We start from the raw sequence: 263,968 nt of genomic DNA on the forward strand, positions 1-263,968 counted from the left end.
ATCTTGCTTGTGTTTAAAAAAGGATTTCATAATTCATATGCATGCTTGATGACTAATGTCCTTTTAAAGTTAGTATATGGTGCCCACTGTGTCATTTGTGAAAGGGTGGAGTGAAGTAAATTCCAGGCTCTGGAAATGCTCTAGTGGGCATAGACTCTCTTGCTTGCAAAAATGGGCAGATGTCTTTTGACCTATCCCCTCCAACCTGTTTTTGTAAGGCTTATAAATTGGCTAAATTTGGCTGGATTTTCATGGGGTTAGCAAAAGGCATGTTGTTGGCCGGCCACTCCTATGCCAAATTCAAGTCCTGCTTCAAAGCATGGGGGGGGGGGGGGCACTACCACTTTTCAATGAAAAGTTCACCGTAAATTTTTAGTATGGGCTAAACAATGTATTTTTCCCCTAACCTTGTTCTCTGAAATGACTGGACTGTTTCAGCTGGAATTTTCTGGAAAAATTGTGCCTGAGGCAGACACCAAGGGTGGAAACTTTCAGCCCAAATTGTTGATTTGGCAAAATTATAAGGAAATTAAAACAGTTTTATAATGAGAAGTATTGAGCGAACTTAATAGGTGGGGCTACCAGCCCTGCCTGTGCATTTGTACAAAGGAAATAAACCCTATTGAAATTTGTCATAAAATTTCAGGGTAATGTCAGTTAAGGTAAACTCATCAAGGAAAGCCCCATTTGTTTATGCAGAATCTTGCTGTCAACTTCAGTGAAAAACACCAAGTGCCTAATGTTAAACTCCTAAATACAAGTGACTTATTTCTCAAAGGTGCTGAGCATCAGTAGGCATATGTAGGATTTGTGGATGCTCAGTATTTGTGAAAATCAGTTATTTTCTGTTTAAATACCAAAATGTAGATTTAGGAGCCTAACTTGAGGCAACTGTGACAGAACGTTTGGCCAAAGGTCTTAAGTAAACATGGCTCTTATAGAAAGTGCTTCTAGGGGCTGAGGATGGCAGCACGCTTGGGGCATTCTTCAGGAAAGGAATCTACTGTTCACTTAGCAACTGGAAAATGTCGGGACCAATAGACATTCTGTATGGCATTAGTGATAACACACGCCTTAGTTAGACACTGACTAATATAAACTAGATTGTAATCTCTTCAAGACAGGGAGTGTGTCCTTTTGTACTATAAAGCAGCTAGAAAACTTGTGAACGTTGTAAAACTTTATTTAAAAAAGGGGTGGGGGGTGTTTGGAAAATGGATTTTTCTGGAAAACCCACATCTTCAAGTGGTATGTAAGATCTCATAACATCATATGGTATTGTGAATGGAACAGATTAGTAATTCTGTAGTTTTCTTAAGATGTAACATCTTGCAGGTAATACTGAGATTTAACCACCAAACAGATGAGTATATAGAATGTACATGTAATACAAATATTGCATACTTTTTTCAGGCCCTGCCTTAAGTGTGAAAGTTATGACCGATGAGAGTGGAAAATCCAAAGGCTTTGGCTTTGTTAGCTTTGAAAGACATGAAGATGCCCAGAAAGTAAGTTTACACAGGATTTTTTTTTTAGATGCATCATTCTGGGAGACTAGTAATTTTGAGTCTTGAATACAAACTTCTTTTTTTGCATCCTGTAGATCCTTCCAAATTTTTTATTTGATTTTTATAAAATGATGTGAGGAAACAGGAGAGAAATCTATTTTGGATGATATAGTGGGTTTTTTTATTTGATTCACATTGAGCAGGCTAAGTTTGCTGCCTCCCCAGAAATATTCCTGTCTAGAAATGATATAATGGCCTTTAAATTATTTAACATTTATATTGTAATAGTGCCTTCAGATCTCAGTGGGGTTTGGGTCTCGTTGTGCTAGGCACTGTGAAAACAGTAAGTAACCCCTGCTCCAAAGAGCTTATGATCTGAAAGACAGGATACAACAGGTGGCTGTGAGAAGTGGGCAGGGAGAGTGCATTGTTTTTCAAAAATTACTAAGACTAGAAACTTTACACAACAACTGTTGCCTGTACGTATTCAGCCATATCTACTTGCTTTAGTAACAGCATATGGTTTGCGCTGCTTTTTATTTCTTTTTGCATTGCAGAGCCAACACAGCTATGACAACTGACCTGAGGACTTTATTCCATCTTGTATACATGGACAGTCCTTTAAGCTATAGTTACTTACACCTTTGCAAAACATACTGGAAAAAATAGGACATAATTTGGCCTATATAATCTTTATTACTATTGATTTGCACGACCGAAAGAATGCTGTTTTGAGCGTAGGCTAATGTTACAGGGCTGGGAGTTAGAAAGAGCATCTTAGTTTCCCTCAATTGTCACCAGCACAAATGTGCACACAACAGATTAGAATAAATCCCACCTTATAAATATATAAGTAACATTTAGGTTTGCACATTTTCTTAGTCTGAGTGTAGTTAAGCTCTCTTGTGTTGTATATATGTATTACATCCTTATGGAAAATGGTTCACTTTAGTAACTGTAATGCATTTGCACAATGGTAGAGAAGTGATTCTGGTATATGGGTAAATACACATTAAAAAATAGCTTTAAAATTAATAGACATAGACCTGTACTAAAGCTTTCACAGTGAAGGAGATATACTGTAAATTCAAAATCTTAGTATTTTGTCCAGTATTGCCTCTGCTAGAGTGCCCTTACCAATTTAGAATTGACATTCAATATTGTCCTATTTTGAAAATGTGTGAAAGATGCAGGAGGAAAAAAAGAGAAATTGAGTATATGGATGGCACTGTCAAATGCACAAAGTGAACAAAATTTGGGAAAAATTTTTCTTAAATCTTTAAGTGACGGTAATTTTACATGTTCAACAATTGTGGGTAAAATTCAGGTGTATGATTTTTGAGCTGATGGCCCTTTAACCCTCTTCTCTTTGCATATGATTCAGAGTATGCCTATACTAGAAATGGTATAGGGGCACAAGTGCACCGCTGTAGTTGTAGATACTTGACCCACCTCTCTGAGAGGTTGTGGCTAGGTTGACTGAAGAATTCTTCCATCAGCCTAATGGTGTCTACACCATGGGGGTGGGTTGGCTTAACTATGTCACACAGGGCGTGAAATTTTTCGCAGCCCAGAGTGGTGTAGTTAGGTCGACTTAACTTTAATGTAGACTAGCCCTGAGTTAAACGTGGCTATGAACATGGTGTGGGTTTTTGATATGTATTCTCTATGGGACTTGGTTTTCAGAAAAAAATCTTAGAGGATATCTTTAATATTCTTTTCAGTGCATTTAACTGTACAATTGATGAATGTTTACTTCTGTCTCCTTCTAATTTTTCTTTTGTCCATATACTGGACAGAAAATATACTTGTACATATCATCTTACACTTAAATGCAGTATGATCCAAGAGGTTCTAGAGATGGCTTTGTTTCAATTAACCATATTTTACATCTGTTTGTTGAGGCAGTAGCTGGGGAAAATATTTAGTTTTTATTGTCGGAAATTTTATATAACTTGTGCACTTAAACTGCATTAGTCAGTGGCTGAAAAAAATGTTAGGTTTAATATACCATGAGCATTGGTAACCCTTTGTTTATTTATGAAGGCTGTGGATGAGATGAATGGAAAGGAGCTCAATGGAAAGCAAATTTATGTTGGCCGGGCTCAGAAAAAAGTGGAAAGACAAACAGAGCTCAAGCGCAAATTCGAACAAATGAAGCAGGATAGGATCACCAGATACCAGGTTACACTTTTAAATTGAATGAACAAGTTAATTTTATTACTAATCTTTAGCAATTCTGTCTTTTCTAAAGAGGGTCGTTTTATTTTTTTAGGGTGTAAACCTTTACGTGAAAAATCTTGATGATGGGATTGATGATGAGCGTCTACGAAAAGAATTCTCCCCATTTGGTACAATCACTAGTGCAAAGGTAAAGTTAGCATTTTAGACTTCATTTGTGTTTTGCAGTGTCTTGTGTGAAAGGAGGAATGTGATGGTTTGTCACCGAAGAAGTGAGTGGCATTCAACTTTTTCTCAACTCCTTTCAACTGGCAAAAATAAGATGTGGAGATATGATATAACCACCCCTACATCCAACCATCATTAAATTTGAGTACTGATTCTTACTAAAAACTTAACTCATACAGTTTTTAAAGGTGTATTCGTGTTGTATTTTTGGATGCAGTGATACGTAACAGTTTTTAAAATGCATGCATTATAGACTGTCTGTGGTACCTTATTACTCCTTTTTGTGCATCACATTCATTGTCATGAACCACTGCATGAGTATTTATTTCTCTCATTTTTTCACAGATCTTTAACAATAAAAACTCAGACCAATCAACCATAGAAAAACTCCAGAAATCTCAATCCATATCTGGGATGGGTGGATGCTGACATTATTAACAAAAAATCAAACATTTTTTCAATGCAATGGTTCGTTCATACTGTTCCTCACTAATAGGCCTGAAGGTGACTAGTGTTGCTAGAGGATAGACTTGTATCTGATAAACCAGCTGTGAAAGAAAACAATAAAAATCATCATGTGCCATTCACGGTCCTGGCACAGGAGCTGTTGCAGGTCCATTGTATACAGAGCAACTGATCAAAAGGGATTTTCAAATACATATATTCCTCTGTTCAAAACTGGAACAGATTATTTGATTTTTAGACAACTGTAGGTTAGATCAAAAATTTGAGATGTGGCTTGTTGAATCCAATCCAGTTGTCTGGGAATTTTTTCCCTACCAGAAGGCAGCATTGACAGTGGGTATATTATGTCTCAAAACTAAGCAGTATACGTCATATACTGTCCACTTGCAGAAAGTGTAAAATATAATTCAGAAACCTGGAATTCAATTCTTACCTGTACCAAATCGTACATCCTGCTCCAGGCTGGTTTTAAAAAACTACCTCGTTTTTATTGGCAGGTCATGATGGAAGGTGGCCGCAGCAAAGGATTTGGGTTTGTATGCTTTTCTTCACCAGAAGAAGCAACCAAAGCTGTCACAGAAATGAATGGTAGAATTGTGGCCACTAAACCATTATATGTAGCTCTAGCCCAACGCAAAGAAGAGCGCCAGGCTCACCTCACCAACCAATATATGCAAAGAATGGCAAGTGTGAGAGCAGTACCTAATCCTGTAATCAACCCCTACCAACCAGCACCTCCTTCAGGTTACTTCATGGCAGCTCTCCCACCGGTATGTATAGAAATAATTAATTTCATATTCTATACCATTGATAGAATCAGTTTAGATTTAGCAGTAAATTATGACTTAATAAAACATCTGTAATGTTAACCAAAATCACTAGCTTTATGAATTTAAGTACTGAAGAACCTATGAAAATGTCTAAACTTCTGGATGGAATAATACATTATATTCTATAAATCAGGATTTTTTTAGATATTTGAAATAGGAAAGTTTATAGAAGAAGGTACTTAGAAATGGCTGTGTGGTGGGTGGAACAGGTACATCAAAATTAATAAACACGTCATTTTATTTCTTTGACAGACTCAGAACCGTGCTGCATATTATCCAACTAGCCAACTTGCTCAACTCAGACCAAGTCCTCGCTGGACTGCTCAGGGTGCTAGACCTCATCGTAAGTAGTCTCCTTAACTTTCTAAATAAAGGGGCATTCATGGAACACTTACTGTCTAGCGAAGGTTAAGTATGTGGCACTAAAATACAAATGTTTGATGGTCATTACATGTAATTGGTAGAAAGGTAATATGCCAGTTCTGGCTCCTGTTTGCAGATGTTTGCCAGGAAACCTAATTTAAGGTTAACTTTTTAAAATAATTTTTATAATAAACCACCTAGGTTTTATTTAGCAGCTGTATCACAAATTGTCATTGGGTTGAATTCCAGCCCCCCCAAAAACTAGACTGCTGACTTTTCCCTTTCTACACTTGTCTGTAATATTGTTATGCCATGTGAGGATGGCAAAGGAAAAAAAATTAGTCTTCGTCACCATTCAGTATTGTTACATGATGCAACTTAAACACTCATTGTTTTAAATGCAGCATTCCAGAACATGCCTGGTGCTATCCGCCCAGCAGCTCCCAGACCACCGTTTAGTACCATGAGACCAGCTTCTTCACAGGTTCCACGAGTCATGTCAACACAACGTGTTGGTGAGTTTCAGGTTTAAAAGTTGCATGTTCCTACATCAGGCTGCACCAATATCCACCTTTCTTTAGGTATGTAACTCATTTGTGGCCACACTACAGAGATTCTGTTAATGCTGAATAATATTTCATATACCTTTTTGAAGCTCAATAGTGCAGAGGAGGCACCACTTCGCTCTGTTATTTTACCTGCCCTAGCTGACTTTGGGTTTCTGACCTCCTCCTAATGGCCAGCTAACATGTTAGCCCCGTGTGTATAAGGGAGGTTGAGGAGGCTCCTACTCCCCAACGCATCATCCATTTCTCTTCTGCTTATGGCTATATGGCTATTTCATACTTCTCAGTATTTCCCTTGCATGTTAGATTGCTGTCGTCCTACTCCCTCGCTGTGATTTCTCTACCACCTACCCCTCTCCCAGTATCAAACCCTCTTCCTGCTTACGAATGTGCCCTGTCAAGACTGCATATTTGAGGCTGACCTAGTGTCTCTAGGAGAGGCTGCTTGTTTAATCCTTCTCACTCTTAACCTGCATTTTCCAGTTCTTTTGCAACTATGAGAAAATGTTGCTCAATATATAGATCAACGTAACCCACTAGATTAATAGTATTAACTAGGAGTTCTCAACTTTTTCATACTGTGGGCCACATGTTAATGATATTGCGTAGGTGGCTTCCCCCTCCCATTTGTATCTGTACCATTCCTGTGGTAACTACAGCAGTGGATTATGTGGAAGAATAATATTGAGATAGTATTTATTTTTAGCTCTTAACATTGTTGCAGATGGGAACAAGGAGTGCCAGTATCACATGACAGTACTGGGGGGAGGGATAGTTTAGTGGTTTGAGGATTGGCCTGCTAAACCCAGGGTTGTGAGTTCAATCCTTGAGGGGGCCATTTATGGATCTGGGGCAAACATTGGGGACTGGTCCTGCTTTGAGCAGGGGGTTGGACTAGATGACCTCCTGAGATCCCTTCCAACTCTGATATCCTATGATTCTGCTGTCTAGAGATCAGCAGTAAGTGGTACAGACCAGGTTCTGGGGACCACTGTTACATAAAGAAAAGCACATTCAGAATGTATTAATCTGCTATATCTCAGTAACTCATCTAATCGTTTGAAGTAATTTTTAGGGTAATTTAATTGGCAAAATGTTTTAAATTTTTAAGAGACTCGCCCTTAATTATGACTGGGGTAGAATGAAATTCAAGTAAACCTGTTTAATCAAAAGCAGATGTTCTCTCCATGGTGCTTTTTTTATAGTGTTTAAAAAAAAAAAAAAGCAAGTAATTAGCAAAATAATGAGAAACGAAACATGCTTTTGGTTCTGAGCCCACAGGTTGACCATTGGTGTTTTTATTTAGTAACATTGCTGTAATCAAATATAATACAATACTAAAATTAGATACTCATTATAGTCCTAACACTGTGTCCATTCATTGACTTGTACAAAATGTAAGCTTAATGAAAGCTGAATTATTAACACATAAATCATGTTAATCTTCACAGCTAATACATCAACACAGACAATGGGTCCGCGTCCTGCAGCAGCTGCTGCTGCGGCCACTCCTGCTGTACGCACAGTTCCACAGTACAAGTATGCTGCAGGTGTTCGTAATCCTCAACAACATCTTAACACACAGCCACAGGTTGCTATGCAGCAGGTATGTAGTCTTGGTTTTGGTAGCCAACTGATGTCTTTGCTGAGGAAACTTTCCTTTTGCCTAATCTGTATCATAACTGCAAAGCGTCTGCCTTCACCACTGAGATCATTGAAGCCACAGAGTCTGATGTTTAAGCAGGGGCAGGCAAACTTTTTGGCCTGAGGGCCGCACCAGGTTTCTGAAATTGTATGGAGGGCCAGTTAGGGGAGGCTATGCCTCCCCAAACAGCCAGGCAAGGCATGGCCTGGCCCTTGCCCCCTATCCAACCCCCCTGCTTCTTGCCCCCTGAGACTCCTGCCCCATCCGCCCCGGGATCCCTGACTACACCCACCCACCCGAACTCCCCTACCCCCTTACCTTGATGCCTGGAGCACGGGTGGTTGGTGGTGTGGCTACGCCATGACGGACAGCCACGCAGCACAGAGCACCGGGTCAGGCCGCACTCTGCAGCTGTGCTGCCCCAGGAGCTCACTGCTCCGTCACCCAGAGCATTGCGCAGGCAGTGCAGTGAGCTGAGGCTGCATGTGGAGGGGGAACAGCAGGGTAGGGGCCGGGAGCTAGCCTCCCAGGCCAGGAGTTCAGGGGTCGGACTGGATGTTCCCGTGGGCTGTAGTTTGTCACCTCTGTGTTAATGGCTTTATTTTTCACAAATCTAAAATATATTGGGAACAAAGCTTATTTTCTATTGTTATATTATATATTTTTGAGTTTTCTCATTTATGTGGTTGACATTTTGTGTGTGTTTCTGCATTAGTTTTCCCCCCATTGCACCAAAATTCAAATACCAAATTGTGGCACCAAGTTTGTAAGCCTGGAGTTTAAAATAAATCTGAAGCATTCTTAAGGAGGACATGACCCTGTTCTACTTGTTTTGTACTACCGAAGTGCTCGATGATACATTCTGCGCTTGAGCTTTGCTTAATATATAAATTATACTCAGCAAGGGATTGAGTCAGCATTAGTGTGCCTTGCAGTATCAGTCATCTTTTACCAGCCTCTTGATGAAAATTACTCAATCATAATTTTTTCTAATATTTGACAAATATGCAGGCATGGTTGTTACATTGAAGATTCCCTGTTCTGTTCATTCCCTCTGAAGCACCTGGCATTGGCCACTGTCAGAAGACAGGATACCGGGCTAGATGGACCATTGGTCTCACTCAGTATGGCCATTCTTATGTTCTGAGTTGTGGAGGTATAAAATATGTTTCAATGTTCCAGAATTTAACTTTAAAATACGTTTTATTAACTTGCAGCCAGCTGTCCATGTGCAAGGTCAGGAACCCTTGACTGCTTCCATGTTGGCTTCTGCCCCTCCACAAGAACAAAAGCAGATGTTAGGTATGTACATTTGATCCTACTAGCCAATTGTAATAGAGATTAAATAGTTTTCAGTCTTTTTAAAATATGTGCTTCTAATCAGTTGTAAAGGAGTATTTTGAATGTTACTGTTGTAGGATACATGGTTGAGTTTTTAAGATGAAAGTACTTGCCCCTTTTCACATTGTAGGATTTGACATCTGACTAACACTGCTCAGTCTGTCCTCAGCAGATGTAGAATGGAGAGATCTGCTCCCTGGAGAAATTTTAGTATGTCATTTAACATGAATGAAATATCAGACCACTTTAGGTTAGGATTAGGCAGTTGATATATTTTCTATTCCAATAAACCAGTATTTTGTTTACCTAATGCAAAAGCCTTAACTAGGTGAGAGCATGGAATGCATATTAGTGGGGTCGATACTGCTATAATTTAGGCTTTTAATGGATACTACTTTTGTGCAACAGTTAACCTCTGAGTCTGATTGCTTTGCATAGTCTCCATTGCTGATTACTTTAAAGGCTCCTTTAATCTTGTTTTTTTGACTGATACTTTAGTTTTATACAGTCATATTCAGGAGTTTATTTTTAGCATTCAAATGAGTAGGACATAATACTTATCCTTTTAATAATTTTGAGGAATTTAGGTACAAGTCCATAGATTGCTTAACAGATTTTAGTGCCTATGTTTAGCGTTGTTAAAGGCTAAATTAATTTTTAATGAAATCGATCACTGTAGCTGACTGTAGTGTCTTAATGTTTTTCTAGGTGAACGGCTGTTTCCCCTTATTCAAGCTATGCACCCTACTCTGGCGGGTAAAATCACCGGTATGTTGTTGGAGATTGACAACTCTGAACTCCTTCATATGCTTGAGTCTCCTGAGTCTCTTCGTTCGAAGGTAGATAGACTATTAGCATCTAAGCCCTCCTTTTGATGTTACATGTGTATTTTGTGTAATTTAGCTGCTTCACTATCTTAAATGTACTGAAATTAAGTAAAGCATTATTTTGTAACAATTGTTTTATCCTATTAGGTTGATGAAGCTGTAGCTGTACTACAAGCCCACCAAGCTAAAGAGGCTGCTCAGAAAGCAGTTAACAATCCCACTGGGGTTCCAAGTGTTTAATATGTAAGCTTTCCTACAGAATACATTCTTAATTTTTCTCAACTGATCAGGGTGTTCTACTGGCATTTTATTGTATGTATAGTTAGTCAGGAATGTTTTAATATGACCTGCAGTAGCTAAAGTTTCTGTACTCCTAGAAATAAGTTTCTAGTTATAAGCCACTGTTAAATAGACTATCATTAGACAGATCTGGCCATAATAATTTGGAAAGAAGGGAATAAACTAAAGCTACATTTTTAAATAAAGTTGACCTATTTACTAGAGCTATTAGGATACAGGACTTCACTAAAGCTTGTCCCTAATCTGGTACCTTATAAACGTGAGACTGCTTAGAGATGGCCTTTTTATTCCTCAAACAAGAGGTATGTGCAGCTATGTGAAGGTTAAATTTTATCAACTACTCATATACTTTATAAATCAAACTTTCAGAATAAAAAAAATCATAGAATATCAGGGTTGGAATGGACCTCAGGAGGTCTAGTCCAACCCCCATATTAATACCTGAACATAAATGCAGCTGCAAGATTCTATTGTAAAGTCTTCAATAAGGGGACGGGGGGTGGGGACAGAAGGGGGACTAGAATTGGAACTGTAAAAGGAATATGCATAATTAGCAATACAGAAGATACTGTTCATAATTGAAATGTAAATGTCCTCAGAAATACAGTTCATTGAGGAATGCATCATAAATTAGAAATTCGGAGGAAGTCACAACCTCTGACCAATATAAATTGCCATCCATATAATTCAAGCAGCAGCTTGAGAATTTTGGGGGAGGTTTGATGAGAATTATCTTTAGGATACACAAACTTGATGGATTTGTTTTACAAATCCATTTGTGGGATTTATTTGTCGGTGTTCTTTCCTACACGTCCCTTTTTTCAGTAGATATGGAGCTCAGCTATTTATGCTATAGTTTGTGCATAATTGAACACTTCACCTGACCCCACCCCACAGAATGCCTGGGAATGCCTGCCGGGGGGGAGGGTAATGGGCATGGGGGAGCACACGGGGTTACCTGCCACTGGGTTTCCCCCCTCCACTCTCCTCCCCCCCCCCCCCCCCCCTTTCTGCAAGCGCAGAGCTGCCCAGCTGAAGGAGGGTTGTGTCTCGGATCAGCTGACTCTTTAGCTGAACACAGCCTCCTGGGTCTAGTGCCAGCCTTCCTGTTTTCTGTTCAACAGTGAGTGCCCATGGTGGGGCTGGGGAGAAGAGACAGTGGGGAAGGAAGAGGAGGTGGAAGAGGACAGGGGGAGGGGAATGTGGGAGTGAGAGGATGGGGAGGGGAATGAGATGAGGAAGAAAAAAGGGGTAGGGGAATCAGGAGCCCAGCATGCAGCATCCCCTTGGCAACAGCTAATGCTTCCCTGTTAAGCAGGTCCAGCGAACCCTCATCCTGACAAGCCCTACCCCCCTACATCTGGAACCTCCCGCTGAGCCCCAACCAGCTGCACCTGGACCCCCACCCCATCAAGCCCCAGCACCCAGACACCTCACCCTCCAAGCCTCATCTCCCCACACTTGGACACAACACACCTAGAACACCTCCTGCTGAGCCCCAACCACCTTCACCTGGATCTCCTGCAGAGTTCCTATTGCCCCTGCACCTGGAATCCCCCAATGAGAATCTGTGCATCCAGATCTCCCACTGAGCTGCCGACACACAGATTGCCCCACACAGAAACCTCTCACCTCACACTTGGATCGTGCTGGAATAGTTTTTATAGTGGGGATTCTAAGAGCTATTGAACCAAACTGTAAACTCTACATATAATGGAAATCATTTCAAGCCTGGAGCACCCTTAGTTCCAGTACCTATGCATCTGGTGCAGAGAGGCAGGGCCCTGGGGTGTCCCTGTACTGGGGGAAGTGGGGGCTTCAGAGTGATCTCCTACCTCAGTGTAGCCAGTGGCCTGTGCTCCACATTGCCATGCTGGAACCACATCTATTTATTGACAATTTTCAGAATTTTAAAATATTGTGCACATAACTTTTTGGTGCAGAATTCCCTCAGCAGTGACCATTGTCCAACTAGCTGTGTATATAGAATTCACTCTACAGGGTTTTCTTTACATGCTGGTTAATTTAATTTTTATATTGCCATTAAAAATTGTCCTCCCCATGGGGTTGCTAAGTTTTATGTCTCTATTTTACAGATGAGAAACTGGGGCAGAAATGTTAAATAACTTGGTCAAGTCCAGAAAAGGAACAGAATTGCAGAGTCATGATTACAATGTATGAGGTCCATCGTTCAGTCCAGTGTTTAGTCCAGTTAAACCACATTACCTGTCTTTATATATATTGGGATAGTCCATAGCAGACCGCAGGCCAAATCTGGACCGCTAACGCTTTTTATTTACATATAATTATTATTGCTTTTTATTATTTTCTGTGGTGTCTGGACCTTGACTACACCTTGACCAAGAAATTTAGACCTTGACAAAAAAAATAGACTACCCCTGATATAAGTTAACATTTTTGAACGATCTTCACCAGAAATGGCTAGGGACATGCTTTTAAAAAATGAAAGTTTAAATTCTACATCTAGGTCCCTAAAATGGGGGTTAGATTGATTCTCTCTCTCCTCACTTCCCCATCTAAATGGCCAATTGTTGTCATCATTAGTTTGTGCCTAGATGAACAGGGGAAAATGTGTGCACACTACTTGAGAAGAAAATATGCTTTCAATTCTAATTTTGGCCTTTGGCCCAAACTCATTATGTAGCATCTGAAGAAAATGGATTATTTTGGTAGTGTTCTCCAGGAAATGTGCTCATATTTAACGTAGGTTGTCTTGGAGCTCTACTTGGGTACCTGGTGCCTCTTCTCCACTATTAAAGGGGAATCAGATTTGATGTCCAGCAAATTACCATCCATTAAACATTAGTATTACTTTCAAAGATCATTCACTACTACTATCGCAATACTACTTACCAGCATATGTGCTTGCCCATACTGTGATATTGTTTTTTGGGCTCCATGACATATTACTACTTGGCATTGGAAATAGTTACTAAATTAAGTGTTATCCAGTGCTGTAATTAAGTGTCTGGTAATAGTTGTCCCAGAATGAGGCAGTATAGTCCAGTGCTTAGAGTGGGGAGGACTTTAATTAAAACTATTTATTTGTACTATAACCCCCTGGACCATGGCCCCATTGTGCTAAGCGCTGTACAAGGATAGGAGATCTAGTTTCAGTTCTCATTAACTAGTTGTGACCTTTGGAAGAGGCACAACTTCTCTGTTCCTGTTTCCACATCTGTACACAAAGTTGTAATGTTTGTGAAGGTCTTTTTAGATCATTATATAGAAGATACTATGAAAGTACAGAATATTGATGCGAGTTACTAATTTTTCACATTAACAACTGCTAATATTATTCTTATTTACAGAAAGATCCGGGACTTCAAACTAGAACTTCGCTTCACCGAAGAAAAAAATCTAAACATGGAAAAATGATTAAATATTGAGAAAAACATTGCAAAATATAAAATAAATAAAAAAAGGAAAGGAAACTTTGAAGCTTATGTACAGAGCAAATGCCAGGGCTAGCAAAACTAATGCTGGTCCTAGATTTACCTATTGATTTAAAACAAAAAAAAAATAGTAAAATAAAAAATACAAATTAATGTTTTATAAACCCGGGGGAAAAGAATTTTCAGCACAGTACAGAAATTTAAAGCATTCCTTTCTTTAATTTTGTAATTCTTTACTGTGGAAAAGCTCAGAATATCACCACTGTTTTAGTTAACAGTGAGAATTGATAGCTGAGCAAAGAAACGTAATTTGGATTATAAAATTCTTGCTTTAATAAAAATTCCTTAAACATGGTTTTATTAATACTCTTTCCTTTCTCCTGTCATGTTGGTATGCCTCAAACTACATTGGTGTCATTCTAGAGTCGGAGTTGGAATCCCACTCACTATAATACCTGTATGCAGATTCCAGATCAGATTAACCTACATTTAGCCACCTGTTGCTAATATTATAAACTCAAGTACTAAAACAAGTGAACTGAACAGCTGGGTCCACCCGTTTTAGTTTTCAGTTCTTAGTATCATGCATTTTCTATGTCTTCCTGAACATATTTAACTATTTATAAATAAGATTTTGAATTGTTCATGTTTTAGGGTGGTCTAAAGGACGTAATTCAATGTATAGGACTGTTGAAATTGGATCTCACTCCCTTGTGCAGTAAGGAGAACTGTACCAACTCTTCCCATTTTGTGGAAGGAAACATGATCTCCATGCACCCTTTTGGCTGGTTTTAAGAAGGCTGATTTACTCTGAAGGAGTTTCATCCACCATAGCTGAAGCAAGAATTTGAGTGTGGGCTGGTCTAAAGGGAGATTCTCACAAAAAGATACCCCCAGGGATGTGGAAGAATTAATGGGGATTCTGTAATTGACACCTGCAAGTTTCCTCTGCCAATAAAGGATATTATGTAACTTACACTTAAATTATCTTAAAGTAATGCAGGTTATTTTAATGCGTTTAATTCAGTCAGTGGACCTGGTGATGTAAGAAACTGAAGTGGTCCGAGCCTAATTGTCCCCAATTACTGAACAATTTATTCACAAGCATATTTCTAGGGTAGTTCACAGCATTGGCACTAATACTTTATATGCAGGAGCAATGGAAATTTGCAGTGAAACAGAATAATCTATTCATAACTTCCCCATTCATAAGATGTGATTTCTAGCTTTTTTTGTGTGAGATGTGTGCAGGGGTGGTGGTTTTGGCAGGTAGATGATGGATGGCCTGAACTCCTACTTCCCCTCTCAGAAACACTTGGTAGAAACCAGCAATCCCACTGCCCCAAGATGAAATTATAAAGCACAGTTCTCTGGCAGAGTGGGGATCCTGTGGCAAATTTTAAAAAAGTTGTCCATAATCTGTTTGAACCTGTTTCTCCATGTAAAGTTAGCTTCTTGGTTCTTTCCCGCTGTTTAGAAGATGACCTAAAACTAGGCATTTCACAGTACCTGTTCCCTCTATTTGGTCTCTAAAATAAGTTTCTCAATTTAAAATTGAGATCTAGGGAAAATAATGTGGAATGACACAAAAATCAGCCTGCAGGTATTCACTGAGGGTAGAACAGGAACCTCTGCTCATCTTCCTTGTAAGACGAGAGGGATGTTGAATGAAGTTGAAAGGTGGCAAATTCAAAAGTGAAGAAAGAAGGAGATGCTTTAAAACAATGCACAAGCAGCTCCTGGAACTCATTGCCAAAGAACACCCTTGTGGCCAGTAGCTTAATAAGGTCAAAAAAGTTCAATGTAAAACAGGAATATCTGGAATTGCAATAAATATTAAAACAGGAAATTTGAAAGGATAAAAACCCTCTGAAAGTAAGCTATCTAATTGCTGGTGTTAAGAAACTCCTTAGAGACAGGTTATCCCAGAGCTGCCTATTAGGAAGTTTCTTACTCTCCTCTGAAGAACACTCACAAAGGCCCTGCTGAGTAGGGACTTGTGGGCTATGTCTACACTTTGAACTTAAGATGGTGTTCCCCCCTCATAGGATTTCAAGGGACCTTGAGAGGTCATCGTGTCCAGGCCCCTGCACTCAAGGCAACATAGAATCATAGAATATAAGGGTTGGAAGGGACCTCAGGAGGTCATCCAGTCCAACCCCCTGCTCAAAAGCAGGACCAATCCCCAATTAAATTATCTCAGCCAGGGCTTTGTCAAGCCTGACCTTAAAAACTTCTAAGGAAGGAGATTCTACCACCTCCCTAGGTAACGCATTCCAGTGTTTCACCACCCTCCTAGTGAAAAAGTTGTTCCTAATATCCAACCTAAACCTCCCCCACTTCCACTTTCTTAAACATTACTGTGTGCAAGAACATCAGTCCCATGAATGTTCACAGAAAACAAATGATTTTCAATACAAAAGCAAATTAATGGGTTTTATTTGGACAAATGCTTTTGAACCCTTTATTTGCAGTAGTCACCCAGCTTTGCCAACAACCTGGCGAAAGTTACATAGGCGAAAGTTTCTCATGACAACCATTTAAGGCTATAGGCAGTACTTTCCTCTTCAATGGGCAAGAGATAGGGTTTGGTCCTGCACAGTGCTGATGCAGGGAATGTTGTGTATGTGAAAAGTCAAAAATGATCAGCAGAGCTGAGTGCAGAGGAACCCCATCCTGCATTAATGAGAGCGCTGCTATGCACTGCTAGGGCCAAGTGACTCCTGCCTAGCAGCGGGCTACACTGGAATATGTAGTGAAACAGTGCAGTGTGAGGATGTCTCCTCAGACTCTCATTTTCCACACACCCCTTTTTCACTCTGCATATTTACAAGCCAGAAGGGACATGGTGGGAGGGGGACTTGAGACTGTCTGTTGCTCAATGCAAAAGTTAATGCCTAGCAATATCCACTTGTACTGGTATTACATGTACTCAGTAGCTCTCATCGAGCTAGCAAGAGTACAAATAGCAGTCTAGCTACACTAGCACAGGTAGCAGTAGTGGAGGTAGAGGTTCGCTGGGCTGAGTAAGTACACCCTGAATTTACAAAAAGCTTCCCTTTGTTATAAAGGGAGCATTAGGTTAATTACTATAATCTCTTTAAAGGTGTTGTGGCCTTTTTCTTTGTCTGAATTTTTTCAATTCATACTATCCTAAAATGGTAGACTTTGCCATATTCTGAAATGATTTAAAGTTCTCTTAAATATGGACGTTATAGAAGATCTAAACAAAACTGCCTGGAAATGTGGACTTCTAGCATATACCAGACCCCCTCCAAACCAATTGAGTGCAAGAACGTATAGTCTTCTACAAAACAGCAGGAGTATGGATCTCTGATTTATTCACAACAGGGTTTGGAATCTTTTTTTCCACAGTCCCTTAAACATTCTCTAGTCATATTTACTTGATTTTAAAACAAGCTATACAACATGCTGACCAATAGACACAAGATTAGCTGGGCCGGGCCTGGCCTGTCTCTCTGTCTCTTCACATTCTCCCCTGAAGATAACCATACTTGGGCTCTGAGAAACAGGAAGTGAATTCCAGAATTAAGGGTATGTCTACACTACAAAATTAGGTCAAATTTATAGAAGTTGGTTTTTATAGAAGCGATTTTGTACAGTCGATTGTGTGTGTCCCCACTAAGCGCATTAAGTCGGTGGAGTGCATCCACAATACTGTGGCTAGCGTCGACTTTTGGAGCATTGCACTGTGGGAAGCTATCCCACAGTTCCTGCAGTCTCCACCACCCATTGAAATTCTGTGTTAAGCTCCCAATGTCTGATGGGGCAAAAACATTGTAGTGGGTGGTTTTGGGTACATGTTGTCAGTTGCCCCTACCTCCATGAAAGCAACGGCAGACAATCATTTCACACCTTTTTTCCGTGCAGACACCATACTGCTTTCAGCAGACGGTGCAGTAGGACTGCAAACTGTCGTCATCCACCGCTTCCACTGCAACTCTGCTCTCCTGCAGACGCCATACCACGGCAAGTGTGGAGCCTGCTCATATCACCGCAGCAGTTATGAGCATTGTAAACACCTCACGCGTTACCCTGCAGTATGTGCAGAACCAGAACCTGCAAAAGCAGGTGAGGAGGCAATGGCAGCATGGTGACAAGAGTGATGAGGACATGGACACAGACTTCTCTCAAAGTATAATAATTAAATAAGCTTGCTTTTAAACCATGTATTATATTTACAAAGTTACACTCACTAGAGGTGCCTTCTCCAGCTTCAAGGTCTGGGAGCCTGGGTTGGGAAGGTATTGGCTCCAGAGCGATAAACAGTTCCTGGCTATTGGGGAGAACGGTTTCATCCTCCGCCTCCTCATCTTCCTTGTCCCCAAAATCCTCATCCCTGTTGCATGAGGCTCCCTGCTTCAGGAGTCCACGTACAGGTGTGGGATAGTGGTAGGGCCCCCCTCTAGAATTGCATGCAGCTCATTATAGAAGCGGCATGTCAGGGGTCTGACCCGGAGCAGCCATTTGCCTCTTTGGTTTTTTGATAGGCTTGCCTGAGCGCCTTAATTTTCACACGGCACTGCTGCCGGTCCCTGTTGTAGCCTCTGTCCATCATGCCCTTGGAGATGTTTTTCAAATATTTTGGCATTTCGTCTTTTGGAACGGAGTTCTGAGAGCACGGATTCGTCTCCCCATACAGCAATCAGATCCAGTAGCTCCCATTCGGTCCATGCTGGAGCTCTTTTGCAATTCTGGGACTGCATGGTCACCTGTGCTGATGAGCTCGCCATGCTGGCCAAACAGGAAATTAAATTCAAAAGTTCCCAGGGCTTTTCCTGTGTACCTGGCCAGTGCATCTGAGTTGAAAGTGCTGTCCAGAGCGGTCACAATGGAGCACTCTGGGATAGCTCCCAGAGGCCAATACCATCGAACTGCTTCCACACTATCCCAAATTCAACCTGGCGATGTCAATTTCAGTGCTATTCCCCACCTCTGGGAGGAGTACAAAAATTGATTTTAAGAACCCCTTAAGTCGACAAAAATGTGGACGGGTGCAGGGTTAAATCGACCTAACCCTGCTAAATTCGACCTAAACTTGCAGTGTAGACCAGGGCTCAGAGTCCTCTCCTGAGCTTGCAGCATGCAGATTTGCAGCAATTTGGCTTGGCAAAAAGGAAATCTCTATTAAACTTCTCCCTTTTCTAGTTATAAAATTGATAAGATGTCTGGGCTGATCCTTAACTTTTATTGAGTGGCAGCAGTGATCAGTGCTGAAGAGAACAGAAGACACTGAGTGGGAGTTTTGTCACTGACTTCACTGGAAGTAGGACTAGGCTGTATGGGACCTCTTCTCAAAACTTGTAGTCCCACTGAAGTCAATAAGAAATGCTTTGCGGGACTGGGCCCTAAATCGGATGCAGTCAGTATAGATCAAACAATGTCATACAATGTACAGAAGGTACACACATTAAATGAAAGGCTGAAGGTCAAACCTTGTCTGGCCCACAAATTAATTATATGCAGTTAATATTTGGTGGCTTATCATTGAAAAGCCTTGTGGAAGGAATGTTTTGTGCCCCATTCTGTCCTATCTTAAAACCTTTTTTCTGTTTGAGACTCAGGATTATTAAGACGGAACAAGAGGATTTCTTTATAACCTACGCTGTTTGGCAGGCCCGCTACTCATTCCGATGCTTGGGTAACAAGCTGCTAGGTGCTATGGTAATGCAAATAATGAAAATTAAGTACAATAGACTTAATTATTAATTATACTTACTTACTTATACAAGGCTCTTTGACCTTATCAAAACAGTACATGATAATTTTTCACAAATTCAGATTAACTCATTGAGTTTCCATGAAACTGATTTTAAATCAAGATTTTTTTTTATGGAAAACTGTTAAGTTCTACGTGAACACTACAGACCAAAATTGACTGCTATCCCTGAGAAGATTATAGAGCTTATTGGTGGGAATGACATATTCTGGGCTGTATCATGGTTTCCAGTATTCCCCACAGATTAGAGAAAGTAGTGGAAAACTCATTATATGCAGGACTCCTTATACTTCATAGCACAATGGTGCCAAATTCTGTGGTGGTAACCCCTAAATTCCACAACCATGTTGGTTTATCCGGTCATGATGAAGCCTCCTTTGTTCCCAGCCCCCAAAACACACAGCGAGACTCTGGCAAGGCACTAATTGATATAAACATTGTTGATTTTTCTACCATTATTATTGTTTTCAAGGATGGGTTTTTCATCGCACTCTCTATCTGCTACAGATCCCCATCTCAGCTCCCACGATGTTGTCCAGGAGACCCAGCTCAAAACCGCTTTCACCCAACATGCCAGGGAAGCGGGGAGCTTGGAGTCAGCTTCTATAGTTTATCTCCCCAGCTCTCCAGGTCTTAGGCTATGTCTACTCTGCGCATCTTACAGTGCACAGTTGTGCTGCTACAACAGTGCCACAGTAAGGGCTTGGCTACCCTTGCAACTTAGAGCGCATTAAAGCAGGCCCAGACGCCCTAACTCACGACGCGTCCATGCTGGCACAGCACGTAGAGCCCCTGACTCCACGGCTGGAGCGCTCCTGGTAATCCACCTCGAGAAGAGGCATAATGCTTGCTGCGCCCCAGCTGGAGTGCCGTGGCACCAGTGCGGACGCCTTGGTCTGTTAATGCGCTCTGATTGGCCCCCAGAAGTGTCCAACAATGCCTGTTCTAACCAATCTGTTAGATGGTTATCTGGTCATCACTTTGAACTCTACTGCCCTGCCCTGCCCTGCCCTCAGGTGACCAACCATCAGACCCGCCCTTTAAATTCTCTGGGAATTTTGAAAATCCCCTTCCTGTTTGCTCAGCAAGGCGTGGAGTGCTCTCAGCAAATCTTTCCAGGTGACTATGCTACCACGTGCCAGGAAATCCCCAGCACGGAGCAATAGCAAGGTGCTGGACCTCATCAGTGTCTGGGGGCAGGAAGCTGTCCAGTCCCAGCTGTGCTCCAGCCATAGGAATTACGATACCTTCGGGCAGATATCAAGGGACATGATGGAAAGGGGCCATGATCGGGACGCACAGCAGTGCAGGGTTAAAGTGAAGGAACTGTGGAATGCCTACCACAAAGCCTGCAAGGCAAACAGCTGCTCCGGTGCTGCCTCTGCGACCTGCTGTTTCTACAAAGATCTGGACGCAATACTTGGGGGTGACCCCACCTCCACTCCAAGTACCACCATGGACACTTCAGAGCCCAGATCAACAAGGCAGGAGGAGGAGGAGGAGGAAAGCGGGAGCAAGGGTGCTGAGGGGGAGGGAGACATCCCAGCATCCCTAGATGCGTGCAACCAGGAGCTGTTCTCAAGCCAGGAGGAAGGTAGCCAGTCACAGCAGCTGGTGCTTGGGGAAGGACAAACACCAGAGGAGGTGCCTGGTAAGCAGCTTTTATTTTGGGAAGAAAGTTGTTCGGTGCTGACTCTTGGGGCGAGGATGGTTAGGGCTGGATGCATATCTAGATGTGGAATAGGGCGTTGATGTGCTCTCTCACATCGCGGAAATCGGCCTCAGTGATCTCTTCAAAGGTCTCATGCAGAAGCTGGGCAATGCATGTGCATAGGTTCCTTGGGAGAGCTACTATACTACTTGTCCCAGTCAGGCTAACATGTCTGCGCCACTGTGCCATGGGGGGTGGGGGGACCATTGCTGCACACAGGCAAGCTGCATATGGGTCAGGGCGGAAGCCGCATTTTAGTAGAAAACCCTCCCTTGCTTCCCAGGTCACCCTCAGCAGCAAGATATCTTCCAGGACGAACTCCTGTGGAAAATGTGGGGACAGTGTTCAGTATAGGGGCCCGCTGCAGCTGTTAGCTCTCCCCAAAGCACAGAAACCCAGAGGACAGTACGGCTTTGAAACAATCAGTACTCCTTGCCCCTGTGCTTATTCACCATTTGGGGGCTCTTGTGGGTTATGTGCACTCCCGTTGGGACGGGCAAATTCTGCTATTGTGTGGACTGTGCTTGTCTTTAAGTACGGGGGAATCATTGCTCTGTCTGGTGTGAATAATGCTGCCTCTGTTAAGTGTTGCATTTTGCCTTTACAGATGCAACCTTGAGATCTCAGCCGTCTTTGTTATCACCGGCCGAAAGACTCCAAAGAATTAGGAAGAGGCCACGTAGAAGCAAAGAGGACATGCTGCACGAAGTAATGCAGCAGTCCCTTAATGAAAATCAAAAAGTGCAGGAGTGGCAGGAGAGTGAAAGGTGGTCCGCCAGCAGAATGCGAATCGCCGGCACCAAAGCATGGAGTGGCTCAGAAGCATTATGGAGCACCAAGGGGACTCGATCCAGGCACTCGTAGCAATGCAGGCGGAGTACTACCGCATCCGCACCCCGTCCCTTGCAGCCGTTGTCCCAAAACTCTTTCCCTTGTGCCCCCATGTCCACCTCCAACCCACTTTCCCCCACATCTGGGTTCTTCTCACCACCAGCTGCCTCCAACACCTGTAGCTTCACCACCCAGCCCTGCAAACTACGACCCTTACCCACTGCACTCAACCCACATCACCATGCATATTAGCCAGCCTGAAGTGCAGCACTCATTGCACAGCACTCCAGACAGGACATAAGCAAATCTGTGATTGAACTGTTCCCCACCCTACCCCCTTGACCTTTCTGTTTCCCAAGCAGTTGTGTTTCTTTTCAGTAAATGAATTTTCTTTTCAATAAATGGATTTTCTGGCTTTGAAAACATTCTTATTATTGCATTAAGTAAAAGATACTGTAGCCCAGGAAAGCAACAGGCACTGCAAGTCAGTGTAGCAAACACAGATTCCTACTAACTTTGGAACCACCACTCCTCACTCCTGTGCAGGGCATCAAACATTACTGGTGGCTTTCAGCCTCAAATTGCTCCCTCAAGGCATCCCTAATCCTTGCAGCCCCGTGCTGGGCCCCTCTAATAGCCCTGCTCTCTGGCTGTTCAAATTCAGCCTCCAGGTGTTGAACCTCCGAGTTCCATGCCTGAGTGAATCTGTCACCCTTCCCTTCACAAATGTTATGGAGGCTACAGCACGCGGATATAACTGCGGGGATGTGGTCATCAGCCAAGTCCAGCTTCCTGTACAGACAGTACAGACAGGCCCTTTAAACGGCCAAAAGCACACTCCACAGTCATTCTGCACCGACTCAGCCTGTTGTTGCTCCTTGCTGCTGTCAAGGCTCCCTGTGTAGGGTTTCATGAGCCATGGCATTAACGGGTAAGCGGGGTCTCCAAGGATCACAGTGGGCATTTTGACTTCCCCTACAGTGATCTTCTAGTCCGGGAAGAAAATCCCGCCTTGCAGCTTCCTGAACAGGCCAGTGTTCCGAAAGATGCGTGCATCATGCACCTTTCTGAGCCAGCCTGCGTTAACGTCAATGAAGCAACCAGAGTGATGCACAAGCACCCGGAGAACCATAGAGAAATACCCCCTCCGATTAATGGACTTGGAGGCTAGGTGGGCTGGTGCCAGAATTGGAATATGCGTCCCATCTATCTCCCCTCTGCAGTTAGGGAAACCCGTTTGTACAAAGACAGCCACAGTGTCATGCATGTTAGCCAGAGTTACAGTTCTTGTGAGCAGGATGTGATTAATGGCCCTGCAAACTTGCATCAAGACGATTCCAACGGTCGACTTTTCCACTCCAAACTGGTTAGCAACTGATCGGTAGCTGTTAGGAGTTGCTAGCTTCCAGATTGCAATAGCCATCCGCTTCTCCACTGGCAGGGCAGCTCTCAATCTCGTGTCCTTGTGGCGCAGCGTGGGGGCGAGCTCCTCACACAGTCCCATGAAAGTGGCTTTTCTCATCCGAAAGTTCTGCAGCCACTGCTCATCATCCCAGACTTGCATGACGATGTGATCCCACCACTCAGTGCTTGTTTCCTGAGCCCGAAAGTGGCATTCCATGGTGGTGAGCATGTCTGTGAATGCCACAAGCAATCTCGTGTGATATGCGTTACGTGAGTTGACATTATCGTTGGACTCCTCACTGTCAGTTTGTAGCTTAAGAAGTAACTCGACTGCCAAACGTGACGTGCAGGCGAGACTTGTCAGCATACTCCTCAGCAGTTCGGGCTCCATTCCTGCAGACCGAAAGGGAAGACAGAGCGCACGGTACAAAAAAGTTGAAAGATGGCACCAAATGTAGACGGAAGCACAGGGATCACTGGGATGCGAAGCGATGCATCACGGGGCATTGGGACAGGACCCAGAATGCCCTCCCCGCCCCCTTCCCACAAGCCACAGCGCCAGAATGGGAAGAGGTGCTCTGTGGGATAGCTGCCCATAATGCACCGCTCCCAATGCCACTGCAAGTGCTGCAAATGTGGCCACACCAGTGCGCTTGCAGCTGTCAGTGTGGACAGACTGCAGTGCTTTCCTTACTGCGCTCTCCGAAGGCAGGTTTAACTCACAGCGCTCTACATCTGCAAGTGTAGTCATGCCCTAAGGTACGCAGTGTAGCTGCTCTTTGTTGGCAGGAGAGCTCTTTCTCCTGCTGACAAAATAAAACCACCCCCAATTAGGGGCAGTAGCTTTGTCTCCTGCCGACAAAGCTATGTCCACACCTACTCTTTTCGTCTGTAACACTTTTGTCAGTTGGGGTGTGTTTTTTCAAAAGTTTTACTGACAAAAGTTTTACCACCAAAAGTGCAGTGTAGACATAGCCATAGCTGCTGCACTGTTCTCCAGAAAAACTAGTTTGCCAGACTACACTTCTGCTTCCTCTGGCTGGGAGCTGGATTCTACTTCTCACTCCCCTGCTGCCTGGCTCCAAGGAACAATGCAAGGAGCACATGCTGTAATCCAATTAACTCCCCCAATTAACTCAGGGTGACAGAGAAAACAAAACATTGGCTTCAGCAAAATGGTAAATACTGTGGCAGGGATGCTGAATTCCATGGCATCTTGGGAAAATTTCAAGTTATCCAGCCACCGAATTGTGGAGTCTATCAGGCTGTAAGTGAGATAAGTGGGGCAGGTCACTCCTCTCAGAGCTATTGGTTCTTGTTCTGATCACATGTAGGCAAATGGACACTGCACTGATTTATGCTTGGTTCGTATACTTGAAGTTTTTTTTCTGTAACCATAAGGGCTGCTAACATACTGTTTTAAAATGAAAGCTGAGACTCTGGAGCACATTTCTGCAACAAATCCCACAGCCATGGAATCACAGAATACACAGCGGGCCCTGCCTATAAGTTAATTGCCACAAATCTGTCAAAGGGAGAGGAGCTGAGACCAAGCAGCAGCTGCCCCTTTGTCTCATTACCAAGCTTGTGGAAGGCCTGCATGGAAGGAGCTCCAGAAGTTTAGGTGATTGCAGATCCAGGACAGTAGCCTGTATCTGCAGGAGTTAATGCAATATTATTCCTGTGGGTTTCTAATCAGCACTGTCAATACCCTTTGTGGGGGTATAGCACAAGCCAGGCATGGATGGAGAGTCCAAGGTAGGATGGCAGCAGAGACTAGTGGAGAGGGGATTTCTACAGAGGTTCATACAACTGTCAAATTTTCTTATGAAAATAAGAATATGAGTGAGTGGTGCTGGACAGCCTCATCCTCCACCCCCAATTCCATGCCATTGGACTGCAATCCCCCCATTAAACCTGCATGATCTGCAGAAACTCCACAAGAAGATATATGCAGAGTTTTCTAGGACATCCCTATCTCCTGTTGGGTTTTCCACACTGAAGGTGTACCCAGGCCCTTTTTATCAGGAGCCATTTGTGTGATGTTAATGAGGAATTTGACTGACTGGGGTAACAACAATATCCTAAAGCTTTTTTCTTCCTGGACAATGAAGGGGATTATGCTGGTTCAGGTTGGGTCGCCCTGTATTCACACCCTATGCGCTATTGTAATAATCTTGTACAAAATATGCATTGTAAGGTATCATTGGAAAACTAAATTACTGGTCACTAATATGGTGATTTGTGTGTAGCAACAACATGTGTAAAGTTATGAAATCCCCCCTGTATGATGGTAAAGGCACATGTTCAAACTCATGTATCCCTGATTAGGTAGAACTGGTCTGTCTTGAACAAAAGGATGTGTGTTTACCTCATTTTGCATATAAGCTGTATACAGAGGCCTCAGACAGTGAGAAGACATGGATGGAAGAAGACAAAATCTGCATTTCAGCAAACATGGGGAGAAGGAATAGCCTGGCACCTCTTCCCCACCAGACTCCATGTCTCCTTGCTCTCAGCTAGAAAGAACCTTATCTAGGAGTCACTCTCAGGAATTTCAAAGGGTGACTGAACTATAAAAGTGAGGGGCAAAAACACCCCATGTTATCTCTCCTTGTCCATCTCTCTTTTTTCACCTTAGAAGACAAAAGAAACAGACCACTGGATCTTCTGAGCAGTTCCTGACCTGAAACTTGGTCAGCAAGACCACTGAAAACCTGTGGTAAGAAGTTCACCTTGAACCAACTTTAGTTTAAGTTTAGAAAGTGTTTTTACCTTTATTTTTCATTTCTGACTTTAGTGCCCTGTTGCTTGTACTCATTTAAAATCTACCTCTTAGTAGTTAAATAAACTTGTTTCACTCTTTAATCAAAACTAATCTAGTGTTGTGAACTGTGGTTAACTCAATTTAAGGTGGTAAGTTGCTGTATATTGTTCTCCTACAGTGACAATGAACCTGAAGTATCTGAACTGTCCAGGAGAGGGTTGCACAGTACAGAACACACATTTCTGGGGGAGGAAGATTCAGGACTGGGAGTGTGTTGGGGTCACCCTGCAAGTAATGACCCAGGCTGGTTGAAGCCGGAGTGTGGCTGGTGTTTGCTGACAGGCTGCTGGGATCAGAGTTGCTGAACCAGCACTGTGACCATACACAGACACTTTGTATGTGACCTGTACACTGACAGGTTATTTGTGAGTTACCCAGGCGAGAACTACAGTAGCAAGGCATTGTGGGCATCTGAGGTTGCCGGGCAGGGGTGATGCAGCCCCCTCACTCATCTGTATTGCACCCGGGAATGTCATAGGGCTTAATTCTGATGAGCTCACTGATGCTTACACACAAACATAAAAAAATATTTGAGAGAACACAGGGTCGTTGTCAGGAATATCCCCTGATTCCAGTAAGTCCACATCCCCTTTATACACTTGTTGAGGTGGAGTGGTTGCAACCTCAGCTGGGAAGGCCTGGCTAGTGCCTTCTTGTCAACAGATCCTATCAAAAAGATTTATGCTGGCTTCATCAGGAACAGTGCTGGATTAAGGCGTAAGTTAACTAAGCTACATCTTAGGGCCTCACACTATGAGAGGCCTCTAAAAAAGAGGAAACTGACTCGATTTCATATTTTATCAAAATCGGTTGATAAATAAAGGAGATATGGGGAAAAGAAGATTATTTCTAAATGTAGACATTTTCATTCAAATATGACAAAAATATAACCATCTGGCTACACAAATACCCTTACCCTACCCTTACCCTTCACTAATTGTTCATTATTGACAGGCGGGAGCAGGGCTGAGAAAAAAACAATAATTGCACTTGTAAAATTAGTATTTCTACGAGTAAGTCTGTTATCAATCTCCTACAGCAGCGTTTTGTTGGCCAGCTGGTATTGGTAAAATTCTGACCGTGCCTTCATAACTTATTTAAATAAATAAATAAACAATCTCATTGCCGATAAAATTGGGAAAAATGTGAGGTCGGAGACGGCACTGCCATGAAGCCATCCTGCCAAGCTCATACTCATATGTTAGTGTGTTCTTTCTTCTTTTGATCTGTACATATGCACAATTGTGTATTTTAGGGCATACACTGCTTTCTGCTTCATATGCTATCCATGCTTCACATGATTGAGGTTGAAGGTGATCGTCTTATGGACTTGGGTCAAGTGGATCTTGAGGAGGATAAATTTGTGTTGGCTTCCCTCCGTCAGCTTCGGGAACCTTCATGGTAAATGTCAGAAAGTGCTGATGAAAGGATAAATAGAGGGTTTTGAGAGAAGTGAAGAAAGATATACATATACAGTAACTCCACACTTAACGTCGATCTTCCATCCCTGCTCAATTACAGAACATGCTCCATTTAAAGCTGTGCGATGCTTCACTATAACATCGTTTGGCTGTCTGCTTTGTCCACAGATGGCAGCCCCCCATCAGCTCCCCTATGCCCCCCCACACAGTGCTTCCCGCCCGCTGGCAGACCTGACGGATCAGTGCCTTCCCCCTCCTCCTCCCACCTCCTGCTTGCGACAATTAGCTGGCTTGCAGTGTTCAGGAGGGAGTGGGGAGGAGCGAGGACTGGGCACACAGGCTCCCCCTCCCTCCCCTGCCTCCCGAATGCCACAAACCAGCTGATTGCTACAGGCAGGAGGCAGGGGAGGGAGGGGGGAGGAGCGAGGACACGATGTGCGGAGTAAAGGGGGGTGCTTCGGGGAAGGGGTGGAGAGGGTGGGCCAAGGGTTGAGCCCCCCACCCCTGGTGCTTGCAGAGTAGGGTAAGCTGCTGCTGCTGCTGCTGTGCAAGGTGCTTCTCCTAGCCTACAGCACCTTCAGCCTCCTTGCCTGCCTCATTGTCTCCAGTGCCAGTGGGCTGTGCCTGTGTGGGGTAAGGCAGGGGCACCTCTCAACTATAGTACTGTACTGTACTGTATGGCAAAAAAAAATTCCCTGGACCCTACGCCCACATTTATATTCATTCTTGTGGGGAAATTGGATTCGCTTAACATCATCATTTCACTTAAAGTCGCATTTTTCAGGAACATAACTACAACGTTAAATGAGGAGTTACTGTATATCCAACTATTCTGAGTACTTGGTGAGCAAGTTTTTCATAAACATACAGCTAAGGGTATCATAAAATCCCTCCTTACCTGTAAAGGGTTAAGAAACTCAGGTAACTTGGTTGGCACCTGACCAAAAGGACCAATAAGGGGAGAAGATACTTTCAAATCTGTGGGGAAACGTTTTTGCTTTATTCTCTCTGTTGGTTCTCTCTGGGTCAGCGAGGAATCAGGACAGGGAAAATACATCTCCCAAAGCCCTACTTGAACTAAGCATCTAGATTACAAAAATTGTAAGTAAAGCAAGGAAATACATTAATCTATTGTTTTAGCTTGTGAATTTTCCCTGTGCTAGAGGGAGGTTTATCCCTGTTTTTTTGTAATTTTTAAGTTTTGCCTAGAGGGAAATCCTGTGTTTTGAATCTGATTGTCCTGTAAAATTACCTTCCATCCTGATTTAACAGAGGTGCTTCTTTTACTTTTTTTTTCTTTATAATAACCTGTTTTTTAAGAATCTGATTGGGTTTTTAGTGTCCTACAAACCCACGGGTCTGGTTTGTGCTCACCTTGTTTATTTTTCAAGCCTCCCCAGGAAAGGGGATGTAGGCCTGGGGGGATATTTTGTGGGAACAGGAACTCCAAGTGGTCCTTTCCCTGACACTTTGTCTAAATCACTTGGTGGTGGCAGCATACCTCAGTCCAAGGACAAATAGAGATTTGTGCCTTGGGGAAGTTTTAACCTAAGCTGGTAGAAATAAGCTTAGGGGGTCTTTCATGTGGGTCCCCACATCTGTACCCTAGAGTTCACAGTGGGGAGGGAACCCTGACAAAGTTATTTCAAACTATGTGCATATAAGATTTATAGGCTATTAAAACCGACAATATTCATGATATTTGCTTGAATATAGGCTAGTTTTTCTCACTTTCTCAATGCCTGTCAAGAGATTACCAGTCTTTTTTCTGGTAAATTCTTTCTCTTTCATGCATATAGCTTGTTATCACTCTGTGTATTAGAGGTGTTTACTCGAGATTAATTCGTGGTCCTGGGGGAGAGAGAGGATAGAGACGCAAACGTGAAAAGAGATGTCTGCCTAGAAAAAAGACTGGGATTTTCCGCTCGTTGGGTTTGGAGTGCCCAAGATAATATTTTATTACAGGTAGTATGCTGTGTAAAAATTCTTATACAGACTTATAAATCACATATCATATGCATAATGCATTGTAGCATTTTTATAGTATGGCAAAACAAAAATTCCAACAATTCATTTTTTCATAGTAACAATTCAATCAGAATAAACATTTGTAAATATATTTCATATATTATCTGGATAAACTTTGTATTTCCCAAACAAAATCTATCAAATGTTTTTTTCATTTATTCATATGAAAAGAAGGATAATTTTCCTTATTCATGGTGTAAAAAAAATTATATATCCTCTCTTGTTTTCCTGTGTGAACACATATGAAATAGCACTAACTTCCACAGAAATATCCTGGTAAAACATCACAGGTTCTTCTTCGAGTACTTGTTCACGTCAATTCCAATCAAGTGCGTGAACGCCGTGTACACAGTCATCAGAAAGTTTTCCCTTAGCACCTCCTGTCAGGTCAGCTGTGGAGTCCCCTGGAGTAGTGCCTTGATGGCGCTCAATATATGACCCTGCCAACCTGGGCCCGCCTCAGTTCCTTCTTACTGCCAGTGATGGTCATTGGAACTGCAGCCGCTTGCTTAGCAAGTCCTTCCCTTAGTGTTCTTTCATATAGTTAGCTTAGCCTAGTTTAGTTGTAGTTAGTTGTTAGTGTATATATAGTGAGGTTTGGGAGCAGGGTTTCCCTATCCCAACCTGCCCCCACTTGGGCTCCGGGCCATGCCGTGAGCCCAAGACTTTAAACCCTGCAGAACCTGCAGCAAGCCTATGCCAACGAGCAACCCCCATGACTTGTGTCTGAAGTGTCTGGGGTAGGCACACCAGACAGAAAGGTGCAAGATCTGCAGGACTTTCCACCCCAGAACTAAAAAGGAGCAAGATTTCTGATTGAAACAGTTGCTCATGGAATCCGCCCTTCGTCCCCAGTCTGCTGTGGACTGCCAGGACCCTGTATCCAGCACGTCCATACGGAGTGCTGTGGCATTGGTATGTGACACGATGCCGAGGAAGGACTCTAGTCTAAGAGACCCTCGGCACGAGCGCTCTCCGGCACCGCAGGATGCACAGACTATCCAGCACTGCTCGCATTCGCCGGTGCCGTACAAGCGGCATAGAAGAGCTGACAGGGGGCACTCCTTGGTGCAGAAAACAGTGGGACCTGCAGGCGCGGTACTGGGGCATCCCATGAAGGAGCCCTCGGTGTCCAGGCAACAAGAGTCAGTGCCGTCGACTTCGGTTCCCACAGGGAGACCGTTGAGTCCAGCACATAGCAGCTCCCAGGATGGGCAGTGCCAGGTGGAGACGTTGGCGTTACCTTCCACCCCAGACACTTTTGAAGCCACCAGAGACTTAACAGCAATGACTGCTCCTCAGCCCCCGGTGATCAGAGATAAGCCTCTGTGCTGCCACGACCAGTGCTGTCAAGGTTGATTTCCCACTCTGTCACTTTAAGTGCAGAAGGTGGGGGCCCACAAGGATTCTAAAAATTAATACTGGCCACTCCAGGCTGGTATTAAACTCCCAAGGTCACAGCTTCTCTCTGACCTTGGATGGGTAGATGCTGCCATCACCCAAGTGCAAACTCCTCCCCCGCCTGTTGAGACACCAGTCCCCGGCCTGGGCATCTCGACACCAGTACCCTGCGCATCATAAACTCAGCACAGGTACCTGGCACAGTATCATGTGGTGCCACCGTGGTCATCTCAGTTGAGATCCGTGTCTTCAGACTCAGACGTTGACTTGTACTATTCCTGTCGCAGCAGGCATAGATCCGACAAGCGACGGAGGGAGGCACCAACTGCATAGCAACCCCAGTGGCAGCCTCTGGCACAATGGCCCTTTTGGACTCCCTGGGCTTACCATCAGGCCAAGGGCTCCTTTTCCAGGGGCTCCCTTTTGGTGACCTTGGAGCACCGACCACCCCACACAGCCAAGAACCAGCCTACACCCCATGGTTCTGAGGCAACCTTGGCACAAGCCTCACAGCCAGCCCAGGTCGCTGCCAAGGCAACTCTGAGGCATGATGCATTGCAAGGCCAGGCTACTATCACCTTGGCTATGGTCACCACAGAGGCCCCAGATGCTGAACAGGAGGAGGTCAGGGAGCTGGAGGGTCAGGAGGACCCCGTACCACCTCTGGCCTCCTTATCTTCAACCCTGGGTGAAGCAGTGTTGGGAGCTTCAACTCAGGCCTTCCCCAAATTGACCACAGGGCCCACCATAACCTTCTATGAAGGATTGCCCATAACATGGTGTTACAAACAGAGGAGATGGTCGAACCCGAAGACCCCATGGTCGACATCCTTGTGCCAGAGGGACTGTCCAGGGTAGCTCTGCTACTAATAAAACTATCCAGAGCAATATTAAGACTCTGTGGCAGACCCCTGCCTCAATCCCACCCACTGCCAGGGGTGTAGAGCGCAAGTACTTTCTTCCCTCCAAGGGATACGAGTACCTGTTCTTTCACCTGCAACCATGCTCCCTCGTAGTATCGGCGGTGAATGAGAAAGAGAGACGAGGCAGCAAGGGCCAGCCCCTAAATCCAAGGAGTCATAAAGGATGGACCTTTTTGGCAGGAAAATCTATGCAACTGGGGGCCTGCAGCTGAGGCTAGCTAACCAGCAAGCTATCCTCAGCAGGTACAACTTCAACTTGTGGGCCTCCATGTTGAAGTTTAAGGAGCTGATTCCACCAGACTCCAGAGCCGAGTTCTTAACTATCATTGATGAAGGGAAGGCAGTGGCACGAACCTCCCTCCAGGCTTCATTGGACTTGGCGGACTCGGCCACCCACACCCTTTGCTTAGGAGTAGCCATGAGGATGCGCTCATGGCTACAGGCATCTGGGTTGTCCCCAGAGCTATAGCAAACCCTGCAGGACCTACCATTCAAAGGTGCAGGGTTATTTTCAGAGCAAACAGACTCCAAGCTGCACAGTCTCAAAGACTCCTGGGCGACTATGAAGTTGTTGAGCATATAGCAACCCAAAGACAATATTTCAAGCCCCAATCACAACAATACTGCCCCTATCATAGAATCATAGCATATCAGGGTTGGAAGGGACCCCAGAAGGTCATCTAGTCCAACCCCCTGCTCGAAGAAGGACCAATTCCCAGTTAAATCATCCCAGCCAGGGCTTTGTCAAGCCCGACCTTAAAAACCTTCTCGGCCAAGGCAGAATTTTTATAGGCATAGGAGCAGGAACAGCAGGTGCAAACCTTCCAGTCCCCATTCTGAGCAGGGCCAAGGCCCAACCAAACCTTCATTGGGCTCTAAAAAGGCCTTTTGAACGGACGCCTGAGGACGGTGCACCCTCCATGACACCAGTTCCTTCCCCCTATTTTATGAATTGCCTATCCCACTTCTACCGTGCTTGGTCCCAAATAACATTGGATCACTGGGTTCTCCGCATGGTAGAAATGGGATATTCGCTCCAATTCTGCTCCTTCCCTCCCTCCCACCTCCCTTCCCCATCCCTCTTCAGGCACCCTTCTTACAAGCAACTTATCCAGGAGGTGTAGGTGCTCCTTGCAGCTGGGGCAGTGGAGGAGATTCCTCAGGAGCCAAGAGGCTAGGAATTCTATTCCCATTATTTCCTAATCCCCAAAGCCGGGGGGGAGGGGCCAGGGGGAGGGGTCTCAGACCCATTCTAGACCTGTTAGGACTCAACAAATTCATGATAAAGTCGAAGTTCCATGTGTTCTCCCTAAGTACAATTATCCCTTCTCTAGATCCGGGGGGCTGGTACGCCGCCCTCAACATGAAAGATGCATATTTTCACATAGCCATTTGATCAGCACAAATCTCCGGTTTGTGGTCAACCAAAAATATTATCAGTTCATGGTTCTCCCCTTCGGCCTGTCAACAGTCCCCCGAGTGTTAACAAGTGCATGTTGGTTGTAGCAGCCTTCCTCCGAAGGAGGCAGGTGCAGGTATACCCATACCTTGATGACTGGCTTCTCAGGGGCCGCACCAGGAAGCAGGTGGAATCTCAAGTCCGATTAGTCACTTTCGATAGACTGGGTCTCCTCCTCAACCTGAACAAGTCAACCTTATCACCGATCCAAAGAATAGAGTTCATCGGGGCGTTACTGGACTTGGTATGGGCAAGAGCGTTTTTGCCAGACACCCGATTCCAGGCGATGACAGACATTATTCAAGGCCTCAGGTGATTCCTGACCACCACAGCAAGGGGATACCTGAGTCTCCTCGGCCACGTGGCAGACTCCAGGCGTGACTCACTTCAGCCTACTGCCTGGGACGCGACAGCCTGGACGTAGTGGTCACGGTGCCAGGCCAAGTACTCGAGTCCCTCCAATGGAGGCTCGACCCTTGGGCAGTCTGTGAGGGAGTTCCATTCAACAGCCCCCAGCCCTCCTTGCCCCTTGTAACAGATGTGTCATCTCTGGGATGGGGCACACATTTGGGAGACCTCCAAACACAGGGCCTATGGTCACTTGAGGAGTTTCCCCTTCATATCAACATCAAGGAGCTCAGGGCAGTATGGTTAGCATGCCAAACCTTTCAGGCCTGGCTACAAGCTCAGTGTGTGCAGTGATGATGGACAACACCACTGCCATGTTTTACATCAACAAGCAGGGTGGAGCCCATTCCTTCCTGCTATGTCGAGAAGCCCTCCAGCTATGGGAGTTCTGCATAGCCCACTCCATTCACCTGGAGGTGTCCTATCTCTCAGGAGTGCAGAACGAACTAGCAGACCACCTCAGCAGATTGTTCCGAAATCATGAGTGGTCCATCCATTTGAATGTCTTACACGCCATTTTCCAAGGGTGGGGGTTTCCCAAGGTCGATCTGTTCGCCACCAGGAAGAGTCCAATGTTCTGCTTCTTCCAGAATCACAGTCCAGGCTCAATCATGGATGTGTTTCTGCTTCCCTAGGGGGGCCCTTTCCCCCGATCCCTCTCATGTACAAGGTACTTCTCAAGGTCCGCAGGGACAGAGAGGAGGTAATTCTGGTGGCCCCCACTTGGCCACTGGACACTCTCATCGAGTTACCACTGCATTCCGATCTAATCACTCAGGACCACCATTGCCTTCACCACCTGGACCTCCAGTCCCTCCATCTCATGGCCTGGAAGCTTCATGGTTAAACCCCATGGAGCTTCTGTGCTCAGAACCAGTAAAGGAGGTCCTGCTTGGCAGTAGGAAACCATCTACTAGGGCCACATATCTAGCTCAGTGGAAAAGGTTCACTTGCTGGTGTGCCAAGCAGCGTATGCCTCCACTACAGGCGTCTATACCACTCATTCTAGAGCACCTTCTGTCCCTGAAACAGCAAGGACTGGCAGAGTCATCCATCAAAGTACATCTCGCTGCTGTCTCAGCCTTCCACCCGGAAGCATCTGGCCGATCAGTATTTGCTAACCTCATGGGTCGGCAGGGTCATATATTGAGCACCATGAAAGCACCACTCCAGGGGGCTCCACAGCTGACCCGATGGGAGCTGCTAAGGGAAAACTTTCTGACAACTGTGCACATGGTGCGCACACACCTGATTGGAGTGGACATGAACAACACATCTCGAAGAACAACAGTTACAAGAAGGTGCGTAACTGTTTTTATGGCATATAGATATAGATATATGTTGTATAGATATATAAACCTCAATATTTATAATATACAATTAATTTTTTTACTGGTTTCAATAAAAACTTTCTGCTACTAATTTTAGTACCAATATTAGGTAATTCAGCATAACCTCTAAAAACAAAAATCAATTTTTTTGAAAAATACAACCCGCATACAATTTTTTGATGGTTTGCTTATTACCTGGGTATAATTCATATCAATATAACAAATAGTTGAACTTTAAGATTGTGGGTTATCTGCATCCTGTATCCTCTATTGCCATCTTATCTCCTTTAAGAGTGTCACTGTGTATTCAGGCAAGGAATTCCACAATTTAGATGCCCCAACAGAGAAGAAAACTTTCCTGAGAATTCTCCTGGTAAATTGTATTATTTACTGTATTTTTTTATTTTTTATTTTTTATATTTTATTCTTTACTTCTACTTTACTTACATATGCAATTAGTTCAAAGAATTTGTCTAAAATATTTCTGTCATGATGTCATCGTTACAGAGAGGGCTGCTGAAAATTAAGATTATTATTCTATTTTTACAACTTTGCCTTTTTATATATGCAAATATAAAGCTTTCGTGTTTATATTCTTTTTTTATGGTATGGGGCCTCTTGACACGACATACCTCAGAATGTCATAATCCAGCCCTGATCAGGACTGAACTAGTTGCAACTACTGGTTGTAAAGAGATAAGAGTCTTTTTTTGTCACGGCAGCCTGACCATCTTGTGCCTAGATACTCTGGTGACCGGCACTTTTCAGGTTTAGTAAGTTTGAAGACTAGCCTGAATTTTCATTTCAACAAAAGCTTTAGGTATGATTCTGGGAGACCAGGAAAAAAAGAGTGAGACGTTGTGTGCTTTGTCTCCAGGAGGCCAAACGTGGCCTAAAGCCATCTCCCATTTCTGAGCCAGTCAGGGGCCAAACTAGTCCTTGGTGTCACAAGTAGCCCAAGGAGCTGCTGTAAGTTATAGTGGGACTTACAGGGTTTGTCAGGGTTCCTTCTCTACTCTGAACTCTGGGGTACAGATGTAGGGACCCGCATGAAAGACCCCCTAAGCTTATTCTTACCAGTTTAGGTTTAAAACTTCCCCAAGGCACAGATTCCTTGTCTTGGGATCACTGCCACCATCAAGTGATTTAACAAACCATCAGGGAAAGGACACTTGGAGTCCTATTCCCCCAAAATATTTCCCCAAGCCTACACCCCCTTTCCTGGGGAAGGCTTGAGCATATATCCTCACCAGTTGGTTACAAAGGGACTACAGACCCAAACCCCTGGGTCTTAGAACAATGGAAAAATCAGTCAGGTTCTTAAAAAGAAGGATTTTATTTAAAAAGAAAAAGGTAAAAGAATCACCTCCGTAAACTTAGTCTGATACTTAACCTTACAGAGTAGCAGAAAATTCAAAAAGCACAGAGGAACCCCCCCAGCCTTTGTTTCAAAGTTACAGCAAAACAGGGATAAACCTCCCTCTAGCAAACGGAAAATTCACAAGTTGAGAAAACAAAGATAAACTAATATGCCTTGCCTGGCTGTTACTTACAAGTTTGAAATATGAGAGACTTATTTTGAAAGATCTGGAGAACATGGATTGATGTCTGGTCCCTCTTAGTCCCAAGAGCGAACGGCCACAGAAACAAAGAACCCAAAACAAAACCTCTTCTCGCCCACCAGATTTGAAAGTATCTTTTGTCCCCATTTTGTCCCCAAATTTGTTAGTCTCTAAGGAGCCACAAGTACTCCTTTTCTTTTTGTTCCCATTGGTTCCTTTGGTCAGGTGCCAACTAGGTTACTTGAGCTTCTTAACCCCTTACAGGTAAGGAGGAATTTAGGCTACCCCTATGGTTATGACAGGGTTGTACTCCACACAACCCAGAGCTGTCCCACACTCTCCAGTTCACTGTCTTATGTCCTTACCCCCTCCAGCCTCAGAGATGGCCCCAGCCATGCTTGCTAAGCTGGTGCTTGAAGCCTACAATGTCTGTGCTGGAGGAGTTCCCCCATGACTGGCTAATGAGTTTTTACAGCACTTGCACATTACTGCAGTAGGGTATGGGGGGGCCATAGTAGGAGAATCCCTCCCAATGTCAGGGGAACAACCCTACTGGAAAGTTTAATTGTAGAAATGGGAGAATTTCTTACCTCATCTGAAGTATTCTGAGCTGCAGAGGCAGGTTTGTCAGAACTGCTGGAGATGGAAGACCCTGGCAGAACAAGTGTTTCTTATAAGTCCTAATCACATGAAACAATGGAACATGAGACTCTGGCAATGTGTGTCAGAATTATGGATCATAACTTGGATTATCTCTAAAGATAAATAAAACCCTTGTTTTGAAGATTTTCTTAATATTTCATGAAAAATCTTAGTTATTAGAGCAGAAGGTAAAAAGCCTATTTGCCACGGTTCTTAGTCTAGGAAAATGATAGTGGCTCTCTTCCAATATTCAGTTATCCATGACAGTCACTGACAAAGTTGCTGATTCCCTGTAGGGGAACATAATTAGCCTGAAGGGCACTGTTTACTTTTTGAAATGCAGATTGTGTTTTGATGTGGTAGGCACAGAGCCTATCTGAGGTAAGAGAGGGCATCTGTGATTATGCTGCGTGAACCAGGGATACTGATCAGATTTTCCCCTCCAAAATCTAATCCAGATCTCCAGGCCCTCTGCAGAAACCCAAAGAGAATGCTTGTCAACCCAAGCAATTTCTGTATAATCGTTTGTGTGTGACTACACTAAAGTATTCTCTGCTTAAGAACCTCAGGGGTTTACCTGGTTCCATCAATTAATTCTAGTAACCCTACATTTCATGGCTAGGGCCAGCGGCTTTTGACTCTCTCTCATACCAATTCTGAAATGTTTGCTGTGGCTAAAATGGAAGATGGGGGAGGGCTGAGGGAACGAAATGCTCGAGGATTCATCAAAATCGGCTAAGGGCTGAGTGGTTAGTGGTACTGTAGAGGATCAGTGTTTCCCTGTTTTCTGCTCTGGATCAGCTGAGCTAATGTAAGCCTCTGATACACAGAATGCCCTGAGGGAATGTGAGATAGAAGGAAGTTGCTGATTAAGCTGGCTAATAGCCTGAGGGAACAGTGCCCTGCCTTCTGAGTAAACTGACATTTCTGAGTGGGGGTTGTAGCAGAAATGTTAACAGTGACACTTTAAAAGGATAACCTTGTATTAAGCAGTAAAAATAAATAATTCTGTTAGCTCTAAAATAATTTAAAATACGGAAACAAATATTTTAGAAGGTAAAACAAATCATAGCAATTAGGTGTCTGTTGGCTAGCCTCGGTGGTTGATCCTGCTCTGATTGAGGTCTCAATGAATGGGAGAACTCCAGCTGACAGCATAATTCCCTCTCATCCCTGCACACATTTGTTGCTTTGTTTAGTGCTGGCACAAATATTACTCTCCCTGAGCATTTATACAGCACTTGTTCATAGATCTCAAAACACTTTACGAGGGTGGGAGAACATAATTTTTCCATTGTACAGATGGGGAAAATGAAGCACACAGAGGTTAAATGACTTGCATACCATGACTTGCATACCATGTGGAAGCACAGGCGTTCAACCCCTTGGCTCTGCCCCAGGCCCTGCTCCCACTCCACCCCTTCCCCCTAGGCCCCACCCGCCCTGCCTCTTCCCACCCCTGCTCCAACCCCGACCCGTCTTTTTCCACCCCCGCCCCACCTCTTCCCACCCAGTTCTGCTCCCTCCCCTAAGTGTGCCACATCCTCACTCCTCCCCCACGCCCTCCCAGCCTCCTGCATGCCGCAAAACAGCTGTTAGCAGTGGGTGGGAGGTGTGCAGAAGGAGGGGGAGGCGCTGATCCATGGGGCCCGCTGGTGGGTGGGAGGTGCTTGGGGGGGACAGGGAGGAGCTGATAGGGGGGCTGCCAGTGGGTACTCAGCACCCATCATTTTTTTCCCATGGGTGCTCCAGCCCCAGCGTCAGCACCTATGTGTGGAAGAACAAAGAATAAATCCAGGACTCCTGACTCTGCTACTCTAATCACAGGACCATGCTGCCCCCCCAGCTAAGAGAAAAAGTCAATATTGCATAGGTTCACTTATTTTTTATGCTACCAGGACCCCATTGTGCTAGGTGCTGTACAAAGACAGAACAAAAAGACAGTCCCTGCCCCAAAGAACTTTCAATTTGTGTAAGACAAGAGCCGACAGATGGTGAAGCACAAAGAAATGATGAGAATATTGGTTACCATGATATGCAGTAGTATCTGTATACCAGCAGCCTAACCTTTGTCAAGTTTTTTTGTAGGCATCATGGAAAAGAGGAGTTTTGACGAGGGATTTGAAAGATAATGACGTAGCTTTGTGGATGTTTAGGGAGAATGCCCCTGTGACACTGAGCCAGTGAGGGTTAAGCAACTAGCAGGCTGATAGAACTAAAAGCAACCTTTTAAGGACATATTAGAAAAATATTGAACTGGTAAACAGGGCCATTCCTTGAAGATAGTTAGCAAATCCATGTTAAATAGACTAGAGTTCTTGAAATGTAAGACTGCATTGTTAGACAATCAGAAGTAGATACTAACTGTATTTGTCTGTTGTGACAGGGTTGGGCCAGATGGCTACAGGAGAGTAATAGAAGGCAGATATATTAGCCCCAGGTTAACTAGGTCCCTTTTCCCTGGGTAAGGTAACAGGGAAGGTTCCAGAACAATCAGGAAACTTCTGGAGACAATTAAGACAGACAGGCTTATTGGAACACCTGCAGCCAATCAAGAAGCTGCTAGAATCAATTAAGGCAGGCTAATCAGGGCACCTGGGTTTAAAAAGGAGCTCACTTCAGTTTGTGGTGCGCATGTAAGGAGCTGGGAGCAAGAGGCACTAGGAGCTGAGAGTGAGAATGCATACTGTTAGAGGACTGAGGAGTACAAGCATTATCAGACACTAGGAGGAAGGTCCTATGGGGAGGATAAAGAAGGTGTTGGGAGAAGACCATGGGGAAGTAGCCTAGGGAGTTGTAGCTGTCGCACAGCTGTTCCAGGAGGCACTCTAGACAGCTGCATTGCTCAGGTCCCTGGAACCCGGAGTAGAGGGCGGGCCCGGGTCCCCCCAAACCTCCCAACTCCTAGTCAGACACAGGAGGAGTCGACCTGGACTGTGGGTTCAGAAAAATGGCCAATCTGAGGGCTGCCATGAAGCTCCAAGGTGAGCAAATCCACCAATAAGTGCAAGACCCACCAAGGTAGAGGAGGAACTTTGTCACACTGTGTTTACCTATATCTTGTTAGAAGTTTAACAATGTAATCTAATTAGCTTATAGATGCTAAACTTCTGTTCCTATCGGTAATTTTTCATCACTATAGTCTATTAATTCAGAGATATAAAGAGGATATTAACATTTAGATGAAACTTGTTATGTAATAAAATCATTGTGTTTATTTCTCTTTGAAGTTTGTAGTAAACTATCTAGGAACCGTTTGAGTGGTTAATTGCCTTATAGTTTATCAGTGTACCTAGTTATCGGTATATGCCTAGGAAATAGAGATTTACTTCAAAGCAACAATGTACATTACCTATTCTTCATCCAAGGAATGCCTGCTGTGATCATTTGCTGACAAGAGGCTAATCAGCTGAGCTTTGGCTATAAAGGGACTTTGGGAATTGATCCTTACTATCTCAAATCTGCTTAAACTTTGTCATGGGAAGTTCAAACTGCAGGATTGAGATCTCCAGGTCGACTCTGGATTAGCCCTGCAATTTCTCATGGAAGAATTTGAACAAACTCTGCACATGGACTGCTTATTGGACTATAACCTATTGAACTGATTCTGGAAGGACTTTCACAAATTAGCAGTTTCACCATCTCTGCTACTGAAACTGACCTAAGAACTTTACTCATATCTGTATGTATCATCTTTAACCATAGTAACTCTTTTCTTTTTTAATAAATTTTAGACTAAATTCAGGAGAATTGGCTGTAAGTGTGTATTTGGGTAAGATCTGAAATATTCATTGACCTGGTGGTAATACATTCGGTCTCTTGGGATTGGTAGAACTTTATATATGACGAATAAGGTTTTAAATAACCCTCACTATATAGACTTGGCTGTCTGGGTAGGAGCCAAAGGCTGGATTGCTTAAAGGGAATTGTATTTTGGCTTCTTGGTAATTAGTAAGGTAGTTTTGTTTTGCTGAAGCTGTTTTGTTACTGGCTTGGTGAATCTAATTATAAGAATAAACCACCAGATTTGGGGATCATCTGCCCTACTCTTTGCAGTTTTCCCTGACTGAGCATTCTCAGTACAGCCCCTCCAGCAACCATCGTCACAGCCTTCCATGCACATAGGGTAGCATGGGAGAAAGCACAAAGGTATTTGTTTTAAAATTTAGCAAGTGAGCAGTGGAGGCTGGCATCATGAGGTGATCAAAGGCTAACATTGACAGCTCCATTGCGAATGAGATGATAGGTAGTGATAAATGAAATTGAAGTGAAGTAGGACCCACGGTCTGGAGTGACTCACAAGCTAGAATATCAACCTCAGGGCAGACTGTTAAGAAACAGAGCACAAACCCCAAACTGGTTGTGAGCTCTGTAATTAGAGTTCATCAACCAAGTAACAAGTGGTGGAAAGGGAGATAACAGTGAAGGGCAGTGTCCTGATGTAGGCTCTCATAGCTATGTGTAACTCCAGTTATAATTTTGGAAGCTGTTCGAAGGGGTGGTGTGAACAGGGTACTTAGACGGGCCAGGAAGATGCAAGGAATGTGTGTGGGAGGAGTCTGCAGAGAGCATGGCAAGCAGTTCTGTATCGGCTGCAGGACGAGGGGTGCACGCATTCTGCCGGCAGTGCGAGTAGGGACTTCAACATCTCCGTTTACTTCTCCATCACTTTTATCATCTGCTCCTGACCCATTAAAATTCACTCCTGACTCTCCTTCCTGTCCTGCCTGTCTATTTTATAATGTTTCTAATGTTCATTTACAGTCTTTCTCCATGCCCTGTGTTCTTGTTTTTCGGCATCTGAGGATCGGAGCAACTCTCGAAACAGCTCCTGCTCAGTCACTTCCTTATCTGGCGGAGGTGATCCACCCATGTGTAGGGGGTTCCCCTAAAGGCCACATCTGCAGAAGCACAAGAAACAATAAACAGAAGCATCTCCTGGAGGCCATTTAAAGTGACATAACCAAGCACACTGTGTACACTGACACTTTATCTATCTAACTTTGCCGCAAAAAGCTCTATGTTCCTCGTCGAGGTGGCTTTATTTTGTTGGCAGAAGTAGTATTATAGTGTGTACACCTCCAGTGTTTTGTGAACAAAAGCTGACTTTTAGCAACAGAACTCTGTAGTGTAGATAAGGCCTCAGACATGAGTTCAGCATGTAACACAAATGGGTGTCCTAATCCAAAATGGAGGTTACAATATAAAATGGATCTCACTATTTGGCCCAGACGTATTCCATCCTGTCACGCCTTCATCTATAAGTATCCCCCAGCCCTGTCTCCTTCCACCATAAAAAGGGGAAACCAGAAAAGGAGGGAGAGACTTTGCAGCTAAAAGTGCCACAGCTTCTCCCTCTGGAAGAACTCCTGTGGTTTGCAAGAGAGGAGCCATGGTCTGACAGACCAGCTGTTGGAATTATTGTTTGTGCAGGGTATTACCATGGCACTCATTTAACCATAAATTCCTTTATTAAATCCAAAGGCTGAATGATATTTATACAATTGCTCTAAACATCCCTAAAAAAGCCTAAATAACAAGCAATTCACTTCATCCAAACAGTAACAAAATACTTATAAGCATCTGAACTTATAAGACACTTAGAAACAGGCTAAACTCAGGGGTGTTTAGACCCATATTAGTTGACTCTAACTGGGTCAGGCAGGTACAGTAACTCCTCGCTTAACGTTGTAGTTATGTTCCTGAAAAATGTGACTTTAAGTGAAACGATGTTAAGCGAATCCAATTTCCACATAAGAATTAATGTAAATAGGGGGGGTTAGGTTCCAGGGAATTTTTTTTCACCAGACAAAAGACTATATATATATACACATATATATATACACACACACACACACAGTATAAGTTTTAAACAAACAATTTAATACTGGTACACAGCGATGATGATTGTGAAGCTTGGTCGAGGTGGTGAAGTCAGAGGGTGGGATATTTCCCCGGGAATGCCTTACTGCTAAATGATGAACTAGCAATCAGCTGAGCCCTCAAGGGTTAACCCATTGTTGTTAATGTGGCCTCACACTCTACAGGGCAGCACGAATGGAACGAGGGCAGACAGCATGGCAGACAGAGACACACACCCTGTGTGTGAGAGAGAGATGCACATTGCTCCTTTAAGTACACTGCCTTTTAAAGTTAATCAGCAAGCTGAGATGGCAGCTGCTGCCAGGAAGCTCCCTCCATCCTGAGCCCTGTCATGTGTCCCCCCTGCTCTATGGAAAACGGGGTAAGCAGGTTGCAGGAGCAGGGGGGAGGGGGACACCCTGACATTATCTCCCCTTCCTTCCTGCCCGCACAGCAAGCAGGAGGCTCCAGGGAGCAGCTCCAAGGCAGAGGGCAGGAGCAGCACATGGCAGTAGGGGGAGGGACAGCTGTACTGCCGGCAATTGATAGCTTTCTGGGCGGCTGCCGCACAGGGAACTTAGGGGAATGGGGAGCTGATAGGGGGGCTGCTGGTTAGGATGACCAGACAGCAAGTGTGAAAAATTGGGACAGGGAGTGGGGGGTAATTGGCGCCTATATAAGACAAAACCCCTGTCATAAATATAAAGGGAAGGGTAAACCCCTATAAAATCCCTCCTGGCCAGAGGAAAACTCCTCTCACCTGTAAAGGGTTAAGAAGCTAAAGGTAACCTCGCTGGCACCTAACCAAAATGACCAATGAGGAGACAAGATACTTTCAAAAGCTGGGAGGGAGGGGGAGAGGTCTCTGTCTGTCTATATGCTGCTTTTGTCGGGGATAAACCAGGAATGGAGTCTTAGAACTTTTAGTAAGTAATCTAGCTAGGTATGTGTTAGATTATGATTTCTTTAAATGGCTGAGAAAAGAATTATGCTGAATAGAATAACTAGTTCTGTCTGTGTATCTTTTTTGTAACTTAAGGTTTTGCTTAGAGGGATTCTATATGTTTTGAATCTAATTACCCTGTAAGGTATCTACCATCCTGATTTTACAGAGGGGATTTCTTTACTTCTATTTACTCCTATTTCTATTAAAAGTCTTCTTGTAAGAAAACTGAATGCTTTTTCATTGTTCTCAGATCCAAGTGTTTGGGTCTGTGGTCACCTATGCAAATTGGTGAGGCTTTTAACCAAACCTTGCCCAGGAAGTGGGGTGCAAGGTTTTGGGAAGTATTTGGGGGGAAAGACATTTCCAAACAGCTCTTCCCCAGTAACCAGTATTTGTTTGGTGGTGGTAGCGGCCAATCCAAGGACAAAGGGTGGGATATTTTGTACCTTGGGGAAGTTTTGACCTAAGCTGGTAAAGATAAGCTTAGGAGGTTTTCATGCAGGTCCCCACATCTGTACCCTAGCGTTCAGAGTGGGGAAGGAACCTTGACAACCCCAAATATTGGGACTGTCCCTATAAAACCGGGACATCTGGTCACCCTACTGCTGGTCCACCCTCGTTCCAAGCCCCCACCAGCTAGCTACAACGGGCTGCTCTTCCTGCGAGCGGTGGACAAAGCAGGCAGCTGCCAAATTACGTTATAAGGGAACATTGCACAACTTTAAACGAGCATGTTCCCTAACTGATCAGCAACATAACAACGAAACAACATTAACCAGGACGACTTTAAGTGAGGAGTTACTCATAGACTTGAAGGTCAGAAGGGACTATTATGATAGTCTAGTCTGACCTTCTGCACAACGCAGGCCACAGAATCTCACCCACCCACTCCTGTAACAAACCCCTGACCTATGTCTGAGCTATTCAAGTCCTCAGCTCATGGTTTAAAGACTTCAAGGTGCAGAGAATCCTCCAGCAAGTGACCCGTGCCCCTCGCTGCAGAGGAAGGCGAAAAATCCTCAGGGCCTCTGCCAACCTGCCCTGGAGGAAAATTCCTTCCCGACCCTAAATATGGTGATCAGCTAAACCCTGAGCAGGTGGGCAAGACTTACCAACCAGACACGCAGGAAAGAATTCTCTGTAGTAACTCAGATTCATTAAAAATTCTTGCTAATGGGCTTGCAATTTCACATGCCATTTCCCTTAATATTCTTGGATGAAGATTATCTTGGCCCCCCAATTTAGTCCCTTTAAGCTGTTCAAGTTTGGCTTCTACCTTGGATGTGGTAATATCTACCTCCATATCCTTATTCCCATTTGTCACCCTGCCATTATCCCTAAGCTGCTCATTAGCCTCATTAAAGACTGAGGCAAAGTATTTGTTTAGATATTGGGCCATGCCTAAATTATCCTTAACATCCACTCCATCCTCAGTGTTTAGCGGTCCCACTTCTTCTTTCTTTGTTTTCTTCCTATTTATATGGCTATAGAACCTTTTACTATTGGTTTTAATTCCCTTTGCAAGGTCCAACTCTACATGGCTTTTGGCCTCTCTCACTTTATCCCTACATGTTCTGACCTCGATAAGGTAGCTTTCCTTGCTGATCTCTCCCATCTTCCACTCCTTGTAGGCTTTCTGCTTTAAATTAATCACCTCTCTGAGATGCTTGCTCATCCGGCTTGGTCTACAACTCCTGCCTATGAGTTTTTTCCCCTTTCTTGGGATACAGGCTTCTGATAGTTTCTGCAACTTTGACTTGAAGTAATTCCAGGCCTCCTCCGCCTTTAGATACACAAGTTCTTCAGTCCAATCCACTTCCCTAACTAATTTCCTTAATTTTTTAAAATTAGCCCTTTTGAAATAAAAAACCCTAGTCACAAATCTATTTTTGTTTATCCTTCCATTTAGTTTGAACTGAATTAGGTCATGATCGCTTGAACCAAGGCTGTACCCTAGAACCATTTCTTCTATGAGTTCCTCACTGCTCACCAAAACCAAATCTAAAATGGCATCCCCTCTTGTTGGTTCAGCAACTACTTGGTGAAGGAATTAATCAGCTATAGCATCTAGGAAAATCTGAGCCCTACTATTATTACTAGCATTTGTCCTCCAGTCTATATCTGGGAAGTTAAAGTCTCCCATGATCACACATTTCCCATTAGTATTTACTTCATTGAAAACATTAAAGAGGTCTCTATCCTTTTCCAAATCGGATCCTGGCAGTCTATAGCACACCCCAAGCACTATCTCAGGGGAGGCTCTAGTAGCTTTCTTCTCCAATGTGATTTTTGCCCAGACAGACTCTGTCTTATCCATTCCATCACTTCTTATTTCTTTACAGTCTACCTCATCATTGATATCAGGACCAGCTCTAGGCACCAGCAAAACAAGCAGGTGCTTGGGGCAGCACATTTCTAGGGGCCCCCGCCGCCCCAGCTCACCTCTGCTCCACCTCCGCCTGCTCCCCTGAACGCACCACTGCCGCTCCTCACCTCCCCTGCCTGTTTCGTGCGGCAAGCCTGGGAGGGAGGGAGGAGAAGCTGAGCGGTGGCACGCTTGGGGGAGGCGGTAGTGGTGGAGCGGAGGTGAGCTGGAGTGCGGTTTCTCTACCCCCCCATTACTTCCTGAGCTCCCCCCCACCCTTGCTCACCTCCACTCCACCTGCTCCCCTGAACTCGCTGCCGCTCCCTCGCCTGAGAGGGAGGGGGGAGAAGCGGAGCGGCAGCATGTTCAGGGGAGCAGGCGGAGTGGAGGTGAGCTAGGGCGGAGGGTTGCTGGGGGGGAGCCACAGGAAGCAATGTGGAGGGGAGAATGTGGCATGCCCGGGGGAGGGGGCGGGGCCAGGGATTTGGGGAAGGGGTTGGTAAGGGGTGGAGTTGGGGCAGAGCCAGGGGCGGGGCACAAAAAAAAAAGCAGGGGCGGCCAAACATTTTTTTGCTTGGGGCGGCAAAAATCCTAGAGCCGGCTCTGATTGATATACAATGCTACTCCACCACCTTTGCCTTTATTTCTGTCTTTCCTAAACAGCACATACCCTTCAATACCCATACTCCAGTCGTGACTACAATTCCACCAGGTTTCTGTTATCCCTATAATATCTGGTTTCACTTCCTGCACCAGTAACTCTAGTTCCTCCATTTTGTTACCTAGGCTCCTCGCATTAGTGTACAAACATCTTAATTTTTGCTATTTGGCCTCACTCACATTCTGTATCCTATTAGGCACGGTCATTCTACAGCCAGTATAACCTATTACTATATTAGCAATGAACCCTTTAAGAATTTACCCTTTTATATGCATTAACAAACAAGTGATGTCAGTACCAATTATTGGACCTTAGCTAAGGCCAGATGAATGAGTTTCTTATATAGCCAATTATTTACTGTACCTGCTACCCAATTAAACTGTGTTTTATTTCTATTGCTTTAGCCCAAACCTTAAATAAAATAACATGGTATTTTGAACGGTCACTACAAGTTGAACATAACAACTCTTTTTTTCTCATGATTTCATTCTTTCTGGTTCCATGCTTTGGGCCTATTACTCATGTGAATATCCCACCTCAATTTAAAATCATAGTTCACTACAATTTAATGTGTGTCAGAGCATGTCAATCAGAGTGAAACCAGAGGTGGGGAAAGTGAACACCTTACTCTAGAGCCTGGGCCATGGAGATTCTTTTGGCCTCCCTACACCTCAGCTATCTCCCCCATGCCCCCCACACAGCTGCCCAGCCCACTGGGAGTATGGGGTAAGTGGGAACAAGGGTTTGTGGAAAGGACTGAGATATGAATGGGGACATGTGCAGGGCAGCCTTGGTCTAGAGATAGGGCAGTGCTTAATTTGTAATGAAAGAGGTGACAGGGGTCAAGCTTTTTTTTTACATTCATAACTGATGCAGCAAGCCTAGAGGTGCCATGGCTATGAACTGCCAAACCTAGAGGTACTAGGGCTCAGCCCTGGCACAAATTAAGCACTGGGGTGATGCACCCACAGACCTACAGAGGTTGACACAGTGCGAGAGCAGATACTGAATGACCAGCTGCTGTCCCACAACGCCTCACAGTAACTGCTTCTGTAATATGGTAACTGCTTCGGGACTTGACAAGTTATCAGACTTCAGAAGTTGTCAGTTATTTGGCTGAAGATGAAGAAACTAAACAAATTAAATGATCAAAAGATATTACAAAATGTTACTTTATTCTTTCTACTTGAGTTCCTACCAGTTATTTCCTCTTCTGCAAAAGCTGTATGAACCTCATTTGCTTCAGTAATTCCCCTTCCCGCCCAGCATATAACATTCTGCCCATCCTAAATCAATGAGATATTTGTTCTGTTTATGAAGATCCTGCAGTGAAGCTTGAGTATTGGGTAATACTTCAGAGTGAGACACATCACAGCTGCAGGATTCTTCACCCTGGGACGCTCATTCAGTCCCATCAGAAGGGATGCCTAGAGATTCACACAGGGGCCTCAGAGCCAGGACTATCATCCACATTACAGGGTCAAAGACAAATCAAACCCCTAGGTGCTAGGTGCATACTGGTGGCTGGGGGAGTCTGAAAACTTGTTTCCTTGGATGGTACCTACCTGTTTCCATGACTGATTCATCATCACGAGCCTGGTCCCAGCCAGCACCGAAAAGCTACAAGGCTGGGGCTAGGAGCTGCCCAACATCTAGAGGAAGGGTGGGACAAAAACTCATAAAGAAGGAAGGCAGCCTCCAGCGGCCCCTTGACACGCTTATGTCCCAACTGTTATATCCGTCCTCACACCAGGGGCCTTGCCCACATTTGGGGCAGCGAGGAGGAGAGCACAGGAAATCAGACAAGGATCCCTCTAGGTCGGGAAGCACTCTCCTGGTGATTCCCAGCCTGGTTAAATAAAACCCATGAAAGGGGCCTGGCCAACTATTGGGCGGGGGGGAGGAGCGGAGCGGAGCGGAAGCTGTAGCCGCCGCCGCTGCCCTGGGAGCGGGAGCCAGGACAGGAGGCCGCCCTTGTTTGTTACAGTCCCATCACCTGCCAGGATGAGTGGTTTGCCCACCGCCCCCAGGAGGGAGGAGACCTCCCCGCCCTCTCCTCTGTCACGTGGGAAAACAAATGCTGCGGCCGCTGCCCTGCCCTGCCCCTGTGGCCCGGCGAGGCGGAGCGCGGGCGGGCCGCGGGCGGCACCATGAAGATGCATTTCAGCATCCCCGTCTCGGAGCAGCTGCTGGAGAAGTTCGGGGGCCGCTACGTGGTTGAGTGTCTCGGCTGCCCGGCACGGCCGCTGGGGTTGGGGGGGGCCGCGCCGCCGCGGGGATCCCGGCTCCTGGGCAGCGCTGTTTTGGCTCGGGGCGGACCGAAGCGACTGAGCGGGGGGGCAGGGGAGCTGTGTGGGGGGGCAGGGGAGCTGTGTGGGGGGGCAGGGGAATGGGGGGGCAGGGGAGCTGTGTGGGGAGGCAGGGGAATGGGGGGCCTGGGTAGGGAGGGAGGGGAGCTGTGTGGGGAGGCAGGGGAATGGGGGGCCTGGGTAGGGAGGGAGGGGAGCTGTGTGGGGAGGCAGGGGAATGGGGGGGGCAGGAGGGCTGTGGAGGAGGAGGATGGGGGTGCTGTGCAGGCAGGGAAGCTGATGCCCCTTGGGTGTATTTTCAGCTGTACTCTGTGTACCTGGAAGGCTTCCTCTTCTGCAAGGTGCGCTACAGCCAGCTACACCACTGGAACGATCAGGTAAGAGACTCCAGCCCAAATGCCTTTTCAGTCTCCCCTGCCAGCTTCAGCTAGGGGAGCTTCCATCAAATGGCCAGCAAATGCCCCATTGAAATGAGAAGAAACAAGGTGGCTGAGGGTGTATCTTTTATTGCACCAACTTCTGTTGGTGAAAGAGACTAGCTTTTGAGCTGCACAGAGCTCTTCTTCACCTCATTGAAATGAACTTAGGCTGAGATCCTGTAATGTTGCCTGTGGATGGTAATGAGCTTTTCTTGTGTAGTACCTGAAGTGGGAGGGAGATACTCCACAGCATCCAGACCTTTATGTAAGTGTGTTGTCATTTATTTGTTATTACACACATTTTTAAGGTGTCCAGCACCATAGAATGCAGCAAACTCTGAAGCAAATCACAGAGAAATATTGAGAGGAAGGGTGTTGGGAAATACAATATGCTGGGAATTTATATTTGTGTCAAGGAAGAGCTATTTTTTAATTTTGGGCAATGGAGACAATTTTTTGGCTGCCCCCCATTTCCCTTACACTTAAACAAGTAATATGAAGTATGGATGGAGGTGATTACACATCTAATAGCTTCTTTGGTAAACTCTTCACCCTTTGTAAGCAGTTTGATTTCATTTTTTTCTCCTACTTTTCCAATTATTTTCATGGCAGTTCTTTGGCTTTTGTTGTGCATACCCCAGGCATGCTGGTCTGAGCTATATGCAAGAGATGAGGTATCTTTCCCACCCCCACCAGCCCTTTCTTTGCAAAATAGTCTCCATTTTTCACCATAATACTCCTCAGTGAAGGTTTAAGGTGTTTCCTTATTGAGACCTGGCAACATCTGAAAGCTGTGAAAGGGGAATTGAGTAATGGTCATGTACCCAATATTCAGGGAAACAGGTTTCACACAGTTATTTTTAGTATCATTGACTGTAAGACGTTTCTTCTGATTTTAGGACATCTGAAACTATTGCAGCATTCCTCTCTGAGTCATAAATAACACTAGAGCCTCTTTTAGGCCCTGTCTATGCTAGAGTTCAAATCATAGGTTTTTTTTCCAAACTGTTCTTGCTTGGAAGGTGCTAACATTGTTTTGAGTTCAAGTATATAGGCTCCAACTATGTTTACTGGGGCCAAGGTCCTGCTGTTAACACACCTATGGACTGTGTGAGTCAGAGTGGTAGGAAAAATGGTCTTGTGAATAGGGCATTGGACTGGGATTGAAGACGTGGGTTCAGTTTCTAACTTGACTACAGACACCCTGTGATCTTGGACACATCAATTAATCTACTCTCTTCCTCAGTTACTTATCTGTAACGTGGGAATAATTACTTCCTTGCCTCATAGCGTTGGTGTGAAGATAAAATCCCCTCTAATGATAGTGGGGGCCTTAGATACAAGAATGGTGAAGGCCATATAAATACCTAGAGAGGTTTATCACATAATTTTCAGATAACAGTAAGTGTTGCAGATAATTACATACCAAGCTCTTTTGTACTATGTACAGCCTGTTGATCTTCATTCGTGTATTCTTCTGGATCACCTATTCTCTGATCCAATAACAAATATGAAATAGTAAAGGAGGGTGTAATAGATTTATATTTATATATTGGCTGAGCAGAGAAAGACCTATCAAACAGCTGGATTATTTCCATCAGTCTTACTTTTTTTTATATCCATAAGTGTCCAGATCACTTACGTTTAATAGCATCCTAGGGAAGCAATTCTACTTAACAATTCTAACAGCAGACTGGAAATAGCACTAGAAAATGTACAGCAGAGGTCAGTCCAGTACTGGTGATAGGTGGACTGGATAATCTATTACAGAAGGTCTCAAAGTGTAGTCTGTGCAAACCTCCAAGTTAACATTATGCTGGTTCCCTCCTCCTCTCCAGCTGCTATATTGCATGAAGACAGCTGCAAATACATGGAAAAGGGCCACTAGGGAAGCATTGTAAGTAGGGCTGTCAAGTGGTTAAAAAAAATTAATCCCGCTGTTAAATAAACATAGAATACCGTTTATATAAATATTTTTGGATATTTACCACATTTTCAAATATATTGATTTCAATTACAACACAGAACACGAAGTGTACACTGTTCACTTTATATTTATTTTTTATTATAAATATTAGTATTGTAAAAAAAATAGTATTGTTCAATTCACTTAATACAAGTACAGTAATGCAATCTCTTTATCATGAAAGTTGAACTAATAAATGTAGAATTATGTACAAAAAATAACTGCATTTGAAAATAAAACAACTTAGGCTCGAAAGTTTTACAAGTACACTCAGACCTATTTCTTGTTCAGCCAGTCGCTCAGACAAACAAGTTTGTTTACATTTGCAGGTGATAATGTTGCCTGCTTCTTGTTTACAATGTCACCTGAAAGTGAGAACAGGGGTTCACATGGCACTCTTGTAGCCGGCGTTGCAAGTTATTTACGTGTCAGATGCTCTAAAGATTCATATGTCCCTTCATGCTTCAACCACCATTCCAGAGGAGATGCGTTCATGCTGATGGTGCTTTCTGCTCAATAATGATCCAAAGCAGTGCAGACCAACACATGTTCATTTTCATCATCTGAGTCAGATGTCACCAGCAGATTGATTTTCTTTTTTGGTGGTTCGGGTTCTGTAGTTTCCACATCAGAGTGTTGTTCTTTTAAGACTTCTGAAAGTATGCTCCACACCCCATCCCTCTCAGATTTTGGAAGGCACTTCAGATTCTTAAACCTTGGGTCGAGTGCTGTAGCTATCTTTAGAAATCTCCCATTGGTACCTTCTTTGCATTTTGTCAAATCTGCTGTGAAAGTGTTCTTAAAATGAACAACATGCTGGGTCATCATCCGAGACTGCTATAACGTGAAATATATGGAGGAATGCGGGTAAGACACAGAGCAGGAGGCATACATTTCTCCCCCAAGGAGTTCAGTCACAAATTTAATTAGCACATTATTTTTTTAACGAGCGTCGTCACCAAGGAAGCATGTCCTCTGGAATGGTGGCCCAAGCATGAAGGGGCATATGAATGTTAAGCATATCTGACATGTATATACCTCGCAATGCCAGCTACAAAAGTGCCATGCAAACACCTGTTCTCACTTTCAGGTGATATCGTAAATAAGAAGCGGGCAGCATTATCTCCCGTAAATGTAAACAAACTTGTTTGTCTTAGCGATTAGCTGAACAAGAAGTAGGACTGAGTGGACTTGTAGGCTCTAAAGTTTTACATGGTTTTGTTTTTGAGTGCAGTTACGTAACAAAACAAAATCTAGATTTGTAAGTTATGCTTTCATGATAAAGTGGTTGCACTATGGTACTTGTATGAGGTGAATTGAAAAATGCTATTTTATCATTTTTTACAGTGCAAATATTTGTAATAAAAATAATATAAAGTGAGCTCTGTACACTTCGTATTCTGTGTTGTGATTGAAATCAATATATTTGAAAATGTAGAAAAACATCCACAAATATTTAAGAAATTTCAATTGGTATTCCGTTATTTAACAGTGCGATTAAAACTGCAATTAATCACAATTACTTTTTTTAATTGCAGTTAACTTTTTTGAGTTAATCGTGTGAGTTAACTGTGATTTAATTAACAGCCCTAATTGTAAGCAATCACTTCAGATGAGACAGGATGTTACACGATTATGAAGGAGCAGGGAGGTGGTCTTCATGATTGCAAATGAGATGTGGTGTCCGAGATAAGCTCTGTGTTTAAAGTGGACCATTTTGATACTACAGTGGTTCACGCTGTGAAAAAGTTCGAGAGCCCCTGGTCTGTTAGGTCTCTTCTATCTCTAAATATTATGGTCCTGATCTTGCAAGCTATTTTACATTGGCAGATCTCTGCTTCCCACAGAGTACCCATTGCCTCCAGTGACCCACTGCCAAAAACAGTGGTCTATTATTACTTTTACACTCTCCCCACTTAATGTGTAAATTTCTTGATGCTATCGAATGGAACATCACAGAATGGGGTCACACTGAGAGTGCAATCATCATTGAAAATATAACTAATTTGAAAACCAGCATGTTTGTAGATAATAGAACAACTTGACATTAAAGTTTTGTGTCTGGTTTTGGATGTCAAGAATGGCATATTATTCAGAAAGTGGCCCTTGAAGGAATTGTATTTCTGTGGCTTATGTGAAACTGCATTTTTTAAATGTACAGTATAAATCATTGTAACTTTTTGATGGATGGATGGATGTATATGAAACTCAGAACTTAAAACACAATTTTTTCATTTCTTTCCTTTATTTTTATTTAAGTAGATGTAACCCTATACATGTCTTTTCTTTAGCTTGTCCAACTAAGTCTTCCTTTAGTGTCCAACTTAAGTAGTAATTTCTGAGAACAAAAAGGCAGAATGTTGTTCTGGATACAGTTTCCACAAAACTTTAAAATCTTTAATTTTACCTGTTGGCAGTTTTCTTTTCTGTCTTACCTGGATTTCATGAGTCCATGTTTCAATCATTTTGGCATTTTGAATAGATCTTCTCTGCATGTCCAAAATTTTCAAGCTTGGATGCCCTCAACTGAAGCTCCTATATTTAGGCACCTGTGTAAGTGGCCTTTTTCTTCAGAGTTAGTGAGCATTTGTATGTAACTCAGACTTCAGTAGGAATTGAGGGTACTTATGTTTCTGAAAAGCAGACCACATAGATCTTGATTCTGCAACTTGTTTGTCAAGTACTTGAAGTCAGTGGGGCTCTGTGTGGGTGCAGAAATGTGCATGTGTTGATTTAATTGCATGGCTGGGGACTTATTTAAGTATTTTTCTCGAGGCTGCTCAAGCTTAGAAATTGTAGGCCCTAAGCTTTAGAATGTCAGCCTTTGTCTCTAGGGGATATGCTAATAAGCTATATAGCCAGAAGGACAGGTTGTTTTTCAGACTTGTGAGTGTTTATTCCAGTGGTTCTCAACCTACAGCTGTGGCCCATGTGACATCCTTAGTCCCATGCAGATAGAATATATATTGTGTGGATGCGGCCCACAATGGTAAATAGGTAGAGAACCACTGGCTTATCCAGTACTCAAATTTAGGATTTGATGAGTTCTATATCACTTCCCCCACTTTCCCATGATGAAGAGGCTTTTCTGATATGAACACTTGTCAAATACTTTTTCTTTCTGTAAAAAGAGTTTTGATGCCTCCATTCCTTGGATTCATTCTTGGTTTTGCTCTTTATTTCCTTAGTGCCACATTGAAACAAAGGAGTCTTGGGGGAGACTGGATGACTCCGAAGATTGGTCGTGGGCTATAGAAACTTTTATATCTAGGTCACCAGTTCAAATCCAGCTCTAGTGGTAATGCTCAAAAGTTGTTATTGTCTGACTGATTATCTCAGCTCTAGTCCCAGAGGAACCTGTCCCATGACAAAAAACATAACCACAATTAGTACTTTTGTTGGCCGTCTTGGCAGAGAGGCCAAGGACCAAATGAGCCTGAAGAATGAATTAAGTCTTAGCATCCCTGGAACAGAGTTTGGAGCCATATTAACATCATAGTGTGGAAAAGGTTGTAGAACTGAGGACTATGCTATATCTGTTCAGATATTAAACAGAACACTTAATTTCTAGGGCTGGCACGCATTGCCTTTCAGCCTCAGAAAACACCCATGTGTACCCAGACTGAAGGAGAGTGGGATCTGTAGTCTCAGTGGTGCTACTGAAGTAGACAAATGAACAGTTACAGTGACACAGAGATAAACAGTATCACTAAAACAACTGGATTATTTCAGAACTTTTCTTTCTTTACTGTCAAAGTTGCCTCTAGTTTTGTAAGCAGGAGCACATGGCTCTATCCTCTGCCATCATCACTGGGTTAACTGCATCTCTCACCCTTCTGGGTCTCTTTGAGGGCACTCCCTCTCATGTCTTGGGCTTCTAGCACTTATCTGTCTCAGGCTGTAATCATGCGATTCTCCCTCTCTCAAGCCAGTACCTAGCAGTGAGCGGTCCCTTGTGATCAGCTGTGATTATCTCATTAGGTCTGACTTAGGCTCAGCTCTGCAGTTCTATGACAGTGGTGTCTAGGAACCAAACAGTCTGATTAGCGCAAAATGTTTTTATTTAGAACAAAAACATTTCTGAAAAAAACGATCTTAAAACAATAAACCTGTCTCTACACAGGCCTACTTTTCCTAAAGTTTACCATTCCCGGGATTTGGGAATGTCCAACTCCTTCAGACTCCCTCTGTAAAGTTTCTCACTGTGTCAGCCTGTCTCCCAACAGCTTCTGAACATTCAGAAGCCTGAGAAGGGCTTTTTAATTGTTCAGTGCAGGATGGATAAAAAATTGATTTAAAAAAACAGAATTTATTCAAATTCTATATTTATTTATTCTATATGCTAACTATATACAATATTTTCTTTGTTTCATAAAGCAGTTACTTTTAAATGTAAATCCTATTTTGATAAACTTTCTTTCTTATGATGTACACAGTGCATTTGCGGCAGTTTTTATTTAACTAACAAAAACAATTTTAAAATGTCGAGTTTTGTGCATTTTAATTATATTCCAAATTTTCATCCAAGTGCCGCTTGACACAAATCACAGGTAAAAAAAAATTAATCATCTAGTAAGTAAGAAATGCCTCATTCATCATTTTCTAACATAATAGAAATATAAAAAATAATCTGAAAAATGTATGTTAAGCATATAATTGCTTGTGTGTGTGTTTAAAATATTTTCCAAAAGAGAGAGAGGGTGATAATGGTTGATATAATTTGGTAGTTAGCAAAACATAGTACCAAATTATATCAACCATTATCATGCTTTACCTCTTTTGGAAAATATTTTTTACACACACACATTTAAGCAATTACATGGCTTAACATACATTTTTCAAAGTACCAATTCAAAACAAGGTAGAAACCTTGATTTTAAATAATTGATTTGTGCTTGCTGATTTAAATCATGATTAAAATCAGTGATTTAAATTTAAATCCGTCCATCCTGTTAATTTTTCTTTAGATCTTTGTTCCTAGCATTGGTAGAACAGTTGTCACTTTGGCCTGGTGCTGGGAAGTATGCCATTGTCCTGTAACTGAGAGCTCTTGCTTTCCTCACAGCAGCCCAGGAGCAGGAGGAGTTCTGAGCTCCGGGGCCAGAGAAGTTCTGCGTTCCCTGCTGATTATTGGGGGGGGACACCGGAGCCCGTGCTGGCTCCCCCATGCGCACACCCCTGGATGGGTCAGAAAGAAACTTCCTATGGGCATACTGTTGTATAATTGTTCACTACAGCTTTCCTTGAACAGTTCTCTGAAGCATCTAGTTCTGGCCACTGTCAGAGACATGATACTGGGTGAGTTGGACTGCTGGTCTGATCCAGTGCAGCAATTCCTAAATACTGTGTTACTCCATCTCTGGAAACTTCTCTCCTCAGACTGTATCAATCTTTAGTTCATTTTTGCCTATGACACTGAACCTCACTTTTTTTTTTTCTGTTCGTGCATCTTTCCATTTGTCATTACTGCAAGTAATGTACTTACTTACATCTTTACCATTTGTAAATTTCCTTTCCTTTCTATCTGCATTCCCTGCTGATTATTGCGGGGGAGACCGGAGCCCCTGATGGCTCCCCCATGTGCACACCCCGAATGCATCCGATGAAGTGAGCTGTAGCTCACGAAAGCTTATGCTCAAATAAATTTGTTAGTCTCTAAGGTGCCACAAGTACTCCTTTTCTTTTTTCTATCTGTAGGGGCTTTTGAATTCTGCTCTGTAAAGTGTTCCCTGAATTCCGCCACACAAATCATTATCAAAAACAGGGTGCCATGTAAATATTGGTGTGCTTTTAATGTAAAGCACTAACTACACTAACCCAAAAAAAGTCTGATTTGAGGAACGCAGGCTGATAGGATTATATTAGTAGATGTTAACTGTCTCCTTCATTCAAATATCTGAGTCTTAGGAAAAATAAGCTGTACTATAAAAGTATGGGAGACTGAACATAACTTTTTGTTTTGAAAAGGAGAGTTTTATTGCAAATTGTTTGGGAAGATTGAAATAGCTGATGGATTTCATTATTACAAAACACTCCTTTTTTGATGGGGGTTGTGGTGGCTAAATTCTCCTTACTTTCCATCTTTGAAAACCTGTGGTGTTAACAAATGACTTTTAGATTTGGGTCACTATTCAGAAGCAGATTAAAATAGTATGCTGCTTGTCCCTTTCTAGACAAATATTAGAATAACACGCCTATGACAACCTGACAAGAAGTTATAAAGTCAGGAAGAAAAAGCCTTTAGGTGTCATAATTGTCTGAATGTTGATTGTCGACTTATTTCCAGGCACTAAATGTACAAAGAGTCACTTCTGAAATGTTTCAGAGTGGTAGCCATGTTAGTCTGTATTAGCAAAAACAATGAGGAGTACTTGTGGCACCTTAGAGACTAACACATTTATTTGGGCATAAGCTTTCGTGGGCTAAAACCCATTTCATCAGCTGCATGGAGTGGAAAATACAGTAGGAAGATATATATAGTACATGGAAAAGATGGGAGTTGCCTTACCAATTCCAACGAGACAATTAAATTAAAGTGGGCTATTATCAACAGGAGGAAAAATCACTTTTGTACTGGTAATCCAGAGTGGCCCATTTCAAACCATTGACAAGAAGGTGTGAGTAACAGTAGGGGGAAAATTATCATGGGGAAATTAGTTCTTAGTTCTTTGACCCATCCACTCCCAGTCTTTATTCAGGCCTAATTTGTTGGTGTCCAGTGTGCAAATTAATTCCAGTTCTGCAGTTTCTCATTGGAGTCTGTTTTTTGAAGTTTTTTTTTGTTGAAGAATGGATACTTTTAAGTCTTCTATTGAGTGTCCAGGGAGACTGAAGTGTTCTCAGACTTGTGTTTGAATGTTATAATTCTTGATGTCTGATTGGTGTCCGTTTATTCTTTTGTGTAGAGACTGTCCGGTTTGGCCAGTGTACGTGGCAGAGGGGCATTGCTGGCACATGATGGCATATATCACATTGGTAGATGTGCAGGTGAACGAGTCCCTGATGGTGTGACTGATGTGGTTGGGTCCTATGATGGTGTCCCTTGAATAGATATGTGGACAGAGTTGGCAATGGGGTTTGTTGCAGGGATAGGTTCCTGGGTTAGTGTTTTTGTTGTGTGGTGTGTAGTTGCTGGTGAGTATTTGCTTCAGGTTGGGTTGCTGTCTGTAAGCAAGGACTGGCCTGTCTCCGTCCTTCAGGATAGGTTGTAGATCCTTGATGCTGTGCTGGAGAGGTTTTAGTTGGGGGTTGAAGGTGACGGCTAGTGGCGTTCTGTTACTTTCTTTGTTGGGCCTGTCCTGTAATAAGTGACTTCTGGGTACCCTTCTGGCTCTGTCAATCTGTTTCTTCACTTCAGCAGGTGGGTATTGTAGTTTTAAGAATGCTTGATAGAGATCCTGTAAGTGTTTGTCTCTGTCTGAGGGATTGGAGCAAATGTGGTTGTATCTTAGAGCTTGGCTGTAGACAATGGATTGTGTGGTGTGGTCTGGGTGAAAGCTGGAGGCATGTAGGGAAGTATGAAATGGTAACAATTAGTTTGAAGACAAAAGCATACTGTTGATTGATTCTAAACACTGTACCAGCATTCACTGAGTCAGCCTAGGAACAGCCATGATTTTCATGAACAGCTGTTTGGAAAATTATTCTAAAAATCAATTAATCACAAAAGTAATTAGGCATAAAGGATTTAATGATTACAATATATTTGTTTTTCAATTTTGTGTACCCACTTGTATAGCAGACTAATTTTATATTTTGGGTTTGTTAGGTATCTACATAGACAAATATTTTTATTAGCATATGAAACATGTTTAAATACACTTTAAAATTAGGAGCCCCTTTCTGTAGGCTTCATCCAGACTGTATCTAAAAGTACAACTCTCTTAAACCCTTTTTACGGACAGTTTGACACCTTTCTAACTCCTTTTAGTAATGCTGCTCTGACTATTATTTCCAGGTTAGAAATCTTATCTCAAATGCCTCATCTGCCCTAGGCTTTTACCATATAATGGAACGTGGCTGTGGCTGAAATAGTTGGTTTAGACAGCGTGGGTGGGGCTAAACACTTCATTTTAAAACACCCCCACAAGATTAGATAATTCCAGTCATTTACCCTTGAAACTAGTGATCGTTTTCTGTGACGGAGGAGCATTTTTGTGGATGGATGGAAAAGAAACAATACTCACTGCTTTGTATGTCTTGGGCCAGATGGATAGAGGGTTTTACCATTAGGTGGATTCCACAAGATAGTGTTGTTGTAGCTATGTTAATCCCAGGATAGTAGAGAGACAAGGTGAGTGAGGTAATATCATAGAATCATAGAATATCAGGTTTGGAAGGGACCTCAGGAGGTCATCTAGTCCAACCCCCTGTTCAAAGCAGGACCAATCCCCAATTAAATCATCCCAGCCAGGGCTTTATCAAGCCTGACCTTAAAAACTTCTAAGGAAGGAGATTCTACCACCTCCTTAGGTAACGCATTCCAGTGTTTCACCACCCCCCTAGTGAAAAAGTTTTCCTAATATCCAATCTAAACCTCCCCCACTGCAACTTGAGACCATTACTCCTTGTCCTGTCCTCTTCTACCACTGAGAATAGTCTAGAACCATCCTCTCTGGAACCATCTCTCAGGTAATTGAAAGCAGCTATCAAATCCCCCCTCATTCTTCTCTTCTGCAGACTAACCAATCCCAGTTCCCTCAGCCTCTCCTCATAAGTCATGTGTTCCAGACCCCTAATCATTTTTGTTGCCCTTCGCTGGACTCTCTCCAATTTATCCACATCCTTCTTGTAGTGGGGGCCCAAAACTGGACACAGTATTCCAGATGAGACCTCACCAATGTCGAATAGAGGGGGACGATCACGTCCCTCAATCTGCTCGCTATGCCCCTACTTATACATCCCAAAATGCCATTGGCCTTCTTGGCAACAAGGGCACACTGCTGATTCATATCCGGCTTCTCGTCCACTGTCACCCCTAGGCCCTTTTCCACAGAACTGCTGCCTAGCCATTCGATCCCTAGTCCGTAGTGGTGCATTGGGTTCTTCCGTCCTAAGTGCAGGACCCTGCACTTATCCTTATTGAACCTCATCAGATTTCTTTTGGCCCAATTCTCCAATTTGTCTAGGGCCCTTTGTATCCTATCCCTGCCCTCCAGTATATCTACCACTCCTCCTAGTTTAGTATCATCCGCAAATTTGCTGAGAGTGCAATCCACACCATCCTCCAGATCATTTATGAAGATATTGAACAAAACCGGCCCCAGGACCGACCCCTGGGGCACTCCACTTGACACCGGCTGCCAACTAGACATGGAGCCATTGATCACTACCCGTTGAGCCCGACAATCTAGCCAACTTTCTATCCACCTTATAGTCCATTCATCCAGCCCATACTTCTTTAACTTGCTGACAAGAATACTGTGGGAGACCGTGTCAAATGCTTTGCTAAAGTCAAGAAACAATACATCCACTGCTTTCCCTTCATCCACAGAACCAATAATCTCATCATAGAAGGCAATTAGATGAGTCAGGCATGACCTTCCCTTGGTGAATCCATGCTGACTGTTCCTGATCACTTTCCTCTCATGTAAGTGCTTCAGGATTGATTCCTTGAGGACCTGTTCCATGATTTTTCCTGAGGTGAGGCTGACTGGCCTGTAGTTCCCAGGATCCTCCTCCTTCCCTTTTTTAAAGATTGGCACTACATTAGCCTTTTTCCAGTCATCCGGGACTTCCCCCGTTCGCCACGAGTTTTCAAAGATAATGGCCAATGGCTCTGCAATCACAGCCGCCAATTCCTTCAGCACTCTCGGATGCAACTAGTCCGGCCCCATGGACTTGTGCACGTCCAGCTTTTCTAAATAGTCCCTAACCACCTCTTTCTCCACAGAGGGCTGGCCATCTACTCCCCATGTTGTGATGCCCAGCGCAGCAGTCTGGGAGCTGTCCTTGTTAGTGAAGACAGAGGCAAAAAAAGCATTGAGCACATAAGCTTTTTCCACATCCTCTGTCACTAGGTTGCCTCCCTCATTCAGTAAGGGGCCCACACTTTCCTTGGCTTTCTTCTTGTTGCCAACATACCTGAAGAAACCCTTCTTGTTACTCTTGACATCTCTTGCTAGCTGCAGCTCCAGGTGCGATTTGGCCCTCCTGATTTCATTCCTACATGCCTGAGAAATATTTTTATACTCTTCCCTGGTCATATGTCCAACCTTCCACTTCTTGTAAGCTTCTTTTTTATGTTTAAGATCCGCAAGGATTTCACTGTTAAGCCAAGCTGGTCGCCTGCCATATTTGCTATTCTTTCGACTCATCGGGATGGTTTGTCCCTATAACCTCAACAGGGATTCCTTGAAATACAGCCAGCTCTCCTGGACTCCTTTCCCCTTCATGTTAGTCCCCCAGGGAATCCTACCCATCCATTCCCTGAGGGAGTCGAAGTCTGCTTTCCTGAAGTCCAGGGTCCGTATCCTGCTGCTTACCTTTCTTCCCCAATATCTTCTATTGGACTAAATTCTGTTAGTGAAAGACACAAGCTTTCGAGCTACACAGAGCTCATCTTCAGGTCTGGGACAGATACTCAACTGGTATATCTACACTGCAAAAAAAGGATGAGTGGCATGGCCAAAGCTGGCCTGGGTCAGCTGACTTGGGTTAGCGGAGCTTGGGCTGCAGAGCTGTAAAATTGCAATGTAGACATTCGGGCTTGGGCTGGAGCCTGGGCTCTGAGACCCTTCCTCTTGCAGAGTCTCAGAGCCCAGGCTCCAGCTTGCACCCAGACAGCTACACTGCAATTTTTAGTTAGCCCTGAAACCTGAACCCTACTAGCTCAGGTCAGCTGACCTGGGCTCGGAGACTCCGTGTTGTGGGTTTTGTATTGCAGTGTACACATGCCCAGAGTGTTGCAGCTAAATATAAGGGGGAACAAATTGTTTAGCATAAGGACTTAACGTTATCAGAGAGCATTCAAGATGAAGATGTGTTAGTGGGTTACAGATTGTTGTAATGAGCCATAAATCCAATGTCTTTACTGAGTGCTAGACACTAAAAATCATGGGAAGTTATGAATTTAAGTTCCCAGGCTCATCTTTGGAATGTGTTGTGCAGTTGTCATTTAAGAATGTGGACTGAGAAGTCCGAAATGGAGTGATCATGCTGGGAAAAGTGTTCGCCCATGGTTGACAGTGTTCTTGTCTCATCATTTTTCTGTGTAAGTTCATTCGGGAGTGTAGTGATTGTCTCATTTCACCCACATAGTTGTTAGGGCATTTAGTGCACTGGATGAGTATACCAAATGTTGGGATAGGCATGGGTAGGTGTGACGTTCCCTTCTGGTTTTATCTGGACCAGTGATCTGCTAGGTCACTCCAATCCTTGACTCTGGTAGTGAGCCTTACCCTGCTCTGCTGTGAGAACCCCCACTCCTGGGCTGTTCACGCAGAGCCTCTGGCACGTAAGCTGCTCCTTGGATTGTGCAACCGAATGACACTACCCAATATCTCCAGTCCCAGACACAACCCTAGGAACCTCCGTCTTGCAGTGCCCAGTTATGCCCGCTGGACACTGCAAGCTTATATGAGTACGTCAGTTTAAGAGATTGATATGTACCAGGCTTGTTCTCCCAAGTGGAGCCTTTGATACTCTTCAGACCAAACTCGCTGCTTCAGGTAGAATAAACAAACAAATTTATTAACTATAAAGATAGATTTTAAGGGATTATAAATCAAAGCATAAGAAGTCAGATTTGGTCAAATGAAACAAAAGCAAAACACATTCTAAGCAGATCTTAACACTTCCAGGGTCCTTACAAACTTAGATGCTTCTCACCACGGGCTGGCTGACTGCTCTTCAGCCAGGCTCTCCCCTTTGATCAGCGCTTCAGTCGCTTGGTGTGGTGTCTGTAGATGTAGGTGGGAGAGAGAGCATGGCAAATGTCTCTCCCTTTTATCATGTCCTTTCTTCCCTCTTGGCTTTGCCCTCCCCCCTTCAGAGTCAGGTGAACATTACCTCACTGCCGTTCCAAACTGACCAAAGGAAGGGGGGTGACTCACTCCAAAGTCTAATGGCATGGCTACACTTGCAGATGTAGAGCACTTTGAGTTAAATCAGCCTTTGTAGAGCGCAGTAGGGAAAGTGCTGCTATCTGTCCACATTGACAGCTGCAAGTGCACTGGTGTGGCCACATTAGCAGCTCTTGCAATGGTCACAGAGAGCAGTGCATTGTGGTAGCTATCCCACAGTGTAAGTGGCTGCAACGTGCTTTTCAAATGGGTGGGGAGGGTGGAGTGTGACAGGGAGTGTGTTGTGTGTATGTGCGGGGAGAGAGATAGTGGGTTTTGGGGGGGTTGAGAGCATGTCCGCATGCTGTCTTGTAAATTCAGACAGCAGCAGACCTCTCTCTCTCTCACACACAATATTCCGCAATAATGGTTGCTTTGTGTCGGAGCAGATAAGGAGCCGGGTGTCGGAAACGGAGCTTTCAAAGGGCATATCGCATTCCTATAGCAAGTTCAAAACAATGAGAAGAGTGGCCACTTGATTTAAGGGGATTATGGGACGTTTCCAGAGGCTGATCAGAACGCAGTAATGCAACACCTTGTTCACACTGACGCCGGGGTGTTTCAGGTAAGGAGAGCAAGCGTTAATCTTCTCGCCGAGGTGGAGTACCAGGAGCACTCTAGCCGTGGAGTCAGAGCGCTCTGCGTGCCTTGGCAGTGTGGACGGGTAGTGAGCTAGGGCTCCCGGGGCTGCTTTAATGCGCTCTAACTTGCAAGTGTAGCCAAGCCCTAACAGATTCTTTTCTTGTTGCCTAGGCTGGCGTCTTTTGTTCCTGTGAGGCTGGGCTGGGTTTGTCCCATACCTGACCTGATGAGGTGTGAACTGCCTCTCTGCTCTTGGAGAGTTTTTGCCTGGGCTTGCTCTAAACCATGAGGGCACGTTTTCAGCCTCATAACTATATACATGAAATTATAACCTTACTATAACATTCCTGTAACAATTACTATAACATGACTATAACAACCGTGCTCAGTGCATCATGAGCCTTCCGAAGATACCCAACATGACAAACTGCATTGGATACCACACAATCATTTTATAAAGATAAACCTGGGAGTGTAGGGTGTTCCCCCGAGGTACAGAGTGTCACAGTAGGTCCCATGGATTTTGAAAGATTTTGTGGGGAACTTGCTTCTGATGATTTTGGGGGGTTGTTTGAAGGTCAGAAGAGGGAGTTCAGGAAAGATTTCTTTAGGATGTGGTCCTCATCAAGCCTGGGTTGTAATTGTATGATGATACCCCGTATGAGTTCCAGCCTGGGGTGGTACGTGACAACTTGGGGTGTGTGATCAGACAGGTTTTTCTTCTGTATTGAAGCAAGTTCTCTCAGGGTATGTGGGTGTCCTGTTCCACCAACTCAAAGCACTACCAGACCCTGCCATAACACCGCTATGATGATCAGTACCCCCAACAACACACGTTTCAAGATCCATAGGTCCTAAACATGCCTATCACAACATGTAGTGTACTCATTTGGTGTACTAATATGTGTATGTATATATAAAAAGAAACAATGAATTCATACTACCGTGGCTCTTTTGGGTGATGTTGATCAGTAATTTGGCTTCTGAACCACAGAGGTCTGAGTATGACTTTGCTAAACAATCTGTTTGATCTTGTGTTTAGCTGTGACACACTGAGTACTTTTCCCAGACCTGAAGAAAAGCTCAGTGAGACAAGGTGGGTGAGGTAATATCTTTTATTAGATCAACTTCTGTTGGTGAAAGAGCTTATCTTACTCACCTTGCCTCTCCACAAGATAGGACCTCTTTAAACCTGGCTGGACGTCCATAGGAGCTCTACTAGTGGAAGCAGCCCTGGAGAGACATTGATTCAGCTCTTCTCCCAGTCAGCCTGGCCTTGCCCACTTTGGGATGTATTACCAGGCTTTGAGGTCTCCAGCAGAGTAAGAGTTGCAAGCAGCTTGTGCTTCTGGCTCCTTCTCTAGATGGATTTACTTCTTGTCAGCAAGTTAAAGAAGTATGGGCTGGATGAATGGACTATAAGGTGGGTAGAAAGTTGGCTAGATTGTCGGGCTCAACGGGTAGTGATCAATGGCTCCATGTCTAGTTGGCAGCCGGCGTCAAGTGGAGTGCCCCAGGGGTCGGTCCTGGGGCCGGTTTTGTTCAATATCTTCATAAATGATCTGGAGGATGGTGTGGATTGCATTCTCAGCAAATTTGCGGATGATACTAAACTAGGAGGAGTGGTAGATACGCTGGAGGGCAGGGATAGGATACAGAGGGACCTAGACAAATTGGAGAATTGGGCCAAAAGAAATCTGATGAGGTTCAATAAGGATAAGTGCAGGGTCCTGCACTTAGGACGGAAGAACCCAATGCACCGCTACAGACTAGGGACCGAATAGCTAGGCAGCAGTTCTGCGGAAAAGGACCTAGGGGTGACAGTGGACAAGAAGCTGGATATGAGTCAGCAGTGTGCCCTTGTTGCCAAGAAGGCCAATGGCATTTTGGGATGTATAAGTAGGGGCATAGCGAGCAGATCGAGGGACGTAATCGTCCCCCTCTATTCGACATTGGTGAGGCCTCATCTGGAGTACTGTGTCCAGTTTTGGGCCCCACACTACAAGAAGGATGTGAATAAATTGGAGAGAGTCCAGCGAAGGGCAACAAAAATGATTAGGGGTCTGTAACACATGACTTATGAGGAGAGGCTGAGGGAACTGGGATTGTTTAGTCTGCAGAAGAGAAGAATGAGGGGGGATTTGATAGCTGCTTTCAACTACCTGAGAGGTGGTTCCAGAGAGGATGGTTCTAGACTATTCTCAGTGGTAGAAGAGGACAGGACAAGGAGTAATGGTCTCAAGTTGCAGTGGGGGAGGTTTAGGTTGGATATTAGGAAAAACTTTTTCACTAGGAGGATGGAGAAACACTGGAATGCGTTACCTAAGGAGGTGGTAGAATCTCCTTCCTCAGAAGTTTTTAAGGTCAGGCTTGACAAAGCTCTGGCTGGGATGATTTAATTAGGGATTGGTCCTGCTTTGAGCAGGGGGTTGGACTAGATGACCTCCTGAGGTCCCTTCCAACCCGGATATTCTATGATCCTACTGCTATCTGGAGATTTGCAACCTGTGTTGTGCTGTAAGTGAATCTGGCCCCCAGGACATAGCTCTGCCAGGTACAGCCTTAATGTTTGTCTGCTTGCGTTTAAAATTTAAGTCCATCTTTTGGGCTGGTGAGTATTGGAAACAACCAAGTTTCCAGTCATGTTGGACTGAAACTTAATGCCTGCAGACTGATAGCTCTGTCTGATTAAATTAACTCCCCACCTCCACCCTCCAAAGTATGTGTGTAAACTATTATGGAAAATTTCTGTAGTTCTTAGAAGTATGAAAAAGTGAGATACTTTTTTGGAAGAATTAGAATGCTGGAGATTGCTCAGCAGATCGGATTCCACTAGGTTGAGAGAAACTTCTCTCCCCACTCCACCCACTCCCCAAATCTTTCAGACAAACATAGCCTAAGTTTGAAAAATAAAATTTACCAAGCAGTCCATTCCAAGGTGGATTAATTGCTCTCATTGATTTGGATTTTTTTAAAATAGTCCATGTCTCCATTTGTACAAACTGATGATGATGATGATGGGTAGTGCTGCATTACATGGGTGAGAGGCAGGGCGAGGAGGCAGGTGAGGAGGCAGGATTCGAGCTCTGACTCCATCTCTGAACTCTGGCAAATCACTTATATCTTTGCCTAAATTTCCTTCTCTGTAAAGCAGAGAATGCTTCTCTGTCTGAGGCTTTGGAGGGATCAGTGTATGTATGTGAAGAACTTTGAAGATGAAAAGCACTATATAAAAGCTGCTCTTCTTATTATATTTATGCAGCGACACTACATGGAAAACATGATTTGGTTTTACATAGCTTCTTTTATACTCTGTGTGTCTCAAGGCGGTTTACAAGTACCTAATAACAGGTAAATAATAAACAAATTGGAAAGTGATGATGTGTTGCCAGTGCAGGGGTAATGGAGCAGCTGCTACATGGGCCACAAGCAAAGCTCACACAAATCTTAATATATTCAGAAACTGCTTTACTGAGAGAGGGATTTTTGTCCAGGCTTGTCAGAGTTATGCCTCTTCCTTCCTGAAAATGCCTATGATGTTTTCTACCTCAATTTCCCCTGCTTCCAGAGAGTGGCATTAAATGTATAATAAACCTTGATCCATGAATTGTCATTTCTCAATAGTGGCCAAATGATGTCTGGCTGTAGAAATCAGTCTGTATTTCCATTAAATAAAATAGCTTTGACTAGAGTTGACTGAAATTTTTCAGGTAAAAAATGTCCCTTTTGAAAACACAAGTTTTATTTTTTTGCAAAAAAAAATTCAAAATGGCAAAATTAATTTTATGGCATTTTTTCAAAATTCTTATAAATATTGTGAGATGCTTTAAAAAATGGAAATGACTGAAACTTTTTACAATTTTTTAATTTTACAAGCTCTAGCTTTCAATTAGTCACTTGGGTTAGGATGGAAGTTTAACACTTTTGTAAATACTTTAAACTCCTTGTAGCACATGCCTTTGGTAACAATGGGACTGCGCCTCCCATTAAAAATTATTTTAATCTGAATGTACCACTTTGATGCTCTTTTCATGTTAGTCAGGTATGACCTTGAGGCATGGGGGTGGGAAAACCAACAAATAGTATCAATGTGCACATTTAGTATAGGGTAATGTAAAAAAACCCAAACAGTTTAAATTATTATTTACTTACTTCAACAGTCTGTTATAATCAAGGAGGGTCTGTGAAGTGCACATGCTTTCATCTGGCTTTTCATTTTTGCCAGCCTGTTGCCTGGTGGCCCCTTAAGGGTTTGACAAAAGCTGGGTCTAAGTGTGTGTGTGTGTGTTAACTGACCAGATGAGGTCCTGAAAGCAGGAGCACTTCCAGTTTGGGGGATCACAGGATCAAACAGCGTGAGTAGGAGAGAATGGAAGTCTTAATTTCGGGATTCTTTAACTTCAGTATTGCCAACCCTATGGGCTCAAAAATCCTGAGTCAGCCCTCCTCCTCCAATCAATAAATTGGGTGGCTGAAAAATCATGATTTTTAAAATAATGAATTTTTATTTTGGGTTTCTGAGACCTTAGGGTGCACTCAGTTCATGATTTCAAGCTTTCTTCCACAAGCAAGAGAGTTAGAAACTTTTTTATTTTTAAGTGAAAGCTGAGCATTTCACATTCATGTGACTCTAGGAGCTGGGGCTTCAAGAAAAAATGCCAAGTATCTCAGGACTTCGGATAATATTACAAGAGTTGGCAACATTGTAAATTGTAGCTTTAAAAACAGTTGATCCTTCTTTAGTTTGAGATCGCTCCCTTCTGTGTACTGGAAGATTCTCATTGGATTGTCCAAATGCCAAGTTGGAAAATCTCCATTTAATTCAACTGAACTAAGAGGATCATATTTCCTGTGTCTTCCACCACTTTCTGGGGGAATCTAAACTGCAAGAAAACTGGTATTGTGTTGGGTGGCAAACAGTGACTCTGCCTGATGATGTATTTTTAAAAACAAAAGCCAAGCCAATCGAGTGTTCTATGCTGTTGTCAGAACAAAGTTCAATTATCTGCTGAGCGTGGTCACAATGTGAGTTGAAAGTGCTCAGGAAGCAACATGCTCTCTGTAAAACTTACTGTCTACCCATTCAACCACAGCTGACTGTAGAATATGGTAACAGCCAATTGGAAGTGTAAAGTGTCTCCAAATATTTCTCAACTCTATACAGAGTCTGTATTATGTTAAAGAAATACAGTGATGCAAGGGAGACCTGTGGCGAGGATTACGGCATGTCTAGGATCCCTTTCTTTGCATTTGTGAATGAAAATCAAGGATTGACATCAGTGGTTCTCAAAAGAGAGGGTTTATGTGATCATACAGTATTACAAATAAATCTTGGTATAGATAATTTGGAAAGCAAATACTGAGTGTTGACAAAGACAGCATAACATTTGTCTATAGAGTGTGTAAGACTTAATGAAGTAGACATGCTGCAATCCTGACTTGGAACTGAGAAGTTGCTTCCAAGCTGCTACTCAGATTGCGTAAAGCTAAAAACAAAACAAAAAGCACCATGCTTTGCATTGGTGACAGAGTCCCCCCTGAGTGGCTCTGAAGAAAGTATTGTTGACTACATTGTTTGGCTCTGAAGGGGTTGTATGTCTTGAATACATTTAGAGGTTGAGAGAGCTTTCAGTAGCGTTGGGGCTAAAGTGAATGGTCATCTCCAACCTGGGGAATATGGTAATATGGTGATGTCCACAGAAGCCCATAGCAGATCTTCACTAACCTTAAGCATTATTTGACTGCCATTGTAGCTAAGACGGATCTTTGGGAGTACCGTGCCTGCTTTTCCTCCAAAGTTCTATCTTGCAATGACCAAGTCCATGGCTGATGAGAGGAGGTCTCAGCTTGAGCAATATCTACAGAGTGGTACGGAGTCTCTGCTTTCACTACGTGTTTGGGTTTTCAACTCTGTTTATGGATTCTGCAAGTCATGATTTGTGGGGTCTGGTGGGGGCATACCCTGAATGTTGGGATTAAACTACATGCGGGCCTGATCCTGCAGACCTAGCATGCCAAATACTTCCACTGACTTCAAAGTGAAAAACAGAGCCTTTGGGCAGGTCCCTTCAAAAATCATATCTCTCCTCTTGCCTTTAAATTGGCCTCCGTTTTTTCTAGAAGTAAGTAAATTTGTTTTTCTCAGATTTCCAAGCAGAGACTTGAGAATTGTTACAAGACACATGAAGTTTACAGGAAAACTATATGTCTGAAGTGCAGTTATAATACGTCATGCATGAATTTCACGTAAGCCAATACATTAAAATGTAACCCTTTCAACTACAAGAAATAGGAAGCTCTGAGACATTTTGTGGCCTCTGATGTAATATATGCTTTGTGAGCAAGACTTTCAAAAAAACATAAGGCTAATCTCTTAAATAACCTCACTTCCAAAACTGCTTAGCACCCAGCAGCTTCTGATGATGTCAGTGGGAGTTGCTGGGTGCTCAGCAGTTCAGAAAATAGGCTCCTAAATAAATGACCACAACTTTAGGCCCATCTATTAAATATTGGGGTGAAATCCTTGCCCTGTGAAGTCCATGGCAAAACTTCCATTGACTTCAATGGAGCCAGGTTTCACCATCGGGGTGTGTACCTAATGCAGTACCTGCCTTCCGCTGGGCGGGACTTGGGAGTGATCTGAGCACCATCCAATAAAAAGCGAACTTTTGCTTAAATCAAAGGATGGGTAAAGCACTCATTGATAGCTCTACCAGAAGCCTTTTGATGTTAACTTAGAGGGGCATTGCAGGTAATCTTACTTTCAGACGCAGACCCTTTTCTCCCACCCCTTCAACTAACTTTGATTTCTATGCCTTTTGTTTTTCAGTAACTGTAGATCCAAGTATTACGAACAGTGATGTCTTCATCAGTTTTTTTAGAAAATTACAGCAGGTAAGTTTTGAATGTTTCAGCAACACAATTAGCTGCTTGGAACAACTGAACCTGTGCTTCAGCTCCTCTGCACAAAGGCTGCTTTTTCTGAGTGGGCTTCCTTGTACTCATATGCTCATAATATTGACCTCCTTTGTGAAGCACTTTGAAATCTACTGACGAAAAGTGCTATGTAAGAGCCAGGTGTTATCCTCTTATCCACGTGATAAGTTGTTCCTCTCTGTACAACCTCACTGTAAAAATAATTGTTTGCTTTATTTATGTCCTGGTGGGAGATCTGATGAATCTTTCGCCCCTAAATAATGCCCAGAAAAGTCTTTTGTGGAGAGCTCACTGAAAGGATTATACACATTCTTAGGTTTTGCAATCCTAGATGTTTTTTGGTTGTCAGTACTTTGGGGCGATAAGTGTATTGATGACTGCTGTGAATGTCCGCTTCTCTTACCTTGTAACACACAGTGACAGGCAGAGTTTGGCATGTATATGGAGTGTTTGTAACCTGAAGTGCTTTCAAAATCCATTTTTACTTGCTCCATAATGGGGCAGAAGATGAGGGAGGGGAATATCAAGTATAATAAGCACAAAAATCCCCACTGCATTGAAACGTCAACCATAATGTTGCAGTAAATGCGCAATCAGGAAACTGTTATGACTCCCAAAGTAACTAACTCTTTTCTCTCTTTGCCCCCCACCCCCCTGTCATGGTTTCTGTGGATGTGCAATACTTTACAATATGTTAATTTTATGTTTAGTTTGGCTCTTAACTACCACAGTGAGAAGCTCTTTCCGAAGGGACTCTTTGTCTTTGGCTATGGAAAGCATCTACCTGTTGTATGACCATAATCCTAATAGTTATAGAAATTCCTGAGAGGAAGTTATGCTTGAAAGAATTTCATAATGTGACAATTAATGTTTAATTTTAACTTTATTGCTCGTTTCATATTTGTTGTGAATTTTAGGGCTAGCAAGATTACAGGTAGTTGTGTAAAGAAGCATTCCACACAAAGCATAGACAAAAAGAAAAGGAGTACTTGTGGCACCTTAGAAACTAACCAATTTATTTGAGCATAAGCTTTCATGAGCCACAGCTCACTTCATCGGATGCATGCTGTGGAAAGCATAGACAAATTCTTTCACAATAAAAATGTGGCTTATTTACTACGTCCTTTTTTTTTTTTTTTTTATTTCCATACCAGGAAAGGTTCTTGTCAGTGAGCAAAGCAGCACTCTATATTTGAGAGTTAGGGCGCGTCTTCACTAGTAATATTAAAGCACTGCCGTGGCAGTGCTTTAACATGGCTGTGTAGCTGCTGCACAGCACTATAAAAAACCCACCTCCACGAGGGGAATAGCTCCCAGCGCTGGTGCACTGTCTACACTGGTACTTTACAGCACTGAAACTTGCCGCGCTCTGGAGGGTTTTTTTCATACCCCTGAGCGAGAAAGTTGCAGCGCTGTAAAGTGCCAGTGTAGACAAAGCCCTTAGAGATTTATTTAGGGAAGGACATAGCATCTTAGGGCATGGCTACACTTGCAGATGTAGAGCGCTGTGAGTTAACAAGCCCTCAGAGGGCGCAGTAGGGAAAGCGCTGCCGTGTGTTCACGCTGTCAGCTGCAATTGCACTGGTGTGGTCACATTTGCAGCACTTGCAGTGGCATTGGGAATGGTGCATTATGGGCAGCTATCCCCCCAGAGCACCTCTTCCCATTCTGGCGCTGTGGCTTGTGGGAAGGTGGTGCAGGGGGCGGGGCATCCTGGGTCCTGTCCCAATGCCCTGTGATACATCGCTTTGCATCCCAGTGATCCCTGTGCTTCCGTCCACATTTGGCGCCATCTTTCAACATTTTTTGTACTGCACGCTCTGTTTTCCCTTTCAGCCTGTGGGAATGGAGCCCGAAGTGCTGAGGAGTCTCACCATCACGTCATGTTTGGCAGTCGAGTTGCTCCTTAAGCTACAAACTGACAGTGAGGAGTCCGCTGATGATGTCGACTCACGTAACGCATATGACACGAGATTGCTTGTGGCATTCATGGACTTGCTCACCACCTGTGGAACGCCACTTTTGGGCTCGGAAAACAAGCACTGCATGGTGGGATCACATCGTCATGCAAGTCTGGGATGATGAGCAGTGGCTGCAGAACTTTCAGATGAGAAAAGCCACTTTCATGGGACTGTGTGAGGAGCTCGCCCCAGCCTTATGGCACGAGGACGTGAGATTGAGAGCTGCCCTGCCAGTGGAGAAGTGGGTGGCTACTGCAGTCTGGAAGCTGGCAACTCCTGACAGCTACTGATCGGTTGCTAACCAGTTTGGAGTGAGAAAGTCAACCGTTGGAATTGTCTTGATGCAAATTTGCAGGGCCATTAATCGCATCCTGTTTAGAAGAACACTGACTCTGGGTAACGTGCATGACATTTTGGCTGGCTTTGCACAAATGGGTTTCCCTAACTGCGGAGGGACGATAGATGGGATGCGTATTCCAATTCTGGTACCAGCCCTCCTAGTCTCCGAGTACATTAATCGGAAGGTTCTCCAGGCGCATGTGGATCACTGTGGGCGTTTCATTGACATTAATGCAGGCTGGCTCAGAAAGGTGCATGATGCACGCATCTTTCGGAACACTGGCCTGTTCAGGAAGCTGCAAGGCGGGATTTTCTTCCCGGACCAGATGATCACTGTAGGGGAAGTCAAAATGCCCACTGTGATCCTTGGAGACCCCGCTTACCCATTAATGCCATGGCTCATGAAACCCTACACAGGGAGCCTTGACAGCAGCAAGGAGCGGTTCAACAACAGGCTGAGTTGGTGCAGAATGACTGTGGAGTGTGCTTTTGGCTGTTTAAAGGGCCTGTCTGTACGGGAAGCTGGACCTGGCCGATGACCACATCCCCGCAGTTATATCCGCGTGCTGTAGCCTCCATAACATTTGTGAAGGGAAGGGTGACAGATTCACTCAGGCATGGAACTCGGAGGTTCAACACCAGGAGGCTGAATTTGAACAGCCAGAGGGCAGGGTCATTAGAGGGGCCCAGCACGGGGCTGCAAGGATTAGGGATGCCTTGGGGGAGCAATTTGAGGCTGAAAGCCACCAGTAATGTTTGATGCCTTGCACAGGAGTGAGGAGTGGTGGTTCCAAAGTTAGTAGGAATCTGTGTTTGCTACGCTGACTTGCAGTGCCTGTTGCTTTCCTGGGCTATGGTATCTTTTACTTAATGCAATAATAAGAATGTTTTCAAAGCCAAAAAATCCATTTATTGAAAAGAAACACAACTGCTTGGGAAACAGAAAGGTCAAGGGGATGGGGTGGGGAACAGTTCAATCACAGATTTGCGTATGTCCTGTTCTCGTACTCAGCCTTCCTGTCTGGAGTGCAGTGCAATGAGTGCTGCACTTCAGGCTGGCTAATATGCATGGTGATGGGGGTTGAGTGCAGAGGGTAAGGGTCGTAGTTTGCAGGGCTTGGTGGTGAAGCGACAGGTGTTGGAGGCAGCTGGTGGGGGAAAGTGGGTTGGAGGTGACATGGGGGCACAAGGGAAAGCCCCAAAATGGTGAGTAAGCACAGGGGCAAGGGGAACTGATTGTTTCACAGCCGTACTGTCCTCTAGGTTTGTGTACCTTGGGGAGAGCTAACATCTGCAGGGGGCCCCTATACTGAACACTGTCCCCACATTTTCCACAGGAGTTTGTCCTGGAAGATATCTCGCTGCTGAGGGTGACCTGGGAAGCAAGGGAGGGTTTTCTACTACAGTGCGGCTTCCGCCCTGACCCATATGCAGCTTGCCTGTGTGCAGCAATGGTCCCCCCGCCCCCCTCCCCCCACCCGGCACAGTGGCGCAGACATGTTAGCCTGACTGGGACAAGTAGTATAGTAGCTCTCCCAGGGAACCTACGCACATGCATTGCCCAGCTTCTGCATGAGGCCTTTGAAGAGATCACTGAGGCCGATTTCCGCGATGTGAGAGAGCACATCAACGCCCTATTCCACATCTAGATATGCATCCAGCCCTAACCATCCTCTCCCCAAGAGTCAGCACTGAACAACTTTCTTCCCAAAATAAAGGCCGCTTACCGGGCACCTCCTCTGGTGTTTGTCCTTCCCCAAGCACCGGCTACTGTGACTGGCTACCTTCCTCCTGGCTTGAGAACAGCTCCTGGCTGCACGCATCTAGGGATGGCAGGGTGTCTTCCTACTCCTCAGCACCCTTGCTTCCGCTTTTCTCCTCCTCCTCCCGCCTTGTTGATCTGGGCTCTGAAGTGTCCAGGGTGGTCCTTGGAGTGGAAGTGGGGTTGCCCCCAAGTATCGCATCCAGATCTTTGTAGAAACAGCAGGTCGCAGAGGCAGCACCGGAGCAGCTGTTTGCCCTATGGCCTTTGTGGTAGGCATTCCACAGTTCCTTCACTTTAATCCTGCACTGCAATGTATCCCGATCATGGCCCCTTTCCATCATGTCCCTTGATATCTGCCCGAAGGTATCGTAATTCCTACGGCTGGAGCGCAGCTGGGACTGGACAGCTTCCTTCCCCCAAACACTGATGCCTTGCCATTGCTCCGTACTGGGGATCACCTGGCACGTGGAGGCATGGTCACCTGGAAAGATTCACTGAGAGCACTCCACACCTTGCTGAGCAAACAGGAAGGGGATTTTCAAAATTCCCAGAGAATTTAAAGGGTGGGTCTGACGGTTGGTCACCTGAGGTCAAGGCAGGCAGTAGAGGTCAAAGTGATGACCAGAGAGGCTAGAACAGGCATTGTGGGTCACTTCTGGAGGCCGATCAGAGCGCATTAACCGACCAGGGCGTCCACATTGCGCAGCAAGCATTATGCTTCTCTTCGAGGTGGAGTACCAGGAGCGCTCCAGCCACGGTGTCCGGGCGCTCTATGTGCCTTGCCAGTGTGGACGCGTAGTGAGTTAGGGCGCCCGGGGCTGCTTGAATGCGCTCTAACTTGCAAGTGTAGCCATGCCCTTAGGCTCTGATCCAAAGCCTTTAAAAACAGCAGAATGACTCCTGTTGATTCCCTTCACAGGGCCCTTATCTTGCCATTTCCCCCCTCAACTATTAATTTCTGATAGTAAGCCTTTTCTATCAGAGCTCTGGTGGAAAAAACTTTGCCACTATGTTGTCTTAAATGGGGGAGGAGGCACTGGATTTGGAATGAATACTAATTTCTCCCTACTGTTACTCGCACCTTCTTGTCAACTGTCTGAAATGGGCCACTCTCATTACTACTTCAAAAGTTATTTTTCCTCCCTTGGTATCCTGCTGTTAATTGATTTATCTTGTTAGACTGACCTCACACTTGATAAGACAACTCCCATCCTTCCATGTATTTATATCTGCTCCTGTATTTTCCACTCCATGCATCTGATGAAGTGGGTTCTAGCCCACAAAAGCTTATGCCCCAATAAATTTTAGTCTCGAAGGTGCCACAAGGACTCCGTTGTTTTCGCTGACACAGACTAACATGGCTACCACTCTGAAACATATTCCTACATGTGTATTGCAAGTGTTGAAACTGGCTATCTGTATGGTGGATGTGAATTACTTCTTTGGTTTGGGGAACATCTGATGCGGGGTAATGTTTCTAACTGATTGTACGGTCAAATACATTTATTAAAGTACACAGTAAGAGATATTGAACACCACACAGTCAGTTGCTTCCTACATGTCATGGTAGGTTGAAATAAATCTTAAAAGTTTTAATACAAAGTCAGTGTATCCTCGCTACACACAATCAAGAAACCTTTCTGTTCCACTTTGGAATGTCTTGTTTCTTATGCTGAGTTTTTAAGTTTTCTGCCTGGCAAAAATACTAGTTCCACAACATTTTTGTTTACAACTTCATCTTATAATTATTAGACTTACACAAAGTGATTTCTTCATCATGCACATAGCAATAGTGCTGGGTATGTTCTTTCATTATTGGGAAGAGCTGGATTCTGGGTCAGACCAGAAAGCTGTGTGAATGACTAAAGTCCATTCTCTGTCATTATCTGTACTTAAGTGCCTTTAATTGGTGTAAATAAATGCTTAACAGACATTCACTTAAATATTAAAGAATCTTGCTTAACAACATGGTGTTTGGTTGAGATGCTCCAAATATTTAATAGCACAATCAATGCCTTGTAAAAATGTTTTATGGTAAAGGAATTCTGTAATAGTTTTGAAAAAAATGAATAAACTTGATCTTTCATATGTCCCTGTAGCGTCCTCATTTCCATTGCTACATCTTTAAGACTTGCAGGCATCATTTATTGTGTCTTGCATGATACTAAGGGCTAGTCTACACTGGCAACACTAAAGCGATGCCGCCATAGTGCTTTAACGGGCCTTGTGTGGTCACGGCTCAGTGCTGGGAGACAGCTCTCCCAGCGTTCTAAAAAAATCACCTCCGCAAGGGACAAAGCCACCAGTGCTTGGAGCGTGGCTCCCAGCGCTGGTGCACTGTTTACACTGGTGCTTTACAGCGCTGAAACTTGATGCGCTCGGGGGGGGGGTGTATTTTTTCACATCCCTAAGTGAGAAAGTTGTTGCGCTGTAAATTGCCAGTGTAGACAAGCCCTTAGAAGGGGAAACACAGGGCTGGCCTTACCATGAGGTGAACTGAGGCGGCCGTCTCACGTGCCAGACTGTGAGGGGGGGGCACCACTAGGACTCGGAGTGTAGAAAATTGTGTCTGCTGCTGGTGCATATGTATTCTCTCTGCTCTGGATGCACAGAGATGGTGGAGTGCTGTGCTAGAGGAAGGAGGGCACAAGAGACATAACAGGCAGGCAGGAGAAAAGGTGAGAGGGAATAACAGAAGGCAGCAGGAACTGTAGGGAGAGGTAGGAGGAGGAGGAGCCTTTTATGTACCTCTCTAGCACTCCCAGGAGCCTGGACTGATTAACACCAGCTTCTCGGGGAGCTTTCTGTTTCCTGCTGCTTCCCTGAACCCTGAACGAATGACTTTAATGGTGTGTTTTGTAACAACAACAGAACCTAGTGAAAATGTCCCTGCAATGGTGACTGTCAGAGAGCATTTTCTAGAATTTATTGACATTGATGATACTACAGGAGCTGGTATGACAAATGTGCTTCTTAAAAAGTTGGAAGATATGGGAATTGCAATAGCTGATGTGAGAGGTCAGGGCTATGATAATGGTGCCAGCATGAGAGGAAAGAACAGAGGAGTGCAGACACAGATCCAAGGGTTTAAACCCTCAATCTTTTTTTGTCCCATGCAGTTCTCATTCATTGAACTTGGTGGTCAGTGATGCAGCATCAGCTTCTAGTGAGGCTGCTGAATTTTTAATGTAATTCAAAGCATCTATGTATTTTTCTCTGCATCAACTCATCAATGGCAAATTTTGAAGCAACATCTGGGGACATCCTCTCTGAAGCTGAAACCACTGAGTGCCACATGATGGGAAAGTTGAGTGGAGGCAAGAGAGCCTATCAAACACCAAATTGGGAAGATAGATGATGCCATAGTTGCCATTATGGAGGATAATGCTATGACAGGAGCTGTTTGTGGGAGAACAGTGGCAGAGGGAAATGGAATCACCAGAAACATGCATAACTTCAAATTTCTGTGTGGCTTAGTGTTGTGGCATGACATACTGTTTGAAATAAATGTAGGCAAGAGACTCCAAGGTGTCGACCTTGATATATCTGGAGCAATGGAACGCCTGGACAAAGCAAAGTCATACCTACAGTCTTACCGGTCAGATGAGGGATTTCAAAACATTCTGAAGAGTGCACAGAAGTTGGCAGAGGAACTTCACACTGAAGCTATTTTCCCACCCATTCAAGAATACAGGAGTCACCGAAGAAGACGACATTTTGATTATGAGGCACGGGATAATCCCATAAAAGACCCCAAACAACAATTCAAAGTTGAATTATTTAACCAGGTGCTAGATTGTGGAATACAGTCAGTTGAACGTTTCATGCAGCTCAAGGAACGCAGCAGTATATTTGGGATGTTGTATGATATTCCAGAACTCCTTGCTATACCTGAAGAAGACCTACACCAGCAATGCAGGGCACTAGAGACACTGTTGACTCATGATGGCATGCGCAATATTGATGCGAGTGATTTAGGTGCTGAACTGAAAGCCCTTTCAAGATCCATTTCTGCAGGATCAACTCCAAAGGCTGTTCTGGAATATATGTGCACAAATAAGATGACTACCCTCTTTCCAAATGCTTTTGTTCAAATCTTTGCAACCAAGAAGGCATGGAAAGCACCACTTTGATTATTCAAAGAGATAAAAATGCCAGTGTTTACTATGCAGACAAGAAAAGTTCCATTTGCTGTTCAGGCGTTTGAAAGTTAAGTGTTACTTAAAATTTTTGAACAAGGCATTTTAAGTTCTCCTTTATTTGGGTAGGTAGCAGAGCAGTACCATGAGAGGAGTAGAACAGGAAGAAGGCAGAATTGAGACCTTTCAAAGTTTTGGTCCAAGTGAGAGGGCATGGGGGTGTCATTTGAGCTCCCCGCCTCAGGTGCCAGAATGTTGTGGGCTGGCCCTGGGGAAACATAAACATAAACAGGTGATGCGGTAGTGTTTTAAGGCTATGTCTACACTATAAACTTCGGTCAACAAGTTACATTGGCATAAAGCCACCACAGTTAGTATATTGCTTGTGAATGTGCATACTTGGCTCCATGTGTCTGGTGTGTGTACAAGCACTCCTGGTGAGTACACTGATGCACAGCACAGTGCACCATGATATCCCAATGTGCAATTTGCCACTGACCCACACAGTCTTTTGGGAAGTTTTTTGGCAATGCATGCTGAGGCTGAAACGCTCCCAGTCATGCCTGGGTGACAAGGGGGCAGCTTCTCAGTATGCAATTGTCTCCATCCCATAAGGTCATCTATATCCCATAACTTTTGTGCCTTTTTTTCAAAATCTCACAAACCCGTGCAGTCCTCCCCACTGTCCACCATCTCTGTCAGAAGCATGGACTCTGCACAGCTCTGCAGTATTGTCATAAGTATTGCAAGCACAAGACACCCGATCATCCAGTATTAGCAGAGCTGCACTAAATGAAAGAGTGGGGAATAGGATGATTTTTTTGGAGGACAGATTGCTGTGGGACAAGCGAGAACCAATTCAAGGTTGTCGGTGGGGTTTATGGAGCAGCTGCAGCTAGTGGAGCACTGCTTCTGGGCTCAAGAAAGGAGCACTGACTGTTGGGATTGTATTGTAATGCGGGTTTGGGATGACCAATGGCTGCAGAACTTTTGGAGGCATGAGGTCACATTCCTGGATCTGTGGGCCAAGCTCGCTCCAGCCCCCAGTGCAGGGATGCCAAACTGAGAGCTGCACAGAGTGGAGAAGCAAGTGGTGATTTCTGTGTGGAATTTTACAGCACTGGATTTCTCCTGGGTCAGTGGGAAGTCCTTTTGGAACTGGAAAATCTACTGTGGGGGGGCTTTGTCATGCAAGTGTGCAGGGCCATTAATCGCCTCCTACTGCACAGGACTGTGATTCTGGGTGATATTCAGGACATAGTGGAGGGGTTTGCAAAAGTGGGATTCCCAACCTGCGATGGGGCAATAGACAGCACACATCTCTCTCTCAGCACCAGACCACCTTGCTACAAAGTACAGTCGCGGAAAGCACTACTTTTCCATGGTTATGGAAGCACTGGTGGACCACCAGGGATGCTTCACTGACATCAGCGTACGCTGGTCAGAGAAGGTGTGTGACACTCGCTCACATCTCTAAGAAAATAGGACTGTTTGGAAAGGTACAAGCAGATTACTATTGGGGAATTTTGAAGTGCCAATAGTGATCTTGGGGGACCAAGCTTGCCCTTTACTACTTTGCCTCAGGGAACTGTACACCAGCCACCTTGACAGCACCAAGGAAAGATTAAGCTATTGGCCCAGCAGGTGCAGAATGACAGCTGAATGTGCTTTTTGGTAAATAGAAGGGACGCTTGTGTTGTTTACTTACAAGATTGGATCTCAGTGAGAAAAATATCCCAATGGTTAGAGCAGTCCATTCTGTTCCATATATCTGTGAAGCGAAGGGGGAAAAGTTGCTGCCAGGGTGGAGATGGAACAGCTGTCTGAGTTTGAACAGCCAGACACAAGGGCTATCCGATCAGAGCAGAGCTATACAACTGAGGGAGGCTTTGAAAGAGCACGTTAACAGTGAGCCAGAGGAATACATTGTGGTGTACTGTGCTCTGCGTGGTCCTGCTATTTTGGCGCCTGTTAGGAAATGTGTGGTGCTTGATGTACTTGTGTGAATAAGATACTGTCAATGCGCCTATTAATTTTGAGGTGCTTGCTGTACATTCGTTTGTCACTGATCCTATGAGTTGTCACGCTGCATGGTAACAAGCAATTGGTTGCTTGCAGAACTGCTAGATATTGTGCAGACTATGCTGTGAACTAATGAAGATGAATTGTGTTCCAAAAAATAAATTTTATTCTGTCACAAAATGAGTGAAAAGAAAAATATCTGCAATTTAAATGGTAAATACATATAAAAACGTAATAAATTAATACAACAGAACTTATGAAAGAGAATGAACATGCATGCTGACTTTAGCGACATATTCAGTGAATTGTGAAAGCCAAGCTTGGTGTAGGTGTAGCTGTGCTTGTCCTTAGTGTCTCCCGAGATGGGATGATAGGGATGGGACAGTGGCCCCTGACACCATGTGGAACATTGAGGGGGTTGGGGTGGGGATGATGTAGGGAGGTGCTTCAGTGGAGTTCTCCATGGACTGCACAGGGAGGCAAGCCCAGGATTGTTGAACCTGAAGGATTGAAGTGATCATGTCTCCATGCATAGCACTGTAAGACCACTATTAGAACACTATGTCCAGTTCTGGTGTCCATACTTCAACATGGATGTGGAAATACTGGAGAGAGTTTGAAGGAGGTCCACAAACATGATCTAGGGGTGGAAAACAAACCTTACAATGTGAAGTTTAAGCACCGTAATTTAAAGTCGTTATGTCAAGATTAGATATCTTTCTAAAAGTTATGCTTTAATCCAGTTTCTGGGAGAAATTCTATGTCCCACGATGGGAGGGGGAGTGTCTGGGATCGTCATAATGGTCCTTTCCAGCCTTGGAATCTCCTTGGTTCATCCCCTTCCTTTCCTTCATGGACATGGGGAGGACAGGATTGCAGGCATTACCCTCAATATGCTCATAACACTCACAGCTCTGCATTCAGACAGTGACTATAAACAAATCTCATGCTTCAGAGTTTGTTGGTCATCTCCAGGGTCAGGAAGGGTTTTTTTCCCCTGACACACAATTGGCCAGATGTATTCTGGGTTTTGTTTTGGATTTTTTTGCCTTCCTCGGAAGCATCAGAGACTGACTACAGCTTGAGAGGAGAAACTGGACAGGATGGACCAATGCTTCGAAGTGATACAGAGAATCCTCTTTCTTAGATACTTGGTTGGTATATCTTGCTCCCAGTGCTTGGGATTAAACTGATCATTAGACTTGGAGTTAAGAAGGAATTTCCCCGCAGGTTAGATTGTCAGGGATCTTGAGGAGAGGATTGCCTTTCTTTTCAGCGTGGATTGCCTGCTAGGACCAGCTGGGCATATTTCACCTCCTCAGTTCCTTGCCATAGCTGAGGCCTGGATGGCACCTTGGTCTCTCCTCTTTGCCTGCGGAACACAACAGTTGTCTCCTAAGGACTGAAATGCTTAAATTTAACTAAAGTCATTGGGCTTAATATAGGATCATTTAGGTGAAATTTAACAGCCTGTAATATACAGGAGGTCAGACTAGATGATCTAACAGTCCCTTCCAGCCTAAAAATCTATGAAACATTGATCTGACCTGCTGTACTATTCTCATAATTTCCATCCTTTAGTAAATTTTGATATTTCAGAATTTTTCATCCTGAATCAGGATGAAAAGTTAAAATATTCAAATGCAGCATTGTGAAAAATTGCAATCTGAAGATGTCAAAACATTTAGTTTTGGCTTGGTTTGACTTTAATCTGTGTCCCCCTAAGATGCTGCAGTGCCTCATGGGAGCGGCAGTTTGGATGCTCCTTCCCTCCGTTCTCCTATATGGGCTTGACTCCCTGTTTGCAACTCCCATAATGCACTGCAGCAGCTCAGCCAGAGGGGAGGCTGCTGTATGCAGTATCAGTGGCTCAGCTAGGGAAATTGGCCTATAGAGGGGAATGGGAGTGTGAGGTACCAGACCTACAATTCCAATAAGGCACTGCATCAGCTGAGGTGAGACATATTAATATTGATGCTACACAAAATGTAATATTTCATTTTTAACTTAACAATGGAAAATTCCCCCCCCCCCCCCAAAAAAAAAGTTCAGTAAACTCAAAACTTTTCCAGGGAAAACTGATTGTGCAGAAACTGCTTTGTTCCATCAAAAACATATTTTGATGGAGAATTCCTGGCCAGCTCTACTCAATAACTTATTGTTCTGGATTCTTGTGTTAATAAATTATCGGATTGTATAGTGATGAGGGGGAAGCAGATGTTATTTGCAGTTCAAAATTTTTTACTACTGGTGGTAGTAGTAGCAACTCTAAGGGAGAAGGATTTGGACATTGGGGGGTGGGGGCAGGAGGGAATGTCCCTTTTTTAATATGAAGTGTTTCATGTGATCTTGGGAATCTACAGATGAATGTATTTCAGAGACTAGAAGACCTAGGGAATACAGAGAGGGGTAGTGGCGTTAATACTAAAGGGTGAGGTTGCCAAATTATTAGCTTTTTTTAAAAAAAAAGGCGGGGGGGGGCAAAAAAGACAAACATGAAGTTGGAGTCTGGAGAAAGTTTCTGGGCTTTGAGTAAATGGGGCAGCGCCTTTGTTCCTCTCCTCAAATAAAATTAAAACAACAGCATAGAATAAGAACTAAATGACTAATCACTCAGGTGATTGCATCACTGCCGTAGCCTGGCTGTGCTTTACTCCCAAAGTTGTGGACTTTTAAATAACAAACACATTTGTTTTTCTGTGTTATGGAGATGAATGTAATTTGTATTCCCTTTCCAGCTACGATAAAACTGTTCCCAATATGTCAGGAATAAATTAACCCCAAATTCCCTTAGCACTTTCACAGCTATCGGGGGAATATATGTTTTACAATGCTATTTCCCCCTTTTGCTTTTACATAAGTAGGCTTTTTGTCTGTACTGTAGTTAGCTGAACATGGATATGACAAACACGTAAGATGTTAAATTAAAGTATGGAGATTTTGGTTTTGACCTTTTTTGGGGCAAAGATGGTCTGAGTTTTCACCCAAAAGCTTTTAACATGCAGGTGAACTTCCTGGGGGGAGAAAAGCAGCCACTCTGTTGTAGTAAATTTTCCAAATGGAGATGAGGAAATGGAGATCATCTTACAGAAATACTGTAAAATGAAACAATTGCCTGTAGTTTTAGTGGAGACAGATGGGTGTGGACTTAAGACAGCAAACAAGGAAACTATGTATTATGCAGTTCCAGAGTGACTCAATGTGGTCATTCCAGTTGTGGTAGGTTTTCTCCATATTTTTCTGTCTTTGCACTTGCCTCCCTCCTTTTAGCAGATACCCAAATTAACCTGTCCACCGGCTCAGTATCTAGTCCAGTGCTTCTCAAGCTATGTGATGTGGGGGACTGGCAATTTTTTTTTTCCAATATGCGCGCAGACCGGCAGCTGATGGCTCGTGGACTGGCAGCAGTCCACGGACCACCACTTTGAGTAGCACTGATCTAGTCCTCAAGAAAAATAACTAACTTAGTGGCTTATCCTCCAGTAAATGCTAATGTTATAATTGGGACTCGGCAGCAAGCTGAAACTGTTGTGCCAACGCCCTGTGGTTTCTGCAGCAGATTTAGGTAAATTTTAATTCAGCAACTCAGTTCTAGTTCTAGTTTAATTCAGCAACATCTAGCTCTTTTAGATGTACAGAAGAAAAGCTCTCTGAAAGGGCCCTACAAAAGACAGTATTTGTCTCCATTTTACAGGGGGAAACTGAGGCACAGGGGTGATGTGACCTGTGCAAGGTCAGCCTCCAAACTGGTAATAAATCTGGGAGAAAACCTCAAGTCTCTTGACTTAATCCAGTGCACTTTCCTCTAGTCTATTAAAACAGATAATGCACCCCATACACTAGCCCTTGTGGTGTCTGAGGTGTGTTTTGTTTTGTTTTTTTTATTTTTTTTTTAATACCAAAGACATCTTCGTTTATGGTACCCTTAAATTTTCAATGTTTAGCTAATTTTTGTATTGAAGATACAGTAGCTGAATGTGGATGGAGGGGAACCTGGAGATCAACAGCGGGGCAGGGAAAAGTTGGTAATTCTGATTCAGGAAGGTGGGCAACAGTTTAGGTGTTGGGCAGTTTGGAGGTAGCTGAATCTTCTGATGCAAGAGGGGATGCCGCTCCTCTTTCCCTCACCCTCCTGGACAGGTGACTGGACATTGTGGGTGAGATCCTGTGCTTAGCCTGCAAGAGGCATAGCACCAACCTCTCCACCCAGGTGGAGCAGGGCTAAGGTAGCTTTAGGCCACTTTTTCACCCACCTGATCCTGGGCCACTGCAGGGGCTGGAGTGACCACTAGTGTTATTTAGACAGCTCTGTCTAAATTAATGGCAGCCTATTCCTGCCATTCAGTCTTCATTAAAAATTGCTAGTGATGGCGAATTCACCACAGCTCTTGGTAAGTTGTTCCAATGGTTAATTATCCTTTACAGTTTAATAATAATAATTAATAAAAAAGCCTTATTTCCAGTCTGAATTTGTTTAGCTTCAACTTCTAGCCATTGGCTTGTGTTATCTTTTTGTCTGCTAGACTGAAGAGCCCGTTATCTAATGCTTGTTCCCCGTGTAGATAGTTATAAACTGTAATCAAGTCACCCCTTAACTTTTTCAAGAAGCTGAATCTATTTAGCATAAAGAGAGTCTGACACTATCAGGCATGTTTTGTAATCTTTTAATCATTCTCCTGGTTCTTCTCTGAACCCCCTCCAATTTATCAACATCCTTCTTGAATTGTGAACACCAGAATTAGACATTCTGTTCCTGCAGCGGTCATATCAGTGGGAGGAAAAAAATCATCCTTACTCCTACTCAATGTTCTCATTTGTACATCCAAGGAGCACATTAACCCTTTTGGCCATGGCATTGTACTGGAAGCTGGTGTTCAGCTGATTTTTTCACCATGGCCGCCACATCAGAGCTGCTGCTTCCTGGAATGGAGTACCCCATCCTGTAAGTACGGCCTAAATTCTTTGTTCCTGGATGTATGACTTTATATTTAGCCATATTGAAATGCACATTTGCTTGTGCAGCTTACCAAGTGCCGGAGACCAGGACATGGGCAGTCAGGCCTAGTGGTTGGAACAGGAGTCCAAAGTCAGGAATCAGAGCCATGGGCTCAGAGCTGGGTTACCTGGAATGAGGCAAGGCTGGGGCCAAGGCAAGAGCTATCACTAGTGTGGACAAATGCTTTGAGAAGCCACTGCAGAGCTGCTGCCGCTGGGGTTAAGAGCCAGTCTGCTGACTCTTCCAGCCAATCAGGCCACCTACTACAGGCCAGCTGTGCGTGTTAGGTTGCTTGCAGACTGGCTCTGCTGCAAGCCCTGATTCCTTACACCAAGTGGTCCATATCACTCTGTCCTCTTCTTTACTTACCATTGCTGCAATCTTTGTGTCACTTGCAAACTTTATCAGTGATGATTTTAATTTCTTCCGGGTCATTAATAAAGATATTAAATAGAATCATAAAATATCAGGGTTGGAAGGGACCTCAGGAGGTCATCTAGTCCAACCCCCTGCTCAAAGCAGGACCAATCCCCCAACTAAATCATCCCAGCCAGGGCTTTGTCAAGCCTGACCTTAAAAACTTCTAAGGAAGGAGATTCCATCACCTCCCTAGGTAACGCATTCCAGTGTTTCACCACCCTCCTAGTGAAAAAGTTTTTCCTAATATCCAATCTAAACCTCCCCCACTGCAACTTGAGACCATTACTCCTTGTTCTGTCATCAGCTACCACTGAGAACAGTCTAGATCCATCCTCTTTGGAACCCCCTTTCAGGTAGTTGAAAGCAGCTATCAAATCCCCCCTCATTCTTCTCTTCCGCAGCCTGAACAATCCCAGTTCCCTCAGCCTCTCCTCATAAGTCATGTGTTCCAATCCCCTAATCATTTTTGTTGCCCTTCGCTGGACGTTTTCCAATTTTTTCACATCCTTCTTGTAGTGTGGGGCCCAAAACTGGACACAATACTCCAGATGAGGCCTCACTAATGTCAAATAGAGGGAAACGATCACATCCCTCAATCCACTGGCAATGCCCCTACTTATACATCCCGAAATGCCATTGGCCTTCTTGGCAACAAGGGCACACTGTTGACTCATATCCAGCTTCTCATCCACTGTAACCCCTAGGTCCTTTTCTGCAGAACTGCTGCCGAGCCATTTGGTCCCTAGTCTGTAGCGATGCATGGGATTCTTCCGTCCTAAGTGCAGGACTCTGCACTTGTCCTTGTTGAACCTCATCAGATTTCTTTTGGCCCAGCCTTGTGGCCCAAACCTCCTCAGTTTTCTTTTGACCCAATAGGTCCCTCTGTATCCTATCCCTACCCTCCAGTGTATCTACCTCTCCTCCCAGTTTAGTGTCATCTGCAAACTTGCTGAGGGTGCCATCCACGCCATCCTCCAGATCATTTATGAAGATATTGAACAAAACCGGCCCAAGGACCGACCCTTGGGGCACTTCACTTGATACCGGCTGCCAACTAGACATGGAGCCATTGATCACTACCTGTTGAGCCTGACAATCTAGCCAACTTTCTATCCACCTTATAGTCCATCCATCCAGCCCATACTTCTTTAACTTGCTGGCAAGAATACTGTGGGAGACCGTGTCAAAAGCTTTGCTAAAGTCAAGGAACAACACGTCCACTGCTTTCCCCTCATCCACAGAGCCAGTTATCTCATCATAGAAGGCAATTAGATTAATCAGGTATGACTTGCCCTTGGTGAATCCATGCTGACTGTTCCTGATCACTTTCCTCTCCTCTAAGTGCTTCAGAATTGATTCCTTGAGGACCTGCTCCATGATTTTTCCAGGGACTGAGGTGAGGCTGACTGGCCTGTAGTTCCCAGGATCATCCTCCTTCCCTTTTTTAAAGATGGGCACTACATTAGCCTTTTTCCAGTCGTCCGGGACTTCCCCCGATGGCCATGAGTTTTCAAAGATAATGGCCAATGGCTCTGCAGTCACATCCGCCAACTTCTTTAGCACTCTCAGATGCAGCACATCCGGCCCCATGGACTTGTGCACGTCCAGCTTTTCTAAATAGTCCCAAACCACTTCTTTCTCCACAGAGGGCTGGTCACCTTTTCCCCATGCTGTGCTGCCCAGTGCAATAGTCTGGGAGCTGATCTTGTTGGTGAAGACAGAGGCAAAAAAAACATTGAGTACATTCTTTTTCCACATCCTCTGTCACTAGGTTGCCTCCCTCATTCAGTATGGGGCCCACACTTTCCTTGACTTTCTTCTTGTTGCTAACATATCTGAAGAAACCCTTCTTGTTACTCTTAACATCTCTTGCCAGCTGCAACTAAATAGCGTAGGCTCATTAATTAAATGATAGAAGCAAGGTTATCTTTGACCTTTGTGTAAACACATTTGCCACCGCCGGTGCTCCAGCAACTACTCATCACCTTACCCCTTCTCCTGAGGATTCTCCCCCTCTTTTCCAGGGCCCCACTGCGTTGTGGGACATGAGACTGAACTGCATGGTGGAGTCCAGATCACTCCCATCATTGGCACCCAGAGGGAAACACAAGAGAAAGAAAGGGAAACCATTTGTCCAGTGACAAAATAAAAAACAAAAAGAAAATGAAGAACCAAAAAAAGGCAAAATAAAACTCTCAAAAACCTACTGAAAATTAAATGAAAATAACTAAAAATCTTCTCTCTCTCTTCAAGCACCATCACCCCGTGGAGGCGCGACTCTGCATAATGATGCAGCAGCAGCTTTTGGGGAGGGGCCATTGGTATTGGTAGCATGAGGTTGTCGTTGGGCCCAGTTCTGGACCCTCTCCATGTAAGCACTGCTCATGCACTTCAGAACCAATCTAGATGGGCGATGGGCAGAAAAAAATGCAGGGAGATCTGCAGCAATTCACAGGTCTTGCGAAGCTCGCGGGGAGTCTTCTGTGTGTGAATGCAGTGCTCACCAAAACAGGACGCCGAGTATGGATGCTTGATTTACACCATTGTAACTTGCTCAGGTGTAATCCCACCGGTTCAAGTTGGAATGATACATTTTCTAATGTAGATTCGGCTTTAGTGCTCAACCACACTGGATGCAACTGGTGGCATCCAAAACATCCACTCTTGTCTACACTAGCAAGTTTTGTCGCCAAAAACTGGCTTTTGGCGACAAAACAGCAAGAGCATACACACTGCAATGTGACTTTTTTCGAACCCCCCTCTACTTTTGGTGACAAAACATTTCCAGTCTTGCAAGAGACTTTTTTGTCTTTTCCCCTCCCTTTATTGTCAACAAACATGCAGTGTAGACACCACAGGTTTTATTTTTCTCTATTTTATTGGCCTCCAGAAAGTATCCCACAATTCCCATGCTGCCAATCTGGTCAGTGGTTTGAACTCCGTTGCCCTGCAACCAACCCGCCACTCCCCCTTGCAAGCCCCGGGAATTTTAAATCTCATTTCCTGCTGGCTGGCTTCCCAGAGGAGCTTCCCAGGTGAGCTCGGTTGGCTATCACACCAAATGCGCTCCCGCTTGGACCACCGCTGAGTTGTTGGATCTGATCAGTATATGGGAAGAGGAGTTTGTTCAGCCACAACTGCAAGTGACCTGGAAGAATCGGGACACATATGGGCAAATTTCTTGAGGCTTGTGCAAAAAGGGCTATGATCGGGACACGCAGCAGTGCAAAGCGAAGATAAAGGAGCAGAGGCAGGCGTACCATAAGGCATGGGAGGTGACCGATCACTCCGGTGATGCACCTAAGATGTGCCGCTTCTATAAGGAGCTGAATGCTATCCTCTTTGGTGACCCCACCTCCATCGCTGATAGCCCCGTGGATACTTCGCAGGCAGCAGAAAGGGGGGTAACCCACAGGCTGAAATTCTGGATGAAGATGTCGAGCTAGAAGAGGATGTGGCGCTCCCAGCGGGGTTGCCCAGTGGGGCAGGCAGCCAGAAACTTTTCTCCACTCCAGAAATGCTCAACGGGGAGCAGGAAGCAGATGAGATGCCGGGTAAGTTGCTGTGGCTTGTGTAGGGAATCAAAAAGTGGGAGGCAGGTAGTGTTTTCTGTGAGCTGGACATTGCCCTGTGTAGCTAATCTGCATGGCCAAGCAGGGTGTTGATAGACATTGAGACCTGCAGGAAATCCTCCAGAGAGAGGCTCTGGAAAGTTTCAAGGAGGTACTTGTTAATCCTCTGCTGCAGATTCCAAGGGATTGCAGCCTTGTTACTTGACCCATTGTAGGAAACTGGACCATGCCATTTAGCAGTCACTGGAGCTGGGACCAAAGCAGCACATGGCTGAGCTGCATATAGACCAGGGTGAAAGCCACAATCATTCAGCAGCTGTGCCCTGGTTTCTCTGGTCACCCGCAGCAGCAAGATGTCAGCCAGCAGGTTGGCCGCCTGTGGAAAAAGTTTGGGATAATTTTTGGAATGAATTCCCTGCAAAGCTTCCCTGTAAGCTGTGACCTTTTTGTCTGTACGCACAACCGCCTTCCCCCCCGGCTCCCAACACCCCCCATAATTGGGGTGCTTGTGGAGCTGTGTGCCTGCCTAGAGTCATAGATTCATAGATACTAAGGTCAGAAGGGACCATTATGATCATCTAGTCTGACCTCCTGCACAAGGGCAGGCCACAGAATCTCACCCACCCACTCCTGCGAAAAACCTCTCACCCATGTCTGAGCTATTGAAGTCCTCAAATCGTGGTTTAAAGACTTCAAGGAGCAGAGAATCCTCCAGCAAGTGACCCATGCCCCATGCTACAGAGGAAGGCGAAAAAGAGTCTCAGAGGGAAAGTGATTTCTACCAGCAAAATGCCCTTTTTTACTAAAATGTTTCAATCATTTGCTGGAATGTAACAATCCCTCTTCTGTTCAGTACAGCCCTTGAAGAATACGCCATGCACCCCTGCAGACTGGCTTTGGCAGATAAGAAAAAAAACCCTAGGTGCAACAAAGAAGACATGTTCCGGGAGGTGCTACAGCGCGATGAGAGACAGACCAGGGAATGGAAAGAGTGCTGGAAGCCGAAAGGCAGGAGAGAAAGGAGAGTGCTGCTTTTGCTAGGCAAGCAACAGAGCGGATGATAGAAGTTATGGAGGATCACACAGAGATGCTCAAGTCTTTGATACAGCTGCAGACTGAGCAGATCCGTGGTCGACCTCCACTGCAGCACATGCAGATGCACAATTCTTTGCCAACCCCACTCCCCTCTATGCCCACACATTCCTTTTCACTTCACAGCCCTCCGGAGCCTCCCCATCACTCCACCCCCTCTCACAGCTTGCACAATGATAGCTGGAGCTACACACCGTTGTGAGGCTTTACCCTTCTTAACAATAAATAAAGGCTAAGGTATTTAATGGTACAGCATTTTTATTTTGAAGCATATAGCAATCAGTCCTCTCTCGGGAACAGGCTTCTAAAGCATTGTGTTGCATGGATCTTGGGCCCCAAAATTGTACGTGGATGCACTAGGGAAGCAACTCCAAAGCAGACATGTGTTACTGCCACTCATTGTCAAAGTGGTTCCTTAAAGCCTCTCTGATGTTAATAGCAGCCCTTTGGGCTCCTCTGACAGCCCTAGCATCTGGCTGTTCAACAAAACTTGCTAGTGTAGACAAGCACTCTGAATCATAATGGCGATAACTTAACGTTTCATTGAGATGAATGCGATAGTTCATCCTTTGAGGTGTTTAAGGCTGTCTGTTAGCAGACTCTGAAAGACAACACTGCCTGGGTTTGCATTTGTTTCACAGTGTGGAAGTTTTCTTCTCTAATACATGGCTAGAAGCTTGAATTATCTTTTTAATTAAATAGCTTATTTTTAGGGCTGTCAAGCGATTAAAAATTAATTGTGATTGTGTGATTCAACAATAATAGAATACCATTTATTCAAATATTTTTAGATGTTTTCTACATTTTCAAATATATTTCAATTACAACACAGAATACAAAGTATACAATGGTCACTTCATATTTTTTATTATAAATATTTGTACTGTAAAAATAAAAGAAATAGTATTTTTCAATTAACTTAATACAAGTATCGTAGTGCAATCTCTTTATCATGAAAGTTGAACTTACAAATGTAGAATTATGTCCAAAAAACTGTTTTATTTTTGAATGCAGTTAATGTAAAACTTTAGCGCCTACAAGTCCACTTAGTCCTACTTCAGCTAATTACTCAGACAAACAAGTTTGGTTACAAGTTGCAGGAGATAATGCTGCCCACTTCTTGTTTACAATGTCACCTGAAAGTGAGAACAGATGTTCACATTGCACTGTTGTAGCTGGCGTCACAAGATATTTACGTGCCAGATGCAGTAAAGATTCATATGTCCCTTCATGCTTCAACCACCATTCTAGAGGACATGTGTCCATGCTGAGGACAGGTTCTGCTCAATAATGATCCAAAGCAGTGCAGACTGACGCATGTTCATTTCATCATCTGAGTCAGATGTTACCAGCAGAAGGTTGATTTTCTTTTTTGGTGGTTCGGATTCTTTAGTTTCCGTATCTGAGTGTTGCTCTTTTAAGACTTCTGAAAGCATGCTCCACACCTTGTCCCTCTCAGATTTTGAACGGCACTTCAGATTCTTAAACCTTGGGTCGAGTGCTGTAGTGGTTTTTTAGAAATCTCACATTGGTATCTTCTTTGCGTTATGTCAAATCTGCCGTGAAAGTTCTTAAAATGAACTTGTGCTGGATCATCATCCGAGACCTGTTATAACATGAAATATATGGCAGAATACGGGTAAAACAGAACAGGTGACATACAATACTCCCCCAAGGAGTTCAGACACCAATTTAATTAATGCATTATTTTTTTAACAAGCATCATCAGCATGGAAGCATGTCCTCTGGAATGGTGGCCCCAGCATGAAGAGGCATATGAATGTTTAGGATATCTGGCGCATGAATACCTTATAACACCGACTACAAAAGTGCCATGCAAAGGTCTGTTCTCACTTTCAGGTGACATTGTAAATAAGAAGCAGGCAGCGGTATCTCCCGTAAGTGTAAACAAACTTGTTTGTCTTAGCGATTGGCTGAACAAGAAGTAGGACTGAGTGGACTTTTAGGCTCTAAAGTTTTACGTTTTGTTTTTGAGTGCAGTTTATGTAACAAAAATCTACATTTGTAAGTTACACTCTCATGATAGAGATTGCACTAGCACTTGTATGAGGTGAATTGAAAAATACTGTTTTTGTTTATCACTCTTAGAGTGCAAATATCTGTAATAAAAATAATATAAAGTGAGCACTGTACACTTTGTATTCTGCATTGCAGGAAAAATCAATATATTTGAAAATGTAAAAAAAAAATCCGAAAATATTTAATAAATTTTAATTGGTATTCTATTGTTTAATAGTGTGGTTAATCATGGTTATTTTTTTTAACCACGATTAATTTTTTTGAGTTAATCCCGTGAGTTAACTGTGATTAATTGACAGTCCTACTTATTTTTGCTACTTAACTCTGCCAATCTGCATTTATTCTCCAGCTGTGGAATTTCAGTAGGTGCAGGGCTCTGGTTATAATACGCATGAATAGAGGGATTGAAATTGAGCACAGGAACATAGGAGTAGTGTGTTCCTGGATTCTTTCTGAACAAGGAAACCTTGCTGAATAGTCTCTCTGTTTTGTCACTCTTTGTTGGTTCACCTCTGCCCTTCACTAAGTCTGGACCCTCCTTTGCTTTTCACCCGCATGAGCATATCTGGTGTTTTGATCATGCACATTTTCTGCTCTCCAAATGAACTCTATTGGTGTCCTGAGTCAATGGCTAAGACAGCTTTGGAACCCTGAGCTACTGTTGGTTTTATCCCTATGCCCTAGCATGCTGAGAGCATCCTGGGTTTTTTATTTATCTTATATTTTGATGTTATTCTCTTCCAACAGTTCCTGTTTTAAAAGTATTTTTACTATGACATATTGGCAGTGTTTCAAGATGAAAAATGAGCTTCAGAAGAAAAGATGATATAGGTCTGGAATCTATTATATGTATCTTAAAACTAGGAAGCTCTCCAAACGGTGAATCTTGCCCTGTACCTGGCTAGCTCTTGTCTGAGCAAGTGCGTTTCAAGCAGGCCCAGTGAAGGAATGAAGTATGTAGGAATGTTTGCTGGCTGCTCACATACTTTCGCTTGTCCAATTACTTGCGTAAATTAAATGGCTGCAGTGTGAGCTTCCTTAAAATTGCATAAGCAAGTACGTCAGTGCAAGCATGTCCTTTAGGGATCCAGTCTAGGCTGTGGAAAGCCACCATATTGTGGTACCCAAGTATAACACCATAGATCTCAGTATGCTTAAAACCCAGTTTAATTCTGTGGTGTAGATAATACTGAATAGTGTTTTATCCACACTCCATGATCTGAACCGCACCAGGTGTTCAGCATTGCTTGGGAGCCTGGTTCAGTTCTGCCTACACTACAGGACCACGCTGTGTTTTAATCAAGTCAGGCGCTCCTGTTTTGTAACTGGGTCACACAGTGTGGTTGTGTTGCCAATATGTAGCCAGTTGATTTTGACTATACTTGTGATTGGATATTAAAAATGTTCGAGACCAAATAACTACTCTCAACCAATTGTCTAAATTCAGAATAATACAGTACAAAAAGGAGACACATACCCTCCTTCCAGGAAGCAATTCTTATCTCACAGCATGTTCACCATACATAGTAGGTGTGCTTTGGAAATATGCAGTTAAACTAGTTATATTTATAGTGTGGTTTTAGAAGTTACAAAACTCTCTATTTCTCACTAAAATCCAACCCACCAGTTTGTAACAGTTCCTTAACTTGCCATTTTGTTCTGTACTTCTTTTATCTCTGTTTTGGATATTACATTTCAAACCAGTTGCCCATGAAGGTCCCTGTACTAGGACAGAGAACAAATGTATCTTGACTTTTGACAGATTTCATATCAGCTAGAGCCAAAGCTGACTTCAGCTTTGCAAAGTGTTAGGGATATTTAGCAAAGGGGAACAGAATTGTGGGGAGAGCTTAATACATTCAATTAACATAACCTCACAAAACTTATATATTATGTTACCACCATGGACATTATACCCATTAATGTAGCGTATACTACACCTACCATATATGTGTAGGCTAACAGTTTGCTTTACACAGTGTAGGCAGGATATTAAACTGCCCATGTTGGTGTTGGAACTTGGGGTGCTGCTACACGTCCTGGCTTGAGGTGGTTTCCGTCATATACATTGCTAACGGTTTGGGTCAATGGCTCTCAGCAACCCCACTATACAAATTGTTCTAGCACCCCTGCCCGTAGTCCTATTTAACAGGTCCTTATACATCCTCCTCATTCGGATAAGTGACCTCATAGTTCTTTTCTCAGGCAGATTTGGGCTGTATTTTCATGGGTTTTCTTTATTGTATACCTCAGCTCGCATTTTACATATATGTAAAATTTACATATATGTTTACAGTTGTATAGTCTGAGCAGTACTGTATTGCCTATTTCTTTGGTGCTACATTTGTCTCCATTAGAAAAGATTAAATCCAAATCAACCCCTGTCCTATTGGTCACAGTGGCAAACTATGTAAAACAAAGCAGGAAGACAGAAGGCTGAAAGGATATGGCTACACTAGAGAGCTTTCGGCGGCGTAGCTGCACCGATGCAGAGCACTCTCCCGCCAACTTAATTAATCTACCCCCAACAAGTGGCGGCAGCCATGTCTTCAGGAGAAGCTTTTCCGCCGACATAGCGCTGTTCATACCAGCATGTAGGTCGGTGTAACTTGTCGGTTGGGGATGGCTAATTCACACCCCAGGCGACGTAACTCATGTCGACTTAAGCTGTAGTGTAGCCATAGCCAAAACTTGCTGTCTGCCCTTCTCCATGATCAGCTGAAGACCCCAAACTGCAGAGAGATGCTGCAACCTTGGAGGAAGCCTTCCTATTCTTGGCAAGATCACACTGGAAATAGTGTCAGCTCAGAAGGAAAATGAACTGTAACACTAAATCCCTGGAATTTCCCAGGGAAAGGATAATTCTTCTAAACACACAGGGCCTGTCTTGGGTTTCGGCTTTATAGTACAAGAGTGGGAATCCATCAATACAGTACTTTCCCTTCCCTCCTACAGACCCTTAGGCCGTGTCAACACTATGGGGGTTGTAATGGCACAACTATAGTGCTGCATGTATGTCGCTGTAGCACTGCAGTGTAGACGCTTCCTACAATGACAGAAGGGGTTTTGCTGTCTCTGTGTAAGAAATCCACCTTGCTAAGCAGCAGTAGCTGGGTTGATAGAAGAATTCTTCTGCCCACTGAGCTGCGTCTATGCTGGGGGCTTGGTTGGCTTAATTGTGGTGCTGAAGGTGTGAATTTTTCACACCTCTGAGTGATGTAGCTGGGTCAATCTAAATTTAAAGTGTAGACTAGGCCTCCATCATGCTCTAGTGTCTCTCCCCGTAATCCAGTTAATTTCTCTAAAGTAAACTGGGAAGCAGAGCACCAGCACCTTCAGTAGGGCTCTAATAAGGAGAGCAGCAATAAAACATATTCATATTTCACTTTAACAGGATACATTTAAGATCCAGACACAGAGAGCCTCTCTGGATGTTTACCTGGCTGATGGAAGGAATGTTAGGCTTGATATCCAGACATCGGACACTGCTGAAAGAGTACTAGAGGTAATGGGTTTCTAAATGGAATACTGCTGAAACTTGTAAATTTAAGGAAAAGTGTGTGAAGAGTTGAGATGCTTTCCCTCATATTTTAGCAGGACATTGGCAAAAATGCCTATTTGAGGGAATATGTGAAAAAAACGTACACTTGGCATTGTTTACTAATTCTGTAGATAAGTTTCTTAAAGTTTTTATATTAATCAGTTTTTTTTTTCCTCTGCCCCTAACCTCACCCACTCAACATCCCTGCAGGTCTTTTCATCTCCAAAGGCAGTTGTTTTGGCCCTGTGGACAGGAGGCCATCTAAGATGATTAGAGAATTGGTGTTTTGTTTTTGAAAAAGCTTGTTCAGGCCAAATCTGCATAAACATTGTGTTGCCAGCCAGTGTTTTACATTTGGCTTAAATATAGTTTAAGACTGTTGGTGTGCTAACACACCTATTGTTACTATCCTAGCACATAGGAGCTCTAGTTATGGATCTGGACCCCATTGTGCCTGGCGCTGTACAGACACAGAACAAAAGGAACAGAGGTTCCTGCCTCTCTAGTAGGAGTCTACAATCTACATATGTCGCTGACCAATGCCCACTCTTTTTTTTTTCCTGGTGCTCCCTCTTTCTATCCGTCTTGTATCTACCTGTTGTCCATAGTAAGTATGTAGACCTTTTAGGATAAAGAGTTCTCTTTTTGTTCAGTGCCTAGCACAATGGGGCTGAGGTGTCTAGATTTTGCCACCATACCACTAGTAAATAGTTACAAGTTTGGTCTTGCACACGCTAGCAGCCAAACTTTGTTTAAACAGAGAGAGTCTGAACTGGATTGTAACATCTTTTTTTTTTTAAATTCAAGATGACAATAGGCCTGCTATAGATAGGGTGGCTTGGGTTGCTGGCCTGTAATCTTTTTTTCTCTTCTTGGTAACAGAAGCCAAACTACTGCCATCTGCCTGATTTCTATTTTCTCATCCCCTTCACATTGTGAGCTTCATCCTCCAACATTCTCTAGCCAGAGATGGAGAGTGTGTAACAATATGGATGGTACTTCCCCAGTAGCCACTGTCGCTGCTGCAGGGGACACAGAGAGCCAGACTGCGTGAGGTTGGTGAGCAGTTGTACACCAGTACTCCCATTGACCTCAGTGGGATTATTTGTGCACGTAACTGCTCACCATCCTGAGCAAAGAATTCATGCAGTCTGGCTTTCAGGTGCTACTCTGTCTAATGAAGTCTCTCCACCATCTTCGCCACACATATTATCATTGCCTCTAATATCCCTGTTCATCATGGGTCCAAGAATTGAGAGCACGAAATCTCTTCTCCAAGCAAAGTCCCTGATATAGCACAGAGAACTGCCCAAATACTGGCCAGATCATGTTTCTTAAGTAAAGCACTCTGCAGCTGAGCAGCTGCTTTGCCTTGTGTAAAGATTTCTCTCACTTTAGTTTCTTTTCATTAACAGCTAGTTTGGCCCAGTGGTTCAGCCTGGCCACACAACACCATTCTAGCAGTTCTGTATCATGTGAGTGAAATGAATTCCACACTGCCTCCTACAATGATTTCCCCTACCCCTTTGAACAGCATCATGTTCAAGTTTGTTAAGCCTCTTTCTACCTCTGGAGCTTTTCACTGCTGAGTTGCCAAAAAAAAAAGGCGAACAAGAAAATCAGTTAATCCAGAAAGCACATACCCTTCAGATTTATATCAACATGACGGTAGCTTCCTGCTTTGTCACTGGCATCTTCAATCCCATCTCTCCATAAAAATATCTTGCTATCTAAGCACTCGTGCTTATTGTTCTGATGCCCTTGTCTGTCCTGTTTAAGGGCCAGATCCTCTTCAGGCTGGTGCCACTCTTTCTGCGATAGTACTTTGGGTACACTTCACAATAAAGTGCCATGTACACTTACGTCACTATAGGCAAACAGCAATGATTCTGATAATTCATTGACACTGTAAATGCTGCCTGTTCTTTGGTTCCCTTTAGCGTGGGACAGGCTTAGGGGCATGTGTGAGCTTTCCTCATTATATATTTGTCTCACCACATTCCCCCAGTAGCTTCCCAATTACTAGTATACAGTCCACAGCGGTTTGGAGTAATGTATACTGGGGTATGCCTTGATCCAAGAATTAGAAAATTAAGCTCAATACTGACTGAGTGTTTCACATTGGGTATCTCTGAGAAGTGTGTTGAATAGAAGCAGGTGCTTCATTTGGATCACTGTGAGATGCTGTACTAAGTGATGAGTTTCTGACACTCTGTAGTGCCACCTTGCAATTTCAGGTAGCAAGTTAATGGGATTTTGGTTCAAGAACATGTGAGGTGAAAGTTAGTCCTGGTCAGGGTCTTTTTTGCCTGGCCCTCTGAACATTTATTCTAGTGCTCTAAATGAGGATTGGGGGAAGTGATTTTATGCTCCAGCTGTCTCTCAACTGGAAGTGTTTGCGGAATTGGTACCTTCTAAAGGCACTCTGAAAACTTGTACTTCCACCTTGTGTTCAGACCAAACAAGTCCTGCTTCTCCCACTGTAATTCTTACGCCAACTCACACACCCAGCAACTGGACTATGGAGAAATTGTTTTCCTGGTGAAAGCTTTTCCATGTCCTTGCCTCTCCACAGTTGCATCTCAATGACTTCCTGATCAAATGGGCTGCTCATAAGTAAAAGGGACACCTTTTTTTACTCTTTTCCCTGTGAGTCCAGGAGGTTCTGTGGTACCCATCGAGTGCGGGAATGGTGGGGGTAGGCTTTGGCAGCTTTAAGTTAAGCTCTGATTTCCAATGCCTGAAGCAGAAAATAGGCAGAGTGGAGTGTTTTCAGCTCCTCTTCCATCCTACACTTTCCATTCCTCTCCCTGCCCCACCCCTTCCTCGTCACATGTCCTGCACTTGAGGTTGGGGGGCAGGGCTGGCACAGGGCTGTTCCTACATTCTTTGCCAGTGGAGCTGGGGGCTGTTCCCCCTTTAAGGCCCCTTTATGCCACCCAAATGATGTAAAGGGGCCATAGCAAAACGGAATCTGCTTCTAAGAGTCAAGCTGGGTAGGTCTTTCTTTCTCATGTGTTGCCATTAGCAAGACTGTGGAGGGTTGAAATTTAGATCTTAACAGCTGCTTCTGCCTAGAGGGATAAAGGAACAGTTTAAAAAAAACAATTTTGAAGCTGCATTAATGGCCAGTGACCAGACCTTGTATAAATTCATGTTCGGATGTATAGGTGACCTTCTTTTTCATTCTTTGTTTTTAAGGTGGTCTCATACAAGATGGGGCTGTCAAGAGAATTAATAGGATATTTTAGCTTATTTTTTATTCAAGATCACAGCAATGGAGTTCTCTCTGGTAAGCCATATGCAGTATGTGTCACATAACGCACCCTTGGGTGGGTCATTGCCAGTGGGGATCGGACCTCTGGATCTAAAAGCATGAATCTATGATGCTTGAGCTAAAAGACCCATTTCTGTTAGCTCAAAGACTGGAAGTTCATCAATCTCTATATGTAGCCCAGCAATCATGAGGGGCACAGAGGATCACAGGTGGGTTGGGATTATCTATAGCATAGTGGACTTTGCCTATAAGCACAGTTTGCATTGCATTTAATTTATAAGGCATATAGTAACTTGGTAACTATTGTGTGGGTTGTTTTGGTAAATATTGAGCGAGGTTGGCTTTATTTCAGGCTTCTCTGCATATGGTTATACTTTGAAATAAAAACTGTTTATATAATCTCAAACTCAGATCTGAACAGTTGGAAGATTTCCCCATCTATCCCCTTTGTAAAATGAAGTCCCTAATTTGCTTTTGTTTATGCCCTCATATTCCACTCTTTCACTTTTTAATTGATAAACATAGAAAGGTCATAACAGTGATGGAACTAGATGTGCCCTAAATCTAGGGTGTGATTCTCTGTGCTCACAAAATGTAGAAGTCTCTTGGAGTACTGTGTTTTTTTGTCCAATATGGGTTGGTGATACATATATGCCTTCTACCCCTCCCTCCATTTGGGCAGCTGTAATCTAGTGGACCGAACCCAGGACTGGGACTCAAATCTGGGTTGAAATCTTGGCCCCATTGAAGTAAGTGGTGAAACTCTTGTTGACTTCAGTGGGGTCAGGATTTCACCCTTGAATTTGATACCTGACTCTGTTAGTGATTCTGTGTGGCCTTGGACAAGTCACTTAACCTCTCTCTGCCTCAGTTTTCCAGACTGCAAAATAGTGATGATGATACTCTCCTGGAAGTATTTTCAGGTCCATAGACAAAAAAAGTGCTGTAGAAGTACCTTTTACAGTGATCTAGATTTTATTTTTTTAAAAATATATGTAAAATTAAGGCTGAAAGATTTCTGGGTGTTAGGGTCATGACAGGTATTCAATCCCTTGATGGATTTGTAGTGCAACTATCGCTGCTAAGATTCACTACATATGGTTATTTTATTTATCATTTCTCTGTCTTAACTAGGTCTTGCTTTTATGGATGTGGAAGGATGAATGTGATGCTGAATGTGGAATCCCCAGCTTTTACTACATGAGTAGTAGCTGAAAGTCTGTGCTATTGCATGTGTGGCAGTTGGGCCAAGTAACCGATCTTCCCTCATACAACCAATGAAACTGTTGCATGCAAATTAGCTGTAGAGTTAGGGTGGTGATTTGTCTAATTACCTCTGATATTACAATGATCTAGGACTCTTGACACAATATGAGGTCCCTGGAATAGATGATGTTTTATAAAGTCATATTCAAAATTACTAAATATAAAAATATTTGTTGTGTATATATTTGTTATGGTGATAGAAACCCCTCATCACCAGCCCAGAGGCTGCACCCTCAGCCGGAGCCCTCACTCCCCCCGTGCCCCAACCTCCTGCCCCAGCCCTGATCACCCTTCCACCCTCTGAATCCCTCAGTCCCAGTCTAGAACACACTCCTGCACCCCAAACCCCTCATCCCCCAGCTTGGAGCCCTAACCCCCCCACACACACCCTACCGTCCATGCCCCAGCCCAGAGCTCCCTCCCACACCCTGAACTCCTCGTTTCTGGCCCCACCGTGGAGCCTGCACCCTCAGCCAGAGCCCTCACCTGCTCCCGTACCCCAACCCCAATTTTGGGAGCATTCATGGCCCGGTGTACAATTTCCATAGCCAGATGTGGCCCTTGGGCCAAAAAGTTTTCCCAACCCTAGCCTGGAGTGTTCAGAATATGTGCTGATGCACGAGGAGGCTGTTTGTAGCTGGGCTCTGAGGAGATCTGTCTGCAAGAAACTCCTAAAGCAAAAGGTTTTGTATTCCTAGAATAAACAATGTTTATACCGAAAAGCAGAGCCTTTCGATTAAGGGTGTAACAATGGCATGGAGACACGCCTTACTGTTTCACTAGTGTAATTCATAAAGTCCAAGTGGCTGAGAACTTAAAAATTGGACAGTAACAGACCACACATACCAACCTGTTGACATTCTGAACAAAAATTGCTCTCAGCCAGGCTTGTAGTTGTTTCCATTGCTTCACACTGACTCAGCAGAAGTTCTAGGCTTCAATGTGAGACACAGCCAGAGGCAATCCTGGAATCTTACACTTAACTATAAAACACATCTAGGTAAGATGTGTTTTATAGTTATTTATTTATATCCTATTTGCCATATTCAGAAATGAACTTCTCTAAATTGTGTTGTAGTATAAAAATACATAGCATATTGGAATACATTTTCCACATATTGCAATTTTATTTACTTTAAAACTTTATAAAAATGGACATATTGAGTTATCCAAGTATGTGTACAAACTGCTTACATATGTGCACACACACACGCGCGCACACACACACGTACGTCAATCAGTGGTGGACGATAAAACCTGCCAAGCTGCAGCATAACCCCCAGAGTCAAACCACCTTAAGGAAACACCTAAATACTCTCATGCTTAAAGTTACACATGTTTAATTATGTTGCTGAGTTGGGGACTAAGCACAGGAGTAAGCACTTGCAGGATCAGGCCCTTAATTTTATGTTTGGAAAACTTATTGAAAGCAGTCACCTCTAAGGTGACTTGTATTCCTTATTGCACCTTAGTCATAGTGTGTTTGTCTTCTGTTTCATTCAAGCAATGAATAACTTAAAGAGCCACAACCCTATTAGTGTATATCCGAATCACAAAACATTTCTTTTGCCTCCCATATTTGCAGCTGCCCCGTAAGTGCTCAGCATTATTTGAGATTACTAACTTAAATCTCCTTTCCTGGATTTCTCAGTTTAGTGCTCCTTACTTGCGCTCCTTGCATTAATATAAAGTAGAATAAGGAGACACTAATATATTGCTCCTTAAAGATTAGGTAAAGGGGTTGGGGTGGGGAGTGTCTAAACAACATGACTGTCACTTACCATTTTTTATAATTTGTTTTTGTGATGTCCTCTTTCTTTTATATAACATGTGTTGAATTGGAGCACTTACTGAAATACTAAAATAGCCGTTCTGCTGCTTCAGTGGGGTTTCAACCAACCAGGCTTATTTGTCTCTTCTTTTTTTTTTTTCCCACCCACCCTGCCCCCAGTGGTGAAAAAAGTGGCAGAATTTGAACTTCCCTACGTGAGTCTTCAGAGTATGAAAGAGTCAGACTGTACGATTGGGATCAGAAAATGGTGAGCTGGAAGCTGAAGAGAAATTTGGAAGATTAAATTAAATTTATAAATGTACTAGAGAAGAGAATCCTCACAACTTAAATTCTGTGTGTTTGGCCTGAAAGCCTAACATATAAAGCTGATTTTTTTTTTTTAAGGAATATAATGGTTCCTAACTGCTGGTCTCTGGACCGCTCAGTATAATTTTGGAACTGAGCAGTGTATATGGTCATAGAATCATAGAATATCAGGGTTGGAAGGGACCCCAGAAGGTCATCTAGTCCAACCCCCTGCTCAAAGCAGGACCAATTCCCAGTTAAATCATCCCAGCCAGGGCTTTGTCAAGCCTGACCTTTAAAAACCTCTAAGGAAGGAGATTCTACCACCTCCCTAGGTAACACATTCCAGTGTTTCACCACCCTCCTAGTGAAAAAGTTTTTCCTAATATCCAATCTAAACCTCCCCTACTGCAACTTGAGACCATTACTCCTCGTTCTGTCATCTGCTACCATTGAGAACAGTCTAGAGCCATCCTCTTTGAAACCCCCTTTCAGGTAGTTGAAAGCAGCTATCAAATCCCCCCTCATTCTTCTCTTCTGCAGACTAAACAATCCCAGCTCCCTCAGCCTCTCCTCATAAGTCATGTGTTCTAGACCCCTAATCATTTTTATTGCCCTTCGCTGGACTCTCTCCAATTTATCCACATCCTTCTTGTAGTGGGGGCCCAAAACTGGACACAGTACTCCAGATGAGGCCTCACCAATGTCGAATAGAGGGGGACGATCACGTCCCTCGATCTGCTCGCTATGCCCCTACTTATACATCCCAAAATGCCATTGGCCTTCTTGGCAACAAGGGCACACTGCTGACTCATATCCAGCTTCTCGTCCACTGTCACCCCTAGGTCCTTTTCCGCAGAACTGCTGCCTAGCCATTCGGCCCCTAGTCTGTAGCGGTGCATTGGATTCTTCCGTCCTAAGTGCAGGACCCTGCACTTATCCTTATTGAACCTCATCAGATTTCTTTTGGCCCAATCCTCCAATTTGTCTAGGTCCTTCTGTATCCTATCCCTCCCCTCCAGTGTATCTACCACTCCTCCCAGTTTAGTATCATCCGCAAATTTGCTGAGAGTGCAATCTACACCATCCTCCAGATCATTTATGAAGATATTGAACAAAACCGGCCCCAGGACCGACCCCTGGGGCACTCCACTTGACACCGGCTGCCAACTAGACATGGAGCCATTGGTCACTACCCATTGAGCCCGACAATCTAGCCAGCTTTCTACCCACCTTATAGTGCATTCATCCAGCCCATACTTCCTTAACTTGCTGACAAGAATACTGTGGGAGACCGTGTCAAAAGCTTTGCTAAAGTCAAGAAACAATACATCCACTGGTTTCCCTTCATCCACAGAACCAGTAATCTCATCATAAAAGGCGATTAGATTAGTCAGGCATGACCTTCCCTTGGTGAATCCATGCTGGCTGTTCCTGATCACTTTCCTCTCATGCAAGTGCTTCAGGATTGATTCTTTGAGGACCTGCTCCATTATTTTTCCAGGGACTGAGGTGAGGCTGACTGGCCTGTAGTTCCCAGGATCCTCCTTCTTCCCTTTTTTAAAGATTGGCACTACATTAGCCTTTTTCCAGTCATCCGGGACTTCCCCCGTTCGCCACGAGTTTTCAAAGATAATGGCCAATGGCTCTGCAATCACAGCCGCCAATTCCTTCAGCACTCTCGGATGCAACTAGTCCGGCCCCATGGACTTGTGCACGTCCAGCTTTTCTAAATAGTCCCTAACCACCTCTATCTCCACAGAGGGCTGGCCATCTCTTCCCCATTTTGTGTGCCCAGCGCAGCAGTCTGGGAGCTGACCTTGTTAGTGAAGACAGAGGCAAAAAAAGCATTGAGTACATAAGCTTTTTCCACATCCTCTGTCACTAGGTTGCCTCCCTCATTCAGTAAGGGGCCCACACTTTCCTTGGCTTTCTTCTTGTTGCCAGCATACCTGAAGAAACCCTTCTTGTTACTCTTGACATCTCTTGCTAGCTGCAGCTCCAGGTGCGATTTGGCCCTCCTGATATCATTCCTACATGCCCGAGCAATATTTTTATACTCTTCCCTGGTCATATGTCCAACCTTCCACTTCTTGTAAGCTTCTTTTTTCTGTTTAAGATCCGCTAGGATTTCACCATTAAGCCAAGCTGGTCGCCTGCCATATTTACTATTCTTTCGACTCATCGGGATGGTTTGTCCCTGTAACCTCAACAGGGATTCCTTGAAATACAGCCAGCTCTCCTGGACTCCTTTCCCCTTCATGTTAGTCCCCCAGGGGATCCTGGCCATCCGTTCCCTGAGGGAGTCGAAGTCTGCTTTCCTGAAGTCCAGGGTCCGTATCCTGCTGCTTACCTTTCTTCCCTGCGTCAGGATCCTGAACTCAACCAACTCATGGTCACTGCCTCCCAGATTCCCATCCACTTTTGCTTCCCCCACTAATTCTACCCAGTTTGTGAGCAGCAGGTCAAGAAAAGCGCCCCCCCTAGTTAGCTCCTCTAGCACTTGTGCCAGGAAATTGTCCCCTACGCTTTCCAAAAACTTCCTGGATTGTCTATGCACTGCTGTATTGCTCTCCCAGCAGATATTAGGAAAATTAAAGTCACCGATGAGACTTTAACAGTTGTTGATGGAATGTTCACTACTGCGATCAGCCAATTACTCTTGAACACTTTCAAAATCTATAGATTCAGGTGTGTTCTGTGGTTTGTTGGGTGTTAGTTTTTTTTTCCAAAGCCACCAGTAAAGGAAACCTTTTATACTTATTTTCTTTGCTTTAGTTAATGTTTGTTTTTGTTTTGTTTTGTTTTTATATGAGGCATTGTATCTTCTAAAAGAAAAATGGGAGGGGCGGGGGTTCTGAGCTGCAAGTTGCAGTGTGTGCAGGAGATAGAGGGGTTGTTTTTGGAGATTTTCTTTAAAGATCTCATTGATAAATATTAGATCACAAAAGACCTGAATTATAGCAGTGCCATTATGCTTAAGTGTCTGTCACTAAGCTATATAAAAATACTTTCAGACACTTGTAACTTGTCAATTTTAAATTTAACTGGACTGAAGCTTGGCATACCTAAGCCCTTCTGTTAAGTTCTCCAGTTTATAAGGGCTTACCTACGTGGGGAAATTTAGTAGCAGAACTATACCAGCAGGGCCGTCCTTACCCATATGCAAACTATGCAGCTGCGTAGGGCACCAGGATATTTGGGGCACCAAATTTTCTGGTGCCCTGTGTAGCTGTGTGCCGCCCCAGCCCCTGTTCTACCTCTTCCCATCCCGCCCCAGCCCCGCCTCTTTCCACCCATGCTCTGCCTCAGCCCCACCCCCACTCCCTTGAGGAATGCAGCAGGGCTGGACCTGCACTCACCGGCAGCAGGAAGTGCAGCAACCTGGCTCCAGCCGCACCGGCAGCGAGTGCTGGTGGGTGGTTTCCCCCCAAGCCAGCCCTGCCCCCCCCCGTGGAGGCCTGGACCCCCCCCCCCGCAGAGCCCTGGGGCCAGCCCCCCCGCTCCCCTCCCCTCTCCCGCAGAGGCTGCCTCCCCGCCATGTGCGGGGGGAGGCTGCGTAGGGCCCCAGAATTGCTAGGGACGGCCCTGTATACCAGTACAGTTATACTGCTATAACTTCCTGTGTGGACACTTTTATTCCAGTCTGAGTGCCTTTTTGTGGTTTAGCGTATGTGTATTTGGAAGTAGCGTAAACTAAATCACAAAAAGGCACTCAGACTGGAATAAGTGTGTCCACACAGGAAGTTATAGCAGTATAACTGTACTGGTTTAGTTCTGCCACTAAACTTCCCCATGTAGGTAAGCCCTAGGTTTTAGACACATGCAAGAGAAATATTTAATGGAGTTTTTTAACACTTGGATTCTAAATCATTGTTTTCCATATTACTGTGATAATAGCAGATGAGCAATTTAATTTATTTCATACCGCAGTCTATTTGCTACAATGCTGTAAAGAGTAATTTTTTTACATACTTGACAGATGTGTAATTTCAAAGGTGTGACGTATTGCTGTCTTTTATTACTTCGTGAGTAATAGGATCTTTCTGTGTCTATTACTGTTCGGTTGTACTCCCAAGTGCATATTTATTGCTGAGTGGAAATGCTAATTGTTGTGCTTAGAAATGTAACTTTTAATATTTTTGCATTTGTCAGGTATATGGATCCCTCTCTTGATAACATGTTAATGGACTGTAGAGCTTCAGTGAACTTACTCTATATGCAGGTAACAAAAGAAGAAAACTCCTGATACTTCTAAAAGCTAATTGCCAAAATGTGTCTCCCATTCTAATAATGTACGCACTATGTTTTTAAATAGTGCAAGTTATCTGAATATTAAGTATGGACAGGTACTTCTATCTTGTATTTTTCTTTTTTTTATGATTTAAAAACAAAAGAAATAACTATGGATGAACTTGTTCTATGAGAATTTTTCATGTACAAATAACACTGTCTAGTTTGCAAATTCTGTTTAGTGTAAGTAATTATTCCATGCATAAAGGGGATGTATTTAGATCCTGGTCCGTTTGCTTCTCAATGACAATATACGTCAGTGCTATTGTGTGCTAGTGGTTTAAGGCTGAGATTACACTTCCATACTGAATACTACCTCTACGTACCGTTTTCTCCAAAAAAATATTATCGGTTAAGGATTAAATGTCTCCTGGTAGTTATTTTGGAAGATTTCATAAAACTCCACTAGGCTTCTTCTGTTTTATCTGAAGGTAGAAAAAAATAAATATCCATAATAACTTTTACACTCCTCCTTTCTCTATTGAGAACTCAACTCAAAAGGCTTCAAACCTGGCACGTGCATCGTCTTAATCAATCTCTGTTAGCAAATTTCATGGTTGTAATTCACCCTCTGTGCAGCTTCACCCGTGATAGTATTGGTGGAGACTGTAGTGTAGACAGGGCTCCAGTGTCCTTACCACTATATTGTGCTGGGAGGTCCTTCAGTGTCATGATTAATTACCATTTTTGCTTGCTCATTTTATTTTTAAAATTGGTAGTTGTGACCTATCATTCCATGAGTTGTTACATTTCCTCTGTGTACTGGAACCATATTCTGAACAAGTAAACCAGCAGGTTGACAGAGTAACAATAGATACCGCTTTTCATAGCCAGAGGTCAGGGGCTTGCAGGTATGTTGGGCAACGCTGAATTGGAAACCATTTTGGTGCAGGGACTGAGGGTTGAATAAATTAAAAGTTGTGTGAAGCTGTCCAAAATTCTGAGCGCGTGTTTTAAAAGATGTTGGGATATCTTCCCCACACGCACAGTAAAGAGCAGATGGAAATACTCTCTCTCCCCCACCCCTTTTTTTTTTTTTAGTTAAAATTTACTAACTTTTCTAAATAAGGCACTACAGGAAATTGAGAAGAATTGGGTCAAACCCACAGATGGACAGTTGCAGAAACTGGAATTGCTACAAAAAGCAGCAAACAAAATGAAGGTAAAGTGCTCTTTTAAAATGATATAAATCTATTGAAAGAATATATTTCAGGATGAAGACCCTTGAGGCTGCAGCCCCCACATATATTTAATTTGGTTTTTCTCTAAAAAGTGACTCTGTAAAAATGGCATCATAATGTTCTGTATTTATCCCTTCTCTCTCTCTCCCTGTGTGACTTTCAGACCCATTTTACAGATAAACTGAGCTACAGAGACACCAGATGACTAGAGCTGGGTGAATAATGGATTTTTTTGGTTCACTGCAATTCCAAAAAATTGAAGAAAATTTTTTGGGTTAAACATTTAATTCACTCCAAAACAAAATGTTTAATTTATGAGCATTATTAAACACTATTAATGTTTAATAAAAGTGAAGGAAATTTCTAAACAAAGTTTTTCTGAAGCAAAAAAAATGAGTTTAATTTAAAAAATGTCAGAATAAAACATTTCCATTGTTTCAGATGGGGAGGGGGTTTGACTGAAACAATTTGGTGAATTTTACACCAATTCACAAGATGGCTTGATGTTGCCGAATCTGCATTTTTAGCGAAAAAAAAAAAAATTCAGATGGAAAATCTTTTCCAGGTCTATAGGTGACTTAAAGGCCACAGTGACTTGGTAGAGCTGGGATTAGAAATCGGGTCTTGGTTCTTTGTGCCGTGCTTAGTTACTAGATCACAACTGCCTCTGTACAGAAGATCATGTAGAACACTATTTTTCATCACTTTCTGATTCTGTGTTTCTGGTGCAGTTTCTAGAGCTGGTTCAGGAAGTGCAGCACTATGGATACATACAGCTTGATCCCTGCACCTGTGACTATCCAGAAGTAGGCTGTTCTGCTGCTGTTCATGTAGGAAATAATGAGATCAGCTGCTGCATAAAGTTACCTAGTAACCAGACCAAAGAAGTCAGCTTCAAGATCAACAGGGTGAGGTGCTGGCAGGTCACTTTTCTAGTAAGTACCTTGTTGACATTGCACCTCTCCAAATATTTCAACACATTTAATTCAAAATGACTTTTTTCCTATGTGAGATTAAGGCTGTCAGGGAGCTGGTCAGAGCTCCCTAATACTCAGATACCTTGCCCCGGCGTACGTACCTTCAGCTGTCTTCCTTTAAGCTAGAAGGTGGAGTGGAACAGCGGGACTGGCACGAGGTAGCAGAGCCACCTGAGTCAACTTTATGTTCCCGGAGATTTCACCCTTCGCAGGGAGACTCTTCCAGTACAGATCTCCATCTGCTTCAAATTCACTTTTGCCCTGTAAGCCACACAAACTGAACCTGGCTGACTGGAGAGTCCAGCCCTGATTCTGAGTTAATACCTCTTTGTGGTAGTTTCTTCTCTTCCTCTTCAGGGCGCTATTACACAGCCAAAAGACCAAGGACATGAGCAGACCCTAGAGCTCAGGTTTGAGTACAATGATTCGGACTCATGGAGATGGATCGTCTTTTACACAAAACAGGTTAGCATCAGGGCAGTAAAGAAAAAGGCCTTTGGTGAAATGTAGGCTGCTAGCCAATGGAGCTGGAATTTACTCTTCAGTGCTTGTGTGGCTCCTATAACTGGACAACTGCTGTGTCTCTGCCCGTTCAGTCTAACGACAGACTTACATGGGAGCTCAAATACTTCTCCCCAGAGAGAGGGTTGAGGTTGGCAAGAGAAATTGCCCTGCACTGGGCTGCAAGCCTGGCATGGTATGCAGAGGTGTTAGTCTTCTTTTTTTATTTACTAGCCCAGTGGATAGTCACAAATTTTATTGTGGTGGAAATGCTTAATGACTAGACCCTATCTTCCACGTGGTAGATGATGCACATGAATATTCCACTCAAGACTATGTTAAATACAAAATAGGTATATGGTAGATATAAATCTACACAAGCATATTGTAAATCATAACAATTTTTAAAAATCCCTTTTTTCACAGTATTTCAATAGTGTCCCACCCTACCCATCAGGTCTCTGGTTCAAAGAAAAAGGTGTTCAGAAAGAGAAGTAGCCAATATACAGTTATGCACTACAGCTGCAAAACTCAGAGCTGGATATGAAAGAACCCAGATTTTGCGGGGGGGTGTTGAATCTGGGGGTCTTGGTACGGCCCATCCCTAGTACTTGGCTTTTAAAAAAAAAGGGGGGGGGGGGACAAAGGGAATGTGGTGTGTTCTTCTTTCTCCTCCTCTCTCCTCCCTTTCCTTCCCCCGCACCCAAAACCTACCAAAATTAATAGCAGTTAAGAACTTACAAGTGAAATCAGAATGTTTAATTTTTCACGCATTATTTCTGCATTCCAATATGACTCTGTATTGTCCACCCACTTATGTAGCAGCTCATTATTTTGCTGCTACTCAGAGTTTTAAAAGAACATGAATCATCCCCATATTCACAAGCCAAGAGGCTTACCACTTTGGTCACTATTATGGGAAGAGAGCAGCCAAACTGAAATTCCCTCATTGTTAATTTTCCTCCTGAATTTGTTAACTAGAGCTGTCCCTAGGCTCCTGTAAGTAGGAAAACTGCTTCCCTTTCTTCAAAAGTGAGAAGAAGAAAATATAGCCTGAAAAGGTGCTGGGAGGACCCCAGGGCTTGATCTAAAGCCCACTGAAGTCAATGGAAAGACTCCCATAGACTTTGATGGGCTTAGCATCTGGCCCCAATAGAACTGGTGGTGCTGCCATGCCCACTGCTTTAAGTTCACACTACCACTGTAACCATGCAGTGCGCAATGGCGGTGAGACTGGCTTCACGCAATTGCAACACACTGTCAACATTTGCATTGTTGCAACAGCTTTTGCATGTAGACACAAGGGAATCTGAAGGTGCTGAGCACTTGCCGCTCCCATTTATTTCCGTTGAAGTTTTGAGTTCTCAGCACTTCTGAAACTTGAGTCTAAGGTATATTAGAAGTATGGTCGATACTTAATTTGGTATTGTCATTACCAGTGCAATTTGCCTAAACCAGCCTTTAATGTAGTTCAGCTGCCTTAGCGGCACAAAATGGGAGTAATTATAAGAGAATAACTTGCGGTACAGAACCCACAATAAAGACACCGACATTTTCTAAGTGGTGGTGTCCGGGTTTAGTCACAGTGAGATTGGATTACAACTAATTCGATGATCATAAATGTTTTAAACACATGGTAAAATTAACCAGATTAGGTAAGAAATAGTTCAGTAGTTACCAGGAAAAGTGGAAGGGGAAATAAGGTTGAGTAAATCTTTAACAAAAGAAACTAGAATATATTCTGTTTATCTATGTAGGCATTTCTACTGAGTAGCTGCCTAAAAAAGATAATATCAGAACAGCTGATGAAGACAACCAAAGGAGACAAAGAAATGGTGAGCAAAGCTATCTATCTGCATCTCTTGGTGCCCAAATATATGGCAGCTGACCAGTGACTCTCATTTGTCTATGCTTGGGAATTTTTATGGGAATGAAATTCCCATTGCTGCTACCATCAATTCAGCTGCATCAGTGGCATCCACAGTGTAGAAAAGGCTCTTGCAGTTTCCAGTATTTTTACTGTAGATGGAATTGACAAGGTGGTGGAAATGTCACAAAAAATATTGTAAAAAGAAAAGGACTTGTGGCACCTTCATCCGATGAAGTGAGCTATAGCTCACGAAAGCTGATGCTCAAATAAATTGGTTAGTCTCTAAGGTGCCACAAGTACTCCTTTTCTTTTTGCGAATACAGACTAACACAGTTGCTACTCTGAAACCTGTCAAAACATATTGTGTGATCTGGATTTCAAAGATGACCTTTTATTGTAATGGTGTTTAATATTAGTCTTTCTCCATCCCCCTCTAGCTTTTAACTTTTATCACATATGACAAAGCACACTTATCTTTTAACTCTTGTATATCTCCCTTCACTTGCTAGATTCAGGTCCTGTCTGAATTTTTGTTTTCTGCTAAGACATTTTGTTCACCATGTTTGCAGTGATCAGTCTGGATTTTTGAAAAATTCACACTGAGACAGAGAGGGCCTTTTTTTAAAAAGAGAGAAATTTATTAAACTTAAAAAGTGGAAAGACTAATAGTCAGTTCCCTGTTACCATTGAATGTCTCTTTAAATTTAAAAAGGAACTTCTTTTATAGGTGTTAGATTTATTAATAATATTTGTAATTATTAATATGGGATAGCACCAAAAACCAAAGGCCAAACGGTAATTGATGCAGTTGCTATAAAGATGCCTTTATATGCCTATATATGCCTAACTAATAAGCAATTTACTACATCCAAACAGTAACAAAACATTTATAAGCATATGATTAAGATATTTTCAAATGGGCTAAACCCAGGAGTGATTAGACCCATATTGGTTGGCTCCAATGTGGTCAGGCAGGTATTAGCAATGAATCCTTTAAGAGTTTACTTTTTATATCCTTTAACAAACAAGTGATGTCCTTGCCATTACTGACTTCTCCTAAAAACAAATTTGAGACAGTTCACCCTTATTTCCAGTCTTAATCCAGATAAGACTTACAGCCTTCTTTCTTCCCAAGGCCTTTCCTTTCTTATCTTGTCTCCGCATTCCTTGCTTACTGGCAACGATGGGAAGGTTGGGGCTTATTTCTTTTAAGACAGTTTTTCTTTGTCTTGTTACTGGAGCTCTTTATTTTCTTAGTTACTTTTGGAACCATACATCCTTCCCACACTACAGCTAATACTACTTATTCTCATGGACTTCTTTTACTTGCTGATTCTGGCCTTCTTTACAGCACATATACATATCCTTGACCAAATTAATCTTTAATTTTATACTTATCCCACAAGACGTGTTTCTGTGGCGGTCTTAGCTATAGTGACTGAGTGATAAATGTCAATACCTTTGCTGACTTCCTGAAATTTAACGGTATTGTAGAACAGCTGTTATGTTCAATTCTTTTTCTTTAAGAAGTGACAGGAAGAGAATGCATGTGTGCTGCTGGGTTAGTACTTGGATTATGATATCACCATGCTCATTAAAATGGACAGGAAGGCAACAAATGACTTCTATGTTCCGTTTTAAGCAATTAATAATTAAACATTGGGTAATTGGAGATGGAGACCAATTTTGAAACTGATTTAATCTTTAAGCCCTAAATTATTTGTAGTAGAGATATGCTAACATTTTAAATGTTGCAGTGATGGCTAATTTTCAGCTGCTGCTGGTACTACTATTTAGTAGCTATGGTGACTTTGAACCAGATTAAGAAAGTGTCAATAAATGAACTAATGCCTGCTCCTGCTCCCATTGGATTCAATGGAAACTGGGCCAGGCCCAATGTGGTGTCTGTATACTTGCTTTTTTTGAGTTTACTGTGTTTTAAATTTAATTACTCTGTGTAGCAGATTGAGATGCCTGAGTCCCTGAAGAGTAAAAAATCCAGCGTCCAACAAAGTCAGGTCAGTGAGTGAGTGACATACCGGAGTAGAATCCAGACTGAGGCCAGGTCTACACTACAGACTTATATCAGTATAACTACGTTGCTCAGGGGTGTGAAAAATCCACCCTTCTCCTGTTGACATAGCTCCCGCCTCTCGGAGAGGTGGATTAACTACGCCAACAGGAGAAGTCCTCGCTTTGGCATAGGAGCATCTTCACTAAAGTGCTACAGCAGCACAGCACAGAGAAGACAAGCCCTGAGTAGTTGTCATCTCTGCCTTGGGGTGCCCGTTGTAGTGCTTTGCTGCTGTAGCCTCCAACCTGGACTGCTCACAAATAGCCTCCAGCATGTAAGTCACTCCCAGCTCTGGCTGTGTGTTCTGCAGCCAGCCAGCCACACCTTGGCTCTTAGTAGCTATAGTTATGCTGCAGGGTGACCCGAACAATTCCCCAGTGCAAGATCTTCCCTCCAAAACGTAGGTCTTGTACTGCCCAGCCCCCTCCTGGATAGCACAAATATATTAAGTGTCTCATTCCTTTAAGGAAATAATATGCCAGTTTATCATTTTAAATAATTATCCAAACACTTCAACTTAAACAACTGTATTAGATAAAATAAAACAAGCTTATTCACTACAAAGAGATTTTAAGTGAGTATAAGTAATAAGGTATAAAAGTCAGAAATGGTTACAAGAAAAATAATGAGAAACTGCTTACTGGTGCCTAACTTAACAAACTATATTAGATTCAAGCAAAGTTTGTCACCATATGCTCCAGCAGATTACTGGCCAAACTCTCAGGTCAGGCCTCTCCCTTCCCACCCTAGTCCAATGGCTGTTTTCCTTTGTCGTCTGATGTGCAACCAGAGATACACAGGGAGAGAGAGAAGGGGTGTCTGCCACTTCTTTTTATAGTCCTGTCCCCCACTTTAAGTGTTTACAGCTGGGAGCAAGGTGACAGGCAGTCTGCACGGAAGGAAACTCCATGCTGTTCTTTGCTAAGATGTAGACTGGTTGTGGGTGTCTCCAACTTCATAACATATTTCAGTAACATACATATAGCAAAACTTCATAATTCCACATACAATGACTGCACATACAGTTTAAGACTTTTTAAAAGATACCTCACAAGACATACTTTGTACAAAACATATCATTATATCACCATGGTAAATATGAGGGTTTCAGGGTATTGCTTTGGGGTACAGAGTGTCACACCCACATGTCTAACTTTAAGCATGTGACTATTCCCACTAACTTCAATAAAATTGCTCACATACTAAAATTAAGCACAGACTTGTAAGTATTTGCTGGATTGGGACATTATTATTCAGGCATAACACCAATAAAAAGCAGCCCCAAATGTCCCAATTTGTCCCATCTTTAGAGCATTGAAACAAACATTGCTCCAATGATTAAAACTCATTTACAGTAGTTTCCTGCTCCAATGAGCAATTGTCTCCTAAATGCCGACCTAGAAGTGCCATACACTGCATCAGTAAAATAGGATAATGTCTGATAAACTTTTTTTTTAGTTGCATTAATGTTCATACTTATCTCTGAATGTCTGTTGGTTTTTGTGGTTACTGTAATTTGTGTGCTCTTACTGTATTTAACTGTGTATTTGTTTCTCTGCAGATAGCTCACTCTGGTTTTATACCAAGAAAAAGGATTTTGGTTAGACCAAATAAAGAGGACGGTGTTTTTGAGAAGATAAGAGAGGAAGATCTGTGATAGATTCTTTAGAACTGCCTATAAAAATATGTTGCAAAGTATCAATTATATTAAAATAGTCTTCAATTTAACAATACCTTACACATTTTTCTAATTCCTTGACAATTATAACATTCTTGATCTTGTAGTTTTAAAGATCCAGTTAACTGCTCCCTCAAGTTAGAACTTGCTACAAATTTGAAGAAAAAGTGAAGACAGGGCAACATAAAAACATCTTACATTTCTTGTGTATTTTTATAACTGAAATTAGAAATTTTTAAAATAGAAAAGTCTACTGAAATGTTAGAGCTGGAGAATTTTATTTTGCATTAAAATACAAGGTTTTATTAGTTAAGAGTTTTGGTTTAAATATTGTGACTGTGGTTGAGTGCAGCTCAGTGTTGCCATCTCTGGATTTATCTGGGAGGGCCACCCATTTCCCTTGGACACATACCTTGCCATGATCATTTATGCTCTTCCTTATCAAGGGCAGCAAGCCTACTACAATGCCTCCATGCTCCTAACTGAGCTTCCCTTGATGCTGATCTGGAGACTGCAGTAGTTGCTGAATGCAGCTGTTAATGTACTTCCTGGCATAAGAGCACGGGAATCAGTTATGCCTATTAACGCACACTGTGGAATCTACATTGGCTGCTGATATGCCTAAGAACATATTTAAAGGTCTTAGGACTTGTCTACACAGGGAATTCATGGGGAAGTTAGTGCAAAATAGTTAGGGTGTGAATTTAAAGCACAATAACTATTTTTCACTAGCTATTCCGGGTTTCTTTCCCTGTGTAGACCAGTCCTTTCGTGTTCATATATATAGTCCTTCAAAATGTAACCTCTAAAATGATGAGTCCATGCCCAGCGATTATGCTAAGGCTGTTCTTGGTCCCTAATTTCAGGCAGGACCAAGCTACAGGTAGAACTTTCTCAGTCGAGGCACCCTGGGTTGTAAGAACTACTGAGAGGGAGGTTCCTTGGCTGCGTCTAGGGCACACTGCAGATCCTGCGAATTTCACCTGGCCAATCCTTGACCAGTTTTTGATCCCAATATTTTGCACAAGCTGGTGAGGTGGATACTATGAGGACTGTCAGGAATCCTTCTGTGCCAGCTTGCAGGAGTCTGATTGAATGCAAAATTGGGCTGGATGATTCTTCTGACCGTGTGTTTGTGTTTGTCCGTGCTTTGTAGTATGGTGTGCAGATCCTTATGATTGAACTGTTTGGTAACTCCAGTTGAAGTAATAAACTGTTGAATATTGGGCAACAGACCTCTATCTGACCTATCCAGAAAAGGGCTGGACAGTGCAGAAAATACATTTTGGGGGAAATCACTGTGTTGGGGTGATCCTGGAAGTAGTAACCAAGGCTGGTGGAAGCCAGAGTGCGACTGGAGTGTTGCTGTCAGGCTGCTGGGATCGGAACTGCTGGACAAGTGCTGCATCTATACACAGACACTTAGGGTGTGACCTGCATGCTGTTTGTGAGCGACCCAGGTTGGGAGCTACAACAGCAAAGCATTGTGAGGCATCCAAGGTTGCAGGGCTGGCAGTGACACAACCCTTCATTGATCTGGATTATAGCCCAGAGCTTCACACTTTCACACAACAACGGGGGGGTTGGGGGGGGTGGGAAAGGCTGTTTAAACTAGGAAAATGTCTCTGTAAAAATCACAAAATTTGATAGTGGGATTTATGAACAGGACAGTACTTCACAAATGAAGTGGATGTTGATCTAGTCAGTTTTTAAAAAGGGTTAACAGTTTGAAGTGCTTTACAACACTTTCATGTTCTCAACTTTGAACTCTGATCTGTTTCAATTTTCTGCAACTTGTGCTTTTTTTAGAAATAAACATCACTGTTTTTAGTAAATTCACATAGCTCAACACTTAACTGGACAGTTGAAAATTACGGTACATATGATACAAATTGGCTGAAAAACTTCAATAGGGAAAGATTTGTCAGGGGTATAAATGATGAGTAGCAATTACTAAACATCTATTAACTGCTTGAAATGTTCTTTTAAAGATTTAAAGTTTTCAGCTGGATCTCATACTAAACTTAAAGGTACAGGCCTACAATGAACAGTAGAACAATGCTAATAACTAAAATAGCCACCTTTTGCTTAAGCTGTGGATGGTAGCAATTATCTTCATTAATCATACCCATTATACTGTCATTCTGAAGAATGAAATCATTGCTGCTTTAAAATAATTTAAATTACCTGTAGTCCATTATTGTCTTAATAGTAACAGCTGCTACTTTTAAAAATGTACAAACATTTTTAGCAGCATGTGATGGGAAATCATTTGAATGCCAAAAAATGTTAACAATGAATAAGAAATATTGTTGGTATTAGGCTTTAACAAACATCAAGAATCAGATCAGAACCTTTGCTGTTGTTTGGTAAAAGTCTCTATTATTTTCATACCTCAGGTTCCTTCTGGGGCAAGATTAGGTTCCAAGCAGTGGCTTGTATTTAACAGTTAACTAGGATAAAAGAGTCTTTATTGCCCCAGCAAACCCAAACTTTCATCTGCCCCTCAGCAATGGGAACCAGCAGCAAGGACCATTCATAGACCGAGCACTGCTTTCCACTTGCATCGACCCTCCACTATGAACAAATATACACACTTTAGTGGAGTGCCAGGCGGGCGGTGTGGCCAGAGCACCCCTACCGCCGGAGTGCCCCTAGCCCCAGCGCTGGGTGGGTGGCACATGGCTGGAGCGCCCCCAGCCCCAGAGCGCCATGTAGACAGCGCGGACGGAGCGCCCCCAGCCCCAGAGCGCCATGTAGACAGCGCAGACGGAGCGCCCCCAGCCTCAGAGCACTGGGCGGGCAGCCCAGTCCCAGCACCCCCATGGACAGGTAGCACAGCATGGTCTCAGACCCAGCCTTGTGTGCAATTGCCCCAGCCTGCATGCCTGCCCCAGCCTCTTGGCCACAGAAGAGCGGGAAGGGAACTGAAGCAGGCAAGAGAGTGTCTGGGGGCAGAGTGTGGGCGGGGCCACAACAGGCTGTTTGGGGAGGCACAGCCTTCCCCTGCCTATGCTACCTGCTGCCCATTCTCAAAATGGTCCAAGTGTTTCACTTATGTCTGATGCATATATTCCCTTGATTCCTGTCAAAGTGCAAGACCAGCCATGGTAGACTGACAGTAAACATTTAGAAATGTTACTTTTATCATGGGGGCCTATAATAAATTCCAAACAGGGCAGAACACACTTTAACCACCACATGATATAAAGGAAAGAATTTCAAAAGTGTCACAACTTGCTTTTATGCCCCAGCCACAGCATTTATAGACCAGCCTAACCTGTAGGTGCACACTTTTATCATGGGAATGCTGACTAAGAGGAAAGCCAAAGACTCCAGTAGACCTGTGACCGTAAGGGGAATTGCGTAACAGGTCCCTGTGAAATGGTCTGAACAAATTGTTACTCCATTGTAAGGAATCTGGACAGAAAGTTTTGTAAAGAGAATAAAAGAAAACGCACTGTGAAAGAAATAATTCAAAACAAAATGAAGATCAGACTAAGTATATGTAAGATGATATAACCAGTTCTCTGTGAGGGAAAAGAATCTGTGACTGTGCAAAGAGAAAGGGTAGCATCACTAGCAATTAATCTTATGCGCGAAACTTAGCTGGGATAGACTTTGTGTTCCTCAGGGTGCGAGAAGCTTGCATAGCCTCTGTCCGTGCTGTACCTGTTCCGTACATAGTGAAGACTTACAGCTCCAGGGCTGTCTGTGTGGCACCGTTGCCAGCACTGTTTCTTTTTTCAAGTGGCCTGAGATGAACTTCTCTTTAAATGACTGAAAATTACATTCTTAAGATCATTGTTTTCAAAATAAAAATGTGCACAGCCTTATTAAGAAATGTCAGTGGAAAGTGAGAATTACCAAAAGGAGAAGCACAAAAAAAAAGATTTCTCACTATTTTATGCTAAATTAAGGCCAAAAAATGTTGAATTATAAGTAAGGCTACGATTTTGTCATGGAGGTTTTAGAAGTCATGGAATCCAAAGACCTCCGTGATTTCAGCCTCTGTGGAAGGGAGCTGTGACATATTGCCTGAAGCAGCAGGCCCCCAAGCACCCAGCTGCCGCAGGCAAGGCGGATACCATGCAGCTCTCAGCCACTGCAGGGGACAGAGGGACACCCGCAGCTCCCGGCCATTGTAGCATGGCAGGGGGACCCCCACAGCCCTTGGCCACCATGGGGGAAAGGGGTGTGACGTTCCCCTGGTATTATCGGGACTGGTGATCTGCTAGGTCACTCCAATCCTCAACTCTGGGAGACAGCCTTATCCTGCTCTGCTGTGAGAACCCCCACTCCTGGGCTGTTCACACGCAGCCTCTTACATGTAAGCTGCTCCTTGGATTGTGCAACCGAATGACATTAGCCAATATTTCTGGTCCCAAACACAACCCTCAGAACCTCCATCTTGCAGTGCCCAATTATGCCCGCTGGATGCTGCAAGCTTATATGAGTTCATTAGTTGAACAAAGAAATTGATGTGCACCAGGTTTGTTATCCCAAGGGGAGTCTCTGACACACTTCAAACCAAACACACTGCTTCAGGTAGAATAAACAAATTTATTAACTACAAAAGACAGATTTTAAGTGATTATAAGTCAAAGCATAAGAAGTCGGATTTAGTCAAATGAAACAAAAGCAAAACGCATTCTAAGCTGATCTTAACACTTTCAGTGCCCTTCCAAACTTAAGACTCTTCTCACTACAGGCTGGCTGGTTGCCCTTCAGCCAGGCTCTCCCCTTTGGTCAGCACTTCACTCGCTTGGTGGTGGTGTCTGTAGATAGAGGTGGAAGAGAGAGAGTGCATGGCAAACGTCTCTCCCTTTTATCATGTTCTTTCTTCCCTCTTGGCTTTGCCCCCCCCCACCCCTTCAGGGTCAGGTGAGCATTACTTCATCGTAATCACAAACTGACCAAGGGAACGGGGATGACTCACTCGAGAGTCCAACAGATCCTTTGTTGCTGCCTAGGCCAGTGTCCTTTGTTCCTGTGAGGCTGGGCTCGGTTTGTCCCATACATGCCCTGATGAGGTGTGAACTGCCCCTCTGTTCCTGCAGAGTTTTGCCCGGGCTTGTTTTAAGCCATGAGGACACATTTGCAGCATCATAACTATATACATGAAATTGCAGCCGATAACATTACTATAAGATTACTGTAACAACAATGCTCAGTGCATCATGAGCCTTCCGAAGACACTCTACATGACAAACTTTACATTGGATACCACACAATCATTGTATAATGATGAACATGGGGGTGCAGGGTGTTCCCCTGAGATACAGAGTGTCACAGGGGTACTCCAACAGCTCCCCACCACGGCGGTGTCAGGGGGATCCCCACAGCTCCCTTCTGCTGCAGGGGGACCCCTGGCCCCCCACAGTTCCCCACTGCAGCAGTATCAGGGGGATTCCTGCAGCTCCCCACTGCTGGGGAGCAGGCAGGGGGACCCCCAGAGCCCCTAGCCACCATAGGGGGGCAGGGAGATCCCCACTGCTCCCCACTGTGTCATCAGGGGGATTCCCACAGCCCCCCACTGCTGGGGAGGGGGCAGGGGGACACTGCAGCTTTCCACTGCAGGGGGCGGGGCAGAGGGACCCTGGAGCTCTGAGCACACAAGTGTGGTGGGGGCCCCAGGGCTCCCAGCCACCTGCAGCTGCCCAGTCCTTTCCCATTTTATCATGGATATTTTTAGTAAAAGTCACAGACAGGTCATGGGCAATAAAGAAAAATTCATGGAAGCCTGTTACCTATCCCTGACTTTTACTAAAAATATCCATGACAAAATCTTAGCCTTAATTATAAGGCACTATTAAAGCAGGCATAATGCTGGGAATGGGGGACAGGAGATGGATCACTTGATGATTACCTGTTCTGTTCATTCCCTCTGAAGCACCTGGCGTTGGCCATTGTCAGAAGACAGGATACTGGGATAGATGGACCTTTGGTCTGACCCAGCATGGCCATTCTTATGTTCTTATAAAACTAATTTGTAGCTTCTGACAGCAGCCCTGAACAGTCCCAATGTCACTCTTCAGCATACTGGTGAAATACTTTTCCCCTCATGTTAATTTCCAGCATGCTGCCACGAGCAAACTAGCCTGCTTTTACAAGCAAATTCAGTATCAGTGCCACTTTTATTTTCTTTAAAGGCAGCCATGCTGTAAAGAGGATATTTCTTTTCGTTAGATTTTAAAAAGCTGAGGGCTAAAGAGCTGCATGCTCATTAATTAGCAAGTTTACCAAGTTAATTTACAAACCTTACCCACATGGAAATAATTTCTTCTAAAATAGCAAAGGCTGTTTTAGATGTAAGAGTTTTAAGTGTATAACCACTTCTTTAGGCGTTACTGAGCTGAAACAAACCTTTATGTTAAATGCTGGTGCATTTTTCTAACTATTAGAGATCAGGATGGACCTAATGTGGGGATGCACACCATCCCACATCCACTGACTGTGGGGTTCTTACCCCTACCACTGAGGCACCTGGTGCTGGCCACTGTTGGAGACAGGCTGCTGCACTGGATGGAGGTCTGGTCTGATCCGGTGTGGAGGTTTCTATGTTCCTATGCTATGGCTAGTTGCTAACACTTCAAGACTGATGAGCTATTTCTGTTATTTTAAGGCAGGCATTGCCTTGGTACCCGAACCCCTGAAGTTGTACATGAACACTGCAGACAGGAAGTGTGATTGAAGCACCCCTAGACAGCCCTACCTGAGCTAGCTGTGAGTTGGAGTAACGAATGTGGGGCTGCATGTGCTACCTTAGCCCCCTGCCCCGGTCCCCGCACCTGCAGCCAGGCTTCGCTGTTCGATCAAAGCTCGCAGGGATTGGCCAGAGGGGTGCTAGAACCATGTTTATAGTGGGGGTGCTGAAAGCCATTGAACCAAACGAGACCCTGTACATCAGCGATCCCCAAACTGTGGGGTGTCCCTCCCATAGGGGGGCACGGCCGCGGCCCAGGACAGCCCCCCACAGGGGATGGGGAGGGAGCGCCACCCAGCTCCGTTCCCGGCCCGGCCCCAGGCTCCCCGCCCGGGGATCCACTCCCGGCCCCCCGACTGCCAGCCGTGGCTGGGGATCTGCTCCCGCGACCCAGCGGGCGGCCCTGCTCCGGGGGGCGGGGAGGGCACGGCTGACAGGGATAAGGGGGGCCCACTGCTCTACCTAATGGAAGCCGCCTCAAGGCAAGGGGTGCGGCGGCCCCGCCAGTTCCAGCTCCCGTGCAGGGCCGCAGCAGCCTGGCCTAGCGCTGCGCTGTACTCATGGGCCCCCGCGCCGACCGCCCCGGGACGGGCCGAGGCACCTCCCCCCGCGGCCAGGGGAGGCCGGGGGCCCCATGAGCGGTGCAGGCGGCCTCCGACCAGCAGGCGGCGCGGCCTCCTTCCCGGCCCGGCTGCGTGTGCGTCGCAAGAAGCGGGCCAGCGCGGCGCTGAGGGACTCAGGTACCGGGACGGGCAGCGGCAGGAGGTGGGCCCGGCGGCGGGGGGTCGGGGCCAGGCAAGGCCTGCGGGAGGGGCTCTGGCGCGGGGCCCGCTCCCTGCTGAGTGCCCAGCCGCGGGGGCTGCCGAAGGGCGCAGGCCGCGCACCTGGCCGGGGTCGGGCGCCGCCCCCTGTCTGGGCGCCTCGCGGGCAGCCTGACCCCGCCGCGCCGAGGCTGGGCCCTGGCGCCGCTCGCAGCTGCGGGAGCTGCCACCCCCCTAGCGCGGGGGGAGACGGCCGGGCCTGTCCTGGGAGCCGGGCCCAGCCCGCTGCGTAACACAGGCCGGGTCATTCCCATCCAGGGCCAGGCTAGCGGAGTTACAGCAGATGCCGGCCAGAAACCCTCCCGCCCTCAGTGCTCGGACTGTGCCTGCCCTTTAGCTGGTAATCGCCTTGTGGCAAGGCCTGGCTGAGCGATGGCTTTTGTAAAGCCCCGTGTCCCCACCGCTCCAATAAAAGCGTTAATGTGTAAATAGTGTAGTGCAAACTAATCCCAGGTACGGGGGAGGAGGAGAGGGGTTGTGCATTCGGAGTAATGTTGAATAATAGCTGTGGTACTGGCCTGGCAATCAGGTAGGTTCCCAGTGTGATGTGGTCGCACAGAATTAATGCTGTGTTGAGCTACTGTAGGCAGGGGTATAACTGACTAGTTTTTAGCACCTAGGTGTCAAGAACATCCCTGACAAATTGGACCCTATCCACAAAATTGTCATGAAGCTGTGAGAAGACTAAAATAGCTAACTCTGCATAGCTTGAGTGATATAACTGTCTACAAATACTTGAAATGTCACTATGAAGGCAGGGGAGGGGCCCTTTGAAATGATGAAGGGATGGAAAAACTAGAAGTAATAGAAAGAAAATGAGTGAGGAAAAAAATTCCCCACCTTACAGTCCAACTTTGACTTACAAAGAAACATGAGCAAATCTATAAATATGTACAGCTTGACTAAATACCTTAGAGGAGTGTGAGAGATGTAAAGATGTACCAGAACATTAAGCATGTAAACACTAAGGAGGCAGAGGAGTTCCCTTTTTGTTCTGCCAAAAATGTAACTAAGAATAATGGGGTAGAATTAAGAAAATGTGGTCTATCAGGAAAAACTTTCTTACAGTGAGATGATCTGTTAGACTGAAATAGTCTTTGAAAAGAAATGGTAGACCTCTTATTTTAAAAGGTACTGTCATTTATGATTTGTACTGTGGTAGCACTCAGAAGCCCCAGTCAAGATTGTGGTTCACTTGTGCTACATACTAATGAGGGCTTGTCTACACATACAGCACTGTAGCAGCACAGCTGTAGCGCTTAATGAAGATGCTACTTCGTCCCTGTGGGCATAGGTATTCCACCCCCTCAAGAGGCAGTAACTATGCCAACAGGAGACAGTCTCCCATCAACATAGAGCTGTCTCCACCAGAAGGTCGGTTGGTATAACTAGAGCCCTGAACGGATACAAAATTTGTATCCGCATCCGATTCCCAATCCGCAAACGTGGTCTGCAGATATCCGCATATGTGGATGCAGATATAAAACAGATATTTGCAGATTTGCTCTAGATATAAAATTTGGATCCACATCCATCTGCGATCCGCAAACAGATGCAGATATCTGCCAATATAAAACAGGTATCAGCAAATTTGCAGGGCTCTAGGTATAACTGTCGCTCAGGGCTGTGGATTTTCCACACCCCTGAGCAATGTAGTTATACTGACATAAGTCTGTGGTGTAGACCAAACCTAATATAGTTTTAGTTCTGTGTTTTGTTGTTTTTAAACTACAAATTACAAACCAGTAAGTTTTATTAACAGGACTGTATGTTCTATATTTTTAATAAGCTATGAAAGTAATGCAGTGTTTGCAGCCCAAATATAGAATCATGCTAGTGCATGAGCATCAAAAAGTGAAACTGACTGGACGCTCACTTTGTGAGTTGAAGAGAAAGGTGTGTTGGGGAGAAAACCAACCACACCAATGGTGAAAGGTTTATTTTTAATGTTGTAATAGCCTCAAATGATATTAGCTAGCTATACAGGCATAGATTTTTAATATAGTTTTTAATCTGATAATCTTATACAAACTGTAGGGAACAGTCCTGCACTGGCAGAGGAATGATTAGATGACTGAAGAAGTCTTTCACTTGTAAATTCAGTGGGCTAAATTCTGTTGTATTCTGCAGCCCTTTTACGCTGCCAGAGTAACATAAAGGGTAGCCTCAGCCACCAGAGAATACTCCTGGTGTAAGGTTTTTTTCTTCGGTGCCACAGAATTGCCAGAATAGAGCTATGCTGCTCCCTCCTCACAGCCCCCAGTGCAGCGGATAGGACCAGAGTACACTGTATAGTTAAAGCTTTTCTTGGTTGTGGAGCAGCTCCTAAAGGACTGTTGCATTTGAGCGTAATTTAGAGCTACCTTCTGGCAGTTGTAGCTCAAGAGCACTGGAGATTCTGCCCCACTGATTTTAATAGCTTTGAGCACTATCCTTGCATCACTAAGTAGTTGTCTATACAGGGAAATGGGCCAGCATAAGTTATTCTGCAATAGGACCCTGTATGGACACTTATTCCAGAATAAGAATGTTCATACAGAGAGTTATTCCAGAATAGCCATTGTGCTTTAAATGAAAAGGAGTACTTGTGGCACCTTAGAGACTAACCAATTTATTTGAGCATAAGCTGTTGTGAGCTACAGCTCACTTCATCAGATGCATCTCTAAGGTGCCACAAGTACTCCTTTTCTTTTTGCAAATACAGACTAACACGGCTGTTACTCTGAAACCTGTGCTTTAAATGCACGCCCTTCCTTATTTTGGAATAATTTCCCCATGTAGACAAGCCCAAAATCTCACAAAGTGTGAGTTCACTGTAGTTTGTTTTTTTCCATTTCTTCCCTGGAAATCTGCCTTCCACCTTTTAACTATTTTAATACCAAAATAAACAACATGGCTGTATTTTGTTTTGGGTGGTTTTCCTACCATTTAATGCTATTTTTATTCACTAGACTATTTTGGCAGCTTGTCTTCCAACATTTTCTAAAATCTTGTGTGGATTGTGAGCGACTAGTAATAGATCAAAACAAGTTGTGAGAAAGTCTAATATTTTTGTTCAGCAGTGCCAAAAAGGATAAAATAAAAGTTTGTGTATAAGTGCTGCTTACTATGAGCACTGCTCTTTAGCCTGAAAGACAGAAAAGAGGCTAACACAATGGGAAGGAAAAGAGATACTATTGGAAGGCTCTAAAAAGTATAATAAAGAACCCGAAGGAAAAATTGCAGCAACCAACGTTCTTAATGACATTGCAGTGTGACTGTATGTTGTCACAGTAGCTTTATGTGCTGTGACCCTTTATTTTTTGTATAGTTTCTGACCACTCTTTCTCCTGGTGTTGTGAATCGCCTCTCAAGGCGTTTTAGGAAATCTGAGTATGGCTGTTCATTCTTTCGGGCGCTAGCCTTCATTGTAAAAACAAACTGTTTTTTAAATAATAATTAGCTTTGGAGAAGAGTCACTTGGTAATAAGACCAAGTAAAGCTATAATGGAATTGAAAGACAAAAAGATATTTGAAGAAAGCTTTAGTTTTGCAAAATGTGAAAATTACAATTTTAGTGTTTTCTAATTAGTTTTAAAACTTCATTTTTCTGATGCAACTGCTATTTATATCAATTCCTGTCCTGAAAATCATACAGTCCAAGACACCAATCCTGCATACATTTATGTAGGTGCTTAACTTTATGCCTTTATGTCGGTAGGACTACTCATATGTACAGTTAAACATGTGTAAGTGTTGGCAAGGTCTGGCCTAAGAAGACAAATTGCATGTGAAATGTGGTGGAGAAAGACACAATCAAATATATATATTTTTTTATAAATGCTAGTTTTTAAAGTTATTTTTAAGATCAGGTAAAATATCAGTTATCCCCATTTGCCTGTTGGTCTCACCATCATTAATTACCTGACCTTTTTGGTGTTGTGACAGAAGTGCTTTTATAGCAGTTGACACTGCACATCAGCAGATACTGCAGTTTGATTAGTGTTTTTGTTTTGCCAGGATTTGCTGTGCTTTCTGAACCTTTGATTTTTATGTAACTTACTGAATGTGTTGAGTAACTAGATAGAAAAAAAACAAAACTAATCATGAAAACTGCTAGCCAAATGAATGCATAGGAGAAGATTTGCTTTTTAGAGAGAAAAATGTTAACTTCAAAATAATGTGGTAAGTGCCCCTATTATGTGGCCATTGGGTCCATTACTGGTTGAGTGAGTTTTGATTAAACAACTTGCAGCTCACTTTTAAGTATAATTGAATTCTTTTATTAAATATTCTTACTCCCATGGAAGAAAGTATGACTTCAGTTTAGTAAAGAATGGTGAGGCTATTCAGAAAGGCTCTGACTTTAAAATAATTGTTTACATTTTTATTTGACTTTTTAATAGATGCGACTTAGGATGCAGTTGTGTTGTTTGTGCTTTAAAAATCCATCATGAATACAAACATTTGAAAGTCAGGGCATTCACAATCCACTGGCAAGTGGGACATTTTTGCTTCTGAGTGTGGGGCCCAAAGGTATCAATTTTTCAAGAATTAAGCTTTATTTTAAAAAAATGAATTTTCTGCCTCTTACAGTTGTGAACATAACCATCCAATTGTGAATTGATTGTAAGCTGATTGATGCACAACGTTGTTTTCCTGAATTTTCACAAATTTACCAAGCAGCAGAGTAGAATTAAAGGACTCTGGTTAGTTTAATTGTTAATATTCAAAATCTTGTAAACAGCAGTGTAACTCTCAAGAATCATGTCAAATTCATATTTCTCCTGCATGGAAAAGCTATATCATCACCAGACACACACAAGGACAGAGAAAGCAACAAAAAAAAAGAAAGAAGAAGCTAGGCCAACGGTTGAGTAGCAGAGACTCCTTCTGATAGCCCCAGAGATTCTTCAGGGAAGGAGACAAAATTCCTTCAAACTTCCAGCATATAGAGGGTGGAGCTTCAGATTTATCAGATACCTCCAAGTCAGCAGGTGATTATAAAAGATGGAATACCTTGTTAGAAATCCCCCGCACCCTCACCAACATCTGGGGCTTCTTACCAGAGCCCAGCCCTTCAACTTTATTAGTAAGGCCACCCCTTTGTCTTTTTGATTTACCTTTGGCTCTTAGATGTATGGTAAACTTTTTGAGTTCTGGGTATCTCATCACAAAAACCATTATGACAGCTCGTACTAATTGGCACACTTGTTGTGACTCTGATACTATGGTGTATAAATGCATGTAACTGGCAATCTCAACAGAGCAGCTAAGGACTGAATGTACATAGAGACTGAGCTGTCTGTTCATGCCTGCAGGTTGTCTCTCCTGACAGAGTTGAGGCACACTGTTGGGTGGGGAAGTTGTTACTACAGTTGGCCTTGTTTCTGTTTTGAGGACAAGTAGATTTTAGTTTTAATTCGGTCAGCTTGGCACTTTTCCTGAGTTATAAACTATAAATACAAGGAAACAAAAAATCATTCCCTACAGTTTTATTTAAACTTTGGAATCATAACGTTTATTTTAAAAAGTCATGGGATAGCACAGTAGTCTAGAAGTGATGCAGTGCCCTACTATGTGGGCATCAGAGATGTGAACCTTCAACTCAGTCCCCTCATTCCTAGGCCAGCAAGTCTGGGAGTATGCTCAGGAGTCTTGTGGTCCTTCGTATCTGCTGATTCACTCTCCCTCCCCGACAAATTAATCCTTCTAGAAGCAATGTTGGCAGACTATAGCAGGAACTGTTTGCTTGTCTACATGGGGAAAAAGACCGACCTAGCTGTAGCAAGTAATTATTCTAGAATAATGTCCACACGGGGGAGTTATAACAACATGGCTAGAGCAGTGTCTGAGTTGGTCAAATTCCCTGTGAATACAAGCACTATGTTAGCCAGAAGAGGCAGGATTGATAGTGGTGGTAGGAGAACTGAGGGCAACAACAGACACTCTCTGTGGAAAACAAAAGTAATAGAAACAGTTGTCACAAATTTTGGGATCCATGGTTTGTACAGATTTTAAGGAGGCAGTTTTGTTAGCAGAAACTAAAATACACAGTGAACAGTTTAGTTAAGGTCTTGTGTATACAGAGTGCTCCTGCTGTAACCTGATGACTGGAAACTTTTATTTTGTTTTGTGTTCCATAGCAACTTCCTGGATGGGTGATTCTTTTGGAAGCAGTTAAGATGCAAAACTTGGGCAAATAGCTGTAGTTTATAATCCTGTTGAACAGGTTAATGAGTGAGTCCCTCTAGCCTGAAGAACAGAAATTGTTTTTTTGTTTTAGCTTTTAATTTTTTTCTTTACTGATTTTTCTAGAAAAATACAAAACCACCAAAAATAATACTGAATGAAGAAGACATTTACATTTCTTCAACAAACATCATTACTGACATCAGGAAAAAGGAATTTAAATACCAGATTATTGCTTTATGAGTTTAGCTACTATTTTTTAAATTTTGACACAAGAAAGGATCAGTGTTTAGCATCAGTATGTACTCATTAGAAATGTAGCCTAAAAATGTTGTGCATTGCATCATTTCATGGCACATCAGTTCTCCTACCACCACTATCAATCCTGCCTCTTCTGGCTAACATAGTGCTTGTATTCACAGGGAAACTGACCAACACAGACACTGCTCTAGCTATGTCATTATAACTCCCCCATTTGGACATTATTCTAGAATAATTACAATTTCATGATCTTCAGTATTGGCAAATAGCATGTTCGTAATAAGGACCTATTGTGAACAAGCACAGCAATGTTTTTTTAATATTTTAAAAGTTTTTCCAGAATAGCATACAACACTATAGATGTATAGTACACAAAATTAAGATGGCTCTGCTAACCTAGAGTTCCCCTAAGCTGACCTGACTCTGTTCGTTAGCCATTATATGGGACTGAACGTTGTAAATGCCAATGAAAACACTGAAACCTTGGGTGACCATATTTCCCAAAGGGAAAATTGGACACTGCATGAGGCTAGCCTGAGCTGCTTATCCACGCCCTCCCCATGCGGGGCTGGCCTGAGCTGCTCACACAAGCCCTGCCCCCCTCTCCCTGACTGGGCCTGGCGTCAGTGTTCGCCCAAGCCCTGCCTGCCCTCTGCCGAGCCCTTCCTCCCCCCTGCACAGGGCTGGCATCGCTGCTTCTCCCCCCTCTCTCCCTTCCCAGCATGTTCCTCTGGAACCCCCGCCCTTTTTTGTTTTGTTTTGTTTTTTTAACAAAAGGTGGGCATTTGTCCCACTTTTTCAAAAAAAATCAGGACGGCTGGGACAGGGCTTAAAAAAGGGACTGTCCTGGCCAAAAATAGGACGTATGGTTACCCTACTGAAACCTTATGAAAGGTCCCATGGAGGTTAAATGTATGGGTAGGAGATTTAACCTAAAAAACGTAAGCACAAATGTTCAAAGGAAGGTTCATGGCAAGGCATAACCCTAGCTAGAATATGTCAAGTGATAACTGACAAAAAGGGGGGGGGGGAAGGTAGTATATTAATATAAAATTCATGTGGTTGACTGGTTTGTAATGTGTGTATCTTAATTTGCTGAACAGCACTATGCCAGATGTACCCATGACACTCAATTCTATGTCCCTGAAAGGCAGTAAGTCTCTCCATTTTAGTAATCTCAAGGTTTTGAAGCTGTTGACGGTATGTGAACTGTTCTTCTATAAACAGGCAGAAGTAATCTTGGTGGTTTGAAGGAAAGTGATCTTATCTTGAGACCCAAGGCCCAAGTCCAAGCCTCTAATATCAGTAGAATAGGAGGGATCAGAGACCAGACAGGATAGCCATCTTTAGCATAAGTGATGAGAGATGTTTTAGGACCAAAGTTCCTGGACAATGCACTCTGGTTTTGGTGGTAAACAGTTTGATGGGATAGAGTCTTGTAACTGTGCTGCAAAACTTATATCTAGCTTTTTCAAGTTATTTTGGATTTCAGGATCCTCTTTTGTCCCCCTAATAATTTAAGCTTTTACTTGCAAGTTTTCTTTCAAGAAAACTACAACCACAGAAACCAGCAAGAAGAAATAGTGAGGGGTTATATGCTGTTTGCTGCAGTTGAATGTGAATTCAGCAGGTCGTATGGTGGCACCATTCATCCACATACAAACAGCAATTTGAGAATAAATCACTTATTAAAGAATTGATTTCTGATGGACAGTTGCTCACTGGCACTTGTCTCCTATTGCATAAGAATCTTTTAGGAGCTGCAGCAAATTCAAATGGAAATGTATCATCAAGAGCTAAAAATAATTATCAGTAGCTTTTAAACAAAAAATGTTGCAGTGACCTTGAACCTAACTACTGGAAGTCCTTGTTGTTTAGCATTCCTGCAGAATACCAGTGGAAAGAGAATGTGCATGAAGGTTTCTGAGCAGGAAGATATTTATACTTATGAAGAATGTGATTCAGTAACTTCTCATAAAGACGAAAGTATTAGAACTTATGGCGTTAGCCAGCAAATATTGTTTCAACTTCTATATTGAGATTAAATATATATATTCCATTTCCTTCAGTCCACTTTGCGTGAGACAATTGCAGTGAATTAAGTCTGCAAGTAATTTGAACAGGTATGTTCAACATCACTATAAATTATTCTCCTAACTGAGTGCTCCCTATCCAAAGTATAAAAATGGTTCAGAAAGGATTTTTAAAGGCATCTATTAAATAGTGAAATATTTTGAAACAAATTCTGTCTGTAAAAATACTTTGGTGTAACTGATTTGCATATATGTGGTTGGTAGGGGAAATGTTTGTGAATCTCATCAGTAAAGCTGTGGTGTAAAGTAACATTCTTTTCTGCAACAGAGCAAGATCCGAAAATTTCTTTTGGGGTGGGGGTACAGCACATTCATTATACTGTACTGGGAGGCAGTGTCATCTAGTGGATAGAGCACTAGATAGAAATAAGAAATACGGTTCTGTCCCTGGCGCTGCCACTAACTGACATGTTGAGTGAGCTTGGCCAAGACACATCCACTCGCTGTTCCTCTGTTTACCCACATGGGGTAATTATACTTACCTCCTTTGTAAAGCACATTGCTGTAGATGAAAAGTGCTATATGGGAGCTGGGTAATATTGTTATATAGCAAAGTTTCTCAGGGTATGGTTATTATTAAAGTCAGGATAGTATAGCTATAAATCTCACACACCCCTATTTAATATTGTTGAAGGAAAATGGGAACGATTACCTCCAACATTGGTATCTTGCTGACTGGAAGATTCCAGCTCTAAAACTGGATTTTCAGGTCCCAGTTAGTGGAAAGGATTCAACACTTGAATCTCCTTAGTGTGCAGCACATGACATAGGTAGCACTGCTTTTGCACTGCCACCAACTCATAAGTCCCATCTGAGAAAACACAAAATGATAGCAGGCCATTAAAAATTGTAATCTCTATGACCCCTGGATACAGTGCACCAACACCGTGGAAAGCGAAACTCTTGGGAAAATAGCTAAAGGCAGGAGTAGGGGAAAATGCCAAGTGCTGTAGGTTAGTGAAGTGTAGATCTGTATATTGTGAACTCTGTATTTGAGAGGTATTCAGAGCCCTCAGTGGGATTGGTTCTGGCTACCTGAGAGGTTGCCTCCCACAACAGTTCTGTTTGACTGGAACAGTGAAACTGTAATCCAGTGGGGAGGGGGAGAGTGAGTGCAGGAGATCTTTCAAAGGAGCTGAACGTAAACTATGGAATTCTCTCCCTAAACAAAAATGACAATAGGCCTTACCATTTTCAGAACTAAATGCAAAACTTATTTATTCAACGTAACTTTCCCTCAATTTCCACATACCAAAGAAATCCACATGCAAACACATCCTGTAAACTGAGTAATTTCTCCTACATGCCAGGAAGGAAGGGGGAGAGGGAGCTATTTGTTTCTATTTTTAAATACTTGAGAGGTACTCATATACAGCCGTGATGGAGGAGGAGTCATACAAGTACCTAGAGAGTGTTTGTGTTTTTCTCTCATGGATAAAATTACATCATTTTAGTTTTGTTTATATCTTGCATGCACATGTAAATAGGGCTTATTCTTGTCTCGCTGTATTTTTACGTGCAATCCCAGTTGAACAGGAAACCTCACTTTCAGAGGATGTGGGCAAACTGCTTAAGATGGATGCTTTGTTAGTTTAAAAAAAGGAGAGGCTATACGAGCCAGTGTCAAATACTCTAAAAGTGTATGACAAAAGAGTGGAAGATTATATGCAATTAAGGAGTTGATGAATGTGGAGTTTATGTGTAAACTGTGTACCTCTTACATTAACCTCTCCATATTCTCCATCGGAGAGCTTTGACTTGTTGACATATTCTAAATATCCCGTTGCTGCTAGTCAGAATATCACCAGTGGTAACTCACTGGCATTTTGGCTCAGGGAATCAGAAGTAGTCATTAATGTTGGGAAGTCTCATTCACTAGTAACATGTCATTGCATCCTATTGATCAGTTTTTTAAAGGGCAAAGGTAGTAATGGTTACGCTCATTCATTTTCTGAGATGGCGTGAGTGTTCCTAGTTTTTTTCCCCCGGCCTTTCAGAACTAATACATTATGGGTGGCACTGACTGGGTGACTAAAGGGTTTTGGCCAGTTGTAACCAGGGATCCTAGTTTTCTGTGATTAAAAAACCCCCAAATTTTCTGATTAAAAATTATAAAAATCTGTGTTTTTCTGCAATTAGAATGGACACTGAACTTTAGTTTCCCAAGTCACAATATGTATAGCTATCAGTTGAACACAATGTTTTATTGGTATACAGTAGAACACCGTTTATCCGAGCCTCCATTATCCAGCTGTCCATGTTAACCAAACCACCAGCTGCCTGGGGCTGATTGCCCATGCCCTGCCACTGTCAGCCCCGGGTGGCTGGTGGTTCAGTTAACACTTAGAGCCGGGTAATGGAGGTTTGCATGAATGGGGTTCTACTGTATGTAAATTTAAAGTGCATTCAAAAATCAACAACAAGAGGGGAAGGTTGTGCGCATTTAATAAGTGACACTGGTACTTTCAGTAAAATTTAGTTAATGTTTTTATTTTTTCACAAAATGTCAAAACTAAAGATTCTTGGAAATGGATTTCTAGGATCCCTGATCATAATTAATATCTTTGTGATGCATATGAGAGAGAGGGAGAACCTTTCCCCATGAGTGATCTTGTCTCGTCAATGATCCAGGTATTTCTTTGTCTCTTCATGGTACTGAGGGGTAGCTGTTTTACTTAGCTACTCTAACTTCTAAATGTTGGGAAATACAAAGAGGAAAACATCCACTTGCTGCAAAATAAAGTTACCCAGAGACGGTAAATTTCAAACTTACAAGCTGTTTAAGATTTGACAAATTGTGGCTAGTAGTGTAATTTTACTTGCTAAAGATAATTCCGCCCCTGCTGCTTCTGCAGTGTCTTGTCTAAATGGGCACAAAAAATGTAAAAGAAAAAAGCTTGATTTATTAGCAGAGTTACAAGCAAAATTACAGACATCAGGCTTCTAATAAAAAAATGTAAATAACTTTTACAACCATCTAATCATTTCCCCTGTGATCCTCTTGAAAACAGAATAATTTCATTAGATTCTTCCTCTTAGTGTGATATTTCCACTGCACTAAATCTCCTATGGCACTGAAAAAGCAATTTATTGCATAATTCCCATTAATAGTACAAATACACTCTATGATCACACTACTGTGTTCAATCTGTGTGTATTGCATAGACTTACAATAAATTGATGTCCCCTTAACACCTTTTCTCATTTGAAATGATATCTTCAATTGATTATTTTAAAATAGTCATTTCATATTACTGCAACAAAATGACAATGACCATATCTTTGTTACACAAGTATACTGCTTGTCTATTAGAAGATACATATTTCAATAAATAGTGCCACATTTTTGGAACAGGTAATTCACTGAATCAAATTACATGCGTTTGTTCCAGGTGCAACAGTGGTAATTCTCACAAATATTCAGAATGCTTGTTTTACAATATGTTTGCTTCTCAACACTATAGTACATACTTTTCTTTTTAGTTTGTCTCATACATTTGTGGTGACTGGTAGATGATGCTGTGTTTTGCTTATATTTAGAGGTGCCATCAAATTTACCTTTCTGAAACCATTTAAGGAGGTTGGTTAGTACTTCAATATTTCTTCTAATCCTTTTAACAAGTACTGGTCATGGCAGAAGTAACCCGTTTGGCATACGTCCTGGATAAGGTTGCAACTTCTGATCAGAGCACTAAATCCACAGTTTATTTATCCAAAGTTATCAAAGGTATCTGAACAAATAAACCATCATAATTGTGCTGTATTTTGATGGCGGAAAACTTCACTAAACCCGATGCAGTTCAAGATATTAGTGTATTTTTTGTTTAACATTTCTGACATTAGGGGACTGGTAATTTTGGGAGGGACTATTCTACCTTTGTCACTAGTTTGTGACAAAGTTAGAACCACTGGCAGAGGTTGGTAGCCTGCATGTTGGAATACTGGAATTATGTTTTGTGGGCTGGAATACGTCAGTTGCATGGTCCATAATCCTCAAACAGTGGCAAGTGGGATTTATTTTTGCTTGTTTTTATTTACTTACTGTGGAGCATTAATGGTTTATCCTAATTCTTCTGCCTTTCATTGTGCATGTCTCTGCAGATTGTAGTTCATATTAGTTCTAAACCAGAATACTTCCAGTCCTGCTGCATGATAAACAGCTGCTTCTTCACACACCTACACACCACAACTACCTTAGCATACTTAGTCCAGTGAGTTTTTTCTGGTGGTTAGATTGTTCCATCAGGATTTGCATGTGAAGTACCTGGAGAACTCCAGGAGGGTTTACCAGATGTACAAACAAATACTCATTTAACAAAACACACAATTCTTTTTTAGGAAGTTCTGTACTGTTCTTCTAATGGAATAGTCTGTTACAGATTTGCGCTGATACACTACAAGACATTTTATTAAACAAGCTTAAGGATCCCACCAGAGTCCTTCAACATCTGAAGGAAAAATCTTATTTTCTTAAGAACAAGTGAGTTTTTATACTGTTGGTATGTTTGTGCTACTTGAAGATTTTTAAATGATTTAAGGTATTTCTAGTACAGAGCTTTCATGTGAAAATTGCATCTTTTGGAGATTGGGCCTGTCAGCTCCTGGGGAAGGTTTGGGTTGAAGAAGATACAGTTGTGCCACTTTAATTCTGGAAGGGAAATAGGCAAGAAAATTTAGATTGCTGTACAGGGTGGATTTGATCTAAATCACCTGTCAGGAAGACTTCATTTAATCATGGATTTCTATATAAAAGTGCATTCTTGTTGGGTGTTATAATCTTAACACATATTCTTCACAATTCAGAGATAGATGTAGATTTCATTTTTAGAAGGTACACCATATACATTTTTAAACAGTGATTTATTTTGAAAACTTTTCAAATTAATTTTACAGCTGTATCAGAAAATGAATGATCATTTGGTTATTTCATTTACCAAAGGTAATTGAAGCAGATATTTATGAAGTCATTGGGAGGTGAACTATCTCCAGTTCAACAGGTTAATCATTAATATTTGGAGGATTTTCTTGTCATGCTGTATTAGGAGGAGAACATCACCAGACAGACATTTAAATTGTTTTATTTAACTAAAACAACAACGTTATATATTCTGGATTTTTTTCTTCAACAGTAAACATATGATATTTTAACAAAACAAGCATATGAACTTTGAATTTAGTTAAACATTCAAGGTTTTTAAAATCAGGTTTGTTTTTGTTAAAATTGTTTTAAACTAAAATAGTTAAATGAAATTAAAAAAAAATTGACTGTCAGCCAGGTCAACATGAGGAGCTTAAAATATTGGCTTCTGCAGCTACCTCTGTCGTTTTCACCTTCATTTTCCTGTTTGTTCATAATCTGGAAAAGAAAAACAAGCTTTCCTGCTTTTTCAGGTCCCGAACAATTTCTCAATTTGGAATGAATTAGTCCAAAGGACAAAAATACTCTTTCTACACCAGCAGAAGAAGCTACTGTTAAAAGTGAGATTTATCACTTCAACAGTGTCTGAATCCAAGTGCTTAAGTGACTTCCACCAGTTCACTGGTGTGACTTTCTTTAAAACATCATCAGCAAACATATTTCTTGAATGGTTCACCCTTAGCTCTGAAGTTTATTATAGTTGGCATTATGGAGGGATGATTGCTGGATGTCCATGTCATAGCCAACTCCTCTGCTTCAGCAGTTAAAGTTTGACCCTGGTACTGAGCATTGAGAATATTTGCAAGAAAATGAGCTGGAGATATTGCTTGTCCCATTTGTTTTTTTTAATGCTAGTAATTTAACTCTGTCATTGCATATTTCTCTTTTTAAGATCTCATTCAGTTCCTTCCAAATTTCAACAGCATCAGCAATAAAACAGCTATTTCCCTGAGTTTTGTTCAAGGCTACAGAAATAGGCTTCAGGGTACTCAGCATGTGTTCAACATTTCTCTTTGGCCCAATGTTGAGAATAGTGCGATCTATTTTTTCACAATTTTGTTCACAAACTGTCATCAGATTAAGTCAGTTCTTGATATAGTGCTCAAAACAGTCCACTACTGAGTTCCATCGCACAACTTGTGGGAGAGTTAGCTTGGTTTCTCCCACTTTTTTCAGAGCAGCTGCTGTAAAGTGCTTGTTACAGAAGTGTTTTGCAATTTCAACAACATTAACCTTTATTTCTGGAACACTGAAGTCTTTGGCTAGGCGGTGCATTAAATGAGCCCTGCAACCGTATGTTATTAGCTTGGGACTCTCTTCTAAATTTCTTCTGATCTTGGATACATTTGCAGCATTGTCTGTGACCAAGCTGCATACTAGACATTTGAATTTTTTTTCACAGTTTGTTATAGCTTTTACTGCTACTTCTTGTAAGTATTCTGCTGTATGTTCATTTCTTGATGTATGAATTGTTTCTGACAGGAAGACATTCCCTTCTTCTGTTGTCATCCAGGCACATACAACAGGATCATTGTGGACATTGCTCCACCCATCATGACTCAGGATAACAATTTCACCCTCTAGGTGCACACTCTTCAGTTTCTCTTTCATACACTTTATCCAGCAGTTTGCCTGTGACATCTGCTCTGTTGGGTGGACTGTATCCTGGTCTTAATGACCAAGCCATGTTAATGAAGTGTGGGCTCTCAGTCATACGGAAAGGAGAGTTTGTTGCATAAATCGGGCAATTTTTTCATCAATTATCTCTTTTTGTAATTTGCTGGTTCCTATCACAAACTTATCTGTGGTTATTTCTGGATGATAGAGATTTTTTTTCTTTTTCCTACAGGTGATATACTGTGGCTATGTGACATACAGTAACTCCTCGCTTAACATTATAGTTATGTTCCTGAAAAATGCAACTTTAAGCGAAACAATGTTAAGCAAATTAAATTTCCCCATAAGAATTAATGTAAATGGGGGGTTAAGTTCCAGGGAAATTTTTTTCACCAGACAACAAAAGACTATACACACACAATAAGTTTTAAACAAACAATTTAATACTGGTACACAGCGAAGATGATTATGAAGCTTGTTTGAGGTGGTGAAGTCAGAGGGTGGGATATTTCCCAGGGAATGCCTTATTGCTAAATGATAAACTAGCAATCACCTGAGCCCTCAAGGGTTAACCCATTGTTGTTAATGTGGCCTCACATTCTACAAGGCAGCACGAATGGAGGGAGGGGAGACAGCATGGCAGACAGACACACACACCGTGTGTGTGTGAGAGAGAGATGGGCATTGCCCCTTTAAGTATGCTGACCCCACGCTAAGTACACTGCCTTTTTAAGTAGATCACCAAGTTGTGACAGAAGCTGCTGCCAGGAAGCTCTCTCCATCCTGAGTCCTGTCATGTCCCCCCCTGCTCTGTGGAGATATGGGGTAAGCAGGGTGCAGGAGCAGGGGGACACCCTGACATTAGCTCCCCACCACCACCACCACCCACACACACAGGAAGCAGGAGGCTCCCGGGAGCAGCTCCAAGGCAGAGGGCAGGAGCAGCACATGGCAGTGGGGGAAGGGACAGCTGAACTGCTTGCAGTTGATAGCTTGCTGGGCGGCTGCAGCACAGGGAACTTAGGGGAACGGGGAGCTGATGGGGGGCTGCCGGTCCACCCTGGTTCCAAGCCCCCACCAGCTAGCTGCAATGGGCTGCTCTTCCTGCAAGCAGTGGACAAAGCAGGAGGTTGCCAAATGATGTTATAAGGGAGCGTTGTGCAACTTTAAATGAGCATGTTCCCTAACTGATCAGCAATGTAACAACGAAACAACATTAACTGGGACGACTTTAAGTGAGGTGTTCCTGTACATGATGTGACTGAAATACTATCATTGGCAGATAACTCTGAAACTGTAGAAAATGATGGTAATCTTGAAGGTGGATAGTCTTCAGAATCTTGTATGTTGAGGATGGATTTTCCTAAACAAAATAAGTCAATGCAATTATTTAATTATTATTACCATACTGCTCATTTAGCATTACTTATTGCTTTCACTGACACTCTGTACTACTTTAAAGGTGAAATTGTATTTTCGCTATTTATTTATTTTGGCTATTTATTTTGAATCATAACTGCATCTAAAATGATAGTACCATAGAGTAACCACTATATTTTTTGCTCAAACATGAGAATTCAAGAATAGTCCAGAAGGAAGACAGGCAATCCTTAAGAAAGAAGTATGAAATAAAAAAGTTTACCAACCTGAAGATCCTGCATGTTCAGACATGTTCCTGTCATCATTTTCAAGTCAGCACTATCCTGAGAAGGAACACTTCTCATGATGTTGTTTCATTCGGGCAACCGGGCCTTGCATTTCTTTGTTGCACTGTTTGCATTTTGCACGCATGCCTGTCTTACCCACAGGTAGGGGAACTTCATTAAAATATTCCCAAACTGGGTCTATTTTATGGCCTGCTGCCATTATAGGTTTTCCCTTCTAGTGAGAGAATGGTAATGGTAGATCTCAAATCAATGAAGGCTACACTCAGAAAGACCTCAAGACTTCTGGAGTATGCCTCTCAAACAGTTTCACTTTTGTTTCTCCTGCCTGTCTCTCCCTTCTCACATTTATCTCCAGACCTATTCTGCCCCCAACAATTTTCTGTTCATTGAACTTTTTGAAACTTTGCACTTTTAGAGAGAGGTAAGGGATCGACTCTGTGTACACAAATTTGCGGAGGAACAATAGGGTTGAGGTCTGTTGTTTCTCACCTCTGTATATTTATTTATTTATAAACATTTTTGCTGTTAACAAGCATGTTTGAGAACTGCAAAACTAAGCATCTCTGATGGTATCTTCTAGACTGAGCACTGAGTCCCATTGGGTAGATAGAAAGACTACCCTAAATAATCTATACAGAAGCCCCTTGAACCTCATAAAATTGGGTTCCTAATCCGTGAACTATTGGAACTCATTCATGAAACTTTTCTTAAACATTACATGAGTATATTGTCTCATACTATAGAATTAGAATTTATAATCCCTATTCCATGATGAGATATCTTTGAGCTATAATGTATCTTAATTAAAACTATCTTGAGATAGGATTTTTCTTCAAAAATCATTTTATCAAAACAATCCGATTTTAAATTTAAAAAAAAAATCATTGATTTTTAGCCACCCTGTTGCTGTTGAGTCCTTGCCTTGCAGCCCACCAGAATTCTTGTAGCATTTCAGTTGGGAGTACCAGATAAATTCTGTGTTCTTTCAGTCGCTCTGTCCATACTTGGATAAAATGGAAGCAGTTCATGTCCTAAAGGGAAACAATATTGTGTGAACGATCTTGTGGCTTTCTGTTGCTGGAGATGATTGTGGAAGAGAGAGCTTTCATGTAAGCAGTAAATTACCCCCTACATAAATAGTACTTGCAGACTAAAAAGAATATATTCTGCGTAGGTGCTGAGTTATTAAGTCATTCTCTGTGTAGCTGTTCAGGGCCAGAAAGCTATTCCCCACCTCTTCCTCTTCCAAATCTGAGATAAGAAAAGTCAGTTTTGTGTCTTGCCGTGACAAAGTAAATAGTGTTGATACATACATTTTTGGTAGTGGAATTCGACTAGATGAGAAATGCCAACTTGTGAGGTGTAAATAATACTTGTTAATTTGAATAGACTAAAATATTACAGTCCCTTAATCAGAGCAGCATTCCAAACCAAGGTGCATGTCATGCAGGTATTGGAAAATGATTATCTGAAACACTAGGGAAGAGCTATAAAGCATGAACAGTGTAAACACCCCAAAAGCAAGAGAATTCTTAAATCTAATTCTTTGGCTGCTGGCCATATTTCCATTCTTCCAGCGAAATGAGTGTACTAGGCTGGGAGAATGCCTTATATAGGCAAGAGAATTAAAGTACTTAAGTAACCTATCAAAGGTTCAGCTAGTTAATCAGAATCCTGGTTATAATCTGCTAGAGATATGTCATGAGCATGGAGTACTAAGTATCCAAGATTCATAATTTCTTCTCTGTTCCCCCCGCCCCAGAAAAATTCTAATAATTTATTCACTCTCTCCCCACCCAAATCTCACTTTTTTCACAATACCTATTATCTCTAGTTAGTCAGCTGAATCATATTTAATCAAATAATATTTAGTAAGAAATCTGTGGTGCAACCAATTTCTACCTTGCACTTTTAGTCCCAAAACAACAAAGCACATGTTTATCTTTAAAACCTTTGGAACTATTCCCTTGCTTTGCTGGATGGGGGTCCTGGTGTGGAAATTGCACCCACAACAGTTCTAGACCCTCCTTTGATTTATCGTTGTTGTCTTCACATTATCTAAAAATTCTATCATGTCATCCTTTGTCTAAGTTAACTTCCTCTCGGCAGGGACCTTATCTTTATAGTTGCTTGTGAAACACTGTGCTCACCTATGGTGCTGTATACAAATGTTCTGCAGAGATGGCTGAAAAATGTAATTTCCTGGAGAGAGTGAAGGAGATAATGCTCACAGTAACAATGAATTTTTTCAGCAGCTGTCACTACTGTATATTGAAGTTCAGATGTAAATAAGGAACAGATAAATGAGAGAGGAAATCCCATTAGTGACTTTATTTATAGTACGTAAAAACTCTGATTGATGTTACTATATCCATTACTTTGAGAGCCCACTGTGTTTGTTCAGTCCTGTAATCTGAGTTATAAAAGATGACTCTTCTCCTCCTCTTCCCCCCTTTCTAAATAGAATTAGCTCACAGGCTGGACCTATCAAAGTTTTCTTTTTAATATGAAATCTACAGAATGTGATCTCTTCCTCTGTGGGGTTTACCTAGTGTCTTGTATTCATGGTGGTGCTTTAATGCAGTCATCTGAAGTAACAAGGCTATGCATTTCTGTTCCAGCAGGTGTGTGCCCAGGATTAAAAGGAGCGTTGTCTATGTATCAGAAAAGACTGCAGCATATTAAAATAATATACAATATACAATAATTTCAGAGCTTATTCATAAACTACTTCGCATTTTTATTTGAGAAAGCGTTTGTGAGGTATTTGCATTGTATTTATTTACTTCACTTCACCTGATCATTTCATCTCATTTTTAACTGCAGGTTTGTCACATACTCCAGACAGAAGTGGAACAATGTCCTATGTTTTTGTAAATGATTCTTCCCAGACAAATGTGCCCCTATTGCAGGCATGCATTGATGGAGATTTTAACTATTCCAAACGGCTGCTGGAGAGTGGCTTTGACCCAAATATTCGTGACAGTCGTGGCCGAACTGGTCTCCACCTTGCAGCAGCCAGAGGAAATGTAGACATCTGTCAGCTGTTGCACAAATTTGGTGCTGATCTACTGGCCACCGATTACCAAGGTAACACAGCCCTTCACCTTTGTGGGCATGTGGATACCATCCAGTTCCTAGTCTCTAATGGACTCAAAATTGATATTTGGTAAGTTTCTCTTTTTTGACCTCTTTATAGTATATTAGTCTCTCTCTCAGAAGTATTTGTACGAATAGGTTGCCTGATACAAATGCTTTAGTGGTAAATTCAGTGAAATTCATTTTTTTAAAATGCCAGTTATGGAAAAAAAAAAAAAAAAAAAAGCATGGGCCCACTTCTAACTGATATGAACATCATGAAAGGCAATAGAAGCAGGAGCTGTTGGGCTGGCCTGGCATAGCCACTGTCTCTCACTAGCTGATGGCTCTGCTATCCTGGTTTGGCCAGACAGCCAAGAGGGGGTGGATGGCATCACAGAATAATTTAGAATGACGGATGATTTTTTTTTTAGTATTTTCTGTACCACAGTCCTAATGCTTTAATTGACTACTGTAACAAATAAAGACTATACAGTAAATGTGTATCAGGTCTCTGGTACTCTTTGGGAGACTCTGCTATCTTTCAGTGCTCCCTCTTCCTCAAAGCGAATCCTTCTTTCAAATATGGTATATTCTTTCTTTCAGCTCCCAGCAGCTGTCAGATGCTAGTGTTCAGACACAAGCACTCCGAATACCAAATAACTAGCTATTTTACTGAGTACAATTAAGTTATCCAGAGACACATTGTTCTGAGAACTTTCTGCACATGCATCCCAACAGAGGAAAACTTGGCAGCCGGCAAAAAGTTTAGGCCCTTGGGCCTTCTTTTCATCTTTGATTATTGGAGCTGCCCATGATCTCCTCGTATCCGCAGTATTAATTATTGGCCAGCCCAGGATCATCATGTGGTTTTTTCCTTCCTCCCTTTATCCCAAACACCTGTTCGCTGGCAGCCTCTAATCTAAAGGCAACAAATGCACTCCTACTTGGTTTGGTTTTTTCAAAGGTAGAAGTAGGAGGATTCACCCATCTTGTGTTTTGTTTATTGCTTAATATTCTGTGACTCTTATACAGTAAGGAGCTGTGAAAGAAACTTAGATTTCAAGCAGTAATCATACAAAGCCTTATACACTGATATAAATATGTTGCTAGTTTGTTTATATTTGTTGCTGGAGCATCCAAAGGCTGTAATCAGGATAAGACCCTGTTGTACTAGGTTTTTTGACTGTGTACCAAGAGTAAAATATTAAAGGGTTGTGTGCTTTAAAAATAAACTGTACTGAATTTTTCATACAGTTGCCTTTTATTCTTGGACTTTTTATAACTAAGAATAGTTAACTATTTTGTGTAGCTAGTGACTAATCCTAAATACTTATTGGTTAGTACATTTTACGTTGCATACTTATGCAGATTCAGCCTATCTTAGAATTCTCATTTTATGGGTTATCTTCCCCCATCCCCTTTCTTGGGGGGACTATTTTAGCAATCACCAGGGTGCAACACCACTTGTTCTGGCAAAACGAAGAGGAGTAAATAAGGATGTAATTCGATTGCTAGAGTCTTTGGAGGAGCAGGAGGTGAAAGGATTTAACAGAGGAGCTCACTCTAAGATGGAAACCATGCAGACTGCAGAAAGTGAAAGGTATTATAAGACAGATGTTTACTAGAAAAAAATAAAAGCATGTGTGTAAAGTATATCTTTGTTGGTAAATCCATATTGTTTTCTGCTAGATACATGAGTTGACATGTTTGTCCCTCAAAATGGAACCAAAGATTTATAAAAATTACCTTTCATAAAAACTAAAGTTAAATATAAAAGTTTGTGGTTTTGTTTTTTTTTAATTTCTAGTGAAAGAAGTTTTTATAACAGCTAAGTATTCCACTACAGGGTTTGCAACCCAAATATTGTACCATTTTACTGGTGCAAGATAATCTGAAAATGAAATTCACTTGAAACTGGTTATAAGCAAGTCCCTCAATATCCTGCAGCATTATGCTCTAGAAACTAAGGATATGCCTACACTGCAATTAGACACCCGCAACTGGCCCATGCCAGCTGACTCGGGCTCCCATGGCTGGGGCTTAGAGGCAGTTTAACTGCAGTGTAGACGTTCGGGCTGGTGCCTGAGCTTTGGGACTTTTTCCCTAACAGGGTCCCAGGGCCTGGGCTGCAGCCAGAGCCTGAGGTCCAGCCTGAGTCCAAACATACGTCACCCCATATGCTTAAAAACAAGCCTACTCACTTTACATTTTATATCTTAAAATTTTACAAGATTCCAAAAGGGGTTGGACATTTATATGGATAAGATGAATATCCAGAGTTAGAATAGGTTTCAGAGTAGCAGCCGTGTTAGTCTGTATTTGCAAAAAGAAAAAGAGTACTTGTGGCACCTTAGAGACTAACAAGTTAGAATAATTACTGATAAAAATTTTGGAATAAATATTCATTTCATGTGTCAAGGGTTTAAACCAATCTCTAACAATTAGGGAGAGACCTAATGTGGAGGAAAGATTATCTCACATCTGCCTGCTCTGGGGTTTCTTGCATCTTCCTTTGAAGCATCTAGTGCTGGCCGCTATTGGAGACAGAACCCTGGACTAGACAGACCACATATCTGATCCAGTGTGGCAAGTCCTGTTTCCTATGGGAGTTTTACAATTCACTTTAATGGGGCTTGGATTTAGCTGTGATTTTTGAACTGATAATGTCCCTTTAAAACCTGTAACTTCCTTTCCCTTTTGGAACCTTCATTAATGTTCTCATTTCATTTGGCAGGGAAACCTGTAACTTGCCTTTTGGAATAACAGACTTACAGTTTACTCCCAGTTTGATTGTGAGCTAGTTTAAAATATCTGAAGTATCTCCTTTTGTAATATAACTTTGTATACTAAAAATAGATCCAGACAGCATTAGAAGCAAATGAATGCACATGTGTGCTTTGTAATTAAATAGTTTCTGTCCTTGTAAGAGCACTGTTTGTGGGTTGGCTTTTCACACCTCTAGTTTCACTCCTACCTTTTGGTATTATTTCCTGATTCTAGAGACTCTCAGAATAGAATCCCTACTTGTTTCTCTCCTCCCTCATTCCCACTATGCATGAAGCCAAGGGAGGATAATTGCTGTTCCCTCTGGAGACCCTGAACTTCACTTTTGAACTGACAGGAGAAGTTTCTAGAGATCAGTGCAAAAATGTTCCCTCCTTTCCTGGCTCAGTTTAATGCCGCCTCCTCCTCATTACACTCAGTTGCTTCTGACTCACAAACAAAGGACAAAACAAAATTCGGTTCCCAAATCAGATTTCTTCTCTTTTCCTTTGCCCACCCCATATGGTATCAGATTGTGCTATGCCTGGGCAGAACACTCCCTCTCTATTTTCACATAGAGAATCTGCTTGTATGCATAGACCTACTGACCTGTAACTATAACAGGAAGCAACACTGAATGGTTTTGTTGGAAGCAAAATGAACATGTAAGGATTTGTCACTTACAGATTTTTCCAGAATAGTTTTATAGAGGCACTTGTTGCTTTATTAATGTTGCTTTTAATTTGGTTTCAGTAGAAAATGCCACAGGGGGTTCTTTGAGATTAGTGAGCACCTTTGGTGGTTTTCTTAACAATGAACTTGCCCCCCCCCCTTTTTTTTTTTAGATTGCTTTGTGCCTTTCTTAACCCCTGGAGTGATTATGTATTAACTAGTTGGTTCTTAATTAGTGAGGAAATGATAATAAGCAGGGAAGATGACTAAGTTCTGTAGTTATGGGTAGCTTTGCAGCCAGCGGTGTATTATCGCCTCGGCCGACAAGGCCAGCAAATTTGCAGGGGTGGCAAATTTATAATAGCCATAGGCGCCGACTTTACCTGGCGCTGGTGTGTGCTTGTGTCCCTCCCAACTCCACCCCCCAAATCCCTGGCCCTGGCCCTGCCTCCTCCTGCGGGCACACCACGTTTCCCCTCCTTCCCCCTCCCTCCCAGGCTTGCTGCACGAAAGTGTTGGGAGGGAGGAGAAGCGAAGCGGCGGCATGCTCAGGGGAGGAGGCGGAGCGGAGGTGAGCTGGGGGCGCGGGGAGGGCCGCAGCAAGTAACCCGGGTTGGGGGGGCAGAGGAACTGCTCCCCGCCCCAGCTCACCTCCACTCCACCGCTGCCTCCTCCCCCAAGCACACCGCCACTCCACTTCTACCCCCTCCCTCCCAGGCTTGTCGCAGGAAAAAGCTGCCAGTGGGTTCAAACAAATTTGTACAAAAACTAAAACAAGTTCATATGGGGCTGGGGGCGGGAATTATTTCAGGGCCTAGGGGTGGCAAAATCATTAATCCGTCACTGTTTGCAGCCAAGTAAATATTTAAAAACCAAAAAAGACAAGCTACTTTACTAGAAATGCCTGAAAATTTCTGCACATGACACTGTAGTAGTTCAGTAAATTACTGGAGCTTTGTCTAATTATTATTCAGTAGTTGTACTTTATAATGAGGAAAAATGTCACATGAATAACATTAATGTTAATCAGGAGTGTATTTTCAGAAAAAAGGTTTACAAATGAAACTTCCTTCTAGGCGAGTGTTACTGTCCGTCTTTAGTCATATCAGAAGCAAGAGCATTTAAATGGATAGTGTTAACTCACAAATTACTTTTATCTGAAATATTTTGTTTCTATTAATATTACAGGATATGCCTAAGATTACTGTAATTGAAAGATATTGGAGGAGAGGGGAATCTGTTTTTACTCTGTATATTTTATGCCTTAACATCACTGTCTACATATCTAGTTTCACTGTTTCTCTCTCTACAGAGTAAAAGCCTGATTCTGCAAATGCTTATGCTCGTATGTAACTGCTCATCTGGGAAGTCGTGGGACTACTCAAATGAGTAAAGTTACAGACCTGCATAAGTGTCTGATCAAGACTTTAGTCAGTTTTTTTGCTGTTAGTGTGGTTCCTTCATACATCAGTAGAGGAAATACATTTGCTTATTTTTTTTAAATACTTCTCTGTACCCAAATCAAAGATTCTTTGAAAAAATAGATTATAAGGTCATCTGTCTCAAAGGATTGCTTGTCAACTACTGTACATTGAGTTGGTGGGGTCAGGGGAGGGTCCTTTTCTTATCTGCTGTCTTGAGATCATGCGTAAGTACTGTAAATCTGAAAATGTTTAATTCTGAATTTTGAATGTTTTAGTTGTATTAGCAGGATTACTCTTATACTTAAGGATGCATTCTTTTACTTGGTGTGTTTATAACTTTAATCCTTCACAGTGCAATGGAAAGCCATTCCCTCCTTAATCCGAACCTGCAGCAAGGTGAAGGGGTTCTTTCCAGCTTCCGCACAACATGGCAAGAGTTTGTGGAGGACCTGGGCTTCTGGAGGGTGCTACTCCTGATCATCGTCATTGCCCTTCTCTCTCTTGGAATCGCATACTATGTTAGTGGGGTGCTTCCTTTTGTGGAAAATCAGCCTGAATTGGTGCATTAAAACAAATGAAAAGAGGCACAACGTTCTTTTCCTGAGTTCTAATCTTTGGTTTTGAGCCTCTTATAATTTTTTTTCTCAGTGCAGCTGTATATACTGTTTGCCTTTTATATGTACTTCTAACCCTTTTGGAAGAGAGCTGCATTAATTTCCACTAACACCACCAAATTCTAAAGCATTCCTAGGCTACCTCTGACATTTCTTGACTTCTAATCAAAACTTATAGATAGCAGTGTTTAGTGATCAAATGTGGTGATTATAAAAGGCCCTTCATAAATAAATAGCAAATCCTTGAGCATGAAAAAATGTGTCCTGGTACAGGACCAAATCGTCTTGTTTTCCATTTAAAAAAAAAAAAAAAGTGAAACTACTTTTCTTATGCTTCAGCTTTTGAGGAGGAGTATTCTTATAAAAAGCTACCTAGATTAAATTGGAGTAATTTTAATATATTCTGATATTTACATCATACAACACTGTAAATGTGCAGTTTTCTTAGTGCACTCAGCATGTTCACGTGTATGGTTATAAAGTAGATATACATTTAAAGAATGAGAAACATTTCAAATTTTATAACTTTGTTCAACTTCCTTTGACATCCTTGGATCAGTCTTGTATTTATGTATTCGCTTAATATAACATAGGTTTTTTCCCAATCAGTGGGGTGATATTAATATTTGTGTGAGAATAAATCCTTTGAAGTGAAATTATCTGAAGTGCTTTTGGACCCAAACATCTTTAAAATGCAACTTTTTCATTTGAAATACCTTTAAGGAAACATTTTCTTTGTAACGTAGATGAAAAGCGATTCAAACATTTTGTTCTGTGTTGCTGTGAAACGTGTTATGCAGGATAACTGAGTGTTTTCACAGACACTACAGTAAACAGTACGTTCATTTCATTTGCAGTTTTGTGCGAGGGTTTAATTGGGATATATTTTTTGTTATGTTGCTATCAGTTTCAGCTGTTTTCAAATGACACTCAAAATGTTATAGGGTACTTTCTGAGTTAACATAATGCAACCTTACAGTGAGTGTCTTCATATTAGGGAATATTATCTAAATTGAAATCTGGCCCAATGTGAGGTCATTGTTGTTGTTAATCTGAAATTATAATACCTGATGATTTAATACTCTTTTATGGAGACTGGGTAAATATGCAGTAAGGTTGGGATTGTCAAAGGTGCCCAACTCCCACTCAATTTCCATGGCAGTTAGGTGCCTAACTCTCTTAGGTTGCTTTGACAATCCCAATCTAAGTGAATTCAGCAAACTTTAATAATAAACAGCAAAAGGATTTGTTTTACTAAAATGATCCTAAATCACGCAAAATAAACTGAACACATGCAAAGTTAGAAATTACGGTAAATGATAGTGGATATACATATACCTTATTATTGTGTTAATACGTATTTGTTGTCTCTAGTTTGTGATCATTGACTGAGGAGGCATCTTGTCTTTGTGATGTTGGGTAGGCTTCACTGAAGCGTTCATTCTAAATTGTTTCTGAAGAATTCTGAGTCTTATTTTTCATTTAGAAGCTATTCTTCCAGATGCTACAAATGCAGCAAAGAGGGAAGCCTCCAAAAAACAAAAAATGAGCTTTTCTTCTAAACAGTTTAATTTGTTGTTTATCTGTTTATGAATAGAGAAACATAAGCTATTACATATAAACTACATTCACTTGTATAGGTAAGTCCATTTCTGTTAAGAACACCGTGTCTTATATTCAATAATGAAATTTTGCATTATGCGCACACTGTATAATTTGTAAATGTATTTTGAGTGTGAATGAATGCCATAAATAAAGATGTATAAGTAGACACATTCATTTTATTACTATTTTAGAACAGAACTAAAGATTTTATTTCATTTTAGTGATTCGCTGTTAATTTCTTTCCATTTTGCACTGACCACATTGAAACAATGTGTATTAAAAAAGAGGATTTTTTCCCATTCTTAATGATTGAGGCATGAGGGTTTTTTGATGATGCAGGGCTGGAGACCTCCCACTTCAGAAAAATCTAGCTTTAACATATATGGTGTTGGGGAATGATAGATTATTTTTTGGGGCTTGCATGTTTTTTTCCCTCTTACTGCTGTTATTTTGGTCAATTGTTTTTCTCTAATGTCTAATATAGCCACTTTCATCCCAAAGGAATCCAAAGCACTCCTTGAACCTCAGTATATACTGAACACCACTGAAATGTAGCCATCTGTGGGGTAGAGGGAATCAGCCAGGACAGCACTGGGCAGCGAGAGTGGAGAGGAGAAGTTTTGCGTAAGTGCACAAGGGCAAACCCTTTAAATGAAGAGGGCAGTTGTATCTTTACTATGTCCACACACCATGCAGGACTTCAATTTCTGGGGTCCATTCAAAAGAACAGAGCCAGGCTCCCCCACACAGCAAACTGCATGGAACTCAACCTTTGCCCTTGCAAGGATGGAGAGCTAAGTATAACCTGCTGTACTTGAACCTGTTATTCCAGGGATCTGGACATTTCATAAAGTCCACTCTGGATTTTATATATTCCACTAAGATTTATTATTTACTGGTAGTACAGTAGTGCCAAGAGGATCTGGCTAATGGGCCCCATTGTGCAAGGCGCTGTACAGACACATGGTGAGAGGCTGTACCTGCTTTGAAGTGCTTCCAAGCTAAATAGACAACACAGAGAGAAAAGTGGGAGGGGAAACACAGACACAGAGAGGTGACACAGTTTGCCCAGTGTCATACCAGAAAGGTATTTTGTGGTTCTGGAGGCTTTCTGAGGCTTATAGTTGCGTTATGTTTTGTGGGACAGAGTCAATTGTTGTCTCACTTTCCTGGAGTATGTACTGTTTCTGGGCAGTATACAATAGTCCACTATAGTACATTTTCTAGCTGATGCACTATAAGTAATCTGGCACTCTGTGATGTTTTGTCATGGGATGCTCATATGAGGGAGGGAGCATGGTCTGGTTCTTAAAGTATAGGACTGATACCTAGAAGATCTAGCTCCTGTTCCTGGGTCTTCTGTTGACTTGCAGTTTGGTACTGGGGCAAGTCAGTTAACCTCTCTCTGGCTGTGTCCCCACATACAAATTGGGAATAGCACCTGCCTTACAGTGGTGCAGTAGGTGAACTAATTAATGTCAATGATGCTTTGAAATCATTGGTCATAAGGCATTATAGAAGTGCAAATGATGGCAGTAATTTATCCAGAAATTAAATAAGATACTTTAAAATAAGTCTAGAAAGCACAGGACACAGACAAAAGCATCTACACGCCTAACATGTGCAGGGATTAATACTGTTGTTTGCCTTGTTATATGTTTAAAATTAATATTAACTGCTAAGGTTAATAGTAAAAATTAAGCACAATAAAGCATTTTAGAGATAGTGATCAGATATGTTTACAGGTGGTTGTCTGAAGGTTAGCTGAAGCCTAATTATAACAACTGACATTCTCCTCACTGGCAAAAAAAACAAAAACCTCAGAAGTGCTACTCTTATTTCTATAGCCAGCTCCCACCTTCGAAGGAATTTAGGAGTTAATATGTACCTAAATTATCCCTTGATCCATATTTTGATCAGGTGACTAAGAAAGCCTTTTATGACTAGTGAATTATTATACTATGGAGAGCTCTGTGCTCCTTTATGATTTTACCTCATTATAAACAATTCATATAGACTGGTCATCCAGAATATACCCTGTGAAAACTCCTATGCAATCAAGAACGCTACATAGAGATTAAACAAATTATTATCACACTCCTGTCACCATACTGGCTTCCTAGAAAAATTTGACCATCTTGCACTGTGTTGTATCCTGCACATACCCCTGTAAACTGATTGATTACCAGAGTTTACATACAGATTTGAGACTGATGGTGCAAGAGCCTTTGCTGGTTGAGCCCTAATGTTATGAAACTCCCTGCCTAATGACATTAGAGCTAGTTCAGTATCTCTGCTTACAGTTAAGTCCCAGAGATTTTTGTCTTCAGCCTTTCCAGTGCTTGAACTGAATTTGTGTTTTGTGTCTGTCTTTGTGCAGTTCCTAGAGATGCTCATATGAAAAGATACTTAGAAATGTATGATGAAAGGGAACAAATGCAATTAACTGTAAGATCAGTATTATCTATAGTTAGGAAATGGGGAACTCCCGGATTTCTAAAGTCAAAGTGTAGCAGAAATCTGAGATAAACTGGGATTTCCCATAGTGTTGATAGTGATTTTCTGTGGTATCAGTGGTACTGAACCACTGCTGATGTTTTTATCAAAAGAATTTGTGTATCTGTAGTAGCCATTTAAAAAATGTGTCTAGCTTAGATATTAATAGAGCATCCATCACCATAGTAACTAAGAATTAAGCAACTAAGGAATTTTAGGAAGACAGTTGGGACTTGGTTCCTCTCAGAAAGAAACAGGAGGCTAAAAGACACTTCTGCCTTCCCTATAAAGACAGCAAATCCCCTAATAAGTATGGTAAGATGGCAGTATTACAGTCCATTAGAGTGGAAGGAGGATTGGGAATCTCTGAGATACCATAATTAAGGGGCAACAAGCTATAATTCCTGCGGAAATGAAAGTGAAGTGGCCAATGTGTTTTAAAGAAGAATTTCTTGAAGACCTGAAATTTAAAAATACTAGAAATGGGAAAATAAGGTGGACTGTAAAAAATAATCCACAGATCTACTCCGAAAGTCAGGGTGGCCCCACAATAGGTAGCAGTTAAGATGGGAGGACCATAGTTAAGGGTATTGTAGACTAAGGTTGTGGGTGCACCTTGGTCCGGGAAAACCAGGTGAGGTTAAATAGCCTGGACCAACACCTCCCAGTATGTCTCTCCTATATACATGGTGAGACCCGTGTCTACCTCACTGCAGAAGTTGAGCTGGAAGTGAAGGCCTGGGGAGCTTGACTGTGTGCTGAGGTGGTTGAGGGCCTGCATTGGACCATAGTTCTGGGCAGGGGTGCTGGAACAAATTTTGTAGAGGAGGTGCTGAGAGCCACTGAACCAAACTGTAAACCCTGTATATAATGGAAACCATTTCAAGCCAACGGGGTGCGACAATACCTATGGTTTTGGGAAGAGACTGGGTGGGTTTCTCAGCCCTCTTGCAGGAGGGATTAGGTCAGCAGCTGAGGACTGGGGGGTTCGGGACCAACTGGGAAAGGAAGTAAAGGGGCTATGAGCCAGAGTAAAGATGGCAAAGGGGACTGAGAACATGGTTTTCCCTAAGGTTTGAGGGACCAGCTTAGGAAGTTGGGAACCCAGTCTGAACTACCCGTTGAACAAGCTAGCATGGGGACTCAAACAAGATTGCTCCAACAGAGACGGGCTCAAGAAGAGGGCTGGGTAGGCAACAGGACCCCAGGATGGGGAAAGAGGTAGTGTGGGCCTGTTTTATTGCCCCCTCCTAAAGGCTGATGAGCTGATAGAGCAACTGGAGTCAACAAAAACGCTTTCCCGGTAGAGGCCAGAGGGAGAAGATCCTGAGCAAAGCAGGGCAGAAACCGGAAAAACTCTCCAGATAGGTCTGGGAAAGAGAACCCTGATTAAAGGGGGCAAAGATTGTGAAAGCTTTCCAGGTAGAAAGACCTTGACTAACCAGGGCAGACACTGCAAACAGAAGACCAGGACAAGCCAGGCGAAGTTAAAAAATCTTCCCAGGCAAAGAGGCCTGGGAAAGTAGACCCCATGAAATCAGGGCAAGACTAGATAGGAGGGGACGTTACCCTCCATAGTACCTCCACCCAAATCCTTTCTGCGGGGAGATGTATGTGATGGGGTGTATCGGGTCCTTTGAGGCTCCCTACTGAAGGCCTCCTGTTCCTACCACGTCCCACCCCAGAAAAGGAGCAGTGAAGGTGAGTCCTCTAAGCCTGCCTAGAAAGGCTACAGGAAAGCAGGCTCAGATAAAAGGAGTTGCAGGGCCAGAGGTGTAAGCACTGAAGGTGCTTCTTGTTGCTGGAGCTCAAGGGAAAACCAGAAGACAGGTTCTGGTGGCACTGGCATTATGTGAGGAGGTGAAGGTGAACCTCTTCACCTGAGTTTAGGGTGAAGAGTAGGGTTGCCAACTTCTTAATCGCACAAAACCGAACACCCTTGCCCTGCCCCTTCCCCGAGGCCCTGCCCCCTGTCCTGCCCATTCTCTGAGGCCCCACCCCCACTCACTCCATCCCCCCTCCCTCCATCGCTTACTCTCCCCCATCCTTAGTTTCACCGGGCTGGGGCAGGGAGTTGGAGTGCGGGGGGTGTGTGTGGTGCAAGCTCTGGGAGGGAGTCTGGGTGTGGGAGGGGGCTCAGGGCTGGGGCAGGAGGTTGGGGTGCAGGAGGAGAGGTGCAGGCTCTGGGAGGGAGTTTGGGTGCAGAAGGGGGCTTAGGTCTGGGGCAGGGGGTTGGGGTGCGGACTCTGGGAGGGAGTTTGGGTGTGGGAGGGGGATCAGGGCTGAAGCCGAGGGGTTGGGAGTGTGGGAGAAGGTTCCAACCTGGGGCAATGGGTTGGGGTGTGAAAGTGCGGGCTTCAGCGGGGTGGTGCTTACCTCAGGTGACTATAGGAAGCTGCTGGCATGTCCAGCTCCTAGGCAGAGGGGCCAAGGGACTCTGTGCACTGCCCACGCCCACGTGTGCTGCCCCTGCAGCTCCCATTGGCCATGATTGGGGCGGGGGCAGCACACAGAGCCTGTGTGGCCACCCCTGCGCCTAGGAGCCAGACATGCCGGCTGTTTCCAGAAGCCACACGGAGCCAGGACAGGCAGGGAGCTTGCCTTAGCCCCGCTGCGCCGCCGACTGGACTTTTAGCAGCCTGGTCAGCAGTGCTGACTGGAGCCGCCAGGGTCCCTTTTCAAGTGGGCATTCTGGTCAAAAACCGAACACCTGACAACCCTAGTGAAGAGGAAGGGGCTACTTGGGAAGCAGCCTAGGGAAGAGCAGCAGCAATTATTAAAGGAAGCAGCACATGGCTGCTATTTGTAGGGTCCCTGGGTTAGGACCTGGAGTATTGGGCGGGCCTGGGTCCCCCCCACCAAAGCTCTGAGAAGGGACAAGTTTTGGGCTAGAATTTAAAGGGCTCAAGAACACGTCTGAAGACCCTGCAGAGGGCCAACCATTTGTTTAACTTTGTCACCCCAGAAGGGGACTGAACTTGAAGGAGTGGCCTGGCTGGAGAGCTGGGGCAATAAGAACCGATAAGGCAAAGAATCTCCAGAGTGGAAGTGCTGGGGGCACTGCTCTATACCAAGGCAGGCACGAACTTAAAGCTAGCCCCAAAGGGCTGACGGCAGCCCAGAAACAGAGCTAAAGACTTTATCAAGGGCACAGAGACAGGCCCTGTTGGACCTTTCAGCCCGTAACGGGTTTGTTTGTGCATATTGACCATGTGTGACTTGGCTGGAGGGCTGGGCTGCTGAAGACCCACCTGTAGAGACATGTTTGTAAAAGATGATAATTTAGAGACACTTCCTCATAAGGGACAGTAATATGCACACAGGAATTTGCAGAAGTGTCCTGGAGGTGGAATGCCACATGGCTGTGTGCAGCAGGTCACCAGAGATACTCTCAGGTTTGTTTTATTCCTTTCTCATTTACTGGTTTGTTATTTAATGAACCCCAAGATCATTACACACCCTGGTCAGGTTAACAGCCAACAGGAGGTGCTGGGACAAAGAGAGAGATTGCAGGTTTGTACCCAAGTGACAGGAAGCGCTCACAAGAGGAGAGTGGCCCCCATTGCAGGGCTGCAAGGGGTACATGTGGCATAGAGCCATTACAGCAGCTCTATGTCATCTGAGAAATCCCCCTTCTCTGTGGGGATTCCTGGTGGGTAGTTCAGCAGGCTTTACAGCCATTTTTCTGCTAGCAGAAATAGTAGGGCTGCCAACTTTCAAATCACACAAACCAAACACCCCTGCTCCATCCCCTGCCCTGCCCTTTCTCTGAGGCCCTGCCCCTCTCACTCCATTCCCACCTTCCTCCGTTGCTCACTTTTCCCCACCCTCACTCACTTTCAACAGGCTGGGGCAGGGGGTTGGGGTGCGGAGGGGGGTGTGGGCTCTGGTGGGGGTGTGGGCTCTGAGGTAGGGCCAGGGATGAGAGGTTTGGGGTGTGGGAGGGGACTCCAGGCTGGGCAGGGGGTTGGGATGTGGGGGGGGGGTGCAGGCTCCATCTGGGGGTGGGGCTGGGGATGAGGGGTTCAGGGTGCAGGAGTGGGCTCCATGCCGGGCCAGGGGCTTGGGATGCAGGGTGTGTGTGAGGGCTCTGGCTGGGGTGGGGGTGGGGGAGGATGAAAGGTTTGGAGTGTGTGAGGGGACTTCGGGCTGGGCCAGGGGTTAGAGTGAGGGGGGACAGGGTGGGTCCCATCAGCGCTTACCACGGTTCTGAGGAAGTGGCCACCAGGTTCCTGTGGCCTCTAGGTGGAGGCGCAGCCAGGCGGCTCTGCACAGTGCACGCTGCCTTTGCACCCACAGGCAACCCCCACCTCACAGCTCCCAGTGGTCGTGGTTCTCAGCCAATAGGAGCTGCGGAGCCAGTACTCAGTGCAGGGGCAGCACACAGAGCCTCCCAGTCCTTGGCCAGCACCTACAGGCTGCAGAGACAGGGCAGCTGCTTCCAGGAGCAGCGCGGAGCCAGGGCAGGTAGGGAGCCTGCCTTAGCCGCAGGCGCCCCCCACCCCTCCTTCCTCAGACGTTCTTGTTAAACCCTGGATTTGTGCTGGAAATGGCCCACCTTGATTATCATGCACATTGTAAGGAGAGTCATCACTTTAGATAAGCTATTACCAGCAGGAGAGTGGGGTGGGGGGATAGAAAACCTTTTGTAGTGATAATCACCCATTTTTTCATGGTTTGTGTATATAAAAACGTCTTCTGTACTTTCCACAGTATGCATCCGATGAAGTGAGCTGTAGCTCACAAAAGCTTATGCTCAAATAAATTGGTTAGTCTCTAAGGTGCCACAAGTACTCCTTTTCTTTTTGCTATGGGCCACTTCCTCTCTCAGTTGCATTCATACAACATTCCTGTGGCTGCTTCTACAGGCAGCCAGGTTCTTCCCTGTAATGATGCATGTTGACACATGCAGAAAAAGCTGGGAAGAAAGGAGGTGTAATCCGCACCATTTAGCCTGCCATCTCTGCGTGGCCCCTCATCAAGTGGTCCGTGGACCACTGACCACTGTTCAAGTATCAGTGATGCACAAAATAGAGCATGTTTTCTGCCTGAAAAGTGTGCTATATAAATTAATTTACTCTGGTTTTCAGTGATAAAAACAGTAAAGAATCTGAGCTCCAGAATGTCTCTTTGGCACGTGAAAGAAGAATGCTGAAGAGTAGGATCAAAAAGTGGTGAGCAAAAAGCTGAAGAGAGATTAGCCAATGTCCTTAAAAGCTACAGACATTCCAAAGAAGCAAGCTGGACAGGCTCAGACCTGTTGCTGGCAGAAAAGAATAGATTTCTTGGGAAATCTTTCCATTTTCATTCTTCCAGATGCAGGCCTTTAAATGTCACTTTACTGGAGCTATTACTGCTGCAATGAGCAAAACATGCTCAGTTTTCTAACAGGAAACCTAAACAGAATCAGATTTTTTTGCCAAGATCTATAAGATTTTATTGTGCACTCTTCTTGTAACAGCATTCCAGCTGTTAAAACAGAATGGACTGAAACCTTCAACTTGACACTACTGAGATGGAAAGTTGGGTTGGAAAGTTTTCTGGGTCTGAACTGCTAGGTACAGAATGAGTTTAAGATGTCAGGTTCTATAAATAAGTATCCCAATATATAATTTCCACTTCCATTTTTTAACATTAATATATTGGATCAGAAGCTCTCTGTCAGCTGCTTAACTTGAACCTAAGCCAAGTTCAAATGGGACCACTCAGCTCTTCATTCTCCACTTGTGTTTTGTTTTCCTCCTTATTCAGTTCTTGAACTTTGTCCCCTCAGTGTTTGTATTCTAGCTGGGAGGGCAGATGAGGGGATGCCTTAAAGGCAAGCATCTATGTTGCTCCTCAAATCCAGCAGCAGGGGTGGATTAACCCCAAGGCACAGCAATGCCCAGCTCTGGGGTTTCCTGGCCACATCATGACACACAGCTGAAGGAGAGTGCCAGCAGCACGAGGCTCTGCTCCACAAAAGGTCCCTATAGATCCAGGGGCTCAGGTAAGTAGCTGCAGCCAGGGGCCCTGCTGCTGCTGATCTTTGGGCAGGGAGGAAGGTAGCCCTGGCTGCTGCTGATCCCAATCTTCGAGGCAGCCAAGGGAGGATAGCCTGCCACTGTTTCTTCTGCTTGTGAGGCCCGTCATTCCCCAGCCATTGCTAGTGGCGTGGCCTTTAGGGCACATGCACATGCTGGAGCAGTGGGCCCTGCGAGGGAGGCTCCTGTCACACCTGTGTCCCATGGAGCAGAGGAAAGGAATGCTCTGTGGTGGATGTGAGTAGAGAGGGCTGCCCCCTGCCTCACAACACCACACGTGTATGAACCTTTGCAGACAGAAGCCCTGATTCTGCATTAGACACCCATGTGGAGTCCCATTGACTTCAGTGGGATTTGACACAGGTACCAGATCCACACTAATGGACCCTGATACAGGATTGAGGCCAAAAACAGGCAGGCAAGCTCCCTGTCCCGGAGACCTTATGTTGAAATGAGACACTGTGAACAGGAATTGGGAAGAAAATTAAATGAACGTGTGTTGTGGAGGCTGAGTATGTGTCTTGTAGTTCCGGATTTATGTACTGGGAGGGCAGCCCTTCCTGGGAAGTCAGTGCTCCTGGCTTTGGCTGAGCCTAGGGAGTGAGAAGCATTCTGATTAGTGCACTGTCCTGGTTCTTTGTGGTGGGGTGCTGTGCGGAGCTGGAAGAGAGCTTTCATGCTGGAGACAAATACTGCACCCACAGAATGCACACAGCATGAAATACAGCTTTGAAACATCTCACTGGGCATTTCTCCATTTGTAGGCCTAGTGGACACCTACAAATCAGATTGACCTACGTCGCTCAGGACTCTGAAAAATTTCACGCCCAGTGAGATAATAGGTTAGCCTAACCCCTGCTATAGATGGGGGTAGGTTGATGGAAGAATTCTCAGAGATGTGGATTAACTACATCAACAGAAAAATGCCTTCCGTTGTTGTAGGAAGCATCTACGCTACTTCCTGCAGCCCCCTAACTTGCCACTGTAGCCGCTGTAATGTAGACATACCCTTAGCAAGTCACTGTCTTCTTAACAGCAATGCTTGAAGGGCCAAATTGTAAGCCCACCACCCATCCTGAGTAATCAGGCTAAGTGCTGAGTGTGCATGTGACAGAAGCAAGGAAATATTCTCCGTCCAGGACAGAGCAGGTGAGAGCTACTCTACACAGGTTATTCCAATCCAATAAATGGAGTAACCTCCAAGGGCCTTTATGCCCACCCCCCAGGGTGAGGATTACCTTAGTTATGGACCTTATTGCCTCCACTTATTCTTTTCCCCATCCCACCCATATCTCACCCCCTTTGCCCCTCACGTGCTGCCAGCCTGGGAGTTCTGCACAACAGAGCCCTACTCTGTGTGAACTTGTTCATCCATTATGCAGTGTCTGTGCAGCAGAAGTACACCAGTTCCACTGCCAAGGCCCTGTCACAGCTGTGGAGGAAGGAACTACATTCTCTCTAAAGAAGGCAGGAGCAGGTGGCTCTCAGCACCTATTGAAGCACTTCTCCAGGTATTAGTAAAGGACGGTAAAGAAAGCTTTATGTAAGCAAAATGCAGCAATCAGAAAAAAATGAGAAATATTGAAGGAAATAAGAAATTAAAAGAGAGAGAGAGAGCGAGAGAAGGAATAAAGTGAATTAGAAGTGCTGGTGGCAGTAATGGGTCAATATTGCTCACTGCTATTTTACTATGTGCTATGGCTCCATGAGGCTTCTTTGCCCTAACGTTTTCCACCACTGCCACCACCAGTGCAGCTTTACCAGTGACCGCACTGGTGGAAGCTCTAGTGTAGACAGGGTGCCAGCATTTTGACAATTATGCCTTGTCTACATTAGAGCTCCAACTTTCACTAGCTGCAGTGGAGCTGCCAATCTGGAAATGGGTTGGTTCAGATGCATGCTGAGGCATTCCTTGGGGAATTCTTGTTTTTTCTTGCTTTGTTAAGTGGAAAACCCCCACCCCAAACCATGTCCCAGTGGGGCTTAGGGGAGGTGAAGGGTGACCATGGCTTGAATTAAGGCTCTCTCTTGAGGTGTGTGTTTACATCTTAGTTGTCAGCTGGGCAAATATGAACATTACAGACTGTTTGCAGTGTTGCTGTAGCTGTGTTGGTCATCGGATATGAGAGAGACCAGATGTGTGAGGTAATATCTTTTATTGGACCAACTCCTGTTGGTCAAAGGCTTGTCCCTTCCACTGCCAGAAGTAGGTCCATAATAGATATTACCTCGTCCACCTTGACTCTATTTTGTAGATTGTTACATTTAAAAAAAATTCTTACTCCAGAAAATATGTTTGCTCTTTCAGCTAAGTTAACTGTTGAAAGGAGCGACTCCCCTGATGTTCGTAGCAGACGGGCCTGTCAGAATTCTCTCGCATGTGGCTGCGCACGCACTTCTCATGAAGAAGGATGTGGTGTTGGTGCAAGGGGATTGCCAAACGGAAATTCCCTGTTCTTCACAAGAACAGGGTATGCGTTGTTAACTGTAAGAATCCACTCAGTTTTGCTTGGGGTTTGAGACGATTATTACTCAACTAATTTTCTTTCAGAAAATGAAAAATAAGCCATCATCCTTATGCCAGGTTCTAACCTCAATTACCACAGTGTAAATCCAGATTAACTCCACTAAGGTCAATGATGTTAACTCCAGTTTTACACTGATGTGACTGAGATTAGAACCCACAATGTCCCCACGCTATTGTATATACTAATATCAGGTAAATATGTAGCAAAATTGTATGCTAAAGGCACTTGAACTCTTGCCAGCTGTAAGATGTGCAGGGTACTGCTTCACAGACTAAGGCAATATTTTTGGAGCAGTCACCAAGATGAGCTCCCTGTCAATTTACCACAAACGTTTGTGTGCATTAGCAGAGCAAATAACTTAGGAGTAACTTTTTTGTCTTGGCCTTGAATATAAATATATATTTACAATATATAAAAAAGGTCTGAAAGGCCAGGGGTCTCAATTAGAGCATCTTGTGAATTCTTGGGGGGAGGGTGGTTGTTTATTTGTTTTTAATGGGGATAATACAGTTCAAACCCCGTAACTGTCAAAGAGCATTTTGAAAATCTTATGAATTCTTGGGCTCCCCATTTAAAGGCAAGGTTTTCTGTTCTTAATCACCATAAACTATTCCTAGTCTTGTGGCAATTTATAAACTGACCAGCTTCTTACTGGTTGCAAATCAAGAACCCAGCAGCTTTTCATTCAGGGTGGTTCCCCGTCACCTGCCTGCAAAGCCCAATTTGGAGATACACTTTTTATTTTCTCAGAACTGTATTTCATAACCAGCCTATTAAGATCAGATGCTGGGCCTGTTCTGTGTCTTTATGAGCTGCAGCTGAACGACGCTGATTTCCCAGAATGAAATGTCTGAATAGCTCCTTTAGGTTAGGTCTGTTTTGTTTATTTTGAGGTCACTGAGAATTGCACTAAATGGTATTTTTTGAAAGGGATTTAACAGTTGGGTGATTTTGATTATTTCTCAAGCAATTTTTAGAAAAACTTCTATGGTAGATGGAAATTGTAGGTCCAGAGCCTGCTCTTGCAGCCCTTATTCTGCATATAATCCTTACCCAAGTGACCAGTCCAGACGGAATTCAGCAGTATTGCTTGTGTAAGTGAGAATTGTGTGCATAAGAGGTGCAAGATGATTCTCCTTAATGCGTACAATTTAGATGCTGAGCACTGAGACAAAAGACGTAAGCATTAAAATGCTTGGTCAGGAGCTGATTGCAGCAGCCTTAGATTAAAGCCTGATACATATTGGTTCTTTTTTATGTTTAAAAAAAAGTGTCATGACATTTTAATTATGAAATAGTAAAAAAAACCCACCTGAAACTGGAAATTAGTATGTGTAGCATAAAGAAAGTGAGTGATGGGAAAGCAGACAGTCCAGCGGGGCAGGGTTACTATCTCAGCTGGATGTAAGCCAAGAGACCTGAATAAAAACCCCAGTTACACATTTATTTCCTTCTAGCCAATAAACAGCTCTGCTTGTACATTAGGAATGATTTACACAAAACTGAATGCATGACTGACTAGCCATAGGATTCAGTCAAGGAAACATTGACTTCATGGGAATAGAGAAGTCAAATTCATTTTAAAAACAAAATTATAATACTGACATTTTTAACAGCTTCTTAACCCTATTTTAATGTCATCCCAGTAAACATTTGCAGTGGCTTCATTTTTATTTTCTATATTTAATGGCAATTTATACGGCAAACAGTAAAGCTGAAGGCCCTTTTGTGGGACAGAAATATTACCCTGCACTGATAACTTCATGGATGCTGACACAGGAAATACATTATATCAGGTGCCTTCCTGCCTCTGGTAACAACGAAAGACCAAGTCCATCACAGACTCCTCAAAGTAATCAGCCATCTCTGATGCCATTAACAAATGTCAAGAGAATAGTTGTAATTAGGAATTATCATCACAAGGGTCTTCCAGATGCAGGACAAGTACTTTACCACCAAGAGGAGGCAGTGACTTCTTTAGCTGAAGGCAACAGAGCTTTTTGTGTGTTTACCTAAAATTCCATAAAGTCACCAGTCACTGATTTATGCAGCACAGCTAGATACTGTATCACCAGAAAAGATGTGGCCAACATATTTATCTTTGAAATTCATGACTGTGAATTATTCTAGTGGAAATTCCAGTAAACTCTTAGAATCCTTCAGCTGGTCTCTGCTGGTTTCTACAGGCCTCTGCTAGTTTCAGTGGGTTGGTCAGTAACACCAAGGACCAGTGGATCTGCTGCCTGGTTCCAAAACCTAATTAGATCCATAAGGGACCAGCTGAAAATTTTCACTTGAAGTTTCTCTAGCCAAGTGAGTGCAGCAGTGCAATTAAATGTTACCACCATGTGGCTGGCATGATCACAGTACTCTTAAGGACCCTGATCTTAATCAACCCTGATCAAGTTGCAGTGGGGGAGGTTTAGATTGGATATTAGGAAAAACTTTTTCACTAAGAGGGTGGTGAAACACTGGAATGCGTTACCTAGGGAGGTGGTAGAATCTCCTTCCTTAGAGGTTTTTAAGGTCAGGCTTGACAAAGCCCTGGCTGGGATGATTTAACTGGGAATTGGTCCTGCTTTGAGCAGGGGGTTGGACTAGATGACCTTCTGGGGTCCCTTCCAACCCTGATATTCTATGATTCTATGATCCAATGTCCATTGAAGTTAATAGAAAAATCCCCATTGGCTTCAATGGACATTGGATCATGCCCAAAAGTTTTTCCTGAGTAAGTGCTGAGCACTTTCTAGCTCCTCTAACACCAGCTCATAGTTTGTTTATGCCACTTCTTTGAGGTTTGACCTTTTTTAATCTCCCTCTGTTTTTTCCTTTTTGAAATATAGTAGTTATTGTGGGAACAATGATGTAATTGGTGTGTGTGGAGCTTTAGTAGTGATATTCACAAGTGCATTAGGAAGCCAGTTTAAAATGCATACCATGGTGTTTGAAATACAGGAGTTTGTGAGAGTTATCATGACCGTTTATGTAAACATGTTTATCTTGCATAACTGTACTAGTTATAAGAGAATTATAAGGCTAAATACAGAGAGGATGTAAATAGACATCTAAATTACACAATGGTAAATCCGTGTAAACTGGGATAACTTACATTCAGAGAGGGTGGAAGGAGAGGGGGTCTGGCAGGAAGAGCTAAGCAGTCAGTTCTACTCAGAGCTAAATCCAGGTAAATCTGGAGTAACCACTAAAAATTCAATGGAGATACTTCAGATTTACTACACATATGTAACTGGGAGCAGAATTTGGCCTAAGAGCAATTAACTTACACTTTTTATATCCTTCTGTCAGTTGTTTTCCTGCTACAACATGCCCTTCTACCCCTATAGCATTCGATACACCAATTTATGCTGAATTATAGATGTTGTTCTTTCACATGTGTATTGCAGTAGTCCCCAGTTGAGGTCAGAGCTCCATTGTGGTAGGCACCCCATGAGCAGGTAAAGTAGGTATACTGCTCCTCATAAGATCTCTGAAATATAAAAATCTTGCTAATGCTCCAGGTAAATTCAGTAGAAAATTGAAATACTGCCAGCATTAGTCACCACACTAGCCTAGAATTTGGACTTGCTGATAGCTAGAATCAGTAATAATACAGATCATTTTATATCTGTAAAGTGAAGTATAACACAGGAAACAGATGCACTTTTACTAAAGACATGCTGAATGATATCTGAGTGACGTGCTGAAAGAGGTGCCTGATCCATAGCACAGTGGACTCAATGGGAGTCTTCCTACTGATTTAGAGGGTTTGGATCAGGCCCTAATAGATCATGGAGCTTTTTTAAAAAATATGCAAGGGGGAAAAAGCATATTGTGTTTCAGCTGGCTTTGGTATTCTTCACTTCCTGTCTCAAACTGCTGTGAAGTGCTGCTTTGCACAGTTGGACAGCTGTCACTTCCCATTCCAAAGGTGGCTGTGTTTCACTGGCAAGGAAAGTGATTCCTGTCCAGGGAACTAATTTGCAATGCACCTTTGGAATTCTTCTCAATCAGACTGTTTATTAATACTATTATTTTTCATTTTTTTAACACCCTACATGAGCAATTACATGTGTGTTAAATAACTACCCCCCACATATTTTATGGCTTTTAAATAGTTTGTCATGATAATGCCATTAATTGAAAGGTGAAACCCCTCCATGACATGTCTTACCTACATGCCTCAGCTGAAGCATGTAGTAAACCGTAAGTCAAAGCTGAACCAGAGTAAGAAATTGTTTCCCGTCCTGAAATGCACCAGTCAGAATGTAAAGTTTTGATGAATTTTTAAAGGCATTCTGTCCTGCGTAGGTTTTTAAACCGGCTTCATCCCCACGGCTTCTGAGCACCCTCCAGTCTTGCATTAAGCAACATGGCTAACATCTGTCATGTGTGGTTTGTTCTCTCTGTCATCGTCTCCTCACTGCAATATAGTGCACCTTCTAGCTGAGTTGTCCAATAGAAAACTGTGCCAGCCAGTCTTGGGATTGTATTGTCTGCTATTTTAGACTAGAATTTATTTGTATGCAACACCCTTCCTTCTCCAGGTATCCAAAGCTGTTTTGCAGTGTACTGAGTGATGCTGATAGTGCAGTTACTCTATAGGCAAATGTGGTGGCCATTGTTGGCTCAAAATAGTTCTCAAACAGCTCGATTGACATCTCCTCTTCCAGTAACAGCCTCTGCTAAGTTCATCAGTAATTTCGTCCATTTGCTGAAAAATTGTCATGTGATGTATAATTGCCTACTGAACCCACATCTCTGTGAAGAAGGTTAAGGGATAGAAATGGATCAGTTCACCCACAACTGAAACGGATCCACCTCTGGCATGGAACTCAGCAGCTGTTTAATGTTGCTTAGCAGAACCACACAGCAGTCGAGAACAGAAAGTACAGAACACAGCTGCACATGCAATCCACTGAACCTGCAGGGGGAAGATGGAAAGGCAACATCCAATTACTGGACCTGTAATTTGGCAGCATGTTGGGATTAACACCCCCACCTCTGCATAGTGTTCCCTAAAACATTTAAAGACGATAAATGGTCAGACCCTTGGTTTTGTGTCTCAGGTAGTAGTGATACATTTGATCTATCCAGAGTTTTGCTGAATTCAAGAGCAAGGCTACGGCTTCCAGCCCTCAGACCATGAATGACCATGTGTCTTGTGCAGGTGTCACTATAACTCTTGTGGGAAGTGGCATTTTAACCATACAGCTTTGCAGTGGCCTTTACCAGCTGATTACTAGATTAAAAGGAATACCATGGGCTGGATCCTGGCTCATGCTAAGTCACCTTTACTCCGTTCCAGCAGAGCCAGGGACCTAAAGCTAACCAGAACATTCACCTGAAGAATCATTGACTGCTCTAGAGCTGGATCTACACCATTTCCTTCCATCCTACACCTCCTTTTGCACTACAGAGAGGAAGGGAACACAGTCAGAGTACCCTATGCCTCTGCCAGGATAATGGCATCCAGAGGGTCATCATCATAATCTGGGGACAGGGACAGCACAGAACTGCCCCAGGACTAAAGAACTGCAAACCGCAATTTTGTGGTTCTTCCCCTCAGCTGAGTCAAGTCTGGATTCAGCTGAATATTCAGCCCAGGCTCCGAGGACACAGTGAGCCTCTCCTGTGGCTGATGTCTGCTCAGCATGCAAGGGGATGGGGAGGAGATGTGAGGGGGTAGTGTGTGGGTGGGTAGAGAAGGTGGTTATGGCTCCCTGTGCTTGAAAGATGGTCTGCTCTTGTCCTAATGAGAGTGGGAGGACCTGTGGAGCTGCTGTCATTTACACCAATGGTATTGAGTCTCCTAGAGGATAGATGTAGCAAAGTACCACTCCAGCATACTCCCTTCCTTCTTCTAAAACATTCCTTTGCTGGTGATGGGCTTGGGGAGTAGCTGGCATAGGGCTCCCACCAGCTTTATACTAGTGGGGAGTTTTTCTATGCCAGGAGAATTTCCTGCTGGCAATTTAGAGCCGGATTCTATCTCCTTTGTTCTGCCTGAGCCTTGCAAAGGGGCCTATTTCAGTAGAGAATCTGACCCATTGTATCACGGTGAGGGGAACAGGATGTCAAAGAAGACTGACCTTGTACTCGCAAGACAATTGCTTGAAACACAAAGCAATTTACAAGTGTCTTGATGCACAGGACTTTACATGCATAAATCCCTGGATAGCAAGATGAGAACAGATCCCTTAGGTCCTAAGTAGAACTGTATTACATGATCTAATTTCCTTCCAGTAATTCATATTTACACTTTTAGAAAGACTCCATGATGCCAGTTGTGATTGCCCATTTTTTAATTTGTCCTTCATGTATCTTCGTGCCTTCTCCCATACTGCCCCCTTATGCATGGGAGGAGCTCCCTGTAGATAGCTGCAAAGCCACCTCCATGCCTTCCTTCAGAGTACTCCTTAAAATCCTTCTCTGCTGTGAGGACCAGAAAGAACTCAACAATGGCGAGGCAGGTGGTTTGCTGTGACTACTCTTTTTCATGCTGATCAGTATCATCTCATTGTTTCCTTGGTCTCTCTCATCTGTCTATTTGATCCATCTTTTTGTCTGTAGTCTTACACGGAGGTGGTAAGCTCTTCAGGGAAGGGATTGTCTCTGTTATATGTTTGTACAGTATGTAGTATTGCATACCAGTGGGCTTCTGGTCTCTAGGCACCACTGTACTACAATCATTTTCAATAAACATCCAGAAATGCATCCATTTGTGTTATGGTGAATGATGGCTAATACAGAATGGATGCCAATGGAAATAGTAATTTTTTGGGAAAGGAGCTTTGTGCTGAAGGCAGGTTCATGGCACCAAGGGCTGTGGAAATGGCAAGAATCACATTACATTGCTGGGTGTAAATGTTTTTATTGGAACTTTATCAAGACTTTTTGCCCAGTTCCCAGACTGTTTGGTAAATATGGAGACTTCACACTAGAGAGTGTTTTAATGGTCAACACCATTTATTTCTAGGGACAAAAGCCAAAGAGATCTTTTTCTAAAAGACATGCTTTACTCCAGCTTCTGTGGACAATTCAATGACCTGCGTATATAGGAGGGCAAAGCAGAGGATCACAGTGGTCCCTTCTGATCTTGAATCTATAAAAAAAGATCTGCTTTTAGGTGAGAGGAGGATTATGGGATTTCCTTAACTCTTTAAAATGCATTCTGGAAAATATGTATGAACTCTAGCCTGCCTTCTAGCTGAGCTGCAGATTAAAACAGTGGCAGCCACTCCAACTTTTGTATGAGTCATTAGTAAGTTTGAGATTTTGTCACGGTTATTTTTAGTAGAAGTCATGGACAGGTCGCGAGCAATAAACAAAAATTCACGGAAGCCCGTGACCTGTCTGTTAATGTGGGGGTGAGGCTTGACTGCTGAGGGAGAGAACAGACTGACAGCCTGAAGCCGTTCCACTGCGGCTGAAGCTAAAGAAATAAGGGAGGTCCATTAAAGTCACGGAATCCGTGACCTTCATGATTAAGTCGTATCCTTAGTCATTAGGGTTAAAGCAATCGATAAACTGTTTGACAAAGCAGCTAAAAGGTGGTGTAGCCAACTATAGGAGGGGGTCCTCCAGTGGCACAGAGCTAGCATAGCAGCTCCCGTGACACCCCTCCTGCCCATAGCAGTATGGAGCCATGGCTGGAGTAAAAGGGGCATTGACTGGACAGGTGGACGGGGAGATAGCTGGCCCAGGTTTGTGGGAGCACAAAAGTGGTGTAAAGCCTCTTATCTAGTCACAAGGACTTAGAGACATTTTCAAGGAGCCCATGGGGGCTTGACCTCCCACATTTCTGCTGGGTTCCCAGAAAGCCTTTTGAAATCTCCCACAAGCCGCTGCATCACACCCTGTAGTTGTGCTGGAAACTGTGGGATAGATACCCAGTGCAACCACAGCAGTGTAGTGCAGCACAAGTGAGGATATGGGGCAAAACTACAACCTAAGCGGCATGGTTACTGTAGACACACTGCCCTATTGATACTGTCCCACCCGTTCAGTTCTCTAGTTTATTAGGGTGCTCTGACACTAATCAAGAATATGAACTGTTCAGTATCCAGACTAGAAGCAGAGGAAGCAGTTTGACTTTACCTGCCTTGATACTTGCTTGGAGCCGTGGGCTCTATCTGGGGTTCCTTCCTGGATGCCCCCTTCTGGATTCCTTGTTTTGACCCTTTAACTCCATTCCTGTGTCTATTTTCTCAATATTTGAGAGAACCTGTCAGCTAGTCGAGCCCCTGTTTTTGTGGTCCTTTCCCCACATTGTGAGGGAGGTGCCTTTGGAGCTCCACTGTTTTCATGGGTTTCACATAGGCCAGCACCTTTTACCAGAGCTAAGTTCACACACACAAAAATATGGAAAAAAGTTTCCAGAATGTCATCATTCAATCCAGACTATGGAGAAGCAGATTGTGGTGGAATAAAAATTGTGCTACAATTTTAATCTGTCACTTTAAATCTCAGGGAAGGGTTTCCCGGTCCTGCTTGCAGGCTAGGTGCACTGTAAGGAAGCATGCAATTTGGGCCTAGCAGCAGTCAGTTTGCAGAGCGAGAGTCTAGAGTAAAGTGGGCTGAGTTGTGCCTCTCTGTTTTAGGGAGCAGCTTGCTTTGTGTGTCTCTCTGCTGTGGGGTTTTTGTGCATTATTGTTCTGAATTCTAAGAAATAATAGTGTTATATTACAGCCTTATGGCAAGAGTATTTATGCTTTTATCTAACTTCTCTGTGTGTGCAGAACAAAGATTTTCATCTTATTTTGATTAATACTTTCAACCAAGCCTGTTTGTTAAGTCTTTGAGCTCTAGGGCTTATTAGAGGTCTTATTTAAAAGGAAGTTTTATAATCATGACAAGCTCATTATGGGGGCAGAGTCATGATTGTATAGTTATGGTTGCAAGCAAGCTTCCATTGTATGCTATCTGAATTTGCTCTTTATATGTGTTTGTTTAGCGAGAAAGATTCTGGCAGAACAAAGTGAAATTGTCATCCTGCAATGGAGTCGAGCTTTTATCTAATGTTTATAATCAAATGGCAGAGTGAATAGTCTCAAAAGAAAACTATTCCAGTTCTGCTTGCCTTTAGCACTGACAGAAAATCAAGTGCCTGACGTATTCAGATAAAACCCTTTGACTCAGTCACTTATTTGTTTCGTAATCATTTTCCCTTTCCCGCTGTGTTCCTGCTGCTGCTGCTTTCACTTTAATAAATATATTGAGAAAGTAATCATTTGTGACAGGTCATGGCAAAGTATGTGGAAAATGGTGATTGCTCATTAAGATCTCAATCTTAATAAATAGTTTTTATCCCACTGTAAACAAGTCCAGCTGGCCTGAGGCTGTGGCTGTAAAAAAGCCCGTATGCTCTCACGATTCAGCTACGCATACCAACTTGTTTAAACCATGGTGGGCCCAATTTAAGATGTCTGCAGCTACAGGACAAGGGCTTCTCACTGTCCATAGCCAATGTGACAGGGTGAGTCTCCAAATTGCCAAAGTATATTATTGTTAGCTAGTGGTTGAATGTGCTGAGATATTTATACACTAGCATGTACCTTTCACAGAGCATTCTGCTCTCATCTGCATGAGCTTTATGACTGTGTAACCCTACTGACTTCAGTGGACTTCCTCCTGAAGTGCACTGAGAAGAATTGGTCTCAGGACATGGTGAGGAAGGGGCAGACGTAAGGCTACCTTAACATGTGTTTCTATATTACCAAATATTTAGCTTTTGGGTGAAGAGGGTTTAAGTGTATCTTTAACTTTGAATTTCCTCACTTTCTGATTTCTTTACGATACTCTTTTTAAGTTTTCCTCCGAAGTTGTTAATACATATTTACAAATTTAATTCCAGTTTCTCAGAATTTTTTGATCTGGAAATCTCTTTGGGCTCTTTAAAACCCATTTTATGAATGGTTCTATAACTCTTTTGTGTATTAGCATTTCCAGAAGCTGGGATTAGAATGTATTTCTCTTTACATTTGTGAACTATTATTGTAGTGCAAAACTCCTCATGGGTCCTTGCAGGTTTATAATCACTTCAGGAATCCATCTAGGGTTTATAACTACCACAGGGATTCCAAGTAGCAAACTCCACAACAGTAGCAGGATCCCCGCAGTAGTTCTGCGGTGCTTTTATCTACAAACATGTCAAACTCCAAAATACCGGCCCAGCTCTGATATGGGCAGTCTGGGGCTGCAATCCTTCTGAAGCGCATCCAGTACTATTTGCAGACTTTTACAAACTGCCAGGACTTCTCATTGGATTGGATCAAATGTAGCAAATACATCCAAAATTTATCCCAGCACACTTGCACAAAATACTATGGTTGTACTGACCCTATTCCTCAGGCAGGACAATACAAAACCCACATCTGGAGATTTTGGCGTGATGAAACTGGTAGAAAAGTGGTAGGGAAAAATTCCAAAATATAAACATATAATTTTTGTGAACTTTCATATCTGATAAACATGTTGTCTAACTACCCTCAAACCTTTAAAAAAAATTCTCTTCTGGTAAAGGAAAACAGATTAGAAATTGCAGGCCGATTAGTGTGTGTGTCTGTGTGTGTGTGTGAAAATCAGACTATAACAGAAAACTAGGTAAACCTTAACTCTTGCTGCCATCTCTCCATAATAGCCAGATATTTCCAGCACTAAAAGTGAAATCAGATCCTGATCCTGCACTTGCTGTGTTGGGAATGTTGCCAAAAACTCCTTTTAAAAAAAGACATTCCAGTTGGAATATGTCACAGATTATTCTTGCTCACAGCTTTGAAACTAGGGAACAGAATGCAGCCATCTCTTCCACACAAAGGAATGGCTGGATTAACTGGACTCATGTTACAAACTGGAGAAAATAAATGCATGTGTGAGGACCACATCACATAAATATGAGAAACCAAAGTGAATGAAACAGTTCATGCAAGTAGGGAGCTCTACAAATTCTCACTTAACTTGGGTTGAAGTTGCTGCAGTGATAGTATTAGTTTATTAATTGTATTTACTTTTATTGAAAAGTTCATGTTGCTGGGAAACAGTGGAAAATGTCAGGAACAGAGTTGAGAGTGAGGAAGATGGACAAAGAGACACATGAATGGTAGAACAAGGTCAGAGTCCAACCAGACGATTCAAGGAAGAGCATTAATGATAAATAACAAAGAGCCCATTCTCTCCTCTCCTAATTAACGCATCTTCCCTCAAAGGGGATTTCTGGAAAATAACAGAATAAATATAGTCTGTAGCTGTGTTAACTTGTGCAGCTTCTCTGTAGGTTTGGCTGAGAGAATCCAGAGGAACTCAGTGCTTTCCCTCCTGAAGTCCCAATCCTGCCATAAAGGGGTTTCCATGAGGACTGGAGAAAGGAGGTGAATGTCACATAGTTAGAACTCATCCATTTTGCAAGCTTAGGCTCTTTCCACTTGTGGATTCAGAGAAGAGTGTGGGTTCTTGAGAGAAAGTTATGGTGTATGAAGTAAGGGGTGAGTGAGGAGCACACTTACTGGTAGTTTTGTATTGATAACAGCTGTCCCATGGAACATCACTGCTCATACTTCCATTGTCCTCTGTATACTACATAAGAATGGCCATACTGGGTCAGACCAATGGTCCATCTAGCCCAGGATCCTGTCTTTCACCAGTGGCAAATGCCAGGTACTCCAGAGGGAATTAACTGTAGAAGACAGAAACTAACAGCAAAAAGATGTTAATCAGGAAGCCTTCCAAACAATCAGTGGGACCACTCGAGGATCGAGGTGCAAACAGAGCACTCAAAGAAGACAAGGCTGTTGCAGGGAAGCTGACTGAATTCTTTGCATCAGTCTTCACTGCAGAGGATGTGAGAGAGATTCCCACTCATGAGCCATTCTTTTTAGGTGACAAATCTGAGGAACTGTCCCAGATTGAGATGTCAGTAGAGGAGGTTTTGTAATAAACTGATAAACAGTAATAAGTCCCCAAGACCAGATGGCATTCACCCAACAGCTCTGAAGGAACTCAAATATGAAATTGAAGAACTAACTGGTATGTAACACTCACTTAAATCAGCCTCTGTACCAGATGACTGGTGGGTAGCTAATGTAATGTCAATTTTTTTTAAAAAGGCTCCAGAGGCAGCACTGGCAATTCCAGGCAGGTAAGCCTAACTTCAGTACCAGGCAAATTGGTTGAAACTATAGTAAAGAACACAATTATCAGACATGGAGATAAACACAATTTGTTGGGGAAGAGTCAGCACGGCTTTTGTAAAGTGAAATCATGCCTCACTAATGTATTAGAATTCTTTGAGGGGGTCAACAAACGTGGACAAAAGCAATCTGGTGGATATTGGAAGTGGAAGATTGGACAAATGACCAGGGAGGAGTATAAAAATATTGCTCAGGCATGCAGGAGTGAAATCAGCAAGGCCAAATCACACTTGGAGTTGCAGCTAGCAAGAGATGTTAACAGTAATAAGAAGGGTTTCTCCAGATATGTTAGCAACAAGAAGAAAGTCAAGGAAAGTGTGGGCCCCTTGCTGAATGAGGGAGGCAACCTAGTGTCAAAGGATGTGGAAAAAGCTAATGTACTCAATGCTTTTTTTGCCTCTGTCTTCACAAACAAGGTCAGCTCCCAGACTACTGCACTGGGCAGCACAGCATGGGGGCGAGGCGACCAGCCCTTTGTGAAGAAAGAAGTGGTTCGGGACTATTTAGAAAAGCTGGATGAGCACAAGTCCATGGGGCCAGATGTGCTGCGAACAAGAGTACTAAAGGAGTTGGCGGATGTGATTGCAGAGCCATTGGCCATTATCTTTGAAAACTCACGGCGCTCGGGGGAGGTCCTGGATGACTGGGAAAAGGCTAATGTAATGCCCATCTTTTAAAATGGGAAGAAGGAGGATCCGGGTAACTACAGACCAGTCAGCCTCACCTCAATCCCTGGAAAAATCATGGAGCAGGTCCTCAAGGAATCAATAATGAAGCACTTAGAGGAGAGGAAAGTGATCAGGAACAATCAGCATGGATTCACCAAGGGAAAGTCATGCCTGACTAATCTAATCTAATCGCCTTCTATGACAAGATAACTGGCTCTGTGGATGAGGGGAAAGCAGTGGACGTGTTATTCCTTGACTTTAGCAAAGCTTTTGATATGGTCTCCCACAGTATTCTTGCCAGCAAGTTAAAGAATTATGGGCTGGATGGACGGACTGTAAGGTGGATAGAAAGCTGGCTAGATCGTCAGTCTCAACGGGTAGTGATCAATGGCTCCATGTCTAGCTGGCAGCTGGTATCAAGCGGAGTGCCCCAAGGGTCGGTCTTGGGGCCGGTTTTGTTCAATATCTTCATTAATGATATGGAGGATGGCGTGGATAGCACCCTCAGCAAGTTTGCAGATGACACTAAACTGGGAGGAGAGGTAGATACGCTGGAGGGTAGGGATAGGATACAGAGGGACCTAGACAAATTGGAGGATTGGGCCAAAAGAAATCTGATGAGATTCAACAAGGACAAGTGCAGAGTCCTGCACTTAGGACGGAAGAATCCCATGCACTGCTACAGACTAGGGACTGAATGGCTCGGCAGCAATTGTGCAGAAAAGGACCTAGGGGTTACAGTGGACAAGAAGCTGGATATGAGTCAACAGTGTGCCCTTGTTGCCAAGAAGGCTAACGGCATTTTGGACTGTATAAGTAGGGGCATTGCCAGCAGATCGAGGGATGTGATCATTCCCCTCTATTTGACATTGGTGAGGCCTCATCTGGAGTACTGTGTCCAGTTTTGGGCCCCACATTACAAGAAGGATGTGGAAAAATTGGAAAGAGTCCAGCGGAGGGCCACAAAAATGATTAGGGGACTGGAACACATGACTTATGAGGAGAGGCTGAGGGAATTGGGATTGTTTAGTCTGCAGAAGAGAAGAATGAGGTGGGATTTGGTAGCTGCTTTCAACTACCTGAAAGGGGGTTCCAAAGAGGATGGATCTAGACTGTTCTCAGTGGTAGCAGATGACAGAACAAGGAGTAATGGTCTCAAGTTGCAGTGGGAGAGGTTTAGGTTGGATATTAGGAAAAACTTTTTTACTAGGAGGGTGGTGAAGCACTGGAATGGATTGCCTAGGGAGGTGGTGGAATCTCCTTCCTTTGAGGTTTTTAAGGTCAGGCTTGATAAAGCCCTGGCTGGGATGATTTAGTTGGGGATTGGTCCTGCTTTGAGCAGGGGGTTGGACTAGATGACCTCCTGAGGTCCCTTCCAACTCTGATATTCTATGATTCTATGATATAGTGTACTTGAACTTTCAGAAAGCCTTTGACAAGGTCCCTCACCAAAGGTTCTTAAGCAAAATGTGCTGTCATGGGATAAGAGGGAAGGTCCTGTCATGGATCAGTAACTGGTTAAAAGACAGGAAACAAAGGGTAGGAATAAATGGTCAGTTTTCAGAATGAAGAGAGATAAATAGTGGAATTCCCCAGGAATCTGTACGGGGACAAGTGCTGTTCAACATATTCATAAATTATCAGGGAAAAGGGATAAACAGAGAGGTGGCAAAGTTTGCAGACAATATAAAATTACTCAAGACAGTTAAGTCCAAAGCAGACTGTGAAGAGTTATAAAGGAATGTCACAAAACTGGGTGACTGGGCAAAAAAATGGCAGATGAAATTCAATGTTGATAAATGCAAAGTAATGCACATTGGAACACACAATCCCAACTATACATACAAACTAATGGGGTCTAAATTTGCTGTTACCTTTCAAGAAAGAAAAGGTCATGTGGTCATCATGGATAGTTCTCTGAAAACATCTGCTCAATGTGCAGTGGCTGTCACAAACGCTAACAATGTTAGGAACCATTAGGAAAGGGATAGATAAGAACACAGAAAATATCGCTATATAAATCCACGGTACACTCACACCTTGAATATTGTATGCAGTTCTGGTTGCCTTGTCTCAAAAAATATATTTTAGAAGTAGAAAAGCTACAGAGAAGGGCAACAGAAAAGATTAGGGCCGCGATTTTCAAACTGTGGGTCAGGACCGAGAAATGGGTCATGACTCCGTTTTAATGGGGTTGCCAGGGCTGGAGCCCGATCCCATTGCCCCGGGCCAAAGCCCGAGCCCAAGGGCTTCAACCCTGGGTGGCAGGGCTTAGGTTACAGGCCCCCCTGCCTGTGGCTGAAGTCCTCGGGCTTTGGATTTGGCCCCCTGCCTGAGGTGGCGGGGCTTGGGCAGGCTCAGGCTTTGGTGCTCCTTCCTGGGGTCCTGTAGTAATTTTTGCTGTCAGAAGGGAGTCACAGTGCAGTGAAGTTTGAGAATCCCATGTCTATACAGTAACTCCTCGCTTAACGTTGTACTTCCTGAAAAATGCTACTGTAAGCAAAACAATGTTAAGCGAATCCAACTTCACCATAAGAAGTAATATAAATAGGGGGGGTTAGGTTCCAGGGAAATTTTTTTTGCCAGATAAGACTATATTTTATAATCTTTATATAAAATATAGTCTTTTGTCTGGCGAAATATACACACACACACCATGCAGTATAAATTTTAAGCCCTCAAGGTTAACACGTTAATGTAGCCTCACGCTATACAAGGCAGCACGAAGGGAGGGAGGAGACACATGGCAGAGAGAGACAGAGACACACACCATGTGTGTGTGCGGGGGGAGAGAGACAGAGACATACACCAGGAGTGTGAGAGAGAGACGTGCATTGCCCCTTTAAGTACACTATCCCCACGCTAAGAACACTGCCTTTTTAAGTAGATCAGCAAGATCTTCTACACTTTCCACAGTATGGATCCGATGAAGTGAGCTGTAGCTCACGAAAGCTTATGCTCAAATAAATTGGTTAGTCTCTAAGGTGCCACAAGTACTCCTTTTCTTTTTGCAAGTTGAGACAGCAGCTGCTGCCCGTAAGCTCTCTCCGTCCTGAGCCCTGTCGTGTCCCCCCCTACTCTGTGGATAAGAGGTATAGGAGCGGGAGACAGGACCCCGGGGAGGGGGACACTCTGATATCAGCACCCCTCCTCCCCTCTAATCCCTGCACAGCAAGCAGGAGGCTCCGGGGAGAAGCTCCAAGGCAGAGGGCAGAAGCAGCACATGGCAGTGGGGGAAGGGACAGCTGAACTGCCGGCAATTGATAGCCTGCTGGGCAGCTGCTGCCCAGGGAACTTAGGGGAGCTGATACAGGGGCTGGCGGTCCACCCTGGTGCCAAGCCCCCACCAGCTAGCTCCAACAGGCTGCTCTTCCTGCAAGCAGTGGGCAAAGCAGGCAGCTGCCAAACAACATTATAAGGGAGCATTGCACAACTTTAAACGAGCCTGTTCCCTAATTGATCAGCAACGTAACAACGAAACAGCATTAACCGGGATGACGTTAAGTGAGGAGTTCCTGTACTATCCTTTATGTCAGTATAACTTGGTCACTCAGAGCTGTGAATAAGCCTCCCCCTAAGTGACATAAGTTACACAAACCTAAGTGCCGGTGTCGAGGGTGCGGTGTCAGTGAGCGAGCTCTCTCCCGGCTTAGAGTGGCTCCACTAGAGAGCTTGTAGCGGCCCAGGCTGTAAGCTCTGTAGTGTAGCCATAGTCTCAGTTTCAGTGGCTGTACAATGAGGATGGTGCTTTCCTACCTCACGGGTAAGGACTGCAAGGCTTAAGTCAAGCGTGTCTGTAAAGCATACTGAGATCCTTGGATGGAAGTGCAAAGTGATGGATGAATTATGGGTTTCCTGGTGACCTTGGCAAACAGTACAGCAGTGGTTTCTCTACAGCTAATCACAGGCATATTTGACACTTGATAGACAGGCTTCAGAATTACACATGGGAAATATTTCTCCTAAATATCTCCTTTTAAAATATTTTTTTTAACAATTGTCATTGTTAAAACAAAGAATGAGCCATCCCCTGTCGTCCAGTCCCAACTCCTGAAAATCAGAGGCTTAGGGACACCCAGACCATAGGTTTGCATCCCTGACCATAGTGGCTAATTGCCATTGAGCGACCTATGCTCCATTAAATTATCTAATTCTTTTTTGAACCCACTTATACTTTTGGTCTTCATGACATCCCGTGGAAATGAGTTCCACAGGTTGACTGTGCGTCATGTGAAGAAATACTTCCTTTGGTTTGTTTTAAACCTGCTGCATATTACTTTAATTGGGTGACCTCCAGTTCTTGTGTTATATGAAGGGGTAAATAACACTTCCTTATTCATTTTCTCCACACCAGTCATGATTTTATAGACCTCTATCATATCCCTCCTTAGTTGTCTCTTTGCCAACCTGAACAGTCCCAGTCTTTTTAATCTCTCCTCCTATGGAAGCTGTTCCATACCCCTAATCCAGGGGTTCTCAAACTTCACTGCACTGCGACCCCCCTTCTGACAACAAAAATTACTACACTGAATCCAAGCCTGAGACACCCAAGCTCAGGGGGAGAAATAGGCCAAAGCTGAAGCCCAAGGGCTTCAACCCTAGGTGGGAGGCCTGTAACCCTGGGCCCTATCACCCAGGACTGAAGCTCTCAGGCTTCGGCTTTGGGCCCGGGCCCCAGCAAGTCTAACACCAGCCCTGGCGACCCCATTAAAATGGGGTCATGACACACATTGGGGTCCTGACCCATAGTTTGAGAACCGCTGCTCTATACTATAGAGATTTCATGGGGGAGCTCAGCATTTCTCAAACTCGTGGCCCCGACCCAAAAGGGGACCATGCAGTATTGCCACCCTTACTTCTGCGCTGCCTTCAGAGCTGGGTGGATGAAGAGCGGCGGCTGCTGGCCGAGGGCCCAGCTCTGATGGCGGCAGCGCAGAATTAAGAGTGGCAATACCATACCAGGCCATCCCTACTTCTGCGCTGCTCCTGGTAGCAGAGCTGCCTTCAGAGCTGGGCTCCTGGCCAGCAGCCGCCGCTCCCTGGCCACCCAGCTCTGAAGGCAGCGCTGTCACCACCAGCAGCACAGAAGTAAAGGTGGCAATGCCATGACCCCCCTACAATAACCTTGTGACTCCCCCAACTCCCTTTTGGGTCAGGACCCCTACAGTCATAACACTGAAATTTCAGATTTAAATATCTGAAATTATGAAATTTATGATTTTTAAAATCCTATGACTATGAAATGAATCAAAATGGACCATGAATTTGGTAAGGGTCTATTTATTTGTATCCAAAGTACTGAAGCATATTTAGTAGCCAACTATCACCATCCTTATTAGCCAACTGTCCCCATCCTCCTCCTGACTCTAAATTTGTCACACCCATCCTACATGGTCAGGGATGATCTTCTGCTGTAGTTACTGTTTTTCATTATTTCAATGTACTGTAAGGATAGCTGATTTTCCTGATTGACTCCCAGATGAGTTAAATTTTGACATGAGTTAGAGAGAAGCATACTAAAGACATTTGGATTTTGCCATATCCCCCTTGTTTTGCCATTAAGCAGCATAGTCACAAGTACTTTAGTCTAGTGATGCCTTCATTATACCCATGCAACTTAACCTAAGCCAATGGGGTTTCATAAGTGTAACTGCAGGTCTTTTGTCTGTAATTTTCCTGACATTAAATAGGGTAATTGATCTCACCTCTCTATTCCTAGAGCACCCCCAGCAGCAACTAGAGCATTATTCCTATGCTTGAACAGCTGCACTGAACATTTTCCGCATGACCCAGCAGGAGCAGCAGAGTGAAACTGGCCAGTATTTGTCAGTTTCACTCTGCTTCTCTTACTCTTGACAGCACTACTAAGCAGGCATTGGAAGTAGAAGCAACAATGTGTTTGCTTTTGACCTAGAGGAAAAAGGCTTTTCATCCCTACCATCACTAAGGTCATGTGCCACTCAACCATCCCACACACATTATCTTAATATTAATTATTCTGTCCTTTTTTTTCCATTCTGGGTCATAGTTAATGACAAACACTGATGCTAGATGACCTGTTTATGCCATGCGGCCCTCTCTGTTTATGTATCTAGGGTTTGATTTTGACTAATGGATATGTTTGTGTTCTTTTTTTTCCTACTTACTTCGATGTCATAATAAATTAAACCTTGAATATGTTTTACAGCTCATATTAAAATGATCCTATTGTTGCTCGGTAACTGTCGTGAGTATTAACATGTTAATTAGAACAGAATGTGATCATAATATTGTTGACCTGTGCGCTTGCTCTCTCAGAGCTATACTAAATTAATCTCACTAATACTTAATTTAGTCTACTTAATTGGCAGACTAAAATGTTCACAAATAAAAAAAAAAATCCAGCTAAACTGAAATCAATGAGAAATTCTACATTAAAAACAAAACCCTTGGCAATAATTTAAAATACACAATTCTGATGGGTTATAAACAAGTTCAGCATTTTCTCACTAACCCAGAACAATTATCAGGTGTAGGGAATAAGAAATTATTCACAAAACAGCTGTTCCCTATGTTGCACCCATCTTGTCAGTTACACATGCCGCCCCTGGTTAGCCACCTTGTGTGGTTTACATGGGATGAAAAGCTCTAAAATTCAGGGCTATTTAGCTTACAGAGAAGAAGAGCAAGATGAGCATGACTGAGCTCTATGAAATAATGATTAAATCCTAATGTGGATCTCCTACTGTGGGGTGACCAGGGTATGGTGTTCTTGTGATCTGGGGCCGAATCCAATTCCAAATGATTTCAAAGAGAGCCGGAGTGGGCATCTTATGAGCTGCTATTGTACGCAGTTGGGGAAATGTACTCAAATTTACATTTCAAAACAAAAAGCTGAGTCACCATGTGATGCCAACCCTGTTCTACAACCCAGCAGGGAGATGCGCAATTAACGTGTTCTGTGTTCTGACAAAGTGATGATCAGTAGATCATCTTAAATTCAGACATCACAGGATCTTGAAGGCACATAGCTGAGAGGGGACACTGTTACTTTGCCACTTGTTTTATGTGGACCTGTGAGATATTTCGTAAGTAAACAGGGTGAAGAGAAGAAATGCATAGATCACCCTATCTTGTCAGCGTGAATTTAAAAAGCTGACCAGCCTGTGCATGGCAGTTTGAAGAGTCCATCAGTGCTATTAGCATGCTAACTGTACTCCGGCTCCTGCCTCTTTCCTGTCGGCCTTCTAAGTATGCTCAGGATATACAATTACGTATTTGTATATAGCTATACATACTAAATAGTAATTCTCTAGCTGCTGAGCCATATTTCAAACCTGTCCGTAATTCACCTGAAAAGAAATACTGACCCAGATCCTTAGCAATGGCGAAGTACACAGCAGAGCTCAAGATAGGGGTTGATAGGTGACCTTTACATCCCCATGATCCTGTGCTAACTGTGTGCCAGTTGGGCTCCTAGTGTATCTTAGAGCAGCTTAAAAGGACCAATGCAGTACTCAGAGATTAAGGGGCATAAGGAGGCCCCTGCCATGCCTCCTTTCTCTTAGCCACACCCCTTAAGCTGGCAACAGGAGGGATGGCATAGGATCTGCTAGCGCAGCTCCATGCTGACTTTCGGGCCAAAATCTGCTGGTGGTGCGGCATAAGGGATCTGAGCCATTTCATATATCGCAGGTACCGGATCTAGGAGCCAATGTGCTACTTCTGCCTGAACAGAAGAGAGTGTTTGCAAATCCAAAGTGTGCACGTTGAGCATTTGAAAGTACTAGCTACCTCCAACAAATGTATTTGGGGTGGGTAAACTGGTAGCCTGGTGCCAGGGGGGCAGCTTGATGGAAGTGAAAGCAATCATTAACAGAAACCAAAAAAATCTTGTTTACATCCTGTATAGTCAACCTGAGGAATTTGCTGCCTCAGGCATCTGGATTGCTGCTGTGATCCTGTCACAACTCACAAGGCAAAGAGGATCAGTGCCAGGGTGAGTGACCTCCAAAGGACACCTGCATTTTGCAGGAAGTGGTGTTTTCCCTCTGCAACATTACTGGGCCAAGGTCTAGTGTGGTTCTGGACAGTACTGTGCTGCTGGAGGCTTTCAGATGAGATATAAAGTAAGGTCCTGATCGCATATGGCCAGCAAAGATACCCAGGCACTTCGTACTTTCCATAACAGGAAGGTGTTAGTTCAAGTTTCCTGGCCAAATTTCACTTGAGGTATAATTAAAGAACTGCCAACCTAAATTGCCTTTGTAGTGATGTGGGGTTAAGAGATCAGCTGGCGAGGGAAAAGAAATTACATTTGTGCCCCTTTTTGTGCTTCATAATGTATGCACCTTTGAACCCTGGGTCCTCACTGACCAAGGACAACCGCTGTGATTGGGGTGGGGTGTGGTGAGGGAGCAGAGAGGTACACTGTAAAAAACCTTTTTGTTGTAGAGCTCAAGAACCTGAGGCAGAAGACACTGCCCAATGGGGTGGGTGGGTGTTTAACGTTTTTAAAGGGGTCTGAGCAGTTTTATGTTGATGAATCCTGCTTGCGGCATTTTCCCTAATGTCAGGTGACTCCCCTCCTTTCATTAAACGTTTCTTTTCTACGCTCAGACTCTATGCTTGTGAGTGGGAAAGTACTGCCTCTCAGAGGTGCCCAGGAGTGGTGTGTAATTTGTCCCAGGTCACTGAGTCAGGGCTCGAGCCAGTTCTGTGTTATATTGTTAGACACTGAACCCGGCCCTGGATGCTGCCGACTCCACCTGGCAGAAGGATTACATTTTGGGGGCTTGTCTGGGATCCTGGATCAGTACCCCCTTGCAAGCACATCTTGAGTGATCCACTAAGCTGGGAAAACAATTTTGTTTATATTTTGGGGGAAATCACAGTTTGTATAATGTATAATATGCTGGGTTTTTTGGGCCTTGACTCAGCACCGCCAACCCTGCGTGCTGCAGCCTCAGTCAGTGAGTGAGGAAAGGCACTGGGGCAAATATTGGAAAAAGCGGTGCTGTCCCATTTGTCAGGCTCTTATTGTCAGTTAAGGTTATTTGCTGGGGGTCCCATCCCAATACCTGGGGAAGAGCAGTTTGAACCCTGGTTGGAACACACCACTGAAATGCTGCAAGCTGTCTACTAGAGAGCCTCAGAGGCCCAGCATTAGATGTGCTTCACACGCTGAAGCTCACTAACCCTGGGGTCAGTGTGAACAACTGCTCAGAGGCCCTTGAGCACACCTTTGGGAGCACAGAGGGCTCTGAGGACATTTATTGTCAGTTCCTTAATTCCTGTCGGCAAAGGAGTGAGAAGGTTTCCGATTATATACAGAGGCTGGATAGACTGCTACAGAGAGCTGTCAAGAGGGGAGCAGATTTCAGCATGGTAGCCGTGTTAGTCTGTATCAGCAAAAACAATGAGGAGTCCTTGTGGCACCTTAGAGACTAACACATTTATTTGGGCATAAGCTTTTGTGGGAGCAGGTACTGCTGAGCAGATGGATCAGACCAGACTGGCTCAAAATTTTAAGAACCCGATTATACTTAATCTCTGGTTAAGAGAAGGACAGGAAAATCCCACAAGTTACTCTGAACTGATAAAAGAGGTCAGAGGGGAAGAAGAAAGGCAGGCTGCCAGTGAGTTTTGGGAAATCCAACCCTCTCAGGCAGTCAGCACAGCACCCCTACAAATGGCCAGTGTACTGATGGTGAGCACCAGAGAGGAACTTGCCCAACAAGTGCAGGTCTTGACAGAACAGATAGCTGAGCTGCAGAGCACCATTGACCAAGCTAAGACTTCCAGGCATAAGGATCCTCTGGCTGTGGCGATGGAGAAGTCAGCATTTAGAGCCACCATCCCACCTGAGTGAAGAGGGAAAGGACCATTCTTCTGCTACTGGTGTGGCCAGGATGGACACCGTGCTGCCAAGAGTCGTAATGAAGAAAATCCCTCCTTAGTGTATGGAAAGCTGAAGGCCAGTTGGGCGGGTTTGAAGAACTGCCAAAGGGGCTTGTGAAGGGGACCCACCCCGGTGTTATGCTTATAAAAAGCACACAGGATCTTTTCAGGGGAAAAGGCAATACGCCACGTTTATTGAAAATACAACAGCTAGCATATGCATTCAATCACACACACACACAAGTCCTGCAGATGGTCTTATAGTTACCAGCCTGTTGTAGCTTGAGTCTGTCTAATGGCCAGTTAGATTGAGCACAAGTGGGGAGCTGGGTTCTGTCACTCACGATCCGATACTCCGAGGCTTTGCAGGACTGAACCCAAAGTTCTATGGCAAAACACCCCAGCTTTATACTTGTAAATTCCCATTTTAGTCTGTGGATTTTGCAATGTCATTTTGTAATCGTGAGTCCTTAAATGGTGTTAATCTTGGGGTTTTCCGCTGTTATCTTTTATTTGTTGTCTTGCCTATAGGGGGTGGTTGTCAGTGCTGCTAACTCGCTTAGTATCAGATACAATGCATGTTTTCTGATTGTTTCCTGCGATCTCTCCAAGTCTCTCACTTCTTCTTGACCATCTGGACATTTGTGATGGCTTTCACACTCAGCCTTAACCACGCACACATCCTTTACTGATACCAAACAATTTTACCAGAGAATTTCAGACAGGATTACATTTTAGAAAGGGTTATATGGTTACTAAAGGGATTACAAAGGAACCTTACACAACTTCATTTGCAATGCAGATAAGAAACAAGACCTTATAGCAAATACTGTAATGAAAACTTATCCTAAAACAAAAGGTGACCATAATCAGCCCTAAGGACTGTTCTGGTCTGTTCCTGCCTTAACATCAGTTCAGACACTGGCAGCCTGTCTAATGAGTTTCTACCAATGGCCCCTTAGGCCATTCCTTTCTGCTATTCGAAAAGGGTGGCTGGCAGGATATCATCAAATCATACATCAATACATCTAATACATGCTATATTATTATATCCTTCATTCTAAATTATCCAAAATACAAACATAAAATCCTACTACTACACAGGCCCACAGGACTTGAAGGCTCCCCTGGAAAAGACTGTCCAGCTGGGATCCCATCAGGACTGATAGGGCCTCGAGCAGAAGTCACGGTGAGGCTCAAAGGGCAGAATGTAATGCAGTGATTGACACTCAAGTGACTATTATATTTCAGTCATTCTACCAACGGATGCTTAGGCACCTGCCTATACAGCCACTGACCGGCCTTGGCTTGTGTGGCCTCAGCATGGATGAATATCCCTACCAAGGGTATGTCATAGTGCACCTGGAATTTCCAGAGGAGGTTGCCGGGGTAAGAGAAGAGGTAGACACAGCTGCCTTAACATGTCCCAACCCAAAAGGAATCTCTGATGTGTCTGGGCTGACAGGGACCAACTCCGGTCTCTTCAAGGTACTCGCAGATTACTGCAGACAACGAGCTGGGGACCAATACTTTAACACCCCGATGATCCATACACTTTGTGCTGAAGCCTACAGAAAAATCAAGAGCACTGACAAGGAGATCTCTGAGCTACCAATGGGAGCACTGATGTATGCCCTTAGTAGGATGGATAGCCTGCAAGGATGGAGCGAGAAGTGCTTGTCATGAGTACCTGGATGAAAGGCAGTAAAGGGGCATTAGCAATGGTAGAGCAGCTGGCTGATGGAGAGCTCTCTAAAGGAGTGCTGGTCTCCAGTGGAGTCATAACCCTACCTCTGAAGCCCAGGAAAAGATGATTATACTGATTGCTAATGAAACAAGCCGTGATGTTGTGAAGCAAGGACAGAAGATAGCAGACCTCTTTGAGCCCGAAACCATTGTGAGACCCCAGTGTGAAACTCAAGTTCCGGCAGTGGATCCTGCAAGGTTTGACTTTGGAGATTCGCCATTGTCCAAGGAGTGGAAGGATCGCCTGAGGAAGAAGCTTTGTGAAAGATCCAAGGTATTCTCACTGCATGAGTGGGACATGGAATATGCAAAAGGAGTGGAACACAACATCAGTCTACAAGACTCCCAACCCTTCTGGGAGAGATCTAGGAAGATTGCTCTCTCAGGGATGGAAGATGTGTGACTTCATCTTCAGGAGCTGATTGTGAATGGCATCATTACAGATCCCGCAGCCCATACACCTCACCCATTTTGGTGATTCGTAAAAAGAATGGGAAAATCCAGATGTGTATTGACTAAACAGCAGTACTGTAGTTCTCGGATTTAGTGGCTACTATAGCAGGCTTGTGAAGAATTATGCTACCATCGTAAAACTTCTCAGTGATCTTACCAGGGGATACCTATCCAGCAAGAACAAGTCTAAGACCAAGAGTAAGGGGAGTCCCCGAGGTCTCCTGAGCAGAGGCACTATGGCCCTTTAGAGCCCTTTGGATCACGATGCGACGAGAGATGTGAAAGGGCTTTTCGAGAAATCATTAATTGCCTAATTCATGCTCCAGTCCCAATCTTTGCTGACCCAACCAAGCCATTTATCCTACATACAGATGCCAGTCTGGCGGGTTTAGGAGCGGTCCTATACCAGGAAGTTGAAGGCAAACGTAAATCGGTGGCCTTTGACAGCTGAGGGCTGTCTGATAGTGAAACTTGCTACCCCATCCACAAGCTGGAGTTCTTGGCCTTGAAATAGGCCATCATTGAGAAGTTTTGTGACTACTTATATGGTGCTCAGTTTCAAGTGTGGACAGACAACAATCTGATGACTTATGTGTTCACTAGTGCTAGGCCGGATGCTACAGGGCAGAGATGGGTGTCTGCCTTGGCTAGCTGCGAGTTCAGCATTCAGTACCGATCAGGGAGAAGCAACGTAGATGCGGATGAGTTGTCCCAGCATCCACAGGCATCTGAAGTTGCTGTAATTCCTGTGGAGGGAGTGAGAGCTCTTTGCAGTGGGAGTTGTCAAGAGCCAGAGGCCCATGAGAATCTTTATGGTTGTGTTGCAGAAACTCTGGGCTTGCCCCTTGAAAGTGTACCATCTGCCTCAATGAACTGTATTGTGTGGGACCAATCTCCATTGTCCATGCTCAATGCCGCTGACTGGCAAAAAGCCCAACTGCAAGATAGTGACATTTGTGACACATGACTTGCAAAAAGGGAGGGACAAAACCCTGCTGCAATTATTCCATCTACCCCCTGAGGATAAACTGCTATTGAGAGAATGGAGCAAACTAAAACTGATTCAGGGAGTGCTGCACCGAATTACTGCAAACCCTTTACAAAATCAACAAACACAACTAGTGCTACCAAAAGAGTACAGAGCCCTGGCCGTGAGGGCCCTGCATGATGACTTTGGACATTTGAGAATGGAGAGAACCTTAGAACTTATTCATAGTAGGTTCTATTGGCCCCAGAAGGCTGAGAATGTTCTCAAGAAATGTGAGACAAGTGCTCGGTAAAACTCTGCCCACTACAGCAGCATAGCTGAAGAATATCACCGGCAGCAAACCCTTTGAGCTGGTATGCACTGATTTCTTATCTTTAGAAGTGGACAGGAGGAATGTTGGGAACATTTTAGTAGTGACTGACCATTTTATACGGTATGCACAGGCATATCCCACACATGACCAGAAGGCCACCACCATTGCTCAAGTGTTGTGGAAGAAATATTTTTCAGTGTATGGATTCCTGGCTCAGATACACTCTAACGAGGGCCAGATTCAATATCTAGGGGTTCCTTTTCAACAATACAACTGAACTGGCTCGAGCCCCCAGTCAATACCCTGGGAAAATTACACTCCACTCCAGGGTGTCTCTGAGAAGCAATACTTCCCCTCTTGCAAGCACAGAGTCTGAGTGTAGAAAAGAAACTTTTAATGAAAGGAGGGAAGTCACCTGACATTAATTAGGGAAAATGCCACAAGCTGGATTCATAAACATAAAACTGTGAGCAGGACACCCACCCCAGAGTGCGTGGGGCAGTGTCTTCTGCCTCCGGTTCTTGAGTTCTATAACCAAAAGTTCCGTTACCATGCCCCTCTTTGCTCCTCACAGTGGTTGTCCTTGGTCAGTGAGGACCCAGGGTTCAGAGGTGCATCGGTGTGAGTTCACCTCCCACCCAGAGCGGGGGCGGGAGAAGGCACCTTGCTTGCTCCACCATCTGAGGACTTGCTCTGGCGTCACTGCCGTGCCAGCCAACCACTGCCCTGCCCCGCTGGCCACGCTGCCGCCACTCGCTGCCCCGCTGGCCGCCCTCGCTGGCCACTCGCTGCTCCACTCCGATGGCTGCCCGTTACTCATGAAGAGGGAAAGGACCCTATTATCTTTTATTATCTTATTATCTTATCTTATTATTATCTTTTAATAAAGATAAAAGCATTGGTAACAACATTTCACTACCCCGGCATTCAGTACTAAAGTGATTTGTAATCCAACACCAGCCAAAGTTGATCCTTTGGCCACACAGCTCTGTCTGCTAGATACCCAGGCAGAATGGGTATGTTCATGTAAATGCAGTCTGGTCCTGAAGCCTTTCCCCTCCCCAACTAGCCATTAGGGGAGAGCTCATTCAGACCCTGTTTACATCTATGTCATGATTTCTTCATCATGTGTGTGTTAAAGTACATGTGAACAGAACGTGAATCCACAGCAAACTGTGGAAGTAACCCCACCCATATGTTCTGGTATGATTGCAGAGAGCTAACAATATTCCCGTGGAGAATCTGCTTTTGAATGCCAGCATAGAGGTTCTGCAGATCAGGATGAATTAATATCAGGCATCTCTGGCAATCACATCATGGTAATTTCATTCGTTTCTGATTTTCATAATTCTAGATTCACTGACTATGCTGAGGGAGTTCAAAACAAGAATGCGTGACTCACAGCAAACTTGCTCCAGAAATCAAAGGCAACTGCAAGCAGGAATTTGTGTAACTGAGTTAATTTAAAAGAAAGAGGCCAAAGAAGAGGGTGGATGCACTTTGTATTAAAATACACAGCTCTTCTGGGAGTCATATTTTCTCATCAAGGGGCCAAACTTTGCTGTATTACCACTGGTATAACACTTCAGTGAAGTTGCTCTGGATTAAAATAAATTTAACTGAGAACTAGGTTGGATCCAAGCTCTTATAATTCTGCTGATATTGCGGCAGACTGACCCTAGCTCTAGTGCAGATGCACAGATGTGGGGAGGGGTCGAGGAAAATCCCTTTACACCCACCCCACATAGAAGGACTAGGTGGCTCAAGGACTGTTCCCACCATGTACCTCGGGGTACAAAATCGCCACAAGAGAGTCATGAAGGGACCAAGGCCCCAGCACCGTCCGCAATGCCCCCCAGAGATTGCCAGTGTTGGAGAAGAGAAAATGATCCTCCCACTAACCGGGGTGATCAGGGAAGTATTATACCTCCTGTGCCACAGTCCTTTTGTGAGGAAACCCTAGGCAGTGTGGCTTTGTGCTACCCTCGTTGTTTACTCCTTTAGATTTCTGTAATATGCTTCCTTTTGTACAAGGGCTTCCTGCTGTTTCCCCCCCAGAGTACTGAGACCACTGTTCTTAGCAGCCCTTGTGCAGGTTCCCTGAGCCCAGGTGCAGCCATGCAGGGGCTAGCTCGTCATCTAGCCTTAATACTTATAGAATCATAGAATCATAGAATATCAGGGTTGGACGGGACCCCAGAAGGTCATCTAGTCCAACCCCCTGCTCAAAGCAGGACCAATTCCCAGTTAAATCATCCCAGCCAGGGCTTTGTCAAGCCTGACCTTAAAAACCTCTAAGGAAGGAGATTCTACCACCTCCCTAGGTAACGCATTCCAGTGTTTCACCACCCTCTTAGTAAAAAAGTTTTTCCTAATATCCAATCTAAACCTCCCCCACTGCAACTTGAGACCATTACTCCTCGTTCTGTCATCTGCTACCATTGAGAACAGTCTAGAGCCATCCTCTTCGGAACCCCCTTTCAGGTAGTTGAAAGCAGCTATCAAATCCCCCCTCATTCTTCTCTTCTGCAGGCTAAACAATCCCAGCTCCCTCAGCCTCTCCTCATAACTCATGTGTTCCAGTCCCCTAATCATTTTTGTTGCCCTTCGCTGGACTCTCTCCAATTTATCCACATCCTTCTTGTAGTGTGGGGCCCAAAACTGGACACACTACTCCAGATGAGGCCTCACCAATGTCGAATAGAGGGGAACGATCACGTCCCTCGATCTGCTCGCTATGCCCCTACTTATACATCCCAAAATGCCATTGGCCTTCTTGGCAACAAGGGCACACTGCTGACTCATATCCAGCTTCTCGTCCACTGTGACCCCTAGGTCCTTTTCCGCAGAACTGCTGCCTAGCCATTCGGTCCCTAATCTGTAGCTGTGCATTGGGTTCTTCCATCCTAAGTGCAGGACCCTGCACTTATCCTTATTGAACCTCATCAGATTTCTTTTGGCCCAATCCTCCAATTTGTCTAGGTCCTTCTGTATCCTATCCCTCCCCTCCAGTGTATCTACCACTCCTCCCTTCTGAGCATGCTCTCACTTTTTTCCTGCTGCTGAGTACTGGGCTCATGGTTTCCATGACTCTTCCTCAGTGACCTCAAACCCTTTCTCTTATCAGTCCACTGGATGCGTGGTTCTGGTTAGCACATTAGTAATAAGATGTCCCACTTCTATAGCACCCCTCTGAGAGGGTGTGATACATTAATGGGGGGCGGGAGTAGCTTCCTTTGATGGACTCTCAGCCAGCCAGTTAGCTGTAAAATACCTCTTGGTCTGTTCTCTGCTTGCTTTACCTGTAAAGGGTTAACAAGCCCCCACAGGTAAAAGAAAAGCAGTGGGCACCTAACCAAAAGAGCCAATGGGAAGGTAGAACTTTTTAAAATTGAGAAAGAAACTTTCCCTTTGTCGGTTGTTCTCTGGGCTGCAGGGACAGAGCAACAATGCTGTGTAAGGCTTGAACCAAGTATGAAATCTTCCATACCTAGAAGAAATTATTTGGATAGGCAATGTTTAGTTAGACACAATCAGGTTTATTTTTTATTTTGGCTTGTGGATCTCCTCTGTGCTAACTCCAGATGCTTTTGTTTGCTTGTAACCTTTAAGCTGAACCCCCAAGAAAGCTATTTTGGGTGCTTGATTTTTGGAATTGCTCTTTTAAAATCTAGCAAACGCCTAAATTCCAGATGTAATTTTTTCCTTTTTGTTTTTAGTATAATTTACCTTTTTTAAGAACAGGATTAGATTTTTGGTGTCCTAAGAGGTTTGTGCATGTTGTTTGATTAGCTGGTAGCTACAGCTAATTTCCTTTGTTTTCTTTCTCAGCTCTTCCCCGGAATGGGGGTGGTGGTGGTGAAAGGGCTTGAGGGTACCCCACAGGGAGGAATTCCCAAGTGCTTCTTCCTGGGTTCAAAGGGTTTGTTTTTTTTTGCATTTGGGTGGTGGCAGCATTTACCAAGCCAAGGTCAGAGAAAAGCTGTAACCTTGGGAGTGTAATACAAGCCTGGAGTGACAAGTATGATTTTTTAAATCCTTGCAGGCCGAGTGACAGAGTGGGGAGTCAGCCTTGACAGAGGGTGTCAATGCTCTTTACAACATACATTAATTAAGCCTCATAATAGCTTTTTAAAATAGATTAGTAATATTAGCCTTATCTTATAGACAGGGGAATGAGGTTTGCCAGCCCTCCAGGATTGCCTGGAGTCTCCCAGAATCGGCATCCATCTCCCAGTGATTATTGAAAGCAATCTGGAAGATTTTAGTAGGATATTTTAAGAAAATTACATTACGTCATGTTGGGGGGGGGAAATCTCCCAGAATATCATCAATCAGAGTTAGCAACCCTAAGGGGAATGGAGACCCAGATATCGTGAGCCCAAAGCTGCAGGCTGCTGAGCACCTCCTGCTAAGTGTTTGCCCCTCAGTTGACACCCTCAATTGCTGCTGAATTCAATCAAAGTTGATGGTGCTTAAGGCCATGCAGGACTGAGTTCAGTATCACACAGGAAGTCTCTGACACAGCCAAGAATAGACAATGTGTCCTCTGACTCTCACGCCTGCGCTTTACCCACAAGACCATCCTTCCGATCCATTGTGCTGTACTCTACCCTTATTTAAGAGGAAGGATTGTCCTATGGTGAGGGCACGCAACAAAGGACTTGGGAGACCCAGATTCAATTCCCTGCTCTGCTTCCTGCATGACCTTGGGCAAGTCTCTTAGCCTCTCTGTGGCTCAGTTCCCCCTCTGTAAGATGGAGAAAGTGGTACTGACCTCCTTTGTAAAGCGCTTTGAACGTACTGGTGAAAAGTGCTTTATAAGAACTAAGGATATTATTATATCTTACATTTGTTGTTTTGCTAGTTTTTTCTACTTTTTTACGTTTATAGAAACAGGATCAATTTTACCATAAATGCTAAATTCAATGCAGGCACAATTCCATTGATTTCTATGGGATGAATTTGACTTGGAAGGTCTAAAACTTAGATGTTCCAATTTCAGTGACTGAAGCCATCATGTTGGCACCTTCTTTGCATGGTTAAGCACTAATGATGTTGATCTGAGCTGGAGCTGAGTCTTGTTTTGAGGCAGAAAACCACAGTCATGCAGATACAGTATCCTAGCAACAAATCTACCTTCTACTGCAGAGTGTTAACAAGACAAAACTGGATGGACCCGCTGAGGTGATGTTGAGGCACATTCCTATTCACACCCCATCCCGGTGATTCTGAAATTTGATGTGCAGTAAGAGGCGACGTCTGGATGTCTGAGCACCTAATGGAAAGTTAATACCATGGAAAAGGAGTAAGAGCGGGAGGTGGGGGGGTCAGAATGTTGGGGATCTGATGGAATGTTGCCTGTAGAAAGCTCTCTCCATGAAAACACACAAACTAAAATAAATCCAGCTATTGCCCACATCTGACCACTGGTTTAACTGTATGTTTCCACGAATCTTCAATAATGGTTTCTGGAAGCGTACCTCATCTCTCACTTCTCCAGAGTCTGGTGTGAAATTTTAGTTTCTGAAAGAGAGGCAAGAAGAACACTGTTTTTTCCTTTTAATTCTTCTTCATCAGGTTTTTTGTTAACATTACTAGATAGCTCTAGTTAAGTCCCTGATGTCTCTGTTCTTAGGGTACGTAAGGACACAGGACTGATGTAGAAGGTTATGATACACATTGTCACATATTTCAGGTTTCAGAGTAACAGCCGTGTTAGTCTGTATTCGCAAAAAGAAAAGGAGTACTTGTGGCACCTTAGAGACTAACCAATTTATTAGAGCATAAGCTTTCGTGAGCTATAGCTCACTTCCTCAGATGCATATCGTGGAAACTGCAGCAGGCTTTATATATACACAGAGAATATGAAACAATACCTCCTCCCACCCCACTGTCCTGCTGGTAATAGCTTATCTAAAGTGATCATCAGGTGGGCCATTTCCAGCACAAATCCAGGTTTTCTCACCCTCCACCCCCCCACACAAATTCACTCTCCTGCTGGTGATAGCCCATCCAAAGTGACAACTCTTTACACAATGTGCATGACAATCAAGTTGGGCTATTTCCTGCACAAATCCAGGTTTTCTCACATCCCCCCCACCCCCATACACACACAAACTCACTCTCCTGCTGGTAATAGCTCATCCAAACTGACCACTCTTCAAGTTAAAATCCAAGTTAAACCAGAACATCTGGGGGGGGGGGGTAGGAAAAAACAAGAGGAAACAGGCTACCTTGCATAATGACTTAGCCACTCCCAGTCTCTATTTAAGCCTAAATTAATAGTATCCAATTTGCAAATGAATTCCAATTCAGCAGTTTCTCGCTGGAGTCTGGATTTGAAGTTTTTTTGTTTTAAGATAGCGACCTTCATGTCTGTGATTGCGTGACCAGAGAGATTGAAGTGTTCTCCGACTGGTTTATGAATGTTATAATTCTTGACATCTGATTTGTGTCCATTTATTCTTTTACGTAGAGACTGTCCAGTTTGACCAATGTATATGGCAGAGGGGCATTGCTGGCACATGATGGCATATATCACATTGGTGGATGTGCAGGTGAACGAGCCTCTGATAGTGTGGCTGATGTTATTAGGCCCTGTGATGGTGTCCCCTGAATAGATATGTGGGCACAATTGGCAACGGGCTTTGTTGCAAGGATAAGTTCCTGGGTTAGTGGTTCTGTTGTGTGGTATGTGGTTGTTGGTGAGTATTTGCTTCAGGTTGCGGGGCTGTCTGTAGGCAAGGACTGGCCTGTCTCCCAAGATTTGTGAGAGTGTTGAGTCATCCTTTAGGATAGGTTGTAGATCCTTAATAATGCGTTGGAGGGGTTTTAGTTGGGGGCTGAAGGTGACGGCTAGTGGCGTTCTGTTATTTTCTTTGTTAGGCCTGTCCTGTAGTAGGTAACTTCTGGGAACTCTTCTGGCTCTATCAATCTGTTTCTTTACTTCTGCAGGTGGGTATTGTAGTTGTAAGAAAGCTTGACAGAGATCTTGTAGGTGTTTGTCTCTGTCTGAGGGGTTGGAGCAAATGCGGTTGTATCGCAGAGCTTGGCTGTAGACGATGGATCGTGTGGTGTGGTCAGGGTGAAAGCTGGAGGCATGCAGGTAGGAATAGCGGTCAGTAGGTTTCCGGTATAGGGTGGTGTTTATGTGACCATTGTTTATTAGCACTGTAGTGTCCAGGAAGTGGATCTCTTGTGTGGACTGGACCAGGCTGAGGTTGGTGGTGGGATGGAAATTGTTGAAATCATGGTGGAATTCCTCAAGGGCTTCTTTTCCATGGGTCCAGATGATGAAGATGTCATCAATATAGCGCAAGTAGAGTAGGGGCTTTAGGGGATGAGAGCTGAGGAAGCGTTGTTCTAAATCAGCCATAAAAATGTTGGCATACTGTGGGGCCATGCGGGTACCCATAGCAGTGCCGCTGATCTGAAGGTATACATTGTCCCCAAATGTGAAGTAGTTATGGGTAAGGACAAAGTCACAAAGTTCAGTCACATATGAGCATCTAAACTGCACCTGCAGTGGCATTTGAACTTTTGACTTTTGTGCAGTGGCATTTGAACTTCCAAAAAGGGTATTCAAGCACATAAACACTTGTTTGGTGCAGTGGCCCAGTATGTATGTGCAAATATGAGGTTTTCACATGCAAATATGGTGTCTGCAAGTGCAAAGGGTAGGCAGGAAGGGGTTTCAGCAACAGATTAAGCAGCATATATGAATTAGCTCTAAATAGCTAACTGCCTTCCTGATCTACAGTGTAGTATTGCTCACCCTGAGCATTCAAAGATCATGAGTCAGGCCCCCAAAATCATGACATTGGCCTAAAAATTATGTGATTTAAAAAAATATAATGAATTTTCAGTTGTTTTTCTGTGCCTTATTGTTTTTAAACCTTCAGGGTACACACAGGCCATGTTTTAAATCCACAACCAGAAGGGCCAAAGTCACACTTAAAAATAGATAAAGCTCAGATTTTCATAATCATTTGACTCCAGGAGCTGGAGCTTGAAAAATTCATCAAATATTGCTAGTCATGGTAAAATTGAGATAATTGACAGCAGTGATAATGTTACAATTAAGAATCATTTTCCAGGTAGGATGAAAAACATTTGTCACCTCATGAGCATTTAATACGTGACAGCAGAAATATAAGTATTTCCTCCTTTCTCGCATAGAAGTATATGTGTTTGCCTTATTTTCTGATGTTCAGGTTATTTTAATAGATTGTAAAGGGGCATCAAATTAACTATCAGTTTTGAATAACCAGTACAACATTTTTTCCTGAACTCTGCCAAGTCACCCTGGTACTGAACAGCTCAGTTGCTCAGGCCCAAAGTGTAATACAATGCAGAATGAAGATTCAAGAAGAGAGACCTATCACAGATGAAAATATAAGAGGGGGGTGAAGTAGTGCTTTACTTAACAAAATTTTCCATAGCCTCATTTGTTATAGCAATAATTTCATAATAGGTCTGGGATCTGCAGGACAGAAAGATGAATTGGCATCTGAGTTTTATGAATGAAAATACACAATGTTATGATGCTTGCTATTTATAGAGAAACATCAATAAAGCTATTGGTTCCCTACGATTATAAATGAGATTGTTGAGTTATAGATTTCCCCCCCACCCCCAACCTGTTAACAGCTGAAATGATTGTTTTACTTAAAAGTGGTCTACAAACAGCTAAATCAATAGTTTGCAATATTTGTTTATTCTGATTGTGTCTTTCTCTATGGATGTTTTTATCCAAAACTCTCAAATCACTTTGCAAACATTCCATAATCCAACCTCACAACCCTGCTGTGGGGCAGGTCATGAATGAGGGGATAGTGTCACCCACCAGGGAAATATGGCCATCTCTGTGGATACACACGCAAACTCTAACAGAGCCCAGCATTCCTACACAGCTCAGATTACAGCGCCAGCTGGCATGGTTTAAATTTTATCCAGGTGACTGTCCAGCATTTCTGTATGCTCCCTCCTAGTGTGTGCACCCTGCCCTTTCTAATCTCTCAGGTTGGTTTGTTTTTTTAAAGATGAATTTCTTCTCTCAAGCAGCTCATTGCAAAAAGGGTGTGATAAGCAGCTTGGGTCTGGTGGGATGCTGTGAGGTGAGTACTCTCACTCTGGAAAAGATTAAGTAGAAAGTGTACTGCCTTGTGGGGTGCATCCTCTGCATCCATTGAGAATCCTTCAGGATCTACACCTTGTTCTTCACCCCCACTTTCAGGAACTCACAACCCAGCTGCAAAGGACTGGGAAACTCAGTACTACTTAACTGGCTGGACGAGAGCTGCTTCCTTCCTGCCCCCAACCAGGCCTGGGTTATGCTGCCTGCACTCTGGATATGTTGACACTTCGAGATGGAGGTGTGACTTGCAGATCGAGGAGACATACCCACACTAGCTTTGATCGAGCTAGCATGCTAGAAATAGGGGTGAGGGACTAGCCACCCTGATATGTATCCATCCAAGACCTAGGCACATACTCAGGGTGGCTAGCCCCTCCCACTGCTTGTGGCTACACTCAATGTGTAATATGCTAGCTGGATTAGAACTAGCAGGTGGCTGTCTCCCTGAGCTGAAAACTATACCTCTAGCTTGCAGCATAGATGTACCATGTGTCTCCAGTCACTGCCATTGTGGGAGGGAGAGACCTTCACTTGAACCCAAGTCACCCACATGGCAATGCAGAGCACTAGCGCAAGGTTACAAGGTCAGCCTTAAATGACAAGTCCAGTGATTTGTACCTTTGAGAGCTGAGCTAACTAACTGTTTACGTAAGAAGAGAGAAAATATTCCACATTAAAAAAATCTACATGAAAAAACGTTTAAGGTTGCAAAGTGAAGCACTAAGAATTCAGGAACTGCGGAAGTGAACCCTGAACCATGCAACTTAACTCTACCCTTAGTGCACTACAAGAGTCTTCAATTACGTCATCACATACTGCTCTTCCCTTCAGTGCACAGTGAATGAGGCAGTTGTTCAAAACTTAATTGTCTGCCTTGTTCAATATCTGGTGCTCTGCCTTGTTCACTGTTTGCCGTCCAGCCCCTTGCACCTACTGTGGGACCTCTGCTTCATTCACAACACACCTTCCAAAGTCTGAGGAGAATGAGCAATGAACCAAAAGAAGGGCAGGCCTGTCCAGCCTGGTGGCCTTTTCCTGCTCCTAAAATAGCTTATGGTTCTACTTATAGTCATAGAACCATTCTGGGAACTTGACAAATTCACTTCGATCGTCTGCCAGGTCTGGGACACTTTTACTCTTTGATCGCCTTGGTTACTATGAAGGATAAAAATTTCACACCAGTGCACTCACTCCTAAACGCCTGTTACATATGCTTGCATTCAGGCTGAGTCATCTCTGGTTAGTCGATTTGAAAGGCAAGTAGTTTTTAATGTGAGCTTATTGTCTTTCAATAATAATGCTGGGCCCATGTTGCCTGTGCCCTGTGAATAGAGCACTTGGCGCTCATAATTTTATTCAAGCTCATAACCAACAAGAAGAGCTTTTCCGTTATGGGTGTCAAGTGCACTAGAAAGGGGTCAACACAGTGCTGACAGATGGGAGATATGGTGTAGGTACTGAAGTGCCTTTATCTGAGGAGAGATAGCAAGCACTGAAAGCCATTTGATTCATCCTCACTGAAGGAGCTGTGACAGTAACACAGGAGGCAAGGCCCGCGACAGGCAGAAATGACAGTTTTCTCTTATCTTCTATCTGAAGGGAAACGAAGGCCTTGTCTACACGGCTACTTCACAGCGCTGCAACTTCCTGGCGGAGCGGTGTGAAAAAACACCCCCCTGCGCACCGCAAGTTTCAGCGCTGTAAAGCGGCAGGATAGACAGTGCGCCAATGCTGGGAGCTACGCCCCTCGGGGAGGGGGTTTTTCACAGCGCTGGTGCCGCGACTACACGGCCACATTCATACCCTAAGGCTATGGCTACACTACAGCTTATGTCGGCATAACTTATGTCACGCAGGGGGGTGATTTATTCATGTTACACCCACATAACCGCCAGTGTGGACAGCTCTGTGTCGCTGGGGGCTGGAGTAGTGAAGTTCTCCCACCAACATAGCTACCGCCGCGAGTGGGGGCTGGAGTAGTCAAGCCGGTGGGCGAGCTCTCTCCCCTCTGCTCAGAGAGGCTACATTACGGAGCATCAGTGCAGCTGCGCCGCTGTAAATGCTCTAGTGTAGCCATGCCCTAAGTAATTTGCACGAGCCCTCCCTTGCCCTTGGTGCCAGCTGCAACCCTGTACTGTGGGGACAAAGACTGCAGAGCTCTGAGAAACTGACAAGCCAAGGAAACAAGGTGTAAAAGCCCGGTCTGTCTTTTTGGTGGAGGAGTGGAAGGGATAATCAGCAGATGAGGAACGTGGGACTACAGGGAGCCTGCACTGTTTGTCACTGTGCAGTGCAGCAAGGAAACAGAAAGTAAGGAAGCCAGTGGAAGGATGGAAAAAAAGAGGTGAAAAGGCCAGCGGGATTAGCAGCACATAAAGCAACAGCCTCTTCTCTGAGTGTTACTCATGGAACTAGTGAGTTGTAGCCTTTAATTAACACATTAAAGCTTGGGATAAAGGTAAAGGGCCAGCAGGCTGATTGGCTGCCTAGCTAAGCTAAGCTGCTTCCACGCATAGCTAAGACACCTTATGTATTCTGTTCCAGTGTGTACTGGTCTTAGTGAAAGGGAACAGACGGAGAGCTCCGGAGGCTAGAGTCCTCTGCCTAACCAAAGAATAGGTTTAACACAGGCAGGAGGGCATCCCATACTGCTCGAACCCTGATGTCCAGAGAGACAATCTACTGAGTGTGAGGGTGGGTCAGTTCCTGCTGTGACTGCCAAATGTTGAGGCAGTAGTGGTGGGTTTTTTGTGATGTGGATGCCTGTCTATTGGAAATGGCCTGAGACCAGCAAAGATATCTTGCATATTCCACTAGACAGCTGAGACAGGGTGACAACTTTCTTTCATTACCAACATGATCTAGATTTGATCCATTCACGAAGCCGTGAAAAGCTCTGTTTTTCCATTACAGTCTCTGCATGCACTGTTCTCTGTACAGCTTGGAATAGATTCTTGTTCCAAAGCCTTACTATAAACAGAGGGGATATTTCCAGCACATGACAGGCACATGAGGTGACAAAGACTCAGAGGCAAGTGAAACTTATATGAATGAAGGTCACAGAAAGAGAAGGGAACCAAAAAGCGAGGAGAGAGAGAAAGAGGCCAAGAGAGAGCACCTCCCAGCCATGCTAGTGGCAAGGGGGGGGGGGCATAGATGCCAACACATGCACCAGTGCCAAGTGACTTCAAAAGAAAGCCCACATCACAGGAGGACGCTCTTCTTTCTAGATCAAAAGAACTGGAGCTTTGCAATATGCTGCTGGTTTAGAAAATGTGTCATCCCTGTGGCAAATGTGTTTGCATGCACATTCCATCAATCTGATTGCCCACGATTGCTTAATGAGACATGAGAATTCAGTAGTGATGCTGGCAATCCCAGGCCAAGCCTATAATCACTTCAGCTATTCCTGTGCAGCCCATTGTAACCACAGGAAAGCTGCAGATGCCAAACGAACTGTCCTGACCCTACCTCAAGCCAGAGGGGGTACCTTCATAGGCATAGGTTGGGAGGGTGCAGGGGGGCATTGCCTCCCTAAACAGAGGTGAGGTGTGGGGGGGTCACATACCACTTCCCCCCCTATTTTTGTGAGCGCAGAGCTGCCCTGTAGGGCTTGCTCTGCTCGCCCTGGGGGAGGGGGAGAAGGGGGCTTTGTCATTCCCATGCTGTGCCCTCCCCCGCAGCACGTTTGGGCTCATGGGGAACAGACAGAGCAGCTTTTCCCCTGCACTCCAGGTCCTGCCTCAGCATCTGGATGCTGCCTCCTGGGTCTCAGTACCCACCTGTTGTCTCTACAACCCTGAGTGCCCGCGGGGGAATGGTGACCGAGCAAGGGCAAGGGGGGTGGGGTGAGGAGAAGAGACAGTGAGGAAGAGAAGAGGAGAGGAAGGGGATAGGGAAGAGAAGGGGATACAGGAATGGGCGGGGGGGGGGAGGAGGAGCCCAGCACGTGTCGTTCCCTGGGCAGCAGCAGCCCCAGCAGGGAGGCAACCGCAGCAGCCTCAAAGCAGTGACATCGTGCCAGAGTGGCCGCCAGCAGCAGCTGCGGCTCCCTTGTTACACTGTCCTGGCCCCCCAGCACTGGCAGCCCAGGTACCACTGTAGGTGGGGGGAGAGAGCCAGTGAACCAAGGGGACTGGCTTCAGCGTGCACATGTGCATGTGTGCACGTGAATGGGCGCACTTTGCCCCCCTCCCCGCAAATACAGGAGTCAAACTACACCTAAGGGTACCTTACTGACCAGGGCGTGTGGGTGCTTTGACCAACTACATTTGCCAAAGATTACTACTAATGCGCTAAATCCTGAAGGCCTAACCCAGTCCTTATTCTGAATTGGCCACAGTGTGTATGGAATCCAGCCGGAGTTTTGCCTGAGCAAACGCTTTAGGACCTGGTCCATTCACGCTAACCATTCATAGAGCACTGCTTTTTACAAGACAAGATATAGTCCCTTCCCCAAAGCGTTTACAGCCTAGGAGATGCAGAGAGCGATGGTCTGGCCCTGTGTATCTCACTGACATCTCTTGCTCGACTATCCTCCATTTTCTTGCAGCTCTTACATGAAGCCCCAGGCATGGTGCTCTGCACGGATGTTTCTATGGGCCACATCTTCTCTCTCATTTGCTTGCTGTATGCAACAAAATGTGGAAGTGATGTTATGCATATATGAGTGTGGGAGGATGGCACTTTAACCGCCATGAAAGAGATCAGCCCTCCACAGAGTACGTTAAGCGATCAGAGCATAGGCGCTGACTTTTAAGTTTTTCCCGGGTATGCTCCACCTCAGCTCCGAGGCCCCGCCCCCACTCTGCCCCTCCCCCACGGCCCCACCCTTGCTCCAGCTCTTCCTGCCCCGCTCCAACCTCCTCCCCGATGCCCCCACCCACCCTGTGCTTGCTGCTCTCTGCCCTCCCCTAAGCGCCTCCGGCAGATGCCAAACATCTGATTGGCGGCGCCACCAAACAGCTGTGGCTGGTGGGTGCTGAGCACCTGCTATTTTTTTCCCATGGATGCTTGAGATCTGGAGCACCCAGAGGGTCAGCGCCTATGGATCAAAGAAGTTGATTCTTGAGAGTTTTTTAGATTCCTTGATCCAGAGTGTTGATTAAGCAGGAAATGAGACATGTAATTTTTCATATTAAAATACTGAAGTAGATATTATTAGCTATTTGTTTTATGATACCACCTAGAGAACCCCACTGAGGTTGGGGCCCCACTGTTCTACAGACACAGAGTAGGAGACAGTTTCTAAATGACTCTGGGGAGAGATCCGAAAGGAAGATGTCTCTTTTATTAAACAATTTATTTGAGCATAAGCTTTCGTGAGCTACAGCTCACTTCATCGGATGCAGTGAGCTGTAGCTCACGAAAGCTCATGCTCAGATAAATTGGTTAGTCTCTAAGGTGCCACAAGTCCTCCTTTTCTTTTTGCGAATACAGACTAACACGGCTGCTACTCTGAAACCTTTTATTAAACGTTTCTCATTAGAGTCCAGCCTGGCTCAAGGACTTCTTGCCCTCCGTGTCTCCCACAGGCTGAGGCCAAACAAGGATACTACAGAGCCCGAATCTCACCGATCACATTGCCAAACTGTGTCAACTGCATGTCGGAGCTGATTAATGAGGACGATAACGCCGACGCGATAGGTCAGGAAGAGGAGACTGCGAACCCAGTTGTAAAAATGTAGAATAAGTGTCAGTGTGTGACAAAGCCTAGCACCAGGGGGAAGACTCTCATCACACAGAGAAAGGAGGGGCTCCTGCAGAGGCAGCTGAGCATGGAATAGGTTAGCTGCATGTTGTGCTCTATAGCAGTGGTCTCCAACATGGGGGGCGCGGCAGGACGAGCACCGCGGAAGGGGGGCGATGGCCCTGAGTCCTCCGGCCCGTGCTCGCAGGGCTGCATCCCGAAAGGGGCTTTAGAGCTGCAGGCCAGGGCCCCGGGGCCCCTAAAGCCCGTGCGTTCCGGGTGGCCCTGCCTGCGATGGGGGGGGGAGGGCAGCTCCCAGAATCGCAGCCATGCGGGTGGTGCTGCACTGCACAGAGCCACCTGCAACCCCCCTGCACCAAACAGGAGCTGCCCAGGTAAGTGCTCTGCACCTCCCGCCTGCCCCAGCCCTGAGCCTCCTCCCGCACCCCCACCCTGAGCGCCCTCCCGCACCCTAACTCCCTCCCAGACCCCGCACGCACACCCTGAGCGCCCTCCCGCACCCTAACTCCCTCCCAGACCCCGCACCCGCACCCTGAGCGCCCTCCCGCACCCTAACTCCCTCCCAGACCCCGCACCCTGAGCGCCCTCCCGCACCCTAACTCCCTCCCAGACCCCGCACCCCCACCCTGAGCGCCCTCCCGCACCCTAACTCCCTCCCAGACCCCGCACCCGCACCCTGAGCGCCCTCCCGCACCCTAACTCCCTCCCAGACCCCGCACCCCCACCCTGAGAGCCCTCCCGCACCCTAACTCCCTCCCAGACCCCGCACCCGCACCCTGAGCGCCCTCCCGCACCCTAACTCCCTCCCAGACCCCGTACCCCGTCCCTGAGCGCCCTCCCGCACCCTAACGCCCTCCCAGACCCCGCAGCCCCTCCCTGAGCACCTGCTGTATCACAAAGTGTTAAACCAAGATTTTTAAAAATAATAAAGCATATTCCATCACATTACTCTCACTAAAATTATTATTATTAATAAATAATTTTTTTAGTGAGAGCAAAAAGGTTTTTTGTACCGTTAATAAATAAAATAAAATTAAAAATTATTTTAAAAATATTTGTTTGTTTCATCTTTATCTCATTGGTTTTTAATTTCTACTTTTTGTGTATGTTTTATAATTTATATAATATATTAGTACAGTAGTACATGTATATAATTTATACATAAATATACATATATTGGGAGTGCGTGCTCAAAAATTTTTGACTGATAGGGGTGTGCGATCAAAAAAGTTTGGAGACCACTGCTCTCTAGGATGGTTAAAAATTCCCTGTAGAAAAGCCAGCACTCTATTACATTCAGTAAGTTTCTAGAGTAATTTGTAGAGAAACCAGTGGTTTCATGCTGCCTGCAGTGGCTCACGACCACGAATGCCTACCTCAGGGCAGACTGTCAAAAACAGGGCAGACACTCCAACCTGGTGGTGTGTTCCACAGGCACCGACTATAGGGGTGCTCTGGGGCTCCACCGGGAAATATTAGTGGGTGCTCTGCCCCCACTGGCAGCCAAGCTCCCCTGACCCCCCACCTCCCCTCCTCCCCCCCCCCACAAGTGCGTTGCATCCCTGCTCCTCCACCTACCTCCCAACGTTTCCTGCCCAGCTGCCACCAAACAGCTGTTTGCACGCTCCGGGAGGGAGGAGGAGGAGCAGGAACTTGGCTCGCTCAGAGGAGGAGGCGGGGAAGAGGCGGGGCTGGGGCAGGGATTTGGGGAAGGGGTTGGTTTGGGGGAGGAGGAGGCATGGGAAGAGGCAGGTCAGGGGCAGGGCCTCATAGAAGGGGTGGAGTGGGGGCAGGGCCAGGGGCAGAGGGGGGTTGAGCACCCAGGGAAAGAGGGGAAGTTGGCGCCTATGGTGTGTTCTATAATTAGATTTTTAGATTTCACAACGCCAGTAACAAATGTAAACTTCTGGATCACGGTACCATGGAGTCACAGACGCCTGTAGCCAATCCTGTAATAAACTATCTAAAGGTTTATTAACTAGGAAAAAGAGAGTTATTTACAGGTTAAAGCAAGCAAACATACAGACACAAATGACAGGTTTCAGAGTAGCAGCCGTGTTTGTCTGTATCCGCAAAGAGAACAGGAGTACTTGTGGCACCTTAGAGACTAACCAATTTATTTGAGCATAAGCTTTCGTGAGCTACAGCTCACTTCATCAGATGTATGCAGTGGAAAATAGAGTAGGACGAAAGTAACAGAATGCCACTAGCCATCAACTTCAGCCCCCAACTAAAACCTCTCCAGAGCATCATCAAGGATCTACAACCTATCCTGAAGGATGACCCATCGCTCTCACAGATCTTGGGAGACAGGCTACTCCTTGCTTACAGACAGCCCCCCAACCTGAAGCAACTACTCACCAGCAACCACACAACAGAACCACTAACCCAGGAACCTATCCTTGCAACAAAGCGCACTGCCAACTGTGTCCACATATCTATTCAGAGGACACCATCATAGGGCCTAATCACATCAGCCACACTATCAGAGGCTCGTTCACCTGCACATCTACCAATGTGATATATGCCAACATGTGCCAGTAATGCCCCTCTGCCATGTACATTGGCTAAAGCGGACAGTCTCTACGTAAAAGAATAAATGGACACAAATCAGACATCAAGAATTATAACATTCAAAAACCAGTTGAAGAACACTTCAGTCTCTCTGGTCACTCGATTACAGACCTAAAAGTGGCAATTCTTCAACGAAAAAACTTTAAAAACAGACTCCAATGAGAGACTGCTGAATTGGAATTAATTTGCAAACTGGATACAATTAATTTAGGCTTGAATAGAGACTGGGAGTGGATGGGTCATTACACAAAGTAAAACTATTCCCCCCCCCACACACACACACACACCGTTCCTCAGAAGTTGTTCTTGTCAACTGCTGGAAATGGCCCACCTTGATTATCACTACAAAAGGTTCCCTCCCCCCGCTCCCCCCCAGGTGCAATAGGGCCATTAACCAATCCTTTGTATTGTGGTATTCATTGATGGCCCATCTGATTTTGCTAGTCCTTTTGAATGGGTAGGGGCGTGGATGATTCTTGTGCCTGGGTTCACAAGTTCAGAGCAAACATTTTCAAAGTTATAAAGCAAAACTTACATATTTTCTTATAGCCTGCAATACAGACGTTACAAGTGAGATTAATGCAGCAATTTACAAGCATTTCATTGAATCTAAACACCAAATATATTCGTATAAGACTCATACCTATTTTGAGCAAAACTAACATACAGGTGAACTGGTCTGGTCTCCAGATGTTCTTAGCTAAAGCCTGCAGTCTTGGCAAAACCTGGCATCTGGCCTGCCAGCGTCAGACATCCCTGTTGCATTCTATAGGAGTTCTCCTGTGTATTTATTTGCAACTTTGACATCTATCTGCATTTCCCATTCATGATGTGGGACCTTAAACAGTGTTTTTCTATTTATTTACAGCCAGATCATGTCCTGGGCTGTGCATCAATGTAGGGGCATAAAGGGAAGTAAGACTTACCACGTTCCATGACCCTGTGTGACCTCTATGTATCTCTGAAGCAGACACAAGTGGGTGAGGGAGCAAGGACTGTGCATCCAGTACTTCCTCCATCCCTGCATAGGTGAATGGATGAAGAGGAGCTGAAAATGGGTGGAACCTTGGTTCCACAAGGCTTCCCAAGGGACAAACCATCCCAATGAGTCGAAAGAATAGTAAATATGGCAGGCGACCAGCTTGGCTTAATGGTGAAATCCTAGCGGATTTTAAACATAAAAAAGAAGCTTACAAGAAGTGGAAGGTTGGACATATGACCAGGGAAGAGTATAAAAATATTGCTCGGGCATGTAGGAATCATATCAGGAGGGCCAAATCGCACCTGGAGCTGCAGCTAGCAAGAGATGTCAAGAGTAACAAGAAGGGTTTCTTCAGGTATGTTGGCAACAAGAAGAAAGCCAAGGAAAGTGTGGGCCCCTTACTGAATGAGGGAGGCAACCTAGTGACAGAGGATGTGGAAAAAGCTAATGTACTCAATGCTTTTTTTGCCTCTGTTTTCACTAACAAGGTCAGCTCCCAGACTGCTGCGCTGGGCATCACAAAATGGGGAAGAGATGGCCAGCCCTCTGTGGAGATAGAGGTGGTTAGGGACTATTTAGAAAAGCTGGACGTGCACAAGTCCATGGGGCCGGACGAGTTGCATCCGAGAGTGCTGAAGGAATTGGCGGCTGTGATTGCAGAGCCATTGGCCATTATCTTTGAAAACTCGTGGCGAACGGGGGAAGTCCCGGATGACTGGAAAAAGGCTAATGTAGTGCCAATCTTTAAAAAAGGGAAGAAGGAGGATCCTGGGAACTACAGGCCAGTCAGCCTCACCTCAGTCCCTGGAAAAATCATGGAGCAGGTCCTCAAAGAATCAATCCTGAAGCACTTGCATGAGAGGAAAGTGATCAGGAACAGCCAGCATGGATTCACCAAGGGAAGGTCATGCCTAACTAATCTAATAGCCTTTTATGATGAGATTACTGGTTCTGTGGATGAAGGGAAAGCAGTGGATGTATTGTTTCTTGACTTTAGCAAAGCTTTTGACATGGTCTCCCACAGTATTCTTGTCAGCAAGTTAAGGAAGTATGGGCTGGATGAATGCACTATAAGGTGGGTAGAAAGCTGGCTAGATTGCCAGGCTCAACGGGTAGTGACCAATGGCTCCATGTCTAGTTGGCAGCCGGTATCAAGTGGAGTGCCCCAAGGGTCGGTCCTGGGGCCGGTTTTGTTCAATATCTTCATAAATGATCTGGAGGATGGTGTAGATTTCACTCTCAGAAAATTTGCGGATGATACTAAACTGGGAGGAGTGGTAGATACGCTGGAGGGGAGGGATAGGATACAGAAGGACCTAGACAAATTGGAGGATTGGGCCAAAAGAAATCTGATGAGGTTCAATAAGGATAAGTGCAGGGTCCTGCACTTAGGATGGAAGAATCCAATGCACCGCTACAGACTAGGGACCGAATGGCTAGGCAGCAGTTCTGCGGAAAAGGACCTAGGGGTGACAGTGGACGAGAAGCTGGATATGAGTCAGCAGTGTGCCCTTGTTGCCAAGAAGGCCAATGGCATTTTGGGATGTATAAGTAGGGGCATAGCGAGCAGATCGAGGGACGTGATCGTTCCCCTCTATTCGACATTGGTGAGGCCTCATCTGGAGTAGTGTGTCCAGTTTTGGGCCCCACACTACAAGAAGAATGTGGATAAATTGGAGAGAGTCCAGCGAAGGGCAACAAAAATGATTAGGGGTCTAGAACACATGACTGATGAGGAGAGGCTGAGGGAGCTGGGATTGTTTAGCCTGCAGAAGAGAAGGATGAGGGGGGATTTGATAGCTGCTTTCAACTACCTGAAAGGGGGTTCCAAAGAGGATGGCTCTAGACTGTTCTCAATGGTAGCAGATGACAGAACGAGGAGTAATGGTCTCAAGTTGCAGTGGGGGAGGTTTAGATTGGATATTAGGAAAAACTTTTTCACTAAGAGGGTGGTGAAACACTGGAATGCGTTACCTAGGGAGGTGGTAGAATCTCCTTCCTTAGAGGTTTTTAAGGTCAGGCTTGACAAAGCCCTGGCTGGGATGATTTAACTGGGAATTGGTCCTGCTTCGAGCAGGGTGTTGGACTAGATGACCTTCTGGGGTCCCTTCCAACCCTGATATTCTATGATTCCCACCCACCCCCTACCCCAAAGTACCAGATAGTGTACTACTGGTATGGGTTAGTACCAGATTGCTGCCACTCGGGACAAAGGGGGAAGCAGAGAAGGAATCATGCCTCTCTGACCCACAATTCCTTCCCTGGAATGCTTTTGGGGCAGTGCTGCTACACACTACCCAGGGCAGGTTGTTTAGCCACAATCTAGCTCTCGTTTATTTGCTTATTTTAAAAGCCGTGCAATTCATCTTCAAGGAATAGAAGAGCTGGAGAAGATTTAAAAGGACAGACATTTTTAACTTCTTCAGACTCTTCAGACACTAGAGACATTTATAGATGCATGACATCCTAAATATTAAGAACATAAGAATTTATGAGATCAAAGGTCCATCTAGCCCAGTATCCTGTCTGCTGACAGTGACCAGTGCCAGGTGCCCCAGAGGGAATGAACAGAACAGGTAATCATCAAGAGATCCATCCCCTGTCACTCATTTCCAGCTTCTGGAAAACAGAGACTAGGGACACCATTCCTGTGCATCCTGGCTAAAAGCCATTGATGGACCTATCCTCCATGAATTTATCTAGTTCTTTTTTTGAAACCAGTTATGGTCTTGGCCTTCACAACATCCTCTGGCAAAGAGTTCCACAGGTTGACTGTGCATTGTGTGAAGAAATGCTTCCTTTTATTTATTTTAAACCTGCTGCCTATTAATTTCATTTGGTGATCCCTAGTTCTTGTGTTATGAGAAGTAGTAAACAACACTTCCTTATCTACTTTCTCTACACCAGTCATGATTTTATAGACTGCAATCATATTTCCCCTTAGCTGTCTCTTTCCCAAGCGTCTATTAATCTGGTGAGCAGTCTAATTCATTTAACTGTATTCTGACTTTCCTTCTGATGCCTGTGCTAACACTCTCAGCTTTGAAAGTTCCCCCAGCACTCCTTTGTCAAGTGAGTCTTGCAACTCCCATTACCAGAGTTCAGATGAAGACCAAGCAAAGAGGGAAAGTAAGGCCATGTCTCCATTAGGAATTAACTCATTTCAGCCATTGGTGGTCAGCGATCTGCGAAACAGCACTCGTGCAAACCCCTAGCATATCTGTGGAAAGCTGCAATTTGTACTGGTTGAAATCATCTCTGCTTGAAACCAGTCCACATCACACTGTCTATGCTAGGGATTTGGGCTAGTGCAGCTATGTTGGTTGCTGGCCACCAATGGCTGAAATTAGGGATAATCCCTCGCGCAGACAAGGTCTACAGTTCGATTTTAGCATCTCCTCCCCCTTTTGATCTTTCAAATGCACTTTCACTTACAAAAAATTTCATGCTGTCAAATCAGGTGAAAAGACATTTTCCCTTGCATAACTCAAAAAGCCACATTTTGTCTGAGGCTGCTGTGTGTGTGAAATTTTTCACACAGCTGTGATTAGAAGCTCCTATGCAAAGACAATTAAATAAACAGAACAGCTTTTATGAAGTACCAAGGTTGCCCCTGATTATTTCCAAAACACCTGTATGGGCCTAAAGCAAAGCTACTTGCTGTTGCAAGTGACACAAAACAGCTGGTGCTAACAAGGCAACCAGATGCCTACCAGAGCATTTAGAAAATGTTAGCAAACAATACTGTAGTTGGTAGGATATTGCAAAGTGTCTAGAACAGCTGTTGCCAGCTAAGGTACATAAAAGGGAAAAGCAATTAATTCACTGTCCGCATCATTGATTTAATGTACACAGATTGGAGCGACCAGGAGCCTAAATGTCACAGACTCCTTGTTTATTTTTTCAAAGCCAGCTGAAGAAATTTCTGGTTCCTTTCTAGGTGTATTAGGAAGAATTTGTGTCATGTTTACTGCAACTAGTGAAGGAGAAAAAGGGAGATTTTTCTCACATGAAAGACTGTTTTCTCTCTTCCATCAGAAAGAGCCCAAACTTTTATTTAAGTGAAAACAAATCAACTAATTCCAAACCAGTTCCTGGTCTCCACATTTTGGTCCTTATCTTTGCTTATGTGTATTTTAATTTTACTTTTTCATTGGATTTATTTTTCATCTCTGATGTGTTACATAAATCTACATTATATGGCATAGAATTTCACAAAATTCCTAGGTCATTTCCTGCTCCTATTAAAATCAACAGCAGCTTTGCCATTGACACAAAGAGCAGGACTAGGCATCTTATTGGCAGTGCTGACTTCTACATCAAACAATAAAAAAGAATCGGTATCAGAAAGGTGAACAATAAAGGAGGAAAAAGAGACTTCCTCCCCCAAACACACACGGGAAGGGGTATAGCAGCTCTGCTAGCCTGGTTCTGTGGTACCCTGTGTGTCATTTGCAAAGAGTAAAGTGAAAGTGAATGCAGGTTAAGTTGAACAAGTGAAACATTAAATCCTGGGTACTGCTCTGTCCATGTGGCTGAGTTGCTTCTCACTTGTGCGCAAATTTCTTGAATTCTTCTGAGGCAAGTTGGGGTCTGTTGTTGGTGAATACAGTGTCTGGAATGCCATATCTTGCAAAGTGAGCCCTCAGTTTCCCAGTCACTGATTTGCTTCTTGGATCAGGAAGGGAACTGACCTCCCAAAAGTTTGAATAGTAGTCCACTGAAATCAAGTGCTATTCCTTGAAGGTAAATAGGTCGGCTCCCACCTCTTCCCATGGTTGAGTGGGCAGCTAATGCGGTAACAAAGTCTCCTTCTGCAGGTGGTTATCACATCACCATCAAGTGCTACATCCTTCTATCAAGGAGCAGAGTTGCATATTCATTCCCGGCCAGTAAACACACTCCTGAGCTGTCTAAAAGAGCTGTCAATGCTCAGGTGTGAGGCATGTATTTTTTGCAAGACATCCTTATATAATAAGGTAGGGACAACAGATCTCCGTCCTCGGAATGTGATTCCATCCTGCACACTCAGCTCACCTTTAATTTGAAAACATGGTTCTGATCCTACTGGCACTTGATTTTGTCTTCTGGACACCCTGCTAGTGTTGCTCCCTTGACTGCCTGTCGTTGGATGTCTTTTTCAGTAGGGGCTTTGGTATGATTGTCTCTAAGGGGTTGTTGTCTGATTGCACTATTATTGGGTGGTCATAGGTATATTGGTAGGATCACTCCATTACAAGCACCACAGACAGAAGCTCTCATCCTATTTGGGCATACCCCTGTTCAGTCTCCGATAGGGGCTCTGCTGGCATAAGCGACCGGCTGCTCCTGCAAAAGAGCTACATATAATCCTTTCTCCAATATATCACACTGGATTGTCAGTAGCTCTCCTGGCTGGTTGTACTTCGGCACAGGAGCATCCATTATCATATGTTTCAGCATGTCAAATGCTCGCTGTTGGTGACCTGCCCAGTCCCACTCAAGCTCCTGCTTTGTGAGTTGACATACGGCTTCTGCTGTTTCAACCAGGTGTGTGTCAGGGTCCCCCACAGCTGAACCCAGGCCTAGCTCATTGCCCTCAGCTGATTCAATTAATGAGCCTAGCCTCCTGATTGGCTGAAGACACCAGCAGGCACATTCTTAAACCCTGCAGCAGTTCAGTATCCCTGGCTGCTCAATAGCATTCCACACCTGCAGCTGTGTTTCTGGCCCTGCTCCTGGTTTCCTGCCCCTCAGCTCCTGTTTCCTGGCTCTGAGCTCCAGCTCACTTCCTGGACTTGGTACTCAGCTTCTGACCCTGGCTCCAACCCATGGATCCTGATTCTTGGCTCCAGCTTGCTCCCTGGACTTGGTAACTTGGCTCTTGATTTGGGCTCTGGCCACTAGACCTATTTACTGCTGCTTCAACCGCTGACCATTAGGTAAGACTACCCACAGCCCAGTGCTTAACAACCTCCCCAGTGCTTAACAGGGTGGACAGAACTTGGACAGAAAATATATCATCCCTATGAAATGCCATATCCCTTTCACCGCCATTGGAGCTGGCCTGTCTCTAATTGCCTTGATCTTGTTGGGAACTGCTGTAGGTAGATGTCCAGTGTATGTCATCTCATGATGTTTGAGCCACATTTTTCCTGGGTTCAGTTTTTATGTTCTTGTCCTGGTACTGCTGTAGAAAAACTTGTAGTTTTCTGTAATGGTCTCATTCAGCTGTCCTTGCTCCTGTCCCTGATACAATCTGCAATTATTTTCACCTCAGGCAGCCCTTCCAGTGCTTGGGTGAGTCTTCTCTGGATCACATCCAGTGCTGGGCTTATGCCCATTGTCATGCACAGCCATCTATGGTGACCAAATGGTGTTGCAAAGGTTGTCAGCATACTGAACTCTTTATACAGGCTTATGTGCAAAAACCTTTTCCTCACACCATGGACTGTAAAGATTCTGGCTCCAGAAAGTTCTGGCAGAATATCATCAATTGTGGGTAGTGGCATCTTTTCAATGCCCAGTTCAGCAGGTTTGGATCTGTGCAGATGAGTAATTTGCTGGCTGATGGTTTCTTTATTACCATTATGCTGCTTACTCTGGCTGTGTCGGACTCTGGCTGTGCTATGATACCCCTGCTTTGCAGACTGTTGAGCTCATTACGGACTGGATTATAAAGTGCCACTGGAATTTTTCTTCATGGTAAGCCTGGGTTCCACTGTGAGGTCTACTTCCAGTATCAGTTTTCCTTTGAGGCACCTGTTGCTTTTGAAAACATCCCCATATGATTTTTATGCTGTCTCTGTTCTCCATGGCATTCCCCTTTAGCTTCTTCCATTGCTGCACCCTGATCAGATCCATGGCTTATATGGCTGTATTCCCCAAGAAGTATAGGTGGCAACTCTGTGGGTGCTCTGGGGCTGTAGCACCTATGGAAAAAAATAGTGGGTGCTCAGCACCCACCAGTCACTGCTGATAGGCAGTGCCACCAAACAGCTGTTTGGCAGCTCGGAGAAGAGTTTAGGGGAGGGTGGAGAGCAGCGAGTGGTGGGCAGGTGGGGGCCTCAGGGAGGGGGCAAAGTGGAGGTAGGAAGAGGTGGAGCAAAGGTGGGGCTTTAGGAGAGGGGCAGAGGGAGGGCAGATTCTCTGGGAGGGGCCAGAGCAGGGGTGGGAAGAGGCGGAGTGAAGGTAGGACCTTGGGGAAAGTAGCAGAGTGGGGATGGGGCCTTGGGGTGGAGCAGGGGTGAAGCACCCCTGGGAACAGGTCTGGATTATGACATTCTGAGGCACTAAGCTAACTCAAGAGTAAGAGGCCCCATACCATAAAAAAATGAGTTTATTATTTTAACAGGACGTTGAATATATAAACATGAACGCTTTATATTTGCATATATACAAAGGTGAAAATAGAATAATAGAATATAGAATAATCTTCTTTTTTCAGTAGCCCTCCCTGTAATGATGACATCATGACAAATAAATTTTTAGACAAATTCTTTGAATAATTACGTACGTAAGTAAAAAGCAAACAATCCAATATAAAATTACAAAATTAAAAAAAATTACTAGAAAAGTTCTCAGGACATTTTTCTTCTCTGTTGGGGGCATCTAAATTGTGGAATTCCTTGTCTGAATATGCAATAAGACTCTTAGCCCTGGTCTACGCTGGCGGGGGAGGGAATCAATCTAAGTTACTCAACTTCAGCTACGTGAATAACGTACTTAAATTGACTTACCGTGGTGTCTTCACCACGGTGAGTCGACTGGTGCTGCTCCCCCACAACTCCGCCTGCGTCTCTCGTAGCGCTGGAGTACAGGAGTCAATGGGAGAGTGCTCGGGGGTCGATTTATTGCATTTAGACTAGATGCGAAAAATCAATCCCTGCTGGATCAATCACTGCCCGCCAATCCAGTGGGTAGTGAAGTGATACCCTTAGAGGATATAAGATGGCAATAGAGGATACAAGAGGCAATAGAGGATATAAGATGCGGATAACCCACAATCTTAAAGCTCAACTATTAGTTATAGTGATATGAATTACACCCAGGTAATAAGCAAACCATCAGAAAATCGTATGTGGGTTGAATTTTCCAATAAATGGATTTGTTTTGTTTTTATGGAAGTTTATGCTAAATTACCTAATACTGATACTACAATTAGTAGCAGGAAGTTCTTACTGAAACCAGTAAAAATAATAATTTTATATTAAATATTGAGATTTATATATCTATACAACAACAAATTATATGTGCCAAAACTGGTATTTTTACCAGGATATTTCTGTGAAAGTTAGTGCTATTTTGTCTCTGCTCTCAAAGGAAAACAAGAGGATATATAATATTTTTACATCATGAATAATGAAAATTATCCTTTTAATATGAATAAATGAAAAATGTTAAATTTTGTATTTCCTTAACAAAATTAATCCAGACTATATAAAATTTATTTTCAAATGTTTGTTCTGATTTAATTTTCGTTATGAAACAATGAATTGTTGGGATTTTTCTTTTGCCATACTATAAAAATACAATGTATTATCCATATGATACATGATTTATAAGTCTCTATGAATTTTTACACAGCATACTACCTATAATAAAATATTAACTTGAACGCTCCAAACCTGCCGAGCAGAATAGCCAAGTCTTTTTTTCTAGGCAGACATCTCTCTTCACATTCGCTTCTGTCCTCTATCTCCCGCAGGACCACTAATTAATCTGAAGTAAACACCTCGGACACAGAGTGACAACAGGCTATATGTGCGAGAGAGAATTTACCAGAAAAAAGACTGGTAATCTCTAGACAGGCATTGAGAAAGTGAGGAAAAACTAGCCTATACTCAAGCAAATATAATGAATATTATAGACTTTAATAGCCTATGTACACATAGTTTGAAATAACGTGTTCGCCAAGTACTCAGAATATTTTGCTTTATATGTAAATCTTCCTTCACTTCTCTCAAAACCTTCTAGTTATCCTTTCATCAGCACTCTGATATTTACTGTGAAGGTTCCCAAAACTGATGGAGGGAAGCCAACACAAATTTATACTCCTTAAGATCCACTCGAGCCAAGTCCATAAAACGATCACCTGCAAACTTAATCATGTGAAGCATGGCTAGCGCATGAAGTAGAATGCAGCAGGCACACTAAAACACACAATTGTACGTATGTACAGCTCAAAAGAAGAGAGAGCACACTAACATACGAGTAGGCGCTTGGCAGGATGGCTTCACGACACTGCCATCTCCAACCTCACATTTTTCCTGACTTTTATCAGCAGTGAGATTATTTATTTAAATAAGTTACGAAGGCACGGTCAGAATTTTACTAGTAGCAGCTGCCCAGCAAAACGCTCTTAGGAGACTGATAACAGACTTACTTGTAAAATTAGTATTTCTATAAGTGCAATTACCTTTTCTTTCCTCTCAGCCCTGGCCTCCTGCCTGTCCATAATGAACAATTAATGAAGGGTAAAGGCAGGGAAAGGGTATGCGTGTAGCCAGATATGTGTATTTTTGTCATATTGGAACAAAAATGTCTACAATTAGAGAGCATCTTTTCCCCATATCTCCTGTATATATCAATCAAGTTTGGTAACATTTTAAATGGAATCAGTTTTTTCTTTTTTAGAGATCCCTCAAACTGCGAGGCCCTAAGCCACAGCTTAGTTATTTTATACCTTAATCTGGCACTGCCCAGGGAAAAGTAAAATTCGTCACCTATGCCAATAACGCTCTGTGGTGCTTACCATCCACAACCACAAACTTTAGCTGGTACTGTCTGTTTTTCAGGTTAGTGAGTATGAGGTCACATTTTCTGACAGGCTACATTAATAATGTACAAATGAGAGCATAGATTGCACTTGCTCTTTTTAATGGGTGTGTTTGAGTTCAGCTGACACCAAGGAATCACATTACAGTAAGCTCTGCTATCCAGCTGAAAATGCACAGGGCATATGCACACTGTCATATGCGCAGAGGTTGGTATTGTCCCCTGTTTTCCTGTCCCAGCAGCCTGTACCTGACATGCTCTCAGATTCAAAGAGTCATCACTGCTGTCTCATGTGCCATTCCCCTCTGGTGCAAGTCTGAACCTTTCTGGGACCTTCCTCTGCTCTTGCACTCACTGCTAAAATGGTTCAACTTGACACAGTCCTTGCAGTGCTGTCCTAGTGCAAGGTACTTCTCTCTTACCTGCTTATGCTGTCTCCCATGGTAAATGCATCTCACTAGAGGCATGGTTCCCTGGCCATCTGCTCTCCTTTGCTGTTGTCTCACTGCAGGTACTGCTGTGGGTGTTGTGCCTTCTAGGGCTCTCATCCTTTCTCTGGAGGCTTCTGCTGCACATCCCATGTATAAGCATCTGTCTAATGTGACATCACCTTTCTGGAGCAGCTGCTCCTGAGGAAGTTAATTTCCAAGTGCCACAGACAATCCTGTCCTGAATCCAGGAGTCTGGCAAGTCCCCAAAATTGCATGTAGCAGCCAGAGTGTGTAAGGCAGTATCAGGGGTCTATCTCCTCCCCTTTGGATTGATCACTGGTGAAAACCTGCTTCAGTCCACACTTAGATTCTGCTTTGGGAAGCAATAGGTCACAGGACTGCTGTGAGGCTGGAGGCAATGGTGATCTTAGAGTGCTGCAGAGCTCTGTACCTTGTTGCCCAGGTAGGTAAAATAGCAGTTTTAATTTCCAGTTACTGTCGTCCTCCTGCATGGCCAGGTCTGCGTCTAGCTCAAACTCCTCCTTTCCCCAGGTCCATAGTTGAACTAGGTTAGAGTATTCACCAAATCCAAGGCCCCGGTGGGTTTCCCATCAAGTTCCATGACTCACACTGCCTGCAGCTGCACTGCAGAAAACTTAGCTCCGATGCTGTCGTCATCTTCCATTAGCAAAGAGTGAAGCTGAATGCAGGTTAAACTGAACAAGTGAAACTTTATTGAATGCAGTACATTGCTCTGTCCATGTGGCTGCATTGCTTCCAGCCTAATGCCCTGTGTTTCCTGTTCCCCTGGCAGCCTGTCAATGATAGTCACTTCAGGGAACACTGGCCCGCTGATGCCAGTTCCAGTGATCATGATATACTGAGTCTCATCTATTTCAGAACCCTGGCCTCAGTTAAATTGTTTTGGTGACAACCACAATGTGCTCAGACAGTATGGGGATGGGTGAAATGGCACCAGAACCGGGACGGCCAAGGGGGCCATAGCCCTCCCACTTTTTGAAAGTGGACAGGCCAGTCCTGTCTACTTTTTGCTGGGGCAGATACCACCCCTTCCCCTGCACTTCCCCCCTGAGGCCCCACACCCCGGCCAGGCCAGCGTGGAGCCCAGCTGGGGAGCCTGGGCAGCAGTGGCAGATTAGCCACTGAGCCACCAGGACCTGTGCCCAGGGTCCCCAGCCAATTGGGGGCCTCCTGAAAAATGGGTGCTCCTTGCACCCACCGGGAGCTCCTGCCAGGGAGCAGGGTTGGGGTGCAGGGGCTTGCCCTGCTCTGCCAGCCTGGCACTCCAGTCAGGCCTTGCCCTGCTTTGCCTGTGCAGCATTCCAGCCAGAAAGCGGGGTTGGGGCATGAGGGATTGCCCCACTCCACATGCCCTCCTGCCACCCATGCCAGGCAGGAGGAGTGGGCAAATCCCCACACCCCAACCGGAGTGCCAGGCAGGTGGAGCAGGGCAAGCCCCTGTGCCGCAACCCCATTTCTTCAGCAGGAGCGCTGGGGAGAGGGGCAGGGGGAACTGCAGGCTGAAGAGGTGGGGAGGTGCCCCCAATTGCTTTGGCCCAGGTGCCCCACAAAACCCTAATATGCCCCTGCTGGGCAGTTGTGGGATCTGTGTGGACTCTTCACCTGACCACAGAGTGGGGGTACCGAGAGCAGTCCCTGGCCCATGTCCCCATCCCCAGGGCTCCCTGCCCAGCCTGGAGCATGTTGAGGGTCCACAACTCCGCACCAGCTCACCACAGCTGCCTGCACGGCTCTTCCTCACCCAGCTCTGGCCTGGGGGGTTGGGCCTCGAAACCTCAGCCTGGCCATGGTAAGAGCCACCTGGGCAGCTGTAGAGAACTGCGGACCCTTCACCTGCCCTGGGCAGTGGGTTTGGGGGGAGGGGACACAGGCTGGGGGCTGCTCTCATCAGGCTCCCCGCAACGCAGGCAGGTGGAGGGTCCACCGCAGCTCCCCACAACTGTCCGCATGATTCTTATCATGGCTGGGCAACAGCTCCAAGGCCAGAGCTGGTGCCAAGACAGTTGTATGGGCAGCTGTAGGGAGCCTGGGTCCCTCCACCTGCCCTGGGTGGGGGTCCAGGGGGCAGGGACACAGCAAAGTGGCTGCTTTTGGCCACCCATCCACCCCAGGCTCTCTGGCCCTGCTCTGGTTTCTGGCTTGGCCGGGGGCAGGGACTCTAGAGGACAAGGAGCGGTGGGGGCAGGCCATTGGGGGAAGGCTCCAGTCCCCCCGACCCTCTTTTGGGAAGGCTCCGATACCCTTGGTTGCATGGCAGTATAAAACCCTAAGACAGGAAATTCAAAGTTATCCAATGTTCGTGTTTTCTGGATCTCAACCTTCAGGGTACAGTAAGAAAATTTTTGGCTTTCAGTTCTGACGACTGCAGTCGACATGCACAGTGAGATGTAAAAGCAAATGAACACTATGACAGCTGACTGTGAGTCTCTTTCCTTCCTTACATGCTGTGATATAGGACCAAATGTACCCAACAAGGGGAATTTGTGGAAGTAGATTGAGCTATTCATGCTTTTCCCAGGAGAGTGCCATACAGTATAGGGTAAAAGAATTAAAACCACTTTAATAGTCTTCAGCTGGCGGAGGACAAATCACCTTTATTTTGTTGCAGTACGAAGCACTAAAGATCAGAGCTGACAGCCCACACAGCCTCCTAGTAGAATCACGTGTGTGTACATGTTTACGGCAGGGAAAGAACACAAGGAATCTTTTGGAGTCATGCCAGAATGCCAACTGGTCAAGAGAAAAGATTTAACTATGTCTTGAGAAGACCACACTGGAACCAAGGAATGAGTGGAAAGAAAACCATTCCATGGGCTTGAAAGGGTAAAGCCTGTATGTAGCAGGGGGACAAATTTCTTAAAAAAAAACCACTCTGAACCACTGAAGAGCAGGGCTGCAGAATGTCCAGCTTCAAAAACAAAACAAAAAACCCACCTGTTTCTAGACCTAACAGCTATGAAGAAGCCTTTCCAGATATGAACAAAGTACAAACAGGCATAGTTATGTAAAAATCTGCAAATCACACAGACTTATCCAAGACCCTAGCTCTGTGGAGGTGTAGACTGTCCCATACATCTCCATGAAATGTTGACTAAACCTAATGTTGATGTCAATGTCAACATGGATAACTATTTCACTGCTGATAGTCGTAGCAGAAATATCCAGCCAATATGCTTGTTCCACAGTCCTAAATGGCCTCCCATATCTTCCCAAAATGCCAAAAGCCCCAGCTGGCCCTGCCCTGCTGCCAAAACCTTATTCTCTTCCCCTGACAACTTCCATGAGGTAGTTATGTGTTTTCCCTGTAAAATTCTAGGGCATTTAAATATTTAGGTGAAATGTAAAATGAAACTTAATCTCAAACACTAAGAATGCTGTACTGAGAGTATTACTCATTTTCAGGTTTAATTAATTAAAACCTCCGTTCTGTAAACTTATCTGAAGCTGCCACAGGGTTTCCAGTCTGCTGCGCTGGAATACCACAGAATCCAGCTTTCTTGTTGCAGAACGTAGGGGAATCCTGCCATAGAGTGCAAGGCACCTTGATGAATGGTTTAAAATTTCACTCATATTATTGACAGGCCTGAAAACATACAGGGCCAAGTGCTGTATTCTTCGTGCACCCAAAATTTCCACTCTCATTACTTGGAGGTTTGACTGCACAAAGAATACCAATCTGGCCCATTGTATGCATCAGAAAAGGCTCTGGCCTCGAGCAGTGACTCTCTCACAGCTCAGTTAAAAGTGGCCAAGCAATATAAACAATATTGGACTTTTATTCTGGATCTGAACTTGCTCTAAGGTCAGGGATATTTGCATGCAGGATTTTGATTTGGCTCTATTTCTCCCTTAGTCTGCTCTTAAACATTGGTCTAATTGGCTGGCTAATGCTATGAGACAGTAAGTTCCAAATCCTTTGAGGTACAACTGACAAGCGCTCATAGTACCAGCCATCTTCAGTCTGCATTTAGCTCTCATTAGAGCTTTTCATTTTTGATGCAAACATTTAGCTTGGAAAACATCTCTCAGAATTGTTTTTTTATCTGATTTACTCCTCCCCTAAAATCTGCAGGGAGCTGCTTTGGCACAATGTTATGCTGGTCTGATTCCAATTCTTTTTTCCACAGAACCCCTCCCTCATTCAATGCACAGGATGCATCTGCACTGGGAGTAGAGCAGGGTTCTGGAGTGCAAGACGCCTGCCTCATTTATTGCAGAAGTTAGAAGGTATGTAGTATATGAGGCAGAGGCCTGCAGGAAGAGAGAGGACGGATCTTGTGGTTAAGGCACTTGAATGCTGTTCTGGGCAACTGGTTTTTTATCCCTCCCTCTGCCATTGAATTCATGTGATGTTGGCCAAGTCACTTAACCCAGACTTCTCACATGTGGTCACTAATTACATGTTCCTCTTTTTCTGAGTGCCCAGCTTGGTACCACCATGTCTGATTTGCAGAAGTGCTGAGCACTCACAGCAGGAACTGAAGTCAATGGGAGCTGTCTTGCACATATTAAGTGCTCTATAACACTATGTACTCAGAAAAATCAGCTTGTAGACATTTCAAATTGGGCACTCAAAATTAATGGAAACTTTTGATCTTAATCTCTCTGGCCCAGAGCCACAAAAGTATTTAGCCTCCTAACTTCCATTGATTTCAGTGGGAGTTAGGAGCCTACTTAGCTTTTTGGACCTGGGCCTCAGCTCCCAATCTGTAAAATGGGGTATTACCAACCCCTACCTCACAGGGGTGTTGTGAAGATTGATTGATTAATGTTTGTGAAGCCCTCATGCCCGGATTCTCAACAATATTTAGGTGCCTCACTCTTATTTAAATACCTTTGAGAATCTGGGACTCAGATGCTATAGTAATGAGCACCTTAGAAAAGCCCATGAGGAAATTAATAATTCTGCCTTCAGAGCAGTGTTTGACTAGTGTCCAGTAAATAAAACAAAATATGAAACAGCTGCTCATTCAGTGAGCACTGTGCACTGACTGAGGCAGGGGTCCTGGGGAAAAATCAAATGTGATCATGTAATTAAAGACTGTATCAGAGTGCATATGCACAAGGGGATTGAATGCACAGACAACCTTAATTCTGACATCGCCTAACTTCTGAGTGCTTGACTTTGCAACCTCAGTAATGTTCTTCTAACGCAGCTTTTTGTGTGTGTAATTTGATATTTATAGGACATTGACGCTCAGAGGCCCCAATCAGCTCCATTGTGGCAGGTACAGAAGAAACCTAGTAAGAGACAGATCCTGCCCTGAAAAGCGTAGTTTTAGAAGATGAGTGATATACAAAGGGGGGGAAAGAGAGACCATCAGACATGTACAACAACTTTTATATAACTATAGACACTTGCTATTTTTAAAACAAATTTTGATTTGTAATTATGGGTTGACTTGCCCCAACTGCTCCTCAATCTTGCTGTCATACACAGGCTGGCTTTCATGTACGTGTCACACCACAAGTGGGCCATGAAAAGGGTTCTGAAAGAGTAGAAGGCACCCTTGTACATCTGGTCAGGAAGGTGTTACATGCATCAGTGAAGGCTGAAAAAAAGTGCAAAGACACTTGTGGGTGGCACAAGGGAGCAGAAACCTTTCTGAAACATTTCAGGAAATTAGGGGTATAATTAACTGTGCTCAAAAATTTTCTGTTGGAACTTGTAATGGAAAATTGGGTTTCTGACTAAAAATTTGTTAACAGGATATGTCTGATTTCCTAGAACACTTTTGATTTTTCATCAAAAGCGAAACCCCCAACCTTTTAGGTCAAAAACTGGTTTCTCTTTTTCAGATGAAAATTTTCAGTCTGCAGCAGTGTTTGGCTGAAATTTTCTGGTTTTTGGTTGCCAAAACCTGAAATGTTTTTTGATACTCCCCTCCCCCAAAAAAATCAGAAGAAAAACCCTCTGATATTCTGAGCACCACTAGTTCTAATGTACCCACAGATGTGCATGTATAAAAAATTTGTGTACACAATTATATACATGTATATCCATATGCATATAGTTTGGTCCAGGAGATGGGACACCAGACTGGGAATAAGAAGCCCTGTCTTCTACTCCTGGCTGTCACTGAGTTGCTCTATGTTTTGAGCAAGCTACTTCACCTCTCTGTGCCTTAGTTTTTCCATCTATAAAATGAGTACAAAATAGTGTTTACCCACTTTTGTGAATGGCTTTGCGATCTTGGTGAAAAGCACTATATAAAAGCTAGTTGTTATAATGATTATTTATTTGATTTTTATAAGGGTTTTGAGATCTATGGATGAAAAGGTCAATACAAGTGCTTCCCATTATTTATTATATATTAATATTTACATACATATGACACTAGGTCCTTTATTTAGATTCTAATGGGCATGCTCTGTGGAGGGCTGTGGGCTGCTCCTGTGATACCCACATTTCCTTGTCAGTATTGCTTGTGATTGTCCATAGAGTTTTGCATGCTAGTATTCATAATTTCTATTGTGGTTTGTTCCTGGTATTTCATTTCATTTTTTGTTGAGCTATACAATCACCTGTCTTAACTGAGCTGCAATAAAACCATTATCGAGATTTACAAGTAAGGTGAATTGTGAAGGAAACAAAGAAACCAGCAGAAACATTTTTCTGCTTTATCAAATGCCTGATTTTATTGTGTACAAATGTACAAATAACACTGTCTAGAGTGTTGGCTTATGTTGCAGCCTCCATTCAAGACAAAAGCTCATTTGTTTATAGTGTGTTCAAGGAGAAGACTGTTTTGTTTTTATGCAGTCCACTGCACACTTTGAACCTGATTCTGTACTTATGTACACCATAAATAAGGAATAACGCAACTGAATTCAGTATATACACACGTCAAACTTGTGCAGCAAGATAAAAAGCAGGTCCACAGCGAGTGGATAGACTGTAGCTTAAAAATATACACACAACATAATTTCTAGACTTTCACAAAGACTGTAGAGCCTTGAAGCCATCTATTGTACATTTATTATCTATAGGTTTAGACCCATGGAATCTCCAGTCTGATCCTGAGCGTACAGAGAAATTAACAGAAATTTCATCTGTTCTTAATATTCTTACTGCTCTTATTTATAGTTTATTTGTATAACAGTGGTGTCTAAAGGCCCCAGCCATTACTGAGGACCCATTGTGAAGGGTATGATAAAGGAGAATTACTTTTGAATGGAAGGAACCTGGGTAATGAATTGAGGAGAAGTTCTTCTGTATGCATTGGGGGAAAGGAGAAAAACAGGGAGGCTTGTGGATATGAACATGACTGAGAGGTTGCGAGAGGAAATAGTAAAGATGAGGATCTCACTGCTAAGAAGTGACCCATGGTATGAGAGTCTAGGATCCGTTTCTTTATCTAAATCTTCTTTTGCAGCTATTAGCTTTTAGGTTGCTTCAGCCTACACACAGTTATGCAAACATACTTATTAATCAATCATCCAGTTTATGGAAACTGTCTAGCTCTGTTTGCCTGTTTGTTTCCTCTTGCACAGACTTTGTTTTAATACAGTTAAAGTATTTAGATGATCTGGAGAATCCTAGCAGCACTGGGGAGAGGGGTTGGTTTGCCATTGATTCTTGAGCCTCTTCCTTTAAATTTGAAGTGAAGAGCATTTTGTTGTTGCTGTTGTTTTAATCTACTTGAAACTAGGGCTGTGTAGGGAGCCAGGGTGGCTTCCCTCCGAACCAGAGGGTAAAGAGCCACCCTCTCAGCCTGAGTGGGTGGGGCCAGACCAAGTTTACGCCAATCCCTGGAAGGGGAGGGGTGGGACAGGAAGTACAAAGGGTGGGGCCCTTTGCCCAGTGAGGAGAGCACCAGGGAGAGAGACACACAGGCTGCTACCTCGTGATCCTGCTGCCGACCCAGGAGGAACCTGACCGGGAGGAAGGCCTGCGGCGACCAGGACTGCCAGCCGCTGAGTACCCGGAGGACCTGGAGGGGCCCGGCTGTAGCCTGGGCCAGCATGAGTCTGACACAGAGGGGGAGCTGGAGCTGCCCGCAGCAGAATACCCGGACGAGCTGGAGGGACCGGAGAGACCCGCTTGAGAGACTGGGTAGGAAGTAGCCCAGGGGCAGGACTGTACCGTGGGGTGGGTGTGTTTGGTCAGCGGGCGCGGATGGCCCCCCGCTGACCGAGCGGCAGGACCTTCGCCTCCCGCCACTGTCAGGGCCCTGGGCTGGAACGCAGTGGGGTCGGGTGGGCCTGTGTTCCCCTACCCCGGCCAACCTGCCTTGGGTAGCAAAACTGCGCGCTGCCGGCGCTCCCCTGCCTGAGGGGCGCTCTGCAGACTCCGGCCACCACACCTTTCCCGCTAATTCCCCAGTGCCCGAAAGGTGTGACTAAGGCCCACCAGTGGGACCATAGCTCTCCATCGCCCCCTAGGGGCTCGGAGGACCGATTGAAACCTGTCACAGGCTGACAATCGCAGTTTACCTGTGATTAATTTTTTTTAATTAATTGCAATTAAATAAATTAATCATGATTAATTGCAATTTAATCACACTTTTAAACAATAGAATACCAATTGAAATTCATTAAATATTTGTGGATGGTTTTTCTACCTTTTCAAATATATTGATTTCAATTACAACACAGAATACAAAGTGTATAGTGCTCACTTTATTACAGTATTTTTGATTACAAATATTTGCACTGTAAAAATTATAAACAAAAGAGTAGTATTTTTCAATTCATCTCATACAAGTACAGTACTGCAATCTCTTTATCATGCAAGTGCAACTTACAAATGTAAATTTTGTTTGTTACATAACTGCACTCAAAAACAAAACATCATAAAACTTTAGAGCCTACATGTCCACTCAGTCCTAGTTCTTCTTTAGCCAATCACTCAAACAAGTTTGTTTACATTTACAGGAGATAATGTTGTCCACATCTTATTTACAATGTCACCATAAAGTGAGAACAGGTGTTCGCATGGGACTTTTGTGGCCAGCATTGCAAGGTGCCAGATATGCTAAACATTCTTATGTCCTTTCATGCTTTGGCCACCATTCCAGAAGACATGCTTCTATAATGATGACACTCGTTAAAAAATAATGCATTAATTAAATTTGTGACTGAACTCCTGGGGGAAGAATTGTATGTCTCCAGCTCTGTTTTACCCACATTCTGCCATATATTTCATGTTATAGTAGTCTTAGATGATGACTCAGCACATGTTGTTCATTTTAAGGACACTTTCGCTGTAGATTTGACAAAACGCAAAGAAGGTACCAACGTGAGATTTCTAAAGATAGCTACAGCACTCGACCCAAGGTTTAAGAATCTGAAGTGCCTTCCAAAATCTGAGAGGGACGAGGTGTGGAGCATGCTTTCAGAAGTCTTAAAAGAGCAACACTCCAATGTGGAAACCACAGAACCTGAACCAGCAAAAAAGAAAATCAAACTTATGCTGGTGGCATCTGACTCATATGATGAAAATGAACATGCGTCGGTCCTCACTGCTTTGGATCATTATCCAGCAGAACCTGTCATCAGCGTAGACACATGTCCTCTGGAATAGTGATTGAAGCATGAAGGGACATATGAACCGTTAGCACATCTGGTATGTAAATATCTTGCAACGCCAGTTGCAATAGTTCCATGAGAACGCCTGTTCTCACTTTCAGGTGACATTGTGAACAAGAAGCAGGCAGCATTATCTCCTGCAAATGTAAACAAACTTGTGTGTCTGAGCGATTGGCTGAACAAGAAGTAGGACAGAGTGGACTTCGTTTTGTTTTTGAGTGCAGTTATTTTTTTCAGAGTAACAGCCGTGTTAGTCTGTATTCGCAAAAATAACTGGAGTACTTGTGGCACCTTAGACTAACCAATTTATGCTCAAATAAATTGGTTAGTCTCTAAGGTGCCACAAGTACTCCAGTTATTTTTTTGTACATAATTCTACACTTGCAAGTTCAACTTTCATGATAAAGAGATTGCACTACAGTACTTGCATTAGGGGAATTGAAAAATACTATTTTTTTACAGTGCAAATATTTGTAATAAAAAATATAAAGTGAGCACTGTACACTTTGTATTCTGTGTTGAAATTGAAATCAATATGCTTGAAAATATAGAAAACATCTAAAAATATTTAAATAAATGGCATTCTATTGTTAAACAGTGTGATTAATCGCACAATTAATCACAATTTTTAATCGCGCATCAGCCCTACTTGAAACACACTTTTTCAGGTCAGGAAAATTGTAGTGATTTATTTCTGCTTCTAGGGGTCCAATGACATACTAGCAACTCCCATATCTGACAGTGCTTGCTTGCAGACTTCCAGCAGTTTTCTTGAGTGTTCTGGGCAGCATTAGTTGTCTCCTATCTTCTTCCAGTGGAGGTAGCTGATAGCAAGACTTGCCCATAAAGGCCAGTTATCCCATGTTAGAACATAAGAATGGCCCTACTGGGTCAGATCAAAGGTCCATCCAGCCCAGTATCCTGTCTGCTGACAGTGACCAGTGCCAGGTGCCCCAGAGGGTATGAACAGAACAGGTAATCATCAAGTGATTCATCCCCTGTTGCTCATTCCCAGCTTCTGGCAAACAGAGGCTAGGGACACCACTCCTGCCCATCCTGGCTAATAGCCATTGATGGACCTATCCTTCATGAACTTACCTAGTTCTTTTTTGAACCCTATTAGGATGGAGAGGTCCTATTTTAAGACATTTAAGGGATTATGCTAAAAAATCCATTTACTCCAAAGCATTTTAGCCTGTTTTCTCCCTCCCATTGGACCAAATGCTGCCTCCCTTCCCTCACACAAAGCTGGTGTAAATAGGCTTTGTGCAGTAGATAGGATCCTCCTGCACTGATCCAGCAGTTTGGCGCAGCTACTCCACTGCCACTAAAGCAGACCATGGACTTTAGTAGCAGCTGCACACACCCTAAGCCTCCAGATCAGCATTCGCCTTGACTATCCCCATCTGACACTCAAGCCCTCTCTTGCACATCAATTAGGACCCTTCCAACCCCATATAGGGTTGCCAATTTTCTAATCTCCCAAAACCAAACACCCTAGTCCCGCCCCTTCCCTGAGGCCCCACCCGCTCACTACTTTCCCCTTCCCACGGTGGCTCGCTCTCCCCCACCTTCACTCACTTTCAGTGGGCTGGAGCAGGGGTTTGGGGTGAGGGTATGTGTGAGGGCTCTGGGGTAGGGCCAGATATGAGGGGTTTGGGATGCAGGAGGGGGCTCCAGGTTTGAGGGGGAGGCTCAGGACTGGGACAGGGAGTTGGGGTGTAGGGTGGGTGATGGCTCTGGGGTGGGTCTGGGGATGAAGGGTTTGAGGTGCAGGAAAGGGCTCCAGGTTTGGGGGGGCTGAGGACAGGGGTGGGGGGTTGGTCCTCAGGGTTGGGGCACGGGCTTACCTCAGGCAGCTCCCGGGCAGCGATGCAGCAGGGCTAAGGCAGGCTGCCTGCCTGTCCTGACACGATGTTGCTCACGCGGTGGAAGCAGCCAGCAGGTCCAGCGCTAATAGGCAGGAGGCTCTAGGCACGCTGCTCTTGCCTGCAGACACCGCACTGCGGAGCCAGTGCTCAGGGCAGGGGCAGCGTGTGGTGCTCCATGGTCCCCCCTGCAGATCTGGCTCCTATGCTGGCTGCTTCCGGGGCACAGTGTGGTGCCCCAGGACAGGTAGAGACTAGCCTGCCTTAGCACTGCACCACTGCCAACCGGACGTTTAACAGTCCAGTTGGTGGTGCTGACCGGAGCCGCTAGGGTCCCTTTTCGACCGGGTGTTCCGGACAAAAACTGGACACCTGGTCACCTTAAGAAGGGAGGCAGAATTTGGTCCAACATCCCTACTAATGGCTTTTCAGTGGTGGCATCTATAGTTTGGCTGGGATGGTTATCAGAATAAAAAACTCTGTTCACAATGGCAGGGAAAACCAGGCTAGTAATAGCTACATACAGCTGTTTTTAAACATAACTGATGCTAGCACAGCTTTCAGCCATCGTATGCACAGATCTTAGGGGACATCTCTTAGTAAAGGCTGTCTTTAATGCTATCTGTTATGAATCTGTCCACAAAGCTCTTTACTACTAAAGAGTTTGCTGTTTCTGTGCCATATGAACCAAAATGGGTAAGTGTATTTGCTTCAGTTCTGCAAAGAATGGCTCCATGTTTCTGAATGTAGCACTTTAGCAATGAGAGGTGTCCTCCTCTTCCAGTTTATGGGTGAACAGGATTTCTGCCTGCAAACTGACAATTAGCATACAGAGTTGCTGAAATCTTGCTCCCATTGAAGTCAAAGGGAATGTTGCCACTGAGTTCAGTGCAGCTGGGATTTCACCCACACAGGCTTATTATCAAATACAACTCTTCTTCCCCAGCGCTTATTTAAAGAAGGGAAAATTTGTGGCATAAGCTAACAAAAGCCAGGAAATGGATTGTGCCTAGATACTACACATATGGATGCATTGAAATATTTAAAACTGGTAAACAGATTACATAGTAATTCCTGGCAAATTAAGGCTGATACTGCTTTTTATGTACTGATCAGTAAGAATATTGGGAACATATTTTCTATATAGTAACTCTGTGCACGTTTATTTACCAGCTCCATTGGAGACTATTCATATAAATTTGTACCCATTAAAATGGAGGCCCTGATTTTTAAGCGAGGACTCAATGTAGCTGCCAGTATTGCCAGAGCAGTTCTGTGATCACAGTTGTGTGCTGTTACGGAATTTCAGGTATGGTTAGTTGAATTACATCCATTTAGACTCTTAGCTATCTTGCAGGGGTAGATAGGCATCTAAATGGGGGGAAATTGTTGGGCAATTTTGCACCAGGATGTAAATACATATTCAAAATTGCACCTGTAATATTCAAGTCCATTTCTGAGAAATTAAGTTACAGGTGTGGAAAGATTTCCCCAAATCTTAGCCCAGAATTAAAAATTAATGGTAAGTTAGGTACAAGTGATCATGACTGACTTGATCATTTATAATGAGCAAGTAAAATAAAGTCCAGACCAGTAATATATATACTTGGTTCTTTAATAAGGCCAGATTCACAAAACTGAAAAGAATTATGAGCCAAATCAGCTGGGAGGAAGAATTTAATCCAAAAAATGTGAATGATAATAGGGAATCATTTTAGAAACACCTTACTAGATGCCCCAAAATCACAATAGTAGAACTGAGGAAGGCCGAGCCAGTTTTAATTCTACCATTTCCCAGAATGTTTTTTTATCAACTGTAATGAAGAAAAGGCAGAAATATTCAATAAACATCTGTTCTCTATTTGGGGGGAAACAGATCTACACTCATCATATGATGGTGATAACACTCTTTCTATTCCACTAGTATGGAGAATGTTAAACAGAAGCTACTAAAGTTCAACATTTTTAATTCAGGAAGTCTAGATAACTTGCACCCAAGAGTTTTAAAAGAGCTGGCTGAGGAGCTCACTGGACTACTAATTATTTTTCAACAAGTTTTGGAGCATTGGGAAAGTTCCAGAAAACTGGAAGAAAGCAAATGGGGTTAACAGGATGACCCAAGTAATCACAGGCCTGTCAGTTTGAGACTGATCTCTGGCAAAATAATGGAGTGGCTGATAGGTGACTTGATAGAGAATTAAAGGAGGGTTATGTAACTAATGCAAAGCAGCACAGGTTAGTGATGCCAACTTGCTAATGTGCTGGGGGGTAATCAACCCCCCAGCTCTGCCCCAGGTCCTGCCACCTCTTCCCCAAAGCCCCCACCCTGCCCTGCCTCTTCCCACCCCATTCTTCCCCCTTCCCCAAGCATGCCCCACCATTGCTCCTCCCCCCAGCACCTCCTGCATGCTGTGGAACAGCTGATCTGTGGTGAGTGAGAGGGGCTGGGAGGTAGGGGGAAGTGCTGACTGGCAGGGTCACTGGTGGGTGGGAGGCACTGGGAGAAATGGGGGGAGCTGGCTAGTGGTGGGTGCTCAGCTCCCACCATTTTTCCCTATGGATGCTCCAGCCCTGGAGAACTCACAGCGTCGGTGCCTATGCATAGTTTTATAGGAAAATAGATGCTGTCAAACTATTTTTTAATGAGATTACAAGTTTGGTTCATAAAGGTAATTGTGCTGACATAATATATATTTAGACTTCTGTAAGTCATTTGACTTGGTACCACATGCCATTTTGATTAAAGTAGAATGATATAAAAGAATGATATAAAATTAACATTAACACATTAAGTGGATTAAAAACTGGCTAACTGATAGGTCTCCAAAATGTAATTGTAAAGAAGGAATCATTGTCAAGTGAGTGTGTTTCCAGAGGGGTCCTGCAGAGATTGTTTTTTGGACCTATGCTGTTTAACACTTTTGCCAATGACCTGGAAGAAAACATAAAATCATCACTAATAAAGTCTGCAGATGACACACACAAATTGTGGAAGTGGTCACTAATTCAGAACAATCTGGTTTGCTTTGTAAACTGGGCACAAGCAAATAATTTGTATTTTAATATGGCTATATGTAAATGTATCTAGGAATATAGGCCATACTTTCAAGATGGTGGACTCTATCCTGGGAAGCAATGAGAGATGGGGTGGGTGTGTCATGGTGCATAGTTAGGACCCCACCAAATTCATGGTCCATTTTGGTCAATTTCACAATCATAGAAATTTAAAAATCATAAATTTCTTGATTTCAGCTATTTAAATCAAACTTCACAGTGTTGTAATTGTCGGGGGTCCTCACCCAAAAAGGAGTTGTGGGGGGGGGCCCAAGGTTGTTGTAGGGGGTATTGCAGTACTGCTATCCTTACTTCTGTGCTGCTGCTGGCGGCGGTGCTGCCTTAAGAGCTGGGCAGCTGGAGGGTGGCGGCTGCTGGCCAGGAGCCCAGCTCTGAAGGCAGAGCTGCTGCCAGCAGCAGTGCAGAAGTAAGAATGGCCTGGTATGGTATTGCCACTCTTACTTCTGCACTGCTGCCTGCAGAGCTGGGTCCTCAGTCAACAGCAGCCACTCTCTGACCACCCAGCTCTGAAGGCAGCAGTGCAGAAGTAAGGGTGGCACGGTATGGTATTGCCACCCTTACTTCTGTATTGCTGCTAGCGGGGCTCTACTTTCAGAGCTGCTCTCTGGCTTCCCTGTTCTGAAGGCACTGCAGCAGTAAGGGTGGCAATACAGTGATCCTCCCCTAAAATCTTGCATTGCCCTTGAAACTCCCTTTTGGGTCAGGATTTAGAGCCCCAGTTTGAGAAATGCTGGTCTCCCCAGTGAAATCTATGTAGTATAGGTTAAAAGTTCACAAAAGACCAGATTTCACGGGGGGAGATCACGGTCCATGATACGGATCAGATTTCATGGCCGTAAATCTGGTAGGGTCCTCTGAATAATCAGCTAAACATACACTGGGCGCTGGAATATTTTGGTCTGTTCTGGTGCTTAGAGTTCAAGAGGGATGTTGATAAATTGGACAGGGTTCAGGGAGGAACCACAAGAATGATTAAAGGATTAGAAAACATGCCTTATAGCGATTAGACTCAAAAAGGTCAACCTACTTAGTTTAATAAAGAAGTTTAAGGGTTGATTACAGTCTATAATTATTAAATATTTGATTCCCACATAGCTAATGGGCTCTTCAGTCTAGCAGAGAAGGGTATAAGACGATCCAATGGTTGGAAGTTGAAGCCAGACAAATTCAGATTGGAAAGAAGGTTTAAATTTTTGACAGTGAGGGTAATTAACCATTGGAACAGTGACAGATTCTCCATTGTTATTGGTGCTACTCGTGATCAAAATAGCCAATGCATCAGACAGGGAAAGAACCTTCTCTTAGAATATCAGGGTTGGAAGGGACTTCAGGAAGTCATCTAGTCCAACCCCCTCTCAAAGCAGGACCAATCCCCAATTTTTGCCCCAGATCCCTTAATAGCCCTCTCAAGGATTGAACTCACAACCCTGGGTTTAGCAGGCCAGCGCTCAAACCACTGAGCTATCCCTCCCCTCCTCTTCTTTTTTCAAACACACAAGAATGGACAGAAGAATAGAGCTGAGCAAATAGAATTTTCTGTTCAGTAGCTCAACTGAAAAATCCAAAAAAATGTTTATTTTGGGTTGATCCAAAATTGGATTGTGGAGGAGGTATGCTGAAGCAAAAAAATGAAAATAATTCATTGTGGTTCTAACAAAACATTTTGTTCAACCTGAAATAATCTCCCTCCCCCCCCCCCCCCAGTTTTTGTTTGTTTAGAAATTGGGTGTTTTCTACCCTTTATTTAAAAATAAATCTAGCTAATTTTTAAAATCGAACATTGTTTCTAAGCAAAAAGACAAAATATTTTGTTTTGAAATTGTCAAAACAACATGTTTTGACTGTATATTAAATTATTTTATTCACCTAATTCAACACTAGTCTTCAGTGCAGAGGATGTGGAGGAGATCCTCACACCTGACCCATTCTTTTTAGGTGACCGTTCTGAGGAGCTGTCCCAGACTGAGGTGTCAATAGAAGAGGTGTTGGAAAAGATTGATAAATTAATCAGTAATAAGTTACTAGGACCAGATGGTATTTGACCAAAAGTTCTGAAGGAACTCAAATATGAATTTGCAGAGCTACTAAGTGTGATCTGTGAACTATTGCTTAAATCAGCTGCTTTTCCAGATGACTGGAGAATAAGCTGATTTTTCAAAAAGGCTCCAGAGCTGATCCTGGCAATTACAGGCCAGTAAGCCTAACTTCAGAATCAGGCAAATTGAAAGTGAATAGGGAAGTGTTATTTACCCCTTCACATAGCACAAGAACTAGGGCTCACCAAATGAAATTAATAGACACCAAGTTTAAAACAAACATAAAGTAGTAGTTGTGGAACTCATTGCTAGTAGCTATTGTGAATGCCAAAAGTATAAGTATAAAAAAGAATGAGAGAAATTCATGGCTATTAGCCAAGAAGGTCAGGTAGGCAACCTCATGCTGTGGGTGTTCTTAAGCCTCTGTCTGCCAGAAACTGGGACTTTATGACAAGACATGGATCACTCAAAATTGCCCTGTTCTGTTCTTTCCCTCTGAATGAAGCCTCTGGCATTGCCCACTGCCAGAAGTCCGAATACTGGGCTAGATGGACCATTGGTCTAACCCAGTATGGCCACTCTTACGTTCTTACCCTAAATTTCCAAATAGCTTTAGTTGACCCAAAACTGATTTTTTTGGCTAATAAAGTATTCATCTGAAAATTTTTCCCCAGTTCTAGTTAACTGCCATCCAGTGTCAAAACTACCATTCCTGAACAAGTCCATAGAGCAATTAGCCAAAGGCCAACTCCAAGCTCATCTAACTGAAGCTAACATACTAGACCCACCACAATCTGGATTCAGGCCAGGACACGGAGCTAAAACCACCTCGGTGATACTGATGGCAGAGGGCAGACATCCATTTGCATCCTCCTGGATCTCTCTGCAGCATTTAACACTGTTGACCATAAGATGATGCTGTCTAGCCCCAGAGAAGTATCAAGAGTCCTTGGAAATGTGGCAAAATGGTTTGAGCCCTGCCAGTAGGGAATGATCCAATGAGTAGTGATGGGAAACTCACCTCCAACTCTAAAACCCCGCTTATGCTGTCCCACAAGGATCAAATATTTCTCTAGCCCTTTCCAATGTCTACATGCAACCACTAGATGAACTGGTCAGATGACATGGAGTCAAGTGCCAGCAATATGCAGATGACACACAGCTCTACCTATCCTTCACCACAAACACCCACACCACTACTACTAATTTGTCTAACTTCAACTTCCAACCATTGGCTCATGTTATACCTTTCTCTGCTAGACTGACAAGCCCATTATTAAATATTTGATTCCCACATAGCTAATTATAGACTGTCGTCAAGATGGCCCACTGCTTAGACAAGCTCTGCTCATGGACTAGGAGCAGCTGGTTGAAGCTGAACCTAAGCAAGACAGAAGTAATGCTGCTGGGCAGAGGAAAGCATTTTGAAATGCTTGCAGCCATGGTGCAGTCTCCTTTGATTGAAAGTACATATGCACAGTTGGTCAATTCAACCTGTAATTTAAGGATACTCCTGGATGTCTCAGGGATGCTAACCTCTCACATAGCAGCATCTGTGAGTAATATTTTCTACCATTTCCTGTTGTCTAGCAGACTCAGTCCCATCCTGGTACACAATGACTTGGCTTTGGTTATTCATGACTTTGTCACCTCTTGGCAGAACTACAGCAGCGTGATATACCTGGGCGTGAAGGCTTTAGGCCTTGGGAAAGTCCAATTGATATAGAATCCTGCAGTGCATCTCCTCTGCAACACAGGCTACTGTGACCACAGCCTCGGCTCTGAGAGTTTAAGACCTCCTTTATGCCTATGGTTGAACTATGGTCTTAAAATATGTTTTGGAGGCAAATGATAAACTAGTCTGCCCTAGAGTAGGAATACGGATTTATCTGTCTGCATGGCTTGATTACAAGCAAGGACAATGAAAGTACAATTACATCTAAGATAAAGTGATTAACCCAATCAAAAAAGCAAATTGATCAGTGAATGAGGCAGATAGCATGGCATCTGCACACCAGCAGGGGAGAACTACCCCGTTGGGGATACACATTTTAAAGGAATAGGCTTAAAGGTTTCCCGGACTATAAAAAAAGAAGGGGAGAGAAGGGACAAAGGGAACAGCACCCTCTGATTTGGTGAATGGTGGAGCCTTTTGCCTCAGGGACTGGAGATGGTGATAGTTTGATGTGAGAAAGCTACTTAGGCATAGATTGTAACCGGCTAAAGTGTGTTTTTGGTTTGTTTTGTTTGTAACTATACCTGTCTCCTTTTCTCCCAACTAAAACCTCTCCAACGCATCATCAAGAATCTACAACCTATCCTGAAGGATGACCCATCACTCTCACAGATCTTGGGAGACAGGCCAGTCCATGCTTACAGACAGCCCCCAACCTGAAGCAAATATTCACCAGCAACCACACACCACACAATAGAACCACTAACCCAGGTACCTATACTTGCAACAAAGCCCACTGCCAACTATGTCCACATATCTATTCAGGGGACACCATCATAGTGCCTAATCCCATCAGCCACACTATCAGAGGCTCGTTCACCTGCACATCTACCAATGTGATATGTGCCATCATGTGCCAGCAATGCCCCTCTGCCATGTACATTGGTCAAACTGGACAGTCTCTACGTAAAAGAATAAATGGACACAAATCAGACGTCATGAATTATAACATTCAAAAACCTGTTGGAGAACACTTCAATCTCTTTGGTCACTCGATTACAGACTTAAAAGTTGCAATTCTTCAACAAAAAAACTTCAAAAACATACTCCAATGAGAGACTGCTGAATTAGAATTAATTTGCAAACTGGATACAATTAACTTAGGCTTGAATAGAGACTGGGAGTGGATGGGTCATTACACAAAGTAAAACTATTTCCCCATGTTTATTCCCCCCCATCCTCCACTGTTCCTCAGACGTTCTTGTCAACTGGTGGAAATGGCCCACCTTGATTATCACTACAAAAGGCTCCCCCACCCCCGCCTGCTCTCCTGTTGTTAATAGCTCACCTTAAGTGATCACTCTCTTGTTACAGTGTGTATGGTAACACCCATTGTTTCATGTTCTCTGTGTATATAAAGCACCTCACTGTATTTTCCACTGAATGCATCCGATGAAGTGAGCTGTAGCTCACGGAAGCTTATGCTCAAATAAATTTGTTAGTTTCTAAGGTGCCACAAGTCCGTCTTTTCTTTTTTACTTAAATCTCTGTTCTTTATTTAAAAATGTATGCTTAGTTTTACTATAAACCATCTCAGTGCTGTGTATTAAGGTAAAGAATGTGTCCTCAGATGGACTAACAGGGCAGTGTGTGTGCACATTGTCTCTTTGGAGAAAGCGAACTTCATTTCTGAGGGATTGGATGCTGCTGGGAAATGTCTCTGGGGAACTTGGGAACTTTGCTCCTCTGGCACAATGGAATACTCCACAATAAGGGTAAAGCTCATTTGAGCAGGAGATAGAACTTGCTTGGGGACTGGCCCAAGACTGCAGAATAAACTCCCCCAGGAACTAAGGACCCTCAGAAACCTCACCACTTTCTGCTCCAAGTGCAAGATGCATTTCTTTGACCTGCCTTCTCTGACATAAACATATAGCAACATGTGAATATATATTTTAAAAAATCTAGAGCAAAGCACTCCACTGCACACACACCTCCCTCCAGTGAGGGGACGAGAGAATAAACAACAGGTAACAGATATTAGTCACATTGTTTAATGCACTACTGGTAGGCACTCAACTACTACATTGATGAGCATGGTATAAGAGCCTGTATAGAATAGAATAGTGCCTTCAACTCCTATTGAACTTAGTGGTAGATGAGAGCACTTAAGACCTTGCAGGACTGGACCCTGTTTCCACTTTTAAGAGCTGCTACAATGGAGCAATAAAGTTAAATGGAAAAAATAATGGAGAGATTAAAAAATAAAGTATAACAAAGACTGAAACAGGGCAGAAAGTGAAGAATATTGTGTCCAACTGAAACAACACTGAAAAGTGATTTTAATTAATGAGTGCCCTCCCTCTGAGGGCTGAAGAGCACTGTTTAAAGCAGACTTTTTCTGGGTTTTCTTCTTTTCATTTAGCACATTAATGTTTATGTGGGCCATTGTATTTATTTTAAGAACAGCTGGAACATGGGAGATTTTTATAGAGGAAGTTCACTGTGGCAATTAACAGGGGGTGGATTTTTCCAAAACCGTAACTCTCCTGTATGTTTGTTTGAGGCTTATAAGAGTAGTGAGATCACATGCAGCTGTTATTCTGAACATTCCACTGGGAACCTATCACAAGGAGCATTTGTTTAAACAACGAATATGTATACAGCTCATGAACACATTATTTTATGGGGAGGGTTGAATCTTAGTAGTGCCACTATCTCAACTCAACATTTGCCAAGATTCCCCCTGTCATCTTTTTTTCTCCCTCTGTAGAGCACTAAAAACAACCACCAAAATAAAAATCATTATGAGCATTTGTTTAAAAGAAGTTTTTGTTCTCTCCGATGTTTCTGTCTGCTCTGAAAACTGTGTTCAGTGAACATCTGCCATAATCATATCTGTGATCAGTGGAGTTTGTCTATTCAGTGTATCGGCATTTGCTTTTGTGTCTTTGGACTGCTTGGTTCAGTTTCTCTATGGCCTTGCATTACAGAGTTTTAAAAAGAACACCCAACTTCTTGAGGTAATGCTTTTTTTATTGGTGAGAATGTTTGTCTCCTTGTACAGATCAATTAACATTTTCTCCATTTCTCTGGAACCTAATCTCAATATGAATAAAATATAAAACCCTATCTAAAATCTGTGGTGGTCTTCTCTCTTTGTTCTTCTCACACTGAAATGAACTTTGTGACATGATACCAAACAGAAGAACTGTAATATAAAATGTACAGATTCCTTTTCCCTCCCACCCTTACATATTGAAATTTAGTTTTGTTTGTCCTCTGGACCCTCTATTACTAATGTTGACAAAGAAACTCCATAAGAAGATCCTGACTGTCAAGTTTAATAACCCAGAATCTTCTCAAAAGGGAGGTTTCTTAATTTTGATAGTTACACTGCAAATTCTTTATACACTTTTTACAGACTCTCTTTATTTAATATAACCCCATGTTTTTACTGACATATAGTGAGGAGTTTGTACTAAGCATACATATCATAGTACGATGTTGGAAAGCTTGCGTATGTGAACATTTGCAAGGTTCTTGCACATTTCTGGTGAATTGTGGTCATTTCCATATGTAATTATCCAAATTGTTCTTGCAATCAATGTTATTGTGCTAAGTTGTTTACAAGTCAGCCATGCTTGCTTTTGCCTTGTAAAACGTACTCTTTTTAAAACTAATTTTTGGGCTTATATTATTGGGCAGCAGTCATTAACAGTAAATGAGGGGGGTTTTTTGTCTTCCTTTTTTTTTTTTGGTACTTTAGTAATAATTAAGGTCCAGTTCTAGTCAAAAACTGCTTACGCTCAGGGTCTCCAGTATAATGCTATTATGTGGACCCCTAAATTGCTGCATAATTCTCTTTCATTTTTAACACAATTGAATCTCGAGCCCTTATGGTTGTGAAAAAAATGTAAATTTGAACTGAAGTAACCTGATACAATGAGGTCTCCCTGTGCCTGCAGAGAGCCTGAAACAATTGCTCTGAGAGATATGAATGATCATGTTATAAAGGGTGATATCCATTGACTTCAGTGGCTACTGTTACAATTTTGTATGTATAGTTGGGAAAAAAAACCACTGCTCCCAAAATGTTATTCCTTGTGCTGCCGCCTCCAGCCCACAGTTTTTGATTGTGTTCGGCATAGTTGTTATCACAACTATCACTGTGATATCTAAGACTCTGTGTCTATCAGTCTGCTTTGTTGGCTTCATTTCTCCTTCCAGAAGGGTGCCCCTATTTCTGCTCAGGCATTTGCAATGGGAACATATCTCTGAACTCTTTTCATTAGCTGTGATGCTGCTAAGAGATTCCCAGAACAATGGATACAAAGTATTCTGGGTTGCATTGCATCTAAGATCCAAACATTTCTGTTTCCCATGATTAAAGAGAAATAGGGGCACCTTTTTTGTAAATGAGGAACGTGAGCAGAAACACCACAGCTGGTGGGAACAACTTGGGATTGGCCTGTGGGTGACCACATTGACCACAATATTACTCAAGTGCTCCTTTAGAAATATAGTGCTGTAAGTAGCTGCCTGTTTAACCTTAAAGCCACCCCCAACCTTGAAACAATCATCTATCCTGCTTGAAAGCTGGATAGTAATGAATCAGCATAGAAGTGCTGGGCTACAACAGGTGTTAGTTGATTAAATGACAGTATTAAGTGCACTGTTGAGTGCAAACACACACAGATATTTACAATATGTCATCTGTTTGAATTATACTTTTCACAGTTAGATTTGCTTTTGTATTAAAAAGCTATTTTCTGGTCCAACAGCAGGTACTGCATTATCTACCTTGTCTAGTTCACCAGTTACATTAATTTATAACAAATCCTTTGTAGTCTTGAAGAAATGCCACCGCAAAGCCAAGTGGGAAAAAAAGGGGATCAACCCTAGGGAGAATTGCACAAAAGAAGAGAGTGAAACAATGTCATTGGATGTAACAGCAAATTTGGTGACAGGGCCCTAATTCAGTGTCAGCGATACAGTAAGTTCTGTGGAAAATTTTGGCAGAATACTGGGGCCTTGAGTATTTACAGTGCTGACTAGTCTCTCAAATGGCTGTAGCTGCAAACAGTGTGAATTAACACTCTAACTGGCTTCAGCACTAAGATGAGCTATAAAACTGGCACAAGACTGAACAAAAGACCTGACCATACTTTCCACTAAAAAGTTGGACAGCATGTCTGTGGAAACTGGCATTAATCGCCTTGCACTCAAATTGTGCTCTCACACCCATGCAACACTTTTGACTTGAGGGCGGGTTCATGAATGCGAGATCAGAATTTGGCCCAAGTGCTGTATTAAAAATTAGAGTTCCTGGTACTACATACAGTTAGAACTAATTTTTCTTTTAGCTGAAGATTTTTTTATTTGCCATGCTTCCTTTAACTAAAAAAGTTCTTTAAAGAGGATACATTAAGGTCATCTGGAACAGTTGCATTCTGAAATACCACAGTGAGGGGATTTTTAAGCACTCAAGGCAAAAAATTATATATTTCTTCAGTCATTTAAATAAAACTGCAAATTCAGATGGGCCAGACATCAATACTGAATGTTTGTTAGGGGCTAAATCCTGGAGCTCTTAGGGAAAACTCCCATTTGGCCTAGATTATTTAGATAGTTTAGAGGTCTGTTTGAATCTTTTGGTTTTCTATAGCTTCTTCCACACATTGGGAAATTTAATGCTACACTGAGCAAAAACTATAAGTTAGAATACATGGAACAGTTCTGCACTGGCAGGCAAATGGACTAGAGAATCTAATAGATCTTTTCCATCTCTAACTTCTATTTTACAATTAGAGTAAAAGTAGTGTTCGTATGGTATGCAGTATTGTGTTTGGCAGTATATTATAACTCCCATAGGGAAGAAAAGGAGGAAGTGTCCCCAGGCTGCTAATCTAGCATGGAAAGAAAGGGCCTTGTAGTGGTGCAGGTGGCCCACTCCAGCAGGGGGTGGGGCAGAACCAGCCAGGGAGGCTGTGGAAACCTGCAGCTAATTAGGACGAGGTTTGTTATGAGCCAGACAGGAGGCAGCTCCTGTAGCAGCTCAGATATAAGGGGCTGCCCAGGAGAGCAGAGGGGAGTCTCTCCCTGACAAGCAAGGGAGGAGGACTGGCTTCCAAGGAAAGCACCTGAGACAGAGCAGTGCTGGGCAGACTCAGGGTGGACGGTGAGCTCTGGCCTGTTACTTGCTAGGCTGCAGGCCCCTGCCAGAAAGGGCCAGGAATATGCAAGAGCAAAGGGGAAGTGGCCCAAGGATGATAGGCAGACAAGGGGAGAGAAGGAGGGCAGAAAGGCTACTGCTAGAGGAGGGGCGGGCAAACTTTTTGGCCTGAGGGCTGCATCAGGTTTCTGAAATTGTATGGAGGGCCAGTTAGGGAAGGCTGTGTCTCCCCAAACAGCCAGGCATGGCCTGGCCCACACCCCCTATCTGACCCCCTGGGGGCCCCTGTCCCATCCACCCCCTGCTCTTTGTCCCCTGACCACCCCTGGACCCCCCCCCCAACTTCCCCCCGCTGCCCCATCCAACCCCTCCTCTCCTTCCTGCCCCCCCGGAACCCCTGCCCCTATTCAGCCCCCCTGTTCCCTGCCCTCTGACCACCCCAACCCCTATCCACACCCCTGCCCACCACCCCCCAACTCCCCTGCCCTCTATCCAACCCCCCTCACCACGCTGCCTGGAGCACCGGTGGTTGGCGGCGTGGCTGCACCAGGACAGGCAGCCATGCTGCGCAGCACAAAGCACTGGGTCAGGCTGGCCTCTGCAGCTGCGCTGCCCCAGGAGCTCGCTGCTCTGCCACCCAGAGCATTGGCGGAGCAGTGAGCTGAGGCTGCTGGGAGGGGGAACAGCAGGGAAGGGGCCGGGGGCTAGCCTCCCAGGCCAGGAGCTCAGGGGCCGGGCAGGATGGTCCCGTGGGCCGGGTGCGGCCTGTGGGCAATAGTTTTCCCACCTATGCACTAGAGGGTTCCTGGGTTGGGACCCAGAGTAGCGATGGGCCTGGGTCCCACCCCCTTTTCACTGCACCTGGCCCCGGAGGCGCATGCCCAATACAGACTGCAACTTGACCCTGAAGTGAAGGGCTAGACTTTGGATTGTGGTTGGCCCCTGCGGTGGGTACAAGCCAAAGAACTGCTGGGACCCCCCCGAAGGCGGGTGAGAAAGAAGTAGCTGGAGGGCAGTGTTCTGAAGAGGACAGCACTGAGTGGGGGAGCAACACGGATCCGGAACAGCGGAGTAGAGCAGACAGTGGGCAATACACCACCAACAGAGGGCGCTCTGGAGCAGGACTGAGCTAATTCCCAGAGCAACCAGCAGGAGGCGTGGCGATGGTGAATTGGCAAGCCATTACAGGCCTAGTTCAGTTGTCCAACTTTTTAATATGGAGGAGCACATTTTAATGGATCGACTCGCCAATGCACTCCCTACCCTTTCAGGATTGTGCATACCATCTCCTCTCCTATTCGCATAATAACGCCCTTCCCAAGCAAATAATTGTTTATATGGAAAAGTATTTTCCCCCTGAATTTATTACAGTTTAGCAACTGGAAATGAGGAGAAGCCAGGATCCAATGATCAGCTGGCCCGCTGTGGACCACCAGCAAGTGCTCCACAGACTACAGATTGACAATTTCTCATGTAGCTGAATAGTGTCAGTGCACAGTGGGCACACTGATTTCAAGAACTGGGACTCACTGTATGTGTACTTTCACTCTAAAAATGGGCAGTGATAAACAAACTGCATTTAGTTGTGGCAAAGAAAGTGCTTAGTCAGCTATCACAGGGATCAGTGTTAAGTCGGGTCTTAACATCTTTATTAATTAGCTAGAAGAGGGAGCAAACAGGACACGAGTGAACATGCACAGCACGCAATTATTTCCAAATACATACACAGGTCTTGGCATTTTAGGTGAGATTATGGTGCATGTGGAGATTCATCTGAAAAACTAACGAGGACATGAAAAACTGCAAAGGACACAGGCAGATTCACTCATTACACTTGTGTGCTACCTTGTTCACACAGTAAAAGTCCAGCTAGGGACATAAGAGACATGGAAGGCACCTGCTAGAGTGGAACTGTGGTGCGTGGCAATACCGGGGTCTGTGCTAGCTCCATGGAGGATGTCCAAGCTGAATCCCCACTCTGTCACTCTGAGTGCAGAAGGTGGGGGCACGCAAGGATTCTAAAAATTAATACTTGCCACTCCAGGCATGTATTAAACTCCCAAGGTTACAACTTTTCTCTGACCTTGGCTTGGTAAACGCTGCCACTTCCCAAATGCAAAAAAAGACCCCTTGAACCCAGGAAGCAGCACTTGGGAATTCCTCCCTGTGGGGTACCCTCAAGCCCTTTCATCAACCCCCACAGTCCCCTCCGGGGAAGAGCTGAGAAAGAAAACAAAGGAAATTAGCTGTTACCACCAGCTAATCAAACAGCATATGCACAAACCTCTTAGGACACCAAAAATCCAATCCTGTTCTTAAAGATAAATTTTATTAAAAACAAAAAGGAAGGAAATACATTTGGAACTTAGGCTTTTGCTAGATTTTAAAAGAGCAATTCCAAAAATCAAGCACCCAAAATAGCTTTCTTGGGGGTTCAGCTTAAAGTTACAAGCAAACAAAGGCATCTGGGCTTAGCACAGAGGAGATCCACAAGCCTTAAAAAATAGACCTGATCACATCTCAGGTAAACATTCTGATCTACTTACACATTTGAAGTTTCAGATAAGTAGTTCTAGGTGTGATCTGATGATTTATGATCATATCTGGCTTAAAGCTTTACACAGCATTTCTGCTTAAAGCATTGCTGCTCTGTGTCCCTGAAGCCCAGAGAACAACAGCCAAAGGGAAAGTTTCTTTCCCAAATTTAAAAGTTCTAGCCTTCCCATTGGCTCTTTTGGTCAGGTGCCCACTCCTTTTCTTTTACCTCTGGGCTTGTTAATCCTTTACAGGTAAAGCAAGCTGAGAACAGACACCAAGAGGGATTTTACAGTTAAATGGCTGGCTGGGTGTTCATAAACAGGGGCTTCATTTATCACAGAGGGAGTTTGGTGTAACCTTACACCTTCCCCAAAGGTGGAGGGTGGATTTCGTTCCTTCAGCCCTCTGCTCAAAGCCCATGTTGTGTGTGTTGTAGGAAACAGAGGAGGAGAAAAGTCTTTCTTACAGGGAATTAATTTCAGTTTACCCTATGGGTCTACAGATTGGCCATCAGTACTGTGACACAGAAATAGATCACTGATTCAACCTAATATGATGAGCTCCTCAGGCAATGAAGGAAATTTTAGAATGGAAAATGTCCAAGTTGTCCATCTCAGTCCTCTTCTTGGAGTAGCAGCAGGAATAACCAAACACTTGTGTTTGTCTAAATATTTGACTAGCTCCTATTCAAAACATTGTATACTAGTATACTACTTGTTGCCCTTGCTACTTCTTTCCATATATTAATTACTCTATTAACCTAGAAATTTAGTATTGAAGGACTTAGCTATATGACATTAGTTCACACTAGAAAGGTGTACATTCTAGTGTATATTATTGTGTTTTGCATGAACTGGCCCCTGGGGACCCTGCTGGTGCACACTAAATGTTCCCTAGTGGCATTAATGTAGTCCTGTTTCAAACAGTACTATGTTAATGTGCCTTATGGAACTTTTCATGTGTACCAAAGGCCCCAGAGGGGCCAGTTAATGCTAACATGTTAGTCTGTACTGGAGGGTGTAAGTTCTAGCATGTACTAACGCACCAGCACCAGGTGGACAAGCACTAAGTGTTTCCCATATTCTTTTAGTGCCCATCCCTATTTATAGAATAATAATATTTAGCTCATTTGAATTACTTTTCATGTTTGTGAACCCTTTCTTTTGTAGCTCAAATAGACTTCTGGCAGGTTACTTCTCTATTCTCTTTAGAAGTCAGTATACGGGAAGTTCCACTTCCCTTTCGTTTCTCCTTTTCCATTGATAAAGATCTATTTCTTCTAAGCTTTTGGAAAAGCTCAGTTTCTCAAATGAATGCAATATTTCAGTCATCTTTTGCAGTGTTCTCTCTGCTTCTTCCAGCAGTTATATTTTTATGACTAGAATTGAAAACTTTGGGTGTTTTTAAACACTCGACCGTACAACAACAATTTGTATTTCAATTACAGGGCTACAGGTATTAGTTCCTTTATACAGTGCTAAAATAATCTTCCACAATCTATATTCAGTTCTTCTATTTATGCTTCCTATACTTTGCTTAACAGCTGTCAGAAAGAAAGCAGACTAACAGGTGTTAGTATATTCTGGTTTTAGAATCATGTTTAGAATGATTTTGTTTTGGTTCATGTGATGTGAGCCTGGGTCTGGACTTGTAAGGGTAACTCAGCCCTGGAACTAGGGTGACCAGATGTCCCAACTTTATAGGGACAGTCCCGATTTTTGGGTCTTTTTCTTGTATAGGCTCCTACTACCCCCCACACCCTGTCCCGATTTTTCACAGTTTCTGTCTAGTCACCCTACCTGGAACCGGGAAGCGGAAGGAGAGTTTGTTAGTATATGAAACTATATATGCTATTATAAGTAATTAATTACTGCAATTTGTCTTGAAGTATGAGTTTTTATAATACCAAATCTATCAGAATCATCTTGATTTTTTTTTTTAGCTACATTCTTGAGGAAGGAAGGAAGGAAGCTAGCATTTGAAAACTAATACAAAATCTGAATATTGTGAATGTATTTATGAAAGGTTTAATGCAACCTCTTTTTACATTACTAGGTGTTGACAAAAGATCATGCTATGTCAGTCGTCCCTGGATTTGCAATAAAGTATTTGATTTAATCCAGGACTTCAGTATCACAATTTAAGTCATACACAATATGTCCATTCTTCAGAAGAATAATTCTCAAATCGTGTTCCATGTGCCACATCCAGGTAGTCCACAGAGCTGCTTCGGTCACGGTGATGAAAAATCTTAAGTCTTCATGCACTGATATTACCCGATATAGTAGCTGAGTCCAGGCCCCACAGGGCTCCTAGAGACTTCCTTCCCCCCCCGCAACTAAACAAAAAGTAAACCAGCATCTCTCAGTACCTTGCACAGGTGCCTTATATCTTTCTGTGCTGCGTATTTCTTTGGTGTAAGCTCAAACTTGACAAACTACAGGTGACATCAAATTTGGAGACATAACAGTCAACGCAGAGGAGAATGGTAACAAACTGCAAAATGACCTGATGAAATTAGAGCAGTGGAGGCTGCGGGTACTCAGGGGATTCAGTCCTAATAAATGTAAAACCCTATAGACCAGGAGAAGACAAATAGCACAAAGACTGAAGGGGAGGTCATAGCTAGTGCCCATGGCATCAAAGTAACTTTATTTTCATCTTGTCTCCTTATTATGTCTTAATATTACTTTTTCATATATCCAAGGAATATAGTTGTCACAGGGAAAGTGTGAAATCAGAACTGGGGAGTAAGTGGTCTGTGACAGGAACTCTGTCTTTAAGAAGTAATTCACAATACAAAAAGGTTTGAAATCAATGGCATCAATGTTTTCGCCATTGTGAGTCAGGTCACAGTCCATTGAGCCCTGTCCCTGGCAGACAACCCTCCCCACTCCCCATCCAAATAAGAACAAATGGAGCCAATTATGTAATGCTGCATGTGGGAGGGGAAAAGTCCTCTTTGACCCATGGTGACCAGCTTATGCTGTGAAGCATGCAATTTGATTATCCTTATCTTAACGTGTAGTTATACAACTTTTTAACTCATCCAGGCTTTTGTAAATTCCAGCAAAGTATTTGACTGTATGCCCCATGGCAGTGAATTCCTGCAGATGATTATACTAGTTCATAAAATAACCTTTAAAATATACGCTTGTGGTTCCCCTGTCACAACGCACAGCTTTGATGGAGCAATATATATGTACAATTAGGACAAAGTGGAGCTCAAGACACAAGGTTTTGGCAGTACACCCTTACAAGAAAAACTTCTTCCGCACATTCAGAAAGGAACACATTGGCATGTGTTACTAGTTGTTATAGCAACTAATAATTCTGCGCCAAATTCTGAGTTTCTTGCTTAGTTTTTACTTATTCCTTCCCTTTAATAGGCGTGTTGAGGAAGTCAAAATTGAGCAAGGATCTCAGAACTTGGTCCTAACTGTAGGAGAGAAAAATCTAGACATAACAAGTAAGGTGAAACAGTTATGACATGATTCTAACTGTACTATTTTATGAGAATTAGCACTGAGTTAATTGAAAACTCTCAGTTTTTGAGAGTTTTCAATCTGTATTTTACCATTAGTCTGAAAATTAAATATGATCAAACCCTGAGGTCCTTACTCAGGCCCAGATTCTGCCCTGATTTACATCCCTGGAATTCAGTGAAGCTAAAGCTACGGCAAAGAGAGTAAAGCAGGGCAGAATTTGCCCCTCCATTTTTACAGCGTCCTTACTCATGCTTACTCACAGTGACATCAGTGGGAGTTTGCCTATTGAACAGGGTACTATCCCTTGTGTTTATTAAAACATAAACTAGGGCTGCCCCATGGTTCAACTTTTATTCAACCAAACAAAAAAAATGCTGTACAAGATCCAGCTTTAAGTCGAAATTCAGACGCTTAGGCAAAATGTCTGTTACAGAGAAGGTGTGGACTGGTCTTCACTACCTGGGAGATCGATGCTGCTGCAATTGGTGCAGCAGGGATTGATTTAACGAGTCTAGTGAAGACCCGCTAAATTGCCAGCAGAGTGCTCTCTGGTCGACCCTGGTACTCCAGCTCTCCGAGAAGAGTAAGGGAAGTTGACCGCAGAGCGTCTCCCGTCAACGCAGCGCAGTGAAGACACCGGGGTAAGTTGACCTAAGCTACGTCGACTCCAGCTATGTTATTCACACAGCTGGAGTAGTGTAACTTAGGTTGACTTATCCCTGTAATGAAGACAAGCAAGTAGGGTTGCCAGGCATTTGGTTTTCGACTGGAACACCTGGTCGAAAAGGGACCCTGGCAGCTCTGAGCAGTGACCAGGCCACTTAAAGTCTGGGCGGCGGCACAGCAGGGCTAAGGCAGGCTCCCTGCCTGCCCTAGCTCCATGCAGTTCCCAGAAGTGACCAACATGTCCAGCCCCTAGGGGCAGGGGTGATCAGGGAAGCTCCACGCGCTGCCCCTGCCCCGAGCGCTGCCTCTGCAGCTCCCATTGGCTGGGAACCATGGCCAATGGGAGCTGCAGGGGTGCAGGCTGCACAGAGCCACCTGGCTGTGCCTCTGGCTGGGGGGCCAAACATTGCAGCCACTTCCGGGAGCAGCACAGAGCCAGGGCAGGCAGCGGGCCTGCCTTAGACCCGCTGTGGTGCTGACCGGGAGCCACCTGAGGTAAGTGTCACCCGCACCCTCGAACCCTCTGCCTCAGGTCAGAACCCCTTCCCACACCCTAACTCCCTGCACACAGAGCCTGCACCCACTACCTCACCCAGGGCCATCCTTACACATACATAAAGTACGCAGCTGCGTAGGGCACCAGGAAATTTGGGGCACCAAATTGCCCCAAATTTTTTGGTGCCCTACGCAGCTGCATGCTGCTCCAGTGGCCAGCCCGATCCCCCAGCCGGCCGAGCTGGCCAGGAAAGCTGCCCCTGCCCCTGCCCCCACTCCACCCCTTCCCCTGAGCTACATCCCAGGGGACTTCAGCAAGGGCCGGCCGCACCCTGCACTCACCGGGCGGCAGGAAGTGGCGCAACCTAGCCCCAGCCTGCTTCGCTCTGCCGGCTCCCAGTCACGCCGCTGGTGAGTGATGGGGGGCAGTTCCTTTCTGCCCCCCAAGTCCCAAGGCTGGGAGCCAGAGGAGGGGAGCAGAGCAGAGAGGGCTGGGGTCAAGTCACTCCACTTCCTGCCGCCCCATGAGTGCAGGGTCGGGCCCACCCTGCAATCACCGGGCGGCAGGAAATAGAGCAACCTGGCCCTAGCACACTCCACTCTGCCAGCTCATGCTGGGGGGGGGAGGTTCCCCCCTGCCCCCAAGCCTGCTCTGTGCCCCTCCCCCCATGGAGGCCTGGGGATGCCCCCCCACGGGGGGGGGCTGAGTAGGGCACCAAAATGTCTAGAGATGCCTCCTCCTGCACCCCAAACCCCTCATGCCTGGCCCCACCCCAGAGTCCACACCCCCAGCTGGATCCCTCACCCCCTCCCATACCCCAACCCCTTATCCTAGCACAGTGAAAGTGAGTGAGGATGGGGGAGAGCGAGCAATGGAACGGGGATAGATGAGTAGGGGGCAAGGCCTTGGGGAGGGGAAGAGAAGGGGCGGGACACAGGGTGGAGCAAGGGTGTTCGGTTTTGTGCAATTAGAAAGTTGGCAACCCTACAAACAAGTGATGAGTAAAAGCAGTACGAAGGGGAATTGAGGAAGAACGTGATAGCCTAAGAGATAGCTGAAACCTGACTGCCTTCCTCATGTCATTCCAGATTTGGTGAGTCATTGTCTTACAGGGGAAGGAATTTTCTGTCCATGTGTCTTAGCCAGGATTGAGGAAAGAGACTGAATTTTCTTTGTATACAGCATGGGGCTGATGCAGTGCAAAAATAGAAAGTAATGAGGAAAAAAAAACACTACACACACACACCCACCCCACCACCCCCAAGAAAAGGAAGAACCTCTGGCATACAGCACCTCCTTCAGAACTGTTCAAAGAGAGGCGTAAACAATTTTTAATGATGCCAAATCCACTGGCTCCTATGCTGATTATTTTGGGATAGAATGCAAATTCCAATCTGAAAGAAAATAAGAGGCTAACCCCCAAAGATCGTGTGCCAGTTCTAGAATTTAACAACTGTGGCTTAGAGAAAATGCCCAATATATATTAAAAAATTGCTTTGATTTTTTTTTTATAGTGACAGGCAAAGTGTGGCTCAGTGTTGAAAACTAAAGGGCCACATCATCAGCCTTTCTACTGCATGTAGAAGACAAGCGTGGAAGTGTCACTCCTGTGACCCTGAAACTGTTGAATAGAGGAGTAGGGGGAAAACGAAGAACCTCACCCCCCAACTTAGCAGCATTTTTCTCCCCCGCCATCTGTCTGAATCCACAAAAACCTCTCCACACACATACTATGATAGGTGCTCAGATACTATGGTGGTGAGCATGGTAGAAAAACCTATGTAGAATAGAGTAGCATAGAACAAAACAGGGGTTCTGCAGGTTTAGGGAGTGGCCAGATAGTGGGAGGATGTACCTGAGGACAGCGGCTTTATGCCGTATGATTCCAATGCAAAGTCAAAATGACATTCTCACAGAAGTTGAAACAAAGTCCCACTCCATGGCCTTAGCCTCCCCTCTGGGTATCAACATTGGATGGCTGAGCCTTTACACAGTTGCCATGGTCTATGGCAGAGGGTCCCAGGCGTTGTTTTTTTATGCTGCTCTCCCCCTTCAAAGATTCGTGTCCCATGTACAGCCCCCTCTTTCTCCACAGATGCTTTAAGTCCAGGAGCCCATCCCAGCCAGGGCACCCCCTCTGCTCCCCAGCCTGCCAGCATCCTCTGCCCAGGACACGTACTGGGCAGGTGGTCTCAGTAGGACACAGACAGCTGGGTAGCACCCCTCCCTTGTGCCCCTGCCCCAGCACCCCACAGAATAACTCATAGGCCACAGGCTACTTGGGCCCTGGTGCAATCCCCAGCATGCATGTGCAATAGACTGTGTGGGCAGAGAGGAACTATCTCCTAAGGAGGCACACCACATCAGCTCCTGGATATGTGAGGGAGCTGGATTCCTCTCCTGTGCAGGGAGAGGCCTGGCCCCTTTGCTCCTGGTCCCTCCCTCCTCCTTGCTCTTCCAGCCTGGTAGCAGCAGCAGAAGCCTCAATGAGTGAAAGGAATCGTATCCTCGTGCCCCTGATAACCTCATTGTACTCCCCCTTAGAGGGCACACTCTACAGTTTGAAAACCAATGGTCCTATGGCGAATCTCCAGGGATTTTGCCATGACTTTTGTGTCAACTGGATGGTTAAAAGGCCAATGTAGATCAACAAACCTTACCCACCCCCAGATATGATATTGTGTGGCATTTACTTATCCTTTTCCTTCTTGTAGGTTCTGCATGAAAGGGCATGACCTGACTCTAAATGATTTATCACATAAATCACATAGTACTGGGGGTTAATTCATCCCAGTGAAACATGGTTGTCTAATGTACACCACTCTGTGACTTTGGAGGCAGCTGTGCCTGAGCAGAAATTCATCCCCTGAGGAGGGCAACTCTGATTCTGCCTAAGCCTCCTAAAGATATGATTTTTCAAGGGCTAATAACTTGGTTAAAAGCAGTTTTCTTGTGAACAACCCAAGGTGCTTTCCTTAGCCAGGGCTATTTCCCTCACAATTTTCAACTTTCCACTAGCTATTTTGATGGACAAGCTGTTTTTTAAAACATTTTTTTAATGCAACTTTTTTCTGTCTCATTCTCCTCATACTTGAACCACTTTTTGCTCAAGCTTTCCAAAAACATTTTCACCTTTGGATAGAGACTAAGCATAGACTCCTTCAACCCAAAAAAATGGAAATTTCAGAAAGCTGTGAGCATGTGGAGAAAAACAAATTGGGGGCTAGAATGGAAAGAGTATTTTGCAACATGAACAACAAGATTTACTGCTACTCTTGCTATAACTCCTACTTGGTTCTCTTTTCTTCTTCTAGAACAGTCTTCCTACCTCAGAAAGCACCCACAGTTCAGTATAATGTGAGTATCTGGCTCTATATGAGAGCAGGGAGTAGTAGCAAGTGGCCTTTACACTAAAATACTAGGACACCTAATCTGATTTAAAATGGCATAATTAAAAGTGAAAGAAATCGGTCCCCTTTCAACTGGAAAAAACTTTTAACTACATTAAAAAGGTTAATGGTGGAATAGCTCTTCTGCAGGAAACTCACTTTAGCAAAAAAGATACTAATAAACTGCAAAGGAACTCGATAGGAATAGTGATTTTTTTAACCCCTCCTCCAGCAGGGCTACAAGAAGAGTCATTTTCTTCCTACAAAGAACCAAAAGTGCAAATAATTAATTAGGCTGAGGATCTGAAAAGGCACCTCTTATTGGTCCAAGTAAATATAAATGTCTGAACACAGGTAATAGGGACTGTTCTCTTCATTCCTGGGCTGGAAAGGCAAATGAAGGATGGACTCTCATATAAAGCTTGTAGATACTTGGGAGAAGATCCTCAGCAGCTGTAAATGTCATAGCTCCACTGACTTCAATAGAGGAAGAGTAGGAAATAAAACCATCATATTAACACTGGCAGGCATATATATATATATATATATATATATATATATATAGTTGTGCTGCTTTGTCCATAAGAATGTGGCTGGAAAATGCTGTACTCTTACAATCTGCCATAGCTTTTTTTGGTTCATTTCAAATATTTCATTTCAAGCAAACACGGAGTGTTCATAATTTTCAAAACAAAATAGGATTTCAATGTTAGAAGCAGTGAACACAGCAAATGTAATATTTCTGAACAAATCACTAGAAAATGTACTGTAGGTGTAACTCTTCTGCCAGGTGAAGTCGGCAGCAAGAAGGGCTGGGTTCAGTGTCTAGAGGTTTATCTCAAAAACAGAAAATAGAACTGGCTGGAGCTCCCACCCCATAATCAGCTAAACTTAACACTATCCCGGCGTGCCTCTAAGAGGCAATACTTCCCCATTCACAAGTACTGACTCTGCGTATAACAAAAGAGAACTTTTATTAAAAGGGAAAGGAAATCAAGCATTAATTTGGGAAAACACTGCAACTACATTCAAAAGCATGTGATCATACGCAAACCCAACCCCACAGCACGTTGTTGTAGCGTGTCCCTTGCCTCAGTTTCCCACCTTGCAGTGGGCAAGTTGGACAAATGAACATCCCTTTACCACATCACTCCCCTGGCCCTCTGCTGCACCCCACTCACTGTTAGCTGTCCTTGGTTAGTGGAGATACAGGGTTCAGAGGTGCATTCCCCTCCTACCCCGGGGGGTGGGAGGGACAATCAAGCAACGCGACTGCTTCTCTTTTGCCATTGCTTCTCTGCCACCACTGCTTGCTGCTCCTGCAATGTCATGTTCTGAGGTTCCGCCACTCAACCCAGCTCTTAGGTTCCCCACTACCTGCTGAAATCACTGTCAGCCAGCACACTCTCTGGGCTGTCTTTCACACAGGATCTCAGTTCTGCTGCCTTTTACTCATACAATAAGGATAACAACAATTAATTACCCCTGCATTCAAGTACTAGAGTGATTTGTAACCAAAACCAGCCAAAAATTGATCATTTTGGCAAATCAGCTCCATCATGCTGTGCACCTATGCTGAGTAGTTGTGTCTATGCAAACACAGTCTGCTCCTGAAGTTTTTTTCCCCAGTGCATCACTAGATATCAGAGGAGAGCTCATTCAGACCATGCTACATAGGCATTTGCAGGGAAATTTACTGGATGATTTACTATAGTCTTTTCCATCTCTTACTTTATGATTAACTGTAGGAAAGAATTGGCACAAAACACAACTTTCAACCTAAATTCAAAAGCCACATAGCCTGGCATAATACTACAATGAAAATATTTAGCTCAGCAATTTAGGTCAGTTAAGAGGGATATATTGTGTCTTGAAAAATGTTCATAAAAAGAGTCATCACTCTCGTTGGGAGTCAGATACACACCAGTAGTCAAACAGCTTTGCCAATAAATAGATTTGCTGAAGGTAAGCCCTAAAAATTTAGGTTTGCCCCTGGAATTTAATTCTCAATTCAGCAGGCCCAAACATAAACTCATTACTCAGACAAAACTCCCATTGAAGTCAATGGAAATTTTGCCATAGTAAACAATGTGGGATGAGGTCTTTAGACAAAGTTTCCTTCCTTTTAACTTCAGTAAGAAAACTCATATCTGGAAATAAATATTTGATTATTTTCAAGTGACTTTTCCTCTTCAGGGACAGGGATATTCTGAAGTATGCAGTTCCAGAACCCTTAAATTGCGATTTCTTGCTTTTTCCTTATCTGACTACTAGAGGAACCTGGTGCAACTTTTGTACATTGAGTAGGTCAGGTATACTGTCTAGCGCTAAGATATCAAAGATTTTAAAAATATTTTTTGAAAATGTGATGCAAATATTCATCCTTAGTGTTTTCTGGTACACTGAGAATCCTGAAAGTTTTTCTCCTTCAGCTGTTATTTCGATGATGGTTTAGTATCCTTTTATCCTTGATGATTGATAAGGAGGTGCTCTGTCTAGCTAATCTACTTCTGTTTTTCCCTAATCTCTCTCTCTAGGTATTTGTGGTGTGCTCACCACTGTGATATCTGAACATTCAGACATGCTTTGATTTTAGCTTCAAGCTGATGATGTCTTTTGAGAAAACCCATCTAGATTTTTTCCTATACTATATGTATATTTTGAGTCCGTTATGTTCAGTACAGTTGACGCCAACTAGGTAGTGCAGACTGTAGGTGCTCAGGATTGATGAATTAGTTTCATTGCACTGGATAGCTCCTTGGGGCAGATTTGGCAGCTTCAAAAGGTTGATAGGAAGGTTCTCTTGGCCTGTAATATAGCCTCGGCATAGACTCTGAGGAATTTGTTGTGTTTGATCTTCTCTATATCACCCTTTTTTTGTAGAGCACAAGGATCCTTCCACTTAGCTGCTGTGGAATCCCAAAAAATCTGCTATGATTATTAATGGTATGATGTATAGTGCATTTAAAATGTGCAGGATGTTTTATAGACAAGTAACATGAATAGTCCCTGTCCTAGAGAGTTTACAACCAAAGGGTCTGGGTCCTGAAAAGACACACATGCTTAACTTTATGCATGTGCATAGTCTCATTACAGTTGTTACAGGGTTTGTATCATGTAAGTCTTTGAAAGATCAGAGACTTGTTAGAAATTACAGAACAAATTATTAGAACAAAGAATGAGAGGAAGGGGAGATGCAAAATAGGAGTAACAGCACTAAGATTATGTTTGTGTACTCGTATGTTGTGTACAAATCGTAGCAGTTCCTTGTTTCTTTCTAGATGCTAAGTGCGTTATTTAGGCCCTAATACTGCAAATGCTTATGCACCTAAGTAATTTTATGCACACGACTAGTCCCATTGAGTTCTATTGTATAATGCATGCAGAAAAGAAATCATGAGCATAAGTCTTTGCAGGATGGATGCTTACACTTTTTTTTTTTTAACCTATGGAGTTTGGTAAAGAGGAAAACAGAGTAAGGGAAGTAGAGGATCCAAAACTAGGCAAGGGGAGAGGTATGTCTTGAAGGGAAAAGGTGGAAATGGGTGGAAAAGAGAAGTGAGCAGGGATTATGAGAATGTAGGTTGCAATGTAAAACAGGGCAACACAATTTGATTGGATCGCCAGAAGCAAATTGTTTAAGAAACTCAAATATCGGAACTGGCAATTACTGGCGACAGGAACAAAAAAGAAACCAAAACCAAAACCCAAGCATTAATGTATTGACTAAAAAAAATCCATATCATCTCTAGGTAGCAAGGGTGGATGATATCAGGAACTCGGAGAAATAATAAAAAGTTGGAAGGCTCAGCAACCACTTTGGAGCCCTGGGGTGCCGCTGCTGTGAGGCTCGTGGGATCCCAGTGAAGCCAGTGCACTTTAAGAAAAATACTCAAATGATAAATTATCTTAATGCAGAAGGGGTGTTATTTTTGCACAAAGTATACACACAAGCTAGTAACATTTGTTTAGATTTATACATAGGATTTATTTTATTAATTATTGTTTTTATGTTTCTTACAGAACGAGACGGAAGAGAAGTATTAAAATAAAGTGTCAGCTTTCAAAACCCCTTAATGACGTGGAAAGGAAATACCTCACACCTGTAATATTCAATGACAAGACATGATTTCTAAACACAGATTAGCATCTGTTTTCACAACATTTTCTAGACAGCATCTAGGACTGAAATACTCAGCCTGCATAACTGGATAGTTGAATTCAGCTGCTAGCAGAAAATACAGAGTGATTGTTCAGAATCCAAAAATATTAGCCTCAAAATGGAACACTTGGTGTAGTCCAAAAAGTCATTAACATGCAGCACCACTGTCATAGAGCAGAAAGGAAAACATAATAGAAACATGAGAAAAGGAGAGAAGAAGAGAGCCTGGGAAGGAAAAATGCTTCTTATCCAAGCTGGAGAGAAAAGAGGAGGGAGATGACATTCATAATCTTCTGCTCTTAATTTAGAATATCTTTCAAATAATCTATATTTGCATAGAGTGCTGACTTAGTGTAGCATTAACATTCTACTTATGAAACAGTACAATAAAATTCACAGATTACAGTATAAAGCCAGAAGGGACCATTGTGATCATCTAGTCTGGCTTCCTGTATAACACTGGCCATAAGATTTCCCTGAATTAACTCCTGTTTGAACTAGAGCAAACATCTAATCTTGACTGAAAAATTGTCAGTGATGGAGAATCCACCACAACCATTTGTAAATTGTTCCAATAATTAATTACCCTCATTGTTAAAAATGTACACATTATTTCCAGTCTGAATTTGTCTAGCTTCAACTTCCAGCCATTGGATTGTGTTATTCCCTTGATGGCTAGATGTAAGAGCTTATTATCAATTTTTTGTTCCCCATGTGAGTACTTATAAATTGTGATCAAGTCGTCCCTTAACCTTCATTCAATTAACTAACCCGATTGAGCTCCTTCAGCATGAGTGGAGCATGAACCCCAGCCCCACCCCTGCTGCCTGAGGCCCCGGCCTTTCCCCACCCCTTCCTCCCTCCTCCCCTGCCGGAGCCCCGAGCCCCCCACCCTGGGCCCCCCGGCCAGCCCACTGGAGTGCCCCCAGCCCTGGAGCACCGGTCAGCACAGCCCCAGCCCCAGCCCCCGCCCCCCAAGTCCCAGAGCGTTGGGTGGGTGGGCCCAGTGCCCTCAGCCCTGGAGTACCAGGTGGTGGGGACCCAGCACCCCTAGCCTGGAGTACCAGGCAGGCAGCCCCAGCTCCCCCAGCCCTGGAGTGCCAGGTGGCAGAGCTCCAGCACCCCCAACCCTGGGCAGCACAGCCCCACCTCCAGCGCCAGTGCCCCCAGCTCAGAGCACCAGGCTGGCAGCCCCAGCAACCCCAGTCATAGAGCACTGGGCGATTGGCCCCAGCGCCCCCAGTCCCAGAGCACTGGGCGGCCCCTTCCCCAGGCAGCCCGGGCACCAGCCCGAGTTGCCCCGAGGCCCCCACCCCAGCTCGCTTCAGGGAAGAGCGGGAAGCAGGAGGGGGCCTCAGGGCGGAGGATGGGCAGGGCCATGTCTGGATGTTTGGGGAGGCTTAGCCGCCCCTGGCCTGCAATACCCACTGCCCATGTCCTTGAGTCTCACTATGAGTCATATTTTGCAATCTTTGAATCATTCTTGCAGCTTTTTTCTGAACCCTCTGCAATTTTTTAACACCCTTCTTTAAGGGAAGACGCTTAAGGAAATCGAGGCTCAGGTGATCTTTAGTGGGATTCTGCCTGTTCCTAGAGAAGGGCAACAAAAGTGTGACAAGATTATGACTATCAACAGATGGCTTAGGCAGTGGTGCTATAAGGAAGGCTTTAGGATGTATGGCCACCGGGAGGCATTCATGGACAGAGGACAGTTCTCTTGGGATGGACTTCATCTGAGTAGGGAAGGAAATAGACTTCTAGGATGGAGGTTGGCACAACTGATTAAGAGAGCTTTACACTAGGAATTTGGGGGAGATGGTTGGGAGATGTCCAGGTAATCTCCAAGCCGGATTTTAGCATTGAGAGGGAAGAAAACGAAGTAAGAGAGGATACAGCCGTGGGTAGGAGAATGTATATAAGGAGGAAGGGCAGTGTAGATACCAGTCTAATAGGTTATACTGGCTGTAGAATGACCGTGCCTAATAGGATACAGAATGTGAGTGAGGCCAAATAGCAAAAATTAAGATGTTTGTACACTAATGCGAGGAGCCTAGGTAACAAAATGGAGGAACTAGAGTTACTGGTGCAGGAAGTGAAACCAGTTATTATAGGGATAACAGAAGCATGGTGGAATAGTAGTCATGACTGGACTACAGGTATTGAAGGGTATGTGCTGTTTAGGAAAGACGGAAATAAAGGTAAAGGTGGTGGAGTAGCATTGTATATCAATGATGAGGTAGAATGTAAAGAAATAAGAAGCGATGGAATGGATAAGACAGAGTCCGTCTGGGCAAAAATTACATTGGGGAAGAAAACTATTAGAGCCTCCCCTGGGATAGTGCTTGGGGTGTGCTATAGACCGCCAGGATCTAATTTGGATATGGATAGAGCCCTTTTTAATGTTTTTAATAAAGTAAATACTAATGGAAACTGTGTGATCATGGGAGACTTTAGCTTCCCAGATATAGACTGGAGGACGAGTGCTAGTAATAATAATAGGGCTCAGATTTTCCTAGATGCGATAGCTGATGGATTCCTTCATCAAGTAGTTGCTGAACCGACTAGAGGGGATGCCATTTTAGATTTGGTTTTGGTGAGTAGTGAGGACCTCATAGAAGAAATGGTTGTAGGGGATAATCTTGGCTCAAGTGATCATGAGCTGATTCAATTCAAACTGAATGGAAGGATTAACAAAAATAAATCTGCAACTAGGGTTTTTAATTTCAAAAGGGCTGACCTTCAAAAATTAAGGAAATTAGTTAGGGAAGTGGATTGGACTGAAGAATTCATGGATCTAAAAGTAGAGGAGGCCTGGGATTATTTTAAATCAAAGCTGCAGAAGCTATCGGAAGCCTGCATCCCAAGAAAGGGGAAAAAATTCATAGGCAGAAGTTGTAGACTAAGCTGGATGAGCAAGCATCTCAGAGAGGTGATTAAGAAAAAGCAGAAAGCATATAGGGAGTGGAAGAAGGGAGGGATCAGCAAGGAAAGCTACCTTATTGAGGTCAGAACATGTAGCGATAAAGTGAGACAGGCTAAAAGTCAAGTAGAGTTGGACCTTGCAAAGGGAATTAAAACCAATAGTAAAAGGTTCTATAGCCATATAAATAAGAAGAAAACAAAGAAAGAAGAAATGGGACCGCTAAACACTGAGGATGGAGTGGAGGTCAAGGATAATCTAGGCATGGCCCAATATCTAAACAAATACTTTGCCTCAGTCTTTAACAAGACTAAAGAGGATCTTAGGGATAATGGTAGCATGACAAATGGGATATGGAGGTAGATATTACCATATCTGAGGTAGAAGCGAAACTCAAAAAGCTTAATGGGACTAAATCAGGGGGCCCAGATAATCTTCATTCAAGAATATTAAAGGAATTGGCACATGAAATTGCAAGCCCATTAGCAAGAATTTTTAATGAATCTGTAAACTCAGGAGTTGTTTCATATGATTGGAGAATTGCTAACATAGTTCCTATTTTTAAGAAAGGGAAAAAAGGTGATCCAGGTAACTATAGGCCTGTTAGTTTGACATCTGTAGTATGCAAGGTCTTGGAAAAAATTTGGAAGGAGAAGGTAGTTAAGGTCATTGAAGTCAATGGTAAATGGGACAAAATACAACGTGGTTTTACAAAAGGTAGATCATGCCAAGCCAACCTGATCTCCTTCTTTGAGAAAGTAACAGATTTTTTAGACAAAGGAAATGCAGTCAATCTAATTTACCTAGATTTCAGTAAGGCGTTTGATACCGTGCCACATGGGGAATTATTAGTTAAATTGGATAAGATGGGGATCAATAAAAATTGAAAGGTGGATAAGGAATTGGTTAAAGGGGAGACTACAACGGGTCCTACTGAAAGGTGAACTGTCAGGCTGGAGGAAGGTTACCAGTGGAGTTCCTCAAGGATCGGTTTTGGGACCAATCTTATTTAATCTTTTTATTAGTGACCTCGGCACAAAAAGTGGGAGTGTGCTAATAAAGTCTGCGGATGATACAAAGCTGGGAGGTATTGCCAATTTAGAGAAGGACAGGGATATCCTACAGGAGGATCTGGATGACCTTGTAAACTGGAGTAATTGTAATAGGATTCAATTTAATAGTGAGAAGTGTAAGGTCATGCATTTAGGGATTAATAACAAGAATTTTAGTTATAAGCTGGTGACGCATCAATTACAAGTAATGGAGGAGGAGAAGGACCTTGGAATATTGGTTGATCATAGGATGACTATGAGCCGCCAATGTGATGTGGCCGTGAAAAAAGCTAATGCAGTCTTGGGATGCATCAGAGAGGTATTTCCAGTAGGGATAAGGAGGTTTTAGTACCATTATACAAGGCACTGGTGAGACCTCACCTGGAATACTGTGTGCAGTTCTGGTCTCCCATGTTTAAGGATGAATCTAAACTGGAACAGGTACAGAGAAGGACTACTAGGATGATCCGAGGAATGGAAAACTTGACTTATGAAAGGAGACTCAAGGAGCTTGGCTTGTTTAGCCTAACTAAAAGAAGGTTGACGGGAGATATGATTGCTCTCTATAAATATATCAGAGGGATAAATACCTTATTTAAGCTCCGTACCAATGTGGACACAAGAACAAATGATATAAATTGGTCATTGGGAAGTTTAGACTTGACATTAGACGCAGGTTTCTAACCATCAGAGGAGTGAAGTTTTGGAATAGCCTTCCAAGGGAAGCAGTGGGGGCAAAAGATCTATCTGGCTTTAAGATTAAACTCGGTAAGTTTATGGAGGAGATGGTATGATGGGATAACATGATTTTGGTAATTAAATATTCATGGTAAATAGGCCCAATGGCCTGTGATGGGATATTAGATGGGGTGGGATCTGAGTTACCTAGGAAAGAATTTTCTGTAGTATCTGGCTGGTGAATCTTGCCCATATGCTCAGGGTTTAGTTGATCGCCATATTTAGGGTCGGGAAGGAATTTTCCTCCAGGGCAGATTGGAACAGGCCCTGGAGGTTTTTTGCCTTCCTTTGTAGCATGGGGCACAGGTCACTTGCTGGAGGATTCTCTGCTCCTTCAAGTCTTTAAACCACGATTTGAGGACTTCAATAGCTCAGACGTAGGTGAGGTTTTTTGCAGGAGTGGTAGGTGAAATTCTGTGGCCTGCGTTGTGCAGGAGGTCAGACTAGATGATCATAATGGTCCCTTCTGACCTAAATATCTATGAATCTATAATTGTGGACACCAGAAGTGGACACAATATTCCAGTAGTGGTTGCACCAGTCCCAAATCCAGAGGTAATATAACCACACTACTCCTATTCGATATGACTTCCTAGTCTTTTCCAGAGTTAGTGCTTCCCAGGATAGCGTAGCTCATCCTGCAAGTATAGCCTGCATTCTTTGTTCCTAGATGTATATCTTTACACTTGGCTATATTAAAATGCATATTATCTGCTTCTGTCCATTTTACCAGGTGATCCAGAATACTCTGTATCAGTGACCTGTTCTCTTCATTGTTTACCAGCCTCCCAACCCCCCACCAATTTTTGTGTCATCTGCAAACTTTGTCAGTGATGATTTTATGTTTTCTTCCAGGTCATTTAAAAAACAACAACATTAAATAGCAAAGGGCCAAGAACTAGTCCCTACGGAATCCCATTAAAAACACATTCACTAAATGATGATTCCCTGTTTACAATGACATTTTGAGACCTATCAGTTAGCCATTTTTAAATCTATTTAATGTGTTCTATGTGGATTTTGTATTGTTATAGCTTTTCAATCAAAATGTTTTGTGGTACCAAGTCAAATGCCTTATAGAAGTGTGAGTATATTACATCAACACCTTTATCAACCATGCTTGTAGTCTCATAAAAAAAGATATCAAGTTAGTTTGACAGAATCTATTTTCCATAAACCCATGTTGATTGGTGTCATCAGATGTTCGTCTGCATGTGTTTTTTTTTCTGTGTGCGGCACTGGCTCTGGTTAGATAGCCTGTACAGCACACCTCGATCTAACTGCCCAATAAGACCACAAGACCTGTTTTAGTAGCGAAGAAACTTGGTCAGGTTTATTGCCAGTGATGCATGGTCCTAGCTCCCCGGCTCAATGTCTACAGTTACACTAGCACATGTATGCCTGTGACAATGACACAGCTCAGTCAGTGGCAGGACTTGCCATTGCTCCCTAGGCTGGATGAAGGGTTAAGGTGAGGTAGCCCAACATTTATAGACTGAGACAAACAATCTGGGATAAACAACTTACGTGTCACCTTACGTTTTTCATGACATGTTTGTTACCTCCCCTTGTACTTTTCTCATGATGTTTCAGACAAAATATCCCTGTTCACCACCTGGCTTTGTACTTTTACTCCTGATATTTCAGACAAAATACCTCTATTCATCACTTTTCTCAAATCATTTTATCATGTGCTTGGTTGGGGTGTTCTTGTGCTGTCCTGCTGGAATGTGTTTACATATTCAGTGTGTTTTAGCAATGCTAGAAATACTGGTGCTGAGTTCGTGTACTGGACACTGACTTGCAGGCAAGCATCTGATTTTGACAGGTTGTGACTTGTTGCTCAGAGCATAACTTTTGCTACCTTTGGTTCAGGCCTCAGGCCTTGCACCAGGCCTATGCTTCAGGCTCTCTCTCTCTACTACAACAGGCATTAGTTATACTATCCTCCTTTAATTCTAATTGAATCATTCAGTTATTTTGCCTATAATCGCTGTCAGGCCTATAATTACCCTGGTTTACTCTTTTAAAATACTGGCTCAACAGTAGCTTTCTTCCAGTCTTCTAGAACTTCCCCAGTGTTCGAAGAGTTATTAAAAAATCAACATTAACGATCCAGCAAACTCTTTAGCAAGCTCTTTTAAAACTCTTGGATGCAAATGATCAAGATCTGTTGATTTAAAGATGTCTAACTTTAGTAGCTTCTGTTTAACATCCTCCTGAGTTACTATTGGAATGGTAAGTGGGATAGATATGATTTCATTATATAAAAGTGGAAATGTCAAGTATAGTTGTCCAAGCCAAAAGTTGGTTTTGTTTTAAAATTTTTTTGCCACCATCATCTTTGTTACTCAGCCCATAACGGAATCATCCTCAATCTATTCTCTCTTGGCAAACATACCCAGGCTGTTTCCAAACCTTTCCCTTCCTTCCACCATAACATTTCTAAGATTTGTCCTTGCTGCTAAGACAGCCAAAACTCTTGTCAAAAAGTTCATCGTCTCTTGTCTTGACCATCATAACCTCCTTCTCAAGCTGGTCTCCCTAACACTCACACAGAGAGCTTGGAGGAAGGAGGACCCTCCAAACCATTTACATAGTCATGATTAGGAGTGGTCTTGTCCCCATAGCAAAAAAACCACAAACAGAATCAACAACAACAGCAAAAAACCCAAATCCAAAACACCACTAACAAACAAAACATGCAGAACCATTTATATGTACACAATTTATATTCACCACATTTGACCTTACCATTACTACTGAGATGGCCCAGTGACTGGATGAGATCAGCTCATGGGTGAACAGCTGGCTGCACTCGCCATTCTCTACAGTAGAGTCTACACTGACTTCCCAGATAATTTTGAATCAAGTTCAAGGTCTTGGTCCTTATCTTCAAGGCCCTCAATGACCTGGGCCAATATATCTAAAAGACATCCAAAAGCTCAGCAATGAAGACTTTGGTTTACAGCTAAACTCCTCGGATACAATGGAACTCTCAACAATAAGTGTAAAGCTCATTTGTGCAGGAGACAGAGTTTTCTCAGGGGCCAGTCCAAAACTAAAGAACTCCCCCAGGAACTAAGGGCCATTATAAACCTCACCACTTTCTGTTCCAAGTGCAAGGTGCATTTCTTTGACCTTGCCTTCTCTAACATAAACACATAGCAACATGTATTTTTAAAACAAACAAACAAACCAAACCCCAAAACTATCCCATTCCCCCAACCCAAAACAAACAAACACTAAACCCAATACCCTACAAAAGCAAGACAGTCCACTGCAC

At 43.7% G+C, this 263,968-nt stretch overlaps 3 protein-coding genes across 9 annotated transcripts in view; all 3 read left to right on the top strand.

The window, feature by feature from the left end:
* The window catches only part of PABPC1 (poly(A) binding protein cytoplasmic 1), a 24,326-nt gene extending 10,302 nt beyond the window's left edge, over positions 1–14,024 (top strand). For both annotated transcript variants that reach the window (XM_073330430.2, XM_073330429.2), the window contains exons 5-15: positions 1,414–1,508; positions 3,555–3,692; positions 3,784–3,879; positions 4,880–5,152; positions 5,465–5,555; positions 5,980–6,090; positions 7,593–7,747; positions 9,004–9,088; positions 9,836–9,966; positions 10,102–10,197; positions 13,587–14,024. In XM_073330430.2, coding sequence (XP_073186531.1) covers positions 1,414–1,508; positions 3,555–3,692; positions 3,784–3,879; positions 4,880–5,152; positions 5,465–5,555; positions 5,980–6,090; positions 7,593–7,747; positions 9,004–9,088; positions 9,836–9,966; positions 10,102–10,194 — 1,268 coding nt within the window. In that variant the 3' untranslated portion in view covers positions 10,195–10,197; positions 13,587–14,024. The remainder of the gene's footprint in view (positions 1–1,413; positions 1,509–3,554; positions 3,693–3,783; positions 3,880–4,879; positions 5,153–5,464; positions 5,556–5,979; positions 6,091–7,592; positions 7,748–9,003; positions 9,089–9,835; positions 9,967–10,101; positions 10,198–13,586) is intronic.
* A 35,102-nt stretch (positions 14,025–49,126) lies between these two features.
* On the top strand, positions 49,127–117,723 carry SNX31 (sorting nexin 31). Of its 3 annotated transcripts, none has more exons than XM_073330433.2 (14): positions 49,127–49,408; positions 49,804–49,878; positions 70,284–70,398; positions 71,360–71,424; positions 97,207–97,317; positions 100,555–100,645; positions 103,848–103,935; positions 108,129–108,198; positions 109,336–109,428; positions 110,179–110,382; positions 110,782–110,889; positions 112,683–112,760; positions 114,757–114,813; positions 116,431–117,722. In XM_073330433.2, exons 1-14 carry the CDS (start codon positions 49,343–49,345, stop codon positions 116,524–116,526), a joined length of 1,317 nt encoding a protein of 438 aa, XP_073186534.1. In that variant the 5' UTR covers positions 49,127–49,342; the 3' UTR covers positions 116,527–117,722. The 3 variants fall into 3 exon arrangements, with proteins under 3 accessions (XP_073186534.1, XP_073186533.1, XP_073186532.1); XM_073330431.1 differs by having other exon boundaries at positions 49,252–49,408; positions 114,760–114,813; positions 116,431–117,723; XM_073330432.2 differs by lacking the exon at positions 70,284–70,398 and having other exon boundaries at positions 49,168–49,408; positions 116,431–117,723.
* Positions 117,724–123,811: 6,088 nt separating this feature from the next.
* On the top strand, positions 123,812–151,126 carry ANKRD46 (ankyrin repeat domain 46). 4 transcript variants are annotated; one of them, XM_073330438.2, is made up of 4 exons: positions 123,812–123,993; positions 143,628–143,970; positions 145,324–145,482; positions 149,094–151,126. In XM_073330438.2, exons 1-4 carry the CDS (start codon positions 123,888–123,890, stop codon positions 149,308–149,310), a joined length of 825 nt encoding a protein of 274 aa, XP_073186539.1. In that variant the 5' UTR covers positions 123,812–123,887; the 3' UTR covers positions 149,311–151,126. The 4 variants fall into 4 exon arrangements, with proteins under 4 accessions (XP_073186539.1, XP_073186535.1, XP_073186538.1 ...); XM_073330434.1 differs by having other exon boundaries at positions 123,913–124,018; XM_073330437.2 differs by lacking the exon at positions 123,812–123,993 and adding an exon at positions 124,222–124,414.
* Positions 151,127–263,968: the final 112,842 nt, after the last annotated feature.

Source organism: Lepidochelys kempii, chromosome 2, assembly GCF_965140285.1.
Source record: "Lepidochelys kempii isolate rLepKem1 chromosome 2, rLepKem1.hap1, whole genome shotgun sequence".
Classification (NCBI taxonomy): domain Eukaryota; kingdom Metazoa; phylum Chordata; order Testudines; family Cheloniidae; genus Lepidochelys; species Lepidochelys kempii.

What these genes read in the sequence shown, in the direction of transcription:
- SNX31 (XM_073330433.2), top strand. Translation starts at nt 49,343, where the DNA reads ATGAAGATGCATTTCAGCATCCCCGTCTCGGAGCAGCTGCTGGAGAAG. An exon ending in CAGCAATGGAGTTCTCTCTG is followed by an intron (nt 100,646 to 103,847) that starts GTAAGCCATATG and finishes CCCTGCCCCCAG; the next exon opens with TGGTGAAAAAAGTGGCAGAA. An exon ending in CCAAAGGAGACAAAGAAATG is followed by an intron (nt 112,761 to 114,756) that starts GTGAGCAAAGCT and finishes TACTCTGTGTAG; the next exon opens with CAGATTGAGATGCCTGAGTC.
- ANKRD46 (XM_073330438.2), top strand. Translation starts at nt 123,888, where the DNA reads ATGAGCGGTGCAGGCGGCCTCCGACCAGCAGGCGGCGCGGCCTCCTTC. An exon ending in CGCGGCGCTGAGGGACTCAG is followed by an intron (nt 123,994 to 143,627) that starts GTACCGGGACGG and finishes TTTTAACTGCAG; the next exon opens with GTTTGTCACATACTCCAGAC. An exon ending in CAGACTGCAGAAAGTGAAAG is followed by an intron (nt 145,483 to 149,093) that starts GTATTATAAGAC and finishes AATCCTTCACAG; the next exon opens with TGCAATGGAAAGCCATTCCC.